The sequence below is a fragment of the Mustela nigripes genome, chromosome 4, assembly GCF_022355385.1.
Source record: "Mustela nigripes isolate SB6536 chromosome 4, MUSNIG.SB6536, whole genome shotgun sequence".
Taxonomy (NCBI): Eukaryota; Metazoa; Chordata; class Mammalia; order Carnivora; family Mustelidae; genus Mustela; species Mustela nigripes.
The window spans coordinates 134,572,914-134,791,974 of NC_081560.1; the positions used below are offsets into that span (position 1 = coordinate 134,572,914).

Sequence of the window (219,061 nt, forward strand, 5' to 3'; positions counted from 1 at the left end):
TTAAGATGTTATTTATTTATTTCACAGAGAAAGAGATCACAAGTAGGCAGAGAGGCAGGCAGAGAGAGGAGGAAGCAGGCTCCCCGCTGAGCAGAGAGCCGGATGCGGGGCTGGATCCCAGGACCCTGAGATCATGACCTGAGCCGAAGGCAGCGGCTTAACCCACTGAGCCACCCAGGCACCCCAATTGTCCCCTTTTCTATTACTTGCCTCGCCCAGTGCTAAGGGAGGGGAGGCCTGGAGGGAATAAAGATCATAATATACAGTCACCGACCAGGATTAATATTCTATAATGTTATATTATAGAATAATTATTATATTTAATATTATATAATAAATTATATTTACTATAACTATATAATTATGTATTATATGTGACATATATTTATATATTATACTTATTATAATTAAAAGAATTATAATATTAGATAATATTAATATTCTATAATATAATATAATATTCTATAATATTAATATTCTAGGGCCAAGGTCTTCAAACTGGAGGACTAGAAGATTTGTCAGGGGATATGTAGATCCATATGATCTAAGGAGATTGTATTCCATACCCTCAACTATAACCTTCGGTAGCCTAATTCAGGCTATCCTTACCTGTTTCCCTTTCATGACTGCATTTCTCCTACCTTACAAAGAAAAGTCACTGCCCACCTCTGTCCTGAGTACTACTGCCCTGTAACAATGTTCCCAGTGTATAGCTTCTAAAATGACACAGAAATGGACAATGAGAAATGACCCAATTTAATGTTTAACCAGGATGCCATAAGCCCTTCTTAGCCTCCTGCCTTTCCCAGACTTAAACATATTTCTGTTAAGAGTGGAACACTGATTTTTAAGTGGGGTGTCCTGGCCTTGGGATGTTCTGAAATCAGCGTGGACAATGGGAGCAGTGGCAATTCTTGTTTAACCTAATTTCTTTCATCCTTCAACTGTTGTCCAAGAATGTACTGTTCATGAAGGAAAGTCTGGGAAAAGCAAAGAGAACTTCAGTTCTAGAATACTCTGGAACTATTGAAAGGCTTAAAATAGCTTTTATTATGAATTTAAGTTTTGTTTTGTTTTGTTTTGGGGGGCTTTTCTTTAAAAGAGGGAGAGAGAGGTGGGGGAAGGGGCAGAGAGTGAGAATCTTAAGCAGAGCCTGAGAAGTGGGGCTTGATCTTACAAGCCTGAGATCAGGACCTAAGGGGAAATCTAGAATCAGATGCTTAACCATCTAGAATCAGATGCTTAATCAACTGAGCCATCCAAGTGCACCTGAATTTAAGTTTTAAAAATGATCTTCGCCTATTACAGCATTAATCCCCAGGAAGAGTCATTACCTGGAAAGAAAATACCACTGAGTAGTATAGATTATTAAGGCCGATTCTTTTCTTTTCTTTTTTTTAAGATTTTATTTACTCATTTGAGAGAGCATGAGCAGGGGAAGAGGTAGAGGGAGAAGCAGACTCCCCACTGAGCTAGGAGTCCACCTGTAGGGCTGGATCTCATGACCTGGGGATCTTGACCTGAACCAAGGCAGCCGTTTAACCTGCTGAGCCACCCAGGTGCCCCAGGCTGATTCTTTTAAATATAAAACTAGGAAGTTTCTTTGAAGTACTGATTTTCTTTTTTATGTAAATACTCCACCCAATAACCCAGAGATCAAGAGTCACATGTTTTATTGACTGAACCAGACAGGTGCCCCTGGAATGCCAAATTTTTCAGGTTTTTGACGCTAGGTAAAATCCATAGACGAACATTTTATGTAATTTATTTGCAATTCCATGTGGATTATTAAATGCCATAGTTACCACATGTTTTATTAAATCAAATTAAAAATATTTCTTCCCTTACTACAGATCATCTGTCTAAGTTTCCTGTGTTGCATAAAAAGTCACTGTGAACCATGAACTTCATAGCTCTAAACAGCACACATTCATTATTGCAGTTTCTATGGGTCAGGAGTCCTGGAAGGGGTTAACTGAGTCTGCTACTCAGGGTCTTACAGCTGGCAGTCAAGGTGTAATTAGGGGCGTTGATCTCATTTGAGGCTTGGGGTCCTATTCCAAGCTTGCTGATTGTTGGCAGAATTGAGTTTGGCCTTTGTAGGACAGAGGTCCTAGCTTTCTTGCCGATGTCAGCTGCTCCTAAAGACCCCTGCAGTTCCCCGTCAGGGGACAAGCTCACAAACTCCCTCACCTCAAGAGAATCTCTCCAGTGGGCTAAACCAGCTTATAGAAGGTGACTAATCAAATAAGCAATTATTGCATTGTGTTCACAGGCAGGTGGGGGGGTAGGGATGACAGATACAGCAGGGCAGGAATAGTAGGGGATATCTTAGAATGTTCTGCCCACCCCACCATCTTTATCTCATCACCATTTTCTAAATGTTTAAATTTTCTGCCTTCTATTACCAAAAAACAAAATTATGTTTTACTGGCTAGAGCAGCTGATTAATTTCTAATATTATATCACTTCCTCTTTTTGCTAAAATACACAGGGAAAACGTGATGATGTGTCCAGAAATTATGTATCCACCCATCTGTAATTAATGGAATTGTTTCACAATCCTTACTTAACTATTCCTTAAAAACAATATCAGAAATCAAGATGTACACATAGATTTGCTGAGGAATGCCACGTCTTGATAAATAATATGATTTTAGGGGATGCCTAGGTGGCTCAATTAGTTAAGCGTCTGCCTTTGGCTTAGGTCCATGATCCCTGGGTCCTAAGATCAAGTCCCACGCCGAGCTCCTTGCTTAGCTGGTTAGCCTGCTTCTCCCTCTGCCTGCTGCGCCCCCTGCTTCTGCTCTCTCTCTCTGACAAATAAATAAAAATAAAATCTTATATATAACATAATTTAGCTGTACATATTGCATTATTGTAAATTAAGTAATAAAATCCTTAAATTAAGATCATGTTTTACCATTATAATAAAAATAGATTAATTTGTATTACATCAAAGTTGATTTAGTCTTTTTTTTTAAGTTTATTCTTTTTTTTTTCTTTTTTAAGATTTTATTTATTTATTTGACAGAGATCACAAGCAGGCAGAGAAGCAGACAGAGAGAGAGAAGAAGGGAAGCAGGCTCCCTGCTGAGCAGAGAGACTGATGTGGGGCTCGATCCGAGGACCCTGAAATCATGACCTGAACCAAAGGCAGAGGCTTCAACCCACTGAGCCACCCAGGCGCCCCTGACTTAGTATTATTTGCTTGCTTTTAATAACCTATTTAAATGATACATCCTTAGAAAATATTTTTCTTGATCAAATTTATCATTTCTGACTCAACATCTGACTTAAACCCACAAAGTTCAAGGGAGAATATCCTCTTTCAGAGAGTGATGTGTGTCCTAGAACAGATTTTGGCCATCTAGGTATTTTGCCAGTTACCTGCAGATGAAATTTAATCTTCATGTTAATTCTCCTTTTGTTAGAATATGGTAGATCAACTGCAATTTTAATTATCTACCTTATTTCTTTCCTTTACCGTTATCATCGAAATTTAAGTGACTTGTTAATTTAATTATTTAGTGAACTTGCAGTCCAACTAGTTTATATATTTTAAGATTTATTTATTTATTTTAGGGGAGGGAGGGAAAGGAAGAGAATCCTCAACAAGACTCCTGGCTGACTAGGGAGCTCAGTGCCGGGTTTGATCCCAGGACCTTGAGAACTCAACTTGGGCCAAAACCAAGAGCCAGAAGCTTAACTCACTGAGCCTCCCAGGTGTCCCTGTATATACACACACACACATATATATTTTTTTTATATACACACATATTTTTAAGTAATTGCTACACCCAATGTGAAGCTTGAACTCAGACCAAGAGATCGAGTCTCAATGCTCTTGTGACTGAGCTAGTCAGGTGCCCCAAACTAGCTTATATTTTAATTATAATTCCAACAGATGCTGTTAAGAGTTAGTCAGATGATTAGGTAGTCAGAGCCAGGGTTCCCGACGAGAAAATATGGAGTCAGGACAGCGAAAATAAAACAGCACTAATATCCTGTTTTGCAGCTTAGACAGGACAGCTCTAGCATTCTGCTTTGTAGGATTTGCAGAAATGACTTCTGCAAAATGTCCTAAAATAAGGCAATTAATTACAAAGCATTTTCAATATCATGAGAAAGGGGCACCTGCCCCCTTGCTCCCTAAGACCCTAAATGTCAGCCAAAAAAAAAGACCGAGAACCTGTTGACATTAACCTAATAGGTAGGCAGATATGTGACCAAAGCCCTGATTGACAGGTCTCTGCACACCCCAATTGCTTAAGATAGTTCTGCAAAAGAGCTCATAAAAACCCCTAAACTTAGAAACTTCAGGGGCAACTGTCTCAGGCCCCCCTCCCTCTCTGGGAGCTTTATACTATTGCTCAATAAACTTTGCTTTGCTGCCCACCATCCTTCACCTGGTCTCTATCTCTTCAAACTCCGAAGCTGCCTGACAACCAGGAGCATTAAAGGCAGAGAAATCCTGCAACAATGCTAGATTTCAAAATCCCACCTACCACAAAAAGTTTTCTCATGCTTTCCACATATATTTATTGAATGTCTTCTATTTGATGGATAAGTGATATATTCCCCATGTTCTCTGTGATCAGGAATTAAGTATTTCTTGTCCATGTTCACATCCTATTATGTATCATTATGTACTTGGTTGCTTTTATTTTTATTTATTTATTTAAGGAAGGCTCCATGCCCAGAATGGAGCCCAATCCAGGGTTTGAACTCATGACCCTGAAATCAAGACCTGAGCTGAGATCAAGAGTTAAACACTTGGGTGCCTGGGTGGCTCAGTGGGTTAAGCCGATGCCTTCGGCTCAGGTCATGATCTCAGGGTCCTGGGATCGAGGCCCGAATTGGGCTCTCTGCTCAGCAGGGAACCTGCTTCCCTCTCTCTCTGCCTGCTTCTCTGCCTGCTTGTGATCTCTGTCTGTCAAATAAATAAATAAAATCTTTAAAAAAAAAAAAAAGAGTCAAACGCTTAACCAACTGAGTCATCCAGGCGCCCACCCCATCTTTTTTTTTTTTTTTTTAAGATTTTATTTATTTATTTGACAGACAGAGATCACAAGCAGGCAGAGAAGCAGGCAGAGAGAGGAGGGAGCAGGCTCTCCGCTGAGCAGAGAATCCGATGCGGGGCTCGATTCCAGGACCCTGGGATCATGACCTAAGCCCAAGGCAGAGGCTTTAGCCCACTGAGTCAGCCAGGCGCCCCTCACCCCATCTTTTTTAAAGTAAGTTCTATGCCCAATGTGAGGCCTGAACTCAGGACCCCAAGATCAAAAGTCACATGCTCTACCAACTGAGACAGCCAGGCATTCTGTGTCACATTATGTGTATAGTAGATACTTTGTAATCTTAATGAAATGATTAACTGAAGACCTAATACAAAAATAACCTTAACATCCTTAAAAAGCTTATCACCAAATAGGTGAGAAAATACAAATGCATGAGTAACTATTATAATGTTGGATGTGTAAAATATAAAATATTGCACCATTTCTATAGAAAGAGAAATATTCAAAAATGAAAATAAATGAAGATTTAAAAAAATATTTTATTTATTTATTTGTCAGAGAGAGAGAACATAAGCAGGGGGAGCAGCAGGCTCCCTACTGAGCAAGGACTCCGATGCAGGATTTGATACCAGGACATTGGGATCATGACCTGAGCTGAAGGCAGACACTTAATTGAAAATCCCTAAGTGAATATTTCAAGGTAGAATTAATATTAGTGCTTTCAGAGGGGATGGAGTAGCTGGGTGATGGGTAATAGGGAGAGCATGTTTTTGTGCTGAGCCTAGGTGTTATATGCAACTAATGAATCATTGAACACTACATCAAAAAATGATAGGGGAATGCTCCTACACTGTTGGTGGGAATGCAAGCTGGTGCAGCCACTCCAGAAAACAGTGTGGAGGTCCCTCAAAGAGTTGAATATAAACCAACCCTAGAACTTAGCAATTGTACTACTGGGTATTTACCCCAAAGATACAAATGTAGTAATACAAAGAGACACCTGCACCCCAATGTTTATAGCAGCAATGACCACAATACACAAACTATTGGAAAGAGCCCAGATGTCCACTGACAGATGAATGGATAAAGAAGGTGTAGTGTGTGTGTGTGTGTATATATATATATATATATATATATATATATATATATATGAATATTATGTAGCCATCAAAAATTGAAATCTTGCCATTTGCAATGATGTGGAAAGAACTAGAGGGTATTATGCTAAGCAAAATAAGTCAGTCAGAAAAAGACAATTATCATATGATCTCACTAATATGTGGAATTTGAGAAACAAGGCAGAGGATCATAGCGGAAGAGAGGAAAAAATGAAATAAGATGAATCCAGAGAGGGAGACAAACCATAAGAGACTCTTAATCCCAGGAAACAAACAAGGTTGCTGGAGTGGAGGAGAGTGAAGGATTGGTGTGACTGGGTGATGGATAATGGGGAGGGTATGTGTTGTGGTGAGCACTGTGAATTATATAAGACTGATGAATCACAGACCTGTACCCCTGAATCAAATAATACATTATATGTTAATAATAAATTAATAGTAAAAATAAATTTAAAAATTTAACAAACTGGGTGCCTGGGTGGCTCAGTGGGTTAAAGCCTCTGCCTTCGGCTCAGGTCATGATCTCAGGGTCCTGGGATCAAGTCCCGAATCGGGCTCTCTGCTCAGCAGGGAGCCTGCTTCCTCCTCTCTCAGCCTGTCTCTCTGCCTACTTGTGATCTGTCTCTGTCAAAGAAATAAATAAAATTAAAAAAAAATTTTTTTAATTTAACAAACTATAATAATAATAATAAAATGAACTAGTATTAGTGGCAAAGTAGATTTTAAAAATAGGGTCCAACAGGGACGCCTGGGTGGCTCAGTGGGTTAAGCCGCTGCCTTCTGCTCAGGTCATGATTCCAGGGTCCTGGGATCGAGTCCCACATCGGGTTCTCTGCTCAGCAGGGGGCCTGCTTCCCTTCCTCTCTCTCTGCCTGCCTCTCTGCCTACTTGTGATTTCTCTCTGTCAAATAAATAAATAAAATCTTTAAAAAAAAATAGGGCCCAACAAAGTTTCACATCAGACATATTTGATATCACATGAACTAATAAAATTAGGTAGAAATATCAGAGGGCTCCATACAAGAGGTGTAAGTGGTAAAGATATTTCCAAGAAAAGATCACCTGGATTTCTGTCCATTTCTCAGTTCTTCAGGAACTGGCCTAATAATTATGGCATCCCTTGATTTTACCTGGAGGACTTTTCTATGTCTTTGAGGTGAGCCTGTGCCCTCTTTGGAAACCTATAAGGCAAGTACAAAACTCCTTCACCAGTTCTTCCTCAAAGGGTCTATGCTATTAGCATAGAACCTCACTTACTAGTCTGAAGTTAGCTTGTTTTATTTACCACCTAACCCCTAAGAACTTTCTGCCACATGAAGCCCAGGACACATCATTAGACAAAAGCAGATCATTTTGATCTATACCATTATCTCTCAAGTATGGGCTAATAGGTGAGTGAATAAATACCAGTCAAGAGGCTTCCCATCATTAGGAATTGGGAATAACAGAAGAGAATATTACTCATCTTAGTCTCCCCTGTTGGGTTTCTGCCTCTTCCTTTGAGGCACTAGTACCATGACTTACTTGGCTATATGAAGTTATACAGTATTAATGATTATGAACTGTATGGTTCATTAAAAAAAAAAATAGCCCGGGGCACCTGGGTGGCTCAGTGGGTTAAAGCCTCCACCTTCGGCTCAGGTCGTGATCCCAGAATTCTAGGATCGAGCCCCGCATTGGGCTCTCTGCTCAGCGGGGAGCCTGCATCCCCCCTCTCTCTTTCTGCCTGCCTCTCTGCCTACTTGTGATCTCTGTCAGTCAAAGATATAAATAAAATCTTAAAAAAAAAAAAAAATAGCCCAAGGGCACCTGGATGGCTCAGTCGTTAAGGATCTGCCTCCAGATCAGGTCATGATCCCAGGGTCTTGGAATTGAGTCCCACATCTGTCTCCATGCTCTGCAGCCTGCTTCTCCCTCTCTCATTCCCCCTGCTTGTGTTCCTTCTCTTTCTGTCAAATAAATAAATTAAAAAATCTTAAAAGAAAATAGCCCAGGGGCACCTGGGTGGCTCAGTGGGTTAAGCCTCTGCCTTGGGCTTAGGTCTTGATCTCAGGGTCCTGGAATCGAGCCCCGAATCAGGCTCTCTGCTCAGCAGGGAGCCTGCTTCCTCCCCTCTCTCTGTCTGCCTCTCTGCCTACTTGTGATCTCTCTCTCTTTCTCTGTCAAATAAATAAATAAATAAATAAAACTAAAATTTAAAAAAAAAAAAAAGAAAGAAAGAAAATAGCCCAAGCAGTTTTCAATAAGAACAAAGCTGGAGGACTGCTACCACGATTTTAAAATTTACTATAAAATTACACAATAATATTCCATAGTATTGGTGAGAGACATATACATCCATGGAACAGAATAGAGTCCTGAAAGTAACCCACACAAAACCCACAATTGATTTTTGACAAAAGTGATGAATTAATTAACAGAGAAAGAGAATATTTTTAAAAGATTTTATTTATTTATTTGACAGAGAGAGAGGGAACACAAGCAGGGACAGTGAGAGAAGGAGAATCAGTCTTCCCACCAGCAGGGAGCCCAATGTGGGGCTCCATCCCAGGACCCTGGGATCATGACCTGAGCTGAAGGCAGACGCTTAAAGACGAGTCACCCAGGCGCCCCAAGATAGTATTTTCAAGAAGTGGTGATGGGGGCACCTGGGTGGTGCAGTTGGTAAAGTGTCTGCCTTCAACTCAGGTCATGACTTCGGGGTCCTGGGATTGAGCTGGCGATGAAGCCAGCGATGAAGCCCAAGATTAAGCTCCACATCAGGCTTCCTACTCAGCAGGGAGTCTGCTTCTCCCTCTGCCTGTGCCCCTACCCCATGCACATGTTCTCTTTCTCAAGTAAATAAATAAATAAAGTGGTGATGTAGGGGTTCCCGGGTGGCTCAGTGGGTTAAGCCTCTGCCTTTGGCTCGGGTCATAATCCTAGAGTCTTGGGATTGAGCCCCACATCGGGCTCTCTGCTCAGCGGGGAGCCTGCATCCTCCTCTCTCTCTGCCTGCCTCTCTGCCTACTTGTGATCTCTGTCTGTCAAGTAAATAAATAAAATCTTTTTAAAAAAATGTGGTGATGGAACAAATAGATACCCATAGGCCAAAAAATAGCAAAAGAAAAACAAAAAGCACCTTGACCCATACTTCATATACTTTTATACAAAAGCTAGTGCAAATGAAGTGGATTTAGTGTACACTTAAATTTAAAGTGTACAACTAAAAATCTTCAGGAAAAAAATGTAAGAAAATATTTGTGGCTTCAGGTTAAGCAAAGATTTCTTAGATATAATACCAACAACAAAATCCATAAAAGAAAAAAATGATAAATTGATCTTTAGTAACATTAAAAAGTTTTGCTCCATAAAGGGATCCAGTTAAGAGAATGAAAGACAAGCTGCAGAGTGGGAGAAATATTTGCAAATCACATATCCAACAAACGCCTTTAATCCAAAATATATAGGGAATTTACAAGATACAGCAAAACACTGTGACAAAAAAACAAAAAAAAAACCCAAAAAACAACAACAAAAAAACCAAGAATATATAGCACGGATGGTGTTGGGAATAATAAATGGTGTTGGGAAAACTGGACAGCCACATGCAAAAGAATAAAAGTGGACCACTATTTTTTACCATATACAATTATCAATTCAAAATAGATTAACGACTTAAAGTAAAACATAAAACCATAAACTCCCTAGAAGAAAATATAGGGAGTAAGCTCCTAGACATCAGTCTTAGAGACAATTTTTTAGATTTGACACCAAAAGCTAACACAACTAAAGCAAAAATAAGCAAGTAGGACTATATCAAGCTAAAAACCTTCTGTATAGCAAAGAAAACCATCAATGAGATGAAAAGGTAATCTGTGGAATAGGAAAAAGTATTTGCAAATCACATAATCTGATAAGAGTTTAGTATCTGAAATATGTATTTTAAAAAATAAAAAAATGATACAATTCAAAAGAAAACAACCCAATTAAAAACTGGGCAGACGGGCAACTGGGTGGCTCAGTGGGTTAAGCCTCTGCCTTCGGCTTAGGTCATGATCTCAGGGTCCTGGAATCGAGCCCTGAATCAGGCTCTCTGCTCGGCAGGGAGCCTGCTTCCCCCTCTCTCTCTCTGCCTGCCTCTATGACTACTTATAATCTCTGTAAAATAAATACATAAAATCTTAAAAAAAAAAAAAACTGGGAAGAGGATCTGAATAGACATTTTTCCAAAAAAGACATACAGGTGGCCAAGAGGTACATGAAAAGGTGTTCAACATCACTAATCAACAGGGAAATGCAAATCAAAACCGCAATGAAATATTGCCTCATACCTGTTAGAATGACAGTCAGCAAAAAGATAAGCCATAAAAATTGTCGACAAGAATGTGGAGAAAAGGAATGCCTGGTTGGCTCAGTCAGTTAACGGTCTGCCTTCTGCTCTGGTCATGATCTCAAGGTCCTGAGATCAGTTCTGCATTGGGCTCCTTGCTCAGACTGCTCCTCCTTTTGCCTGGTGCTCCCCCTGCTTGTACTCTCTCTCTGACAAATAAATAAATACAATCTTTAAAAAAAAAATGTGGAGAAAAGGAACCTTTGTGTACATTGTGGAAATGCAGCTATAATGGAACACATAATGGATGTTCCTCAAAAAAGTAAAAGTAGAACTAACAAATAATCCAGCAATTCTACTTCTGGATATTTATCCCAGAAAATGAAATCACTTTTTTGAAAGATATCTGCACACCTGTATTCATTACATCATTATTTACAGCAGCCAAGACATGGAAACAACCTAAGTGTCCATCAAGGGGTGAATGGATGAATAAAATGTGAATATATCATATATGTGGACTATTACTCAGCCATAAAAAGGAAAGAAATTCTGCCATTTGCAACAACATGGCTGGACTTTGAGGCCATTGTGCTAAATGAAATAAGTCACATAAAAAAGATTAATATTGTATGATTTCACTTATATGTAGAATCTAAAATCCAACGAAACCCATAAAAACAGGGAACTGATTCATGGTTGCCAGAAGCAGGGGGTAGGTAATCAAAAGGCATAAACTTTCAGCTATAAGTTATGAGTTCTGGGGATGTAATATACAGCATGGTGACTATAGTTTAAAAAAAACTGTATTATAAAAAAAAACTGTATTATATATTTGAAAATTGCTAGGAAAGTAAATCTAATAACTCATCACACATCATGAGAAATTTTATAACTATATGTGGTGAAATGTTAACTTATTCTGGTAATCATTTTGCAATATATGCATATATCAAATCCTTATGTTGAACACCTAAAACTGATACAATGTTATATGTCAATTATAGCTCAGTAGAAAAAAAGGGAAGAAAACAACCCAATACAAAGAACAAGACTGATAAATTAGTCTACATTAAAATTAAAGATTCATTAATGGTTTATCAAAAGACACTGTAAAAGAGGTGGACACATTCTGTGAAAGACTAGTTGGAAACTTTTTTTTTTTTAAGATTTTATTTGTTTATTTGACAGAAAGAGATCACAAGTAGGCAGAGAGGCAGGCAGAGAGAGAGAGAGAGAAAGGAGGAAGCAGGCTCCCTGCTGAGCAGAGAGCCGGATTCAGGACTCGATTCCAGGACCCTGAGATCATGACCTGAGCCGAAGGCAGAGGCTTAACCCACTGAGCCACCCATGTGCCCTCTTTTTATTTTATTTTTTTTAAGATTTATTTATTCATTTTGAAAGAGAGAGTTGGTGGTGGGTTCGGGGGGCTTGGGCAGAAGGAGAGAGAGAGGCAGAACCTTGAACAGACTTCCTGCTGAGGGTAGAGCCAGTGCAGGCCTTCATCTCCCAATCAAGATCATGACCTGAGTTGAAATCGAGTCAGACACTTAGGGGCACCTGGGTGGCTCAGTTAGTTGAGCGGCTGCCTTTAGCTCAGGTCATGATCCTGAGGTCCTAGGATTGAGCCCCATATGGGGCTCCCTCCTTGGCGGGGAGCCTGCTTCTCCCCTCTCCCTCTGCTACTCCTCCTGCTTGTGCTCTCCCTCTCTTAATCAAATAAATAAATAAAATCTTTAAAAAAAAAAAAAAAGAAGTTGGGCGCCTGGGTGGCTCAGTGGGTTAAGCTGCTGCCTTGGCTCAGGTCATGATCTCAGGGTCCTGGGATCGAGTCCCGAATCGGGCTCTCTGCTCAGCAGCGAGCCTGCTTCCTCCTCTCTTTCTCTGCCTGCCTCTCTGCCTACTTGTAATCTCTCTGTCAAATAAATAAATAAAATCTTAAAAAAAAAAAAGTTGTGCTCTGATAAGTTAATTTGTATGTAGTAGTATATACTCTGATACAAATACTGACCTGTGCTTTAAAATATAACGCTTTATTACAGACCTAAGCTGTCCGTTTCTCTGATGGGTTTGAATAAAGTATTTCATTTTTTAAATGAGGGGGGAAAAAGAGGTTATTATGACTGGATGCTGGTCATTGTCTTCTGTTTGTCCTCCACTCCATTCTGTCACCTTGAATAAAATTTCCCAGGTTTCCAGGTGTGTAGCCACTTGTCTGTGTCTAGACAGTTGAATGGGAGAAATAGTAGTGTCATTTCCAGGACTGGCCTCTAAAAACTTTCAATAAATGTTACCTAATTTCCTTTGGTGTCCAAAAGCAGAGCTACAAGGCAGAAGGAATGAGGGACAGAAGGAAAGCTGATCCCCAAATCCATCTGATGAAGAGCAGCCACATAGAATGAAAAGTAAGTTTTGTTGCATTTGGCTGTTGAGATCTACAGATTACTATTACAGTAGTTAGTCTACCCTAACACAACTCTGACAGTGACTTTTTTACTGTGTTCTTTTAGGACCTTAAATCTTCTTAGTGTTGTCTTGAGGGATGCTGTTGTGGAAACTTGGGGAGTCTACTTCAATGAGAACAGCCTTCCTTTTATATATTTAAGATATGTAATGTATGACATACTAACACACACATTATATGATATGTAACACACATGATGAAGATTTCAAAGGGCACGAGAGATTTTATAGTTAAAAAAAAAATCCTTTATGTCTTTCAGTCTCCCATTTGCCCTCCCTAGGAGCAATTTCTGTTATCTATTTCCTGAGTGTAAGTGATAATTTATATACATATAAACATATGTACTGGTAAAATGTTTAACCAATTCCTCATTAATGGAAAATTGGTGCATTTCCAACCTTTTATCAATTTATAATAAGCAAGTATATCTACAAAATGGATTTCTAGAACTGGAATTGCCAGATTAGAAGGCATACGTATTTTACATTTTGATAAATAGGGCCCAACCACCTTCCATGGAGTTGTACCAACTTACATTTTTACTATTACTATACAAATGGGCCTGGCTTTTCGGATCCTTTCCAATGTAACATATGGTCAAATTTTAGTTCCTTACTACCTTGATATGTGAAAAATAGCATTTCATTATAAATTCACGAATGAGGTTTTACATATTTCACGGGTTTTTTTCTTTCTTCCTTTCTCTTTCACATGTTTAAAAGCTATTTGCTTTCTTTTTTCAGTGAACTGAACTCTTCATTTTCAACTGGACTATCAGTCTTTTTGTTGTTGATTAGTGGGAATCCTTTAAATATTAAAAGAAATGTATCTATATTATATAATAGAGTTAAGATCATTCAATAGATAAATTCTGCTGCTAGAAACCAAAATTTGAAAATCACTATGCTACTTTTTTTTTGTTTAAAGATTTTATTTTTAAATCTCTACAGCCAACATGGAGCTTTGAACTCACAACCCCAAGACCGAGAGTTATATGTTGTATCAACTGTGCCAGCCAGGTGGCCTACTTTTTAACCTGGCTTTGCTAATATAAGCTTGCCCCCTCATCCTCTTGGGAATCTTTGTCACTTTGAGTCCCAACCAGTACTTGTGGTTGAAACTCTAGGACAGAGTTTCTCAACTGTGGCACTGCTGACAGTTTGGCTGGAAAATTCTTTGTTGTTGGGGGCTGCCCTCTATATTATAGAATGTTTAGCCGCATCACGGGCCTCTATCTGCTGAATGTCAGTAGTCCACCCTCCCGCCTCCACTGGGTTATGACAACCAAAAGATGTATTCAGATTGTCAAAAATCCTCTGGAGGATAGGCAGCAAAATTGCCCCAGTTGAGATCCTCTGGTCTAGGTCTTTATATTGCTGGTGGAAGGCAGTCTTACTGCCATTACTATTTGCTTTAGTCTGGACATCCGACACATCCACCCCCATGGTGTTTGATAATGTATAGAACACTATGTTTGTATGGAAATACAACACTTGTGTGATAAACTAACCAAAAAGACAAAAAAAATATGCATGAAACCATGAAAGAATAACATCTACTAAACTTATGATTATACCTAGGACATTTTTTTAAAAAGAAGCAATGTATGGCAGGAAAGATGGCCACCACTTAGGCCTCACAGGGTGGCAGGAGCTTGATGAGATCTCCAGAACCCAGAGTGTAGCACTCAGGTTGCAGTTTCAAAAAATGATTCCTCTTACCTTTTAAAATTATTATTATTATTATTAATTTTAAATCATCATTATTACATTTATTAGTATATATTCTATAATTATTATTATATATTACATATATTATTATATGTTATATGTTTATTACTATATATTACTGTTTTATATATTATACTTATTAAATTAAATTATTTCCTTTTAATAATTAATTAAATAATTAATACATATAAATGCTCATCTTTTTCTTTTTTCTTTTTTTAAGGATTTTATTTATTTATTTGACAGACAGAGATTACATGTAGGCAGAGAGTCAGGCAGAGAGAGAGGAAGGGAAGCAGGCTCCCTGCTGAGCAGAGAGCCCGATGAGATGAGATGCAGGGATGGATCCCAGGACCCTGGGATCATGACCTGAGCTGAAGGCAGAGGCTTTAATCCACTGAGCCATCCAGGTGCCCCAATGCTCATCTTTTTTTTTTTTTTTAAAGATTTTATTTATTTGCCAGAGAGAGATCACAAGTAGGCAGAGAGGCAAGCAGAGAGAGAGGAAGGAGGCAGCAGGCTCCCTGCCGAGTAGAGAGCCCAATGCGGGACTCGATCCCAGAACCCTGAGATCATGACCCGAGCTGAAGGCAGATGCTCAACCCACTGAGCCACCCAGGCGCCCCCCAATGCTCATCTTTTTTTAAAAAAAGATTTTATTTATTTATTTGAGAGCAAGAGCACAAGAAGGGGGAGGGTCAGAGACAGAAGCAGATTCCCTGCTGAGCAGGGAGCCCAACTCAGGCACCCCGAGATCATGACCTGATCCCAGAACCCTGAGATCATGACCCGAGCTGAAGGCAGATGTTTACCTGACTAAGCCACCCAGGAGCCAAAAATGCTCATTTTAATACATGAAATTTTAGCAAAAGATATTTATTGATGCGTCCTCAACCCTTCCATCTATGCCTACCCCCTCTATCAGGGATGTTAAATTGTTAACATTTTGACATGTAACTTTCTATACCTTTTCCAAGCCTCTATAGCCCTATTTATCTATAATTTGTATATAGAAATATAGGGGTTTTAAAACTAATAAATAAGGGATCTTTATTAAACAATAAAAAGATCATAATGTACACATTTCTGTGCAACTGGTTTTGTCACAGCATGTCATAAACATTTCTCAAGATCAGTTATAGATCTCTTCAATGATTGCATAATATGCCATACTAGGTATACAACATAATTTGATCAACAGTTTTCCTAATGAAGACATCTGGATTGTTTTTTACTTTTTTTCCTGCAACATCAGTAACATAATAAACATTCTAGCATTCATAGTCTTATACTTTTATTTCATTAAGATAAATGGGATTTTGGATTGAAATGTATATGTTGGAGCACCTGGATGGCTCAGCCAGTTGAGCATTTTACTCTTGGTTTCTGCTCAGGTCATGAGATCAAGCCCTGCATCTGGCTCTGTGCTCATCTACTTCAGATTCTTTCTCCCTCTCCCTCCAGCTCTCTCTCTCTCTGTCTCAAATAAATAAATAAAATCTTTTAAAAAATGTATGTGTGTATTTATAATTTTAATAAATAATCCAGATTACTTTTCAAAACTATGATAGCAATGCATGTGTATGAGAGTTTATCAGTTTTCCTATAGGGTGGTAAGCAATAGATGGTAACAATAAAATATATTCTGTGTTTACCTACTAAGAGGTGGAAAATGGTACCTCATTGTTTTACATGCATATCTCTGACAACTGATAAATTTGAATATATTTAAATTTTTAGGTAGTCAAATGTATATATATATATATATATATTTAAAGATTTTGTTTATTTGACAGACAGAGATCACAAGTAGGCAAAGAGGCAGGCAGAGAAAGAGGAGGGGAAGCAGGCTCCCTGCTGAGCAGAGAGCCCAATGTGGGGCTCGATCCCAGAACCCTGGGATCATGACCAAGTCAAAGCCAGAGGCTTTAACCCACTGAGCTACCCAAGCACCCCAATTTTTTTCTTTTTTAATTTAATTTTATTAAAAAAATTTTTTTTAAGGTTTTATTTATTTATTTGACAAAGAGAGGCAGTGAGAGAGGGAACACAAGCAGGGGGAAGCTGGAGAGGGAGAAGCAGGCTCACTGCTGAGCAGGGAGCCTGAAATGGGACTTAATCCTAGGATGTCAGATCATGACCTAAGCCCAAGGCAGATGCTTAACCGACTGAGCCACCCAGGTGCCCCAATTTTGTTTTTTTACTTAATTTTTTTGGTGGCTCATTCAGGGAAATATATACTTTATTTATTATTTTTTTTAAAGATCTATTTATTTATTTTAGAGAGAGGAAGTGTGAGTGGGAGGAGGGGCAGAGGAAGAGGGATAGAGAAACTTTAAGCAGAGTCCTCACTGAGTAAGGAGCCTGACTCAGGGCTCAATCTCAGGGCCCTAAGATCGTGATCTAAGCCAAAATCAAGAGTTAGATGCTTAACCAACTGAACCACCCAGGGGCCACTCTTATTGTATTTTTAATTTGGATCCTCAGTCCACCTATAATTTATTTTTTAATTCACTGTGAGGCAGGATTCTGTATTTTTCCACATTAATAAATAGTTTTGTCAATACTATTTTTGGGGGATGCCAGTTGCACAAGTGGGTTGAGCCTCTGCCCTCGGCTTGGGTCGTGATTTCAGGGTCCTGGGATCGAGCCCCACCTTGGGCTCCCTGTTCAGTAGGAAGCCTGCTTCCCCCGCCACCCGCTTTCTCTGCCTGCCTCTCTGCCTGCTTGTGATCTCTGTCTGTCAAATAAATAAATAAAATCTTTTTTCAAAAATATTTTAAAGGGGCGCCTGGGTGGCTCAGTGGGTTAAGCCTCTGCCTTCGGCTCAGGTCATGATCTCAGGGTCCTGGGATCGAGCCCCGCATCGGGTTCTCTGCTCAGTGGGAAGCCTGCTTCTACCTCTCTCTCTGCCTACTTGTGATCTCTATCTGTCAAATGAATAAATAAAATCTTTAAAAAAAAAAATTTTAAAAAGACTCCTTTAAAAAAAAAAGATTTTATTTATTTAATTGACAGAGAGGTGGGGGGAACACAAGCAGGGGGAGTGGGAGAAGGTGAAACAGGTTTCCCGCTGAGGAGGGAGCCCGATGGGGGATTGGATCCCAGGACCCTGGGATCATGACATGAGCCAAAGGTAGACACTTAATAACTGAGCCACTTATGCGCCCCTGTCAATACCATCTTTTTAGAAGACACAGAGTTGGTACGAACTCCCCTAACAAATTGTAGTCATATGAGATTGATATTAAGGCTATAAAGCCAATTTATTTATTTATATAAATAGAACTGAACTCTTCAAACATTTTTTTCCCTAGTAGGAAATCCTATATTGGAAATGAAGTTACTGTTGAAGGCCGCTTAGGGGGCTTAGCACTAGAAAGCAAGTAAAGAATCTTAGTGACTAGCACTAGAAGTCTATGACAGCCTTTGGTAAAATAAACAATGTTTTGTCTTTGTCCCCTATTCCTGACGCAGAACACCCTTGTAATTGCCTGAGTGATAGGAGCTTCTTTTATTATTCATAATAAGCCCCTTTCTGTAACTTCTGAGTTCATTCTAATGAGGTAGCTCTTGGTGGGGCAGGGCAGTTCTGGGGGGATGGGACAGATAGCCTCAAGATGGGGCTTGTCACCACAGATACGAGTGATTAGCCTGTGGGAAATTTCAGTGCCACTTTAGGCCTCCGAAGACTGGGTCTGGGTTTGCTGGGGATTGAGCTCTATAAAAACTCTTGAACAGGGCACCTGGGTGGCTCAGTGGGTTAAGCTGCTGCCTTTGACTCAGGTAATGATCTTGGGGTCCTGGGATGGAGTCCCGCATTGGGTTCTCTGCCCAACAGGGAGCCTGCTTCCCTCTCTCTCTCTGCCTGCCTCTCTGTCTACTTGTGATCTCTCTCTGTCAAATAAATAAATCTTTAAAACAAAAACAAAAAAAAAACCCTCTTGAACAATTAGGAGACTGCTGAATTGGTGACCAGATTCACATCCTGAGAGGGTGGTGTCCTTCAGTTCCATAGGGGCAGGACCTCTGGTGCTCAGGACCTTTCCTCACCCTACCTTAAGTATCTCTTCACCTGGCTGTTCACTGATATTCTTTGTAAGGATACAGAGAAAATGTGTACTTTGTAAATGTAAGTAATGTGTCTTCCCCAGTTCTGTGAGCCATTCTAGCAAATTCTTGAACTTTAGGAGGGTACCATATGAACTCCCCACTTACAGTCAGTCAGTCAGAAGTACAGGACTTCTAAGACTTGTGTTTGGCATCTGATTGGGGGGCAGTCCTGTGAGACTGACTCCCGAAGCTGTGAGGTCTTTACTAACTCTGGATAGTTAGTGTCAGGATTGAGTTGAATTACTGAACACCCATGTGGTGCCTGAGGAATCAGAGAACTGGTTGTTGGTGCTGGAAAACACCCCACAGGCCAGTGCATCTGTGTCCTTCCTGTCAGACCAGGAGCCATCAACCTCATGTCATGTTCCACAAACTTTCTCACCTGAACTATGCTGGGGACAAACTGAATTTTCTTGCCTTGTTTCTTTGCCGTTTTTTTTTTTCTTTTCGTTGCCTATATGGAAATAATATTTATTTACATTCTTAGTTTATTCTTTCATTGAATAAATATGTGTGCTAGTTACTCTCATAGAAAGTTGATGATACAGAGTGAACTGAATGAATAAAATTCCTGCTCTAGCTGGGGGAAACCATCTATAAAACATAGAGAAAAATAAGCTAACAAAGAAATAGAGGAATGTGCTTTATAATGCATTAAATAAGGAGTAGAGAGGACTTGTTTTAGGGAAGGAGGCACATGCAAAAATGTATGACATATGTGGCAGACATTTATGCACTTAAGTGCTTTCAGAGTTCTTTTCTTTCTTTCTTTCTTTTTTTTTTTAAGAGTTTATTTATTTATTTGACAGACCGAGATCACAAGTAGGCAGAGAGAGGGCGGGAAGCAGGCTCCCTGCTGAGCAGAGAGACCAACGTGGGGCTCAATCCCAGGACCCTGTGATCATGACCTGAGCCAAAGGCAATGGCTTAACTCACTGAGCCACCCAGGCGCCCAGCCTCTCTAATTTTTCAACACACCAGTGATCATATTGATCACATAGCATTTCATAAATACCAGCAAGTGTCCTTGATGAACAATATATGTAAATGAATCAATAAGTAACAGATAGCCCATAAGCTTACAAATGTCTTTCTCAAAAAAGGCTAGGAATTTTTTCTCTATTTTGTTTAAAGGTAAACTGTTCTCTTTATTTTGTAGGGTTTTGTTGTTGTTGTCATTGTTAAGTAATCTCTACACCCAAGATGGGGCTCGGTGGCTCCCTTCGTTAAGCTGCTGCCTTCAGCTCAGGTCATGATCCCAGAGTCCTGGGATCCAGTCCCCATATTGGACTCCTTGCTCAGTGGGGAGCCTGCTTCTCCCTCTGCCTGCTGCTTCCTCATGCCTGTGCTCTCTGTCTCTCTCTCTCTAACAAATAAATAATACAAATCTTAAAAAAAAAAAAAAAAGTCACATGCTTTGTTGACTGAACCACTCAGGTCCCGAAAATTTTTTCTCAATTTTGATGGGATAGTGACTCTCAACATTTCATATATTACTCCCACCAGTGTGGTTGAGAATCAATATATGAAATATTTTGTTGGTTAAGGAAGAGAAAGTGGGGGAGAGAATAGGGGCAAGATTGTCAGCCAGGAAAGGTGAGGTGCCTATATGATTAGGAATTGGGGAGAGTGTAGGAGGGAAGGAATGACCAGGATTCAGGTACCAAATGGTTAGAAGGCCTCAGTCTGAAGGAACATCTCAAATATGATTCCAAGGCTTCAAGAACAAAAGAGATAGTTTTCAGATATGAAAAGTGACTAGGAAGGAAAGTTTCTCAGTTTAATCTGAAATGCAACAACTTTTGGATCTAAAGATTTATTTTTATTTTTATTTATTTAATTTTTAAGATTCATTTAATTTGGGGGAGGAGAGTGGGGAGAGAGAGGGAGACAGAGAGGGAGGGGAATGGGAAGAGAGAGTGCACCAGGGGCCAGTGAGAACCAGTGCCAGTGAGCTACGGAGGGCCAGAGGAAGATAATCTCAGGCAGACTCCAGTTTAGTGGGGAACCCCAGGCAGGGCTCTGTCTCATGACCCTGAGATCATGACTGAGCAGAAACCAAGAGCCAGAGGCTTAACCAACTGAGCCACCCAGGCACCCCCAACTTTGGTTTTAGAGATACATTTTCAACCTTTTTTTTTTTTTTTAAAGAATGAAGAAACAGGGGTCCTGGGGGGCTCAGTTCTTAAGCATCTGCCCTCAGCTCACATCATGATCCCAGGGTCCTGGGATTGAGCCCCATGCTACCCCTTCTCCGTTCACAGCTCCCCCTGCTCATGCTCTCTCTCTCTCTCAAATAAATAAAATTAAAAAAAAAAAAAAACAACAAAAAAAAACCCAACAAGTTGCTTGCCAAAACTTTCACAGTTGGCTCAGTATAGGCAGGCCCCCATGGTTAAGGTATGGTTTACTATAAGCTTGGAGAAGTCCTTGAAGCCATTCTCATGCTGCACGCAGAGGCAGTTCTACCAAACATTGGCTCTAGATCAGTCAAGTGTTACAGGAGTCCTAAGTTACGGCTAGATACGGAGTGACAGTGTTCTGGAATTTCAGGTAAAGTGTAAAGCAGAGGCGTTTCTAGTATGCAAGGAATTACTCTATTTTTTTATTCATTTATTTATGGGACTGCTATTTTGAGCTACTAGGTACTCCTCACTCCTCACTTTACATGTATCTCATTCAATTCTTACAACGCTAAAAACATGACCATTTTAGAGATGAGAATATTGCATTTAGAAAGGCTAAACTGCTCAAGTTTGCAGGCAAGAATCTCAAATCCCAGGCCAAAGTCAGAAGAAGTATATATACGGGCGAAGTCAGGTTCATTCTGCTTCTTCGCATATCGCCCTCTTGACCCAATACACTCAGAGAAGGTAATTCACACACCTTTGGAGCCAAGGTGGGGCCAGAAAGCCTATAGGCTGATCTCCAACCCCGGTCAGAGGTTTTTCAGCGCGGATACAGGCCTTTAAGGCTTCGACCATTTACACCACCCTGCAAGTGATGGGGGTGGGGAGCAGTCAGCTAAAAACTGGAGCACGAGGAAAAAGGAGCAAAGAGGAGCTGTCAGAACCGCGTGAAGAGGGTGAGGAGTGAACTGTGTCTTTTGTTCTCTACTCATGCTGTTAACAAGACTATCCAGCGTTATTTCACGAAGCTAATCCTTGGCCAGCTTCAGTCCTCATCGCCTCTCAGGAACTGTTTTAACCTCTTAGTTTAAACCTGGAAAAGCCTAAGGCAAGCAAGGTGTGCACTTCCGACTTCAGTGGAGACTCACAGTGTGAACCAAAACTTAAGCCATCCGGGCGACAGCGATTTGACGCCAGTTTTGAAAAGAAGTTGGGGAAATGGGCGGGTTTGGCTGCCAGACGCGCCTGCCGCAGAGGGGTGGGGCCGCGTTTCCTCCCAGCCCACGCCGCCTCCGCCCGCCACGTGACCCGCCGTGTTGTGGTCCGGCCCGCGTGGGTGGCGGGAGCGGCGGGAGGGCGGGGGCGAAGAGGACCGGGTCACGTGACGGGGTTTAAATCTCCCGCAGCCGGAGCCGCGGGGGCGCCACTGCCGCGAGTCGAGCGGGAGCAGAGGAGGCGAGGGAGGAGGGCCAGAGAGGCAGTTGGAAGATGGCGGACGAGGCGGCGCTCGCCCTTCAGCCCGGCGGCTCCCCCTCGGCGGTGGCGGCCGAGAGGGAGGCCGCGTCGCCGCCCGTCGGGGAGCCACTTCGCAAGAGACCACGGAAAGACTGTCCCGGCCTGGGGCGGAGCCCGGGCGAGCCCGGTGGGGCGGCCCCTGAACGTGAGGTGCCGGCGGCGACCGGGGGCTGCCCCGCGGCGGCGGCGGCTCTGTGGCGGGAGGCGGCGGCGTCGGCGGCGGCGGCGGGCGGGGAGCGGGAGGCCCAGGCGGCGACGGCCGGAGAAGGAGACAATGGGCCGGGCCTACAGGGCCTATCCCGGGAGCCGCCGCCGGCCGACGACTTCTACGACGACGACGACGACGACGAGGGCGAAGAGGAGGAAGAGGCGGCGGCGGCAGCGATTGGGTACCGAGGTGCGCAGGGCGCGGGCGGCAGGGACTGCGCATCCCCTCCTCCCTCTCTTGGGGCCCCTTCTGGTATGGGGTTGGGGGCGTTCTCTGAGGCGGGCTGGGGGCTCAGGTCTGGTTCTGTGGCGTCCCTTTCCCCACCACTGGCCTCGACTGTGCACCTCTCCGGCTGATGGCCGGGCTGCTCGAGCGGCTCGAGTACTCCCTCCCTCTGCTCCTTCTTTCCCTCCCTCCGCGGCCCGCCTGGGCGGCCTCGCGCTTTGCGCAGCCGCCGGGCGGCTAAGCTCCCGCAGTTGGTTTTAAAGTAAGTTTCCCTCTCCTCCTACTCTCTTTAGCATATTGCCTTTGTTTAACATCTTTCGCTTTTCCACACCCCTACCTGCACTGTTAAATCTGCAACTTTTGCTGGTCTTTTGCAGCAGCCTTAGTTGTCTTTGCAAACTGACACACCTGTGCAGTTCGTTTTTTTGTTTTTGTTTTTTTTTCTTTTGTTTTTTTAGTATCTTTATTTTTAAACTTGGTTTAAATTTTAGGGAGCAGAGCTGTTTCTAAAGTCATAGTCTGCAAAATTTGAAAAGCATAGCTTTTTCTAAAAGACATTACCGTTCTTTGGTGCAGTTAATGCTGGGTTTGGAGCATGATGGTACTTTAAGACTATTTAATATAAATAGTACTTTTCCCCCTGATTATATACTTAGAATTTTTTAGATTAGGTGTAATTTTGTATGTTCATGTATATCCGTAACCCCGAAACATGAGTTGACATTTTTCTGGTATGCTAAAACACGTGTGTGTTGTGTATGTCATGTCCTGTCATCTTTGAGGGTTTTCATATTTTCAGTCTGAGGAGTTTCTGTCCTGGATGGGTGTTCGTCTTTATCAATAAATCCAGTCAGCAGGCCATTTGACTATACGTGTGCATTAAGGTCTAGGTTAGTAAATCGATCCTTGATTTCAGTAAACAGTTTAATATGGGAAACCACACAAAAATATCTTTGTACATCTAGTATTATATGAGAAGGGCATAGTCATAGGTTTGAATGACTTGTGAAGTTTTTGACAAGTTTCATGAATTCCTGTTTTGATCAGTAAATTCAGTGTAACTAGAACTTTTGTGTTTTTTGTTAAAAAAAATTATTTATTTGTTTTTTTAAATGATTTTATTTATTTATTTGACAGAGATCACAAGTGAGCAGAGAGCCCGATGTGGGGCTTGATCCCAGGACCCTGAGACCATGACCTGAGCCAAAAGTTAGAGGCTTTAACCCACTGAACCACCCAGGGACCCCAAGAACTTTTGTGGTTTTTTTTTTTTTTTTTAAAGATTTTATTTATTTATTTGACAGACAGAGATCACAAGTAGGCAGAGAGGCAGGCAGAGAGAGAGGAGGAAGCAGGCTCCCTGCTGAGCAGAGAGCCCGATGCGGGACTCAATCCCAGGACCCTGAGATCATGACCCAAGCGGAAGGCAGCGGCTCAACCCACTGAGCCACCCTGGCGCCCCAACTTTTGTGTTTTGATTAAGTATAATTATTTCTAGATTTTGATGAACTTAAAGTTTTATGATTGTGCACAGAATCTGTAAAGATGTGTATATACTGCTCCTTTGAATGGTGCAGGCTGACCCAGGAGGCATTTTTTAACCTAGGCACTATGAATGAATGTTCAGTGGTTTATTCAATCACTGCATCATAACTGTTACAGATCTTCATACATTTTAGATGCAGCTTGTTTCAGCAACCTCGAGTTACTTTGGGTTCTTTTGCAGATGACCTTCTTTTTGATGATGAAATAATCACCAATGGTTTTCATTCCTGTGAAAGTGATGAGGATGATAGAGCCTCACATGCAAGCTCTAGTGACTGGACTCCAAGGCCACGGATAGGTATGGTTTCAGAGCTTTAGAGAATGTACTCTGTGTATTTTTTAAAGTCAACTAAAAATAAAGTTTTCTGTACCCTTAAAACCTGGTGATGAGGTTTTTAGGTGTTTCCTGAGATTTAGTGTCCGCTTATGTTTCCGGGGAAAAGTCTAGTGCTTTGTTCCGTTTTTGTTTTTGAACAGCTAAATAAGCCCATGAAAGCTGGCATCTGGTATTTCTCAGGTTCTTCGCTCTCCTCCAGTTCTTCACTTGTACCTGCTCTGTGTGGGGTGTTTTTCTCCAGTTAGAGTATCTTGCTCTTTCTCAATTCAAATCTGTCCTTTTTTCTTTTTTTCATTAGTACTTACCACTTCTTTTTTTTTTTTTTTTAAAGATTCCATTTATTTATTTGACAGAAATCACAAGTAGACAGAGAGGCAGGCAGAGAGAGAGAGGGAAGCAGGCTCCCTGCTGAGCAGAGAGCCCGATGCGGGACTCGATCCCAGGACCCTGAGATCATGACCCGAGCCGAAGGCAGCGGCTTAACCCACTGAGCCACCCAGGCGCCCCAGTACTTACCACTTCTTAATAGGCTCTGTATCTAACTTTTTTGTTTTAGTTCCTGTATATAGAATATAAGCTCCGTGGGAGCAGAGATTTTTGACTGTATGGTATAGCATTTTGTTGCTGTCTAGAAAAGTACCTGGCACACAGTTTGTGCTCAGTAAATGTTAAGTATGGATAAAATAGGAAGGTATTTTGATGGAGAGAACACTATCAAGATTTTTTTTAACTTTTTTTTTTTTTAAAGATTTTATTTATTTATTTATTTGACGGAGATCACAAGTAGGCAGAGAGGCAGGTAGAGAGGGGGAAGCAGGCTCCTTGCTGAGCAGAGAGCCCAATGCAGGGCTCAATCCCAGGACCCGAGGAGCCGAAGGCAGAGGCCTAATCTACTGAGCCACCCAGGCGCCCCTACAGTATCAGATTTTTATACCAAAATATAACATGACCATCTTAATATGCTCTCAGTCTTTGAAAAAGTGTCTTGACTCTTTAAACGGTGGTACTTAGTTCCTCTTTAGTATCTGTAATACTCACTCTATTTTTGTTTTTTTCAAACTGGAAAACTGATCTAAGAAATTACAGGGTAAATTACTATCCAAAGCATCAGTATTGTGTCATTTTGGGAGATTGGTTAAGATCGAATTGAAGATTATTACTGGTGCCTTTCCTTTATTGAGTTGTAGAACTCTTTTGTACTTCTGTTATTAATTATTGTGTATTCTTCTAGATCTTAGCCATAGACATTTAATCCTGGTAGTTTTTTTTTTTTTTAATTCCATATTGTCCTAGAGGTTCTAGCCACTATAATAGATAAGAAAAATAAAGGACTCTGTATTAGAAAGACAGATAAAAGCTGTTACTGTTTGCAGTAGACAAGATCATCTAAGTAAAAATTGGATGGAAATGTCAAAAAAAAGCTACCAGAATTAAATGATTAGACCGAAGTTATAGGTTACGTGATCATTTAAAACTCAACTGTATTTCTTTATATTAGCAACAATCAGAATTTGAAATTTAAAAGTTGATATCATTGACCCTCTTATCATATAATGACCTTCTTTTTCTCTTAAAATCACTTTTTCTCTTAAAAGATCATTTAAAAAAAATCTGTACTGTGTATATAGGTTGACTTCAAAGGGGCAAAGGTTCATTGGAGATGATTATAGTATTTACGGTATAAGACATGATTTTAGGTTAAACCAGGATGATAGTAATAAAGAAATAGAGAAAAAGTTGTTTTAAAATTAAATTTTGAGATAGAATTGGCAAATTTATTGGAAATGCCAGTCATCTCTTTTTATATCTTATCGAACTGTGATTTTTAATGTCTTCTTAATTAATTTTATTTTTAAAAAAGATTTTATTTATTTATTTGACAGACAGAGATCACAAGTAGGCAGAGAGGTAGGAAGAGACAGAGTAGGAAGCGGGCTACCCGCTGAGCAGAGCTCTGATGCTGGGCTCCATCCCAGGACCCTGAGATCATGACCTGAGCCGAAGGCAGAGGCTTAACCCACTGAGCCACCCAGGCGTCCCTCTATTAAACATATTAAATGAAGACTTACGTGATTTAGTAACTGACAGTTCCTGACATTAAATAACTACTCAGTAAATGAAGGTAATTATTATCAGCATTTGAATAATTCTGAAAGTTTTTTGACCCAAATCAGGTTAACATACTAAATTTTTAAGTCTTACATGACAGATATTTATTTGAAAGAACATAATGATCTGAAGAGTGAATTTTGGTTTTATTTTTAAAAATAGGAGAAGAGAGTTTGGATTTAAGAGCTGTAAGAGCTGGCACATCTTTTAATTTGATCTCCTTAATTCTCATTGGGAGAGAGCACTAGCTCTAAAGAATGAATACCTATATGTTGCTTTCTTTTCTTATCTTGAAAAAAACTTTGAAGGTTGCTAATTCATTATTTTAGAAAATGAGATTTTTGAATTACTTGGCGGTGGATTATTTCTAATTCTTTTCCTTCTTGATGTAGGTCCATATACTTTCGTTCAGCAACATCTCATGATTGGCACAGATCCTCGTACAATTCTTAAAGATTTGCTACCAGAAACAATTCCTCCACCTGAATTGGATGATATGACACTGTGGCAGATTGTTATTAATATCCTTTCAGAACCACCAAAAAGAAAAAAAAGAAAAGATATTAATACAATTGAAGATGCTGTGAAATTACTGCAAGAATGCAAAAAAATAATAGTTCTGACAGGAGCTGGGGTATGTAAGATGTATAAAAAACACTAGTAAAAGAGGGATGTGTGATTTTTTTTTCTTAGGCTTTTTTCAATTATAAGAAACATTTTTTTGTGTAGAAGAAATATAAAAAAATGTTATAGCAGTTGTTAAACTGGTTCATTTCTTTAAAAACCTCCAGCAACCATAGAAAAGACTTCTGTTTGTTAATACAGTAAGTGGAGTTAAGGCAAGGTTTTTACTTATTATACTACAGCTCCTAAAGGAGAGGCAGGGAATACTTTTGCGTTGCAGTGTGTTAGCCTCTGTCTGATGGAAAAATTGGGGCTTTTGTTCCATTTTTATGGGGAAATTAGGAACCAAATTGGTATCCATAAATAAGTAACTTAGTGTTGGGAAGGCAACAGGTTTCTACCTCCCCTTCATTTTAATTTATTTTTTTAAAAGATTTTATTTATTTATTAGACACAGAGAGAGAGATCACAAGTAGACAGACAGGCAGAGAGAGAGGGGGAAGCAGGCTCCCTGCTGAGCAGAGAGCCCTATGTGGGACTCGATCCCAGGATCCTGAGATCATGACCTGAGCAGAAGGCAGAGTCTTAACCCACTGAGCCACCCAGGCGCCCCCCTTCATTTTAATTTAAGGAGATATGATTGTGGTGGCATTAGCCCCACTTTGGGTTCACACTTAACTAGCTACCTAAGGCTAGTGTGTGTTGAGAACGGAATATCTTACATGACCTAGGGCAAGCAACTAACTGTTGGAGTAAGATTTAGTCTTTTTGCCATTTTGAGTTAAGGAAGAGTGCTATTTAATGATAAATAATTATCAAGAATAGTTCTACTTTGTTCCCAGATGTGATTTAGACAAGCTTATTTTACTCTGAGGTTAGAGTGGGGTCAATTGATAAAATTGTGAAACAAAAAATTAACTTTTGAAATTCCAATTTGAAATGTCAGTTAAGATTTAAAATATTATATGACCGAATTTTTAAAGAAAATATAGGAATTTAATATTGAAATAGTAGAACCTTGACCAGATGACAATTTTTATTTTTTCAAATACCTGACTGTGATAGAAAATCATGCCTGCTTTGTAGTTAAAATAATTTGAAATGGTTTACTCTGTCCTCAAATTGCAGTTGCTTTATGTCTTTAAACATAAACCTTTAAGTTTAAAATTTAGCCTGAAAAAAAAAATTAGCCTGATTTAAAATTCCTTACCCCATTATGAATGGAAAATGTGATGGATTTCATTATACTGGTTTTTTTGGTGTTTGTTTTATTTGAATTTGAAATTGTTCCCCAAAATAAATTTTAAAGTAAAATATTTTTCAGCTCTTACCTAATTATATGATGAACTAGCAATTATAAACATAAAGATAGAAGATTGAATTGTGCAAATTATGCCATGCATATTCCAGGTTTCTGTTTCTTGTGGAATACCTGACTTCAGGTCAAGAGATGGTATTTATGCTCGCCTTGCAATAGACTTCCCAGACCTTCCAGATCCTCAAGCAATGTTTGATATTGAATATTTCAGAAAAGATCCAAGACCATTCTTCAAGTTTGCAAAGGTACTATGAAGTTTTCTAGTTCTTTGACCTTTTCTCATGAAAATGTATTTTATTCACATTTAGGCTTCTTAAGTTTACCATTCATTGTCTAGTAAATTGGGTCCTAGGACTGGTGTAGAGTAAGGTCACTGAAATAAAATCATTTCAATCAGAATTTTCTTCTTCCCAGAAGGAGGGACTATCATTTACTTTTCATTTTAGGATTGAGCTTATTTTTAAAGAGACTATTTCATATTTTTCAAGTTTGTGTTTTAGTAATGGCCTTTACATTGTTCAGGCTAATTTTAGAGGTCAGTAGAGTAGACCTATGAAAGTAAAATCACTGTTTTGATTTTTAATATTTTTTTATGGGTTATAAAGATTGTAATCTCTTGTATTTTTATGGTAGCCAGAGTTTAACACATGAGGATGTGCCTCAAAAGTCTCTTTTTAGGGATGAAGATTCTTAGGTTGCATTTTAGTCAAGTTTGTTTTATTTTGCTCTAGAGTCTCTAGAGCTGCACTAATTCAGAATCCTTCATCTGTATGGGGTTGTTGAGTATACAAGTGTACTGAGATGTGACGTAAGTGTGGAAGATGTACCAGATTTTGGAAATACGTGGAAAAAAATAGAAAATAATATATATTTATATACACTGATTATATGTAGAAATGATAATGCTTTTGATATTGGGTCAAGCATTATAATTTCATGTTTTTAATATGGTTACTAGGAAATTTTAAATTTTATACATGGCTCACGTATTTCTATTGGGGAGCTGTCCTGTAAAGTTTAAGTTTAAGTTATACCATGTCCAGGAGATTTTAGTCTGTAGAAAACTTTTATTTTTTATTCTATAGTGGTTTTATGGAAAGAAATTTTAGAATATTTAGAATTTAGAATAAATATTCTAAATTTAGAATTTAGAATATTTCTAAACTTCAGTATATTTGATAAGGGTCTTTTGTATTATTGACTAGTTTTTCATAAATCTAGAAATTAAATGAACCTGATTTTTAATTAAAGAGCACTTCTTTCAGACTTTCAAGGACTATTTATATAACTCAGAAAAGCTCTTATATTCCACTGCTAGTAGTAGGTACTACATGATTTTTGAAGAAGTGAAGTATCATTTAATTATAGGCTTCTTGAGTTGGACTTAGACACTCACATTATAATAGCTCTAGTTATTAAGAGATTAACACTTAGAGGGCCAGCAAGTAAATAGAAATTATCTTATATTTTATGATAAAAGTTGATTGACTGGTACATTTATATAATGCTCACTAGATTTTTGCTGTAAATTCTGTGTTCTGAGAAGAAACACGTTGCCCAAACTAACTTAAGTATATATTAAATGGCCTAGTAAAGTAGTAACCTGTCACTTGGAAAAATGTGGTAACTGAGAATTGAAATAGCAAGGGTAAGAAACTTTAGTTGTCTGATGTACAGACTGGATACTCAGTTTGAGCTTAAACTAGCTTTGATAGGTAAGAATCTGTAGAAGCAATTCAGAATTACTCTGCTAAGGACAAATTATAGGAATTTTTAAAAATGAGCTTAACAGAAATCTAGACCATGCATAAGAGAAAGTAAGTGAGTTGTGGTAAAAATGGCAGCTGTTAATGTGTTATAATGTTTTTAATCACTTGTGTACATCTTTCATACCCCTGGGAGAAGAAAAGTTGTTTTTTTTTTTTTTTTTAAAGATTTTATTTATTTATTTGACAGAGAGAGAGATCCCAAGTAGGCAGAGAGGCAGGCAGAGAGAGAGGGAGAAGCAGACTCCCTGCTGAGCTGAGAGCCTGATGTGGGGCTCGATCCCAGAACCCTGAGATCATGTCCTGAGCCGAAGGCAGAGGCTTAACCCACTGAGCCACCCAGGTGCCCCTGGGAGAAGAAAAATTTTGAGGGGCAGCATTTTTTTCTTCTATAAAAGTTTTAAGATTTTATATTTTTTTAGTTAATAAAGTGAAAAAAATTAAGTTTAGTCATTTATAAAGTGCATCCTTTCGCAGTTTTGTTTATATAAATTTAATTCTGCATGATTGCTTTGAGTTTTCATTTAAGTTACGGTAAGAGCCAAATACATTAATCTTTGTAACTGCTACTTGTATAGGATTATTATACTTTAATTCTCACACTGCCTAAATGAATGCTTTTAGTTGCTGAAGTAGCACTTAAAATTGATAGTAATGGTAATAGACTGAGTTAATTTTGGTCTAAAAAATGAATAGGAAAAAGCTTAAGCAGGAAATAAGGACAAAGAATGAAAGATCATATACAGAAATGGAGGGTGGGAAGGATATGTAAAACTTACACAGTATTTTACTAGATTCTCAAAATAGTACATAAATAAAATATTCATAACCTGAAGTTTTTTATCAGTTTCTCTAACTGGCCAGAAAGTTCATAAAGATGGCTGATGATTTTAGTTTGTTATGAGAAAGTAAATTTAATATGATACCATCAAAAAATATTACTGGTGAAATTTAGACATTTTGGAAGGAAGGAATTTCTACACATAAATTGAGGCAGTGATTATATATAATTATTGAGAAGGAAACATTTCATTTAGATGGGAAATTCCGACTGGCTCAGTAGAAAAGTTTCTCAATCTGTTGACATTTTGGGGTGGATAATTATTTGCTATCAGGAACTGTCCTATGCATTGTAGGCTGTCTAGCAGCATCCATGGCTTTCTCCCACTAAATGCTATTAATAACACTCTCCCTCCCAGTCATGGCAGTCAGAAAGCCTGCAAACATTACCAAGTGTCGCCTGTAAAATTGCTACCTGTTTGAGCACCATTGTATTACAGTGTGCCTACCTGTAGGTATCTCTTTGAATTCTTGTATATAAGAAAAATAGAGCCCAACATTAAAGCTGTGTAGCAGTGTTCTGAACCATTAGCCTCATGCATAGTAAAGGTTAGGATTGATAATGAGTTGTGGTCATGGTTTTCAGGGGTCTAAAATAATTGACTGATAATTGTTTAAAAACGAGGGGTTATATTAAGAGTCAGGGTGAAACTGAGGATCTATAAATAACTTTCTGTTGTCAGAAAAGACTGTTCAGAGGGTGTAGATGCTATCCCAGGTGTAGATGCTACCCCATATTGAATTCAGTGAATATCCTTTACCCTAAAGTGATTAAAAGTCAAATAGTAGAGGGGGAAATATGAACTGAATTTTTAGGAACTTAATTCCAAACATCTTTGTATATATTCAAAAAATGATCACTTTGTTAATGTGCAAACATACCAGATTCTGTAGTTAGAAACTTAATCTCTTAAAACCAGCCCATCACCTTGCATCAAAAAATGTAAGCCCAAAAAAAAAAAAAAAGCCAGAGTGCCATTTATCTGAAGATAATGTTAGTACTTAGGCTTTTGTAGGTCACTTATGTATAAACGCACCTATAGTTTTATACCCAAATGTATTTTTTAAAAATTTATTTATTGAATGCATATTTTTGTTATAAAACTGAGCTGTTTTGTCTGCTGCTCTGGATTTGTAGTCTTTTGCATTTAATTTTTTCTTTCAGATATTTGAATACTTTCTAATGGTCATAATGTTCATCCACTGGTGTACTATAATTCCACAAGTGTACATTTCGGGTGTTTCCTATTTTTCTTTTATTGTAAATAGTGTTGCTGTGATTGTCCTTCTTGGTATGTTCCCAGTGTTTCTAGGATAAATTCCTGAAACTGCAATTGCTGAAAGTCATGGTATGTTTTTTCTCACTGCTACCTGGAAAGGTGGAATAAAATATACTCCTATCAGAAGTGTATTAGAAGGCTGATTTAGCATGCCCCTGCCCCCTACATACCTAAGAAACCCTCCACAGTGCACTATTGGTATTAAAATACTTGAAAAAAATCACATGCACATGTGTGTTTGTGTGTGTGTGTTGTATATGTGGTTTAAAAAATTTTAACTGTATAAGACATGTTAGTTGGTTTCCCCAGTCAGTCTTCTCTACCTCCAGTCTCTTTAAAGTTACCATGGTAAGATATTTTCTTGGGTATCCTTCCAGGAAAAAAAGAGTAAACTTGGATGTGTATATAGAAGATATTATGATAAGTTTTCAATATTTTAAAAATAATTACTAACAGAATCACACATCCTCTTCTCTACCTTGCTTTTTTTCCTACTTAATATTCTTGGAAATAGTTTCATGATGGCACTTAACAGATATACATCATTTTTAAGAAAAGGCTGCATAGTATTATAATTGTACTACAATATACTTAATCAGTCTCCTATTAATGGATATCTAGAGTTGTTTTTAAGGCAATTAAAAATCTCAGTAGATAAAAATTAGCATCTTCTCATACTAGTGTTTTTGTGTATTAGTGTGGATGACTGCTTTTTACTCTTGGCCATGTGTATAACTTTGAATTGCCTATTTATTCTTAGCTGTTTTTTTTCCATTGGGATGCTTTTCTTTCTCATACTTGTGGAGACGTCATGCATTCTTGAAGCGTGTTTTTAAGTTAGATAGTGATTGGAATTCAAGCTTGCAGCAGTTCCTTGAAGAGATGCAAAATACAGTACCTAGTAGTGGTGCTTATTAGCCTAAAAGAGAAATAAGCTTGATGTTGAGGGATCAAAATTGAAAAGGCAGCATGCATAATGATTAAGAACCACACTTTGTTTTCAGAACTTATTTGAATGACAGCTCTGCTACTTGTTCTTGTGACTTTTGGCAAGTTACTTGTGTGCTTTAGTTTGTTCATCTGCAAAATGGGGAATATATATGTCTATAATAGAGTCAGCAAACCTTTTCAGTATAGGGCCAGATAGTAAATGTGCTTTTCTTTGTGGACCATATAGAAACGCTGCTGTATTTCGTTTGCCTTTCCAACTGTTAAATTTTTTTTTTTGAGGATTTTATTTATTTATTTATTGGCGAGAGAGAGAGAGAGAGAGAGAGAGAAAGAAAGAAAGAGGGGGCCACGCTCACAAGTAGGGGGAGTGGCAGGCGGAGGGAGTAGCAGGCTCCCTGGCAGACTCAGTTCCATGTCCTGGGATCATGACCTGAGCCAAAGGCAGATGCTTAACTGACTGAGCTACCTAGGCATCCCACCTTTTCAGTGGGTTTTTACCTCTTCTATAGCATTATAATAAATAAAGGACTTCTGTTATGCCTGGTACATGCTAAAAATTCATAAAGTGGTAACTAATAGCTTAACTGATTGAAATTCTCTTGTGCTTGTTACTGGGTACATCTGCATGGAAGCAATGCATCTTTTTAATAGCATTTCAGCATTTGGTCCCAGTTCTTTCATTCTAATCTATAAGTACCCCTGTGGCAGTAACAGAGTGGCCTAGTTCACATGATTATTTTCCTAATAATGCTTCAGGATGTTGAGATTTGGGATGGTCTGTCTGAGAACAGACAGTTCCAACAAAGTTCACAGTTCCAACAAAGAAGATCAATTCATACTTTTGTGACTTTTTTTTTTTTTTTTTTTTTTTTAAGATCTATATATTTGAGAGAGGGATAGCAGAGGGAGAGGGAAAAGCAGACTCTCCACTGACCAGGGAGCCCAGGACCCCAAGATAATGACCTGAGCTGAAGTCACATGCGTAACTGATTTAGCCACCAAGGCCTCCCAGTCCGTACTTTTATCTGAAAGTTTTAGCCTCAGCCATTTGGCTTTTAGCAGACTTGATGTTAAGAATCTGTCCTAGGAGTAGTGTCCATTAAAAGCCCTCCCATGGTAATTTTTTTTTTTTTTTCATTATTTCAGATTATATCCTTTAGTTCGAACACAGTATTTAATTTTTTTTTTTTTTAAGGATTTTATATATTTGACAGAGATCACAAGTAGTCAGAGGCAGGCAGAGAGAGAGAAAGGGAAGCAGGCTCCTTGCTGAGCAGAGCACCTGATGCAGGACTCCAGGACCCTGAGATCATGACCTGAGCCAAAGGCAGAGGCTTAACCCACTGAGCCACCCAGGCGCCCCTGAACACAGTATTTAAATCTTATGGTTCAGACATGGTCCACTATATATTCGGAAGAAAATAGAGTTAAGAGTCAAGTCATTTAGGTCCTCACATAATAAAATGTAGGCTTATAATATTCGTAAGTTATCCCCAAATACAGAAATTGATTTGTAACTTTAAGGGCTAAACTACCCTGAACTCTCGTGGATTGGACATGAAGGGAAACTGTGGAGTGTAGAACTGAATCTGATGTCCCGCACATCTTTGTGCTTCTTACCTTCCTCTTTAAAAAGGGAATAGGGAGGGCACCTGGCGGGCTTAGTCAGTAGAGCATGATGAGTTCAAGTCACATGTTGGGCATGGATCCTACTTTAAAAGAAAAAAGAAAACACACACAAACACATATACATACATATATATAAATAGAGGAATAGGGGATGATAAGACACAGAAAAGTTCATTCCAGGAGGGTAAAGTCTTGGTACTCTTGCTCCCCAAACCTGCTCTCTAGGTAGTCATTTGTTCATGTTATGAGTTTGGCATGTTCTCATGTTCCTTATTAGAATCCATTTTTCTGTAGCCTCACATATCGTAATATTTGTTGTAAAAAAAAAAAAAGTATATATTACATATATTAATATGTATATTTATATATATAAATTAGAATCCATTTTTCTGTAGCCTCACATATCGTAATATTTGTTGTAAAAAAGTATATATTACATATATTAATATGTATATTTATATATATAAGTATATATAAATAAGTTTTTAAGATTTTACTTATTTATCTGACACCAAGAGACAGTGAGACCAGGAACACGAGCAGGGGGAGTGGGAGAGGGAAAGTAGGTTTCCTGCCAAGCAAGGAGCCTGATGTGGGGCTTGAGCCCAGGACCCTGGCCTGGGATCATGACCCGAGCTGAAGGCAGATGCTTAATGACTATATATCTATATATTTTATATATCTATATCTATATATATCTATATATTTTAAGATTTTACTTATTTATTTGACAGACTGAGATCACAAGCAGGCAGAGTCAGGCAGAGAGAGGGGGGAAGCAGGCCTTCTGCTGAGCAGAGAGCTGGATTCGGAGCTCTATCCCAGGACCCTGGGATCATGACCTGAGCTGAAGGCAGAAGCTTTAACCCTCTGAGCCACCCAGGTGTCCCCCTAAAAATATTTTTAAAAAAAATACTTTTAATAGCCATTTCCAGAGAGCTTAGTAAATAATTATGATGATTAATCCTTTAAATGTACTAGAACAAAGCATTCTGGGGAGAAAACAGTAGTTAGTATAGCATGTTGTAGTGGTTCAAAACATAATGTTAGCTTTCAGTTTTCTATAAACATAGCTTTAATAAGCCCTTCACCTGTTACTTCTTTCTATATGCATTGTCTGTTTCTTAAATTGCAAAGTTGTCAGTGAAATTCATGATAAAAATTTGGATGTGAGGCTGAATTTTGGGGTTTTGGTATAATATTTTCAGTAACATAGGAATATGTATATGGCGGTGGTTAGGAGATTTGCTTATTATTTTTGCCTAAAAGGTATCCCTGTAGAGAGTTTCTTAAGATTTGAAATACTAAGTAGGTGAAAAGTAAAGTCCTCTATAATCTTATTAAAGTTTTTTGTATAACGTCAGAAGTTGAACATTTCCCCACCTCTGGTAATAGCTTCGTTGTATCCTTGACTTGGTGTTTGTGTGAATGTATCTATAGACATGTGCATATTAATTTCTATTTTTGCTTAATAACAAAACAACAAAACCAAAACTCTACACACTGGTGACTAACTTGCTTTTTTTCACATGTCATTGGACCATTTTCCAGGTCAGTACATCTAGACCTCTCACATTCATTTTAATGGCTGCATACTCCACTATTATGGATGTAATATATTTCTACAACCGGTCCCCTATTGACAGACCTACGGTTGTGTCTGATTTTTTGCTAGCATTGTAATAGGTTAGAGGCTGTAATGAATGGTAAGGAAGTAGGTAGCATTACTACTTTAAAGAAGAAAGTAGAGAAGAAACTTCCTTTGCCATAGTCACTTACTAAATGAAATTTAATAAAAACACTGTCAAAAGTTGAGAGGACCAAAATTGATACTTTTTCTCTGATCTTTTTGCCATGTGTATATCTGAATTCTTTGTTTTTAAAGAAGAAACAGCATTGAAGCATTATTTGGGGGGAAAAACACACACACAAAATCCAGCAACTCAGCATTCATGAGCAACTCTATACTATACCAGTATGTGCCTGTGCAGTGGAAGGAAAACAATTTTGGTAAGGAATTAAAACTTTAGCTTTAAACTTCCAACAGGTTGATATTTATAATGAATGATGAATAAACAACTTTTAATATTGTGTTGACAGTGCCTTTTAGTTTTTAAAAGAAGTCACCATATCTTTGATAGCTTTAATTTCAACTTAAACTTTTCTTTTTCCTTAAAAAAAAAAAAAAACAAAACCCTGAATTTGCAGCCAACAAAAAATTAGATAAATTCTCAGGTGTGTATTTCTTCTGACTTTTATTAAGATATCTGTTAACATTTATTAGAGATGCTTATGGGTTGACTTTTTTCTTCAAGGGGAAAGTTCACTAATAGCTGAGTTTTATACATATTACAGCAGCAATCCTTTTGTTGGTGTGTGTTGCAACCATCTAGATGCTTTGAGATGCTCATGTATTTTTAAATTTATTTATACATGGGGACTATCGTTGGTAGTTTTTTGGTTAAACCTAAACATGACAGGTGTTATACTTATTTCTTTACTGTAATCATTTTTTTGCCTTTTGCATTATATAGGAAATATATCCTGGACAGTTCCAACCATCTCTCTGTCACAAATTCATAGCCTTGTCAGATAAAGAAGGAAAACTACTTCGGAACTATACTCAGAACATAGATACACTGGAACAGGTTGCGGGAATCCAGAGGATAATTCAGTGTCATGGTTAGTAAACTTTAGAATGCTTTCTGTTATTTAATTAGTTTCATAGGAAAAAATAGGATTAGAAAGTAGGTTGCCATCCAGAAATAGATTAAGCTTTTTTATTTAGTCATGTTATCAGTTTAGATAAATTTTAAAAAGTAGAATACAAAAAAATTTAACCAGAACTATTGGCCTTGATACTTAATTGTACAAATTAATTGTACAGATTAATGTCCTAATGTGTTTCAAAAGGTATAGCAGTTATATTCCATTAAATTCTTCTAAATAACCTCCTTTGATTATAAAAGTAATATTGACATGTAAGAAAAACATGACCTCTTTAGTTTATGAAACTAAACAAATGGTTAGTTCAGATGTATAGAATTTAGAAATTAGAAGACTTTCATTTAATTGCGGGATAATTAAAGTAGGCGCAGTCCATTTTCTTATGTATCTAAACTGTTTTTGGGGTGCGTGGGTAGCTCAGTCGGTTAAGTGTCTGCTTTCAGCTCAGGTTGTGATAGCAGGGTGCTAGGATGGAGCCCTGCATGGGGCTCCCTGCTCAGCGGGGAGTCTATTTCTCTCCCTGCTTGTGCTCTCTCCCTCTTTCTGTCAAATGGATGAATAAAATCTTTAAAAAACAAAAACAAAAAACTTGTTTTTAATGTATAACTATTAATTAAGCTAACGTCAGACAATTATAGCCTTCCAACTCTAGAGTTTTAGCTCTGGAGGAATTGGTTTATTTTATTGAAAAGAATAGCTTTAGAAGGTATTACTATGTCAGCATCTCAATTGAGGACTGGATTGTCTGTATTTATTATGTGTAAGTATTTTAATTATTCATCCCTGAGAGTCCCCTGTGGAATCTTAATTCTCTTTTCTGGGGTCAGACTTTATAATCTTTGTGGTATGTTTAAATAAATAGAAATGTAATTTACTAATGCATGTGTGTATTGGTTTTTAGGATCCTTTGCAACAGCATCTTGTCTGATTTGTAAATACAAAGTAGACTGTGAAGCTGTACGAGGAGATATTTTTAATCAGGTAATTTATCACCCATATTTTAGGAATTGTGCATATCTTTGGTCTCTTTTTTTGCCTCCACATTATTATTTTTTTCTTTTTTTCTGAAAGTGTGTAGTACAGAAAGATGCCAGGAAGATAATATCACCATTGGAAATGCTGATGAAATAAATATATAAGACCCTTTTAATCCCTTAAGTTGAAAACACTGCTCTATAATGTCTCTAAAATGATGAAATTGGTTGATTATCCAAGTTAAAATTAAAAACCCAAATCATACATGAGGTGTTGCTATATTAGAGTTTCTCTTACTTTCCCTTTTAGTGCCTGTCGTATTTTGAATTTTAAATTAGTTCATTAGTTCTTGGTATTCCTTTAAAACATTTTAAAACATTTAAAAAGTTACTCTACAAGCTATTTCATGTATGATTGCTGTCCTCCAAAAAAGAAGTACGGGAAAATAATGGCAGAGAAAACCATCAGACAAATTTTATGTGCTTAGCCACATATATAGTTAATCAGACATAATTATGAGTGGAGAAGAGCACATTAAAATGGAATCTCTGTCTTAAATTTTTTGAGAGGATTAAGTCATGTGTACATATATACAAGTGTTGGTTTTTCTTAATCTGTGGTGGACTCTTAAATATCAAATGTAGGTCTTCAAGGATATTACAATAGCTACATACTTAGACAGTAAGACCATTGTATTTCATTGTATGTTGGTAAAGTCATTGATGGGTGACATTGCCATTGAGGGTTGTATTCAGTTTTCCCTACTATTTATCCATAGTTTTTCCTCTTTGATAATTCCCCCCCGCCCCGGACTTAAACACATGGCTTATTTCATATGCTTCTACACTTCAGTTCGAAAATAAAAATGGGAATTTTATTCTTTAAGTTTTAAATTTTAATTCTGGTATAATTAATAGTATTTATATTAGTTTCACTACAATATAGTGATTCAGCTTTGATAATTTGGAAATGCATTCTTGGGAAGTGTGTAAGTGTAGATTATTTCTAACTTGAGTGCTTTTCCTTTTCCTGTCTCAACCAAAATCTGGAACCTGTAGGTGGTTCCTCGTTGTCCTAGATGCCCAGCAGATGAGCCACTTGCTATCATGAAACCAGAGATTGTCTTTTTTGGTGAAAATTTACCAGAGCAGTTTCATAGAGCCATGAAGTACGACAAAGATGAAGTTGATCTCCTCATTGTTATTGGGTCTTCCCTGAAAGTAAGACCAGTAGCACTAATTCCAAGTAAGTTGGTGATGACTTTTACAGCATATTTCTGTACAGACTGCCATAGGTTGTGGGTCTCTACAGTGGACCCCAATGATCTTATTCTCTCTGTGGGTTAAAGAGTGGTGAAGAGCCAAACTTTATTTCTTGGTGTTGTTCATATTTGTGGAGATTGGTTAATTTTTTGCTGCAGGGTTTGGGAAAGGGAAAAACTAAAACAAGGGGAAATAGCTTTTTCAGTGGAGTGTGTTTCTATTATGATAGGAGTTAGCTTCAGCTAATTTACATACACTTAGGAAACAGTCCTTAATCTGTGTGTTTCTAGTCTTAATTTGATTATAGTTGTTGATCGTTCAAATGTAGTTGATTTTTAGTTCCAATAAGTTTGTATGTTTAGTTAGAATTAAATGTAATCTAGAAGTGTAATATACTCAAGAGTATTTGGGGGCTCGATATTATTGGTCTGTTTTTATGAGAGTAACAGTCATGCCTTGGGGTATAGGAGTGGCTCAGTCAGTTGGGTGTCTGAACTGGGGTCCTAATGTCAGGGTCATATGGTCCTATGCTGGGCATGGTGCCTGCTAGGGATTCCCTCTCTCTATCTCAAAAAAAAAAGCAACAGTCATGCCTTGTCATAATCATTGTATGTGGATCAACTTTACCCATAAGGGATTTTGTGTGTTTGAGAAAGCTCAAATATAATTTAAGTCCCTTTTACTCTCAGGAATATTTAACATTTGCTCTCCTATTATCTCTTTTCTCCCTCTAACGAGGAAGCAAGGGGAGAGGAAGATAGAGTGACTAAATTCAGTCGCATGAGGTGTGCCCTAAAAGGTGAGGGGAAAAGAATATCAAACTTTTTTTTAAGATTTTAAAAAATTACTTATTTATTTGAGAGAGAGCAAATGCATGGACGTCTCCTCAGGGGTACCTAACACAGGCCTCAATCCTAGGACCCTGGAATGATGACCTTAGCCGAAGGCAGATGTTTAACCAACTGAGCCCCCTAGAAGCCCCCAGACTTTTTTTTTAGAGGATTTTATTTATTTATTTTAGAGTATATGCATGCAGGAGGAGCAGCAGGGGGAAGGAAGATGGAGGAGGAAAAGACTCCCTACTGTACTCCCACACTGAATGGGGAGCCCAAACATGGGCTGATCTCAGGACCCTGAGATCATGACCTGAGCTGAAACCAAGAGGATGTTTAACAGACTGAGCAACCCGACCGTCCCGAGAATATCAGACTCTTTCAGAGAATTAAATTATAACTCTACATGAGCAATCATATAGGCAAGCCAGAGCAAACAGTTGGAAGACACTGAACCATGACACTGAACAGGAGTTCAGCTCTATAATTCTGCATTTTTTTCCTACCTGTATGTGATGGCTTTATCAGTTTCAGTCTTCCCAAAATAGCTGTGAAATTCTTTGACAGAATATAGGATAAAAAAAAATTTTTTTTTAAAGATTTTATTTATTTATTTGACAGAGACAGACCACAAGCAGGCAGAGAGACAGGCAGAGAGAGAGAGAGAGAGAGGGAAGCAGGCTCCCTGCTGAGCAGAGAGCCCGATGCGGGACTCTGTCCCAGGACCCTGAGATCATGACCTGAGCCGAAGGCAGCGGCTTAACCCACTGAGCCACCCAGATGCCCAGAATATAGGATAAAATTTAATGAATACCTTACTTTATTTTTTAGTTATTTTTTCTCTTTAAAGGTAAGCAGAGACATTCTTAAAAGCTTTCTGTGGGGCAGTATTAATAGTGTGTTGCTGATATCCAGAAGTTATTTTTAAACGATGTAAAACACAGGTATATAATGGTGGAAAATGGATTTGAATGAATTTCCACACGTTGTATCAGGAGCTGTTTTGATAGAGTAACCATCACTATGTGCCGAGAGCTCTTCTATGCACTTGACGAATTCTGACTACAACCTTGTGAGCAAGTACTGTTACCCATTATACAGTCAAGGAAATTGAGGTACACAGTAGAAAAGCCTGAGAAGATTGCTCAAAGTTAATCAGGTGATGGGAAACAGGACCTGAAATTTTACGAAGATGCTTAACTTCTCATCTCTTTATTTGATGGCTTGGTAGGAAATGTGATGGCTTGGCTAAATAGTAGTGGCTGGTTTCTTTTTTGGTAATGGGAGCATGTTAGATTTTGTATAGTGTTTTTATTGTGGCTTTATTAGCTCCCTTCCCTTTTTCTAATGCATTTTTCATCTCATTTTTAGGTTCCATACCCCATGAAGTGCCTCAGATATTAATAAATAGAGAACCTTTGCCTCATCTGCATTTTGATGTAGAGCTTCTTGGAGACTGTGATGTCATAATAAATGAATTATGTCATAGGTTAGGTGGTGAATATGCCAAACTTTGCTGCAACCCTGTAAAGCTTTCAGAAATTACTGAAAAACCTCCACGAACACAGAAAGAATTGGCTCATTTGTCAGAGTTGCCACCCACACCTCTTAATATTTCAGAAGACTCAAGTTCACCAGAAAGAACTTCACCACCACATTCTTCAGTGATTGTTAAACTTTTAGACCAAGCATCTAAGAGTAATGTTGATAATCCTGGTGTGTCCGAGTCAAATGATTGTATGGAAGAAAAATCACAGGAAGGACAGAATTCTACTAAGAACATTGAAAGCGTTACTGAACAGGTGGAAAGTCCAGATGTGAGGAATGTTGGCTCTAATACTGGGGAGAAAAATGAAAGAACTTTAGTTGCTGACTCGGTGAGGAAGTGCTGGCCAGCTAGACTTGCAAAGGAGCAGATTAGCAAACGGCTTGATGGTAAGGAAATGCTGTTGGAGGTATAATTATTTTATTTACCATTTTTTTTTTAAGATTTTATTTATTTATTTGACAGATATCACAAGGCAGAGAGTCAGGCAGAGAGAGGGGGAAGCAGGCTCCCTGCTGAGCATAGAGCCCGATGCGGGACCCCATCCCAGGACCCTGAGATCATGACCTGAGCCGAAGGCAGAGGCTTAACCCACTGAGCCACCTAGGCGCCCCTTATTTTTACCATTTTGAAGGTGTAATTATTTTAACAAAATATTTGCAAGAGATAAGCAATTTTGGCAGGTTAGTTGATAGAGGGTAGCTTTAGGCAGCTGGATATAACAGTTGTGTTTAGAGAAACTGTAAAGTTGAGAATTTAACCTAGAAAAAGGTTTAAACAGTGGTATCTTACAGTAGGGGAAGACAGTGTATTAATTAAAGTGTTCTCTGTATCTTGTGTTCCTCCAGGGAATGAGAAGGTAAGCATTGAATTGAGAAGAAAATTGGAAAATAAATTGTACTCTGCCATTGTCTGGTGAGCTTTAGCTGGTAGAACAGATGACTCAGATTTGGGTGGTTACCATAGGGCAGCTGCTTTATTTATATACATTATTTGATTTTAATATCATGAGGCAGGAACTATTACTATTTCTCTGCTTTTGGTGGGGAAACTGAGGACTATAGAGGTGTAAGGACCTTGTGCAATAACAGGACATGGAAGAGCCAGTTTGGATTCCAGGTCTGTCCTCAGAGCCTGTCCTCTGAATCACTATGCTGTATTGTCTCAGATCTGCAAAACATCTGATCCTTCTCCACAGAATATTAGGAATAGCATCTACCCAGTTTTTTGTTTTATATTGGTGACACAAAATAATTCGTTTCAGGTGTTTCACATGGTGATTATATACCTTGGGAAATGCTTACCATGATTAAGTGTAGAACTGCCACCATACAAAGTTAGTATGACACTCCACCCTCCCTTCTCTGGCAACCACAAGTTCTGTTTTTATGAGTCTTGCTTTTTAGATTCCACATGTAAGTGAAACTGTATGGTATTTGTCTTTTCTCTGACATACTTTACTTTGCACGATACCCTTTAGGTCTTCCAGGTCCATCTGTGTCGCAAATGGCAGGATTTTATTCTTCTTTATGGCTGAGTAATATTTCATTGTAACATCTACAACACATTTTCTTTCTTTTTTTTTTAAGATTTTATTTATTTATTTGACACAGAGATCACAAGTAGGCAGAGAGGCAGAGAGAGAGGAGGAAGCAGGCTCTCTGCTGAGCTCGATCCCAGGACCCTGGGATCATGACCTGAGCCAAAGGCAGAGGCTTTAACCCACTGAGCCACCCAGGCACCCCTACAACACATTTTCTTTATCTGTTTATCCACTTATCTGTTGATGGATATTTAGGTTGCTCCTGTATCTTGACTATTGTAAGTATTGCAGTGAATATAAGGGTACATATATCTTTTCAAATTAGTGTTTTTGCTTTTTTAAAGGAAAATACTCAGAAATTTTTATATCTAGTTTATTTTTTTTTTAAGGATCCTCTGTACTGTGTTCCGTAGTGGCTACACCAGTTACATTCCCACTAGCAGTTTGTGAGTTCCTTTTTCTTCATATTTGTGCCAGCAGTTTTCTTCTTTTTGATAATAGCCATTTTGACAGGTATTAGGTAATCTCATTGAGGGTTCAGTTTGTATTTTCCTGATGGTTAGTGATGTGTTTAGCACTTCATGTCTTTGGGAAAATGTCTGCTTGGGGCCTCTACCCATTTTTTTTTTTTTTTTTTTAAATTTTATTTTTAAGTAATCCCTTCACCCAGTGTGGGGCTCAGATTAACAACTCTGAGCTTAAGAGTCATGTTCTCCATGGACTGAGCTAGCCAGGCACCCCTATTTAGCACCTCTGCTGGTTTTTTTCATCCAGTGTTTCTGCTGCTGTTACAGGAGTTTTTTGTATAATCTGGATGTTAACCCTTTTGGGACACATCATTTGCTAAGTATCTTCTCTCAGTCCATAGGTTGTCCTTTTATTCCTTTGGTTTCCTTCACATGTAAAATTTTAGTTTGATATAGTCCCAATTACTTTTAGGTCTTTAATCCATTTTGTGTTTATTTTTGTATGTGGGGTGGGAAAGTGGTTGAGTTTATTTCTTTGTGTAGCTGTCTAGTTTTCCTAATAGCATTGATGGAATAGACTGTCTTTTTTCCCCATGGCATATTTTTGCCTTCTTTGTCACAGATTAATTGACCATATAAGTCTGGGCTTATTTCTGGACACTCTGTTCCATAGATTCGTGTCTTATTTTTGTGCTAAATTTGTACTGTTTTGATTACTGTATACCTTCATAGTACAGTTTGAAATCAGGGAGCATGATCCCCTCCAGTTTTTTCTTTGTCAAGGTTGCTTTGGCTATTCGGGGTCTTTGTAGTTCCATAAACACTTTAGGATTATTTGTTCCAGTTCTGAAAAATGCTGTTGGTGTTTTGATAGGAATTGGATTGAAATCAGAGATTTTTTTGGATAATGTGGACATTTTAATAATACTAATACCAATCCATGAACATAGTAGGTCTTTTACCTCCTTGGTTAAACTTATTTCTAGATCTTTTAAGTCTTTGATGCAGTTTTAAGTAGGATTGCTAAATTTCCCTTTCTGCTACTTTATTAGTGCATAGAAACATAACATATCTGTCCTGTTTTGACACATAAGACCTCTTTATCAAGTAGTATGTGAAAAATCCTAAAGTAAAAAAATATATATATTCTAACTTCAATGAAACAATCTTGTATAACTTTTTTTTTTTTTTTTAAGGTTTTATTTATTCATTTGACAGCAAGAGAGAGACAACCAGAGCAGGAACACACAAGCAGAGGTAGTGGGAGAGGAGGGAGCAGAGATTTATTTAGGGCTTGATCCAGGATGCTGGGATCATGACCTGAGCCAAAGGCAAAGGCCCAATCCACTGAGCCCCGCAGGCACCTCAAATAAAATCTTTAAAAAAAAATTTCAGGTTCACACCAAGGGGTGCTATTAACCTGGGACCCATAACGTAGGGGAGAGAGGAATTGTCTTCACCATCACAGGTCATATCTTAAAACTATGAATGCAAATTTGGGAGGAGGTTGGAAAAGAAAGATTAACGTCCAATGCTAGATCAGTGTTTCTCATACTTTGTCTAGGACTTAGGTAAAAATTGATTCAGTATGTGGGTGGTGGGGCTTGAGAATCTAAACTTTCTAATAAACTCTCAGGTGATGCCATTGCCTGCAAACTACACTTCTGAATAGGTGGTGAGGCCATTATGGAATTAAAGGTATTTGAAAATAATGAAGGTGCTTTGAAGGCATACCATGTGCTTTAGAGAAGTTCTTTTCAGTGAACACGAACTGAGGAATGTCGGCAGGCCTGGATATTTCATGTGATGAATTCTTGTTCAAAGGAGTTGGTTAAGTAACCTTTTTTGAATATGGTTCTGTGTAGTTATTCATACTTAGTTGATAGAGTTGTGAAAATTAATTTTCCAGATGAGGAAATGGAGGCAGAGAGATTGCCCAAATATGCAAAACAGAACTAAGATTTGCAGCCGGGAGTGAGTGCTTAGTTTTTGAAGAACACTATAGTAATAGCCTCTAGTATGGATATTCAGGTAAAAGGCAGAGCTGGAATCTATAATCGGACCAAATTAGTCTTAGAAAACTGGGAATAACTTCTCTTTTATTACTGTATTTCAGGTAACCAATATCTGTTCTTACCACCAAACCGTTATATTTTTCATGGCGCTGAGGTATATTCAGACTCTGAAGATGACATCTTATCCTCTAGTTCTTGTGGCAGTAACAGTGATAGTGGAACATGCCAGAGTCCAAGTTTAGAAGAACACTTGGAGGATGAAAGTGAGATTGAAGAATTTTACAATGGTTTGGAAGATGAAGCTGATGTTAATGACAGAGCTGGAGGAACTGGATTTGGAATTGGTGGCGGTGATCAAGAGGCAGTCAGTGAAGCTCTATCCATGAAACAGGAAGCAACAGACATTAACTATCCATCAAACAAATCATAATGTAATAATTGTCCAGGTACAGGAATTGTTCCACCAGCATTAGGAACTTTAGCATGTCAAAATGAATGTTTACTTGTGAATTCAACAGAGCAAGGAAACCAGAAAGGTGTAATATTTATAGACTGGTAAAATGGATTTTTTTTTTCCCATGGGTAATTTTTAACTTCTTATTTCTGTACTTGTACACTCAACACTAACTTTTTTTAAAAGAAGGGTACTAAGTATCTTTAATCACCTGTTGGTCAAAACTTTCTTTTAAAGGTTCATTTGTATGATACATCCATATGTATATATAATTTTGTTCTTGCCTAGTGAGTTTCAACATTTTAAAGTTTTCAAAAGCCATTGGAATGTTAAATTAAAGGGAACAGCTTATCTAGACCAAAGAACGGTATTTTCACACTTTTCTTTATAACATTGAATGGTTTGAACTCCTTAAATGTCTGTTCTGCTAAACTTTTGATTCTTTATTAGCATAATTACCTATTTTTAAACACTGGCATTTTCCAAAACTTGTGGCAGCTAACTTTTTAAAAATCTCATGACATGCAGTGTGTAGAAGGAAGTCAACAGTATGTGGGAGAGCACTCTGTTGTCTTTGCTTTTTAAAGTAAGACTTGGTGCTAGGAGTTTCAGGAATATTGTATTGTTGAAATGAAGATGGCTTTTGTACTTCCTGTGGACATGTGAAATGTCTATATTGGCTCCTAAAACTAACCTGAAAAAAATAAATGCTTTGGAAATGTTTTCAATTGCTTTAGAAACAGTAGTGCCTGCCTGGGTACCCTTCGATTCAAGAATATTTGCCCTTGTTTAAATACCTGTCACTGTGGTAAAATGTGCATCAGTTCTTTCCCACAAGTATTAAACTGCCAAGATGTGAATATGCAAAGCCTTTATGAATCTATAATAATGGTACTTCATCTGGGGAGAGTGTAATATTTTGGACCGCTGCTTTTCTTTTCCATTAATGAGGGGAGCAACAGGCCCCTGATTACGGTTCCAAAGTACTAAGATGTTAATTATAACTCAGCCAGTAAGTACAGGTCTTCTGTTGGGAGGATTTGGTGTAATAGACACCAAACTGCTAGCCTAGTATTACAGAGATCAACATGATGTAACTTGCAATAGAATAGTTAATGAATGAAATTAGTTTCTGTAACACCTTTATTTAAAAAGCTTAGTCTGCCTTAAAACTAGAGATCAAACTTTTCCAGCTGCAGAAGCTTCTTAGCCTTTCCAAAAAAAGTTCATACTTTATAAAATTGCACTGAGCAATTTATTTTCCAGACCTTTACCCCACATTACCCCCAAATTATAAAGTATTCCTATGTTGCTTTAGTATTTATTACAGTTTTTAAAAAGGGTTTGAAATATAGCTGTTCTTTAAATACCCAGCTAGGACCATTACTGCCAGAGAGAAAAATTTTGTTGAATGGCCACTTCCCTACCTAAAAGATGTTTAAATCTGAATTAAATTTGGCTACACTAAAGAATGCAGTTTATTTAGTTTTCCATTTGCATGATGTGTGTTTGTGCTATAGATGATATTTTAAATTGAAAAATTTGTTTTAAATTATTTTTACAGTGAAGACTGTTTTCAGCTCTTTTTATATTGTACATAGTCTTTTATGTAATCTACTGGCATATGTTTTGTAGACTGTTTAATGACTGGATATCTTCCTCCAATTTTTGAAATACAAAACCAGTGTTTTATACTTGTACACTGTTTTAAAGTCTATTAAAATTGTCATTTGACTTTTTTCCTGTTAAATTACATTGTTCAAGGTATAAAATTTTAATCTTAAAGATAACTTGGCACAGCTTTGAGGGCCCTAGTAAGATGCTTTCTTCTGACATTTCTTCATTCAACTGGAGTCTAAACAGAATAGTAAGCAAACACTGGTTTTAGCAGTTGGTGCTTCACTAAAAGTTTCAAAACTAATAGTTCAATTCTAGGCCCAGAAACCTTTGTAGGTGAAAAGTGGGGAGAGGCAAGGCAGGGCTCAAGAACTTGATATACAGAAGATCTGACACAAGTTCAGGACTTTGGTAGTAAGAATACAAAAGAGTAGTGGAAATATGGTGAACTCAGGAGTATTTGGAGCCTCACAGATACCACAAGTCTGAACACACAGGAAGGTCTGGACAAAAAATGACTGCAGACCACATCTGGTATGAACTTTTGAAGGCTGCCCTGCAAACCTTAAGTCCCTTCAAGTTCTTGAGTGACATACTACTGTTCAAGAAGCCAGGAACATGCCCCTTGCCTTCCTCACCAGCAAATTTTTGAAGTGAATTTTAAAACAGTGCTCTTATACATCTAGGTTATTTATAAAATGTAAAAACAAAACGGTCCTCTGCCCTGGTATGTCCTGTTTTCACTAGAGAAATTACCTGTAAAAATTTCATCTTCAGGTATTATAGAAAGAACAGAGACTGCATTCACTATATGCACCAAAATGGAAAGGTTCACACCTTAAAAGGTGGTGGTCAGTTTAAGTAGTTAAACGAAATACATGTTTTGACAACAGCTAATTTTTTGTTTTGTTTTTTTAAAGATTTTATTCATTTATTTGACAGAGATCACAAGTAGGCAGAGATGCAGGCAGAGAGAGAGGAGGAAGCAGGCTCCCTGCTGAGCAGAGAGCCCGATGCGGGGCTCGATCCCAGGACCCTGGGATCATGACCTGAGCTGAAGGCAGAGGCTTTAACCCACTGAGCCACTCAGCCGCCCCTGACAACAGCTAATTTTAAGCCTTGTATTCAGTCTCCTTGGTTAATGCAGTATATATTTCACTGGTTGTAATCCCCTAATTAACGATACATGATGGTTTAGTTAGCACTGCTCCTCGTGGTATTGGGAATAATAGTGTGCTTTCAATCAGTGGTGGGTTTACATCATCCACCAATGAAGCAACTATTTGGTAAGTTTCGTTTGAAAGAAGTCTCAACTCCTAGACTTGTAACCTAGAAAGGCAGTGTGTGTATGTACACAATAACAAAGTCTGAAGCCTTAAGCTAGGATGTGATCAGAAATACGAAGAAATGGTCTAATGACCTCTCCTCCCCACTTCTGAGTGCCTCTCAACTCTATTTAATTGTCTGGGAAATTTTTTTTAAAACAAAGTATAACTTGGGCATCACTCCTTAGAGATAACATTTAATTGGCATAAGGAGACCCATCCATAGTATTAAAGAAGGTACCTCCAGAGGTTTGAGAAAGGAAAAGAACAGGGGAGTTCCCTTCTGCATTTGACTCTCCATTCCAGAGGGGGTTGGTCTCACAGGGAAGGCAGACTTCCATGAAACAAGGGGACTAGTCTCAATTTATCTCTAGGAGTGGTTCAGCAATTAGCAAACACTGGCAAAAATAGGGGGTTATTGGGGCACCTGGGTGGCTCAGTCGGTTAAGAGACTGCCTTTGGCTCAGGTCATGATCTCACGGTCCTGGGATCAAGTCGAGCTCTCTGCTCAGTGGGGTTTCTCCATCTCTCTCTGCAACTCACCCTGCTTGTGTTGTCAAATAAAATCTTGAAAAAGAAAATAGGGAGCTATTATACCAGGAAGAATTCCTTGGTAAAGGAAACTACCACAAAGAGTATGGATGGCCAAAGTACAAAAAACGCTGGGGAGTAAAGAAGTGGCTAACAGGAATACATGCCCTTGCTCTCAGCTCACCATATGCTGCTCCTTCAGGGGAAGACTGCCGTGTTACACTTTGAGGACTTTTTGTTAAACAAAAAACTAAATGTAAAAACCAAATGTAAGAAAGGCTAGGGCTTTTTACTGTAATTCTCTAGTTTTAAAAAACTGCATTCTGGTTTTGTTGCATGCAATGTATGTCCTGGTTCTACCATTTCAGTCAGTTTGAACAATGGCTATTGATTAAAATCACTACTGAACCAGACAGGAGCTACAAACAGCTAACTGCTCTTACTAGATTTGTACAGAAGCCAAATATTTTCAAGTTTAGTCCACTCCATAATCACAGTCTATAATTTAGTGAACTCAGTATTTGCTTACTTTCTACACTAATATACAAAGCTCAAGATATTTTTCTTGCCTTTTTAAAAAAAAAATAGGCTACATACTCAGTGTACAGCCCAATTCACAGCTCAAACTCATGACCCTGAGAACAAGACCTGAGCTGAGATCAAGAGTCAGATGCTTAACCAGCGACTGAACCACCCAGGCGCTATTTTTTAAAAAAAGCAAACAGCAGTTTGAAAAATCTTCAATGGCATTTTAATTTTCTACTATTAATCTCTTTTCTGTGAATGCTACTTACTGTATGTCAGCAGCAACAGAGGGAGAAGAGTATAAGAATCACCCAAATTAAGCCTTGTACTGTTGTGCTCCTAGATAAGATGTGCCAGGTCCTTGTTAAAATATTTGTTCAGGGTGCCTGGGTGGCTCAGTTGGTTAAGCAGCTGCCTTCGGCTCAGGTCAAGATCCTGGAGTCCCTGGATCGAGTCCCACATCAGGCTCCCTGCTTGGCAGGGAGTCTGCTTCGGCCCTCCCCCGTCTCATGCTCTCTCTTCTCATTCTCTCTCTCTCAAATGAATAAATAAAATCTTTAAAAAAAAATGTTTGTTCAATGAAATCCATCTGTATTAATCCAAAGTGACTGCTATTTCACAGATCAGCTACATATAGCATAAAGGTTACTAAAGAAAAAAAATAATCTGGTACATACACATGAGTTTTTGATGTGAACAATCACTACCCTCAAGAAATGGATGCACAGGGAAACAATACAAAGTGAAGAATTTTCAGAGGGAGAGTGCTACTTTGAAAGCTGAATTACTATATGTGAGAATACTGCTTAAGTGCTTCCATCTATATAAAAAGACACAGATGGCTTACCAGTGGCAGTTTTTAAGTTAAACTGGAAAATAGAGGTCCACAATCCCTTCTCCAAAACCCTTGGGCTCATTTGCATTTTTGAATTCTGAATGTTAACAGATTTTTTAAAGCACCCCAAGGGGTCTGAGGCAGCACTTAAGATCAAACACACTAAAGTAAACCTATTAACACTGCCACAGTAAAATGTACAAATAGTCCCATTTAATACCATAAAAACCTCAACAATTCAAATCAAGTTCTGCTGCAAAATGAGTTAAGACAAAATTTTTTCAGAGTTGTTTCAGATTTGGGAACTATAATAGCTAAGAAAATTTGAGACCTCTGTAAAACAGTTTTGAATGGCAAAGGTAATAATCCAAAATCTCAAAGACCTTCCCTGAGACACTGAGGAATTTTGAATCTTATATGAGAATCACTGAAAGGGTAAATATTAAACCAATAAATCTTTATTACTTAAACAATTTTCACGGCATTTTAAAAAATAAATTTAAAAAATAAATATTTGCATTATAGCAGAAAGTCACATGTGTTGCATTAACTCACTGTTACAGTTAATCACAGGAGATAACTAAGCATCAGCACCATAAAAACTGTGTTAAGATTTGTTTCTAAAAATTCAAGGAAATAGTCTAAAGCACTGAAAATTCTGACTAAATACTAACCTGCAGCATCAGTAGTTTTTGGAAGCTATAAGCCAGTGGTTGGTGCTCATAGTAGCCAGTTTCTATTCCTGGCAGCTGTAGGACAAAGTTCTTCCAGTACTGAATATTAAGCTTTCTGATAGCATCTCCAGGTTCACAAAAGGAAAGAACCACAAGTTATTTAGGTAATTCCTATCTCTAATTTAGATTTGCACAAGGATATTTATTCTCGTAAAAAAGCAGACTGTGTTTCATCATGCTAATTTCTTGCTTTTATAGATTCTCAGAATAAGATTTAATCATAATTGTTAATTCTTTTAGCTCAGTTGAATTACAACCATAGAAACTGCACTGGTATCAGAACATAACTATTTTATTACAAAACTTAACATTATTTACAAAATGAAAAAATAATCGAATGACTATTGCAGGCCAAAGATAAAGGTTTTTCACTCAGTGATTGAAAATTAAGCAACATTTCCATGCACTCACACACCAGATCATTTGTGAAATATGCAAACTCTTAAAATTCATGTTAGTAAAACTTCAATGTATTCACAATGCTTGTATGTTTATTGGAAGATGGCAAAAAAAAAAAAATCCATGGTTCTGTACAATAAGCTTAATATTAACACAGTTTGTTCATTTTCCTTTAATATTTTTTGGCTTTCATGAATACTCAGAGCATTGAACATTTTGCAAGTAAGAATTATAACAGTACCTCTGTCACCTTGCTGAATTCATCACCACAAGAAAAACACAAATAATTAGTTTAATGCTTTTGCAATAAACTGATTAGTTAATATTTCCAAAGTTATATTAAACTGAAGCCTTCATTATGATCGATTGCTTGAATCAATTTAGAGCGTAGAGTTTCTTTATCTTTGTACTTTGGAAGATCCAGAAGATTAAAACAGGTATGAGAAACTGGGAGATATTCCTCACCACCTCCTGTTGACTGGATGACTAGTTTTAGACTCTTCATACCAAGAATAGGAATGCGATCACTACCTGTCAAAAATACTAACAGGAAAAAAAATCATTCAGCCAACCACTTTTATCAAAACATAGGAGTACCGGGGCGCCTGGGTGGCTCAGTGGGTTAAAGCCTCTGCCTTCGGCTCAGGTCATGGTCCCAGGGTTCTGGGATCGAGCCCCGCATCAGGCTCTCTGCTCAGCAGGGACCCTGCTTCCTCCTCTCTCTTTCTGCCTGCTTCTCGGCCTACTTGTAATCTCTATCAAATAAATAAATAAAATCTTAAAAACAAAAAAACAAAAACCATAGAGTACCAAGTTATTTAGTACAGTCACCATGGCAAACCTTTATATTAACGTTTACTCTAATGCGGAAGCATGATTTTGGAGACATACTAATTATAAATCCAGACAATATTTTTCCTTTAGAAGTATAATCTTAATGTTAGCACACAAAATATGCTTAATAAATATTTGATGAATAAGTGACTATCCCTGACAAAACATTTGAGAGCCATTCTTTTGGGAATAGCCATTTAGTCTATACATCAAATATAAAATGCAGTTTTTTCAAACTGCAGTTATGATTATGATTCCTTTTTCAATGTTTCTAACATTTTTTTAAAGATTCTATTTATTTATTTGACAGAGAAAGACACAGCGAGAGAGGGAGCACAAGCAGGGGGAGTGGGAGAGGGAGAAGGTGGCTTTCTGCCGAGCAGACAGCCCAATGTGGGGGCTCGATCCCAAAACCCTGGGATCAGGACCTGAGCTGAAGGTAGATGCTTAACGACTAAGCCACCCAGGTGCCCCAGTTTCCAACATTTCTGAATACAAATTTATAATGGACAGCTAAAACTCAAATCACTTAAAAAAGACTTGTCATCCTTAAAATATACAAATTCAGCCAAGCTTATTTCAGCTGTCAGAAAAAGATTAACAAAAATATTCTTGACAATAGGAGGAATATCAAAGGGAGTGTCATTTTCTGATCAATGGATATGTAAGATGTGAGACAGACACACACACAATGGAATATTATTCAGCCATCAAAAAGAATGAAATCTTGCCATTTGCAAAAAATGTGGATGGAGCTGGAGTATATGAGGCTAAGCGAAGTAAGTCAGTCAGAGAAAGACAAACACCATATGATCCCACACGTACGTGGAATTTAAGAAAGAAAACAGATAGACATATGGGAAGGGGGAAAAGAAAAAAAAAGGAGAGAGGGAAATAAGCCACAGTGAGTTTAAATGACAGAGAACAAACTAAAAGTGGAAGGGAGGTGGGTGAGGGATGCACTAGATGGGGGAAGGGTATGAAGGACCTCACTTACGAGCACTGGCTGCTGTATTTAACTAACAAAATCACTGAATTCTATGCCAGAAACCAATATTGTGCTCTATGTTAACAAAATTTAAATTAAAAAAAGTAACGAAATACAAACATAGGGAGTGGCATTTCAATGAGAATATACATTTAACAGATTAAAGACACACTAATTAGGTTATAAATGAGTACAAAGTCCTACAAAAGTTCTATCTTCCACAGAAATTCCCAAAGTTTTGATGAAAAGGAAAAAGAAAAAAAAAAGTCAAAAAAAAAAAAAAAAGAAAAAGCTATCCTCTAGAAATCTTTTTAGAAATTCTAAAAGAAACTACAACTCTAGTTGATTGTAGTCAATATTAGAGTTTGTTTTCATTTGAAAGAACCAATTCTATTTGAGGCAAACTGAATGCAGCTTTCAAAATAAGAATGCAGATAAAAAATTTACTCTAACTGAAAATTAGAAACAGTACCTTGGAATGATAACATCTTATCCAACAAAGTGGTCAATTAATCTATGAAAATAAGTTTAATAGTTAATTCCATTTCCCATAAAACATACAGGACTAGTTAGAAATACTTACACAGAAATTGTTTTTTCTTTTCCAGTGGTAATTCATGAAATACTTCCCAAAAAATTTTTATCGTTGGATGTTCTGCCCAATACTCCCCTTTGTATTCTGTATTCTAAAAACAACATAATCTTTTATTAATATTAAGTGATCCTAGTTTTGTCTTGAACCTGACAAGTTTTATGTGGTAGTCAATTTCCACAATGGCCCCTAATAATCTCTGCCTCCTATTATTGCTCATGCCCTTCCTTATGCAGCCCCTCCCACAGCATATAGGCCTGACTCTGTAATCATCAGGATAGAGCAGGTTTGAGAAATACATGACTTTTGAGGCTAACTCATAACAAACTCTGTGGCTTCAACCTCTTTGATCATTCACTCTGGGGAGAACCAGGTGCCATTTCAAGAGGACACTCAAAAGAACTGTATAGGGAGGTCATCTTGGTGAAACACTAGGCTTTTAGCCAACAGTCTTTTGAGTGAGCCATCTTGGAAGGTAATCTATCCTTAATGAAGTCTTCAGATGACTAAAGCACCAACCAGTATCCTGACTGCAATCTCATGAGAGACCCCTAAGCTAAAAACACCCAGCTAATGCTGTTCCTGAAATGCTTGCCCGCAGAAAAGTGGGAAAATAAATGTTCACTGTTTACTTTAAACACTAAATTTTGGGATAACCTGCAGCAGTGGAGCTAGCGTACTTCTCTTTTAAAAAAATGCCAGCACTAAGAAAAGGTGAGGAAAGAGGAGAGAGGGAGAGCAAATCTTACACTGTAAAGTATTCTTTAAAATCTAGGTACAGTTGGCCTTAAATTTTAGTTCTCAGAAGAACCCTCCAACATCAGGGCCTTTAGACACACTGTTCTCTCAGCCTAGACCTCTTAGCCACATCCTCCTCCTCCCTTTGTTCGTCAGGCCAATTTCTATTTATACTTTAAGACTCAGACTAAAGGTCACCAAATTCATTCACTGATTCATTCAACAGATACACAGAAAGTTTTAGTCAAAATGTGGAGCCCTGGGTAAACTGCAGTCAACCAAGTCCTTCCTTACCTTGTAGAGACTACCATCTACTGAGATGCTTTCCCAGATTTGTGTAGCCTAGGTTAAGATCCTCTTGACATACTATTCAGTAAACACTCTTTCTTTGTATTCATCAGAGTTAAATTATTTAATGTCTACCTTCCTTATTATAGGGCAAAGATCATGTTTCAGTCTTATTTACTGATGTCTCCCTAATCTCCTGCACAGTACTCACTATCCACAGGGGCTCAATAAGTATTTGCTAATGGGCTGCTTAAAATTTTGGGCTCTGTCTATAGCCATGATTATCTCAATGACTGATATCTTGAAATCTACAAAATACTTGCTATTTGTAAACCGTTTTGGAGAAAAAGGGCTGAAATCCTATCAATTAAGGAATTAATGAATATGTATTATAGTCTGTGAGCATGTTAGTGGGGAATGAAAGGAGGATGACTAAGGTTTTTTTTCTTTTTTTTCAAAACCTCTCAATAGTTCTGGGGAAATGTGTACACAGTCCTGATGAAAGAAAGAGCATTTAAAAGTCACAAATCATAATCACTGAAATTATAATGCATCACATACACAATGAAAGAAACCAAAGTATACTAAGTACACTAAAGTATGCTAAACTATCAATTTCTATCAATTATATCTTCAAGAGAGGTTTTAAGTACTTACTGAGTGCTCTTCTAGGCTCTGGGAATATAGCAGTGAAGAAAGAGACAAAATCCTGCCTTCATAATGCTTACATTGGCGGGGGGAGGCGGGTAGGAAGAAGCAACAGACAGTGAAGACAATTGAGTAAAATTTATGTTAAGTCAAATTCTAAGAGAAAATAAAGCAGGGAAAGCAGAGAGAGAGAGAGAGAGAGAGAGAGAGAGAGAGAGAGAGAGTGTGTGTGTGTGCGTGTGTGTACACGCTCAAGTTTAGATGTTAGCCAGTAAAGGTCTCTGAGAAGGTGTAAGGACATAAAAGGAAGTAAAAAGCAAGAGCCCTTTCAGACTTTTCAAGGTGAAAAGAGTTCCAGGCATAGGGAAATAGAAAGGTCCCAGACTGGCTCAGCAAAGATGCTGTTAAGGCTGAAGTAGCGGAAGTGAGAAAAAGAATAATAGGAGAGGAGGCAAAAAGGACAAATTGTGTAGGAGGTAAGGTGTGATGAGAGGCCACTGTATCATTTTTCATTTTAGGGTGACTGGAGGTGGAATCCATTTCCACTAGGGTCTCCTTAAGGTCAGTAAAGCTTTCTTCTCGTGAGCAGATCAATTTGACCAAAAAAAGAAATCTTCAATCTCCTTCCTGGAGGATGTAAGCTTGCCTATCAGCTTTCCTCAGTTCTTCCTGGTTTCCCAGATTCTGTGGCTCTCCCTACAGTTGTCTTTTGCTGTGTAAGAGAGGGAACCTGAGTAGTCTAACAATCCCTTAAATTAGCTCGGAAGTAATTCTACTTTTAGCCTAACCATTCATCCTGCCACCACAATAACATGATGTACCAATTTCTGAGCCTTTTAGAAATTTTAGGGTGTGAAATGGGTTGCCTCTTAAAAACCCTGCCCCTCAAGAGGCTTAGAATTCAATTTTCTTTGCTCTAGTCACTCATCAACTCATTATCCATGCATTTTCTGTCTTCAAAAACTTTTTTTTCTCTTGTTAATGGTATTTTTATATTTTCTCTGTGTATTTCTACTTTTATTCCTTTATTGTCATTCTAATGAGATTCTGGAAAGGAGCAGAGAAAAAACATGTTTATTCTAGTACGTTTAACTAACTAGAAGTCCTAATTATTTTTGAATTTTAAAAATGTATTCCCTGAATTATTAAAGGGTAAAACTGGCCTTTTCTGGTGTGTGTCTAGTTCTGTGAGTTTTAAGCACATGTAACTCGTGTACCTATCACCACAATCAGGACACGGAACACTCATCACCCCAAAGAACTCTTTAGTGCTACCCTCTCCTGTCACATACCCATTCCTGCCAGCCCACTTCACCATATTTTTGTCTCTTCACAAATGTCATGTACATGGAATCATACAGCATATAATCCTTCTTCACACTGCGTAAGGACTCTGAGTCATCCAAATGTCGCATGTATCAGGAATGTATCCCTATTTATTGCTTAGTATTCTACTGTATGGATATACCCTAGGCTGGTTTATCCATTCACTCACTGAAGGACATCTGGGGTTGTTTACAGTTTTTGACATGTTTGCAGATTTTTAAAAACACAATTAAAAAAAAATTGTGGTAAAATACCTGTAACGAAGTTCACCATCTTAACCCTTTTTAAGTGTACAGTTTGGTGGTAGTAAGTACATTCGCACTGTTATGCAACCATCACCACCATCCATCTCCAGAACTCTTCATCTGGCTAAACTGAAACTCAATACCCATTAAACAATAATGCTCCGTACCCTCTTGTTTATAGATTTTGTATGAACATAACATAATACCTTTGAGAACTGCTAGCTCATGTGGTAAGTGCATATTTAACTTTATAAAAAAATGCCAAACTGTTTCCAAAGTGGCCATACCATTTGTATTCCCACCAGCAATGTATGAAAGTTCCCAATGCTCTGTATCCTTGTTAGACTTACTGTATTTTGTGATGTTAGCTAATTTAATAGGTGTTGTTATGTATCAAACTTTTAAAAAATTATTTGAGAGAGTGAGTGAGTGAGAGAGAAAGAGACAGAACAGGAGCAGGGGCACAGGGTGAGAGAGTGGGAGAAGCAGTAGGGAGCCCAATGTGGGGATCAATCCCAGGACCCCAGGATTATGACCCTGAGCCAAAGGCGGGAAGCCTAACTGACTGAGCCACCCAGGTGCCCCATATCAAACTCTTACTGCAAGAACTGTATCAGGTGTTTTCTAGATTACAGATAAGAAAAAAATTATTTTTGTGTGTGTGTTGAATTTTTAAAAATTCACATATAATGTATTATTTGCTTCAGGGGTTCAGAACAAAGATGGAAAAACTTGTAAGTCAAATTGCATACATCTTTCTCAAAGCTGATCTAGCCTAGCACTTTTTATTCAATGTTTATCTGAAGAAGTATCTGAGAATTCTTCGTACAAAGAAGGAAAAGAAAAAATGTTGTTTAAAAATTCCTAATCTTCTTCCTAAAGATCCCTTTATTGGTTAAGACACTAGTGATGAAGATCATGAATATTATTTACTCTCTGCTAAAAAATTTAACATTGAGAATAATCAGGAAAAAAAGAACGATCTTAAGCAATGTGAGTGCTTTTCAAAATGGTTTTCCTGTGACTGGGCAGAATGAAAACTCAGTTTAGCTGGACTTCCATCTGACCTCTGTCATAAATGACATTTTTCCATACAAAAACTATCACTACCCCAAATACAAAAATGCTATCTAATTCAATTACAAGTAAAATTCATTAATTGTGGAGGAAGAAGGGTACAGTGTTTTCCTGTAAACAGGACAGTAATAGTGTAAAATGGAAAACAATGAGAGGGCGATTTTTCCACCAATAGATCATATTTTCCTTTTGCTTTTCTGTTAAAACAATTCATTGATTTGTTTTCCCCTACCTTTTCCAGTTCCTTCCAATCATAATTTGTATTTCCAATAACCATTGCTTGTAGTTCATTTGGCTGGAAGAGTTGAAGAACTTTTCCTCCACAGACCTTATGAAAGCCCGCATGAAAAGCATCAAACAAGGAAGCCACTGATTTATTGAATATGTAATCCACATAAGCATCAACAAACTCCTGCCTAGAAATGAAAAGGCACACATGGCAAAGAATATAAAAATCTTTTTTTATAGAGAATAGATACGTAGTCTCATTAAAAGTTTGCGTGCTCCTATACAGTTGTTACTTATATTTAAACTGAAAAAGTATGACTAGGATTCTAAGGGGACAAAGTCTTTGCAGAGGAGTTAATTATTCTTTCTATACAAAAATCCAGTAGTATCTAGGATGCATGTAGACTTAATCTATCATTCATAGCCTAATGTAAATGAGGCTATTCCGAGGTAAAATGTTATTTCCTAATGGGAAAAATGATGACACAAATGTCTATCAAAATATATATATATTTTTAAGATTTTATTTATTTATTTATTTGACAGAAAGAGACAAAGTGAGAGAGGGAACACAAGCAAGGGGAGTTTGAGAGGGGGAAGCAAGCTTCCCACTGAGCAAGGAACCTGATGTGGGGCTTGATTCCAGGACTCTGGGATCATGACCTGAGCCAAAGGCAGTCACTTAATGACTGACCCACCCAGGCGCCCCCAAAATAATTTTTCAGTACTCACAAACTGTTGAGATTTATATGCCACCACTCCACATGTATCTCTAAAAAGATTCATCTGTTAAAAATATCAGGTGAGGGACGCCTGGGTGGCTCAGTTGGTTAAGCAGCTGCCTTAGGCTCAGGTCATGATCCCAGCGTCCTGGGATCGAGTCCCGCATCGGGCTCCTTGCTCCGCAGCGAGCCTGCTTCTCCCTCTGACTCTTCCTTCCACTCTGTCTGCCTGTGCTCGCTCTCACTCACTCTCTCTCTGACAAATAAATAAATAAAATCTTAAAAAAAAAAAAATGTATCAGGTGATTTAAAAAAATGAGAGCTTTGGGATTCAGACTATTAGCAAACAACAGTCTGCTTTTCTTCAAGGTTCAAGGATCTGAAAACATTTTTTTTTTTTTTTTTTTTTTTAAAGTAGGCTCTATGTCTGATGTGGGGCTTAAATTCATGAGCCAGAGACTAAGAGTCACGTGCTCTCCTTACTAGGCAAGCCAGATGTCCCAATAAAATTTATTTTAAAAACTAAATACCAAAAGGGTTATTAAGCACTCTTTTAGGATTACAAGCACAGTTTTCTCTTCAAAACTATGTGCATATACATACATGTACCCATACACACATAAACACTTCTGATGCTTTTTCCTGCAAGGAAACTATTAAAAAAAAAAAGTCCTCTTTACCTAATAATTAGCACTGCAGTTTATTCAATTTGTTCTGTTAGCCACAAATATTTAAGCAACTATCTAATCAAACAAATAATGAGAAGGGGTACCAGATGATTTCAGTATTTTTTACTCCTGTCTTCCAAATTAAAAAGGATAATTCTACAAATGGGAATACTGGCAAATTCAGTTATCTTAGCAAGTTATAAAATTATTATAAAATAGTTCCAAAGTGAATTTATTTATTTATTTATTTATTTTTACTTATTTGAGAGAGAGAGAGCATGAGAAGGGGAGGGTTAAAGGGAGAAAGCAGGGAGCCCAATGCAGGACTCGATCCCAGGATTCCAGAATCATGACCTGAGCTGAAGGCAGTTGCTTAACCAACTGAGACACCCAGGTGCGCCAAAGTGAATTTAAAAAGAGGAAAAAAAGTTAAAGGAGGCCACTGTAATATAAAATTGGGCGGGCCTAAGGAAAAATCAATAGCATATGTTATCTGGCTCTGATGAAAAGCAGCAGATAATTTTGTAATGCATAATTTTATAATTCATCTAATTGGAAAGTGAAATTTATCTGTACCAGTTAAGGGCCTTAAACACAAAAGGCTAAATTATTTTATGTGCTAACATTTTTATCTTCAACACTTTTATTATCTAAGTAGGAATGGTAATACAAAGATAAAATTCTTTAAATTGTTTCTAAACTAGATTTAAAAAACTGAACAAGATCTTTAAAATCAGGAATAAATCTATCTAAATCACAAAGTTTTTCAAAACCATTTTTTAAAAAGAAAGGTTAGAAAAACCTAAAATTTTCACATTATTTTAAAAACAGCTTTATTTTTAATCAAAGTAAGACATATGCACAGTTTAAAATTTCAAATAGTAATACTCCTAACAGCCAACATTTACTGAGCACGTACATGTGCTAGGCACTACTCTAAACATCTTAGAATTACTGCCTCATTTAATCCTCAAAATAGCCTCATGAAATAGGTACAGTTTAACATCACATTCTACAGAAAAGGAGACTGAGGCATGGAGACATTCCTATAGTTAAGACAGCTTCGAAGTAGCAGAACCAGGATTATCACCCTTTGGATCAAGTCCCTTGCACAGCCAATAAGCTAGCTCTAAGGAATTGTAACACAGTAGAGAATGAACCAATTTTGTCCTGCACATTTAGAAATTTCAGATACTCGAAGGCAAGTTCTTAACTTTTTGCTATCCCTTCTGATATTTACCTTCAAACTTCAACAACCTAATTTTATTGTTATTCCTTAATTTTCAATTTAAAATATAACCTAATGAACTGATTATCTACTGTTGGAAGGTGAAGATTTACATTTACTTGGCCCATTCTCACTTTGTTTCCCCCAAAGCTCCCATTATAACAATTTTGGTTCATTATTCACTAAAGTTAACATTTTTATGATTATAAATATTGTTCAGAATTAAGCTAGAGTAAAGGCAGGGTTACCTGCCTTTTCTTAAAAAGAACTTCTGCTTCCCTAATTTGCTACTTCATCTCTAACTTCAACAGAAATGTTAACCTCCCTTAGACTCATTTAACTCTAGGAAGCATCACATAAGGAAGCATCAGTTTTATTTTTCTTCTGGAGCCTTCCATCCTCTTGATTTCACCAACTTTGGTTGCTCTTCCTAAACCTACACATTGCTGTTCCTGCAGAAGGAATCCTCTTTGCCTCTCTTCTATATTGGATCCTATGTGTGTATGGGGGATTGATCATTTGTCTTTCTCTTTCTTGGTTTAATTCCTTGTTTGGTAGAACATTCTCCTGTAACTTCTTGTGAAAACTGCACTGGAAGTAGGTATCTGAGACTCTGGATGCAGGAAGATGTTTTAATATACACTGACATACTTAACAGATACAGAATTCGAAGTTAAAAAGTAATTTTTTCCCAGAATTTTGATCTCGTAGCTTCAGTGTCATTCTTTAGACATTTGATGTTATTCTGATTCTTTTTTTTTTTTTTAAAGATTTTATTTATTTATTTGACAGAGATCACAAGTAGGAGGAGAGGCAGGAAGAGAGAGAGAGAGAGAGAGAGAGGGAAGCAGGCTCCCCGCTGAGCAGAGAGCCCGATGCAGGGCTCAATCCCAGGACCTTGAGATCATGACCCGAGCTGAAGGCAGAGGCTTTAGCCCACTGATCCACCCAGGTGCCCCTGTTATTCTGATTCTTAATTCTTTGTATATGGCATACTTTTTTTTTTCCTGGTAGGTTTTAGGATCCTTTTTCCCCCTGGGGATTTTGAAATTCTATTTTGCCTTGGTATGTCTCCCCCCCAACTCTTTTGATGCTTTCAATTTTTTTTTAAGATTTTATTTATATGGGGGCACCTGGGTGGCTCAGTGGGTTAAGCTGCTGCCTTCAGCTCAGGTCATGATCTCAGGGTCCTGGGATCGAGTCCCACATCAGGCTCTCTGCTCAGCAGGGAGCCTACTTCCTCCTCTCTCTCTCTGCCTGCCTCTCTGCCTACTCGTGATCTCTCTCTGTCAAATAAATAAATAAAATCTTTAAAAAAAAAAGATTTTATTTATTTGACACAGAGAAAAGAATCACAAGCAAGCAGACAGGCTGGCGGGGGTGGGTGGGTGGGGGAAGCAAGCTCCCTGCCAAGCAGAGAGCCCGATGCAGGGCTCAATCCCAGGATCCTGAAATCATGACCTGAGCCGAAGGCAGAGACTTATTAACCCACTGAGCTACCCAGGCACCCCTTGATGCTTTCAATTTTAAAGGCATGTCTTTTAAGGTATGTCATTCGATTCTGCAAGTTTTTTGATACCATTTCTTCAACAAATTTCTTTCAGTGATCTTTTTTTCCAATTTTTAATTGAATTTTTGATACTTAAAGGTGAATAATTTTTAATCCATATAGATAAGAATACTGATTTCAGTTTCTTTTGAAGTTTTGTTCTTCATCCTGCATTGTTTCTCTTTCCTTGGCATTCTTCTCAACTGTTTTGGTTTTTCCTTAAAGGGCTATCAATCTTTGGCTATTCATTCATATTTAAAAGTGAGGCAGTTTATTTAAAAAATCCTCCAATATACAGTGCCAAGGGGGGAGTGTAAATCAATCTACTTGTTTTCAGTTCTGTCTTTTAACAACCCTGTGCCTAACTGTACGCAAATCCAAAGTCGTCTCCCCGCCCACCCACCAGCATATCCAAAGTCCCTTTAATTCAATCTCCCCAGAAGATAAATTGTCAACCATCTGCCCAGACTGGAAAGGTGAAGTTGCCAGGCTACTGTACTAATTAAAATGGATTTTTGTTTTTTACAACATCAATCTTTCTGTCTCCAGCATTCCCCTAAACTCCATATACCTTCTAACATCTTTTATTCTCAATGCCCAAGACTTTGGCAACATAAACTGGCTGTCTTCTTGGCTCCTCCCAGTACATCTTATGTTGCAGCTTTCTCTGGTTGGCTGAAGTTAGTTACCCTGTTTTCTAGATTTCAAAAATGAGTTTGTGGTTGTCCCCTCTCCCTTCTCTTTGTTTTGCTTGTTTATGATCTTTTTATCCCAAACTTCAGTAATGTCTTAAAGGGATTTCAGAAGCAAAAGGCAATTACTTCCTTACTAACCATTCAAAAAGTAAGTTTTATCTGAGTAAAAACTTAAGGTTGTGACATGTTTCTATATACAGAAGAAAAATGCCTATGGAATCTTATTACTAGCACTGATGCTGCTATAAGTCACTTACCGATTTTGTTTGTTAACAGCTGTGTCTGCACCATTTAGAACCAGCTCTTTCACTTCTGTTGCACCAAAGTTTTCAACTGTGATCTATTAATTTAAATTTTTAAAAAAAGTCAATGTCAGACTCAAAACTTATTAGATTTTAATAACCTATTATTATATTCTACCTTTCTCTCATTAAATATAAGAATAAAGCTCAGGTAAAATTCTGCTGCTACCATAAGCTTATTTGTGAATTCTGCATGAAGTCGTAACTAGAAATTTTCATCCTCTGTAGTAGTGTGAAATCCTACTGTGACTAATTAATTACAAATTACCAAGTGTTTGGTAAGTTAACAACAGAAAACTGAGTATTTATTATATGCAAAACTTTTTTTTAGAACAATCACTGTATTAGAAAGGATGTTTTCTTTGTACACATGACAGAATATAAGTGTCAAAATGTATGTAGCCCAGACCAGCTTTGCATTCTTCTCACATGACAACCACTACTATGTACGTATTCCTAATATCTACCTTGTTTGCATTCTTCATCACAGGTGATTTTTCTAGTATGCTATTAATTGGATTTATAAAGACAGTCAATTATTTTGAAACTTTTTATTTCCCTTACTAGTCTGCTAATTTTCCTTTTAATATTACCATTCCCACCTTTGCATTTTTTCTTTCTAGTCCCTCTTTTTGAAATATTGCCCTCTTCTATTAGAACATTTTTTTTTAAGTACCTGCTATCTAGAAAACACTGTGGTGGTAGTGGGATGATAAAGAGATGAACAAATCCCTGCTGTGGAGTATATTATCCAGTTAAAGAGTAGAAATGTGTTATGTAAACAACTTTGTATAATAAAATAAATGCAATAATAGAGACATGAACAAATCGCTATCAGACCACAGAAGAAAGCACACTCACTTCTAAGTGGAGGAAGTATGAAAGACCTCAAGGAGGAAATGTCATCTGAAAAGAACCTAGAAAGATGAGTCAGCTCTCAAGAGATTGAGAGGGGAAAGGATTTCTGACTGAGCACAGAAACTGGATAAGATACAAGTAAATATCAAGTTCTGAAAATGTATGGCCCTAAAAAATAGGAGGATAAGGGATGTGAGAGAATATGTGTCATGTGAAAAAACTCAGCATGAACAGAGGGACAACATAGGTTAGAAAGAAAGTCGTATTTACAAATTTTTTTGAAGCCCATTACAGAGCTATTACTATACAAGCAATGAAGAGCCACTAAAAATTTCTGGGGAAGAAATGGCAGTGAGAAGAAATGTTTAAATTACCATAGTTCTTGAATATACTAACCATTCACAAACATGGTGACTGATAAATTATAAATTATATTGTTTGGAACCCAATCTATCAGCCCACTGAGATAATCAAAAAAGGTTTAAAGATAATTGATACTGCTATAAGTGAAACTGAGTTGAAGAAGTAAACTAATGGAAAACCAACCATTCAGTTGAAATGGGGAACTAAAAATTTCATAGTAAACAGAAAAAGTCCAAAGAGGACCTTTATCCTTGGGGAAAAAAAACTCTTAAAATAAATTCACCTATTTCATCTTAAATTTACCAAATTTTCTTCCAACCATACTATGTGTCAGTTCTTAAAATGATGAAAAAATGGGTAAACTTTTTGAGGGGGCACATATTATTTTTGGTAAAGTTGTGTGATAGCAGAATCCAGTATCTGGCAGACTGAACCTCAATATCATAAAGACGACTATTTGGGGGAGAAAACAAATATACTAAGCTTTTAAAATGAAAAGAAAAAGAAAGAAAACCAAAGGTTTTACCATTTTCCCAAGAGTTTAATTTTAATATTCAGATCATTTCATTCTGAAGTCCCTTCTCATAATCCTTGCTTATTTTTTCTTCTTTGTCAACTGTCTACATCTGCCAGATCCTTGTTTGTCAATGGCTTTGCATTTGGATGGGTAAGTTATTCACCATCCCTTTCACTGAATTAACAAAATTCTATATCTTTGATTTGCAATTTCATTTTTCAAATAACATTCCAACATATTTGCATTTTTACTGTGGTATGTTATTTCAAAAGTAAGACAAATGGTCAAGGACAAATACTAGTGTGAAGCAGAAAGGGATGTCTGAGCAGGAATTAATCTTTTAAGTGGTAAGTTTATTACTGAATATTCTATATATAATAACCTTTGCTTCTCTAAACACTCTTATAATTGTAGACTCAAAAATGAATACTTGAATAAAGAGGTCCTCTTTTATTTGTAAAGGATCTTTAGTGTAATGATAGAGCACTAGGCTCTGAAGTCACAGGCTTGGGTATAAATATTATTTCTGACATGTAATGATTGTTTTCAGTTTTCTTCATCTGTAAAATAAGGATAATACTACTAATCTCATAGGACTGTTATGAGGATTAAATGAAATAATGTACATACTGTGACTAGCATAGAGTTAATGCTCAATAAATGTTAGCTAAAATGCGTTAAGAATTCCACCCATCAAAGAAAAAAAAAAAAAAAAAGAAAGAAAAGACAACCCAAAACCTGTAAGGCACAGCTGTTAAATAAAAGGGATGATGAATAATCAGGCTATTCTGTCTTTCCATCTTACCGTAAAATTAAGACAAAATGTTTCCTCAACATCATCTTCTGGGTAATCCAGTAACTGCTGCATGCTTCTGCAAAATAATACACGTGTTTCTTTGACGTGAAACATTATTGGGTATTTTGACTACTTTGGTTATGAATAAATACATATTTCTCATTCATTCTTGATAAAATCCTTTTATTAATCTGTACTTTTATATTTGTTCAGATGGTAGATATACAATGGCTACCTAATGAACAATTCCGAAAGAAAAAAAAAAAATCACTCTAAGGTCTTTATCTCTTCTTCTGAATACAAAGGCCATCTATCCACCCATTTTCAACATTTGTTCTTACTTATATACAATTTTTTTCCATTTTATGCAATAAATATTTTTATTTACATATTCCAGCTAGGAATGAAGATAATCAAAAGTCCACATAAATCATTTAACTACTCTCAGCAAACATTACCTTCCTAAGTTTATTATCTGATATTTGCAAAACACTGTTCAATGACTAAAAATTTAGCAAATGGTTTTATACATACAAGTCTTTCAGTAGAAAATTTTGGATCTGGGTAACACAAAGAGTTCTCCAATATCAGAAGGGCTTTTGTTTGTTTTAGAAATTGAACAAGAACAAAATACAATTATTCCTAAAAGGAAAGCTTTCTGTACATTTCCCGTTCCCTATTAAAACCCTTGTCACATTTTGTAACTAACCTTCCAACATCAGGTACTAGTTCCTTCAAATCATCCAAGGATGGCTTCTTTTTTAGCAGTTTCTTATACAAAGCCAAAGGAAAATGGAGGTCCACAATAGTAAAATTATAAATTGCCAATCCACAGATAACACCAATCAAGTGGAACAAATCACTGTCTTCAAATGTCTAAAGATAACAGAAAAAAAAGGGGAAAGATGTGTTTTCTCCAAGTTTTAAAATACTAAATTCTTCTGATGACAAAAACACATATTTATAATAGAAAAATTTGAAGATATAGGAATAAGTACTGAATAATAACAAGGGAAAAGCTCATTTTCAATCACATCTCCATGGGATAGTATCACGATTAGCATTTCTGCACATTTCCATCCAATATATTTCCTTTTTAAAAAATATTTTATTTATTCACTTGAGAGGGAGGGAGAGAGAGAGAGAGAGAGCAGGAGCAAGGGGAGCAGCAGATGCAGAGGGAGAAGCAGATTCCCTGCTAAGCAAGGAGCCCAACCTGAGGCTTGATCTCAGGACCTTGAGATGGTGACCTGAGCCAAAGGCAGACACTTAACCATCTGAGCCATCTACGTGCCCCCCAACCCAATATATTTCCACAAAATAAAGATCTAGCTAAAACCAGACTACATGTATAACTTCACAAGTGGCCTTTTCCCCAGAAATACAAGCATTTCCACATCATTAAGCATTAAATTAATAAATGAAATGACTACTAGAACATTTAATCTGATTTAAATTACACACTTTTAAAATTTGGAAAACAAAAAGCATAAGAAATTGTAATCACTTAGAAACAAGAATTTAAACAATATTATGTATTTCCACTCACTGTAAGTTTAAAAACTAGATTAAAAATATAGTGAAATTTTCTCCTTTGTCTAATCACAAGTATTTTCTTGTATCATTAAATATTCTTCTAGAACATGATTTTTACTTTTGTACTTTTATTTTATTATTTTTTAAAGTAGGCGCCACAGCCATGGAGCCCAGAGTGGGGCTTGAACTCATGACCTAAGTGAGATCAAGAGCTGAACACCCAACTGAGTCACCCAGCAGCCCGCATAGTACATGATTTATTTTTTAGAACATTATTTTTTAATGACTGCATATTGCTCTTACAAAAGTACCAAGGTCTGCTAAATTAGCTATTTTACTGTAGTTGGATATTTGGATTTTTAAATCAATGAATCATTATTTACCCCAATCTTTATTCAGTGAGCATGACAGTTAAGAGAAAAACATTTTTTATGAGATTTGGAGCTCGACTTAGCTCATTCGTTATCTAGCCTCAGATAAAAAACAGTATTTATATTTATAAGGTTGTTGTGAGGATGAAATGGTATTAATGCATGCAAAATACTTTCAACTCAGTTCCTGCAGCACATGGTAAAGGCATAATAAATGTTAGTTATCCCATAATATTCAAAACAAGATGGTATCATTTCTGCACACACACACACACACACACATTTTTAAGACTTTATTATTTTAGAGAGAGTGACTGTGCACAAGGGGGTGGCATGTGTGAGCAGAGTGGGGGGGAGGGGCAGAGGAAGAGGCAGAGAATCTCAAGTGGATTCAGTGCGAAGCATGGAGCTCACAACCCTGAGATCATGATCTGAGCCATAACCAAGAGTCAGATGCTTAACCGACTAAGCCACCCAGGCGCCCCCTTTGTCCACAGTTTGGAATATTTGCTTAAGAAAAATTCTGCTTTGGGGGAGCCTGGGTGGCTCAGTGGGTTAAAGCCTCTGCCTTCGGCTCAGGTCATAATCCCAGGGTCCTGGGATCGAGCCCCGCATCGGGCTCTCTGCTCCGCGAGGAGCCTGCTTCCTCCTCTTTCTCTGCCTGCCCCTCTGCCTACTTGTGATCTCTGTCTGTCAAATAAATAAATAAAATCTTAAAAAAAAAATTCTGCTTTGTAAGAAGATTTTAGAAGTAAAATGACAGTTAAGCATACCTCAAAACTTTTTGTTCACACCTATTCCAATTTACTCTGACATTTGTAGTCTAGGAAAATGTCTATCTTTCCACATTTTCATCTGTATACAAACAAACACGCATTTCTACTTGAGTTAAAAAAATGAAAACTTGGGGCGCCTGGGTGTCTCAGTCACTTAAGCATCCAACTCCTGATTTCAGTTCAGATCAAGATCTTAGGGTTCTGATAGTGAGTCCCCCCTCCATCAGGCTCCACGCTGGATGGGAAGACTGCTTAAGATTCTTTCTCTCACTCTGTCCCTTCCCAAACACCCCCCAAAAAGAAAAAAAGAAAAAAACTTGTTTTAGTATATACTTTTGTCTACTAGTGGTACTGAAAATGAGGGATTTGTGTGTAATTGTGAAATGCCTCTTTGTATTCTTGGCCCATTTACCTTTCAGGAGCCAGTGTTATCTTTCTTTGGCGCAAAAAAGACGATTTTATTACAGCACGGATCCGTGGGCAGAAAGAGCTGCTGTCGCTAGTATTTTCTTATATATATTTATATTTGAATTCTTCATATACCAGGAGTTAATATTACCCTATGTCATATTTGTTAAATATATTCCAGACTGCTATATGCTTTTAATAATCTTGATTTTGTTATGCATAACTGTCACATTTTTCCCCAGTGATCAAATCTTTTTCCTCTGTGATGTCCTATAACTGTGTTTAAGTTTAGAAAGTCCTTTTTTTAAATAGGGCAGATTGAATAATGTGTTAGTTAATCTCTCTTCCTCCTGAAATCCCTGTAAATGAGAATAAAGGAATAAAAATGATATACACCCATAAGCAAAAAAGAATAGGGATGGTTTTAATATCATTAAAGAGATGTTAATATTTTAAAATATGAAAAGTAAGACAGATGGCTGGTACCTGATTCAGTAAAGCAGAAGAAACTTAAACAGTAGATTGCTAAGAGAAAAGCCAATGAGAAGCTAATTTGTACTTCACGCTGAAGAACTGGAAGTACCAAAGAAATAACTTTAAAGTCAAGTAGCTAAGCTAGCTCAGTTGGTAAAACACAAGACTCTGAAAGTCAGAGGTACTCAGGTAGGCTGAAAACTCGTACAAGTGGTACTTGCTTTTCTGGAAAGGATGAGCCAAAGTGGCTCTGGATTCTCAAACAAGTGATACCTTTAAAACAAAGGGATCAAAGGGTTCAAGGGGATAAAGAGGTACAAACCTCTAGTTATAAAATAAGTCACAGGGATATAAACTGCAGCACACAGAACATAGTCAATAATGTTTAAAATAACTTTGTATAGTGACAGATGATAACTACACTTACCACAATGAGCACTCCATACTGTACATACATGCCAAATCACTATGTTATATACCTGAAACTAAAGTCAACTATTCTTCAATTAAAAATGTAATTTAGGGGCGCCTGGGTGGCTGGCTCAGTGGTTTTTAAAGCCTCTGCCTTCAGCTCAGGTCCTGATCAGGATTTAGCCCTGCATCAGGCTCTCTGCTCAGCCTTCTCTCTCTTGCCTGCCTCTCAGCCTACTTGTAATCTCTGCCTGTCAAATAAATTAATAAAATCTTAAAAAAAAATAAAAATAAAAAATAAAAATGTAATTTAAAAGATTAAAATGTAAAATACACACACAAAAAACAAGATGATCAAATGAAGGTATGTATAGTTAACAATGAGAATCCTAGCCTCCCTTTCCAGTGTTCAGAACACTACCAGAACACTGGTAAAAAAAAGTCTAGTCAAAGAGTAAAAAACACAAAGAGTGAAAAATTATGTATGTTGACATTTGAGGGTTCCCTCTTCAAATGCCCATATCTAATCACTCTATGAATGGGGACTTTAAATCATAATGTGTATGCCCACAGGCACTGGGTGGCTCAGTTAATTAAACGTCTGTGACTCTTGATCTCAGGGTTTTGAGTTCAAACATGGTGTTGGGTTCCATGCTGGGCATTGAGGGGTTCCATGCTGGGCACTGAGCCTACTTGGGGAAAAAAGAAAAAAATATATATGCACATCTAAGTAGCTTTTCAGTGTCACATTCTTAAAAATGTGAATAAAAAGTCAAGGGTCAGGGGCGCCTGAGTGTCTCAGTGAGTTAAAGCCTCTGCCTTCGGCTTGGGTCATAATCTTGGGGTCCTGGGATCAAGCCCCACATCGGGCTCTCTGCTTGTCGGGAAGTCTGCTTCCCCCTCTCTCTGCCTGCTTGTGATCTCTGTCAAATAAATAAATAAAATCTTAAAAAAAAAAATCAAGGGTCAGAAGCAAAAGACAAAAGAAATAAAAGAAACCTGGAGGTTATAATTGTTTTGGTGGGGGGAAAAAACCAAAAAATTGTCAAACAACAATAAAAATATGCCCCAAATTCAACAAAACTTATGAGGCATGAAAAAAAAAGATACACGGCCCATTCATAGGAAAAAAAGAAATCCCATAAATGTTGAGACATTGAATTTACTAGATGAAGATTTTAAATAAACTGTTTCATTTTTTAAAAAAAGATTTTATTTATTTGAGAGAGAAGGAGAGAGCATAAGCAGGGGGAACCACAGAGAGAGGAAAAGCAGGCTCCCACTGATCAGGGAGTCCTGATGGTGGGCTTGATCCCAGGACCCTGAGATCATGACCTGAGCGGAAGGCAGACACTTAACTGACTGAGCCACCCAGGTGCCCCTAAATCAACTCTTTTAAATATGCTCAAATAGCTAAAGGAGACCACGGGGGCAGGGGGTGGAGGAAGAGAACAGAACAGTACTGTCTTATCAAATAGAGACTATAATAAAGAGATAAAAATTATGGAAAAGAAGCAAGCAAAAATTCTGGAGCTGAAAAGTACAATAACTGAAACAATTCACTGGAGGGGTTTAAGAGATTTGAGGAGGCAGAAAAAAGAATCCACAAACTTGAAAATATGTCAGTTGAGATTATCTACTTTGTAGAACAGCAGCAAGAAAAAGGAATGAAGAAATATGAAGAAAGTCTATGATACCTGTGAGATACCACCAAGTGTACCATTATACAAGCAGCAAAGGGCCACAAAGAGAGGGAAAAAAAGAGACAGAAAGAATCTTTGAAGAAATGGTTGAAAACTTCCTAATTCTGATAAAAGACACAAGTCTAACACCCAAGCAGCTCAACAAACTCCAACTATGACAAACTTTACATCCACATTAAGACACATTTAAATCTAAGAGTTGAAAGTTAATTATGACAAGTACTGAAAGCAGGCAAAGAGAAGCAACTCACTACACAGTAGGGCTCTTCAATGAGACTAAGAGCTGATTTCTTTTTTTTTTTTTTTTAAAGATTTTATTTATTTACTTGACAGAGACAGAGAGATCACAAGTAGTCAGAGAGGCAGGCAGAGAGAGAGGAAGAAGCAGGCTCCCTGCTGAACAGAGAGCCCGATGCGGGGCTCGAACCCAGGACCCTGAGATCATGACCTGAGCCGAAGGCAGAGGCTTTAACCCACTGAGCCACCCAGGTGCCCCAAGAGCTGATTTCTAATTAGAAACGATGCATGCCAAAAGGCAGTGGGGATGACATATTTAAAGGGCTGAAAGAGAAAACTTCCAATCAAGAATTTTATATCCAGGAACTCTCATATTAAAAAAACAAACTGAGTTTGTCGCTACTAGACCTTCCTTACAAGAAATGCTCAAGTCCATCAGCTGAAAGGAAAGGATGCTACACAGTAACTTAAAGTCATACAAAGAAATAAAGAACTCTGCTAAAGGTAGCTACACAGGTTACAAGTTACAAGTTAAAATTACAGTATTTTTGATTTATAACTTTTTTCCTGTATAAGGTTCAAAACTCAAATGTATAAAATAATTACAAATCTACATTAACGGGCACACAATGTATAAAGCTGTAAAGTGTGACAATAACAAAGAGAAAGGAACAGAGCTGTTCTAGGAACAGTTTCTGTACACTACTAAAGTTGATATTAATTCAAACTAGACTGTTGTAAATTTAAGGTGTTAACTGTAACCCTCAGGGCAAGAACTAAGGAAATAATAGATCTCTCTCTTGCTCTCTCTCAAATAAATAAAATTTTAAAAAATATATTTTATTTATTTGACAGACAAAGATCACAAGTAGGCAGAGAGGTGCTTAGCAGGGAGCCCAATGTAGGGCTTGATCCCAGGACCCTGAGACATGACCTGAGCCAAAGGCAGAGGCTTTAACCTACTGAGCCACCCAGGCACCCCTCAAATTAAGAAAATCTTTAAAAACAAACACACAAACAAGCAAACAGCTTGAAATGTAAATGAATTAAATTCCATAATCAAAAGGCAGAGACTGGCAGAAAGGATTTTTAAAAAACAAAGCCCTGTTCAATGATAGCTGGTCCCTAATTTACAATGTTTGACATGATTTTTTGGTTTTACAGTGGTGCAAAAGAGATCTGTACCAGGAGAAATCATACTTCAAGTTTTAAATTTTGCTCTTCTCCTGGGCTAGCAATATGCAGTATGATAATCTTGTGATGTTGAGCAGAGACAGTAAGCCACAGCTCCCAGTCAGCCATGCAATCATGAGGGTAAACAAATAATACACTTAAAATCCTTGTGCTTATACAACCATTTTATTTTTTCACTTTCAGTACAGTATTCAATAAATTAGGTGTGATATTCAACACTTGGTTATAAAATAGGCTTAGTGTTAGACGATTTTACCCAATTGTAGGCTAATATAAATGTTCTAAGCATTTTTTTAAAGATTATATTTATTTGAGAGACAGAGAGAGCATGACTAGGAGGAAAGGGGCAGAAGGAGAGGGAGAAGCAGACTCCCCACTGAGCAGGGAGCCCAACGCAGGGCTCAATCCCAAGACCCTGGGATCATGACCTGAGCCAAAGGCAGACACTTAAACCAACTGAGCCACCCAAGTGCCTCTGTACTGAGCATATTTAATGTAGGCTAGGCTAAGATACAATGTTCAACAGGTTAGGTGTATTCAATGCCATGCTGAACTATAAAATTTCCAACTTACAATGGGTTTACTAGAACACAACCCCATTGTAAGTCTAGGAAGATCTGCATATGCTGTCTATAAACCTCACTCCAAATCCAAAGACACTAGATTGAAAGTGAAAGTTTGAAGAAATGATATGCCTAGTAAATAATAACCAAAACAGAGCTGAGTGGCTATACTAATATGAGACAAAAATAGACTAAAATAAAAAAGCGTCAATTTTCAAGAAGATAATAACATTTAAAAACGTCTACATACCTAACAAAATAGCTTCAAAATATATGAAGTAAAAACTGACACAATTAAAGGGAAAAATACAGTTCTAAAGTAACAGGTGGAAGTTTCAATATCCCACTTTCAATAAAAGATATGACAATCAGACAGATGATCAATAAGGAAATAGAGAACTTGAAAAATACTATAAAACCACCATACCTAATTGTTGTAGAACATTCCATTCCACAACAGAATACACGCTTCTTAAGTGCATGTGGAACATTTTCCAGGAGAGAACATATGTTAGGTCAAAAACTAAGTCTCAATAAATTTAAAGAGACTAAAATCATAAAAGGTGTATTTTCAGACCCCAAGAATAAAACTAGAAATCAACAGTAAGTTGATTGGCTCAGTGGCTCAATGGTTTAGCTTTTGCCGTTGGCTCAGGTCATGATCCCAGGGTCCCGGGATGGAGCCCTGCATTGGGCTCTCTGCTCAGTAGGGAGCCTGCTTCCCCCGCAATCCCGCCTGTCTTGTGATCCATCCCCGACCCCTGTCATATAAATAAATAAAATCTTAAAAAAAAAAAAAGAATAGACAAGTCCATAAGACAGATAGTAGAGTAGTGGTTGTCAGGGGCTGGAGGGAGACAAAATGGAGAGTAATCACTTAATGTGTACAAGTTTCCTGTTGAGGTGATGAAATGTTCTGGAACTATCTGTGGTGATAGTTGCACAACAATGTGTGAATATACTAAATGCCACTGAATTGTACATTAAAAAAACTCCTAAAATGGTCAATTTTTGTTTTATGAGTTTTACCTCATTAAGAAATATTTATAAGAACATACGGCCCTCTGCATTCTCCCTCTCCTTGTCAGTCAGGACTGAGCTTTTAAAAGATTTATTTATCTGACAGACGGAGATCACAAGTAGGCAGAGAAGCAGGCAGAGAGAGAGGGGGAAGCAGGCTCTCTGCCGAACAGAGAGCCCGATGCAGGGCTCGATCCCAGGACCCTGAGATCATGACCTGAGCCGAAGGCAGAGGCTCAACCCCCTGAGCCACCAGGCGCCCAGGAGCTGAGCTTTTAGCCAGAATAGGAAGAAGACTGACTATTATGCAGGGTCAACTGAGTAAATATCTTGAAGATGCTAGCTATGAACTTTCTGTTTTAAGTCCCGTAAAATAGAAAAGGAGGCTAGAGTAAGTTCAATGATGTTTGCACAGTTAGAAGTATCAAGGGGTGCGCGTGGGTGGCTCAGTCAGTTAAGCGCATGCATTCAGCTCTGGTCATGATCTCAGGGTCCTGGGATAGAGCCCTGCATCAGGCTCCCTGCTTAGCAGGGGGTCGCTTCTCCTACTCTCTCTCCCTCTGCTCCTCCCCTCACTCATGCACACTTTCTCTCAAATAAATAAAATCATAAAAAAAAATAATTAGAGGTATCACTATGATCTTGTGTCTGAAAACCATATATATGTTGGACACCATGAGATATGTACATGTGTGTATACATATTTACAGCTCCTAGTTCTGTCTGCTGAGAATCTGAAAGCAATGACTCCCTGGTAGTAGTGAGTATACTTAGCATCCAGAGCGTGATTTCTAAATACCACTTCCACCTGAAGAAGTCAGGGCTTTTAAGGAGAAATGTATGCTAAGGCTGGAGTAAACACAAGAATTTGGAACATTTGTTGTACTAAATGTAAAGAATTAATTAAGGAAAAATAGGGACATGTCAAAAGTACACAAGAGAGGAACCAGTTCAACAGGACTTCCATTGGTCAAAACAAGATATAACTGAAAAGTCTCACAAAGATCCGTGATAAAGCTTGCTAAGACTGCTGCTCCTCTGGTTTCAAAACAATATCCCTCTGTAGAACTGAATAAAGGCCCACAGAACTCTTTGTGTTCCTACCAGGACAGGCCTCCAACTTATGTACCCTCTCAAGTTCTATCTGCCATATCATTAACAAACTACCCTAAGAGACCAAGCCAAGGAGATTGTAATTCAATCAGATTGTTCACCTACTGGGACAATTAGGTGGCTTACTCGGTTAAGTGTCTGCCTTTGGCTCAGGTCATGATCCCAGAGTCCTGGGATTGAGCCCCATGTCAGGTTCCCTGCTCGGCGGGATGTCTGCTTCTCCCTTTGTCTGCGCTGCTCCCCCTAATCCCTGCTTGTGCTCTCTCTCTCTCTCAAATAAATAAATAAAATTTATAAAAACAAAACAAACACTCCAACCTATAGAGCTCTCCCTAGACAAAGATGGGATAATATGAGCATCAATAAAGATAATAACTACAATAGACTAAAAACATCAAAAATATTAATTTATTCATGGGAATAAATAATATTTGAAAACAAAACTAAAAAACACATGGTCACCACTGAATTATGCCAATGAACAGATTTATTCTTCTGCAAAATTAGCAACTGAAGAAAGAGAATCCTTCCCCATATGAATTACACTACTAAAGAACCAAATAGTAGATGCAGGTATATTTCTCAATATAGAAGTATCCAAGCCAATAAAATAAAAAGAAATTAAAGAGTAGCACCATTTTTACAACCTAATAAATTAATGAATATAAGCATTGATCATCAATGACTGCTAACATCACAAAGGACAGTGAGCCTCCTGAAACAATAAATAACACAACAAGGTTTTTAGAACCAATAGTAAATATTCTATTAAAATTTCTTTCAACTCATTCTATAACTGAACCATCTCCCAAGGGTAGCAAATTTGCTCTATAAGGGAATAGAGGGTAAATATTCTAGGCTCTGTTGATCATAGGGTCTTTGTCTTAACTATTCAACTCTGCCTCTTCCAGTTGTAGCTAGAAAGCAGCCATGAACAACAGGCAAATGAGTGGAAATGACTTTCTCTACAAGAACATGTATGGAGAAGAACTTATCTTATGGACTATAATTTGCTGAGTAGTTACCTCTGCCCTAAATGATAAGGTAGAGAAATCAATGACTGCTAATAATAAATTAATTTTTCCCAGAAGAAAAGTTTATCTGGTAATTATTATTTAATCCTCAAATCTCAATCAGCAGAAGGAAAGGTCACTGTCACTCTCAGGCTGACTACTCCTTTAACTTATTTTGCTAATCTGAAATGTGTCAGAAGTATTAAGGTGTTCTGATGACTCTGAGTCCAAAAGTTTGTAATATTTCAAACTGTAATAAAGCAAATCTCTGAATGTTAGGAATCTAGTAATTTTTATTTACTGAGTCAACTTGACACATGTAGGTATACATACACAGGAATATACACAGAAATAATTTAGACAGTTAGACCTCACCTTATCAGAAAACCAAATGAGCCTGGAATCTTCGTAATATCTAAACATGCCATACTTAGGATCCAACAATTCCCTCATGATGAGCAAGAAAAATTCTTTGCGTACTCCTCCTGCATCAACAGCATCTTCTCCAACAAATATAACCTGAAACAGCATAATGTAAACACTGAATGTAAAGAAATGGAAGTATATTCTGAAGAGCTGAGAGACCGTAACATGTAATTTATTAACAATAAATGCTCAGCAATTAACAGTTTTAAAAAATTTAGAAGTTTTATTAAGTTTCAAAGATACTTATAAAACTTAATTTTTTAAAACTATTAACTGCTGAGCATATATTGTAATATATATGTAGTAGAAAACGTCAAATTACCTTGAGTGGCTTTTTGTAGTCTATATTCTTTGTTTTCCTAAGGACTTCCATTGCATCTCCTACAATATTTTCTCTACGCACGACCAGAATTAAGCAGGGATTCACAGATTCAATCACTGGGAGAAAAAGAGAGGAGACATTCTGTCTGTGGGCCTGGTCAATAGCCATCTAGAAAACAAAAGATTAAAATTTTAATAGCGATGCTACAAAGAAACTAATGTGACTGGGTAAGCTAACTTCTACCTATTGATTATAATCCTATATGTATAATTCCTACAATAGTAGCTACACTACTGAATACACAGACCACCTAACACAGTTACTTAGTAAAGCATAAGAGCTTAATAAAACTGTATTCTCAGCATAAAGTGTCCTTTTGAATGTGTTTATACTGAAGTATAACTAATGATACCATTAAGCAAACACGGAAATACAGTATGGTATATCTGAACACTGCTATTTCTCAAAAAATAACTGGGATGAAGAGTGAGAAGAAAAATAAAACAGCATTAAAACAACCTCCAATGATTTTAAGGAATAGCTTGGCTAAGTAGTATTACAGAGATTCATCTAGAAGAGTGACCGCCACATGTGCTCACAAACCAAGCATCTGGCCTTCACCATCTAAAACTAAAACCATCTAAAAAAACCTTGTTTTTTTCCCTATGTTTTTTCCTGTGTTCTTGTTCTAACATGGAATATACTATATATTAGAAGCACGAAGCAATTATTGTTTTAACAATAACCATCAAAAAACTGCTTTGCCAGCTGTTAGTATAAACCCTACAAAAATATTTATTTCTTGTGTTGATGAAAATGGACAAGCACATCTCTAAAATTCCCCCAGTATTTACGATTTAAATATCTGGAGGCATTTAAAGTACTAAATGCATTTATTTTAAGGAATGAAAATAATTATCAAAATTGGGCAGGGCAATAATTTTTCAAAGCATTTTTAGAATATTAAGTGCTCAAGGTTTCTTCCCAATCTTCTCTTAGTCCTTAGCTTCTACAGTCGGATACTCTATACCAGAAAACAGAACTCAAAAACTTTTTAATTTACAGGCTCAAAAGATAAAGCAAATCTACTGTAGCTCTCAAAGTCATATATACATCAGTTATAAAAATTCTCATTATAAATGAAAAAATGTTCAACATAAAACAGAGCACATGGGAGGAGAAAGGGGAAGGAGGAGCAGGAGATGACCAATCTTAGGCAAATGCCTTATTTATTACTAAAAACTTCTTCAAGGAAACTTTGTATTCTCCCCTAACAAGTGATCAAATGTCTCTTATTTTACATCATCTCACCTCTAGTTACTCCCATCTTTTTTACCAAGTATATAAATATGGAATATATAATGAAACAAGATTTGAAACAAGTCAATGTTTATCAAGTAAAATAGTAAAACTGTTTACAAAGGTTGCATATTTCTATAACAAAAAAGACTTATACTTGTTAGATATAAAATGATTAAAGGCTAAACTATTCTATTTTCATTTAAATATAAAGAAGTAGCTCTCATAAGAATATTCCTATCACATGCAACAGTCCTCTTTAGAAGGTACCAAAGGTACTTTGCAAAAAGCCAGACAGAATGTTCCCAAGGATTACTGACTGTAGGCAAACTTGAAATATTTACTTTTAAAAATCTTATAGAAACAATTCAAAAACCATTCTTAATCAAAATACAGTATTAAACTATATTTTACCTGCATCTGTAACACTGCATCTGTTTGTAACAGAGTAGTTTTTGCTTGGGCATCAAATACAAATGGATATGTGCAGATTGTAACAGGGATATCTGCCAACTGGAAATAAAAAATTAACATATTAGTACAAACTGATTTGTGATATATTTTTTTGTAGGTACTGTCATTTCTTTTAAAGCTGATCACATTCTTGGTTTATTCACTTAATTGCTGCTCAGGAATTATAAATAAAACATACTTCTTACTTCCAAATATGGAAAGTTTACTGATAATCAGATGAGGCACTGGAATAACCCCAATTCCCAACCAATAACCCTGATTTTAGGAGGGAACTGTATACTTAAAAGTCCATACAATTGTAAATTACAAGTATCTCCTGTTTAGCATATATTAACTCCGAGATTCAGTGAGTTAGGTTACAAACATATTCTAAAACTGGGGACTTCTAGGGCATCTAGGTGGGTTAGTTGGTTAGATGTCTGACTCTTGATTTCAGCTCAGGTCATGACCTTAGGATTTTGAGATGCAGCCCCCTATCAGGCTCCATGCTGGTATGGAGCCTGCTTAAAATTCGCTCTCTCCTCCTTTTCCTCTCGCTCTCTCCTCCACCCTCTTAAAAATAAAAATAAAATAAAATTAGGGGCTCCTATGTTAACCCAGTTCTTCTATTTTAGGTCTACTCTAGCAACTGAGGCCAGTAATAAGCAATCTGATTGTCCATTTAACAGATATTTACTGTATTTCATTAGTGTGCCAACAAGTTCAAGAATCTTTCATTCATTCAACCTACAAAGCACAAGTATTATTTTCTCTCAACCTTTAACGTTAAGAAAACTGACCTATTATTGCCATTATCACACATTAATCACTTTACAATTATTCATCCTAGCAAGTAATACAGTGATTGACTGACTGCTAAGTATTTTAACAATGCAGAAAAATACAAAGAGCTATGAATTTCCAGTCACAGATTCTTACAATTGGAGAAGGATGTATTCCTACCATGTACCCAACAAGACCATGATTTTGTGTCAGCCCTGAAACAAAGTCCCTTGCTGTAAGGTTTCTGTGAAGACAACATACCATGATACAACCCACTTCTTAAGTGTTTAGGAAGTTCTCTTTATTCTGAATTCACATTTCTATACATTACTATGCATTACTTCCTTTTGTATTTTAGTCTTCAAACCTATTCTGAAAATAATACGGTTTCCAGCCCTTCTCCTAAATGCCTTTTTAAAAATGTATTTTATCTAAGTCTCTCTTAACAAAAACAAACAAAATAATCCAATAGGCCCCAATCAGTATAGAATATGATGAGACTATCAGCTTTTTGTTGTCAACATATAAGACAGCAGGCTGAGTTATATTAACATTAAATCATCATTCTTCACTGGTTGTCACATGACATTTTCACCTTGATCCTGTATTGTGTCACTTCCTACTGATGGCAGAAAGTGATTTCACTACTCTGAAACTTAAAAACTACTGAGATGATTTCTAAGATCCCTTCTGGTTCCAAGTCTATGATTTCATAATCTTATGTGCTACTTCTGTGTGAAGATGAGGAAGCAAACAATATGAGGCCTATGATATAAAGTTAATTCTAAACGTTTCACTGGTTCAAGTGCTGGGAAAAAAACAAAACAACCCCCCCCCCCCCACAGACATATGAAAGTATAAAAGAAACATAAAAACAGAAGTATAAAAGTACAAAAGTATATAAAAGAAGTGTAAAAAAAGTATAGAAATATAAAAGTGTTAAAAAAAAAAAAAGGTGGTTAAGGTTTGTTGATAATGTAAACTAAAGTGCTAGAACTTTATATATTAAGATAGTATGTTATACAAAGTGAGGAAGAAGACCATAATGGGTTTATTTAACTTTATAATCATTTTGAGTATCAGTTATAGTTTAAAAACTGAAAATCATTTTAGTTCTGTAATATAAAATATTTTCTACCTTACTGGGTAAGCATTCGTCAGAATTTAAAAGTCTGCTTTTCTTATTACAAAGGACACATATTAATTTTATACTGGAAGACTTTAGGAGGGTAGAAACTATTTTTACACAAATACTGTTGAAATGCATCATATAGAGATGTAATGTTAACTAAAACAGAGGTTTTACTTTTCTTCAGGAAATTCCTCTGAAATGTTTAATAAGGACAATTCTTATATACTTACTAAAAAATAAAAGCCACACAAAACAGGAACCTTTCGTTCTCCTATTACTTAAGACAAAACATAGTATTTCCTACTCTGAACATGAGACTACATTATACCAAACTTACCTCAGTTAATCCATGGTTGACATCCTAAGACAGCAGTGCAGAATATAACAGTAATGAGGAAAGAGCAATGTTAGTGTCCAAATTTAACTATTTCTATTCAAAGTAGCATTTCATATATTTTTGCTACAGCAGAATACTAAATTAACGAAGTAGAATAAAATACACCTACAACAAAACTTACCCTTTGCACGTGCACCTTATGTATCTATTATCTATAAAAGTAAGAACTTTGTTTCATATATCTTGTGGTCATAAACCCATTTGTAGAATTTAGGTAGAACAGGGAAAATAAACCTAAACTTGGTCTTAAAGATGTAATTTTATGTCTCAGTTACTCCACCTGGAAAATGGAGACAAAGCCATAACTTATTTCAACTAATTCATTTTAGTTTGTGTGCTTCCCCTATAATAAACTGTAAACTTTGGTTTAAATTTGTCAGTGAGCTCTGTGAGAACTTGCAGCCAATTATGGGTTTTGGGACCTTCCCCCCATCAAACTGCAATTGGTGCCAGAAGTGAGGGCAGTGTGGACTATTCCTTCTAGCTTTGCAGTTTGCTAAATGCTCACATGCCTCGGGGGTACCTTTGGAGACTTTAAGATATGAGCAAAGACTTAGTATTCTCTCACTATATTGTGCTAAATAAAACAAAAGCAGTAGGTAATTACTGATTAATATTTTCTTCCAAAAAATTCAGAGTACCAAGGTATCACTAGATAAGTGCCCCTAGTGGCAGCATTAACAAGAACATACTTAGAAGCTGTACTGCAGAGAAAGCCTTTAGATTACACTCAGTTTAATTTGAGACCAACTTGAACATCTGACATTCTATTATAGTTTATTTGCAGGACATTATAACAGTGCTATTATTACTATGAAAGTGTACACAAGCAAAGAAAAACCTTTCAATATTTTCTGACTACCTATAGCCTGTTTGATAACTACACTAGATACCAAGACAGTTTATATCATGGGAGATTAATTTTTTTCTTAAGTAAATAATAAAACAATATATATGCACTTTTTTATTGCTACATGTAAACAGATAAAGGTGCTATGCCTATCATTATGCACTGGAGAAGTCAGTAAGATTATTAGAATTTATGGTGTTACTAAACCACACTAAAGCAGAACCCAAGTTTGACTGTAAGCTGAAAAGGATATAGGAAATAATGAGACATATGGAAAACTGGAGAAAAGAGAGGCTTTTAGATATCAAGTAGAATAACTGTCTAGGAAAGCAGCATCAAAGGGTAAGACAGATTAAGATCATTATTAGAAATTTTAATTTAAGGGTTAAGAATTTTATACAAAAGCTCAAACATTTTTAAAAAGGTAAATGCAAAAAGAAAAAAGGTAAATGCTTCAAAGAGCAATGTATGAACTCTTCTGGGAAATAGGAGTTGCAAGGTAGTTGTTACATTAGTTGCAAACTTGATTCAGTCAAAAGCAGTATTTCAAAGAGAATTTTAAAAGGAAAACAAAGTCAAGTGGGGGTTGGAGACAGGCTATCATAAAACATGTGAGGTCAATTAAAAGTCTATTGCTAAAAATACGACTTATCATTCAGTGTGTGACCTACTATTGGCTCCAAATCTACATCGTCAAGCACTAGCTGTTGGCTGTTTTTAGACGGGAGTCCTAAAAATGGGTCAAGGCTTGCCTAATTTTAGTTACTCAATGTCCTAGAAGCTGGAGAAAGGCTTGAAGCAATGTTCAAAAGTCAGGTTCTCATGGTCTGAAACAGACTTCACTAAGGATGGTTTTAATACCAATGTTTAATGATGGTTCCCGTTATAGACAAGAAGATGGAGCTCCTTGGCACATACTAGTTTTGAGAAATTACTAATGGCAAAACATTATACCATTGCTGGTGTCATCTTGATATAATGACAACACAGGATTACTCTAAGAGGGCATAAAGAGGGAATACTGAAGTTAATGAAATTAATTCCAGTAAAAATGAAAGGTCTTGGTAACTAGATAGAAATAGGGTAACTTCTAAAACACGAATGAAGTGGAAATATGTAAACATAATTTGGTAATCCTGTGCATAAGGAGTTAATTGAAGCATTTAGTCAGCAAAATATTAATGCCATTAAAAATAACAAGCAAGGATGACCTTTTGTAGGAAGTATTACAGTTGCAAGGGAGCACAAATGTACTTTTCTTTTTATTAAATGAGAAAAAAACTCAAATCCAGAAAGTACTGATGTATCTTTCCCAAGCTGGTTCTCCCCAATTGTCATATCAGTCTTTCTAGTTTGCTGGTGAACATGTCACCCTGCTAACTCAGCACTGAACATCGGTAAAGTACAACTTTAACACCATAGAACAAATACAGTGATGATTTATAGATACAGCACAGCTAATATCAAATAAATAAGACTTGTGACTTTATATGTAATGTAGCATCAAAGACTAAAAACTTCACCAAGTATTTCCATTAGTATCTACTTATATCTGACATGCCTTACATAGCTATATGGTTCTTGAAATAAATGAGTATGTATTTTTAAAAATGCGTAACATGAAACATATAGTAATTCAAACTAGCAGACCCAGCATATACCTTTCTATATACTTCATTCTAAACCAGTCAATTTCTTCTAATAAATATTGATGATATTTATGTACAGTAACTAGAAGTTTAAGAAAGAGAAGAAAAAAGAGCAGAGTTTAGGAGCAACTACTAAAGTATTTTCAACTTAAGCAAAGTTAAAAGAGGGTAAGGAAATACACAACTAAGAACAGTACCTAGAAAGTGGAGAAAAATCAAACAGCAGAAGAGAAAGAGAACCCATGTGCCATTTTTTAAAAAAAGATTTTATTTATTTATTTGACAGACAAAGATCACAAGTAGGCGGAGAGGCAGGCAGAGAGAGAGAGAGGAGGAAGCAGGCTCCCCAAGGAGCAGAGACCCCGACGCGGGGCTGGATCCCAGGACCCCGGAATCACAACCTGAGCCGAAGGGAGAGGCTTTAACCCACTGAGCCACACAGGCGCCCCCCATGTGCCATTTTACTTTGCCAAGAAATCAACTATAGAGGGGGTAAAAAAAAAAAAGAGAGAGAAAAGCAAAAGGAATTCAAAAGATTCATACACCAAAATCAGAATTGTGAAAAACAAAAAAGAGAGAAACTTACTCAGGATCAAGCAAAAACTTTATAAAAACAAGTAAAAAGAAAGGTAAAAAAGGATGGGAAAATGAAAGGGGATGAAGTAAAGTCAGAAGTATCAGCAGTATAAAAGGACTCTATAAGAAAAGCAAAGAACTTTACAGAATTAGTTTTTAATGCTTAGGGATCAAGGAAGTGTATATCTGCTAGATTCTTAAAATCCTTGACTGGGAAAGAAAAGAAATGGAGGAAAAAAATATCTCAAAAGATTATTGTATGAAGACAAATATAATACAGGTAAAATAATTTCCTTGCAGTATTTAAAACAGGGTAAATAAATAATACTTAAGGACATATATTCCTTGTAATTCATAGTAATTACATTTTATCAAAGAATATTTTAAGCTCCCACAGTGAAGCAATGGATTTCAAGACTATAACTCTTATTTAATAGTGGTATACATGTATGTACATATACATTTATGTGTGTATGTAGGTGTATATACACATGTATATGTATACTTATGTATATACACATACATATCATCACAAAATAGCATGTGACTATTTTTAGGATAGATTCTTTAAAATTTTTAACTTAGAGTGTTAATGTGATAGTTCAGCCTAGCATTAAGACTAGTAATATAAGCATGAATTTTATTAAAAAGACCCAGGAAAAAAAGTCCTTAGAGTTATGTGTAAATGTGAAATGTGAAAGTGCTATGAACTCTGAAAGAAGTTTGTGAAATCCAATGTATAATATAAATATAAACTTGTAAGTTTATATTTATATTATAATATAAACTTATGAACTATAAGTTCATAAACTTATGAACTATGTAAGAGTTGCACAAAGACCTTCTTCAAAGTAAATGACAACTTTCTATTTCCAGAGGTAGATTAGAAGAACCCAAATCACAGGTTCTACATTTTGATTTCTAAGATGTGATATTAAACCCACTATGCAAATTAAATAAAGAACAAGCTTTCACTCATTCTGTCTATAAATGAAGAGAAAAGAAAAGCATATTGTTGAAAGAGTAGACTACCAGAGGGCAATTATCAAGTATAGCAAACATATAATCTGGAGAGAATGAAAAGCAAAGAAGAAAAGCCCGGAAATTGGAAGGTACTCTTCTACTGCCTCCCCCTGAAATAGCTCCTAAGGAAATTCAGTTTGATATCACCACAGCTATATACCAAAAGAAGCTTGGATACAGGCCTGCCAAACTTAAAAGTAAACATTCAAACCACAGCTTTTCCACATAACACCAAGATTACGACAAACTAAAAAATGCTATTAGACTGGCATTTCTCCTACTTGCTCAGAATACAAGTAGTTTATGACCTACATATTAGATATAAATTCAGATGGCAAAACTATCTAATTCATAGTGATATAGGATCAATATGACTCTCTAAGACAATGTTTCTCAAACTAGGCTTGCAGATCCCTGAAGAATAAAATTTTAGGGGTCTATGAGTGCTCTGGGAGAATTTGTAATTTTGGTGTTTTTAATACCAGTATTTTTAAAAATTGATTTAAAAACTCTAAAATTAGGATAATCCATTTATAATCCCAGTATTACAATGAACTCCAAGAGTTGCAATGGTAATAAATGTAATCCCACTGATGCCAAACAGGAAGGATCTCTGTGTCTAGGACTTCATACAAAAATGATAGCTGGGGTGCCTGGGTGGCTCAGTGGGTTAAAGCCTCTGCCTTCGGCTCAGGTCATGATCCCAGGGTCCTGGGATCAAGCCCCGCATCGGGCTCTCTGCTCAGTGGAAAGCCTGCTTCCTCCCCTCTCTCTGCCTGCCTCTCTGCCTACTTGTGATCTCTGTCTGTCAAATAAATAAATAAAATCTTAAAAAAAAAAAAGAAAGAAATGATGTGCTTTGTAAGTGAGGGCCAAATGAATGACATCTCATTCTAAAAGCAAATGTTTCGCTGTAGTTCAAATAAAGAAAGACAGCAAGATAACATTAGACACCTCAAAATAGAAATGACTGCCAAACAAAGCCTGTGTATAGGCAGCCAGCAACAGCCATTATTTTACCAAGACTTAACTATGTGCCAATCATTGGTATGATCCATATAAAGTGCACTAAGCACTTTATATGCCCTAAGCACTTTATATGGATCATACCAATTAATCTTCTCAGTAACTATAAAAGGTAGGTACTGTTATCCCTAATTTACAGAAAAAGAATTAATCATTTCTCCAAGGACATACAGAGAGTAAATGCTAAGCTTTTATTCTCTGTAAGCTGGGATTTGAATCCAGGTGCTCTTATGTTATACACTACTTTCTCATCATATTTAGGCTGTGAGGTGAGACTCCAGATCATCAAAACAATTATCCTCCACATTAATATTAACTTGATTTTTTAAATCTGTAGTATTACTTATATAAATTTGTTATGGTTTCAGAGTTCTTTTAAAATCTAAGCAGCCAGAGTTTAGTACCAGTACAGTGTTTGTATATATTTAAATAAGAAGATCATAACAATGTAAGTGAATGCTGGACTTCTTAGAAATTGTTTTACTTTAAAAGGGGTCCATATATCACTCCAGTTTCAAAAACACTGCTCAAAGACCTAGGGTCTTTGATCCTACATTGCTTTGTCTGGGCTTATATGCAAAGTCAGGATACTGACACCACACCCCACCCCATGCCATGGCTTACCATAATACTTCAGATAAAATCCAAGTTCTTGATCCTAATTTACTAAACCCTCCATGATTTAGTGCCTGTCCATTTCTCTGATCCTTTCCCAGAACTCTTCCAACTTCCATATTTTAGACATACTGGCCTCTTCTTATCCTTCAAACATGTCAAGCTTGTTCTAAGATCTTTTACTGGATATTCATTTTTTCTTGAAATCCTCTTTGGTTTGATCTTATGTGGTTGCTCTTTGTCACTTAGATTATAGCTCATATTTCATCAGACAGGACTTCATCAGACAGACTGATTACTCAATTGCAAGAAATCAACCACAGTCTTTCTTTAATTCTTTTATTTTAGTTCTCGATAGACTACAAATTATTAGCTAATGTATTTACTTTACTGGACTACTGTCCATCTTTCCCACCAGATTATGAACTACATAAGAACATGGCCCTTATCCGTCTGGTTTCTCATGTATTTCCAATACCTAAATTGATGCCTGTCACTGGAGGTTCTCAATATTCTCAGTATTTGTTGAATGAGCAAATGAGTAGACCTAAATCTATCGAAAGGCTACAAATTTGACCTAAACTCAAAGATTCTTGGGGTGAGGGGGATCCACAAGTCTCTCCTCTAATCAAGATGCATATACCTAGGGAAGCAAAAGATGTTCTAGAAGTGACTTGATTTCTACAGATTAGAGTATTCCAAAATGAGCATGCACTAATCACACTGAGATTCTAAAACTACTATATGTGTTTGGTGCCTACTACACTTATTCCAGATACCATTAGAAGTACTGGTGAGTGAAATCATAGAGTGCCTATCCACAAGGAGCTTGCAGCTGGTGCCCAGCAAGCAATGAAAGGCTACTCAGCCTTCTAAAACTGCTACAGACACATTGCTTAAATTACCTACTTCATGGGGGAAAAAGTTGGCCTCAAGTATACTATAATGGTTAGCATCAAATCTGTTTTAGATCTAACTGCCTACCCATTTCTATATTAAAGATCTGTGTATCTAAATGAAGCTTTATAAGACTGCTATTATTTTAATGGGACATTAAGTATCTAGTTATTAGAGACTTAGCCACATGGGAAGGAGTATGTACACATGGGGATTTGGGTCAAAACTCCAAAAATTAAAAACTTAATGAAAGTGGGGAAACTGGAACCAATGGTCTTACAACTCTCTTCTGATAATTCTGAGGCACTAACTTCACAACAGTAATACATTCCTAGAGTTCCAGTATCAGGGACTCCAATATTCTCAACATGAGAGAATTTAGAGGCAACCTCAAGAAAAATAAGTGGAAGTTAAGAATCAGTGTCACATTTGTGTTTTTCTTCCATTTGGCTGGGCTTTGGTATAAGAGCAGAATGTCTACTTATAAATACTGCAGAGTAAGAAGCTATTCCTTCCCAATGTGTTTTTATTTCAAAAATAAGCTTTGAATAAAAGCTCTGAAAAAACTCTGATGTTTCAAAAACAAGCAATTGTTTCTTTTCTGAGAATGATACATAAAGAGGAAATCACAAGATGCAATAGGAAACATACCATTCCATAGGCCTGCTGTTGGACCCAGTTGATATAATCATTCCTTATGTCTATTAATTCTTGTACTTCATGTATGTAAAATTTATCATACTGTATAATCTGTCCCGATTTCTCATTTACCTACAAAAAAAAGTATAATTAAAATTAAGTTTAACCAGTACCTAATAAAGAGATTAAAGAATGTTTAAACAGAAAAAGTCTTGAGATTTCTTAGCTAATTTTGTCTTTCTATAAAAAATTTTTACTGAGTATCTACTATATGCAAAATGTTAAGTGCTATGTGAAACATAAAGATGTCTAAGATGGAATATATGCATTTAGTACCTCAAAATCTACTAAAAAAAGAAAGATACTTCTGTAACCACCACATGAGATATGTACCATTAAAGTATACATGGTATATAAAAACTAGAATCTCTAAGAACTTCTTCTTGGGGAATAGGAATTAATAATAAGAATAGCTAATGCTTATTAAGTGTTACTCTGTACTGACATCTTAATAAAACTAAGAGGTGATATTTGGGTAGGGTACAAAAAAAATGAAGAGAGGGCAAATTACCACCCTAGAAATTACTAATTACAAAGGGGAAAAAGAAAATCCTTGCAGTGAAGAGCACTATCTTAACCAAGTGATCAAATCAATCACCACTGATACCGAGACAAATATAATGTTCCTGGTGATAATGCAAAATAGAAATACAGGCATCATATATGAAGCAGAAAAACGTTTAACCTGAATCTAATCAAGTCTCAATCTAAATTCCAGTTCATAGGTAATACAAGAGATAGAAGAACAAATTAAACATCACAATAAAGAAATAATAAAATACTCTGATTGTAGGACTTTCATAAGAAGACTGGCCAGGAATCTCCAAACAGTTAAGGGAATGCGATAAAAAAGTGGGGGTTGTTGTAAATTAAGAGACATACAGGGGTTCTGGTGCTGGATACAGCAGAGCTCTTAATGTCAGACTAACCTCCTGACAACAATTATAAACTCTGGATAATATATATAACCCCCAAAATCTGAAAACACTGGAGATCAACCAAAAGTAAGCAGGAACAGGAAAGGACACAATCTTTGAAAGAAGCATGGGTGATATACATTTTGGCCCAAGGGAGTACTTCCAAATCAGAGTAAGGGGTAAGGGGGTAAGACCTCAAGCACAAAGCAGCAGTTTTACCAGACAGAAGAGGCAAATGTCACAAAGTGAGGCAGCCAATGAGGAAGAAGAATCCCAGAAAGGAATCCAGAGGGTGAAGCCATAAAACTAGCATGCAAAGTACCCCTCACATCTTTCGCTTTTTTTTAAAAAATGCATTTTTATTTATTTGAGAGAGAGAGAGACCCAGCAAGTGAGCAAGTAAGTGCCAGCAGGAGGAGGGGTAGAGGGAAAGGGAGCTCAACTCCACTTGGGACTTGATCCCAAGACCCTGAGATCATGACTTCAGCCAAAGGCAGTAGCTTAACTGACTGAGCCACCCAGGCGCTCCACTTTGGCTAACCTCTCAAACTCTGAGGGCACAAGGTTGAGACTTGGTGTGTGTGTGGGGGGGGGGGGGGGGCGGAGAATACAACACTGCAGAAAGCAGCAACTGGGAGGCTACTCTTAAAGCAGACTTCAAGACAAACATTTCTGGAGAAAAAAATGCACATTTGATAGGCATAATGATAAAAGGACTGATTTATCAAGAAGTCATATAACAATTCCAAATTATCAGTGCTTTGAAAATACATGAAGGGAGAACTGACAGAATTTGTTGCTAATTTTAACACCCCTCTCTTGGTAACTGATAGGAAAAAAAAAAAAAGGAAAAAGAAAAAACCACTAAGCACCAAAGATCTGAACAATTTCACCATAATAGAATTTTCCACCCAACAACTGTACATAGAATGTTCACTAAAATAGTAAAATAAGATATCCTGGGCCACAAAACAAGTCTTAATAAATACATTTAAAAGAATCCAAGGTATAACGAAGTATATTCTCTGACCACAATGGAATTAAATGAAAAGTCAGTAACTAAGATATTAATTATAAGCATCGACCTTTGTTTCTCTTGCCATCATTTTTTTGTATTGCTGCTTTTTAAAAAAGAAATTTGACTCAACTCTAGTTTTTTAAAAAGCAGCAATACAAAAAAATTTTTGGCACAACAGAATAAATCTGAATATGCCTGGATAGTCAGGTAGATGATATTATAGAATTACAGTTAATTTCCACAAGAAAAATAATAGTATTGCTGTTATATAGGAAAATGCCCAAGAAGAGGAATGCTGAGGTGGCATCAGATTTACTTTCAAACAACAAGAAAAAAGTATATACATACACATATGGAAAAGCAAATGTGACAGCATGTTAATAATTACTGAATCTAGAATGGAGGGTATGTACCTATTTCATTTGTCTTTCAATGTTTCTTTGTATATAAAGATATTCAAAGATATTCAGGATATTCTTCATTGAAGAATAAAGTGAATGAAAAGGATTTCAAAACAAAGGCTGAGGAAGAAAATTTTAGGCAAAGAAAAGAGCACAAGCTAAAAGGAAAAATTTCATAGGGAAATTAGGTTTTAGAGTCAATAAATGATAGACTCAGAATGGTATTTTATTAAAATTTTCTGTTAATGGTGTGAAATATAGTCACAAGTAAGTACAGAGGCTGGTGGAGGGAAATAAATCAAGATATTAAAAATTCAAGATTTCTAGATAGTAAGAAAGAATGCAGAGGCTGTGGTAGCTAACTGATATCGAAAAGAGTGAAAACCAACTTCAAAATTCAAGCATGAGGAACTGAAAACACAAACTGGCAACACAAACACATATAAGTCAGGAAAAGAAGACAGTTTTGGTAGGAGAGGATAGCTGGGAAGGACAAGAAATTTGGTATTAAGTCATTTTTCATTTTAAAATGATGGCAAGAGAAAAGTTTGCCTAAAACACTTAACTGAGAACATTTTCCTTAAAGGAGACAATACTGTGGCAAGAGATGAGAGAGAGGCATTAAGTAAAACAAAAAGGGCCAAATACAGATGACTAGGAAAGATGGCACATTTAGGAGAAGAAAATAAGACATCAAAAGAAATATGTACATTATCTCATTTAATCTTTTTTTTTTTTTTTTTAAAGATTCTATTTATTTGACAGAGAGAAATCACAAGTAGACGGAGAGGCAGGCAGAGAGAGAGAGGGAAGCAGGCTCCCCGCTGAGCAGAGAGCCCGATGCGGGACTCGATCCCAGGACCCTGAGATCATGACCTGAGCCGAAGGCAGCGGCCCAACCCACTGAGCCACCCAGGTGCCCCATCTCATTTAATCTTTAAAACAACCCTATGACACAGACACTATTATTATCACATAGATGAATATACTAAGGCTTAGAGTTCAAGAATCTTAACCAAGGTCACACAGCTAAGAGCCAGAAATCTAACAAAGACCTCTGTTACACACATGCACTTTTTTTTTTTTTTTAAGATTTTACTTTTTTATTTGTCAGAGAGAGAGAAAGAGAGAGAGTGCATGTGCACAAGCAGGGGAGTAGCAGGCAGTAGGAAAAACAGGCTTCCCACTGAACAAGAAGCCCAATGTGGGACTTGATCCCAGAACCCTGGAATCATGACCTCAGCTAAAGGAATACACTTAACCAACTTCCCTGCACTCTTTATTTTTTTAATACACATGCATTTTGAGGGCACCTAGGTGGCTCAGTCAGTTAAGCACTGACCATTGATTTCAACTCAGGTCATGATCTCAAGGTTGTGAGATGGGAGCCCATGTGATGCTCCATGGTTAGTGGGGAGTCTGCTTCAAATTCTCTTCCTTTGCCCCTCCCTGTGCACACATGCACACTCTCTCTCTTTAATAAAACCTTAAAAACAAACAAACAAAAAAACACCTTCTTAACTCACTATATGACAATTTTATTCCTCAATTTATGTTCATATATATATATGAATACATATGAATATATGACTACTTGCATAGATAAATGTGTGCATCATATATTTAGAATATATACAAAAACATACTTTGTATTAATGTTTCAAATTGTAATCAAGGGGTGCCTGACTGGTTCAGTCAGAAGAGCATATGACTCTTGATCTTGAGGTCATGAGTCTGAGCCCCACATCAGTTGTAGAGATTACTTAAAAATAAATAAATTTCGGGTGCCTGGGTGGCTCAGTGGTTTAAAGCCTCTGCCTTCAGCTCAGGTCATGATCCCAGGGTCCTGGGATCGAGCCCCACATCGGGCTCTCTGCCCCGCTTCCTCCTCTCTCTCTCTCTGCCTGCCTCTCTGCCTACTTGTGATCTCTATCCGTCAAATAAAAAAATAAAATTTTGAAAAATAAATAAATAAACTTTATTTTATTATTTTCTTCTTAAGATTTTATTTATTTATTTGACAAGGGGCAGGGGGGAGAGCACAAGCAGAGACAGTATCAGGCAGAGGGAGAAGCAGGCACCCGCTGAGTAGGAAGCCCAATATGGGGCTCAATCCCAGGACCCTGGGATCATGACCAGACAAAGGCAGCCACTTAACCAACTAAGCCACCCAGGCACCCCAATAAATAAACTAAAAAATTTTTTAAATAAATAAATAGTCACCAAATATAACCAATGCTTGATCCTGTGGCCTCCTCTTAAGGGAACAAATAACCCAGTTTAAGAAGCATATGCTAATAATACTGCATTCACATCTAACTCTTGACTTCAGCTTAGGTCATAATCTTAGGGTCATGGCATCAAGTCCTGCATTGGGCTCCATATTCAGTGGGGAGTCAGCCTGAGATTCTCTTTTTCTTGCTCCCCATGCCCCTGACATGTGCAAGCACGTGCATGTGCACTCTCTCAGATAAATAAACAAATCTTTAAAAGAAAATAATGCTGCTGTCATTTTCAAAGTTGATACTTTTAATCCCTCTATTTGGTGACAAAAGCACTCTGAGTCTTTTTTTCACTGTTTGATTAAATTTATATCTGTGGTTAGGATACACATTTGGGAAAAACTGACCAGAGTAAAACTGCTATTTCTGGCTTTTTCAAACAAAATAAAGATACTTAGTTTATATATGGTGATCAAAACCCTCATCCTAGAGCAGGGGTCAGCAAACTATGTATTGCCTGTGAGCCAAATCCTGCCCTCAGGCTGTTTTTGAAATAAAGTTTTACTGGAAAGGAGCCATGTCCCTCCATTTACATACTATCTGCAGCAGAGTTGAGAACTGGGTTTTTTTTTTTTTTTTTTGAGAGTTGAGTAATTTCAAGAGAAACCATATGGCTTGCAAGGCGTAAAACACTACTATCTCTACAGGTAAAATCTGCAGGCCCTCATCCTAGCATCTTTAGCGAAGCTCTTTCTACTAAAAAATAAAACATACACAATATTTACACAAAAAACTCTGCCTTTTCCCTCTCCAATATTTTTGTTTATAAAAATACACACCAACTTTTAATCACATTGGACCCTAAAATTTAGTGAGTCCTATACAAAATGACTCACATCTCACTGACCAATATATATTTTTATCTTAAATATTTTAGATTTTAAAAGGTAAACTGTAGTTTCCTTCACCAATAGCAACCAATGTTTGCAGTTTGCATATCCTGCAGATAGATGTTTTTGAAAAGAAATGCTATGATAGAATAAAAAACAATTCAGAAACCAGTTTTGGCTCAAAACAGACAAATATCAAATTTACACTGGGGGAAATTATGGCTGGTACTTAATTCAGTCACAATGATTTAACTAAAGAGAAAATCAGTTAATATTGCTCTTAAAAAAAACAGGGAAGTTAAACAAGAAGACTTATCTAAAAGACCTGCATATATTTACGTATAAAATCAACAGTATAAATTTAAAAAAATATATACACACACATACATACATACATACACATACACACACACATTTGTATGGCAGATAACATTGACATTATTTTCTCCAGGAAGCCTTCCTTTTTTCTTCAGAATTAGGAGCCCTCTTATGTGTTTTCATAGCACCCTTTATATTCCTCAATCTAGCACTTACCATGCTTTATAACAAATGTTTATTTATTTGTATGTCTATACTGTTCTATATTTATAATCTCAACAAGGGCAGAAATCACATCTTTTCTTTATAACTGCATTCCTAATGTCTAATACAATGATAACATAGTAGGTTCTCGATAAACATTTTTGAAATGAATAAAAAAGAAGAAATCCCAAGTTTAAAACAACCTATATAGTAGTATTATGGCCTAAAATATACCAAATAAAATCTATGTATGTTTCATAATAACACTTCTATTTCACTTTTCATTACTGTTTAGTATTCTGGTTCATTAACCTCAGTTCAGAGGTGGTATATGTTAAGTATATATGTGTGCCTTATCTGTTCGGTTTATTTAAGTGTTCCTTAACAAAAAAATAAAAATTTGAAAATCACTGATTTAGAAGATTACCATGATATGTAGCAATTAGGCTAGAAATGCCAAGTCAGTCTTCTCTTTAGGTATATCAGTATCTCTACAATGTACTGTGTCAAAACTCAAAAACCACTAAATAATGGAATGACTTGCCAATAAACTCATTTATCCGGTAATTATATCCATTCCTGACAGCAAGTACCAGAGCTATCTTTCTTATAATACCATTTGGAACACTGGGAATGATTTTTAACTTAAAAGCTTTTGAAAGGACATGACATAAGGGAGGAACCAGTCATCCACATATCCTGAAATGATTAGTAAACACAGTCCAATTCTCTAGTTCCCGATCTAATTCGTAATCCTTGACCAGTAGGTCAAGAAGGCAACTATTTGAGGAAACTTCTAATTTTCAACCATGGAGCAAAGAGAAGGAATATAAACACAGTTGTCAGACAGAAGGTGTTTTTGAAAATACAAGTTTCTGATAAGCAACTTGGGTTTCACCAAAAATGAAAATGAATCATCCTTGATGATAATATCCACAACTATGTATTTGTGGCAAATTAGGACCAAGGAAAGTTTTCTTCAAAGTGAGGAGGAGGAGAAAGATAAGTGATTGCCCTAAGGACTCCCAGTAAGAGCTGCTTCAAACATTAATGCTTCAGACATGATGTTTTAGACATTAATACCATTATCATTCTGCTTTTGAGTGTAACAACTTAACAACCACCCAGTTTCCTCATAACCCAATAAATCAAACTGAAAGTAGCTGTTTCCTAAATGGTGGTGGTGGTGGTGGTAGTAACAAAATCAGTGCCTTATGAAAGTAGAATAATTACATATATTATATAATTTGAATAATACATTAATCATGGGAAGCTTTCAAGGCTAGTATTTTAATCCTTATTTTATAGATAATTCTCCATTTACATATATGATAAAGGAAAAGGCTTGTTCAAAACCACACCAAAAGGAAGCAGCAAAAACAGTCTTTTAACAATAAAATGCTAACTGCGATTATGTAAGTATGAACCTCTAAATGTAGGGGCATAAAAATAAAAGCAAATCCCTTTCTAAACATGTTCTATTACCATACCTGCTAATAGAGAAGTATAGAAACAGCAGGGACTTTGGAAGCAGATTTGCATTTGTATTTCGACTCTCTTATTTATTGGTTTATGACCTTTGACATTTAGATTAAGGGGTTTTATAAACTACAGAGTTTAAAAAGTTAAATGAAGAATATATGTAAAGTGCTCACATGAATTAATGTAGAAGGGAGGTTCTAATCTTGGCCAGTGTTAAAATTATTTCCTCTTCCCTTTTAGCCAGCAAGAACATAGGATCCTAGTTTCTAGCATGGCTCCATCAAAAAAGTCTCTGGAGATGGAGTCCCATAGGGTTCTACCTCAGTACAAGCTGAGGCTTCTAAACTAGGCAAAGAACTTAAGTTACTTGCTCAAGTTAAGTCCTCAATTATTAAAAAAAAAGTTCAAGCTCTTCTCCTTCTCCCACCTTCCCTTTAACTTGTGGTAAGGAAACAGCTAAGGAAGCCATTTTTTTTTTAAAGGAGTAATTAATAAACAGATAAAGAAGAGAGTGAATAATTATTTGGCAATAGGGTCCAGCTGACAAAGGATGATTCACTGAAGTTAACAGTAAAACAGAGTCCAGAGGAAAGGAAAAAAAAAATCTAATTAATCTCTTGAATCCTAGACAAAAGGCACACAGTAAAGTAGAAACTCATTCAATGAAGACAGAATTCAATTAACCCTAAATTGCTGCAAGAAAGCCTTATTCTGGGAAACGCAAAAGAAAGAATGACTTGTTTTCCCATGGAAAGAAGTGGCAATCATCTCTTCAGTTATAGTAAGAGAATTACTAGGAATCCTGAACATATTCAATACCAAAGAAAAAAGTGAATTCAAGAAGTTTAACTGAGGAAATACCCAGGAACTTCACTAAAAGAGTAAGAAGGACTATCTCTTTTATCCCTTAATATTTACCTTCACACTAGGCAAGAAGGGTTTGAAAATGCTAAAGAAGCTATTAAGGAGAGGGAACTAAAGATTAAAGGTTCCAGTGGGTTTTTTAGTCATTCTAGAGGTAAGAAACATATGCTTCTCTCCCTTAGGTCATGTCTCCCAAAACAGCTTCTCAAGAATACCAAATGGCATAACAGAGATATACCTACCAGCTGTCAGGGATGTCTCAAATCCATCTTTAATCAAACAGCTGAGACTCTACTTCTTCATGTAACTTTGAACTGCTACAAGTGTAAAGAGTACTATTTCTTACACTGGGAAGAAGGGCAGGAAAGAACAATAGGCAAATTAATGAATTATATATGGTTCCAATTTCAAGTTAGTCATTTGTTTCAAATGGAATATTCTACTTTGATTGAAACCATTAGTACCCAATAACAAAAGAACTTGAGTTTAAATATTCATAATCACAACCAGGATGCGATCTCTCATATAATAACCACTTATAAATGACAAAAATCATATTTAAACTAATTATGTTCTTCACAAAGAAGTGTAAGGAGATTTCTAATTCATTAGTATGCTATTGTTCTGCCCAACTACAGAGAAGTTATCTACAAATGCCTAACAAAGTAAGACCAAAGCTCCAAAGTATGTATTATTTTTTTAAAGAAAAACTTAGTTAACTTTTCTAAATATCTGTAATCTATATCTCTTAAGCTAACCTAAATCTATAATATTAATGTTAAAATAAACATCATCAATCTATTAGGCAGCAGTGAGGAAAGAGGAAAATAAAAGAACTACTGGACATACCCTATGCAGTATTTCTAAAACCTTTAATGCAGTATGAAGAAAATTGTTGAAAATTCTTCTTTCAGAAGGGGGGATGCCGATCTTGTAGAGTTTCAAAAGATGTACCACGACTTCCTTAAAAAGTTCTACAATCTTGAGGAATAGCGGAGGTTCAAGTACTGACCACCAGTTTTCTGTTATTAAAGGATGAACATACAAAGAAAATGAATTTTTTAAAAAAGAATCACAATTTTCAAAATCATACAAGACTTTTCTTCTAAAAGCAGTACTCTTAACCCTCTCAAAATCCCAGAAAGACCCATATAATACAGTATTTTATGTAACATTTCTAGAGTTTACAGACATCATCCTACTCTCAAAGAATACTGTTCTGAAAGCTCTCAGAAGCAAAAAAAAGTATGAAATGTCTTCTGAATTCATTTCGTGGCTTCCTAAATTATATTAAAAACTCAATACTATACCTAATATTAAAATCAGTTATTAAAAAGTGCTTTCAGGGTGGGTACCTGGCTAGCTCAACAGGAGGAGCACGGGACTCTTGATCTCAGGGTCAGGAGTTTGAGACCCATTTTGGATGTACAGATCACTAAAAATAATAAACTTAAAAAAAAAACCCACACCACACCTTTAAAAAAAAGTGCTTTGAAAATCAGATGCTAAAGACCCAATATTTAGGGATCTTTTCAAGTTTTATCTTTCAACCTAACATAAAGTTGAAATATTGTGAAGCACCACACCTTTAAAATGCAAGGTAATCCTGAAAATTGGATACTGAGAACTATGTAAAGTATTAACATGTTTGTTCTTCCCCACATACTTGTTTATAGTTGTTAATTACAAACATCATAATCTTATGAGGCAGACAGAAATACAAAAACTTTTGACAACATGGAAGGAAATACTCTTGTGAGTCCTTGCTTCACTGAGGATTCTACACTTTGCTTAACTACTTCCTCTGCTCACTCTCAGCCTAAAACTTTCTGTACTGATTTTATGACTTCTATATATCTTAGCTTCATAAATCAATAAATTTTATCAGCAAAGGAAGTACTAGGTTAAATGTAGCAAGCAAACTATAATGGCTAGGAGACAGATGGAAATCTACACAAATTGAGAAATTAAGTTGAGAAAAGTTTAGGCCAAAACTTACAGTAGATAGAGACAGAACAACAAGATCAGATTAGTAGTAGACAGAGAAATAAAATCAACTATGGGGAAATTAGCAGGTAAGAGATATACAAGGCAAAGAGTTTGTAACAGAGTTCAAGAAGGATTTAATACCCATCTTTGTTCAGTTTTAATTGTTCCTCCACTTTTACTTCTTTAATAGCAAGACCAAGAGGGACAAGGGAGAGGAAATACAGAAAATAGTTGGTTCTCTTCCCTGATACTGTCTCTGCTGTTGTTTGATTAAAATTTTAATATTTAACACACTTTGCCTCTAATAACCAGCATGACTAGAAAAAAGCAATGAAAGGAAAAACAGGTTTATTTTTATGTAAGACAGTGTCAAATAAGCAGGGTAGCAAAATTTCAGACAGCAAAAAAAATTAAAAACTTATTAGCACCTTTAAAGAGAAAAAATTACAAAAGAAAAAAATTCTTACCAAGTACTTTCAGTGGTGCCTTTTCTAGGTTCACAAGAGCTGTACCAAAGGGAATTGCTATTGTTGTAAAATTGTTGGAATCACTCATCAGGGGGCATTCTGGTAGTGTAAGATAAAACCTCAATGCTTCAACATCAGGTAAGGAGCTAGTCAGTTTAGGAATAAGATTCTTTTCCAAACTAGCTGCCACCTGTATTTTGACAAAAAGTAAAACCTACTTTATTTAAAATGAATGTACTTTCCAAAAAGAAGGAGAAAAATCATAAACACAGCAAACATAAAATGGTAAAAAAAAAAAAAAAATGTATCTTACAATGAATCACTGAATGTACTTTGAAACACAGGGAAAATTAATGCCTAAGCATTACTAAGAGCATTTTAAAACTCTGGTGTGTAAATTTCAATTTAAACTCTCTATAGCTATAACTATATAGAAACTTAACATGGTAATGTTAAGTATTAAAGGTCTACTTAAACATCTGGAGAGATTTACAGATATTTGATAGCTAAGCTGTAAATGCTTTAAAATAAAACCTTATTTCTTATATTGGCTTATATAATACAATCATAAACAGCACATCACAATGAAGTCTCTAAAACTACAATGTTGGTTAGGCTATAAATTTACAAAATAATAAAAAAAGTTCAACAGGCTACATCACAAAATGTAAAATACTTCAAGAACAAACCTGCTGAGATATCTGAGGATGATCAGGTTGTATAAGTTTGTGGAATAAAAGCCTAGCAGCATTCATATCAACCCCTGAAAATTTGGTGCCTGTTCTATAGTGATCATCATTGCTACAAAAGAGAAACAAAAAAAAAAGAGAGGGAGAGAAAAAAATAATACACCCTTAAAGTTATTTCGTTTATTTAATATATTACTTAATACAATAAATTTTAAAAATTGTGCATACCAAAGAATTACCACTTACCTAACAGCTAGAAAACTTCCATTTAGACAACCAGAGGAAGAAAATGTTCCATCTATTTCACTAAAAGAAAGTTTAAAAATCCCCAAATCACAAAATGAGAAATCCAGTGTCCACATTTTTTAATCAAAATATTTAATATAATGTTTAATGCCACAGAGCACTCCTCTAACCAATATTCAAGTAGTATAAATCAGAATTTTACAAACTGCTAAATTACTAAAGGTTAACGTAATACCGCTTATCCTAGACTTTCTAAAATGCATCAAACTGATCTGATATTTCTTTCTTTCTTTCTTTCTTTTTAAAGCCTACAGCACCCACTACTCCCAAGGCAGTCTCCCATCCAAGTACTAACCAGGCCCAATCCTGCTTAGCTTCCAAAATCAAATGAGATTAGGTGCATTCAGGGTGGTATGATCACAGACACAATCGATGTTGTGAAGAAAAATATTTTTTTTACATAAACATATACATTTAATTTTCTTAATTATACTGGATGGTAACTCTAATATCCGATGTTACTATTTTTTCTGAAATCCACTTTTTGGGGCTTTTAAGAAAAATTTTAATTTAGGAAAACAATCTATAATTTAAAACAGCTTATCGGGGCTCCTGGGTGGCTCAGATGGTTAAGCATCTGCCTTCGGCTCAGGTCATGATCCTGGGGTCCTGGGAATGAGTCCCCCATCAGGCTCCCTGCTCACTGGGGAGCCTGCTTCTTCCTCTGCCCCTCTCTCTTTCCCTCTCTTATGAATAAATAAAATCTTTAAATAATAAATAAATAAATAAATAAAAACAGCTTATCAGATATAGTCTCTCATCCCCAAAACCAACACCACCGGCAACAACAGAAAACTCTAAACAAGTTCATCTATAAGAAGACTATTCAAGAAAGATTTAATACTTAAATCTTTTAAGAAGCATAAAAGTTAAGACAGTGAACAATAAGAAGCTAGAAGTAACATTATTTCAAATCCAATCGTAGTGGTTGTGTTTAATATTTCAAGTTATCATTTAATATTATATATATGAAAGAATTAAAACATATAAATATATTCAAATGAGAGCTCTTAAAATATATTATAGAAATTCCAGACATTTAAACTTATGTGAACTATTTGGTGAACGATTTTTTTTAGGGAGTGATATTAATAAAATACTTATCTAAACAAAAACTTCTAAGTACAAAACTTCTAACTTCTTCTACCATGGAGGTAAGAGGTGTTTGTGTTAGGTGGGCAAAATGTTTTTCTTACTTGGCTATCTCCACAGGCAACCTTCCAGAGGGGTAGCTCAGCCATTTTTGAATAAGAGCTTCATTCACAGTCCAGATTTGTTTTGAAGGATCAGGACATCTAAAGTCATCTGGTGGCCCACAGTTCTAAATTTAAAGTAAGTAGATTAGCCAGAGAGCAGATATATATATAACTTAAACCAAGACTAGTTTCCACTATGTATTTCATTTTTTTTAACCGAGTATATCTCTACTAAATACCAGAAACAGTACTTATCAACTGGATCAGAAAAATTCTACAGACTTGGGGGCAAAAAAGTTTAAGGCAACTACTTTGTAACATACAAAGAACATTAATATGGGCTTTAAAAATTATTCAAAATTATCTGAGTTCAATAATTGTATGACTACTATTACCTGGCGGTTAGAGTAATGTGAAAAGCTTTGATCGCCCCCTGAGAAAATTCTTTTTACACAGAAATACTCTTCAGAATCTGTAATAAAAATAAGATGTAAAGAAATTCAAGATTTATATGACATTTTCAGGCTATCAAATATGCTATCGGATTCTTCCCTTAATAATCTAACTCATTTAGACATCCTATTCAGCATTCAACAGTATAAAATGACTTGAAATATTTTTATTATTGTAGAAAAGCGACTGACCGAGTGACACACACTGAATGATTCTACAAGTATAACGAGCACTTGGTAAGTCTGCAAGTCTTTCTTCCAGCTTGTACAATAAAGCAGTGTTTCTAGTCAATGCCTTTTTTATCTCAATATATTTTAGTTTAAACTGAAGATGATGTAAAAATTGAACGAAGGGTGTAAAAGCTCAGAAGAAAATAAAAATATTAATTTTTAAAAAAGAATGACAACAAACAAGTAAATGTTAAAACTTCTTGAGTAAAATACTTGATAATGCAAAATTTTCTTTTACTATAGCTGTATAAAAGTAAGATGACACACACAGCTCTTCATTGGCAACCTTTTATCAATAAAACCCAATCAACCACCTGGGTGGCAGTCGATTAAGCTCTCTTTGTTTCCATTCAGGTTGAGATCTCAGGGCTTTGAGATCCAGCCCTACCAGGCTGCCGTGCTGCTCTCAGTGGGAGTCTCCTTAAGACTCCCCCTTCTGCACCTCCCTCACCTGCAGTGTCTCTCTCTCTCAAAAAAAAAAAAAAAAAAAAATATATATATATATATATATAAATCTTAAAACAAAAAACCCAACAAACCAAATCTAGTCCAAAATAATTAATAAGCAAATTTAGTAGCAGTAAAATTAAGACAATAAAGTTCTTTTTCAAAAAGATATTTAATGCCTCATCCTTTCTTCTCTTTTGCTTCTCAAAATGGAAAGAGCATCTATTATCAAAAGTACTGTGGGGGAAGAAAAAAAAAAGGACTGCTGGGCTAGCACTTAGCGGTATCACATACCAAAACATCAAGCCCGATACTAGGCTAATTAAGTCTCATTATTTCCAAATATAATACATTTCTGTCATCCTACTCCTGACCCCCACTAACCCTTTAGTTTGCTAGTTCTTTACCTTGTATTATTTGTAACCATGGCTGCTACAGAATTATAAATTCTTAAGGACCACATCTTAATTTCCTTGATTATTCCCTACTATCAAGCACAATGTTTGATTTGCAAAAGAACTCACTAAATATTTGTTAACATTAATATATAATACAAAGAAATATTTACCTAGCTCAGAACATACTGAGAACTTGAGTTCAAAACATCAACATGACTAAATTTTCCACAAGTACCAAGAATGCTCTATGGCAAAAATAACTTCTAAGAACAGATTAAAAGGGTAAATCTAAAATATTAAATAAACCAATGATTCAACTTAAAATCTTTTCTCTACATAATTTTCACAAATCTACTTGGAACTGTTAGCTTCCTTAAAATATTTAGCAGGATGTTATTCATTTATCCCTAAAATGTGATTCTGCTCTCTATAATCAAGTAGAAAGATGAGTACAGTACATGAATAAGTTTCTTGGGGATATGAGGGAGGTACCAAAAATTATTTTTCTTAATTTCCTTGTAATCACTCCTTCAAAAAGTTTATAAAATCTAGTCATCTGTCTTATACAGCTTCTTACAGACTGAATTTTGCTAACTGTATCCTCAAGGTTTCCCCTCACATTTCTCTTGGTCTTCTGTACCTCCTGTAAATTGGTGGTTGGATCTAAAAAGGCTTTAATTAAAGTCTGAATGTTTCAACAAAACTACTGTAAGGTGGTAGCAGGAGCTGTTCTTCCATCAGGAAGCACACGTGGCTGGGTTCCTTTCTGCAATGTTAGGAGCCAATGATGCTCCATGCTTAGACCATTAATTCACTGTGTTTTGAAAAATGATGGTATGCTAACATTACTTCCTCCTCTTGTAGCTGGCCCATTAGCTTCCTTACCTACATAGTTTGTTACCCTGTAATAGAAAAAAGTTAACTTGATCTTTTCCATTTATTTTTTCATCTCTTGCTTTTTAAACTTGTATTTCTTTACTAATAAGGAGGGTAACTTTTTTTTTTTTAAGGATTTTATTTATTTATTTGACAGAGAGAGCACAAGTAGGCAAAGTGGGAGGCAGAGGGAGAGGGAAAAGCAGGCTCTCCGCTGAGCAGGGAGCCCCATGCAGAGCTCAATCCCAGGACCCTGGATCGTAACCTGAGCCAAAGGCAGACACTTAACCCACTGAGCCACCCAGGCACCCTGATAATAATTTTTCTTGAAGATTTCTCTATTTTAGAGAAGAGTACATGAGCAGGGGGAGGGGGAGGGAATCTCAAGCAGACTGCCTGCTGAGCGTGGAGGGATCTCACAACCCTGAGACCATGACCTGAGCCAAAATCAAGACTAAACTGACTGAGCCACCCAGGCACTCCAAGAGGGTAATAATTTTTGCATGGGTTTTAGTAACAAGAATTTCCTCTTTGGGCATTTCCATTAATTTCCTTTATCTATTGAGTGTTAATGTTTGTCTTATTTATTTACTTATTAAGTGTCTCACTGTTTTCCTCACCAATATGTATGAGCACTTTGGATATTCTGGCTAATTAATCTTAGGCTGTATTTGCTACAACCATTTTTCTTTTTTCTTTAAGATTTTATTTATTTATTTGACAGAGATCACAAGTAGGCAGAGAGGCAGGCAGAGAGAGAGGAAGAGAAGCAGGTTCCCTGCCAAGCAGAGAGCCTGATGCAGCACTTGATCCCAGGACCCAGGGATCATGACCTGAGCCGAAGGCAGATGCTTTAACCCACTTAGCCACCCAGTCACCTCTACAACCATTTTTCTTAAATAATAACTTAATTTTGATTCACACAAGATTTGTTTCTCCATTTAATCAAACGTATTTCATTGCCATAATGCTGAGAAAGGCTTTCCCATTTCATGTGTTTTTGTTTTTAAGTAATCAATACACCCAACGTGGGGCTCCAATTCACAGCCCTGATATCAAGAGTCCCATACTCTTTTGACTGGGGCAGCGATGAACCCCAAGGCTTTTCCTATGTTTGAATCAGAGAATTATTTTAAGAACTTTCTAACATTTTTTTTTTTTAAGATTTTATTTATTTATTTATTTATTTGATAGAGGAGACACAGAAAGAGAGGGAACACAAGCAGGAGGAAAAAGAGAGGCAGGCTTCCTGCCAAGCAGGGAGCCTAATGTAGGGCTGGATCCCAGGACCCAGAGATCAAGAGGTGAGCCCAAGGCAGATGCTTAACGACTGAGCCACCCAGGTGCCCCAGAACTTTTTAACATTTAATTCTTTAATCCCTTTATAACTTAGTATACACTATTAGGTTACCATTTAAACTGACCTTTTCTCCCCAATTTTCATGTGTTGAGTAATTCTCCTCCCTTCTCAGATTAGTGATGCCTTGTTTTAAAAAGTTTTGAAAAGGCACTACCTCTTCCACCCATAACCACAATGCTAAAAATCCGACACTCTTCTCCAACAAAGTGTTCTCTCAAGGTCCTTCTCAATATATATCTCCAAGAACCATTACCAACCAACTAGAGTTTGTACTTGAAATAAAACTTACATACAATACCTACATGGAATTCCCCTCTCCCTGGACTTTCCATTAAATTCAATGTATATCTGAATATCTATGTATATACCAATTATCTGATTTGTTAGTTTTATGTAGTATATACTGTCCTATCTAGAAGGGCTATTTCACACTCTTCTTTGCTCTTTACAAAATACTTTTTACATTGTCAGAAAAAATTGTTAAGACTTTGAAACAGGTCTCCCTGCCCACCAATACTAAGCCCTGAGGACCCTTTAGGAATCTCTCCACCTGAAAGGTATTACTGAACTATTTACTATTCTGTAAATTGTACTTCTATTTAGGAGCAGTACTAACAGAAAGATACAACTATATACGTGCTTTTCTTTTTTTAAGATTTTATTTACTTACCTGAGAGAAAGCGTGAATACAAGCAGGGGGAATGGCAGAGGGAGGCAGGCTCCCCACTGAGCAGGAAGCCCAACATACATTCAATCCCAGGACCCTGAGATCATGATGGGCTCAGAAAGCAGACACTTAATCAACTAAGCCACCCAAGTGCCCATGAATGTGCTTTTGATTTACAAGGAAAAAGGAGTACTTTTTGATGGTCTCTGAATTCTTTTATACTTTTAGGACATTCAGGACCCCAAACAGCTTCTTAAACAGAGTTTAAGAGGTTAAAAAGCACCAATACTATATTAGAATTTAAAGTTAAGGAAAAAAAAAAAAGCTTTCTTTTATCTTTTTAAAGATTTTATCTGCCGAGAGAGACTATGGGCACGCAAGCAGGGGTAGCAGCAGTCAGAGGGAAAAGCAGGCTCTCTGCTGAGCAAGGAGCCTGATGTGAGACTTGATCCCAGAACCCTGGGATCATGACCTGAGCTGAAGGGAGACACTTAACCAACTGAGCCACCCAGGTGTTCCCACCCCCCACCCCCACCCCCCACCCCCACACTTTTAAAAAAGATTTATTTTAGAGAGAGAGGAAGCACACAGAGCTGGGGGAGATGCAGAGGAGTGAATCTTCAAGCAGATTCCCCTCTAAAGCATGGAACCCATTGCAGGGCTCAATTCCAGGACCCTGAGATCATGACTTGAGCCAAAATCAAGAGTTGGATACTTGATCAACTGAGCCACCCAGCACCTCTAAAACTACGAAAATTAAAAATTTTTTTTTTCAAAAATTTAAAATACTGATTCAATTTAAAAATGAGCAATAATGAACATAATACATGTTAACAAAGAGAACATAATAATACGAAAGTCATTTTGATTTCATGGACCCTCTGAGACAACACCACTATCCTGATGGAAGTCTGTTTGTTTTAGAACATGAAAGAATATAAATGAAGACAATGTAGCAAGTGAATTTTATTTGTCTTGGTTTATATTTTGTTCTGAAAGAAGCTATAAAATGTATTAACATCTTAGCAAAGTCATTCAATTTTGAAGAGTGTGCTTCCATGGTTTAATGATTAATGCCTTCACCTATGATAAAATATTATTCTTTACTTTTTTATGTAATCTGATAGAGAATATTCTGTGTCTTATTAGAATAATCTTTGATGTTTTATGTTGACTTTGTTTTCATTATTTAAGGAGGGAAAAAAAAACAAATGGTCCTCAGTTTTGGAAGAACTAAAAGTTCTTTTCAATCTTACTACCCTCCACATTTATTCTGCAATCTTTCACTGTCACTTTGGTAAAATAAGTAACCAAGTATTGTTTCTAACATCAATAGTTGTATCTTAATAAAGTGCTCAAATCTCCTCTCATGATTTCTTTGATTTTTGCCTTCCTATTATGGGTTTCAATTGTTTCCCCAAAATTCACATGTTGAAGTCTTAATCCCCAATAACTTAGAATATAACTGTATTTAGAGACAGGCTTTAAAGAGGAGATGAAGGTAGAATGAACTTGTTAGGGTACTTGGTGGTGTCCTTATTATAAGAGGAAGAGACATCAGCAATGCAAACACACAAAGAAAAAGCCATGTGAGAACACAGAAAAAGGCAACCATCGCAAGCCAAAGAGAGGCCTCAGAAGAAACCAAAACTCCTAACATGACACCTTTATCATGGACTTCTAGCCTCTAGAACGGTGAGAAAATAAATTTCTGTTGTATAAAGGCAGTCAGTCTGTGGTATTTTTTTATGGCAGCTCTAGCAAATGAACAACATGATTCGCAAAATCATATCCTAAATATAGGAAAACGAAAATTCTAAAATGCCTTTTACGCATCTGTGAAAATATCTTTGATATTTTCCAGAGAGGCTTGGATAATTATAAAAGTTATTCTTTTAATATGTAAGAAGAGATGCTAGAAATAATTAGCTTTGTTTGATGTGTTACTATTTCAAGAGTTGCATGGGAAGAATTGTCAAATCAGAAGAGACACTTAATCTTCCCTAAGTTAAATGTATATGGTGAAATGTAATTAATACAAACATTTCAAAAATTGTCTGTCTTATGATAAGTCCCTGGAGATTTGTCAATATCCTTGTTTTTCATATTTTTAAATGTGAAGTAAAGCACTACTCAATACTCTTATGAAATTGTTTTTATTTTCCTATACTTATCAAAGTCTAATTGGTTCTAATTTCAGTTATTAACTGTTATTTTAAACGTTTTATGGTATATTCTTACTGCTTTAATTCATATCTAGTATCTTCTTGGTTGCAAATGGGATGTATTTCAGATTTACTATGAAGTCATAAAAAATACTGATTTTTTTGTCAGGTGAAATCTCTTTACTTGATATTCTTAGTGTTATTCCTGGTACATTAGGTCTCAGGATTATCATGTTATATCTTAACAGTTTTTCATCTATAAAGAGTTACAAAAAAAAAAAGAGTTACAGTCCTCTGTATTTATGAGTCAGATGTTAAGAGTCACTGTCTTCTATGAAAACAAGCTTAATCATCATTTTTAGAAATGTGTTCTGAATGCCACAGACACATCCAAATATCCCTGTCAGCTGTATTATTCTTATAATGAACCCTCTTCAGATCTTTCCATTTGACAATTATCAGCAATAAACTAGTCACAGTCAGAGACTAGTCTCTGTCATCTATTGATTTTACTCTAATGCTTATTTGAAATCTCTCCTATAAACTCTGGAATAAGCCCGAGTTTGCATTTTCAAAAAAGAAGGACATCTCAGAGGCATGCAAAAAGAACTGTACTGTGTATATGAAACCACTTATGCTTCATAGAATAGACACTCAGGCACAGGCCTCTGAGGAAACAGAACTCAGATAAAGAACAACTCACACTGGAATGGATGAACTGATGAAGAAAAATTTATTGTGGTTATTTGTTTAGAATAATGTTTAACTTTGTTTTAATGTTCTGTTTTTTGGATATATAAGGTAACTATCTGTTCTTCTTCTAAAGATATCTAATTCACAACAGTTTGGTAATTCTGCTTTGTTAAGCTGAAATGAAACATTTTATATTGGAACTTCCCTCTGCCTCACTTCAGCTTGTCAGTATCTCCTGGAGAGGAGTTTGTATCCCGGTCTGGCATCCCAGTTTCTGTGGCTGCTGCCTAGGAACACCTCTAGGTCACCCTCTAAGGTCACCTGGCTCTGGGACCCAGTGGGGTTTATGCTCACAGGTCTCACAGAACTTTATTCAACAGAAAGAGTTCTTAAACAGCTACCACCCCTAGGGTATAGCAAGAGACAACCGATAAAGATGTCCAATCTTTCTGTAAAAGTCCCATTAGCTTAGTTCCGTAGCTCTGGTCTGCGAAGCAGGCTTCTAATTGAACACAGGGCTAAGAGCCTACTGTAATCCTCCCCAGAGACCTCAGAGGGAGGGCCTTATCTCTGTGCTTTCCCTCTGCCACAATCTAGAGCACAATTACCTCCCACAGAGGAACCGTATAAACTTCTGGTGTCCTGGTTTTTGTGGCTGCCAAGCAGTGGATACCCCTTGAGTGCCCGGTTCTGATGGACTGCAGGATTTGCATTCCTGGGACAGGGGTCTCATGGGTTGTAACAATTAAAGAGAGTTCTTGGCTGGCTACCACCCCCCAGTCACAGCACAAACAGGAGACTGAATTATACCCCCATTCTTTCTGTGAAAAAGGTCTACTTGCATGTCCTGGAGCTTCAACCTTAGGGGCAGGATTCTGGTTTAGCATACATCTATCGACTTACTAAGGTGATCTCTGGGGACTAAGGCAAACAGATGTCATATTTGCCCTGTCCCTCTGCATTACTACAAGTCACTGCTATCTCCTGGAATGGAGCTTGGACCATTATTTGATGTCCTGATTTTCATGACTACCACCCAGGGGACCCCTCTAGGCTCTCTGGTGGCTAGTGGGACTTTCACTTGTGGTCCTACAGTACTGTATATATTTGCATACCTTAAAAGCTGCTACCTGAGTGTCTGGCTTCCAATCAACCTGAATCTAAGTGCTGTCTGAGATCCTCCCATTTGGGACTCCCATAGGCCTTGGCACACCCTCAATTACTGGGAGCCACAAAAAATAAAAGACTTCTTGGACAATCACAAAGGTTTGAGAAACAACCAAAACCTAGGGCAGTTAAACTATATTACAAAGCTATAATAATGAAAACAGTATAGTATTGGCATAAAAACAGACACTTAGATCAATGAAACAGAATAGAGAAACCAGAAATAAACCCACAAATACATGGCCAATTTATAACAAAGGAGCCACAAATATATAATGGGAAAAGGACAATCTCTTAATAGATGGTGTTGGAAAACTGGAAGGCCACATGCGAAAGAATGAAACTGGACAACTATCTTACCCCATAAACACAAACGAACTCAAAACAGATTAAAGACTCGAACATTAAGACCTCAATCATAAAACTCCTGGAAGAAAACAAAAGCAGTAGTTGACATCAGTCTTAGAGATGATTTTTTGGGTTTGACACCAAAAGGAAAGACAAGAAAAACTAAAACTCTTCTGCATAGCAAAGGATACCATCAACAAAATGAAAAGGCAACCTGAGGGATGGAAGAAAGTATTTACAAATAATGTATGTGATAAGGGGTTAAATATCCAAAATAAATACAGAATGCATAAAAACAATCTGATTAAAAATGGACAGAAAATCTGAATAAACATTTCTCCAAGGAAGATATACAGATGACCAACAGGAATATGAAAAGGTGCTCAACGTCACTCATCATTAGAGAAAAGCAAATCAAAACCACACAGAGATATCACCTGTAAGACTGGCTACTCTTAAAAACACAAGAAATAACAAGCGCTGGTGAAAATGTGGAGTAAAGGGAACCTTTGTGCACTGTTGGTGAGAATGTAAATTAGTATAGCCAACTACAGAAAATGATATGATGGAGATTCCTTAAAAAGTTAAAAATAGAATTACCATGTGATCCAGCAATTCTACTTCTGTGTATTTATCCAAAGAAAATGAAAAACAAAACAAAAAAACTTGAGACTATATGCACCCCTACATTTCCTGCAGCATTATTTCCAATACCCAAGACATGGAAGCAACCTAAGTATCCACTGATAGATGAATGGTTAAAGAAAATGTGACACACACACGCACACACACACACACACACCACACACACACACACACACACACACAGGAATATTATTTAGTCATAAAAAAGAATGAAATCTTGCTACTTGTTACAATATGTATGAGCCTTGAGGGTATTAGCTTAAGTGAAATAACTCAGAGATAGGCAAATACTGTATGATCTCATTTACTTCTATGTGGAATCTTAAGGGTGAAAAAAGCTCATAGATATAGGGAACAAATCAGTGGTTGCCAGAGGTAAGGCTTGTGGTAGGGTAGACAAGATGGGTGTAGGGGGTCAAAAGGTATACATCTGGACACAGATCCACACAGAAAGAGAATGCCATGTGAAGATGAAGGCAGTGATCTACTTGCCAGGAAATGCCAAAGACTGCCAGCAAACCACCAGAGGCTAGGAGAGACACATGGAACAGAGGATCCCTTATACCCCTCACAACAAAGTAACCCTGGGATGCCTGGATGGCTCAGGTGCCTAAGTGTTTTTGGCTCAGATCATGATCTCATGTCAGGCTCTCTGCTTCTCTCTCTCCCTCTATGCAACCCCCCGCCAACTGTGCTCCTGCGTGCTTTATCTCAAATAAGTATATAAAATCATTAAAAAGAGAAAGAAGAAGCAGCCCTGCTTTTTCTTGGATTTCTAGCCTCCAGAACTGAGTCAATAAATTTGTGTTGTTCAAGTTACCCAGTCTGTGGTATTTTGTTACAGCTGTCCTAGAACACTAACACAGCTGTCCAAACATTATACCTTCTAAAGAAAGGTCTGCTCTGTGCCAAGCTCCAAGGGCATAATTCCAAAGTCTGGAATAAGAATGTTTTTGTTCACCTGTGATCTTGAGGCCACAACAGACAGATTATGCTAACAATGTGATTTATGGTGGGGGCCATGGACTTCACCTCTGAAGGAACCAAGGAAATTCATATTTAATGGGCTGCCTGGGTGGTTCAGTCAGCTGAACGTATGACTCTCTAGGTTTCGGCTCAGGTCATGATCTCATGAGTTACAAGATCAAGCCCCATGTCAGGCTCTGTCCTCAGTGGGGAGTCTGCTTGAAGACTCTTTCCCTTTGCCTCCTACCCCACTCACTCACTCTCTCTCTCTGAAATAAATCTTAAAAATATATATATTCACATTTAGCTAGTTTTTAATCTACACAGCCTTAGTATAGTGCAAAATAATTATCAACCCTTATATATATGATACACATATATGCAATTTGTGGTAAAATAAACACAAAATTTCCCATTTTAACCATTTAAATTGTATAATTCAGTGGCATTAAGTACATTCAAAATGTCCATCTATCAATTATTCATCTCCAGAAAGTTTTCACTGACACAATCAGAAACTCTAGGGAGGGGTTAAGATAGTGGAGGGGTAGGGTGATGGTAAGTTTGTCTCCTTCCTCAAATACAGCTAGATAAGTACAAATCATTCCGTACACCCAAGAAATCAATGAGAAGCCTTAGAGAACAAAGCTGCACATCTATAAACAGAAAAAATGACCAATGGAAGGTAGAACTGTGGAGAGCTGATTCATGGGAGAAAAAAGGCACCAGCACTGCACAGGGGAGGGAGCCCTAGTGGTGGAGTGGGTAGTAAGAGAAAAGGGGAGAGGGAAAGAGTTTGTTGGTGGGGGGGAGGGAGCAGTGAACACACACACATAGGACTGTACAAGAAAACTGTTCCCCAAAACCACTGACTGGAAAAAAGGAAAGAGTTTCAATACTGCCAGTTGTTTTTGTTTTTTTTTATTTTTTTTTTTTTAAAGATTTTATTTATTTATTTGTCAGAGAGAAAGCGAGCGAGATCGAGCACAGGCAGACAGAGTGGAAGGCAGAGTCAGAGGGAGAAGCAGGCTCCCTGCTGAGCAGAGAGCCCGATGCGGGACTCGATCCCAGGACGCTGGGATCATGACCTGAGCCGAAGGCAGCTGCTTAACCAACTGAGCCACCCAGGCGTCCCTGTTTTTGTTTTTTTTTAAAGATTTATTTATTTGGCAGAAATCACAAGTAGGCAGAGAAGCAGGCAGAGAGAGAGGAGGAAGCAGGCTCCACGCCGAGCTGAGAGCCCAGTGCGGGGCTCGATCCCAAGACCCCGGGATCATAACCTGAGCTGAAGGCACAGGCTTTAACCCACTGAGCCACCCAGGTGCCCCTTCCTTTATTTTTTAAATCAAAAAAATTTTATTTTATTTTGCTTTATTTATATTTATTTATTTATTATTATTATTTTTAAAGATTTTATTTATCTATTTGACAGAGAGAGAGAGATCACAAGTAGGCAGAGAGGCAGGCAGAGAGAAAGGGGGAAGCAGCTCCCTGCCTAGCAGAGCGCCTGATGCAGGGCCCGATCCAGGACCCTGAGATCATGACCTGAGCTGAAGGCAGGGGCCCAACCCACTGAGCCACCCAGGCGCCCCTATTTTTATTTATTTTATTTATTTATCCCAAAAGAACAAACAGGAAGAAGTGATGGCCAGGGATTTAAGCAATACAGAGAGAAGTAAGATGTCTGAACCAGAATTTAAAACAATTATAAGGATACTAGCTGGACTTGAAAAAAGCATAGAAGACACTAGAGAATCCCTTACTACAGAGATAAAAAAGCTAAAACCTAGTCAAGCTGAAATTAAAAATGCTATAGCTGACAGCAAACCCAAATGGATGCCATAACAATGAAGATATATAAAGCAAAGGAATGAATCAGTGATGCTGAAGATAAAATTACAGAAAACAATGAAGCTGAGGAGGAAAACAAAGATGATGGATCACAAAGGTAGACTTAGGGAACTCTGACTTATTAAAACATAGTTAACATTCATATCATAGGAGTCCCAGAATGATGAAAAGATAGAAGGGGCAGAAAGTTTATTTGAGCAAATTACAGCTGAACACTTCCCCTTAAGTAATCTGGTGAAGGACACAGACCTCAAAATCCAAGAAGCATGGAGAAATCCCATTAAATTCAACAAAAGCCAGCCATCGCCAGGGGTACCATAATCAAACTCACAAAATACACAAACAAGGAAAGAATTCTGAAAGCAGCTAGGGGGAAAAGAAAGTCCTTAAGCTACAAGGGAAGACAGATCAGGATCACAGATCTGTCACAGTAACTTGGCAGGCCGGAAGAGAATGCCAGGATTTATTCATTTATTTATTTATTTATTTTTAAATTTTTATTTATTTATTTGAGAGAGAGAGTGAGTGAGAGAGAACGTGAGAGGGGAGAGGGTGAGAGGGAGAAGCAGACTCCCTACTGAGCAGGGAGCCCCATGTGGGACTCCATACTGGGACCCTGGGATCATGACCTGAGCCGAAGGCAAAGGCTCAACAAATAAGCCACGCAGGCAGCCGACAGGATATATTTAAAGTGTTGAAAGGGAAAAAAAGTGCAGCCAAGAATATTTTATCCTGAAAGGTTATATCATTCAGAAAAGAAGGAAAGATGAAGAGTTTCCCAGACAAACAAAAACTAAAGGAATTCATGACCACTTAACTAACCATGCAAGAATATTAAGGTGGGGGCGGAGGCCTGGTTGGCTCAGTGGGTTAAAGCCTCTGCCTTCGGCTCAGGTCATGATCCCAGGGTCCTAGGATCAAGCCCCACGTCGGGCTCTCTGCTCAGTGGGGAGCCTGCTTCCTCCTCTCTCTCTCTGCCTGCCTCTCTGCCTACTTGTGATCTGTCTGTCAAATAAATAAATAAAAATCTTAAAAAAAAAGAAAGAAAGAAAGAAATATTAAGGGGGACTCTCCAGGGGGAAAAAACCACCAAAAGCAACAAAAAAGAAAGGAACACAGAACATCATCAGAAACACCAACATTACAGGTAACACAATGACACAAAATTTGTATTTTTTAATAATGACTCTGAATGTAAATAACTAAATGCTCTAATCAGAAGACACAGGGTATCAGAATGCATTAAAAAAACCAATACCCATCTATATGCTGCCTATAAGAGTCTCATTTTAGACCTAAAGATGCAATCAGAAATTCTGTTCCCATTAAACAATCCCTCTGTTCTCCCCTCCCCTGCCAAGGCCCTGGTAACCACTATTCTACTTTCTGTCTCTATACATTTGACTGTTCCAGGTACCTCACATAAGACCAGTCATATGATATATTGTCCTTTTGTGAGTAGCTCTTTTGACTTACCATATTATTTGCAAGGTTCATCCATGTGGTATCACATATTAAAATTTTACTCCTTTTTATGGCTAATTTTCAACTACATGCACATACCACATTTTTTTTCCATCTACTCATCTGCTGATGGACACTTGAGTTGTTCACACTTTTGGCTACTGTGAATCTACAAATTTCTGATGAAACTAAACTTCAGCAACACAACTAATTTTAAAATTCCATTTCCTAAATGAAACAAGAGGAAACAGAGAGGGAGACAAACTGTAAGAGAGGAATAATGTCAGGAAACAAACTGAGGGTTCCTGGAGTGGAGGAGGGTGGGATGGATGGGGCAGCTGGGTGATGAACACTGGGGAGGGTATATGTTGTGTACACTGTATACTGTGTAAGACTTTTGAATCACAGACCTATACTCCTGAAACAAATAACACACTATATGTTAATTTAAAAATTCCATTTCCTTTCTCATTTGAATGCAAATAATCTCAAGGTACAGTTTCAAGGGTAACAAAATGCACCCCTAACTGACTAAACTTCACAAACAAAAATACATGATTCCCTACAATATTCATGCTCCTTTAAGAAACTATATGAAAGAAACTAATATAATAAATCACCAACATGCCACTAAGGACACAAGAACAGTATTACTAAAATAAATGCATGTTCTAAAGTTAAGAGTGACTGGAAGAAAATGAAGGCATATACTAAATACAAAATGAAACAAAAGCAAGACAAAATAGTATCACAGGCTGACCTTTGCTATATAAAAGCAGAACTGAAATAGCCTTTTAGTTACCAAAAAAAAAAAATCTTCAAGGTCATTCATAAAAAGTTATGGATCTTTTCAAATATCAATCTTCACTGTATGCTCATCACTAAATAAAATCTTGACAGAATACACAATTCAAAGAAAAATCTCTAAGGAAATCAGACATAGTAAAATAAACAGGAAGAAAATTCTGAGAATTAGTTTAGGATGATAAAGGAAATATACATATTTGGAAATATATGTATTTTTTAAAAGCATATTTTATCTTTTTAAAAAATATTTTACTTATTTGAGAGACAGTGAAAGAGAGCACGAGCGGGGTGAGGGGCAGAAGGAGAAGCAGGCTCTCTGCTAAGCAGGGAGCTCATTGCAGGGCTCAATCCTGGGACTCCAGGATCCTGATCTGAGCCAAAGGCAGACATTTAACTGACCGAGCCACCCAGGCACCCTTACCCCCTTATATTGCAGCCTGTTAAAAAAGTAAATGAGAAAACCACATTCAAATGTTTCAAACTCTTTAGGAAATTAATACCAATTAAAAAATAACCAGATCTACTGAAAATAATAGAAAATAAAAATAAATAAATCACAGATGGGGCTAAAGCAGTAGGGATAGGAAAACAAATTTTAAAAATTTCATACCTTAAGTAGGGAATATATTCACATGATTCAAATTTCAAAAAAAAAAAAAAACTGTCATGTATCTTAAAGTCCTGTATATACTCAAATAAATTGAAAGCAGGGTCTTCAAGGGATATCTGTACGCCCATGTTTACATGATTCACAACAGTCACAAAAGGTGAAAACAATCCAATGTCCACAAGAAGTTAGGAGACAAACAAAATATGGTATATAAGTACAATAAAATGTTATGTAGCCTTTTTTAAAGAGAAAGGAAATCCTGACACATGCTACAGAATGGATAAACCGAAAGGACATTATGCTAAAATTATGAAGTCAGTCACAAAAAGACAAATACTGTATGATTCCACTTACATGAGGTACCTAGAGCCAAGTCAAATACATAGACACCAAATGTAGAATGGTATTTGCCTGCCAGTGGGAGGAGTGAATGCAGAGTTGCTGTTTAATGAATACAAAGTTCTAGTTTTGTAAGATGAAAAGAGTTCTGGAGACTAGGGTTGTTCAACAATGTGAATGTTCTGAACACTACTGAACTATACACCTTAAATGGTTAAGTTCATAAATTTTATGTTATGTGTATCCTACACAAGACAAAAATACTTCTGCCCAATGGCATCTAGCCACAGTCCAGTTCCCATGTGCCCAGCCCTCTGAAACCAATTTTACTACTTTATCATGAGTTTTCTTATGCATAAATAAGCAAGTATAGACAAATGAAGCAAATGCATACACTATTCTGTATCTTGGTATTTTCATTAAACAATGTAGTTTGGAACTGTTTCCTGTCAAACACAGAAAACTTCATCATTTAAGAGCAACATTTTACTAACTTTAACTTGTACAGCAAAGCTTTAATATAACAAAACTTACCAGTATCTGGTGGACACTGCCCATTATAAGGGAACCAATTTCCTTTCACAGTGAAAGGACTTTTCCTGTTGCTTGTTGAACCAGTTCCTAGCTGCCCGTTACCACCAAGTCCAAAAGAATAAATTCGTCCTGATGAAGGAACAAAAGCAGAAGTGTGCTGCCTAGAGTAAAATGATAGAAAATCTGACTTAATGTTACCTTCCAAACAATTTACATTTAGAAAAGCATACAATAATTAACTGATGTAATTTTTTCTCTTCAAAAATACATTAACAAAACCTTTACAGTTCTAAAATTTTCTGTATAAACTAGTTATTAAAAGTCTTACTCTACACTGAATAAATTTTCTACTACAAAGGCAGGCTGCATAAGCATGACCCCAAAATTTTCTACAACTGTTCAAATTTAAAAAGGCTCAGACCTATAGTGGAATTCCTAATAAGAGATAATTCAGTACAAGGGGTAGCATCTAACTATATTGTCCAAGTTCTCCCCTTTCCTTCCCTATAAAATTCTAGCTTAAAGCATCTATAAGGATCCACCTCTGGACACCAATCATAAGTTTTATAGTAAGAAGTGGGCAAGTAATCCAGTACCAATCAGAAGACTGAGGGGGGTGTGTGTGTGTATATAATAAAACAATGCATAAATATATAAAATAAAACAATGTTTCCTTTTTCTTTTCTTTTCTTTTTTTTTAAAGATTTTATTTATTTATTTGTCATAGAGAGAGAAGCGAGAGCAAGCACAGGCAGACAGAGTGGCAGGCAGAGGCAGAGGGAGAAGCAGGCTCCCTGCCAAGCAAGGAGCCCGATGTGGGACTCGATCCCAGGACGCCGGGATCATGACCTGAGCCTAAGGCAGCCGCTTAACCAACTGAGCCACCCAGGCATCCCCAGTGTTTCCTTTTTCTAAAGGAACTGTTTAAAGCCACTAAGTTTTAGGGTGGTTTGATAATGTATTACCTACACTGGCAAATTCTTTCAGGGCACCTTCAAAGTCAGTTCAAACAAATACAAATAGTTTTGAAAACAAATAGTTTTCAGATTTCTTTGCTTTTCCCTGTGGCATTCCCTTCAGTTCCTGGCAAACTAACCTGTTATTTAAAAGGGGTTTTGAGTCAAAGGGGTCTTTAAGTTATCTAGTCTGCCATGTTACTGAAAATCTAAGTAGAATCTAAGAACTGTCCTAAGTCCCCTCTAAAGAGATTTCCAGAGGTTAAAGGGCTGATGCTTTTTCCCCTTTTAATGTCTTTTTTCCCCTTCTGAGAGTCAGAAATTTAAGATCTAGAATATTCAAAAGTAATTCTATATACAAAGGAATTTAAAAAGTCACTGTGCATGCCCAAGAAGAGGTGCGGGCTCAGAAAAGATAGGTGCCTAGGTGGCTTAGTTGTTTAAGTGTCTTGCCTTTGGCTCTGGAATCAAGCTCCTCATTGGGCTCCCTGCTCAGCAGGGAGCCTGCTTCTCCCTTTCCTGCTCCCCTTGCTTGTGCATGCTCTCTTTCTCCTTATCAAATAAATAATCTTAAAAAAAAAAAAAAGAAAGAAAGAAAGAAAGAAAGAAAAGAAAAGACCCAAGAAGACCTTATGTTTACACCTCAAAGGCTTATGTGTCCCTGCCACAGAGATAACCTATGACAATCAGGAAAAGAAAATCAGCAACCCTGGAAAAAGTATCTGATGTCCAGAGCTATACATTATTAGAGTCAAATGTCCAGTTTAAAAGAAAAAAAAATCATAGGACTTACAAAGAAATTGGGATGTCTGGCTTATTTAAAGGAAAACAAAATTAACCAACACAGGTAAACAAATGATACAGCCACTTTAAAAGGCAATTTGATGGTTTCTTACAAAACTAAACATACTCCTACAATAAGATCTGCAAATCATGCTCCTTGTTATTTATCCAAAAAGTCAAAAAGTTGTGACCCACGAAAAACTGCACACAGACATTTTTAGTTGTTTTATTCATAATTGCCAAGCCTAGGAAACAAACAACATATTCTTCAGAAGGGAAATGCTTACATCCAGACAATAAAATACTATTCGGTGCTAAAAAGAAATCAGTGATTAAGCCATCAAAAATGAAGGGACCATAAGTGCAAATTACCAAGCAAAAGAAGCCAATCGGCAAAGGCTACATACTTTATGATATTCCAACTTTATAGTGTTCTGAAGAAGGCAAAACTAAGAGTATAAAGATCAGTGATAGCCACAGGTTAGGTAGGTGGAAAGGATGAACAGGAGGATCACAGAGGAATTTTATAGCAATGAAATTACTCTATGTAATACTATGATGGTAGATACATGTCATTATACATTTCTCTGAACCCACAGAATGTACAACACCAAGAGTGAACCCTAATGTAAACTATGTTTATCTGATAATGATTTGACAATGTAAATTCATTAACTGGAACAAATACACCACTTTGGTGGAGAATGTTGATAATAGAAGAGCCTATGCATATGTAGGTGCAAGTACAATGGAAATCTCTGTATCTTCTACTTAATTTTGCTGTGAACCTAAAACTTCCATAAAAAATAAAGTCTATTAAAAAAAAAAAAACCCCAAACTGGGCACCTGGGTGGCTCAACCGGTTAAGCATCCAACTCTTGGTTTTAGCTCAGGCTATGGTCTCAGGGTCGTGAGATCAATGCCATGTTGGGCTCTGTGCTCAGCTCAGAGTCTGCTTAACATTCTCTCTCTCCCTCTGCCCCTGCTCCCACTCTCTCTCTCAAATAAATAAAATCTTTGAAAAACGAAAACAAAAAACCAACAGAAACTATCCCCAAGAAAGACCAGAGGGAAAATCTTAACAGGTAAAAACTAAAATAATTATCTTAAAAATGTTCAAATAACTAAAGGAAGACAAGAAAGTCAAGAAAACAATATATAAACAAAACGGAAATATCAATAAAGGAACAGAAAGCCTAAAAACAAATCAAAGAGAAACTGTGGAGATGAAAAGTACAGTAATTAAAATGAAAAACTCACTAGAGAGATTCAAAAGCAGATCTGAGCAGGCAGAAAAAGAAATGAGGGAATTAGAAGTCTCAGAAAGAAAAAAGATTGAAGAAAAGTTGAAGAGAACCTAAGGGACCTACAGGATATCAAATGGACCAATACAGGTAGGTACCGTGGGAATGCCAAAATGTAAAAAAAAAATAAAGGGAAAGATCAAAGATATAATGGCCCCAAACTTCCCAAATTTGAAGAAAGACATAAGCATCCAAGAAACTCAATGAATTTCAACAGGATGAACTAAAGAGACCTGCACCTAGATATATTACACTCTGTCCAAAGATAAAGAAAGAAATCTGATAGCATCAAGGGAGAAGTGACTTGTCACACACCTAAAGGATCCTTAATAAGATTATGAGATTTCTCACCAGAAACTCTGGAGGTCAGAATGGACTAGACTAACACAATCAAAGTGCTTAAAGAAATAAACTATCAACCAAGAATCGAATGTCTGGCAAACTATCCTTTCAAAGTGAGGGAGGAATTAAGATTTTATTATAATTAAGACTTATAATTAAGATTTATATATAAACAAAAGCTAAGGGAGTTGGTTATCTATATACTAATAATGAATAATCCAAAAAGAAATTTAAAAGACATGATGAAAACTACAAGAAAATTACTGAAACAAATTAAAGACATAAATGAAAAGATAGCTCCTATTCTATGGCTTGGAAGACTTAATATTGTTAAGATGTCAATACTTCCCAAAGTGATCTACAGATTTAATTCAATCTGTCTCAAATCATGGAAACAAATTCAAATCATGATTAAGTAACACTATTTACCCAGGAGATCAGTACCCAAAAACCTGGCAGTAACAGGATGAGTTAAATAATTATATATGCACATAACTGAATAAAACACAGCAATGAGATCTAATGAAGGCAAACCACAGCTTCACAGATACAGATAATCAATCAAACAAGTTAACATGTTATAAGAAAGTCACCGAAGACTACCTACAGTATGATTTCAAGTATCTGAAGTTAACAGCTGGCAAAACTGAACCATATATATATATCTATATCTATATCTATATATATATACATACACACATACACATACACACACACACACACATACATACATACAATTTTGGGGGGGGCATATTATATAGGGATATCTACTACATAGAAAAAACTAAGCCCCCAGAAATGAAACCCGTGAGGTCACATTCCATGTCTGTTTCAAACTGAATATGTTCTTAAAAAAATAAAATATTTTTTTCCTATGGAAAAAAAAAAAAAACTAAGCTAAGTGGTCAAAACTTAGTCAAAGTACATTTTGTTTTTTGGAAGTCTATCTAATTTAGTCCACCAAAGGTGAAGCTCAATTTCAACACTGTGACTCCTATTTACTCTCAAGAACTGGGAACCAGTATTCCAATTCAATTTTTACCAATAACTAATTTTATGTGTTAAATAATTAACTGCTCAATTTTCTCATTCTTTACACTAAAAATAGGTGGATGGAACACCTGGGTGGCTCAGTGATTAAGCGTCTGCCTTCAGCTCAGGTCATGATCCTGAGGATCGAGCCCTACTGGGCTCCCTGCTCTGCGGGAAGCCTGCTTCTCCGTCTCCCACTCCCCCTGCTCGTGCTCCCTCTCTGGCTGTCTCTCTCACTCTGTCAAATAAATGAAAATCTTAAAAAAAAAAAAAAAAAGAAATGGAAAAGAAAAAAAAAAAAAAGATGATCTGTACTTGCTCTTCAAGTGTGATGCTATATACAATGTACTACTACATATTCATTATTAATATCTTGCCCCACCCAGTTAAATTTGTTTCAAATATAGAAAAGTAAAATAATCAGTAGAAAAGGTATTTCTCCTGTTAACTATTACTCCTCAGGAGCAAATTAGGCATTTAGAGAAGAAAGTTTGTATCTTAGATTCCTTAATTGCTAACAATTAAAAAAAAATCCCTACTTCCAGCTAGGAACTAGTTATCTTCCAGTAATCTGAAAAATGACTGACAGAAAGGGAAAAAGGAAAGACACCCCATTATGTTCTTCAGGCTTTCTGGAAACAAGGAATTATTCCTTTGGCCATATTTATGCAAATCCACAAGAAAGGTTAAACTGTAGACATCAAGGGGACAGGCCCTATTCAAATAGGAATGCCCCGCAAATGTTACCATGGCAAAATGAAGTCTACAATGTTACCAAGCATGCTGCTGGCATTGCTGTAAATAAACTAAGGCAAGATTCTTTTTGTTAGAAAATTTCTGTGCATGCTGAAAACATTAAACGCTCTGAGAGCCAAGACAGAGCTTCCTGAAACATGTAAAGGCAAACGATCAGACAAAAAGGAAGCCAAAGAAAAAAGTACCTGAATTCAACTGAAGTACCAGCCTGCTCCACCCAAAGAAGTACACTTTGTGAGAACCAAACTAGAACCTGCTCCCTATAAATTTATGACCAGGTAAGTGTAAAAAAAAAAAAATAAAAGACCTCTGGACTGTTAAAAAAAAAAAAATCCTAAATAATTGTGTTATGGAGACTAAGATACTCTCTTATATAACAGTTTACCTTCCACAAGCAATCTGAGTGACAATGCTTCCCATAAGTTCAAAAACTTTCCTTGGGTTTATTTCATGACTGGTAGAGTTATGACCCAATTGACCATACCCTCCAGCTCCAAAAGTAAACACTCCACCTTCCTAAAAAAAAAAAAAAAGAGAGAGAAAAGACAAAACCCTTTATCATTAGAAGGCCTTATCAAAGAAAATAATCTTTAAGAAAACAGGTTAATCTTAATATATGCAGTCAATTTTTCTCTTCTATTGTCTCTGCAATTTAACAGACAACAGCTGACTTTTCAGGGTAGAATCCCTTAAACCTAAGAGAAGTGCAGGCTATTTTCACATATTTTAAAAGCACTTATGTTCTTATCATTATATTTAGTTGAAGCCATCATTAAAGAGACACTAATCATTTTCTGCACTGCCTTTCATGGTCATTATATTCATGATCTTATTGAATCCCAAGTACATAACCTGTAATGTATCACAAAACCTAAAACTGGTTATCGTCTTCAGTTTTCAAACTAGTTATGCTTTTATACAAAGCTCTGCAGAAAGAGTGCAATTAAACCAGAATGCACAAATATAGCTCTTTTTAACACACAGTTGCTACAACGCAGGGGTTGGGGCGTCAAACCCTTGCGCAGTCAAAAATCCACATACAACTTTTGCCTCTGCCAAACTTTACTAATAGCCTACACTCCTGCCTAAAAACCTTACTGTTTACATAAACAATACCTAACTTAACTTTTTTGGTATTTCTAGGCTACACAGTTTACCTATAAGTTTTTTCAAATTGTTGCAATCTCTAAAATCTTTACCAATATATTTGTTTTAAAAGATCTGTGTATAAGTGGACCCATTCAGTTCAAACCTGTGTTATTCAAGGGTCAACTATATATAGTCTTTAAAAAATTTATGGTAAAATATAAAACTGGGTTAGGTTAAATATATAAAAAAGTAATTTGTCATAACAGCTTAACACAAGCACAATTGGTTTTTCAGTTTAACTACTTTTCTTCAGAATTATAGCTGTATATACAATTTTATATTCTGCTTTTAACATTTAGTAGTGTAAGTGTATATATGACTATGTAAAGAAATTGATTTTTCTTTTTAAAACATTTTATCATGAAAATTCCAAACTACACAAAAGTAAACACATGTATATATAAATAAAAATATATATACATACACACACTATCATATAACCATCACTTGGCTTTAACAAGGAGCAAAAGTTAAATAACCTTGTTTCGTCAATGCCCCTCCCATTTTTCTTCTTCAGGGTGCTTTTAAGCAAAAAAGAAAAAAGAAGTACTAGAGTACTTTAAAGCAAACGGTGGACATCAAATCCTTTCACCTATGAATGTGTATATATCTTTAATGACATAAACCTTGCACATATATAAATACAAAACACAGTAATATTATATTTACAAAATTAATATTAATTTCCTTTTTTTGACAGAAATGGCAAAGTGTTTATTTTTTTATTTATGGTTTTTGTAACTGGTATCTTTTTTTCCCAGTTTTATTTAGGTATGATGAATTGATGAATAAAACTGTATATATTTGAAGTATACAATGTGATTTCGCATACGAATACACTGTGAAATAACGACCACAAAGAAGTTGTTAAACACACCCATTGTCTCACTTTTTTTTTTTTTTTTTAAAGAATGCTTCAGATCTACTCTCCTGGCAAATTTCAGGCATAGAATACAGTATTGTTAACTAGTCACTATGCTGTACATCTTATAACAGAAAGTTTGTACCCCTGACCAATTTCCCCCCATTTCCACTACCCCAACTCGAGACCCCAGGAAAGAACATTCTATCCTCCATTTCTACAAATTTGACTTTTCTTAAGATTCCCCACATAAATAACATGATAATGGTATTTCTCTTTCTCTGGCTTATTTCACTTAGAATAATGTCCTCCTCCAGGTTCATCCATGTTGTTGCAAATGCAAGTATTTCCCTCTTTTTTGTGGTTTAATATTGTTCTTCCGTGTGTGTGTGTGTGTATGTGTGCATATACATATACATCACACATTTTCTCATCTGGTAATGGACACTTAGCAGGTTTTTTCTTGGCTATTGTTAAAAATGCTACAGGGTCACCTGGGTGGCTGTCGTTGGGCATCTGCCTTCAGCTCAGGTCATGATCCCAGGGTCCCCTGGGATCCAACCCCACATCGGGCTCCCTACTTGGTGGGAAGCCTGCTTCTCCCCCTCCCATTCCCCCTACTTGTGTTCCTCTCTCGCTGTCCCTGTCAAATAAATAAAATCTTAAAAAAAAAAAAAAAAAAAGCTACAATGAACATGGGAGTGCAGTTAACTCTTCAACAACCTGTTGTTTCCTTCAGGTATATACTCAGAAGTGGAATTTGCTGGGCCATATAGCTCCATTTGTAATTTTTTGAGGAACCTCCCTCCATATTGTTTTCTATTTGCACCAGTTTACATTTCCACCAGCAGTGGGAACAAGGATTCCCCTTTTCTTCACTTCCTCACCAGTATCTGTCCTTTTTTTTTTTGGTAATAATCATCCTAACAGATGGAGGGTGTTATCTCACTGTGTCTTTGATGTGTGTTTCCCTGATGACTGTGAGGTTAACATTAAGCACCTTTTCACGAACCTGTTGGCCATTTGTTATATTCTTTGGAAAAGCATCTATTCAAGGTCCTTTGCCCATTTTTAAACTAAATTCTTCATTTTTTTTAGCCACTGAGTTATAGGAGTTCCTTTTATATTTTGGATATTGAGCCCTTACCAGATAAACGGTCTGCTAATATTTTCTCATTCCATAGGGCTGCCTTTTCATTTCACTGACTGTGTCCTCTGCTGTGCAAAATCTTCATTTGTAGTTCTTAATTTATTTTTGCTCTTGTTACTTGTGCTTTTAGTGTCATATCCAAAAATGATGACCAAGACCAATGTTTTTCACCCCATGTTTTCATCTAGGAGTTTTAGTTTCAAGCCTTACATTAGGTCTTTAGTTCATTTTGAGTTACATTTTGTTAACGGCAAAAACAGGGGTTCAATTTCTTTCTTCTGCATATAGACATCCAGTTTTCCCCACACCGGTTATTGAAGAGACCAAACTTTCCCACTGTGTGTTGTTGGTGCCTTACCACTGATTAGTTAACTGTATAGATGTGGGTTTATTTCTGGGCTATCCATGGTTTGACTGGTTTATGTGTCTGTTTATGCTAGTACTATACTGTTCTGATTACTAGAGCTTTGTAATCTAGCTTGAAATCAGGAGCTTGATGCTCCAGCTTTGCTGTTCTTTCTCAAGATTGCTTGGTTATTCCTGGTCTTTTGTGGTTCCATATGAATTTCAGGATTTTCTATTTCAGTGAAAAATGCCACTGGAATTTTGATAGGGGCTACACTGAATCTGTGGATCACTTTCAGTAGTACAGACATATTAACAAAATTAATTCTTCTAATCCAAGAACATGTACTATCTTTAGATTTATTTGTATCTTCAATTTTTCTCACTGATGCCTTACATAGTTTTCAGCGCAGAGGTCTTTCACTCCTTAGTTAAAATTCATTCCTCAGTAGTTTATTGTTTTTGATGATACTGTAGATGGGACGGACTACTTTATTAATTTCTCTTTCAGAGTTTGCTTAGTGTATAGAGATACAACTGATTTTTGTATGTTGACTTTGTATCCTGCAACTTTACTGAAGTCAATTTTTGGTTCAAACAGAGTTTTGGGTGAGTCCTGTATATAGGGTTTTGTATATATAATATTATGTCATCTGCAAACAGACAACTTTAGTTTTTTCCTTTCTAATTTGGATGCCTTTTACTTCTTTTTCTCTACTAAAATAACTCTGGCTAAGACATTCAGTACTACACTGAACAGAGGTGATGAGGGTGGGCATCTTCATCTTATTTTTGATCTTACAGGAAGAACTTTCAGCTTCTCACCACTAAATATATTAGCTGTGGGCCTATCATTTATGGCCAATGTTACATATTCCTCCTATACTTTACTGAGAATTTTTATCATGAAAGGATGTTGAATTTCACCAAATGCTTTTCCTCCATCTACTAGGATGATCATATGATTTTTATGACAACTAATGTGTATTGACTGGTTTGCAGATGTTGAACCATTCTTACCTCCCAGGGATAAATCTCACTTGATTATGGTATGTGATTAAATTTGGTTTGCTGGTATTTTTTAAGGAGTTTTGCATCAATGCCCATCAAGGATATTGGCCTGTAATTTTATTTTTTCTGTACTATCTTTGTTTGGCTTTGGTATGAGCATAATGGTGGCCTCATTTGAAAGTGTTTCCTCCTATTTTTTTTGAAAAGTTTGAGATGGACTGGCATTATTATTAAATGGGAGAATTCACCAGTGAAGCCATCTGGTCCTGGGGTTTCTCTCCCCAGATTCAATTTCCTTACTAATTAAAGCTCTGTTTAGATTTGCTATTTCTTCATGATTCACTCTTTGTAGCTTGGATGTTTCTAGGAATTTATCCATTTCATCTACGTTATCCAATTTGTTGGCATGTAATTGTTCACAATAGGTTCTTAAAATCTTTTATTTGTACAGTATCAGTTGTAATATCCCTTCTCCATTTTTGACTTTGAGTCTTTTTTTTTTTTAGTTTCCCTAAAGATCTGTCGATTTTTCCCCCCTCTTTTCAGGAAAACAGTTCTTGGTTTTGTCATCTTTTGTAATGTACTTTTTGTCTATTTTTACTCTGACCTTTTTAATATTCTTCCTTCTGCTAACTCTGGGCTCAGTTTGGTTTTCTTTTTCCCTAGTTCCTGGAAGTATAAAGACTGTCTCTTTGAGAGCTTGCTTTTTCTTCTTTCTTAATGTAGCTATTTATTGCTACAGATACTTTACTGGATATGCAGTGACAGTATTATCACTATCTATCCCTCTTAGAGTTGTTTTTGTGGCATCCCGTAAGTTTCAGTATGTGTGTTTCCATTTTCACTTGTCTCAATATATTTAATTTCTCTTTTACTTATTTCTTGACCCACTGATTGTTCAGGAGGGTGCTTTTAAATATCCACATATCTGCAAATTTTCTGGCTCTCCTATTATTGATTTATACCACTGTCACTGGAAAAGATACCTGATACGATTTCAATCTTCTTAAATTTGTTAAGACTTGTTTTATGACCTAACATATAATCTCTCCTGCAGAATATTCTGTTTTGTCCTTGAGGAGAATGTGTATGTGCTGCTGTTGGATGGAGTGCTCTGTGTATCTGTTAAGTCCATTTGATATAAAGTAGTTCAAGTCCTTTATTTCCTTATAGACTTTCCACATGGATGACCTATCTGTTGTTTAAAGTGGGGGTATTGGGAGTCTTCTACTATTACTGCTGTGTCTACAGCTCTGTTAGTTTGTTTAATATAACTTAGATGCTCTCGTGTTGAGTGCATATATAAGTATAGTTGTTATATTCTCTTCATGAACTGACCCCTTTAATTTTAATATCTTAATATCAGATACTGAGGCCATGTTAAAAATTTTCCTGATTACTTTATTAAATCACACCAAAGTACATGTCTCCTTGGTAATGTTAAAAATAAGTAGGGACGCCTGGGTGGCTCAGTTGGTTGGACGACTGCCTTCGGCTTAGGTCATGATCCCTGAGTCCCGGGATCGAGTCCCACATCAGGCTCCCGGCTCCATGGGGAGTCTGCTTCTCCCTCTGACCTTCTCCTTGCTCATGCTCTCTCTCTGTCTCTCTCTCAAATAAATAAATAAAATCATCAAAAAAAATAAAAATAAATAATAAGTAGGTTGGGGCGCCTGGGCGGCTCAGTGGTTTAATGCCTCTGCCTTAGGCTCAGGTCATGATCCCAGGGTCCTGGGATCAAGCCCCACATTGGGCTCTCTGCTCAGCAGGAAGCCTGCTTCTTCCTCTCTCTCTGCCTACTTGTGATCTCTCTCTGTCAAATAAATAAATAAAATCTTTAAAAAAAAAATAAGTAGGTTAACAAGTTTCACAGCTTAATCTATCCACATTAAGCTTAATGTTTCAATCCTTGTCTTTATCCACTATTAGGGAGATTAGATTAGATTAGAGATTTTTCTAATCTTATTATTTCTTCTAGGTTTATTAGTTGGAATTCTACAAAAAACTTAACTCATCAACTACTAAAATTACTCCCAAATACAATCTGCAAATAGGAGGCAGGGGAAATGCATCTTTCTTATTTACTAATTTTTTAAAACATGAGCTGTCCTAGCAACCTCAAAATATAATACTGTTATAAGCAATTAAGTTTGCTTTGTATTGACTTGAGGATGAAAAGTATCATAATGAAATCATGGGTTTTTATATGCTTGGTGTATTTCCATTTATTGCCATTATTATTTCTTTTTGTGAAAACTCCTGGATGCTGTCCCTCTGACATGACCTTATAACACCTAATAGCCAAGGCTATTCTGAGACGTCCCACCTCCCCCACCTCCGGATATGAAATCAGGCTCTTCTCCAAAAAGCCCTGGTTATTGTTCATATAGAGTCTACAATAATCATGGGATGCCCACTGTTTCCAGATTGCACATGGCTAATTACTTCCAGGACCATTCAGTGATCACGGCAAAAAAATTTTTAGAAGGAAAACAATAAGAGTTCGTAATGATACTCTTAGAGGTGATTAAAAGATCACAGGATCTTAATTTAATTCCTATTGTTTTCTATCTCTTTTAAGCTGAAGGTCATAGTTTCTAATGATAGTAAAGTACTTATTTGCTTTATCCTATCCTGTACGTAATATATTGAGAGTAAGTATCAATTTTACTACTAACAATTAAGACTACAGAGGGCAGTTTAAAATTTTTGGGTAAATTCAGTTTATGTTTAGGCTACTTCCTACTAGTGATATACAACAAAATACTATATTTTAAAAGGACTTGATTAAAAGAATTCTCCTTCTGTAGTTGTGCCACTAGTATATTTTATTTTTAAGTACTTTTTAACAAGTACTTAAAAACATCTATGTTAGGGGCGCCTGGGTGGCTCAGTGGATTAAAGCCTCTGCCTTCAGCTCAGGTCATGTTCCCCAGGTCCTGGGATTGAGACCCACACTGCACTCTCTGCTCAGCAGGGAGCCTGCTTCCTCCTGTCTCTCTCTGCCTGCCTCTCTGCCTACTTGTGATCTCTATCTGTCAAATAAATAAAATCTTAAAAAAAAAAAAAGTATGTTTGCTTTTTAATTATGTGTAATAGTTTCTAGGTTCTAAAAACAAAACTGTAAACCAAAGTACATCTATTAAATTTTTTAAAATACAAATACCATGTAACATGTTCATCTTTTATCCCTGCTTATACAAAAGTCAACTATTCTGTACCTTTTTACTTAACAATATATATCCTAAAGATATTCCACAGCATAATATAGAGATCTACTTCATTCTATTTTACAAGACTTGTAAATACTGTTTTACAAGTTCTGGGTGGTTACTACAGTTTATTTAACTAGAGTCCTACAGAAAAGACATCTGCATTCTTTCATTCGTTTGCTATTAAAATAATGCTGCAATTAAACTGCTTTGTGCACATACAACTTCCTATCTTTGGGACAGATTCTTAAAAGTAGGGTTGCTAAGTTAAAATATATAAGTTAAAAAATATATATATGCTAAGTTAAAATATAAAAAATATATATAGCATATATATATGCTAAGTAAAAAAAACATAAAATATATATGCTAAGTTAAAATATATATAAAATAATATATAAAATATATATGTGCTAAGTAAATATATATAATATATATGATAAGTAAAAATAAATATATAAAATATATAAATATATATTATATATAAAATATATGCTAAGTTAAAATATATATTATAAAAATATAATTAAAATATATAAAATATATGTGATATGCATAATGAATTTGTAAATGAACTTGAAAAAAATCTGACATCTTTATGATAGTGTGTTCACACCCATTAACATGTATGTCTTTACATTTATTGTTTTTTTAAAGTCTGTTTTTAAATTGCTAAGATAGGTTTTGCATAAGGAAACTGCTTCATAAAGCAATCCTAATTTATTTGCAAAAAGTTCTTCCAGAAAAACAAAAGATATATGGATACAGAACTGTATTCTAACTTAAATCAAGGGAAAATAAAATATTTTTCTATTAGGATATTTAAAACTATCTTATTTTGTTAGAAATAATATATACCAGTGCTCGCTTCGGCAGCACATATACTAGAAATAATATATACCAAAAATGCCAGTGAACAAGTACCACCAGCTACTATCTTAAGAGTAATACAGAATATTAAAATTAAAAAAAAAAAAATCAACAGATGTAAGCAGTTACATATCCTGGGAAAATAAGATTGAGTGGTTATTTGAAGGGCTGAATTTGATAAGCATTAACACTGTAAGTCTTTCTACCACAAAGCTAAGGAATAATATATAATATTATATATTATAGCCCTAAGGGATAATATGTAAAATATTTTTTACTATTATTTCAATATAGCCTTATTTCTTCTAACCACCCATGACAGAAGAGAATGACGATTTTTAACTTGCCAACGTAAGTTATTAAAACTATAGTGACTAATTTGTAATTTGAATGATAAAAATCAATAAAATATAAGATAAGCAGATAAAACTTTCTTACTAAAAGGCAAGTAATATAAATTTTTAAAAAACAACTTTTATAATTAGTCATATTTTTAAAAGTACTCTGAGAACATTATACTTGATAAGGACTAAGAATAATTCTTATTAAAAAATTTCCAATGTGGGAGTGTGTACAATTTTATGTATGCAGAAGTCTGACTAGAAGTTAATTTTTTCTTGCTAATATTATCTACTATGCAGAATGAAGAAAGATAATGCAGCAAAAAATTTCATTTCTAATTCAGCTAATAAAAAATGTGTCAGTTCCTTTAACATGACTATAAATAATATTCCTGGCAAAGGTTAGTTTAACGTGATTATTTTCATTCTACTTCTAATCACTAGAGGACTACACAGTCCTGGTAATGAAATGGGACATACCCAAGAAAGTTACAGGACAGAGTTAAAACCATTAACAAGACTGTGATGAAAGCTCATTATAACTACTTGCGTAATACTTAGCCTGTGGTTAACAGGCAGATTCATTCTCCTCCATTACTTGTTGTACAGTATTTATAAGCCAAACAGGAGTTAAAATCAGGCAGTTACGCAATATAAATGGGATTGATACATAGAGGATGGCAAGTCTGACAAACTAAAAAGGAATTTTTTCATTCAAAATATTAAACAGTATTTCACATAAAGCTGAGAAATTCATTAATACATATTATCACATTTAATAGATCATAACTCACATTTCATAACAATAAAAATTGAAAATTAAGGTAAATTGTTTTTGACAATAATAATCTAGTTCTTGTCTTCAAGAAATTACTTTTTAGACATCAATAACACTCGAATTTTAATGTAAATATCATGAAAACATTCAATAATTATAAATTACTACCATGAGTAATAATAAAGAAGTTTTATAGGAATACAATACCTTGGTTAGTGCAGCAGTATGATCTTCTCCACAACAAACATAAACTATTTTCTGAGTTCTTAGTGACTTTAGTAAATTAGGAACATACCTATCTGAAAATTCCAACAAGAGACGTTAACGGTATTTTTTTAAGTTAAAACTCTTCTAAAATGTGTTTCCTCTACAGCTTCCCAAGCTCAGTAGACAGTGATAAATAATTTTAACTGTGATTCAATGATTTACTAGTACAAACCTACTTAGTTCCCAGATCTTTCTATTCATGCTGCTATAAGAAAGGAGGGTTTTAAATAGTAATTTAAGTGTTAAACTCCCTTAACGCCGATCTTTACAGAACTAGAAATCAAGGAATTTCAAAGCTATTTGCTTCTAATATCATTCTTTATATTCACCTCATGATAATTAAGCTCACAGGATTCTATTTAAATACTTGAAAATTATACTTTCTATTTTGTAGCAGAAAAGAAGTATGTCCTAATCTGACATTTTTCTCTATGCAAAACAAAATATTTTAAAGTTCTGAGTATTATTTCTTTATCATTACCAGTTGTTACTAGACCAACAACTCACTTTTGTCTACTTAAGTCATGACAATTATGTTGAATTTTATGAAATTAGTTCCTGTATTTCAGATACTGGCATCTGAATTAATGTGGTTATGAAAAATCAGCTCCAAGATCCTGACTTGTTTCAAGTAATTATAATGCTTAAAATTCAAATTGTTTATTTTCAATTCTAGAATCAATGTTAAAAGTGAAACTTCAAAATAAAGTTTTAATGACTCTGATTATTTTAATAGTTCCCTGAAAAACTCAAATACATTAACGTTTCATGTTACTTTCCACAATAATTTTACCACCTCTTTCCACCAATGGTAGCCAATAATGTGATTACCAATTGAAGTAATGTTTTTCACAACTTTCTTTTAATGAATATCTAACAATAAAGATTTTTCCAGATATACTTTCTAGAGTTTATTTTGTGATAAAATGGCATTCATTGGCACTCCCACCATCCCTTCAAAATATTATTAAATGGAATTTTTAAATAAACTTCTCATCCCCTTCTCCGTATCAGGGAAGACTTGGGTACATTTCTTTCTGACATTAAGAATCACTGATCCATCTCAAAAGATCATTTCTTTTAATGTACATTTATCTGTAAATAATGAGAACCTACCATTTTCATCATTAAGACCTAGTTGACCAAATTTGTTGCGTCCCCATCCAAAAATAGCTCCAGAAAGGGTGAGTACAAAACTATGGGCTCCTCCTGCTGCAACTTGCATGAAAGGGATTCCAAGCAAAGACTTAATCAGCTGTGGCGAAGCTTGCTTTTTACAGTCAATGCCTAAACCCAACTGGCCATATTTATTTTGTCCCCAACTGAAGACTTCACTTGCTGTAAAAGAAAAATTATAAAATTAACTATTTTCCTCACACACCCAAAAATTTCATTTGAAGATCATCAGTTACTTGGGGACATTCTTCATCTCATCAAATGGAAGTACATATTCACCTTTATTAAGTTTATTTCTTATCTGGAAACATAATAGAAGAACATTCAAAGAAACATCAAGAACAACATTTTGTATTAGTACAGAATAAGTTTTACTCACTTTACTAATTAGTACAGAATAAGTTTGACTCACTTTACTAATGAATGGGTAAGGCACATAACTCATTTCCTTATGTTTCTTAAGAAAGAACTATTCCTCAAGCCTCACTTTCATTCTGTGATTTATCTCAAAAGGCACTCAACCAGGCTCAAGACCTCAGTTATTATATATTGATCACATTCAAAATTTTATCACTAGACCAGACCTCTCTTATTAGCAATAATCCCATGTATCTAATTGTTTACCTGACCTCGACACGTGGATAATTACAAAGGTACCTCTCGAGCTCAGTGTGTTTCAAACAATTTATGACCCCCAACTTCACCTCCCATATCTGGACCTGTGCTCAGTGTTCTCCATCTCAATAAATGATTCTGTAACTGACTCAGTAGCACAAGCCATAAACATAAAGAGACATGCTTAAAGAAGACATACTCTTCTCTCTTCTTTCACCTTATACACAGACTGGTATCACTCTATTCTATATCAACACATAATATACAGTTTTGCTTCTAAAGAAAAATATGGCAAATAGATGCACTCTTCACCATTTCTGCTTGTCACTTTTGCTCCCTCAACTATCACCATGTCTTGCAACTTTAGACATCTTTTTATTTTATTAAATGGCACTAACAACTGACACACTAATAATTGTTTTTAAAATTCATAGTATAAAATAGTACACACTTAAAAGTAAGTTTCCCTCTAAAATTAGATGTTGGGTCCTCTCCCAAGAGACAACCACTCTTACCAATTACTGGTATGTACTCCCAAAAATATTTTATGCATATACTAGCAGACATCTGTACATATAGAGAGATATTATTAAAATGCAGATTGGATAATGTGACTCACCTGAAAAAAGATATCAGAGCCTTCTCACTGACATTGGGATAAGCACTTTTAACAAAGACTGTTAACGTTCTACATTATGGAAACATAATGTTTCCAAGCTCATTTTATACCCGTCTCTTCCCTTACTCTATTGATACTTGTCCTCCTTTACATTCTCCAATGTCCATTTCTCACACACTTGCAATTCCTTTTGTGCAGACTTTCCCCCCATCTTTGTCTAGTTCATTTCTACTCTTTCCCAGCAGCAAGCTTGCCCTGGTGGTCTCGTTTAAGTCCAGTCCCCCGTTATATATTCCAAATATCCTAATTTTTTCTTTACAGTCCTTTTTCATATTATGTAATTATATTGTTATTTGTGTGAATATGACTATAACATAAGGGCTAGCAGCATACAGCTTACCACTATATATTATGTGAATGATGCCAAACAAGGCAAAAAAATCCCTCTTAAGTCCAGACAGAAAATTGCCCTCCTCATCAGTAAAACATCTGGGTTTAATCTGATCTTAGATCTACCTACCAAATATCAAAAGAAGAGCTGACAAAGTAACAACAAAGAATACAGGGATGCCAGCCTCCCCAGTGCCTACAGAAATTCAAATGCCTTAATAAGGCATTTAAGGCCTTTGTAACATATTACCTCAACTGAAGTATCACTAGGTCTCCCACGCTCACAATACCTACATAAAACTACATGCTAACATTCAAATACACAAAATACTTTCCTAATTCTACGACTTTACTAGTACTATCACCTTAGCCAATCTTCAACACTTCTAGTTATTTCTCAACATTTCTCTAACTCTGAATATACCTTATTCATCTTTTAAAACTGCATTAAATACCAAGTCCCTCTTTATTATTAATAATTTTATTGATCTGAACTAATTACACTTTTTTCCTTCATTCATGTAGCACTTCACTTTGACCTTGACCAAAATAGTATTTTTGTCTCAAACCAGTTATTTGTGTATCTGTCCCCCCCCCAGATGCTATAGGCCCTAAAATTATTCTATCATCTTACCTGTATTTCCCTACAGCTAGACCCTAGTGCTGTATTCACAGGAGGCCTAGACATTTAATGAATTAAATAATAGTAATAATGAAGCCACTGGAGCTTATTATTTATTTATTTATTTTTAAAAAGATTTTATTTATTTGACACAGTGAGATCACAAGTAGGCAGAGCAGCAGGCAGAGGGAGAGGGAGAAGCAGGCTCCCTGCTGAGCAGAGAGCCCGATCCGGGACTTGATCCCAGGACCCCCCAACCATGACTAAGCCGAAGGCAGACACTTGACCGGCTGAGCCACCCAGGCGCCCCTGGAGCTTATTTTTTATTATTATTTTTTAAGATTTTATTTATTTATTTGATAGAGACAGCAAGAGAGGGAATACAAGCAGAGAGAGTGGGAGAGGGAGAAACAGGCTTCCCACTGAGCAGGGAAGCCCAAGCCGGGGCTCCATCCCAGGACTCTGGGATCATGACCTGAGCTGAAGGCAGACGATTAACAACTGACCCACCCAGGCGCTCCTGGAGCTTATTTTTTTTATATGGTAAAAACCAACATAGTAACTAACCCATGCTACAATCCTCAGCAGGCAGGTGAAGAAGCTGAGTAAGAAACAAAAGAGGGCGCCTGGATGGTTCAGTGGGTTAAAGCCTCTGCTTTTGGCTCTGGTCATGATCTCAGGATTCTGGGATTGAACCCCACATTGGGCTCTCTGCTCCACGGGGAGCCTGCTTCCTCCTCTCTCTCTCTCTGCCTGCCTCTCTGCCTACTTGTGATCTCTCTCACTCTGTGTCAAATAAATAAATAAAATCTTTAAAAAGAAAAAAAAGAAACAAAAGAAACAAAAGCAAACAGGGGCACCTGGGGGTGGCTCAGATGGTTAAGCGTCTGCCTTCGACTCAAGTCATGATCTCCAGGTTCTCGGATAGAGCCCCATATCGGGCTCTCAGCTCAGCAGGGAGTCTGCTTCTCCCTCTCCCCTGCTGTGCTCTCTGTCCCTCTGGCTCTCTCTAATGAATAATAAAAATCTTTAAAAAAAAAAACAAAAAATCCCCAACAAACAAAACTAATAGGATGCTTAGACTTTTTTTTATTCATAAAAAGTCTGAGATCAAATGAGATTAGACAAGTTGTAACTTTCCCCCTATAGAACAATGACACACAAAAATCAATTCCACCTCTATATACTAGCAATAACTTTGAAATGGTTCAATAATAAAAACATCATTTCATATCTAGGGGAAAATCTAATAAAAGATGTATAAGACCTCTCCACAGAAAACAACAAAATACTATTGAGAAAAATTAAATGGAGATTAAAATAGATATAACATGTTCAAGAATTGAAAGAATCAATACTGTAAAGATTTTCCTAAAATTGATTTATAGAAACAATGTAATCCCAATCAAAATCTCAGTAGTCTGTGGGTCTGTGAAGACTGACAAGCTAATTCTAAAATGTATGTGAATATGAAAAGGATCAAAAGGAACCAGGACAATCTTGAATTTCAAGAACAAAGTTAGAGGACTTTCTGTTCAAGTATCCAGCAATAAAACTGAAAAGGGTAAGAAAATAAAAATAATGCTTACCTTTAGAAAGTGCAAGTGAATGATAGTAACCGCAAGCAACCTGTACTACCTGGATATCTGATAAACTTTTAATATTTCTAGAAAATAAGAAAAGAAATCAAAATCAGTTAATTCCATTTAATAAACGGATCCTGAATATTTATTAATGCCATTTACTGACTACCTATTATGTGCAAATAGGTTCCTACTGACCTAGCAGTACATGCTTTTTTATATAAGCCCATTTTACCCAACTATTTATGCTAACATCAGTAAACAAAATTGAATGTGAAAAAAATTAAGAGGTGTAATGAGAAAGTACTCTGAATAAAGAATTTAAGCAAACTATGTTCACACCTCAAGTATTCCTCACAGTGCTTTTATAATTCAGATATTTTTTTCAAAAGAAATCTTTAGCTCAAAGTGTGAAACCTGGCAATATATTTGTAAAAAAAAATGTACATGATCTAATTTGTCTAAAATTGGCATTTGGCCTAGTTTAATACATGCTCTCTATCCGGTTCCTTAAGAACCAATAAGGATTCTTACCACATGGTGCTCCCAATTCACATTATGAAACCTATTCCTTCTGAGTTCTCCTTTTCCTTTAAATCTAAATCAGTGATATTAAACTTAATTCTTCGCTAGAGAAATTTAATCAATTCATATGTATTATGATCCCTGATATAGTCAGTCATATTTCTGCCCCTTTGCATTTTTTTCCTTGTATTTTTATAGTTTCTTCCCCCCTTTCTGATTTTTCCTTAACTGTAAAACAATTCTGAAAGCTAATTTTTAAAACATTACAAAAACCAAGTATCTTTCTACATCAATCATCCCAAGTGTTTCTTATGCAGTTCCCCTTCTCCTGGTCATTTTGTTTTTCCTGAATGAGTGTTTTCAAGGTAAGAAGGGGGGAGGAAACATATGTTTCTTATTTCCCTTTACCTGATACTGCCACCTGACCTGATTCTGCCATATGAGAGTCCGGAGCAAGTTCTGACCAGAGTGTCGATACCCATGATTTTCGGGAGGCAGCTTCAGCAAATCAAATTTTGAGTAGGAGAAAGGAGAGTTACTCTAATTCCATATTGTTGTATTAAAAATATTTTTATTTAGTGGATTTATGTTTATAACTACAAAACCTGAGAGTTGCACTGCTATAATTTCGTAGAATCCAACCAGTTAACAGGATCCAATGCACCTTCAGATTTTCAAATGTAGCAAAATGCCATTTTTTCTGTAATTAGCAAAATCAAACTCTAGCAATGCAAAAATGGGAATAAAAAAATACATGGATATATGCAACTGTGCTGAAGTTACTGAACATTCACTGTTACTGTTTATGCATATTAGGCACATGACACACTGACTACGGAATTATGTTAAATACTTTTTTAACTATATTAACTATTTTTTTTAAAGATTTTATTTATTTATTTGACAGACAGAGATCACAAGTAGGCAGGGAAGAGAGAGGAGGAAGCAGGCTTCCCACTGAGCAGAGAGCCTGATGCGGGGCTCGATCCCAGAACCCTGGGATCATGACCTGAGCCGAAGGCAGAGGCTTTAACCCACTGAGCCACCCAGGCGCCCCTATATTAACTATTTTTTAAAACTTGTTCCAGGTATCAAGTCCAAATAAGAGATTCCAAATACTAAACTCTCATAGCACCTTATATTTTTTCCTTCATAGATTTATCACTGTTAACTACTAGTGTACTCTGCTCAACAATAAGCTCTATAAATGCAGACTACATGTCTTATATTCACAGGCTCCCCAGCACTTACCACAGTGACTGGTAAAAAAATATGTAATAAATACACTGTTAAAGGATGAGTTTATAAAGTCTTTAAAGCTTTAATATTAAACTGTTCATAAAATCTGTCCCTAAAACTTCTAAATTTGCATAGCAATTTATATTTGGTGACTTCCACATTTCCAAAATTATCATAAGGCTTGGAATACAACATAAATACTACTTTCTTTAGCCATGTCTGCTACAGTGACACGGAAATGTATTCTTCTATGGCATTACTGTTTAAAAAAAAAAAATCTCCTTTCATCTCCATGTAAATTAATGTACAGAAGATTTGGGGAGATGAAGGAGGATATGTTTTTCTCCTTTTTTTTTTTTTTTTAGCTTTCAGGAATAAAATAAAGAAAAATACTGAACGGTAATAAGTTACCATATTAGTTCCCCATGTTCCATTTTTCTTAAAGGACAACAAATTAGAAAATTCTTAATGAAACAGAATTTTTTTAATTCATCAAAAATAATTCTTTTTAAGTAAAAAAGCTAATGTAAATATTTAATTATTCTCTAATTTTTTAAATGATTCAAATGCAGTCAAGAAGTAAAAATAAGCCAGAATAAATTTTGTAAATAAAAATACATACTTGTGCATATACACAACATGAGGATTCCTAATTAATGAAAACTATGAAGAGAAAATCAGAATTCAGACATCTAGGGTCAACATTTTCTAACTGCTTATAAATCTGAAACAACTTGCTAAAGTTTAAAGTATGTCAAACATTTTAAATGGCTATGACATCATTAAATGAATCACTGTAAAGAACTGAATCATTTCCTTACTTCATTTTGAAAGATGTTTGAAATCTGTAAGAAAACAGTATTAATAAACTTGGAAATAAGATTTGTACTCCCCTCCGCTGGGAAGTCTGCCAAAATATATTGTTGAATATGTGTGCTACTGTACTGTTATACTTTACAATTTAATGTACAGGGGCATTAAAGGCATAAACGAGGCACTTACAGTTGTTTGTGAAGGTAAAATTCCAACAACTGCTAACAAAGACTAGTAAAAAGTTTACCCTACATAATAAAAAATTTCAGAACTAAAACATTAAATATTTTGCGAAATTCAAACCCAACACGGCATTTACATTAAGTACAGCTTTCTGTGTGTCAATTATACCTCAATAAAGTGGTTTTAAAATATATTTTACCAATTAAACATAATTAACAATTTTCTATTTCCCAGTGAAGCCACAACTTCCTTAGTGATCTAAAAAGTCTTAGCACCAACTCTTCTTTCAATTTTGAAAGATTTACGCTAACAATCTAGTCACTACCATTAAGAAATACATTTTCTTTTTAATCTAAAATTTTAATACATGTTCAAAATTGAGGAAGTCAAGAAAATAAATTTTACTTTTGACCAAGCTGACAAGTCAAACATAATTAGTTTCTATAATCAAGAAATAGCTGTCCTCACAAGGATAATGTTATACCACCCTCTCATAGTTTTTATTGCACAGGTCCAAGAAACAGAATTTAAAAAAAAAAAAAAACTACAACTTTATTACCAATAACTGGTTATCTAAAGTTTGCATGGGAAAGTATGTATTTCCACTTAAAAGATTAACAAAGTGGTAACAGTTTCAAATATAACCTATTATTAAATTTACATTCTTCTCTCATTTTCAAGTGTTACTTAATTTCAATACCCTTATCTACTGGCATAAAAATGAATTTTGTTTTCCAGAAAAGTAAAGCCTAACGTGACTCTTCAGTTTTCTGATCATTCTTACAAAAACTATAAACACTAATTTTTTTTTTTAAGATTTATTTGAGAGAGAGAGAGAGCTTGAGAGGAGAGAAGGTCAGAGGGAGAAGCAGACTCCCTGTGGAGCTGGAAGCCGGATGCAGGACTCGATCCCAGGTCTCCAGGATCATGACCTGACCCAAAGGCAGTTGCTTAACCAACCAGGAGCCACCCAGGCGCCCATAAACACTAATTTTTTAAAAATCTATTTACATATAGTTGAGCTTCCTCCTGTCTTCTACATGGTTTATTCAAAATGAATGCAAAAATTTCAAAGCTGGCTCACATCTCTAAGCATATAGAAAAAGCCTTGCATCTAAAAATAGTTTGGGGGCGCCTTTGCCTTTGGGTCCTAGGATCGAGCCCTGCATTGGGCTCTCTGCTCAGCAGGGAGCCTGCTCCCCACACCCCGCCTGCTTCTCTGCCTACTTGTGATCTCTCCCTCTGTCAAATAAATAAAATCTTAAAAAATAAAATAAAATAAAAATAGTTTGGTACTACAATTTAAAAAGAAAAAAATCACTGGCAGTGTTTCATAAAAATGTATTTCTATGTCGTGTATCAATTTGATTTCAAACACACTTGTTTATGACAAAATGGAACTGTTCTTAAGAGTTAAACTGTTTGGATATAAGTTGTGTCGGGATGTCATAATGTCATGTGTTGGATGTACTCAGTGGCTCAGCTGTTGTGGGGCTCTACTGGGGTCTCACCAATAAAAACACATTTAGAAAAACTCTAGCTAGAGGACATTTAGATTATGAATACTGAGGGTTTGTGAGGACTATCCCAGACTCTTAGGTCTTAGCTAATCTAAATAGCTCTCCAAAGACAGGGTAATCAGTGCCCGCCACAGTAGAGGAGACTTTAACCTTCAGGGGTAAAAACTGAGCAGCAGTCCTACGGAAAAGATCCTCTTGCCCATCAATACTTGCTAGATCTATCTTTCCTTAGCAACATGCTCTAGAACAGGGGACTTTTACTTTTGTGCTGGCAGGAAAAAATCAGTTCTCAGTTGGCTAAGCCATTTCTCCCTAGTATCAAGTCATATAATGGTATACCTAAACTAAATTTGATTTTTATTACTATCACCTCTTGCTTGAAACAACAGTACGATTTATCTATCACTTGTTTGAAGTATGTTATTTATCCCATATGTTACTGCCTTGTGAAATCCCTTCAGTAAACCTGTGTTAAACAGAGGTCAAAGACAAACTCAGTCTCTGAGCATGATTTGCCCCAAACAAAATATACTGAAATACTAAATTGCCCTTTAACACATGAAAGTATCAGTAAAAACTATGTATATGTCATAACAAATCAGATCAGTCCACTGAAAACTGAGTAGGTTGAACAGGAGAAATGCCTTAACACAGAGCTTAAAAGTTAATACACATTTAGCAAATAAAAACCTTCCAAGTTTAAACCGAGTGACTCAAATAAGATCTCTTTTCAGGTCCCCATCCAGGTTTGTGAAACAGCAAAGTCACAAATGCATAATTTATTAAAGGGCATTGTTCAAATAAACTGTCATATAGTAAAATTCTCTTATAGCTACCTTTCTTTCCATTTACTAAATATCTATGGGTTAATGACTGAAATCCCTTATACTAGAAGTATAAGGAGCAACAAAATGTCAGAAGAGCAACAAAAATGTCAGTATGATTTTAGGAAATCAATGGAATAAATATAAAAGAAATTAGAAAGTTTTGACATAAATCATGGTTCTGAACTGGGGATTTAAAAATCTCATAGGAAGGTCCCTTCTCAATTGTAAAAACATAAAATTTTAAGAATTTTGTATTAAAAAATCCCATTCTACAATAGCTATTTGTGGGACAAAATAAAAGCAGCAGAAGATATGACAAATGTGAGGTCACTATGTTTCTATGAATGCTTTGTATTATTACCTACCAATAGCTATATGGTTGCAAATTACCATTTTCTGAAATAAATCAAAACTGAAATGACTAAAAAATTCAATTTACTTAGCTTAAGGAAAAAATATTTTCTCCCAAGAACACCATCATTAAGCGATACTAAAAGCATAATGGGAGTTGTGTTTGTTATTAAATTGTTATAAACAAAAGAAATTAAGGGGAAGAAATTTGGGGAGTTCTGTGGAATTTAATTATAAGATCAATCAAGGAAACATGTGAGTATGATATAGCCAGAAGTCCAACTAACAATTTTTACTAAAACAAATATAAAATGTTAAAGACCAAAAAACTTTTCATAAATTAAAACAAAGCAAATACTTAAACAAATACTTTTAAGTTCTCAATAAACATATACAAGGAAAGTCATAGGCTTACTAAAGGAACTAGCTAGCTACCCTTCCTAGTTTTAAAAAGACTCATTTCTAACAATAAGAGTTTCTGTTCTGAAATATTATTAGTTCCTGAGTTCCGCTTCCTTATCCTAGTAAGTTACATCCTATTTCTTAAACCAAAACAAACACTCATCAATGTTAAGTTAAAAACAAAATATCTAAATGTGTGTAAAAATAATGCTACCTAGAGATTTATATCTAAAATTAGTTTAATACCTTTGTTTCCCTGGAGAGTTTTCTTTTGTCCCTATAACTATTACTAGGAAGAAAGAACAAGAGTTTAAGGAAGCAAGAATTTGTATAATTTAAAAAACAAAGCGTGAGTTACTGTATTATTTATGTATTTAAAACAAATTGGATACTTTTCTTTAAATCTGTGTATTTTTACCTAAACATGTTCACGCTCTTAAAATTTTCAGCATTAAAACAATGGTTATGCCCTATGTATATCTCTAAGACTATGCAACATTGACTAGGCATTTATTTATTTAATTTTGAAATAATTCTATGATGAATTAGTAACAAATTAAATTGTGGCCATTGCTTTTTAAAAATGTGGAAAGTGACTGAATTCTTTTTACATTAAGCATGTGGGACTTCTATATTCAATAAAAACAATACAAAACAAGATAGAGAAATATGCAACCAACCAATATTTAATAAATATTTTAACAGCTGGGGTACTCAAGATAGAACCAGTAGTTTAAATTAGCCTAAACCGCTTAAAAATTTTAGTAATGAAATAGTTATAGTAAAGTATATATTCCCCATCCCATTTCTTTACAAACATAAACAATTTAGGGGAAAATACGTAATACATTAAAAAAGAGCACTCAGCCCAAATTAAAGGCCAGAACCTACCTAGTAATTCCTTAAGAACTCAAAAGGGAGAAGTAATTAGATGTCAACTCTTACTTGCCCACAGTAAGCAGAATAATTTAGATAACAAATTTATTATAAAAGACTGTTAAAGACCTCTTTTTGGTCACCTTTGTTACCTGGGTACTCTGATACATTCCTCTGATCCTAGCAGGCCAAGCTGTCCATCAGAATCGAGACCCCACGCATACACCTGGCCCTTGTCATTTAGTGCTAATGTATGAGCTTCTCCACATGAAACAGCTACGATATTTTGGGCATCCAGGGCAACAACCTGCTCTACAGAAATCAAGAAGAGAGACATTATATTCTAGTTTTGAACTACCAATGAGAATAAAAGTCTTCATCTTGTACAAAAAAAAAAAAGCTTAAGAAAATGATAAAATACAGACTAAGTATAACAGTAGTTACTGTGAAAAATTCAACAAGTATGTGCCATAAAATTCTCATTGTGGTAAATACGATATACATCCCAGGCCATAAGCAACTCGAAGTATTAAGAGACTTGAACATTTTGGGGAAGAAGTTAAAGGTTTATAAAGCTGCTCTCAGAAAGGCTCTTCATTCAAAGCCATAACCAGTAACAGAAGAATCCAGCTGAAAAGGGAATCATTTAAATATCCTGGGCCAAATTATTTAATAATGAAATAACTGACATATACTACTATGGAGTGATTCTGAAATTAATGAAATAATCTCAATTAGCAATTTCTGATAAAAAAGCAAATTCTTTATAGATCTCATAAATAAAGCATCTACTAGATATGCTGAGGGAACTGAAAGGCAATGTAACCATAACAAACAGGTTTTAGTTTATGAACTGCCATTTTAACATGAAAGAAATAAAAACCCCATATGTAGTTAAAATATATTCAAGTTTTAAATCAGAAAATAATTTAAAATACTGGTCCTTCATAAGACTATCAGTAGCTACTGACAAACCAAAAAAGAAAGTGAAATTGTTTCCTTAGTCTCCTTAAGATGTGTAATGTCTATCAGTTTTTTAGTACTACTACTACTACTTTAACATTTCATTTAAAATGGACCTTTTTTTTTCAGCCTAAGAAAACTGTAATTTCTGTCTTCAATAAAAGCCTCATGCTAAAGAGTTGTTAAACTGAAATCAATCAGGATTTCTTCTGAAGCACACTTAAGCTCAATGTAGAAAAATGCAGCTGTTCAGTAAAGAAACCAACTGCATCAGAAAAGTTTAAATCCCTATGGTTAGAGAAACTCCCATTCTATCTGGATTATTGCCCTGCCTTTTGGGGTGGGAGGTTAGCCCTAGATAGCCTCTAAGAATCTATACAACTTCAATGATATTATTTGAAGTATTCACCTTAAAGTACTATGAGTTACTAACTCATGAAGCTGGTGAACAGTATGTGGAAGTTCATTATACTAATCATTTACTATTTGTAGATATTTTGTACATATGTTTTTTAATGAAATTATATTGTAGGAACATACAAAACACGCAAAGAGAACAAGATATAACACATAGTCTCCCCCCACAAAAAAAAATCAGGAAAAAGGATTTGAAAGTATAACATCACTTATTAACATCAAAACAGTACCAAAAATCTTAATTTTGAAGAAAGAAGTAAAACACTCAAAAGATCTGTTCTCTTTCACAGAGGCCCCAGAACTAAATCAATAGTATCTCCAAGACTAACCTCAAAGGAAATACAGTAAAGAGCAGAAAATGACAAGATGACAAGAAAATGAATAAGACTGGTCAGTCAGTTCAACAGCAAATGAAGAGTACTTAAATTAGATAGCTATGGCTATACAATCAAAGGCACCAAAATCCAAGAAACAAAGAAACAATAATCATTCATACCAAACACTAGTATGTACTGTATACCCTTACGCTCCAAACACTGGAGACACAAAGAGAATAAACCATTTCTAGTCCTCAAAGAGTTTTCAGTCTACAGAAAAACAGGTGAGGTAAGAACTGTGATTAAATGCTAAGATAAAGATACACAAAAGGCCTCAAGGGAACATGAGATACTTACTAAAACCTTAAATACAAGAATTCTGGAAGACAGTAACACTTAACACTAAATCCTGAGCTAAGGAAAGAGGAAGAGATTCCATGTAGCCATTTGAGAAAATTCTTATAGCAAAACAAACTAAAAACAAAGTGAAAAGACTAACAGAAAAACAGGGGGAAAAAGAAATAATCTTCCCAATTTTTACATAGTTGGAAAAAAAAGACCATTAATTCAATGAAAAATGGACAAAAGATGTCAACTGATAGTTCAGAGAAGAAGAAACAGAAATGGCCCTTAATCATATGAAAAGATGCTCAACCTCATTGATGAGAAAACTGCAAATCCAAACTACATTTAGAAGCCAATATGTTGACTTAGAAAATTTATAAAACCACGGGCGCCTGGGTGGCTCAGTGGGTTAAGCCACTGCCTTTGGCTCAGGTCATGATCTTGGGGTCCTGGGACCGAGCCCCGCATCGGGCTCTCTGCTCAGCAGGGAGCCTGCTTCCTCCTCTCTCTCTCTCTGCCTGCCTCTCTGCCTACTTGTGATCTCTCTGTCAAATAAATAAATAAAATCTTTAAAAAAAAAAAGAAAATTTATAAAACTTAAAATTTACAAAATTTTACAATTTTACAAAACTTCACAATTTTATACTTTATAATGTTTATACTTTTCCACATGGGTTAACCTTTAAGCATCAACGTTTACATTTATCAGGAGAATGCGAAGAAAAGCCACCAAATTGGATAAAATATCTGTAAAAGATAGATCTAATAAAGGACTATTATTCAAAAATATACAAAAACTAAAAACTCAATAAAAAAATAAAAAGCCAAATGAAAAAATAGGCGAAAGAACTGAGCAGACACCTCACCAAGGAAGATACACAGATGACAAGTAAGCCTGTGAAAGGATGTCCTACATTATATATCAGGGAATTTCAAATTAAAATGAGATACCACTATACACCTTATTAAAATGGCTCAAATTGCTGGAAAGGATAGAGAGCAACAGAAACTCTTATTCGCTGCTGGTGAGCATGCAAAAGGGTACAGCCACTTTTGAAGACAGGGTGGTAGTTTCTTATAAAACTAAACATACTCTGACCTTATGATCAAGCAATCATTCCTTGATGGTCACCCAAAAAGAGCTGAAAACTTATGTCAACACAAAAATCTACACAAAGACATTTGCAGCAACTTTATTCATAATTGCTCAAACTTGGAAGCAACCAAGATATCCTTTAATAGTGAATAAACTGTGGTACATCAAGATGATAGAGCATTATTCAGCAATAAGAAGGAATAGGATATCAAGCCATGAAAAGAGACACAGAGAACACTTAAATGCACATTCCTAAGTAAAAGAAGCCAATCTGAAAAGGCTACATTCTGTATGATTCCAATACATGACATTCTGGAAAAAGCAAAACTTTGAAGACAATAAAAAGTTTAATGTTTGCTAGAAGTTAGGGGAAAGAGAGGGATGAACAAAACACAGAGTATTTTTTAGGGTAGTAAATAAAAACTATTCTGTATGATACCAATACTATTCTGTATAATACTACGTTATTATGCATTTGACAAAACCCATAGATTGTATAACACAAAGAAAAGAATGAACCCTAAGGAACCCATGGACTTTGGATGACGTCAATGTAGGTCTGTTAATGGTGGTAATGTACCACTGTGGATAGGCTGTGGACAGTGGGGGAGATTGTGTATATATGGGGATGGGGTATATGGGAACTCTATTTTCTGCTTAATTTTGCTGTGAACCTAAAACCACTCTAAAAAATAGTTTATTAATTTACAAAGTTTATGATTATAATAAAAATCACACCAAGATACTATTTTTCATAAAAATTCCAAAGCCTGTTAACAACCTGTTGGAGAAAAAAGCATGCTTATATACTGATAACAGAAGTATGAAACAGAACAATCTTTATGGAAAGGAATGTGGCAATACCTAACAAAACATATCCATTTACCTTCTGGACCTACAAATTCCATTTCCACGAAAATATCCTACAGATATACCTAAGTACTAAAGGGCAGCAGAATATGCCACGTTGGCATAGGATCATTCTGAGCTCAAAGACATTAAGTATAAACAGATATAAGAAAAGCTCTCTGCCTTCTCCTTACTGCCTAAAAGCATGACATAAATATGTGAAGGTATCTACCACTCTACTAGAAAGAACAGAAGTTAATCACCAGAGACAACTCCAAACTCTTATCAGCTCACAAATAGCACCAGGAAAACCTACATTGCAAACTTTCCTAACTAGCGCTTATCTTAGTTTCCCCACCTATTTACCTTCCCACAATTGCCACCGGAAACTCAATCCTTTTTGCTGTTACTTCTCTAAAAATTTCCTGTTCTTTTGTTCTGTGTAAGCCCATGCTCTATCACTTGAGTCACTCGTCACAAGTTTATTAACACATGTGTTGAGATCCCATGTGTAAGTTCAACGCATGTGTTAATAAACTTGTTTACTTTTCTCTTGTTAATCTGCCTTTTGTCTAGACAGGGCCCAGCTAGAGAACCCAGAAAGGTAGAGTACAAATACACATGAGTGCATGTGTTTCTGTTTGCATGTGTGAAAATGTGTATTATATTTGCAGCACTGTATATAATAAAAAAAGACTCGAAATATTCCAAATATCCATTAGTAAATGATTCCAATTACCCACCAGAATACTATGCTCCACAAACAAGATAATATAATAATAAGGATGCTCTACATATGGATACAGAAAGACCTCAAGAGTATATAAGCAAAGAGAAAAAAATATCAACATGTGGAATACTAAATGATTTGCTACTTTTTGTGTAAGAGGTAAGAATAAGTATATTTATACTTACTTATATCTACATAAAGAACTTTTGAAAAGATGTACAAAAAAACTAATAAACATATTTACAGGTAATGCAGGTAGAGGGGGAAATACAGTAGTAAATGTAAGAGCAAAACTTCCCAATGTTTATTTATATTACCCTGATTTTTAAACCATGTACATATGTGTCTATTCCAAACAAAAAATAAAACTTAATTAAATACAACATTAGAGAAAATAGTTAAAGCCATATACTAAAACCAATGTTTTCATTTTGAGACCAACATGAACTCTAATTATTTTCTATGTACTAAAAATTCAAGACACATAATCTTGGTTCTTTCAGAATTTTTGTCCCATCAAATTACTGAGATACCTATTCTGAGAATGGATAGCTACTTCAGAAACACACGATTAAAGAAACATAATAACAGTTGTATGTCCCAGAGATAGCATTTAATATAGGCTTCTCAGACAACAAACAAACAAAACTCAAAACATCCCTGTACAAATCTTTAAAACTCTTGTTTTTCCCAATGGCTTATCAAAACGAATATCCTCAATATCCCCATTCCTAGTATACTAGAAAGTCAGATCAGTGGTATACTAAGACACTTCAAACCTAATGAAACTACATAGCTGAATGCTTAAAACAAGATTGCCTGAAAAGAGAGTCAACAATAAGCAAGAATAAAGGAAGAATAAAAGAACCCAGTAAAACAAACAAAAAAATTCACTAAGCCCAACTCAGTGATGCCATCTGTGAGAAAGAAAACAGAATTCATACCAAACCCAATAAGCTAACATTTATTATTTGCTATGTACCAGGTACTATGCTACCAAATTTTAATCATTAAGCTACATTTGACTCTCAAAGCAAATAATAGAGAAAAAGTAGAAGTAAGTGGGAATAAAATTCACTTCAATTAGAATTAGTATGAATATGTAAGTTATAGGACAGAAAGCAAAAGAAAAACTTGCCAAGCAAGCCCATTAAACAGCTGATTCCCTTGATAAAGAGAGGCTACAAGAAAATGTTGGAATTATGAACGTATGATGCTAAAATTCATGCTAAAGTTTTAATAATGGCACATAATTATTGTAGTCAACTATAGTTCAGAAAAGAAGTTATCCCTCTAAAAAATATAAAACAGATAAAATATGTGGTAAGTGTTAACTTAGTCATTGTGTTATTCTTTCCACCCTTTTTATGCTTCAAATGCTCATATAAAGTTTGAGAAGAGTAACACTGTATTCATATGAGTATTTATGGCTCAAAGAACATTTAGTTTGGGGAGGCACTAAAGGGCAAAGAAAACAAGTGGTAGAGAGTACCTTGAAAAAGAAAAAATATGTTATTCAGAGACAGGAGCAAAAACAAAATATAAAGAACAAGAGAGATGTAACATATCTACCTTGTAAATACTGCTAGCACATATATTCTAAATACATCTCTAATAAGTCCTAGGTCATCATTACTTCTGGTTGTCCTTATACTTACACTTTAAAAATGCAGTATTTCTGGAAAACTAATGGTACATCATTTTAGTAAGGAGGAAAAAACCATCATCTTTACTACATAAATGTAAATACAGCCACTTTTAGACTTAAAAACCAATTAAAATGTTCAACCTAATGACCGTTTTTCAACATCATCTATTTCCTCCCAATTACCTCTGGAAATATATCTGACTTCAGCATTTGTTCATAAACAAATTGTGTCAAATAAATTTTGTGGCACAAATACTGTAAAAGAAGAATACCGCTGCACATCCTTTTAGCAATACAGGATAGATCTAGGTTCTTGTTGCAAAATGTTACATGATAAAAATCCTTCCTACTGAATAACTAACAGGATAAAAACATCCTATTTCCTTTAGGACCTAAGAAATATATTCATCAATTCTTGAATTTGTGAAAAGAGTTCATGTAGCATACTATCTCCAGACTCACTGTTTAAGAGTACACTTAAATGATCAATTTCATATTATCATACAGTGATGGTCTACATTCACCTTGTGATTTGTCCAGTAATTGTGAAACATTTTCCTCTGTCAATTTTGTCATTATGAACAGAAATAAAAAATCTTGCATTCTCAATTTTGCATTTGTACTCAATGAAAGCTATAAAAAAAGAGGAATAAAAGCTACAAAGACAGTGACTTGAGACTCCTTTCATTTTCTTAAAAGCTAGTAAAAACTCTGCGCAATGTATGAAGAAAAAACAGTGTTAAATGTTGATGATTTATTTCACGGCACCATCCTTCTAGGAAACCCCATCACTGTTCCACTTACAATTTTAGTCTGTTTATTTTAGTCTACCTGAGAATATAATCAATTCTCATTATAGGGCAAAAGTTATGTTTGTAAACTCACCACAAATACTTATTTTCCAAATACTGAAACACTACCCCCAGGGAAAATACAGGGTTAGGCTCCTGCAAGCCTCTGATCACATTTTCATGAACTGATCAACACACAACCTGTTTAATATGTGTTTCTGCTTAAAGACATCTTATAATTAATACATATTGATTCACTAACATTAAATTCACAGCCAATAGCACTATAACTTATGCTTCAATGTATTTATCTAGTAGGGCATATCACAGCCTTCTTGGGCTTAGAACGCCAGATAGAGCTTCAGTACTACACTCAAGAGGTCATTTTAAACAGTGAAATCACCAAAAAAGTATAAAAATGTAAAATATGTGGGACTAAATATACTGCAAAAAGGATACTTGTTTATGAGAGCTGAAACCAGAAAGCAGAGCACCGTTTTGCTGAACCTCAGCTGGGAGTGTGGACAGCAGGAGACTCAATTATTACGCAGTTCAGCATATATGTGTGTCCAGGAATGACCATAAAATCCCTGTGAATATTTACTGACTGACCAAGGCTGGTTTAGTAACAGTAAACATACACACTTCACCTTAGACAACCAATCACAAAATACACAAGATGGTCTATTAGCAGTCTTTTTGCTAACCAGTGTTTAAACCTGATACAAGGATATAACCAGCAAGGGGTTCCAGGGTGGCTCAGTCCATTAAGCATCTGACTCTTGGTTTCAGCTCAAGTCATGATCTCAAGGATCTTGAGATCAAGCCCTGAGGGATGAGGTCCATGCTCAGCAGGAAGTCAGGTTGAAGATTCTCTCCCTCTGCCCCCACCCCACTTGCATGTGCAAGCTTTCTCTCTCAAATAAATGAATGTTTAAAAAAAAAAAAAAGATATAACCAATAATATGCTCTGAGAATCTTATAAACAAAAAATACTAATAGTAAAGAATGCACTGTCTTCTCAAAAAACAAAAAGGAAATGTATTGCCTCCTGGATCCCAAGGTACTACATACTACAGAAACAACATTAGTAACATTCATAACTATCATCTCTTAAATGCTGCTTATTCAAAATCCTAAAACAGCTTTGAAGAAAATTTGAACACTATCATGTTACTCTGTATCCTCTTTCACCTACAGATCTCAAAATCTTGCTATAGGGTATGTGTTCTCTCAAAATGTGTATGTTTAAGTCCTAACCCTCAGTACATAAGAATGCAACCTTTCTCGGAAACAAGGTCACTGAGGATATAATTAGTTAAGATTAGGTCATATGGGAATAGGGTAGGCCTCTCTAATCCTCAAAAGAGGAATTCTGGTCATAGTCACACAGGAAGAATACCATATGAAGAAATCGTAAGACTGACAGCAAACCATCAAAAGCTAGGAGAGGGCCCTACATAATTCATTCATAAATCAGGGACTAGTTGGTATGAAAGTATAATTACCAACCAAGATCCCAGGCCACAGTTAACCTTAATTCTTAATGTTGTCAACAAGTTTAATGAAGTTCTACACATATTTTTAATTAAAAAAAAAAAACTGATTCCAACAAAGGCTGAATAACTATCAGTGTTTTATACAGAGAACAAAAATCTTTGCTGATGTTGTTCAGGTTTATCAGTGTCTAAAAACAATACTGTTAGGAGCGCCTGGGTGGCTCAGATGGTTAAGTGTCTGCCTTTGGCTCAGGCTGAGGGTCCTGGCATCAAACCCTGCTTCTGGCTCCCTGCTCAGCTCAGAGTCTGCTTTTCCCTCTCGCTCTGCCTCTCCCCCTGCTTGTGCTCTCTCTCTCTCTCAAATGAATAAATAAAATATTTTAAAAGAAATAAAATAAAAAACAATACTGTTATGGGTAGCAACAAGCATGGTAATTCGGTAACAACTAAAAACTGAGGTCTCAAGGAATAAACTTTATTAAATAGCTAATTTAAAAAAAAACACCATTTCAACTTCTTACTAAAAGTTTAATTCTGCCAGAGCTTAAGTTTCAAAATTTTGTCCTAATAATCCTCATTAGTTGCTATAAATACGGGTTTCCTTTCCCTTCTCTCCAAATTTCTCAAAACTCTTAACTAGAGCAATGGAAAGTACACTTAAAACCCACCTCTAAAAATTTAAAGTTTATGCAATACCATTAGTATGAAATTTGTATAACCTCATTCTTATTTTTAAAAATGTCACACACAGCCCCAATATATATGCAGAGAAAATACTGAAAAAATAAATACTAAATTGTCAATACTGGTTATCTACAAGTGGCTTTTTCTTCTTCCATTCTTTAATTGTTTAAAGAACCATATGTGTAGTTGATGCATTTTATGATTTGACTTTTTAAAGATGAAGACATTAATTACTTGGAATTAGGGAATGACACCGATAAATAATTTAGAGTGTTTTTTCCCCCTTTAAATAACCATAGTGCTAATTTTTATTACAGAGATAATAACCAAAAGGCTACTTCACTCAAGGCATATACTACTCTACTCCTACAGTGAAATAACCATTCATTGACACTTTTTAAAGGAACTATAATACAATGCATATAATGATAATAAGATAAATTAATAAAACTAAACATCTAAACTAAATAAAAACAAAAATAAAAATTACATGAAAATGTTTTTTCTCTAAAATCACCACCAATAGGAATCTGGAATGGTAGAACCCACAGTCACCAAAACATCTTAACGAGCTCCCTGATAAAAGCTAAAGTTAACATAAAGTAATTTACATGCCTTATTTGACAGCTCACAATAAAATAATGTTCTTATGGAGACAGAACTAATTAAACTATAAAATCCATTTTAACAGATATTCACAAATTTGTACCCCTTTTATACATTCTATTACATACAGGTGTACAGATAGCATACATAGTTTATTATGTGCCTGGCAATGTGTTAAGCACTTTATTTACTCTCATTTAATCCTCATAATACCGTAAGACAGGTGTATCATCATCCCTACTTCACAGATAAAAGCAGTAAGATATAAACATTTCCCTATTTACTGAACTGCTATCCCTTTGTTAATATTTAAATATTAAATAACAAGGTCGTGTTTCAAGAATTTATTTTCAAAATATACTTAAAATTTTGTATCTAGGGTTTTTTTTGAACATTTTTTTCTTTAGAAAAGTACTTTCTGGGGGCACCTGGGTGGATCAGCCAGCTGAATACCCAACTCTTGATTCTGGCTCAGATCATGGTTTCAGGGTCCCCCCGACAGGCTCAGTGCTCAGCTTAGAGAGTGCTTGAGATTCTCTCTCCCCCTTTCCCTCTGCCCTTCCCTCCCCACCCTGCACTAACTAACTAACTAACTAACTAAAAAAATAAATAAATAAAATCTTTAAAAAATTAAAAGTCCTGACACCTGGGTGGCTCAGGCAGTTAAGCATTTGCCTTCAGCTCAGGTCTGGATCTCAGGGTCCTGGGATGGAGTCTCACATCGAGCTCCCTGCTCAGTGGAGAGTTGGCTTCTCCCTCTATGCTCTCCACCCCTACCTCAAATAAATAAATGAACAGGATCTTTATGGGAGCACCTGGGTGGCTCAGTGGGTTAAAGGGTCCTGGGATCGAGCCTCGCCTTGGGCTCTCTGCTCAAGAAGCAGGGAGCCTGCTTCTCTGCCTGCCTCTCTGCCTACCTGTGATCTCTGTCTGTCAAATAAATAAATAAAATCTTTAAAAAAAAAAAATTAAAAGTCCTTTCTGGATGTCTGGCAACCACTGAAATTAACTGCTTTGAGGAGAAAAGAAGTTCATATATAAAGACCCCAATATAAATATAGTATCAATCAAATAGCTGCTTTGCTTTCAAGACCAGCAAGAATGAACCCTCAGAATATACTATCAGAGTTTTTTACTATTTTTTTAGATTCTTGTATATCTGACATCCATTCATCAAAGGGCCAATCACATTAACTATATTTTCTTGTTTTCTGTATTCCTGAGGCTGACATTTGGGGAGCAGGAGGCTTAGAGACCCCAAAAGAAATGGTCCTCCCCAAGGCTAGCTAATTCCTAAAGATAACTGGCCCACAAGCATGCCTTTTATATGCATACCAACCGGTCCCTATCTCCTTATCTAACTCTCACACACGAAGCCAATATTTCCTTTACCCTAAATCACCCCAGGGCCAGGTAGCGGGAAACTAAAAACCAACCCTACAGCCCAAACCTGGAGGAATTCACCAAACTGGGAGGAATCCCAATGAAGACCATGATCTAAGATCTCCCCTGAGCTCTTGTCTTCTGCCTCTTAACTACGCTAGTGTTTTCCCCTATGGCTGTGCAGCATGTGACTCCCCTTCTCTTGGATCTGAATATAATAAACTTCTTCCAACTTCATTCTTGTTTCCTCTTATGCCCACACTGACTTTAACCATATTATACCCAACATGTACATTCTTAAAATTTAAAATTTTACAATTTTGGTTATAACATCACTGATGGCCCTCAAGTTCATTAAGAGTCTATAATTTTCGGGGTGCTTGGGTGGCTCAGGTGGTTAAGCCTTCAGCTCAGATCATGATCCCAGGGTCCTGAGATCAAGCCCTGCATCAGGCTCCCTGCTCGGTGGAGAGCCTGCTTCTCTCTCTCCCTCTGCCGCTCCCCTGCTTGTGCTTTCTCTGTCAAATATATAAATAAAATCCTAAAAAAAAAAAAAAAAAAATCTATAGTTTTCTTCTCTTCCTATGGTACATCCAATAAAATACACTGATCATGTGTTTATTCAACAAACTCCTGGGTCCCTTCTTTTTTTTTTTTTTTAATTTAATTTAATTTTTTTTTTTTTAAAGATTTTATTTATTTACTTGAGAGAGAGACAGTGAGAGAGAGCATGAATGAGGAGAAGGTCAGAGAGAGAAGCAGACTCCCCATGGAGCTGGGAGTCCGATGTGGGACTCGATCCCGGGACTCCAGGATCATGATCTGAGCCGAAGGCAGTCGTCCAACCAACTGAGCCACCCAGGCGTCCCTCCTAGGTCCCTTCTGTATGTACCAGTGTTGTCAATATAGTAATGAAGATATATAAAGGCTTCTATCCTTCAGGAATTGACATCGTAGAGAAGATCTTTACCCAAATAATTCCATACAATAGGAAGACAGAAATGCAACTTATTAATTTACTGAATGCTAGGTAACTGTGCTTGATACCACACAAAATATTTGACTTGAGTCCTTATAAGAGTGATCATAAAGATGTAGGATAGTTCTTCAGCTGGGCAATATTCAAGAGACAGAAACAGAATATGCCATAGAAATAATCATCCAGAATTACAAAGATGAACTAGAGCAGGGACATCAGTAGGAAAGCTGTTGCCACAGTCTGCATAGACAGTAACAGTCTAACTAGAATGAAAACAAAAGAATTTTAGCTTGAGAAAAGAGGAATCTAAGGGCCTGAGAGTTTAAAATAACTAGCTCAACATCAAATATTTAGCCAGTTACCAAAAAAATGAAAAGACGGGAGAGTTATTTAAAAAACAATCAGTAAGATTTGACAACTCAGTCAATGTCAGTGTTATGGGTTAGGAAGCAGACCCTAAGGTGAATCTCAGGTTTGAACCTAAGTGAGTTCAAGAAACATTAATAAACAAGGAAGAGTTGTTTTGTAGTTTGTTTTGGAGAGACAGACATAGTTAACTTACAGTATAACCATTTCCATTTAAAATGTTCCTTTTTCTCCACATTTTTATGAGTTTTGTAATTTCATAAATATGTATATTTGTCTTTCCTGATTTTCTCCTTCCTATAGTCAGTCACCATATAAACTATGGATACCCTATTTAGGCACAATGGTGTTGTAACTATAAATGCAAAGTAAGAATAGAAAGGTGTAACCAAATGCATTTACTTTAAACAGCTTATCATTCTAGGAGGAGCAGAATTTAAAAGTGTGAATATGCAGAATTTATTCAAGTGTCTATGTTCCTCAAAATGTAAGTACACAAACTACACTTTCTGTTATACACTGAACGTTTGCAACTCCCCAAACTTCATATACTGAAAGCCTAACCCACAATGCCATGGTATTAGGAGGTAGGGATTTTGGTAGGTCATTAGGCATGAAGGTGGTACCCTCATGAATGAGATTAGCACCCTTTCCCAGAGAGCTCACTCATGCCATGTGAAGATACAGGGAGAGAGTGGCCCTTTATGAACCAAGAAGCAGGGCTTTACCAGACACCCGATCTGCTAGCACCCTGATCTTGGACTCCCCAGCCTGAAGAACCATGAGACATGTACATCTGCTATTTAAGCCACCCAGACCATACTAATTTACAGCAGTCTGAATGAACTAAGATAGCTTCTAATTATTCATCACTGAATAAACTTTTGAAAATAATGATAAATCTAACTTCTAACATTTATGTGCTTCTTACAGGAAATAAAAAAGGATCTTTACTTCTTTTATTTTTCTGTATCCATTATATCTCTAAAGTCTGATGGTAAAGGAATCCAATTCATTTTCTATCTTGTTCCCATACAGCATTTCTTCTAAACATCACAAACATAATTTTTTAAAAACCTCTGGCATACTTTTGAAAATTTATCATAGTATGAGCTCCAACAAGGTAACAGAAGACAGAAGTATTTTCATGCTTAATGCAATATTTGGGGCACAGAAGGAAGACATGTTTGTGGAATAAATGCCTTAAGTTCAGTTTTAAAATAAAAGATGTGCATTGTCTATCTAAAGGCAAAAACAGAAATAGCATATAGCCCACTTTTAGTGTAAGGCAGACTTAAAATTAAATTTCCACTCTAATATTAATGGCATTTTTTTTTTAAGATTTTATATATTTGAGAGAGAAAAAGCGAGAGAGATAGCATGAGAAGGTGGAGGGTCAGAGGGAGAAGCAGACTCCCCACTGAGTGGTGAGCCTGATATGGGACTGGATCCTGGGATTCCAGGATCATGACCAGAGCTAAAGACAGTCATTAACAAACTGAGCCACCCAGGCATAATGGCAGTTTTCTTTTAAGAAACACTGAGAACACTCACCACATGCCAGGCACTATTCTTTTCACTGTGTTATCTTACTTAATCGTTACAACCATTCTAAGAATGTGGCATGATTATCCTAACAGAAATAAATAGTTAGGCACAAACAGGCTAAACAATGTGCCCAAGAAAACGCAGCTAAGAAGTCAGTCTGTATCTAAGCACTCTAATTCCAGAGCCTATTTAAAAATAATGATAGCATATTTACATTATTAAAATTAAAAAAAGGTATGCAGTGAAAATCTAGGTCTACCAATCATCATCCTCTTTCAACTTAGTTCTCATCCCTTATCTTACCTCTATACCAAGGTAAGCACTATTATTAGATCTATGTATTCCTCCAAGGTGTTTTAAATGCATGTATAGGCAAATAAAAATATTTTTTTTCATATTTTAAGACATTGTTTTCTATAAAATGTTATATACCTCGCTCTTTTTAATGATATATCTTAGAGATCTTCACATATTAGTACACAAAAAACTCCTTTATTCTTTTCTCAGTCATAGCATTACATCACACTGACTGAAGAAATGACAATTTCACCAGTTCCCAACAGACAATCACAAGGTTGATTCTATTGTTTTGCAATTATAAACAATGTTGCAGTTTAATATGTCAATGAGCCATCCTGTACAAGTACAAATGGAGCCATCAGAGCAAGAGCTATATTCTTGTGCTTCTTGAAGAAAGGGCATGTGCATTTTAATCCTAACATATGTTTGCAAAATACCCTTCTAGTGTTTATCAATTTACACTAACAATCTATGAACACTTCTTCACTGACAGCCTCACCACAGAGGATATTGCAGTCCCCTCCCCTTATTCCCAGGGGACATATCCTGAGGCCCAGTGGGTTCCATTTTAAAACCATGGACAGTAATCAATACTGTATATACTGCTTTCTCTATACATACATAATATTTAATTTATAAATTAGGCACAGTAAGAGACTAACAATAATAAAATAGAACAATTATAACATAATGTCATAAAAGTTATGGGGTCTCATACTCTCTCAAAACATCTTATTGTAATGTACTCACCCTTCTGTGAGGATGTAGGATGATAAAATGCCTACCAATGAAATGAAGTGAGGTGAATGATGTAGGCACTGTAACGTAACATTAGATGACTGCTGACCTCCTGACAATATCAGGAGGGCCATCTGCTCCTGGACCTGCAGATGACCATTAGTAATAAAACCTCAAAAACTAAAACCTTGGTTTGGGGCTGAAGGAGCTATTCTATTATCAAAGTTAAAGATTTTTGCTAACCTGTTAGGTAAAAAAAAAAAAAAAGGTACCTCAGTGTAGTCTTCTCTTAATATGAATGAAGCTGAAGAGTGTTCATTTAAGAGTCATTTATATTTCCCTTTTTGTGAACTGCCTGTTCATATCCTGTGACCATGTTGCTATTGGACTATTTTCTTTACTTCTTTTCTTTAAAGATTTTATTTATTTGACAGAGAGAGAGAGAGAGATCACAAGTAGGCAGAGCAACTGGCAGAGAGAGAGGGGGAAGCAGACTCTGTGCTGAGCAGAGAGCCCAATATAGGGCTTGATTCCAGGACCCTGAGGCCATGACCTGAGTCAAAGACAGCGGCTTAACCCACTGAGCCACCCAGGCACCCCTAGACTATTTTCTTTTCATCTTGTCAATCTCTAAGAGTGCTTTCTATACAAGAAATCAGCATTTTGATTGAATCAAATATTTTCCCATTTGTCTTTTAACTTTACAGTGGTTTCTACCTAACCAACTTTTTTCATGTAATTTGCTTTGATATGCCTCTTCACAACTGTCAGAAAGGCTTTCCTGACTCCAAGTTAATGAACAAGTTTGTCCATGTTTTCTTTGAGCAGATTTATGATTAGTCTTTACATTTAAGTATTTGATTCATCTGGAATTTATCCAAATATATGCATGGCATGAGGGAATAATCCAAATTTTCTTTGTTCCCTAGATGATGCTCCTACTTTTATCCAAGATCATTTATTAACAGCCCCACTGAATTCTTCTCCACTAATTTGAGGTGATTTAGGTCTACATCCGGGCTTTACATTCTGTTTAATACATCTATTTGTGAGGCAGTTTTAACTATTAAGACTAAAATATTTTATATATTGGGGCACTTGGGTGCCTTAGTCAGTTAAGTGCCTATCTTTTTGGCTCAAGTCATGATCCTAGAGTCCCAGGATCAAGCCCTGCATTGGGCTCTCTGCTCAGTGGGGAGTCTGGTTCTCCCTCTGCCCTTTACCATACTCGTGCTCTCTCTTACTCGTCTCTCTCAAATAAATAAATGAAATAAAGTATGTTACATATTTCGAACTAGGGCCTTCAAAAACAAACAAACAAAAAAAAAAAAACCACGTTGGTATTTTTATTAGGATCACCTTAATATGACAAATAAATTTTAGAGAAAATGTCGACAGATTTACTTAGATTAGCATACCTACTTAACAATCATAGTTCCCATTTGTCTAACATTTCTGTGTCCCTCAGAAATGCTTTCAAGTCTTCTTCATACAGGTCTTGCACACTTCTTAGGTTACTCCAGGGTCATTTTATCTTTCTCTTGCTATGATAAATGGTGTCTTTTCTTTCGGTGGTAACATCTAGTTGGTTCTTATTTTCATTACATTTAAATTTTGATTTGGGGCAAATTTTTAGCCTCTTAAAGTTTTATTTCCCTCACTAGCAAGATTGAGCTAATATGTACTTTGCAGGGTGATTCTGTGATTCTGGGATAATGTACGAAGGATTTAGCTCAGTGCCTGGCACATAATGATGGTTGCCATTATTATTTTTAAATATCAGCATTCCTTTATCTAAATAATATATTCCAAAAATATTTGTTAAATTTCTCTCTAGTTAATGAGGTTTGTTATCTTTCCTCTCCCTTTACACTGTCATACTAACTTCTAATGTGTTCCCTCCTTTCCTCTATATTTCCAGTAGCAAAGGCTTACTCAACTCCCCAACTCAGTGTAGAAACAGACCTATGTTCACTAAACTATGTTGGTGTTGGTAACACCAACCTGTCCGGCTTTTAACTAACTGCTCTCCAGAAGATAAGTTTAGGTCTATTATGTCTGTTTCTGTTAGAATGCCTAGCTATAAAATCTATAGGTAGGCAATACCTGGATCAAAAATAAGAAAGTATACATGCGCTAATTAATTAATAAATACTTGGGACCGACTATGGGAAGCAATCTAAGCTCTACTTTCATCATGCCATACTTTAAAAAAATCACAAGCTTCTTCAAAACAGGTAAAGCAGCTAAACTTTCATGCAATTATTTTCAGATGTTCCTAATTCTGCTCCTCTTATAGCCTTATGCTGTTCCTTCCCCATTCTCTTATCCCTTTCACAGACGCAACAGCATATCTGAGGACACATTTCCTAGCAGCTCTTGCCTACATGCCAGTGCATATACAATATATATTAACAATTATTTCAGCTCTCCTTGGAATCAAAAATAACTTGTAGCGATCCTGTGATTTAAAAAAAAAAAAAAACTTGTTTCCAGTAAAACCTGGAAGGACACAAGTCACGCATAATTAATTAGCAAGTCTCTGTCAGTTAAGCAAAAATAAGCAAATGAACCTCTCAATAAAATTCAAATGAGTGAGCTATCAGATGGTACCTGGCAAATAAATATTTCAATCTTACAAAGGCGTTACATCAGGTGATTTAAATAGTCCCCACAAAACACAAAATTAAGTACTGTTGACATACTGTTAATTACTCAAGTAAATGGGCTGGAATCAGGGAGAAATTTAGAGTTGAGATGCTAGCCTACTTTGTACTGAAGAGAAGAAAAAAAAAACTGGAAATAAAACCTCTCATGCCTTCAGCGCTGATCTTTCTCCAACTTACAGTACTGAATTTGTTGATCACTGAATACTGTTACCAAGTTTAAAACAAAATTCACCTCATTGTATTTTTTCTCTAACATTCCTTCTCTTCCTGGAATCCACATTTATATTTATTACTAATTCAACCTTGGATCACACCTGGCTCCCCCTTTATCTTACTGTTACCAAAGTAAGTGGTTACCAAGCCTGTCAGTTCTTTCTGCCTCCCTAATCTCTCCTTGATATAACTGCTCCCTTGTATTAAAGGGCCATCATTAACAGCCTGATTTCTTTACCTCTAAATTCTCTCCCCCTCCTTTATAAAACCTGTTCATTCTCATTAGAAACTTTCAGTGGATATCCACCAAATTAAACTCAAGCTCTCTAATTTGATTAATTCTATAATCTGAGCTCAATTTTACCTTTCTAACCTTCTTGCTCACATTCTCAGACATTTTAGTTAACTGGACTACTCATCCCTTAATAGGTCTCCAATTTGCGAACTGTCATTTGAGCTGCTTTATCTATAAAGTACTGCTCTTCATTCTTTCCTCCTTGAAATACTATGTATCTTTCTAGTTCCTATACTATCTTCTCTATAGACAACCCACTCCATTCCAAATGGTTATAATATTCTTCTATACACAATAATCTGTTTACGTATCTTATAACACTTAGCACATTTTATATGCATTTCTATTTATTTCTGCACTTGTTTCATCTTCCTTTCTGGTTCTTTAAATGATATTCATCACATTATACTCAAAAGCCTGCCAAATGAATACATTTTTAAAATTTTCATTTACAAATATCTTCTTAGCTTTATCAACTTTGCAGGGTGAGGCACAACTATGCTTAATTTTGCTTAAATAAATTCAGTTAGTTTCTTCTAGATTTGTTAAAATTAAAGATACTCTTTTTCCTAAAGAAATTAATAGAGAAGCAAATAAAGACTGAACTGAAATAAACACATGGTAACATAATTTATAGCAAAAATCTGGAAATAAATTCCAAAAAACAGGAGAATGTAAATTCTAAAATGTTAAAATGAAGTGCTAAACTATCATTAACAATATCCCTAAACAATCAGGAAATATTTATTTAATTATTACTGAAACAAAAAATTGAGATATAAAAATATACTCTCAGTCTGTGATCACAAACATGTATGAGTACAGAAAAAGTGTTAAATAACAATAGCATTTTCTCCATATATGATGGTATTATGGTTGATTTTTTTCTTGTCTGTATTTTTCAAATTCTCTACCAAGAACATGATAATACTTTTACAATTAGAAAAAACTATGAACAACTAAAAATGTGTTATTTCAGAATAGCAGGACACCTAGCAAAAGAAAGAAAATGAAACTAAATTTGGATATTAATAAAAAAATAATTAGGATATTTTAAAATAATGTCAAAAACACATAAAAGGACTCTAGAACATTTTCTATAAGGCCAACGAAAGCTCAACTAAACTTCTGCCATCCCAGAACTGAAGAAAAAAGCATAATTCCATGCAAATATTATAGTTTGAAGACTGTGCCACCAATATTTAAGAAAATTCCCTTATTAATAGTAATTCCAAAAACACATTTATACACAGCACAGGTTTTTCCTGCATGTAAAGTAACTATCAGAATTCACTAAGATAATAATATATCTTTATAACTACTGTCTTCTTAATTCCATCAGCATGAAAAAGATCCATAGAAGCTGAATGGGGATAAATCATGGGCCCTTTAATATGGTGTCTTCATTAATGCTTCCCACTAACTTCATTAGTGCTTCTTCACCAACACAATCCTAGCACAAAAAGCCCTTGCAACAATACATGAATACATGTCCTCTATTAGGTTTTCTTTAATATGTATGTACCTGTACCTGATAAATACCCAAGTACCCGATATGCTTTCTAGAATCCTAGGAAAACTAAGTATCTATGAAGTTGAGACTTACTTCTTCAAAGCAATTTTAAAAGTACATGGGGTCTGTAAGAAATGAGCTTTAATAATACTACACATTTGTATAACATATTGGGAACACAGAACCCCAAGAACACTTACTAAGGAGATGATGGAAACCAGACCACCTAAGCTTTCACCTGCAACAAGGATTCCCTGTAACTCCCCAAACGGGGAAACTGAAATATACCATACTCCTATCCTTTCAAGGAAAGGGGTTCATTAGGAAGCAGATCAAAAAAAACAAAAAACAAAAAAAACCCCACCAATATACCAAACACAAACCAAAAAATCATTGGTTCTAAATCTCCTAAAGAAGCCTCTATTTGTCAAACTGCTCAGGTTAGACATCTACTTCTTTCATTGTCTTCTTTGTGGATCAAAGGTTTTATAAAGCATTAATCAAACCAATGCATCCTACAAAGAGCTACATGGCACTTAATACAACTAATCCAAGTTCCAATGCTGACACCAAATCAATCGCATCTGGTAGTTACTATGGATCTTGGATAGCAGCACAGCAAAGCATTAGACAACAAAGGGAAGTAGAATATGATATATAACAGAAGAAAGAGAAAAGACTGGGTGTTACCATAGTTGTTTAAGTATTCCTCATACCACACAAGGTTACAATGAAGTACACCAAAGTGGTAACACAAGCAAGCACCTTGGTAAAATAATGATTTATTTCAACAGGCCATCACATAAAATGGCAAAGAAACAAATTAGTATTTGATCTGCCTCAAACAGAAGATATTACTGTAAATAATTCTAAACATACGAACAATTTAGTGAATACGGTAGGAGACTGGTAGACTTATATTTTCAGATTCAATTTATAGATGTTCACCAGTCACCTGCTGTTTTGACAAGTTACTTACCAACTTGTGCTGCCATTTCTCCGTAAATTTATCCCCTAAGATGAGGATAATTCTTGCAAATTGTGTCACAAGCATTTTGAAAGGAACCATGAGTTATTGTGTAATGCTCTTGAAATTCCTCAGATGTAGGGTCCTACACAAAGTAAAGTATTATTATACATCTCTCTAACAGTAGTCATCTGTTTGCATTATGATTTTTTTTCCCTACCCTCGACACTGTGATTCTTGGGCACTAACCTTCCTCAAAGTAAAGTGTCCAAAGCAAGTCTCCACTCCTGACCCAAGTAATTACTTTTTTCAAGTCTTCGTATCATCCACATCTTTCTCATCCTTAGAAAGTATTATGAAAACTAGGGGGTTATAAAACATAATAAGCTTCTTTGGTATTATATGCTTTGGTTCAGTAAGAAAACATGTGGGATAATTTGGTAATTTTAATCTATATGAACAATTTTATTTCACGTATTTATACATTTATTTTCCTATATTATTTTTTAATTTCAACTATATTTTAAGTTCATTTATAGATTTGTGTTTTATGAACAGAGAGAGCAAGTCAGAAAATTATGTAGCAAAAAGGCAAGCAAGTAATTACTGCTATGTGACCAAAGTGCTTTCATTAGATTGACCCAACAGTAGAAATCACGACTTTGGGATACAGGAAAAAAAAAAAAAAAATCAATGCTCATGATTTTTACAACTTCTGTAGAAGAGTTGAGCATAAGCTATAACTAATTTTATCACACATTTAAAACGTTTTTTGCTGCTGACTTTGCTAATCAAGTTAGTCTTCAGTTCAGGAATGAAATACATATATTTGAATTTTTAGATTATGTTGGCATATTACATCTTGAAAATAGAACTCTCAACCTTCTTATACAGTTCCTAAAATGATTTCCTTCTGAATTTATACATCAAAAGAGATAAGAAAATACATCCTCCTGTATAACAGTTATAAAAGAGTAAAATTTTAAGAGTTTTTTTTAACCCTTGGAAGTACATTAAAATACTGATGGAAACTAATTTCCTTCTAGGTGAATAAATATTCTATTCTCTACTAAATATGGCATGGGAAAACCTTCATGGGATAAAGGTAAAGCCACAGGATATACAGTGCTCCCTTAACATTTGCTAGCCTACTAATTGTTAGTGTTTTAATCTTACTTTACTTCAGTTTTCCTCATTTATAAAATGGGGACTATAACACCTGCTCTAGCTACCGCACAGAACTTGTGAGGATTAAATGAGATAATCTAACTGAAAGAACTCTGTAAACCAAAAAGACCATCAAAACAATCATTTTTAAGAGGACTATATCACATTATTTTACAAATTTATGGTCATAAAATATATAGTAGTATTTCTAACATGAAATAAGTGGAAGTAGATGTGCAAAACATTAGGACCATGGTTATCAAGTAATATCTATGACTGAATATATAGTGAATAAATGATCTTGTTTAAAAAAAAAAAAGTACACCACCTACACCACCTATACATTATCTTAAAATTCAGAAGTGAATTTGGAAGAAAATACAAAAATAAAACTATTTAGATGGACTGGTCTAGCATATTAAAGATCAAATATATTTACCTTTAGCTACAAATTAAGAAAACTAAGAGTCACTAGCTAAAAAAGTTTTGAAAAACTCTTATGAAGGAAAAATACATACATGGAAGTGAAACAGATGTTCACTCCTCTAGAAATAATCAGAAAGAGCTAGAAGTGATATCAAGGGGCATACATATACACGAGAACGGAGATGAACATGGACACAATCTGTACTCTTGGCATATAATAAAGGGTATCAGTGAATCTTTCCCATGTGGTTCCTAAAATTTTCAGAATGGAAACCTCTCCCAATAGGCCATAGGCTGAATCTATTTACTACACGGTAAGCCTGAGTCCTCCAGTACATTATGATAACTCTGAAGAATAGCTTATCCTTAATGAATGAAGCCACCTGTTTCTCTTCTACTCCTCATTATAGAATATTTAGTATGCTTATAAAGCCATTATCTACAAGGAAATAATTCCTGGCTCCCTCCTTTCTGTATGCTGTCAGTTTAAAACCTGATAAAATGAATTATGTTTATTACAGTCTTAGAAATTCAATTCAATTCATTCATTCATTCAATGAACAGAAAACGTTAAAACCAATTAAATAAGAACTCCTTACCTTCTAATTCAGTCCTCAAACTCACAAATTAAAAAAACAGTTGAGGAAGGAATACATTTAAATCATTGAAGAATTCTTCCCAAGGGAAATAATTTTAGCTAAAAACATTAAAAGTATCCACTCAAAAACCTTAAATCAAAACTGAGTTTAAAAGAAAAGTCCCTATCAGAGCAACTACCTCCTTTCGAACTTTTACTTTCTCCTACCTCTCAGATAGACTTCAATGTGTCATTGAACCTGGACTTCCAGTAGAAAGCTTTTCTCAAGATCAGGCTCTTCTCCTTTAAAACTAAACTATTTCAGCTCCAGATTTATTTTCTGGCTATTTATGTGATGAAGGGTTGAGTTAAAATTAAGACTTTGTTTTCTCCCAGAAATCTTTAATTTACTCCACAATGACACCTCCCATCATTTAAATTTCCCAGTGTCAAGGGATGGATCATGTCATGTCAACCTTCAATCCTCTCTAGGTATTTTCATTTATGTATGCCTCAACTCCCAACCCAGGCTCCAAATTTTTCAAAGACAAAGTTCATGCCTTTTTCATTTTTCTAGTCTGTAAGTTTATCCTGAACAATAAGGCAATCCTGAAGAAGTATTGTAAATTAGGTAAACCCACCCTTCCAACTTTGTATTACTGAATAATGCTTCCAAGATGAATCAATACAGTGATATAAATGTCACAATGCAATCATCACAATGTCAACATGACCACAAAAAAACCTCTCATGGCTAGTTAAGTTTCTCAGAATCTTACCCGCTGAATTAAAAGCTGTTAAACACACATACTATTAATGCACAATTTCTTCCTTGTCCTGGACACAAAACAGATACTTGGTAAGATGTAAAAGATTTAAACTTTAGTAAATTTCAGAAACTATACTGGCAATTTATACACGCTGGCTTCGTACTTTTTATTTGTCCTGTAGCCTCTCAGAAACTGCTAAAGCAAAACACAGATCTGTTCAATTATTGCTGTGGTGCATGTTAAGTATTTAAAAAAAAAAAAAAAGCCGCAAAACCATGAAAATTTCAACATAAGGTAGCATTCAAAAAGCTAAGCGAAAAAGGTAAAGGATATATCTGCCTCTGAAGCAGTGGCAGTAAATACATATCAATAAATTACGATTCGTGTCTACACATGACAACCTCAATCACTGAGATTATGAAATTCCGGTTAAGATTCCATAAAATATTCTTAGTGAGGTAGAGTACAAGACAGCTGCCCCTTTACCTTGAGTTCTGCAATAATTAAACCTATTGTATTAAGGATTGCTACCATTCATCCAAAACACTTAAATTACAAATTAAAGCAGAAGGAAAAAGATTAAGACCCTAACAACAAAGAAAGGATGAAAACTACACAGTTTTTACAAGTTAGAAAGGTGAGGTTTGGCATGGTGGTGAGATGATATGAAAGATGAATAACATGCTTTAATATCTTACTATTTTATATCTCCATTATTCTCTCAAAAGTAGATTAACAACCTAAACCACTTAAATAATAAAGTGGTAAAGAAAAATAATCCCATAGAAAATATTTAAGTGCCATTATTGTTAGTTAAAAGAAGAAACTATAAATCAGTACAGCTATGGTCTTACCTGAATTTACCATCTTAAGAATTAACTTTTAATATTCATAATTGAGAGCAAAAGTCACATAACAATATTTCTAAGTGTCATAATATTTTAAAGTCTATATATAGGAAAAGAGAACATGACACGTGAAAAAATTCCTCAAAATTCTCATTACACTAAAATTTACATTTGGCTTATACCGCTACTACTAAATCAGTACATAATCACAGTCACAAAACTTTTAATAGCTAGTGCTGCTACCTGAAAGTTGGAAATTAGGGGAACAAAAGATACTTCAAACTAAACCAAATAAAATGTATTTCATACACCATAGGGAGAACAACAGAAAAATTAGAATAAATTTTAGGCAAGCTTCCATCTTATTTACTTTTCTTTCTGATGTATGGAAAACAATACAATAAGTTATGCATTTAAAATCTGCCAAAGTAGCTGACTAGTACTTATTACATAGGACCTACATTCTATATGCTCTATACCTATATACTCTGTCCAAGAGAAAAGGTATCCACATGGCATGCTGGTTTTCTCTATTGCTTTACATCACCCATAATTATATTCTGAAACCAAAGCTTCATACAATAAGGGTTTATAACAACAGTAGTTTAAAATAATAAAACCACAAGATAATGAAGTATTTAGAAACATGCAAATGTAAAGGATGTATTTAACTCCTAGTTGCTTTTAAAGCTTGATAAAAAAAAAAAAAATATGAGTTTAGGAATAGAGAAAATTACTTGACATTTCAAACTTACATGATATATTAGAAAGAGCAGACAAAAAAATTTTCAACTTACCTGGTTTCTTTCTGGATTTTTCATGACCTAGCTGTCCTAGATCATTACATCCACATGTGTACACTGTTCCATCATCCAGAACAAATACAGTATGTCTGAGTCCACATCCCACATCTCGGACCTTTTTATTTATAAAAAAGTCACTTTTTCGGGGCTCTAGCACAATTTCTTCATCAATTCCACCCAAACCTAGCTGTCCAAAAGATGCATTTCCCCAGCACAACATGTTTGTAATTCTTTTGGTCTTCCAGTTTCAATAAAAAAACTTCCTTCTGAAACACTGGAAAGTTGGAGGTATACCTATGTCTGAGGAGATACAAAAAGGTTAATATGACTTCAAAGGAAACATGATGTATAATTGTTCTTTCAAGTGCTATGCTACAATAATTACTACAGAGTAAACATGAAATCTATTTTATAATATGCTACATAACTATCACCCAGTTTCAAAAACCAAGCAGTGGAATTTTTAAAAATATACAGAAACATTTACAGAAAATGTCACTCTGTAATTCTCTGGAAAATTTACAACATATTGACCAGTTTTGACTTTTTGCTATCTTGTGACTAATGGAAATAGTAAGTACTTTGATGAAATTAATTTTTGCTTCACTTTAAATCATTTTATTGAGCAAGAAATAAAACATCCACTAACCCCAAAATCAAGTATACACATAATGAAAAATTTTGCCAACTACACAAACATAAAACCTTGCAATCTTCAAGTCACAACATAATTAAACCTTTTAATACCTACCTCTGTATCAGCAAACTGAAGTTCTTATTTGTAAGAGAAATAAAACTAATAATGGAAACTTTAAATTTCCCACAATTTAAATGATCTTCCAATTATTCACACTAATAGGCCGTAAAGAAAAGTATAGTTCTCGCCAAATCTTAAGACACTCGTCTAATGTATTTTTTAATAAAATACATTTTTATTTATAAAAAATTATTTATTTTTATATTTTTATTTATAAAAATGTATTTTATATATCAAAACAGTAACACTCCGACCTCACCACTTATTTAATTTTAAAACTAAGTCAATGTACATAATTATATACTCACAAAACAAAATATGGAGTTTCAGCATCAAGACGTTCCCCCAAATTCAACATTTTCTATTACGAATGGCTACCGTGACAGAAAAATAGTTCCCCTGGGCAATCTATATCTCTCTATACCTCTATAACAAGTATTTGAAAATGGGAAAAAACTGCAAACAACCCTAGCGCTGCCGATTTTTCAAGAACAGGAATGGGGGATGGGACATTGATAGTCTGGTGGCGAAATCTGTAGAACTTTCCAGTACATTATTTCTTCCCTTGTAAAGACACTTATCAAAGAGTCCTCTTTTTGTAAACCCACACAGACTTTTAAACACATCACGTTACTAAATAACAATTACAGGAAGTCAGCCTTATTCCCGTTGCAGTCACCCACATTCCTTACACAGAACCTGCGAAGTTTCAAAATCCAACTTTCCTACGTTCGGGCTAGCAATTACCAAAGCTGTCCATTCCATGACCTATCCATTCAGAGAAGTTTGATTTTATTCTTTGGGACAGTGGAACTCGATGGTTCCCAAGAGTTCTGCATTGTCTAGCCGTAATTTTTTTTTTTTTTAAAGAATAGAGGACTGAAAAATACCCCTGATTTCAGCGCATAAGGTTTAACCATCGTTTATCATCCTTTTCTTTAAAAAAGTCAGAGGTATGAGAAAGGCGTCCTCTCACCAGCAACAGGTAGGGGAATGAGAAGCACTTTATTCCCATCATCCCCAGAACGTGCACTCAGATCAGCCCAGGGGAACCAGGGGAGTGAAATCGTCTGCACACACCCAACCCCGCGGGCCGATCACTCAACTACGGCAGCCGCCCGCTCGCAGCAGCCGAAGAGACCAGGCGACAAGACTCCTCACTTCGGCGCGCCTCAGTCCCAGGGAGGCCCTTCCCCAAGGACGTGCGACATTTCAGCCCCCCGGCCAAAGAGCAGCGACAAAGTCCTCGTCCCCAGCCCCCCACCCCGAGGAAGCGCTGAGAAAGCACCCAGCGCCAGGCCGGCCTGAATCCGCCCAGCCCGGCCTGCCCCCTCCCTAACGCCGTCACACGCACCCGAACCCACCGGGGCAACGACTCACCCAGCCCCTCAAGGCAGGAGAAGCCCAGGGCGACGGGGGGCGGCGCCTCCCCAGAGAACGAGGCAGCGCGGCAGCTGAGGCAGGTCTCCAGCTCCTGGACCCTCCTTCTTCAGCCAGTGGCGGCGAACACCAGGGCTCCTCCGGCGTCGGTGCCGCTGCTCCGCTGCTCCGCAGCTCCCTTCCCCGGCTCCTGTGAAACTTTACCGGGTACCCAGAGAAAAACAGCAGCCACCGCTGTCCAGTCTAGAGACAGCCGTCAGCGACCCGGATGGAGCGGGCGGGGAAGGACAGGAGGCAAGCGGGGCGGAGAACGCGAGGGGTGGGGAGAGTTGGGGAAGAGACTGGGGAGGAGAAGGGAGAAGGGGGAAGGTAGCTACGCGGGGAGGGGGAGGGGCAGGCCGGAAGTGAACCACAGAGCACGCGCGCGAGCCCGCCCACTTCCCGGCCCGCGCGCCTGCGCCGGAATCCTCCCAGGGCACCTCGACTGGCGCGCGTGCGCAGTGTCGCCTTTGCGTTGCTTTGAGGGGAAAACGCCAAATGCAGAAGTTTGCGAAAGCCAAGTAGAGGTGTTCGGCGTGTCTTGCAACAAAGTTTCGGCGCGCTGATTGGCATTTTAGTGAAAAAGACTCCTTCGTTTTCTGGTTTGGTTGTCTTTCTGCTCATAGGTTTCAGTCTCTCTTATTTCCTTCTGCCTTTTTCCGAGGAGAATTTGAAGTGGCAGATAAACATTACAAATACGAATATAAAGACGGGTGAAGTCTTTTATTTTACCCTTAGCCTCAACTGGAGCTAAGCTGAGGGTGTACGTTCATTGCAATGACTGAACCTACTGGCATGAAATATATCAGCACCACCAGTTAAGGCTCCTGTCGTGATGGCGGCCGTCACATTGCGCTCTGCCTGAAAGATAAATTTTAGTGTAGGGCATCCTTCATTCAGGGAAATTAAGCAGTGCATATGACTGGAGTCCCCGCTTCACAAAAACGAAATCTGGCTTTCCTAGATTAATCTTGATAGCAGTCTCTTTAGGAGGAGGAAAACTTGAAACGTGGCACTCTTGAAATTTTGCTAGACTTTGCTAGAACCTGTGACTCCAGAGTGAATATTGAGAACTCAGGAAGAATTCCTACATAAGCCAAGTTTCTTTATCTCATTGAAAAATCTGTCTCAGATTAGGAAATACCTGTGCTAAAATATGTACGTGTATTATTTTCTTAGGGCTGCCATAACAAAATGTCATTAATTGGATAACTTAAAACAAATTTATTGTCTCACAGTTATGGAGGCCAGAAATTGGAAATCAGTGTGGCAGTAGGATTGGTTCTCTCTTGAGGTCTCAAAAGAGAATCTCCTCCATACGTTTAACGTCTGGGGTTTGCTGACAATCCTTGATATTTCTTGGTTTGTAGATGCATCACTGTAATCTCTGCCTCCATCTCTATATTGTGTTCTTCCTGTGTGTGTGTGTCCACATTTGCCTCTTATAAGGACACCATTCATTGGGTTAAGGCCCACCCTGATCCATTATGACCTGTTTTTAACTGAGTTATATCTGCAAAGACCCGCTTTCCAAATAAGGTCACATTCTCAGGTACTACAATTTAGAGTTAGGCATATTTCTTTGGGAGATCCAGTTCAACTCACAGCAGTGTGTTACAGAAACAAGCATAAAAATGATAAGATACTTAAGCAATGAAAGCACAGTTTCAATTTTGGGAGTGGTGGGGATACTAACAAACAGACCTTATTCGTATTTTGATCACTTCCTTGCGCTGGACTTTTGTTGTCTTTTAACCTTAAGGACTTGATGTTTCAATGCATCATTATGGGATCTGGGATCTTTAAGATACATACATGATACTGCAACAAATAAATACTAAAATTTGAGTTACTTAACATAATGACAGTATATTTTCTTTTATATTTTAACAGCACAATTGAGTGTCCCCACTAAGTGATGAAACTGATTTCCAGGAACCTTGTGTGATGGAGGCACAGGGAGCCTCTTAAAACCCTTGTTAGGGAGGTGCCACATAACACCTTGACACCAATAACAATCGCTAGAACTACCTACTTAGGTGCAGGGGGACTGGGAAACATACTACCTGTCTGAGTTTCCAGGTACTTCTCTATGGAAGAGAAAGCATGAATTAGTGGACAGCTATCTCTGCCACATGAATGCATTGCTATCTGGAATATTTTTAAGGCTTATTAAAAAGTGGAAAGAACATTTCTAGATGTTTGTTTTAACCTTATAAATCTATGAAACTGTGAGATCTTAGAAAATAACCTGTGATTATCTTTAAGACAAGTATAGATGCAGAAGGCTATTGGGATAATGTAAATTTGTTGTATAAAAGCAGCATTAGATGGATGTGTGTGGTCTCTAGTGCTCATTTCTCTGGATTCAGAGCCTGAGGCTATAGACCATTTCAGACTTCTGTCCTTCTATACTCCCAAAGACACCTACAGACATTTATTAATGGTCTGTTTTACAGAAAATTACTTCTCAATCATAATTTCTATAGATGGGGAATGTTAATAATCCCTATTTCACTGGGTTGTGAGGATTTAATAAGGTAACACGTAGAGTACCTTGTACCTGGCAAGTATTTAGAAAATACTAGCTTTTATTATTATTAATATTATCCTGAACTACAAAGTATAAAACATTTGGGAAAGCACTTCATCTCATCAATAATTATACAATTTTAAATTAGAAGATATATAAAATAACTTTTACCAATGGGGTTATTTTCATTAAAAGAAAAAAATAGTGCCCACACTGTTGAAAGACAACTAAAATAGGTATTCATCCTGTCCCACTCTACCCCTTGCTACTTTCCATCCAGCCATACTGCTTGTGGTGGATGTCACCTCACCTCCTTCCTTTGTGTCTCTATCTCTTACCCTTCCAGTCTTCCTTGACCACCCTGTCCATAATACTACCCTGCCTCTAGAATCTTACCATGCTTTATTTTCTTTCATATCCATTATCACTACCTGATATTTTATTGTATAATATTATATAATAATATTTTATTGTATAATGTAAATAATTGTATATTTTATTGTATAATAATAAAATATCCATTTTACAAATGGATACTATTATATTGCATGTCATATATTGATAACTCTTAAAATAACTTTTACAACAACTACAATCTATATGTACAGCTGACCTTGAACAGAGCAGGTCCATGGGTCCACTTATATGAATTCTTTATAGTAAAGTACTGTAAATATATTTTCCTTATGACTTTTTACATAGCATTTTCTTTTCACTAGCTTACTTTATTGTAAAAATACAGTATATAAAACATATAAGATACAAAATATGTGTTGGGGCGCCTGGGTGGCTCAGTGGGTTAAGCCGCTGCCTTCGGCTCAGGTCATGATCTCAGGGTCCTGGGATCGAGTCCCACATCGGGCTCTCTGCTCAGCAGGGAGCCTGCTTCCTTCTCTCTCTCTCTGCCTGCCTCTCAGTGTACTTGTAATTTCTCTCTGTCGGATAAATAAATAAAATCTTTAAAAAAAAAAAAAAATATGTGTTAACTGTTGATGTTATTGGTAAGGCTTCTGGTCAACAGTAGGCTATTAGTAATTAAGTTTTTGGGGAGTCAAAAGTTATACATGGATTTTCAACTCTGCAGGTGATCAGCCCCCAATCCCTGCATTGTTCAAGTGTCAGCTGTATTATATGGATAGATACATAACTTTTGTCTTCTCTACTACAACGAAAACTCCATAAAGGAAGAAGTTTTGTCTGTTCTACTCAGTGCTCTATCCCATATATCTTGAACAGTTCTTGGCCTATAGCATGTGCTCAAAAAAATTATTGAATTAATTTATTAATAGTGCTGGCAGCATTGTAAATTATCACAACCTTTTTATAAACAAACTTGGCTGTCATGTTTCAAGAGCCAATACATTTCAGTCAGCAATAGTTAATATTCCTTATGACACATTGTTTTTTATAATTTCTTTTTTTTAAGATTTATTTATCTATTTATTTGACAGAGAGAGATCACAAGTAGGCAGAGAGGCAGACAGAGAGAGAGAAGGAAGCAGCCTCCCCACGAGCAAAGAACCCGATGTGGGGTTCCATCCCAGGACCCTGAGATCGCAACCTGAGCCAAAGGCAGAGGCTTTTTTTTTTTTAAGATTTTATTTATTTATTTGACAGATAGAGATCACAAGTAGGCTGAGAGGCAGGCAGAGAGAGAGAGGAGGAAGCAGGCTCCCTGCTGAGCAGACAGCCCGATGTGGGGCTCAATTCCAGGACCTTGGGATCATGACCGGAGCCGAAGGCAGAGGCTTTAACCCACTGAGCCACCCCGGTGCCCCCCAAAGGCAGAGGCTTAACCCACTGAGCCACCCAGGTGCCCCTCCTTATGAGACATCATACTAACCTATTTACCTGTATTATATCACACCTGAACTCTGTCCTAAGAAAATACAAGATGCAGTCGACAAGTCTTTATTTTGAGCACCTACTTTGTGCCATGGTCCCAATTATAATAGGAGAAATAGATAAAAAATAAAGAGGCAGCAAATAAAATCATGAACAAAGGATTTTATTGTAATATGATTTCTAATAGCAAAAATTAAAAACAACCTAAATTCCAAAAATGGAGAAATGGAATACATGGAAAGATTAATCTTTTTATTGTTAACTTTGATAGAATTTGTCACCAACTGCCACCAAATCATAGGTTCTACCTCAAGGGGACAACTGGAAAAGCCTCCTGTAGTTCTTTTCCCCACTCCTGCTTTCCAAGCTTAGAGTCTTCAGTCAAGCAGGTACATGGCCCACATTTACTTCAGTCCCTCAGTGAGTCCCTCCATCTGGAGAGTTCTGCTCTTTTCATCCAGCCTTATAGGCCCAATGGTTATCTCGTCTCCTTGGTCTTTGACCTAGCATTACAGCTTTAGCTTGAAATGAACATAAGGCAGGCAGATCTTTTTTTTATGATTTTATTTATTTATGTATTGACAGAGAGAGTGAGAGAAAGAGAGAACAAGCAGGAGGAGCAGCAGAGGGAGAAGAAGGCTCCCCGCTGAACTGGGAACTCAATGTGGGGCTCAATCCCAGGACCCTGGGAGCATGACCTGAACCAAAGGCAGATCCTTAATAGACTGAGCCACCCAGGGTCCCAAGCAGATCTTCTATAAGATTCCTTAATAAATCTTTACTGAACACTCAACGCTGTCTTCCCACTTCTAATAATACCTATATGTATACATATATCTATATATCTATATAAAAATAACAAGTAGGCTTCAAATAAGAGTACTTCATACTGTAATAAATACTAAGGAAATAAAGAAGAGGTGGAAATGGAGAAAAGAGTCAGTCTTTGAAATAGACGGACAGTGAAGGCCTCAATGGAGGACTTGCTATTAAAACTGAAAACAAAGGGAAGGGTCAAGCTGTAGGAAGAGAGGTATGAGAAATCTTCCAAGTGGAGGAAGCAAAGTGAAGCCTTTGAGCCAAGAAAGAGCTTGGCATTTTCCAGGAATGGAAAGAAAATTAGTGTAGATGGAGTTTAGGGGCACTAGATATGTTTGGTGGTAGATGGCCAGAGGCTAGAGCAAATAGGTCATATTAAGGGATTTTATTGCAATTACTCCTCAAGGGGTTTAAGCAAGGAGAGGGGGCAACAGTTATAAGTATTAAAAAGATTACTTTTGCTGCTGAACTAAATAAGATGCTGAAGTAAAGGCGGGTGAAATGGAGAAAGTTATTGAAGAGGCTTTTGCAATAACCCAAGTGGATTAATAGTGGTGGGGACTAAGTTGATTATGATGGGATGTAAAGTGAAGTAGATAGATTCAAAATATACTTTGGGATAGGACTAACAGAGGTGTGATGGTTGGTGTGTTGGGGATAAGAGAATGGGAGGATGCTAGGTGATCACTGGTAGTTTTCTGACTTGAGGACATTTACAAGGTTGAAGATGGCTGATGAGGGAAGAGGGATGACACATTTTCACGAGGAGCAATTGTGTTTTGTTTTAACCTTAAGTTTGAAAAATCAAGTATGTGTTTCTGTATTCATTTTGTAGGGCAGCCATAACAAAATATCACAGACTAGTGGCATAAACCACAGAGAATTATTTTCTCTAAATTCTGGAGGCTAGAAGTCAGACATCAAGGTGTTGGCAAGTTTGGTTTCTTCTGAGGCCTCTCCATGGTTTGCAGATGGCCTCCTTCTCCCTGGGTGATTACATGGCCATTCCTCGGGCCATGTGTTCTCTGTGTCCTAATCGCCTTATAAAGACACTGGTCATATTGGGTTGGTGCTTACCCATTTACCCTCAGTTTACTTTAGTTACTTCTTTAAAGCCCTATCTCCAAATATGGTCATATTCTGAGGTACTAGGGGTTAGTACTTCAGCATATGAATGAGGACACCAGCCCATAACAGTTTTTTTTCTTTTGAATTGCATTATAAAAAGTCTTTCTTCTCTTATTCTAGGTGCGTGTGGACCTAGCCCAAAGTGGGTGAAATGGGAGAAAAACTCTCTGTTGCCACATAAATGAAAAATCACAGAAGAAAATGTTGTCCCTTATTTTTAATAGACGCAAGCAAAACAATTTTATTAATAATATTATGTTACGATATATGCCTTTTAATCTCAACATAAAGAGTAATAATTCTGAATCTTTATTATAGAATCTTTCTCAGCGCCATTCTTGCAATTATGCTAACCTCCTTTACTGCTCCAAGTGTACATTCTGGCTTCAATTTCTTCCTCAGTATGCTAGTGTGAAACAGTAGTCAATCTTCCTATTATGAATACCCGAAACATTTTTAAATGCTCTCTTTTTATAACTCTCCATAATTTCTTTGTATTTGCTTTTATCCCCTAATTACAGGAATTCAACAGGCATTCAAATAGGCATAAGCCTGAAAAATCACATGTAATGTGGTCCTTGACCAGTATGTGGGGATGTGTCCATGCCTTTGAAATTACAGTGCAATTACTCTAGTTACTATACTGTCTAAACAAAGTTCTCAAAACACTCGAGTTTTTTTTGAGTGTCTGTGGCAGCAAAGAATAAAAATTGTTAAACAAAGTCATAACTGTGTGATAAACTACTTTAAAATTAATTTTAAATTAATAATAAGATGAGGATTCTGTGAGTCTAGTTAATAATGAACATTATTCACACAAAGCAAAGTGTGAAGTAAAGGATCTGTACTTCTATGAATCTTTTAAGTGTGTGTTTTTATTTTTAAAAAAACTATTAAAATAGCAATAAAGAGGAAGAATCTCCTGTTAGAGCTTAACAATCAAACTTTTAGGTAGCAAATTGAAGTATTTTGTTGCTACTGATTTCATAGTCTTATAAAGATGTTTGAGGTTGGAAATTTCCAATTTAGCTCTTAGAAATATGTAATCTGGGAAATTTGGTTTATTTTGTCTTTTGTCCCAGCTCCCACACCAAGCTAAATCATTAATATAATCACTAAGTCAAATAATGAGATTGTATATATGTTTACAGAAACACACACATATGTATGCACATACATGCATATAGATTTTTTTCTTTTTTTAAAGATTTTATTTATTTATTCGACAGACAGAGATCACAAGTAGGCAGAGAGGCAGGCAGAGAGAGAGGAGGAAGCAGGCCCCCTGCTGAGCAGAGCACCTGACATGGGGCTCCATCCCAGGACTCTAGGATCATGACCTGAGCTGAAGGCAGAGGCTTTAAGCCACTGAGCCACCCAGGCACCCATACATACATATTTTTAATAAGTGTAAATTTTTAAGTGACATGTCTCACTGCTCTCAAACAGGATCAGGACTAAAACTATAACTACAGTTCTCTGTCAAATTAACAGTACTACTTCTTTGAACAGAAATTAGCTACAGCATGAATATCTTCCATCTATTGAATCTTGTATTAATAACTTCCAAAATAATGGTATAAAAGAAATAGCCTTGCTGTGTATCCTAATCAATTACACTTTTTACAAGGGGAACTGACAACATAGCTCAGATTCTTACGTAAGTATTAAAAAATCTTATGGGGGCGCCTGGGTGGCTCAGCAGGTTAAAACCTCTGCCTTTGGCTCAGGTCATGATCCCAGGATCCTGGGATCAAGCCCTGCATCGGGCTCTCTGCTCAGTGGGGAGCCTGCTCCCCACCCCCCCCACCACCTGCCTGACTTTCTGCCTACTTGTGATCCCTCTCCGTCAAATAAATAAAATTAAAAAAAAAAAATCACACACTTTGGTATACTTTTAAAAAAAAGAAATCTTATGAAGGCAGCACAGAAGACTGCACAATTAAAGAGATAGAAAAGCTTTTTAAACTCTCCCTCAAAAAAAAAACATAAATAAATAAATAAATAAATAAATAAACTCCCCCTCAACACATGCATAACAACTCATGTACTCTAGAACAAACTATTAGTTGCCTTCAGCATACAGATAAATTTTATGCTTATTGACTACAAATTTTTTAAAAATGTGTACTGCTACTCACGGATTTTTTTTTTGAAAATTAAAAAGATATAATAACTGGGATCCAAAAATAAATAAAACAGACATTTTTATGGACAGATTTTTTTCAAAAGAGTTTAAAAATGTATTCTTATAGTCTCAATGTAAAATCTTATAGCCTGAAGGAACAGTTGAGCCTAGTGACTAGGAAGGACAGAGTGTTCCTAGAAGACAAATTATAGTTGCCACCTCCACATTGCCTAAATACAGTTTAACCACATTAAAATGACAGAAATGTTTGTCCAAGAAGAATGTCATGCAGTTCAAGCCTCTGTTTTATTTTTTAAAAAGGGAGAGAGAAATTACTCTTTGTAAACATAGGGATTTGAAAAGTGGAAGTGTTGTGCTGTTCACTTTCAGCAAACAATAACCTCATCTGTTCAATCAGTTTCAATCAACTGTTCCCACTGGCAAGTTCTGATAGTGTTGACAATAAAATAGGAATCCTGTGGAATGGTGAATGTTAAACTTGTTCTTGTGTGGAAACCATCTTTTTAAAACTTAAGGTACTGCATGATCAGAGAATCTAATTACACACTAAATCTATGGTAAGGTAAAATAGCCTTTTCTAACTTGGTTACAAGTAGACTCGGTAAGATGGTTTATTTAATGTAAAAGCTCTTCTGTTTAAAATTTAAATTTGTTTAGTATGGTAAATTCTCATTTAAAAATTAAAATGGGTTTTATTTTAAAATATTAACGCTTATTGTTAATAATTCGAACAATTTAGTAAGAACGAAGAAAATAACCATCAGAAATACCACCTTAGGAGATACACATGGCTAACATTTTATTGAACCTCATTATGATATTTTTTCCCTACTCCAAAGTATGTTGTAGATCCATAGAGGTCAATGTAAGTTTCCCTAGCGGATCTTGGAGCTTTGTAGCCTACTTTTTATTCAATAGGGTGTTAAGGACCTTTTTCCAAGTGTTGAGGGACTTAAAGTTCATGTAGAAGACATGCTCAGACCATGAAACTACAGGGCCAGTTATCTACAGATATAAATAAATAATAGATATGTTCAGTATTCTTTTATTTAAGTTGAAAAAAATCTTTTCTTCCAGTGTTATTGAAATAGAATTGGCATATAACATTGTGTAAGTTTAAGGTGTACAATGTAGTGATTTGATATACATATGTATTATGAAATTCTTACCACAATAAAATTAATGCCTCCTTTACATCAAGAAAATCTTATTAACTTTAATATATCCAGATGTGTCTTGTGGCACTGATAGTCACCATCTGTGTTTTCATAACCTAGAATTGGCTTCTTCAGGTTCTTCAACCAGTCTGGCTCCATAGAATAGCAAAATGTTTATGGGAATATAAAGGAGAGCCTTGAGATGCTACTTAGCCTATATTCATCCTGTCAACTATACTTACATATTTCTATCCTTTAAGTTGATAAGCAATGTGTTTGATTATACCAATAACATATGAAGACGTAGTTGCTTTGCTCTGTGGCCATAATTATTCAAACTTTACCCCTCCTACCACAACCTTGGTTCCAATTATCCAGCCCGGACTTCTGCCATAGCTTGTGGAGTACCTATCATCTTGGTTCTTTGGTCCCCAACCACTGGGGTAATATTTCTAAAATGCAGATTTGATCATATCTCCTTAAAATTTTTTGTCATCTAGACATTTAGTATCCTCTATAATCAAGTCTTCACCCCTTCTACAACCTTATCCCTACCACATCCTCTAAATCATACCTTATCTTTATATTTTGAGCTATGAAAAATTCTCTCTCATACCTTCCCACATTTTCATGTTGTTTCTTTAACCTAGTAAAATTATCATTTTTCAAGATTCAGCTCAAGCGGTACTCTCCTTGTGAAGACTGTCCCTCTCTGTCATGATTGGGAAAACCCCACCCTCTGTCATAGAACTTGACACCTTATAACATAGTCAACTGTCTATCTTCTCCCTCACTAGACTGCTGGCTCAAGGTGAGGAACTTGGATCTTTTCACCCTTGTATTCCTAATAACAATGAATACAACAAATGTTCCATATTAAAAGCTTTAGGAGGCACAATTTTTATCTTTGAATAATAAAACATGAGAAATAAATGGTTAGAAAATGTTATTTATTATACAAAATCTTTCAAAACAGTGTCTCCAGGGGAAAACAATAATTAAGAAGGCATCAACGGAGAGAATAAAATATGTATATAATTAATATACAATAAATATTTGTTAATTGAACAGTTCTTTGTTTAGATTATAGTCTCTCTAAGGGAGAAATCTGTTGTATGCTCTTTTTTTATATTATTATTTCTTCCATTGTCTGGCAGAGTACTATGTTCATAGAATAATTTGAAATCTGTTTTTACTGGTTAACCAAATGAGTGAATCCATTCGTTACAACAAACTAAATCTCAACAGGAATTTGTAAGCCCTGCCCCTTTGAATCTCTGTGCCTATTGAAATACCTTGTAAGTTCTTTGAAGACAGGGGCTCTACTTTATTGATTTCTATGCTCCTAGGTCTTAAGCAAGAGCACAGAATGTAATAGAAGTTTGATAAACCTGTTATCAAGATTACATTAGTGAAATACACATCTGCTTAATTATTGTATCCCCGTGACCTAAGGCAACATCTCTTTCTAAATAATTTTATTTTTAAAATTTTAATTCCAGAATAACATGCAGCATATTATTACAATATAGTGTATAATAATTCTATATATTACTCTGTGCTCCTCAAGGTAAGTGTACTCTTAATCACCTTCATCTATTTCAACCCATCCCTAAAGCAACATCTTATCCACAGTAAAAACCCAGTAAATATTATTTAAATAAATATGTTTGGAATCTGGCTATTGGAAGGTACAATTAAAATCTAACATAAAAAAGTTTTCAGGGCTCCTGGGTGGCTCAGTCAGTTAAGCGTCTGCCTTTGGCTCAGGTCATTATCCTAGGATCCTGGGATCCTCAGCCATGGCTCAGTGGGGAATCTGCTTTTCCCTTGCCTCTCCCCCTGCTCCTGCTCTCTCTCTCTCTCTCAAATAAAATCTTTTAAAAAAAAGTTTTCCATGTTCCCTTGAGTCCAGGAATAAATTCAGATTAGAATAAGCATAATTCTGAAAGATATTTTACTTCTTACTATGAAATAGCTCAACCCTACAGAGGTGGGGAGGTGGAGAAGGGAGAGAAGTTGGAAACAAACAAGTGAGACTCAGAAGGAGAAAATAGCTCCCCCGAGGGGAGCCACATGCTCTGATACCCATGGCAGCCGCATGAGGAAGCAGCCTAAAATTAGCAGAATGGGCAAGCCCAGGAAGGGAAAGCTGAAGCAATTTTCCCTGCCCTTAATAAGTGAGGTGAAGGGCCCGGAGCCCTGGGGGAAGCCTCCTTAGCCTGTGGAGCTCCACTGCACTTCGTGCCAGGTAAGGCCCTCCCTTGGAACTCACCTTGGGAGATGAGGCAAGAGATTTCTTATGGGGATGTCCAGACAAATGAAAGATTTCCCATTGCTTAGTAATGAGGTGCCTCTAGGAATCTAATAATTAAGACAGCAATAAAAGTATTCGTTATACCCATCTTCACATAAGGTATACAAGTGAACTACCCCTTTTTACTTGTTGAATTGAGGTTCTCTGGCGTACGTAGATGCCAGGTTTTTGTTGTTGTTATTGTTGTTGTTGTTGTTTAAGTATTGGAGTAAAGGAAGGAGGTTGTCCTAAAAATTTTGTAAACCCACGTGGAAGAGGAAACCTCTAAAAAAAAAAAAAAAAAAAAGGGTGTGATACTGTAGAGCCAAAAAAGAAAGGTTAGAGATAACACAAATAGGATTCAGTGGGCAACAGTGTGCATTTTCACAGATGAAATACAGAGTAGTTGAGCTGGCTGAGGACAACAGAGTTCTGGAGGGGGCCAGGATTAACTCAGTGTTGTTATTTCATAACAAGAGGTCAGTGACTTATTTTATGATGCACATATGTTATTCCCGGTAAAGGTATTCATCTGTCACTCTTCACAGTTTTTGTAAGTTCCTGGTTTCTGTAGATTTCGTATTATCTGTAGATTTATTATCTATTGCTTTTTGAAGTTACAACTCATTAATGGTAAAAAAAACAAACAAAAAAAAAAAACACCTCCAGTGCTATTAAGAGGTGTCTCACAGGGGCGCCTGGGTGGCTCAGTGGCTTAAAGCCTCTGCCTTCAGCTCAGGTCATGATCCCAGGGTCCTGGGATTGAGCCCCGCATCGGGTGCTCTGCTCAGTGGGGAGCCTGCTTCCTCCTTTCTCTCTGCCTGCCTCTCTGCCTACTTGTGATCTCTGTCTGTCAAATAAATAAATAAAATCTTTTTTTTTTAAAGATTTCATTTATTTATCTGACAGAGAGAGATCACAAGTAGGCAGAGAGGCAGGCAGAGAGAGAAAGAGAGGAGGAAGCAGGCTCCCTGCAGAGCAGAGAGCCCGATGTGGGACTCGATCCCAGGACCCTGAGATCATGACCTGAGCCGAAGGCAGTGGCTTAACCCACTGAGCCACCCAGGTGCCCCAAATAAATAAAATCTTTAAAAAAAAAAAAAGAGGTATCGCACAGAATTGATCTGAAGGGATTGTGCAATCAGACAGCAGAAATTCAGAACTACTTAAAAAGTTACAGCTGTATTGAGATATAACTCATACACCACACAATAAACTTATTTGAAGTGTACAATTCAGTGGTTTTTAGTATACTTAAAGAGTTTTGCCACCATTGCCACAACCAATTTTAGAATATTTTGTCACCTCCCCACACCAAAAAAACCCCCAAAACCAAAACCCAAACGGAACCCAACCCATATCCAAAAGCAGTCCCTCCTCTTTTCATCCAACACTTCCCTCCCCAACAGCCCTAGGCAACCATGGATCTACTTTCTGTTTCTATAGACCTGCCTGTTCTGAATATTTCATTTATTGCATATGATTTCATTATGCAATCATACAATATGCAGTCTTCTGTAAGCTCTTTTTTTGGTGGGGGCAAGTAATGTTTAAATGTGTAGCTGCAAAGAAAAAACCCTCTCTCACTGGGAGCGTAAACTGTTGGTTCATCCTGAAAGAGAGTTGTCATTGCCACCAGTCACCATTTAGTTGAGCTTTTCTAACTCATCACTCTAAGATTATTCAGTTAGAGTGGCACTTCAGTGCTATATATAATTATGTGATTAATAAATGTTTGTAGGAATATATCATCTTATTTAGTAATAATCTTGGATATAACCTGATGGGATAAAGCACATCCATTCACAATATCATTAGATGGTATATCTTAAGGCTTAGTAAACAATAAATGAAGTGAGATACAGCATGTCTAGAACACTGCCTGGCAGGTATTAGATTCTTAGAAAATAGCCGTATTTTCCTCTCCCCCACTTGAGCATTTACTCATTAAACATAGCAGATTTGAAGAAACTCTTACCCTAGCAGAGTGCTTTAAGCATACTAGTTACTCAATAAATGCTTATTAAAATGGGGAAGGGAGCATTTTACAACTATAATATTATTTCATACAGGCTGTGAAAACAATTTCATGTGCCTGGCTAGGAGGCACCAATTGAATTCCAAGTTCAGGCTGACATCAACTGCAATCTTGGATAGCTGACTTGCTTTCTCTGATCCTCAAATTATCTGCAACTCCAGACTGAGAATGATATGCTGGATCACAGCTAAAATGCCATCCCCATTGTTCATTCTGTAGAAATATCTTATGGCAAGGTCTCCAAGACACTCCTGCCCCATATTTATTTCACGCTAAAGGTCACACACAGAATTATAGGGTTGCTTCTGAGGGAAGTCCAGATGTTTGCCCTAAGATCTTGCAGCTTGTAATTACCTTAATAAAATCGCCAGGTTATATCACCTGATCTTTAGCAGTCCAAGCTCTGAAATGTAATTCGTTTTTCAAAATTTCTTATAGTGATCCAGTCCTTTAGCACAGTACTTATATTAACCAAATGCCCACAAAAGTAATACAGATCCACAATTCCAGTTTGTTAATTTACAAGGAGAAAAATGGGTTTATAGCAAATCAAATGTCATTTTCTCCTATCGACTAATTTTTTCGTCTATAAGGAAATCTATTTTTAAAAAAACATAAACTAAAGCAGCACCTGGGTGGCTCAGTCATTAAGCATCTGTCTGCCTTCAGCTCAGGTTATGATTCCAGGATCCTGGGATCAAGCCCTACAAGGGGCTCCCTGCTCTGCCGGAACCTGCTTCTCCCTCTTCCACTCTGCCTGCTTGTGTTCCCTTTTCACTGTGTCTCTCTCTGTCAAATAAATAAATAAAATCATAAATTAAAAAAAATAAATAGAAATCAGAATGCTGCTGCATGAGCACAGATTGGAGCAAGGCAGGGAACTGGCCTTTTGGCAAAGTTGACCTGGGGGCTCCCAGCACCACTGTTAGGAGCAGATAGGGCTCTCTTGGATGAACACCGCTGATTCTTTCTTCTTTGATTTCCTTTTCCTACCTGTCACTCTGCTTAATTCCTCAGATAAAGATGTAGATGTAAATACAGATAAAATGTAAAGACATATTTATAAACACACGTATATTCGACAGATAACACCAATTAGGCAATAGCAAAATTTTGCTCTTTTTTTTCCCCCTTCTTGTCTCCTTGGAGCATTTTTTTCTTCTTGCCTTGAAGGGAGACTTTTAGATTGTTTTTATCTTTATAAATATATTTTATATTATATGTATTTTATTATATATACATGCTTTAAAAATATATATATATAAAATATGTGCTTAACAGACATATTTTATAAATACAGCTAAGAAAAAAATGTGAGAGAAAAATCCCCCATAATTCCACTACCTAGATATAACTATTTAACATCTAGGAATATTTTACTCCAGAACTTTAAAAAACAAAAGAGAGGCATATTATAAACACCGTTTTGGAGACTGCTTTTTTTTTTTTTTTTTTTAATTTTACATATCTTTCCATGTTAAAAAAATATACGCTGGGGCACCTGGGTGGTTCAGTGGGTTAAAGCCTCTGCTTTCAGCTCAGGTCATGATCCCAGGGTCCTGGGATGGAGCCCCACATCGGGCTCTCTGTTCAGCAGGGAGTCTGCTTCCACCTCTCTCTCTCTCTCTGCCTGACTCTCTGCCTGCTTGTGATCTCTGCCTGTCAAGTAAATAAATAAAAATCTTTAAAGAAAAAAAAAGTATGATTTTTAAATTTTTTGCTATTACAAACAGTTATCAACATCCTTATAAATATATTGGAACGACAGTTCTTTTCTTAAGGTGCCTAAATTTACATACATTAGTCATTGTATGTTGATTTTCTATTTTAATGTTCCAAGTGTTAGAGGTGTTTGGCTGATGCCTCCGTGTGTTTTTTTTATGATATAAAATTCTTTTTTAGCCCTTGTTTTTTTTAATATATTTTAAGTATTTATTTGAGAGTGAGAGAGGGAAGATGAGAGAGTGGGAGGGAAAAAGATAAGCAGACTCCATGCTGAGCGTGGAACCCCACACAGGTTCTATCTCACAATCCAGAAATCACGACCTGAGCCAAAACTGAGAGCCACTGCTTAACCAAATGAGCCACACCAGTGTCCCAGTATAAAATTCTACCATATTTATATATCACTTTTATTTTTAATTTATTTTTTAAAGATTATTTATTTATTTATTTATTTGAGAGAGAGATAGAGAGAGAGAGAGAGAGCACAAGAATGGGGTGAGGGGCAGAGGGAGAAGCAGACTCTGCTGAGAAGGGAGCCCAATGTGGGGCCTAGTCCTGAGACTCCAGGATCATGACCCCAGTGGAAGGCAGATGCTTAACCGACTGAGCCACCCATGTGTCCAATATATCACTTTCAAAGATTTTTTTATTATCACATTTATATATTTAAGATGCTTAACCGACTGAGCCACCCATGTGTCCAATATATCACTTTCAAAGATTTTTTTATTATCACATTTATATATTTAAGATTTAAGATTTTATTTACTTATTTGAGAGAAAGAGAGGGGGTGAGAGAGAATGAGAGAGAGAGAGCATGAAAGGAAAGAGGTCAGCCGGAGAAGCAGACTTCCCGCTGAGCAGAGAACCCGATAAGAGACTCTGATCCCAGGACTCCAAGATCATGACCCCAGCTGAAGGCAGTTGCTTAACTAACTGAGCCACCCAGGTGCCCTTCACATTTAGATTTTAAATACTTTATATATTATATTAATAATCTCTTAAAACATTTTCCTCATTTTTCAGTAACTGAAAAGATAAGTTAGCTGAATCTTATAGAATGATTTGCTCAAGGTCCTATAGCTAGGAGAGAGCTGGAGCTAGAACCTGATTTTTTCCTTAGGTCAGTGATTTCCAACTTGTGAGTAAGAACCCTGGACAGTCATGAAGTAATTGTAAAGGGTCCACAATCCATATGTACATCAAGCCTTGTCTGAAAACAGAATAAATATTTTATTTATAGGATAGTATTATAAGTAATAGAACATAAATTTGTAAAAAAATAAGTATTGAATTAATGGTTGCTTTTTGTCCTCAAAATTTTTGAATCAATGGATTAAAAATTATATTTATCATCACTTAAGAGATCTACAACATTTTTTTAAAGATTATTTATTTATTTATATGAGAGAGAGAGAGCATGAGCAGGGGAAGGAGGGGAAAGTGGAGGGAGGGGTAGGGGCAGAAGCCGACTCCAGGCTGAGCAGTGAGACCCATATAGGGCTCGATCCCAAGACCCTGAGATCATGACCCAAGTGGAAGGCAGGTGCTTAACCAAGGTGCCCCATGTTATCTTGGTAACAAGCCACCCAGGTGCCCCAAGAGATCCACAACATTTTTTAATGTGTCCTTGACCTTAAAAGAATTAGGAAACTGCTTTCAGCCTTGCTGTAGTTCACTGTGTTTTCTTTCAAGTATTATAAAATGGCTTAAACTCTTGGCAAAACCATGCTATAAAAATATAGCCAGCAGTATTTTATCACAAATAAAATTTCCCTTGTGATATGTAAATTGTGCTGTCCTAAGATAATCTTACTGGGGCTTGTTCTTTAGCACATTCAAAGAAAATAAAAATGGGGGCGCCTGGGTGGCTCAGTGGGTTAAAGCCTCTGCCTTCGGCTCAGGTCATGATCCCAGGGTCATGGGATCGAGCCCCGCATCGGGCTCTCTGCTCAGCGGGTAGCCTGCTTCCTCATCTCTCTCTGCCTGCTTCTCTGCCTACTTGTGATCTCTGTCTGTCAAATAAATAAATAAAATCTTTAAAAAAAAAAAAAAGAAAAGAAAAGAAAAGAAAAATGTAAGTGGCTAGTAACCGTATAAAGATGTAAGACATGAAAGGAGGTGAGACATGAAAGGCATGCCAGTAACTCTTTCTTACCATTGTTCGCAGAAGTGTCCTGGGCACTGGCAGGGCAGAAGTTCCAACCATAAACCACAACACAGATGGAGGTCCCGCCTCCATTCTGAAATATGAGCCGTTTCACAACTCTACAAACTCTTGAGTACCTAGAACGTCCTCGAAGGAGGACCCCCCAAAAGAGAACCCTTTCTTTTTTGTAGACCCTCAAAGGAGAACCCTTACATATCAGAATATGATCAGAAAGAGCAATTTAAGGAATTTCCCTCTAAGCTTTCTTTAAAAACACACAAAATTTTTTTTGAATGTTCATAATGGGTTACCTGGAACTCCAAGTGGTCAAATTTATAAGAAAAGAAAGTAAAATGGTTGCCAGGGGCTAGGTGTAGATGGGATTGGTACTTATTATTTAATGGGTCCAGAGTTTCAGTTTTGCAAGATGAAAAAGGTTTTGAAGATGGAAGGTGGTGATGATCGCACAATATAAATGTACTTAATGCCACAAAGCTATACACTTAAAAATGGTTAAAATGGTCAATTTTATCTGACGTCTATTTTACCACAATTAAAAATACAGTTTTAATTGAATTAATCTATATTTTTAAAATAAATACATTTTTAAAAGAAGAATATGTTACCTAGAGATGAGATTTCTAAATAGATTTTTGATGATGACCTTTTCTCAAAATATGAAAATAGAACAGAATTAGACATGTTATTTCTTTTTGTATGAATTTGATTCAGAGATGGGCAAAAGATGCTAACACTTTTTTTTTAACTTTATTTGAGAGAGAGAGAGAGAGCATGAGTGGGAGGGGCAGAGGGAGAGGGAGGAAATCTCAAGCAGACCCTGCGCCAAGTGCAGACCCTTACATGGGGCTCAATCTCATGACCCTGAGATGGGGACCTGAGCTGACACCAAGTCAGATGCCCAACTGACTGCATCACCAAGGCAGCCCAAGATGTTGACTTATAATAATTCCTAAATCCTACGTATGTGGACACAGTTCATGAAAACTTGAAGATAAATAAAATAATAGTGATCTATGCCAATAATAACTCAACACTCGGATTTTTTTTCTAGTATTGGGTGGTTGTGTAACTAAGGTAATTATTCTTTCTGTATATCAGTTTCCTCATATGGAAAACAAGAGTATAAAAAACATTTGCTGACAGGACTCTGATGAGAAATAACTAATAAAAAACAATAAAACACTTCAAATACAGTGTTAATACATAGAGCATTTAAATAATAAGATTTAAAACATCACTTTTCTTTATATTTGACATCTGACCCTGTTCATCATCATTTCCATTCCAGCATTTACTTAATAGTTCTAAATCTGTTTTATCTTATTCTGCATGGTCTTTCTATGCATTCAACATTTGTCTATTAGATAATTTAGAATCAGGGAAAGATTAAGATATTCCTCACTTCCCTAGCTTTCTCCTGTCTAAATCACTTAACCTTAACAATTCTTTTGTTACCTAAGTTGAATACCAGTCTCGTGCTGACATCCTCTTTTAGATCAGATGAGAAATAAGATACTTACCAGTACCCTCAATTACTATTTTCTTGTCATAAAGCACATACCATAGAGTGGATATATGGCTCTGATATTTGTCACCACTCTACTTATTTGGCTAAAGAAGTTTCGTTTGATACCTGGGTTGTCAGATCAAATTATAACTTAAATCCTTTAGCTATGTTTAGCCCCTTGGCAGTGGGTGAGTTGAGAATTTAGAATTCAGAAGCAGATGGCTCAGGAGCATGGTAACTAGATATGAAGCTTTTTACCTCTATTTCATTGGTTTGAATCTGAACTTGGTTGATCACTATTGGTGTTCCATATAAGAGATAAGTGATCTGATTTGAATCTCTAATGAACAACACCCCGTGCTACAAAAACTCATCACTCTTGGCACTAATTAGCATTCTTGTTGTCAGTGTCAGGAGACAAGCCAAGGACTGAATCAGTCTGGAAACCTGAACTGCACTGTGTCTGAGTCATCAGTCTAGGTGGCCCATTCAGCCCTTGGCCTTTCCTTAGGGTTTACAGCTTAGTGCAACTGTGTCTCCTTCACTCCCTAGGACTTCACAAAGCAGATTAACAGATAAATACTTAAAATAATCTTTTGATAATAAAGATGGTAATAATGATGGCTAACATTTATGAGCCAGTTGCTAGAAGCCAGGCATTATTCTAAGAGTATTAATTCCCTTCATTCTCGCAGCAGTCCTTTGATAGATACTATTATTTTCCGCATTTTTCAGAGATGACGAAACTCAGATTAAATAACTTGCCTGAGGCTTCTCACATAGGAAATGGTGGAGTTGGAAGCCAACTCTCCATACAATTATTCTCTGCTTAATTATAGTGCTTGATTTTTTTTTTACCGTATTACTATACCACTGATATATTTTTTTAAATGCTGTGTTTAAACTAACCAACATATATTAATGTTTCAACTTTAAAATTATTCATCTTTTCTGAACTAGATGTTATTATTACTGTTTATTTCTGAAAGAGGTGATGAATCTTTCTTAAACTCGATCCATGTGCATCATTATTCCGAGTTTAAGGGGGGAAAATCTTAATTTTACAATGGCTTTTCTGCCCATCTATTTTTTCACTGTTTGAGCTAAATATTACCTGAACTTGGAAACATTCTCTCACCTTATCTTTCTAAATTAATAGAGAAGAGATACTCAAATAAAATAAAACTCTGCCAACCACTCCATCTCAATTGCAAATGTAGTAAATGATCATCCAAATCTCCCACTTACTATTCACACAAAATAAAAAGGCAGATAAGAATTTTTTTGAAAAGCTGCATCTCAGGTGCCTGGATGGCTCAGCCGGTTAAGCATCTGTTTTCAGCTCAGGTCATGATCCCCATGTCCTGGGATTGAGTCCTACATCAGGCCTGGGGAGCCTGCTTCTCCCTCTACCCCTATACCCTACTTACTCTCTCTTTCAAATAAATAAGTAAATAAAATCTTTAAAAAATAAAAAAAAGAAATATGGGCCTCTATTTTATGAGATTTCCCAGTAGTTAGGGAGAAAGATTTTAGTACCTTGAAATGAATGACCATTAAAATAAAATTCATAAGCAATTAGATCACTTTAATGAACAAAATAAATTCATTGGTTCTCACAACTAGTTTTCTTAAGACTTAATGAAATATTTGCTGTAACTATCAGGTAGAAATAAAAAAGAATCTATAATCACTTTTTAAAAAAATATTTTATTGGGGCGCCTGGGTGGCTCAGTGGTTTAAGCCTCTGCCTTCGGCTCAGGTCATGATCTCAGGGTCCTGGGATCGAGCCCCACATCGGGCTCTCTGCTCAGTGGGGAGCCTGCTTCCCCCTCTCTCTCTGCCTGCCTCTCTGCCTACTTGTGATCTCTCTCTGTATATCAAATAAATAAATAAAAATCTTTAAAAAAAATTTTATTTATTTATTTGACAGACACCACAAGTAGGCAGAGAAACAGGCAGAGAGAGAGGGGGAAGCAGGCTCCCCGCTGAGCAGAGAGCGCGATGTGGGGCTCAATCCCAGGACCCTGGGATCATGACCTGAGCCAAAGGTAGAAGCCTTAACCCACTGAGCCACCCAGGCAAAAGTGGGGTGCCACTTTTATGTTTCTTTTAGTTGTCATCTACAGTCAGTTACTCAAAGCACGTTGTCTCATTTGGCACATACTTATTGTTACAAATTTTGATAACAGATAAAGCTTGGGGTATCCCCCAAAATAGCTGTTATTGAACTAAATTAATAATGAAAACTTGGCAATCAGGGTTTTACTGCTAATATATTTCTACATGTAGTATGGGTATTCTAGTGTGTAATGTTCCTCTGTAACAAAATAATAATAATAAAACTTCAAGCACAGTACTGTTGTTTTGTTGTTGTTGTTGTTTTTATTAAAGCCTAATAACCAGTATGCGATTGCAAATAACTTCAAAAAAGATGAAATGCTAAGTAAATGTCTACTTAAAATATAGTAAACATATGGTCTCTCAGGCCTGATTTCACCATGTCTAGTAATTGGCAGATTGAGATGCACAGAGAGGATCGTCCATTATTTATTGTTGCTTCAATTCCTTTAAGTTTTTCTGTGACTGGTTAGAGATAGTGAGTCATCCAAATGTCTAACAACTTGAAAGGACTTTGGAGCAAATCAGTAAATCAGCATAACCTCCAAATCACTGGAGGCCTCCTTCTTGTTACTCTGCATCTTCTGAGTTTTGTTTTGTTTTTTTCTTTTTCCCAAATTGATTCCTAAAGGCATTAGTAACAGCGTGGATTCCTCTGAAAGGTACTGTGATATAATCGAAAAGAGCTTGGGCTTTGGCGTCATGTAGACCTGGGTGTGAATCACAGCTCTGAGTGGTCTTATGCAAATTTTTTCTCTGATCTTTAGTTTCCTCCTCTATAAAATTAAGATAATAATATAGTATACCTTAGACAATCTCAAGGTATACTTCCTGAGACTTTTTCAGATCTCTGAATTTGCAGTACCATATAATTTTTTCAGTTTCATCCTCCATAAAATGGGGGTAATGACCCATACTTCCTGGGTTGTTCTATTAAATTAAATTATATATTGAATGTGAACAACAAAGCTTGGTTGATGTGGACACTGGGCTGGGTCAGCTAGGATCCCTCAGAGAGCTAAATAATTCATTCTGGCTTATCTGTCTTTCAGAAGTCCAATTTGGAGTCAGTCACAAATAGAGGAAATCTTAATCTAAATTAGAAAATATTATGTGTATTTTAAGGGTATGGTTTATTCCTGTGAAAATAGGGAGCTCAGTCTGTGGCTTGAGCTGGAATCCCAAAGACCAGGGCATGAGAGTGGACAGAACCGCTCCTCGGTGATGGGCAGTTGGGTCCTGAAAACCCGAACTCAAAGAAGCAGTCTATGCTAGCAAAAAGAGAGTTTGATTTTATGGGGTGAACAGAAAGCTAAGACCTGATAGAAAGCAAAGGTTATGTAAAGGTTAAAGGGGGGAAGGGGCAGCAAAAATAGTAGTAAGCCAGTTCAAAAAGATGCAAGCGTATGAAAGTGCCTCCAGGAAGCACCTACGGAAAAACTCTCAGGCAAGATTGGGCAAGCTCCAAGCCTTTTCCGAAAGCAAGGGTACCCCATATCAACTAACTCAGGAATTGAGAGCATCCACTGAGCCAAAGCACGTAGCTCCTTACTTGATGACTGGTGCACAATGAGCATACAATCATTTTTAGCTCCCTTCCTCAATTGAATTGATTCTTTTTTTTTTTAAACTTAAATTCAATTAGACAACATATAGAATTGATTCTACATAGTATTTCTATGTTAAACTAATATCATAACCACCAATGACAAGTCAGTTAATGCTGCTGAGAGTTTAGGTCATTTAATCGTTCCTGGAACATGATAAACGTTCAGTAAATATTTGTAGAATTGAGTGAGTAATTTAGGACAACTCAACAATTAATGCATCACCCTGCTATGGACAGATATTTGTGCCATGCCATGAGATTAAAATCGATTGGCCTATAGAGAAAAAATTTTATGGCTCCAATTCTCAAGGAGTTGCCTAGTTAAATAGAAGAAGCATAAATACATACAAGCAAAATTAGTTTAATTCAGCAATATGAGAAATTTGGACCACTAGTTAATTATATAATAAGGTGAAGAAACAGTGAACAAAGGCAGGGAGGAAAAGAAAAGGCAAGGAAATATTGGTGAAACTTTTTGGAGACAGGATTCTTGTCGAAAAGAAGCATGTAGTTTATAGGATTAAAATGATCGCATTTCTGCTTATACTTTACTTGGCTGAAATTTGTACAAAATTGTGAGGCAAGTAGACTATCTACAGATAGATTTATCCCCAGCTCAGTTTACACAGTGGTAAATTTTTCTTGCTTAATTTCTCCATGACATTATATGTGTACTTATCCTTTTTATTGACATTTTGAATTAAACTTATTGTCTAGGCCAGAAATAAAAAGGAAAGCATGTCTAAGACATGAACAGGTTTTAATAATTCATTCTCAGTTTGGAATGAAGAGCAATTGGGTGGTGAACAGAAATGAATAAAAAGGGGCGCCTCGGTGATTCAGTGGGTAAAAGCCTCTGCCTTCGGCTCAGGTCATGATCTCAGGGTCCTGGGATCGAGCCCCACATCGGGTTCTCTGCTCAGCGGGGAGCCTGCTTCCCTTCCTCTCTCTCTGCCTGCCTCTCTGCCTACTTGTGATCTCTGTCAAATAAATAGATAAAAATCTTTTAAAAAAATGAATAATGGGATGCCTGGGTGGCTCAGTTGGTTAAGCAGCTGCCTTCGGCTCAGGTCATGATCCCAGCGTCCTGGGATCGAGTCCCACATCGGGCTCCTTGCTCAGCAGGGAGCCTGCTTCTCCCTCTGCCTCTGCCTGCCATTCTGTCTGCCTGTGCTCGCTCTCTCCCCCTCTCTCTCTGATAAATAAATAAAATCTTAAAAAAAAAAATGAATAAAAAGGCAAAACAAAAAAAGATTTCCCAGATCTTCCTACATTAAAGTATGTTGCCTTTATTTGACAGAAAGTTTACCAAAGCAAGAAACACTAAATAGATCCATATGCAGATAAAAATGTAAACTTGGTTAAGGATGTAAAATACAAATTCCTTCTGAGTTTTTCATGGTTTGCATTTTCCAAGCTCTTATGCTGTACTGTTTTCTACTTGCCAACAAGCTGCTTCCATTCAACATTTGCTAATTTCACGACAGATTTCATGTAATAAGATAACTTCTCAGAAATATGTATCAGCCCTTGCTATTTCAGTCAACCAATTTTACTGAAATCTTTTTGAGAAAGTAGCCCTGGAGGTAGTCGCTTGTGAGTTTTCTGTTCTCCTCTTGCTTCTTTTAAAGAAACGTCATAGTCCCAAAATCAAAGTCATAGCTTTAATAACCCTTTGCCCATCGAACATATAAAAATAATGTGAATTTCTTCCTTTGGGTGATTTCTGATTTTTAAAATCATCTGCACAATTATTCTTCATGAGAAGGCAGTGGGGGCCAATAAAGAGAATTTTTTTTCCTTCAAATTTTTATTTACATTCTAATTAGTTAACATATAGTGTAATATTAGTTTCAGGAGCAGAATTTAGTGATTCAGCACTTAAGTATAACACCCAGTGCTCATCAGAACAAGTGCCCTCCTGACTACCCATCACCCATTTAACCCATCCCCCATCTACCTCCCTCCATCAATGCTTAGTCTGTTCTCTATAGGTAAGAGTTGGGGTGCTTGAGTAGCTCAGTAAGTTAAGCATCTGACTCTTGATTCCAGCTCAGGTCATGATCTCAGGGTTGTGATATTGAGCCCTGGGTCAGGTCCCCACTCAGTCGGGAGTCTGCTTGAGATTCTCTCTCACCCATCCCTACCCTGCCCCTACTCAGGTGCACTCTCTTTCTCTCTTTCTAAAATAAATAAATCTAAAAAAAAAAAAAGTTGCTTATGGTTTGCTTCTCTCTCTTTTCTTCCCCCTTCTCCATGTTCATCCATTTTGTTTCCTAAATTCCAACAAGAGCGAAATCATATGGCATTTGTCTTTAAAAGAAAATTTGTCTTAAACTAAAATGCCTAGATTTGAATTTGCCCAGCTGTGCAGCTCACTGGTTAGATAACTTTGGGAAAACTAAACTTTAAGACTTAGTTTCCTCCTTGTCACTTGCAAGTAGCAATACCTTGTAGAGTTGCTCTGAGTATTAAATAAGAAGTAACTTAGGCTACTCCTGGCTTAGAGCACACTTGGAAGAAAAGTTAATTCCCATTTCCTTTCCTTCACATCATTAGTGTTAATGCGATTATTTGGGTCATGGGTAAGAACACTGAACTTTGTTTTTGGCTTTCTGAGATGTCGGTGCTTCCCAAAAATAGAATCTGAGTGGAATCACCCAGAGCCTGGCATACGGGCATTTAAGATATTCAGTGCTAACGTTATCAAGAGAGTTATTTCAACTGTTGTTTTCCTATCCCTAACTTGCAAAATATTTATTGACCCATATTGATGAGCTGAAAAGTAACACCAGAGCATTTAAATTTACTTCCCAAGGAGCAAAGCTCTTAAATTGTCTCAGCAAAATGACTATCATAAATAGAAATTTTAAAAAAATAGGTCTCTCAAAACATTCAGACTGTCTTGCAGTCTTTCAGCATTACTACCCAATGCTTCTTTCTACATAACAATTCGTGTTCTCAGCTAAAATATTGCAGGTAGTGTATCTGAAAGCATTTGCTTTTTTTCTTCTGTGTTTTCTCTTCTTTATGTTAATTTGTTTAGTCATCCAAAAAAATCTCAGAGCCGGTTTCAGTCAGAAAAATTATAAACTTAAAATTCTATATAGCATTCCTCTAAAATACCCACTAAAAAATAATATGTTTTTTGTTCATTTTTATCCTTAAATTTTTTCACAAAGGGGCACCTGGGTGGCTCAGTCATTAAGCGTCTGTCTGCAGCTCAGGTCATGATCCCAGGGTTCTGGGATGGAGCCCCGCCTCAGGCTTCCTGCTCAGCGGGAAGCCTGTTTCTCCCTCTCCCACTCTCCCTTCTTGTGTTCCCTCTCTCACTCTCTCTGTCAAATAAATAAATAAAATCTTAAAAAAAATTTTTTCACAAATACTTTAGAAATGTGAACATGTAAATATTTGTAGTAGTTATGAGCACAGATTTAGAGTTAGCCTTATGTTTAATCCTGACTCAGTCACTCACTGGTGTGGCCTTGGGCAAATTTTTAACCTCTAAGTCTCAGGTTTTCATCATTAGAATTCTAATAGTACCTACTTCATAGACCACTGGAGGAGTACATGAAATAAAACACAATGTCCATAAAGAGGTTAGCACAGTGTGTAGCACACAACTAAAGAATGTTAACTTATTTCTACTGAGATGATATATTTATATGTGTGTTAATATAATCATCTAATGCAGTGAGAGGAGAGAATCAATTGTATACCTGAGGATTATGTACTTGAATTAATTGTTTTGAATATCTTCAGTAACTTAGTGCTAAATACAGACGCTCTTTTTAAAAATTCGGGGAAGCAGGTTTTCTTATTGGAAATAATACTTTCTAAAAAAGTGGAAACTCTGATATGTTCTCCATATCAAAAAGCACAAGTAAAGAAAGTCCTATTGTGTCAGGTGCCTGGGTGGCTCAGTAGGTTAAACATCTCCCTGAGGCTCAGGTCATGATCCCAGGGTCTTGGGATGGAGCCCCACATCAGGCTCCCTGCACTTTTCTAAGGAAGGGCAGCTTGTCACACGTGGCAATGCATTATGAGCCTTGGCCTTCTGTGGAGTGAAATAAGCCAGTAACAAAGGGACAAATACTGCAGAACTCCGCTTTAGAACTGTCCTAGTAGAAACAGAGCAGAACCGTGGTTAGAGGGGAGTGCACACAGGCCGTGAGTGGGGAAGAGAGAGCCCGCTTCTCCCTTTGCCTCTGAACCTACGCCTTGTGCATGCCGCTCTCTCTCTCTCTCTATCTCGCAAAAATAAATAAATAAACAAACGAAGAAAGACCTATTGTGTCTTCATAGAAATCATATAGTAAAGCTTTACTCTACCTTAAAATTGAAGGAGCACACATTATTATAATAATTGATTGTTTCCCCATATTTATTTTAGTAAGTGTATTAACCATATTCTTAGTTTCATATCAAATAAAAAGTATTTAACATGTCATGTGTATCCTGTGTATAGACATTTTGCCCATTCCTCTACTTTATTCTTAAAAATTCCATCCTTATTATCCTTTTTATCCAAGGAAAGATCAAGAAAAGTCTATTTCCTTAGTCATCTTAGTCATTATCCGCCTCCACCGTCCCTCCAGGCTAAGAACATCGTGCAGACTGAGTTATTAAAGTTGATCTGAAGGAGCAATCTGTTCTAAACGACTGTCCCTGGATCTGCCACAGAACCCTGTAAATACCCTTCATTACTCTGGTGGGGTAGTGTCACATTTCCTTCATGATACTTCTGTGGCTGACACCAGTGAGGCAGTGAGATTTGGGCTTTGGATGATCCTGACTGATTGATACAGGAATGGTGTTTCTCCTACAGGTAACCACAAATTTACTTCTCAGGATAATGTTTTAAAATAGGTGTTCTATGTATAGTTTTCAAAAAATGTTTTTAGTTTTTGAAACGAAGTGGGTTTTGGACGTAGAGCTTTTCTCATGTTTTTGGTTTTAGTTTTAGGTAACCATTTTCAATACCGTTTAGATGAAAAACAAGTTCAGTAAGGATTTAATTGTATTTCTCAATTACATTGTATCATGGGGTTTGGATAAGACCCTGTATAATCTACCATACATATATCATTTTGGATGGACAAGAACCTTTCTTTGGTGTGAGTACTCTTCTCGTTAACAAAGGTTAGGAAACCCATACATGTCTTTATTCTTTAAAATAACATGTAGAGGAGTTTTTGTTCGTCTCATCTGATACTGGGGAGGGGGGTCGTAAGTCAATATAAACCTGTGAACTTAAACAAAACTTACTGAAACTTTGGTTTATGTGAGCAATTTCTTTTCAAGAATTAAATCTACAGCAATATGGAAAAATAGGAAATCCAAAGTTTTACGAATCTACTAGCACAGAATTCTTGCATGTTTATCCTCCAAGTGAAGACTTCCTCTGTCATAGATCTTCCAAGGTTCCTTGATATGCCTGTGGATCACCCTGACGTGAGTAAATTGTTTCTGTAGCTGAGTGACTGAATTAAGAAAACAGCTGAAGGCAAGCACAGGATCATGTTTAAACCACAATAAACACATGTGTTGGATGGACCACTCAACTTTATGGGGAAGGCTTAAGGCATGTAATCTTGTGTTTACTTGTCATTTCTGAAATTTCTTTTTAAATATGTTGGAAATTTTTTTTAAGTTTAAAAAATTGTTCTTTGTATCAATAAACTCTGGTAAAATCTGAACTAATAGGTGTGTGGTACAATGTTTATATAAGTACTACAGTGATAACCAGAATAGAGGTTGTGGTTACTTGGGAGAAAAAACTGATTAAAAAAAAAACAAAAACAAACAGAGTTTAGAATACAAGTTTTCTGGTATTATAAGCAAGATGTCCACAATTGCTGAATATTATTTATTTTAAGTATTTACATCCAGCTTTCTTTTCCCCAGTGTTCAAACAATTTTGTATACTGTCTTATCACGACATAATTTGTATGGAAGTAGAAATGTGTTCACTTATAGCATGTGTATACATTTCCCTTTGGAAAATCAAATTGTAGCACATCTATTTTTACCCAAAATAGAAGTTTCACCTTCCCATATCCCTAATGAGGAACTAGTAGCAGTTATATTGATAGATCAAGATCTGAGTGGGATAGTGGGGGATGATGATCTTATATTTATTTAGAAAGGGGAGAATGGCTTTTTTCCTCCCTTTTAAGATTTATTTATTTATTTATTTTAGAGGGAGGATCAGGGCAAGGGGCAGAGGGAGAAGGAGAGAGAATCTTGTGTGAGTGTGTGTGTCTGTGTTTTCAAGTTTACTAGTTTTCTATCCCAACTATAGCATTACTACATAACACTATATCAATTTTCCAGATGTGCTCATTTTTATATATACATATATGTATATACATATATATATGCCCAGAGTGAAGCCCAATGTTGAACTTGAACAAGGAGAATCTTAAGCAAACCTCCTGCTAAGCACAAATCCCGATATGAGGCTAGATTCCACAACCCCAAGATCATGACCTAAGCTGAAATCAAGAGTTGGACGCTTAACTGACTGAGCCACCAGGGTGCTCCCAGATCTTATCTTTAAAGAAAAAGAAATTATTGGAGCAACCATATAAATAGAAAGTGTATAAACACAATTAAGTAGCCTTGAGGTTAGTATCAACACAGAATTAGATAAGAGAGCAAAGGAATCCGTCATTAAAAATCTGGGCTACTGTGGTAATAAAAACAGCCTATCCACATAATTCAGTTCTTTTTGTACCTTTTTTCCCTCCTCAGTAACAGTACTTTAAACCTGGCTTATTTAAAAGTTTTCCTTAATTTTTTTTCACCTTGCCTACTTAAATACAAAGCTCCATGAGAAGGGAATAGAGAAACCCCTAATGTGATCAAAATAAAGAAATTTTATATCTATTCAACTTATAATAGGAGTCTCAAGATGCCTAAAAAGGGTGAAAAGATCTCTTAGTAAGTTCCATAAGGTTAAGAATTTTGGTATATTTTGTGTACTGCTTTAAACCCAGTACCTGGCATATAGTAGGCATCTGGTAAATATTTATTGAATGAAAGAATGAATGAATGAGAAGAATTCCTACAAACTGTTGAATGATTTAATTAAGAATCTAGATACAAAGGGCGCCTGGGTGGCTCAGTGGGTTAAGCCGCTGCCTTCGGCTCAGGTCATGATCTCAGGGTCCTGGGATCGAGTCCCGCATCAGGCTCTCTGCTCAGCAGGGAGCCTGCTTCCTCCTCTCTCTGCCTGCCTCTCTGCCTACTTGTGATCTCTCTCTGTCAAATAAATAAATAAAATCTTAAAAAAAAAAAAAAAGAATCTAGATACAAGCCAATACATTATTTCATGCTATCTACATCTGAGAATGACCCTTTTAAAAAATAACCAATGACATTTACCTGAATTTTCAAAATGCGGGCTTCTGCCAAGATTAATGACATTACAGCACACTTAATCTGTACCAAGCAATGGGATTGACTTCTTTTTCCCCAAATTTCTATTCTGAAAAAGTATGAAATTAATATGAAAGAACCTATACTTTGACAAGGTTTTTGAGCAGATGTTAGTTTGGTTAAGCAGTCTTTTCTATTGATAATTGGTAATGCTTGTGAAAGAAGATATCTGGCATAGACTTTTTCAAATAATACACAAAAATGTTATTCCAGATATTAATACAAGAATAGGAGTTGTAATCTATTATGTTATTATGTTACAGAGTCACATTGACTTTTGAACAGTATCTGGTTGGTTTTTGTTGTTGTTTTTTTTCCTGATGAAGTTTGTTCAAACTCATTTGTTGTTGGGTTTACTCTCAGGCTGTTTTTTTCCTCTCCATTTTTGGGGGGGGTTTGTGATCTCTAATTAACAACTTTTAATGTTAGTTATCTTCTCTGCCTTTGCTTAGCCTTTGGTCCAAAACTCTCTCCACTTTTAAAATGTCAGACCTCAGCTTTGGATGGCTTTTCACAGCCAAATTTCCTAAAATGTATCAGTGCTTAAATGACAATAAATTTTTCCATTAAAATTAAAGTTCCTAAAAATTAAGAATTTTGATGTATTTCAAAAATAATACCATTCTCTTTGACAGGTGGAACATGGTGTCATGAATTTAGTAGTAATTCCAAACATAAATCAATAAACAGCTTGGGGCTCCAGCAAGGAGTGAAATTCTGTAGGTAGAAAAACTGATTGACCCCCACCGCCCATAGGTGCTGTTCCGCTGTGGAATCCCTTTGCTCAGTTTTCTCCTGTCCAATCAGGTGGAATGTTTCACAGGCACATGGTTTATACAGCTCAAAATAACTTGGGACCTGTGAGCTGACAAATGCTCTGGCTCCGGTGGTGACAGGTTGTCCAGCTTCTTACAGCCATCTTCACTGAAACTAAGGTTAACTCCTCACTCTCTATGGACAGCTACTCTCGATTTCCAAGGGCGTGAAGAATTTTCTTTTTCTCCTGTGCTTTCATCTAAAAGTTCTCCTTGGATAATTATCATCACAGTGGATTGCCTGGGTTGGACATCCTCAACTGGGTCAACTAAAAAAAGAAAGGTAATATCCAGATTTAAGTTCTCAAGTGTGTTCTGATAACAGGGCGTTGACAATGGGAAAAGGGATATTTCAGAGACCTAGTTACTGTGATTAAGAGGGAAACCTAGGATAACTCCTAATTGTGTTTGATGGGACACAAAATTTTACAAAAAATAAAGTTTTCTACATGTAAAGATTTTGGAAGGGATTGGTGTGAGTCACAAGAGATCACAGCCTCCTTGAGTCCTAAGGAAAAAATACCTCAACAGAGGAAGTTGTGACATGATACATACATCATAGGTATTTCCACATGTTCACTTATTAAAATAACAGTGTGTATAGAGAATTTGTGTGCGATGCCTATTTCCTTTTTAAAGGAAGTCAAATCTAAAATAATATGACTCTGTAGTTAAAAGACTTTCATTTAAAATTTTTTTATCATGTAAAAGGATATGCTTGCTATATTTAGTGTTGGGAGATCTGCTCCCTGGATTAATGTACACAACAGCTGCAAAAAGTCTTGCTCAAAGGACATTGCTCTTTCTTTCTCCTTTCTCTCTCTCTCTCTCCCCCTCTCTTCAACTGCATCAAAAAGACACTTGACAGTCAGTGGCAAGTGTTTGGCCTGGTATTTTGCACTATTAGCAGTAATTAGAGGCACATCTTGAATTATATTTTAAAAACCATGTAAGCAAAGAAAAAGAGAATTTGGATTCATCTGTATTTCCATTCCCCAAAAGTAAACATTACAGCAATGGTGCTAAGAAATTTTCTATTTCGTCAACCGATTTTTATTCATACTTGTTAAAGATACTAGAATCAATCAGTTTGAAAAAAAACAAAACACCTATCCATTTTTGTTCTCAAAAAATTGTGGTTCAGTTATTTTCACATTGATAATGAGAAAATGAATTCTACAAACTCCAATAAAGAATCTGTGACAACTTTTCAGTCTCTCCTAAAATCATAACTCTTAAGTACATGTAAAATCCACAATCCTTTTCTAGGAAATTGAGACTGTTTATACTTAAAGGTATAATAAACATATTTTTTAAACAAAGCTTAAGATATGTTGTCTGACACATGATTTGACAACAAAAAAAATATTTAAAATCAAGGCCATTCCATGAAATCTGAAATATATGCACATTATATTTATTTTGTTGGTAGACAAAATTATAGCCATTACAGAATCTTGTAATAATGGACTATGAAACAAACGGTTGGACACTATCCAAATTCTGGAAGTTTGTCTCTATTCCCACTTACAGAGTATAGCTAATGTTATTGGAACTCATACTAATGTGTTAAATCCCCAGTTCTATAGATCTGTGATTTAGAATACAAGCTCTCTATTACATGTTTCTATTACAGTGTGCTTAGTGCAATAAGTGGAATGGACTCAGAACCACAATTCATGGACATCAAAAATTGAATGAGTTTTTAATCCAGGCTGGGTTTTGTGATTCATAGAGATGGTTTATTCAAATTTACTTTTGACATAAGATAGCTGATAAATCACTTTTCATCATGAAAGGGCTTTAATGAACTAAGATGCCAGCTAAATTTTCAACAGTTAATGCCATATATGTAATAGGAGTAATGAACTGAGCTTGCTAACATGAAAATACAAAGACAAACAATACTGGTTATCCCAGAATAATTACGATAGTTTCCTTCATTGACATTGAGATTTGACAAAGGCATTGCTTGTCACCCAGTGTCATTACCTATAACAAGACCAAAAATTGAATTTTTTCCTCTCTTAGGAGATACAGAAGAATCAAGCACCACGGAGATCTTTTCTTAAATTTCTATGGTACTGCATACTTGACAGAGTTTTTTCAAACTGCTAGGGAATTGCACTTTTGCCTAAAGGGAATAATTCAAGTACAGACAGAATAGTCTGTTTAAAAATTTAGGAGCATTGGGATGGGTTAAGCCACTGCTTTTGGCTTGGGTCATGGTCTCAGGGTCCTGAGATTGAGCCCCACATCAGGCAGGGAGCCTGCTTCTGCCACTGTCTCTGCCTACTTGTGATCTCTGTCAAATAATAAATAAAATCTTAAAAAAAAAAAAATTAAGAGTCTGTATTCAGCAAATATATTTTTGGTGGGCACAAAGGTTTGTATGACTGTTTATTTGCACTCAACAAGAGTTTGTAGAGTTCATGTATAACCAGAGTCACCTTGACCAGTTCTGCACAGGCTGCCTGTTGCCTCCGCTTGGAGTCACAATGCCTTACACCCTCTGGGAGGGGCCCAGCCTTCCCACCAAGCCCTTAAACTAAAACTAGATCTTCAAATCTGGAGCCTCTTGGGGGCACATCTTCCTCTCCCAATCTAGGCAGCATGTTATGTCAGTGTAATTTGGGAAGTTACCTTTTTCAAATCCTTCATCACCTAAATAAATCTGACAGGCTGAAGAGAGATGAAACTGTTCTATTGTTTTCTTATTTTCTTATTTAAAATAATCTTTGAGTTAATGAGATTGACGTTTTCTCGTTTTTGATTTCCTGTTTGAGAGCTAAGTTCCCCACAAATGGTGAGATCTTGAGAGTGATATAAAACCTCATTTTTTTTGTGACTACCACCAAGCTCTTCTTATATCCTAGAGGCCTGAGGTCTTTCTGTTTGTTTTTCATTAGCCTTTCCACGCATTGTGGAGTTTACTTTTACACAATTTCTTTGCTGTCAAGGTTAAATACTAACCTTGGGCTCTGGCTTCAGTATCCTTTACTTTCCTACTGTTTATCCTGTTCTATATTCAAAAACATAGGAAAGTATGCCAATCTCTTTTCTTGCACTCAAACTAAATCCTTACTTTCTTTCCTACCTTCCCCACTTTAGCAATTCAGTTAAAACAATAGTAAGAGAAGGGAATAGCTTACACGCCCTTGGCCCATTATCTAAAAACCTTTTCCTTCCTTTAACCTCTGCCCTTTAAGGAATGTCCCTAATTTAACAGATTCCCACTGTTTCTCCTATATATTACCTCTGGTCCGTCTCTTTAGTTCAAAATTCCCTTGTGATGTATACATTTGTCTCTATTTGTTTTTATCTGCTGTTTTTCCTGTTTCAAACTGAAAGAGGAATTGAGAGACTAGACCTTACACTATTTCCATAGTGTTGGTTATGACATAGGCTACTGACATAGTTCTACATATTTCATGTCCTTATTCTGTTAATGCAACATATACTAACTTACTAAATGACTAATGTCATTCACACCAGAAATAGACTAGAGATAAAACTAAGATGGGGGTGATCCCTGTAATAGTAATGGAATGGGAAACTAACAGTGAAGAAAGATTTACCTCAAAATGCGTCCCATATACAGCCAACTCTTTTTTAAATTAACGCCTCTTTATTTTTCCTTTTAAGATATTTATTTATTTATTTATTTATTTGTCTGAGAGAGATTACAAGCAGGGGGAGTTGTAGGCAGAGGCAGAAGCTTAATGAACTGAGCCACCCAGGGGTCTTTGCAGCCAAATTTTTATTTATTTTTTTTTTTTTTAAAGATTTTATTTATTTATTTGACAGAGAGAGATCACAAGTAGACAGAGAGGCAGGCAGAGAGAGAGAGAGGAGGAAGCAGGCTCCCTGCTGAGCAAAGAGCCCGATGTGGGACTCGATCCCAGGACCCTGAGATCATGACCTGAGCCGAAGGCAGCTGCAGCCAAATTTTTAAAAGATGATCTGTACCCAACTCTCCAGGACTAGTTCCTATGTCATGGGATTTGGTTCATGGCTCAGCAAGTTTCTCCGAAAGTACTGAATTAGATACTTCTATTGTGTGGAACATCATAGGATAGAGAAGGCAAGACAAATAGATCAACACCAGCGAGAAGGAGGCAAATCCTAATTTTGTTGTTGGTTCTTCTCCTAAAGAACATTCTGGGTATAATAATTACACATCAGCAGAAAATTATCACCTTCAATTTGTGTTTTTAAAGCACAGTCTTAAAGTGCTTTCACAAATGAATCTATGAAGTAAGCAGAGTAGTTCTGCTTATCCTCAGTTTAGAGGTGAGTTACTTAAAGATGTTTTATCTTGTCCTATTCCAGCTCTCTACATGAATAATTATTAAACGTTAAGCTATTTTTTGTGTTTACCTAGAAATGAGATTTGTTTTCTCATTTAGATATCAAAATTTGTTTAGGTATCTATCTCATTTAGATATCTTCAGTGTTTATGTTTGAGTCCAAGTTATTTCATATTAGGTTTTGCTAATTCGCTGGTCAATGCCCCAGTTTAAATATTCGTATTATAACCCAAAGATGGGTGTATACCAAATGATATTTCCAACAAGGCCTTCTTAGAGCTTGCAAAAAAGGTAGTGCCTAGTTAACATGAGTTGAGAAATATACCCAAAGGTATCAACATCAAATTTTGTTATTATGAACCAGACCCTTAGTTTTCAGCAAGCTCTCAGGGCAGATCCTCTCATCAGGAGAAATCCCAGGGGAAAAAATGGAGCTATTTAGCAAAGAAAAATAAAGAGCATTCAATAAGCCATCTATGTCACCAAATTAGTTTATATGATTTACTAAAGTCTGTGTTGATTATTGATGTCGCCTTGTTTCATTTCCGATCTAGGAATCTCACCTTAACCATGATGGTTTTTTTTTGTTTTGTTTTTAAACTTTTTTAAAAAAAGATTTTATTGGGGTGCCTGGGTGGCTCAGTGGGTTGAAGCCTCTGCCTTCAGCTCAGGTCATGATCCCAGAGTCCTGGGATCGAGCCCCGCATTGGGCTCTCTGCTCAGCAGGGAACCTGCTTCCCTCTCTCTGTCTCTGCCTGCCTCTCTGCCTACTTGTGACCTCTGTCTGTCAAATAAATAAATCTTAAAAAAAAAAAAAAGAAGGAGGCTCCCCACGGAGCTGGGAGCCCGATACAGGACTTGATCCCAGGACCTCAGGATCATGACCAAAGCCAAAGGCAGTCATTTAACCAACTGAGCCACCCAGGCACCCCTCACTCATTCTGAAAGTGGCATTAAATCTGTTTCAATTTTGTAAGAAGCAGAAAGAAGGAAACAAAGTCCATCTGAACATCTCAGATGAAATGTCTTAGAGAATTCTTAATTTCCTTTCCTAAAACCTGCTCATCCAAGAAAATGATTCCACCACGCACCTAGTTGCTTAGGCCCTAAATATTGGAGTCACCTTTGACTCTGCTATTTCTCTCCTATCTTTCAGTCTACTAGCAAATTATACTGCCTCTTCCTTTAAAAAAGAAACTCGGGTGCCTGGGTGGCTCAGTGGGTTAAGCTGCTGCCTTCGGCTCGTGTCATGATCTCAGGGTCCTGGGATCGAGTCCCGCATCGGGCTCTGTGCTCAGCAGGGAGCCTGCTTCCTCCTCTCTCTCTCTCTCTGCCTGCCTCTCTGCCTACTTGTGATCTCTCTCTGTCAGATAAATAAATGAAATCTTTTTAAAAAAATAAAAATTAGGGCGCCTGGGTGGCTCAGTGGGTTAAGCCTCTGCCTTCGGCTCAGGTCATGATCTCAGGGTCCTGGGATCGAGTCCCGCGTCGGGCTCTCTGCTCAGCAGGGAGCCTGCTTCCTCCTCTCTCTCTGCCTGCCTCTCTGCCTACTTGTGATCTCTCTCGGTCAAATAAATAAATAAAATCTTTAAAAAAAAAAAATAAAATAAAATAAAAATTAAAATTAAAAAATAACTCAAATCTGATCATTTCTCACCATTTTCCTACTGGTACCATTCATTGATCCAAGCCACCATCATCTCTTGCGTAGCATACGGCAAGGCTCCTAACTGATCTGCTTGTTTCCACACTTGCTCCCTTCAACTTGATTTTTTTGCATAACAGCCATGCTTAATTTTTTTCAAATACTGTGTCATCCGCTTCTCAAAACCTTAAAATGTGTCCCCATTTACATGTATAATAAGATTCAAAGTCCTTCCCATGGCCTGCAAGACTTCACATGATCTAACTTTGTACTTTTCTGACTTGTTTTCTTCTACTCTTCTGTTTCATTCACCTCCTGCAATGGGCTTGACTCACACACAGCAAACATTCACCTCCCTTCACCTGAACACTTACTTCTTTCTCAGTTAGGAACATTCTCCACCCACCCCCACCTCAAGATGGTCACACGACTAACTTCTCCACTGCATTAGAAGCTATGCCTGATCTTCTTAGCTGAAATAGCATACCTTCCCCTTTCCCCCTTCATTCTCTATTCCTTTGTCTTATTTATTTTTCTTCTTAACACTTATGTCTTCTCCACCAGAATGTCAACTCCATAGGATAGGGACTTTGTCATTTGCTCACTGCTGAATCCATAGTGCCTAGAATGGTACCTGGCACAGAGTAGAGGCTCAATCGATATTTATTGGATGAATAAATGAAAGCTACATTAGCCATAATAGCATTTGGGCTTTTTAAAAGTACAAATTTTACAACAGATAGTTTTTACATTACTGCTTGAAAGAGAAAATGATACATTTTAAAATTTCCTATTATAGGTAATATTTATCAGCTTAACAATTTATATGTGCATTTTCATTTGACAACCTCTTAAAGGAGAATTGCTATTATCCCATTGGAAAGATGGTAATAATTGAGACTCAGATGCATTAACTGACTTGCTCAAGATAATACAGATATTTAGTGTTAGAGCTGGGATTCAAACTCAGGTTTCTGATTATAATTAGATGTACTTTGATACTTCTGCTATGAAAGAAAAGCATAATTCCAGTTATTTTATCCATCGTAAATTTTCATTTGAAAGTCACCTTGAAGTGATTAAAGCTTTTACCAGTTTATATTTTTCCTTTTTCTCTAAGTTTTTTTTTTGCAAATATGATTTCTATTTATCTGTCTTACTTTATTCTGTAATTAGAATAAAAGATAAATAATAGTTGATTTAGCAGGAAATTCTAATGAACCAAAGAATTCAACAGATATTGATTGATCCAATTCCATGTGCTGTGTGTGCACAGAGATGGTGGTGTACAAAAGCAAAGTGAGGTAGACAGAAAAGTAAATAGGCAAATTTAATGTGTTGTGGTAACTCCTGTATTTGGAGAGAAGGACAGAGAGGTTTGGGATCACATTGCAGAGGTACCCAACCCAGAACAAAGAAGAAATCCCACAGCGATGTCTCAGCTAAGAACTGCAGACCATGTAGATCTTGGGCCAGTAAGGCAGTGAGGGAGGTGGGGACAGGCAGGTGCCTAAACAAAGAAAATGTATACAAGATCCACAGGCAATACAGTTCTTTCATGAAACTACATTTTTTTTTTTTTTGAGACTACGCGTATTTCAACAGAGTATAGATGGTGCTGAATTAACTACAAATCAGAGCTCAGCTGCTCTTCAAACTTTGTCCTAGGGTCAACCACGTCACTAGCTCTACTTCCATTTCTTATCATGCTATGTCACTATAGTTCCTATTTAATAATAATAATAATAGCAACTACCATTTACTGAACATTTACTAAATGCCAAGCACATTTAATCATGACTTCAATCTATGAGATGGCTGTTTTGCAGATGTCTAAGCTGAGCCTTATAGAGGATAAGTGACCTTGTTGAGTTTATACAGCCAGAAAGTGTCAGAACTGGGATCTGAACCACATCTATCTAACTCCAAAGTTTTAGGTAATAAATACTACATTAAAGAACATTAAATAAATTAATTAAGCATTAATTAAATTAAACATTAAAACAATTATTTTAAAAACTGAAAGTTTTTTATCATAATAATTTCTTATAACCATAAGTAACAGAATAGGCACGCATTTGCACCTCAATTGGCTTCTTGACGTTAAAAAAGAAAAAAAATGTTTATCCAGAGCAGTGATTACTTTTTACAAGTATTTTCTTTCCTATTTCCACCATAAATATAAAGTTCTTAAAAGTTTTTCAACACTGGGGCGCCTGGGTGGCTCAGTGGGTTAAGCCTCTGCCTTCGGCTCAGGTCATGATCTCAGGGTCTTGGGATCGAGTCCTGGATCTCTGCTCAGTGGGGAGCCTGCTTTCCCCTCTCTCTCTACCTGCCTCTCTGCCTACTTGTGATGGCTCTCTGTCAAATAAATAAAATATATTTTTTTAAAAAGTTTTTCAACATTAACATCACCTTTACCTAAATATTGTGGGGTTGTTGTCTTTTTTTTTTTAAAGTTTTTCTTTCTTTATTTGAGAGAGAGAGAATGAGCAGGGGTTGGGGCAGAGAGAGAAAAAGAAAGAGAAGCAGACTCCCCACTGAGCAGGCACCCCAATGCAGGGCTCAATCCCAGGACTCCCAGGCCATGACCTGAACTGAAGGCAGATGCTTAACCAACTGAACCACCCAGAAGCCCCTAAATATTGTTTTTTGCTAACATCATTTGAGTGTCTATTACAGGCTTTGCATTCTGATGCATGTTTTAAGGGCTTTGCATTCATGATGTTATCAATATCCCAGAAATTAGGTATTATCCATGTTTTACAAGATGAGGAATCCAAAGCTCAGAGAAGTAAGCAATTTCCTCAAAGTCACGCAAATGCTAAGAGTTCATGAAACCAGAATTTGAAAACCGATCTGACTCTAAGACCAATAATTCTCATTTCATGTTGCCTCAAGATAAAAGCCATCTTAGAATACAGAGTTAGAGACAAAGTTACAATAAAACACGATATACAGTAATGTCCAACTAATAGAAGATCATTCTGATTTATATATTACTTAGTTTTCTCCTTACATTTTTAAATACAGTTGGCCCTTGAACAACATGGGTTTGAACTGTGTGTCCACTTATACATGGATTATTTTACATTAAAAAAATACAGTACAGTGCTGTAAATGCATTTTTTCTTCCTTATGATTTTCTTAAACCATTTTCTTTTCTCTAGCATAGTTTATTGTGAGAAACAGTATATGATACATATAAAAATGTGTTTTAGTTGACTGCTTATGCTATTGAAAAGGCTTCTAGTCAATTGTGTGTTATTAGTAGTTAAGTTTCCTAAGAATCAAAAGTTATACGTGGGTTTTTGACTGTGCAAGGGCTGGCGCTCCTAACTCCTGCATTGTTCAAGGGTCAATTGTATATGCAGAAATTCAAATGAGACTAATGAAATAGTTGATTTATAAATGAGAAGGATTTTTTCATCAGTATAGTAATTACATTTTTTAAAAGATTTTATTTATTTGACAGAGAGAAAGATCACAGGTAGACAGAGAGGCAGGCAGAGAAAGAGGGGGAAGCAGGCTCCCTGCTGAGCAGAGAGCCCGATGCGATGCGGGCCTTGATCCCAGGATCCTGAGATCATGCCCTGAGCCGAAAGCAGAGGCTTAACCCACTGAGCCACCCAGGTGCCCCGTAATTACATTTTAAAATAGCATTTGCACCTTATTGCACATATTTTTAACTCTTCTTCTGTATGTTAATGCAGACATGAGACAAATTTTCAATTGATATATCAATTATACTTTCATATACTATTTGGTATATCATTTATGGTCCTACCAGATTTAAAATAGCCAGATAGCTCTATTTAATGAATATATTATAATTTAATTAACTAATTTCTTATTGAACATGGTTCCAATTTTTAATATTATCATCTATACTGTGATGAATATCTTTGTAGATAAATCTTTGCACTCATCCAGCACCTTTGCATTTTCAATTCATTTTTAAGGCACAGTAGACTTCACCCAAACAAATGACTCCTGTAGTGACAATTTCAGGCTGTAACAAGCATGTGGAAAAATATTTGGCTGTAGGCAATTATTTCAGCCATCTCTAATTGCCCTCTCAAGGTGACCGCTTACTTTGCCAATTTAGAGGTTGGTTTTGGATAGCACTCTAAAAGCTCAAGAATTAGAGCGGTTCCCAGGAAGTCTTCTTTGTGATGTAAGTAAGGCTGTCTTATAGGGGATAGGAAAGGAGTGAACTAAAACAAGTTTGTCATAGAATCATAAAACCTAAAAAGATTTAGATAACTTTCCTCTCCATCTTCCCAGCACAAAGCCTAGCACATGGTGGCCAAGAATAGCAAGCAAATGGTCTTCATTTCTATGACCATCTTTGATTGATTGGTGGTGACTGAAGGAGTAGAGTGTTAAGAAAGTCAAGATCCATGGGAAGAGCACTGTACTCTGTTAGCTGATCTTTTAAGGAAAGAGAGAAGTAACAGCCTACAGGTCACCAGTTTGCCATCCCTCTAGTAAATGTGTGACTCAATAAATGATAAAATGTTAGTAATATAAAGTTGCTTTGTATTACCAAACTCTAGTTGGGTAAAGTTACTGTAATATTTTCTTAATATTTTAAAAATTATTTACTTTTTGAATCAGTAATAGCCTCATACAATTGACACTCAAAAGTCAAGAAAGGGTATACAGTGAAATACAATATAGGGGTGTCCTGTATTGAACCTCATTTCCTTGTCTCCCATATCCCCTCTTCACCAATATTAATAAAAGAGATTTTTAAAAATCTAGGCTCTAACTCATATCTTCGTACAAATTAAATTAATTATACCTTATTTGAAAAGCCTAAATCATTACACTTTTCAAGAGCAGATTGAACCTCTAAAGAACATTGAATTTAAACAACTTGTCCCTAGTCAAGAGCCAAAGCATTATTTATTTTCATGAACTGGATCAAATTGATTTTTTCAGTAATTAAATGGATTATGTTACCTCTATCTTTTTTTTTCCCATTTCAAAGAAGAATTTATTCATTAGTTTAACAATTATTTTTTGGGATCAAAGTCCTTGCATTGGTGGAAGTTGTATTTTAGTGGGAGGAAAATGACAAGCTGCTAAAAATGTGCATGCCAGGTATTTCTTATGAAGATAAGTGGTACTGGGAAAACCAAACTGTGTAAAAAGAATAAGCTGGAAAGGTATTTCTGGCTTATGTTGGGCCATAAAGAAGGAACCACTGAGGAGAGAATAGGTAGATAATTGAGGGAAGTGAGAAGTGAGTCACATAGCATTGTCAGAAAGAATGCTCCAGGTACAGGCAACAGCAAGCAAGTCAAATGTTCTGAGGCATTTCAGATGTAACTTTAGAATATATTTCAGAAATAATAAGAAACCAGTGTGGGTGAAGCTGAGTGAAAAAGTCTTGAAACCATAGGAGATAATGTCAGTTTATTTAGAGCTTTTAATGAATGAAACAAAAGAAGAAGAATGAAACAAAAAACTGTTGTTGTCCGTATTTTTTAATGCCCATTATTTTATTGCATTCAAGGTAATGGGGAGAGTATGGACAGCAAATCTCTGTGCAGGAAAGGTCTTTATAACTAAAAGTCCTTTATAGATATCATCAATTAGAAATTGTATTTACTATCACTATGGTTACATCATAGCTTTCACAATTGAACTTGTATTAAAGAACTTAATAGAGTGGTTATTACCCATGTTTTTATTTTATATTTCAGGGAAGTCTCATTCAGTTCATCTTCATTTTACAATTTGAGGTTCATCTTTAAGTCTTTAATGTAAATTTTGTAGAAGTATCAAAATTAGGCAACTTTTTATTTTAAGCTTTAAGATCTTAAGACTCCATCATGCTTGTAGACCTATTATTCTTTAGAAATGATCAAACTTTTTGTTATTATTATTATTATTATTTTGTGACAGCATGCAAGACGACAGCATAGAAGCTTCTACTTCCATATCTCAGCTTCTAAGAGAGAGCTATTTAGCAGAAACTAGACACCGGGGAAACAATGAGAGAAGTCGAGCAGAACCGTCCTCCAACCCTTTCCATTTTGGCAATCCTTCTGGAGCTGCTGAAGGAGGAGGAGGCCAAGATGACCTTCCAGATCTTTCAGCCTTCCTGAGCCAAGAAGAATTAGATGAAAGTGTCAATCTGGCAAGACTGGCCATCAATCATGACCCTTTGGAGAAAGCAGATGAAGCTCAAGCCAGAAAACGTCTTTCATCTGATCAAATGAAACATTCACCTAAATCAAGTTTTGACCCCAACTTCTGTCAGGATAACTCTCGAGGTCCTACCAGCTCTAAAGAGAGACCTCATGAGGCAAAAAGGCCACAGTATAGCTCTGAAACCCAGTCCAAAAAAGTATTCTTAAATAAAGCTGCCGATTTCATTGAAGAGCTGTCCTCCCTTTTCAAAGCCCATAGCTCCAAAAGGATTAGACCTCGTGCCTGCAAAAACCACAAGAGTAAACTGGAATCTCAAAACAAACTTACGCAGGAAAATAGCTCCAGTTTGTCAGATATCTCAGAAAGAAGAGAAAGATCTTCTGTTCCCATCCCTATCCCTGCAGATACTAGGGATAATGAAGTGAATCACGCCCTTGAAAGGCAGGAAGCTAAGAGGCGCGAAGCTGAGCAGGCTGCCAGTGAGGCCGCTGGTGGAGACACCACCCCAGGCTCTTCACCTTCATCTTTGTACTATGAAGAACCTCTGGGGCAACCTCCTCGGTTCACTCAAAAGTTACGGAGCAGAGAAGTTCCAGAAGGAACCAGAGTACAGTTGGATTGCATAGTGGTAGGAATTCCACCACCCCAAGTAAGGTAAAAAATATCCCATTAGTAATGCTTGGTAACTGCTTTCCATCTACCCTGATCCTCTCTTAAGTATGTGGTTTCAAAAACTATGTACTCTTTCTGAGAAAAAGTCAGAGTCTAATGTAGCACTCTCCAATAGAAATATAATATTAGCCAAATTATGTGATTGAAATTTTTCAAGTGGTCACATTTTCTTTTTTTTTTTTTTTTAAGATTTTATTTTATTTATTTGACAGAGAGAGAGATCACAAGCAGGCAGTGAGGCAGGCAGAGAGAGAGGGAGAAGCAGCCTCCCCACTGAGTAGAGAGCCCGAAGTGGGGCTCGATTCCAGGACCCCGAGATCATGACCTGAGCCAAAGGCAGAGGCTTAACCCAGGGAGCCACCCAGGCACCCCTTCAAGTAGTCACATTTTTGAAAAGTAAAAAGAACTGGGTGAGATAAGCTTTTAAAATATGTATTATTTTATCAATATATTAAAATATTATTATTTCAACAGGTAATCAATATAAACTATTAATAAGATATCCAGTGTGGGGGCGCCTGGGTGGCTCAGTGGGTTAAGCCGCTGCCTTCGGCTCAGGTCATGATCTCAGGGTCCTGGGATCGAGTCCCGCATCGGGCTCTCTGCTCAGCAGGGAGCCTGCTTCCTTCTCTCTCTCTCTGCCTGCCTCTCAGTGTACTTGTAATTTCTCTCTGTCAAATAAATAAATAAAATCTTTAA

At 36.4% G+C, this 219,061-nt stretch overlaps 3 protein-coding genes and 1 pseudogene across 7 annotated transcripts in view; 2 read left to right on the plus strand and 2 right to left on the minus strand.

The window, feature by feature from the left end:
* The first annotated feature begins 22,251 nt into the window (after positions 1 to 22,251).
* SIRT1 (sirtuin 1) lies at positions 22,252 to 48,806 on the plus strand. Of its 2 annotated transcripts, XM_059397535.1 has the most exons (9): positions 22,252 to 22,799; positions 24,562 to 24,678; positions 27,219 to 27,460; positions 28,861 to 29,013; positions 37,769 to 37,916; positions 38,863 to 38,942; positions 39,995 to 40,181; positions 42,403 to 42,966; positions 46,704 to 48,806. In XM_059397535.1, the coding sequence occupies exons 1-9, from the start codon at positions 22,376 to 22,378 to the stop codon at positions 47,030 to 47,032; spliced, it is 2,244 nt and encodes a 747-aa protein (XP_059253518.1). In that variant the 5' UTR covers positions 22,252 to 22,375; the 3' UTR covers positions 47,033 to 48,806. The 2 variants fall into 2 exon arrangements, with proteins under 2 accessions (XP_059253518.1, XP_059253520.1); XM_059397537.1 differs by lacking the exons at positions 22,252 to 22,799; positions 24,562 to 24,678; positions 27,219 to 27,460; positions 28,861 to 29,013 and adding an exon at positions 37,139 to 37,244.
* A 3,523-nt stretch (positions 48,807 to 52,329) lies between these two features.
* HERC4 (HECT and RLD domain containing E3 ubiquitin protein ligase 4) lies at positions 52,330 to 175,132 on the minus strand. 4 transcript variants are annotated; one of them, XM_059397531.1, is made up of 25 exons: positions 174,177 to 174,676; positions 172,034 to 172,339; positions 146,685 to 146,844; positions 139,803 to 139,879; positions 135,908 to 136,129; positions 134,732 to 134,823; positions 125,192 to 125,322; positions 119,634 to 119,794; positions 104,009 to 104,085; positions 103,614 to 103,738; positions 102,358 to 102,417; positions 102,112 to 102,223; positions 101,423 to 101,612; positions 99,816 to 99,988; positions 90,603 to 90,722; positions 83,256 to 83,279; positions 80,965 to 81,063; positions 79,252 to 79,419; positions 78,879 to 79,022; positions 68,394 to 68,560; positions 67,694 to 67,760; positions 65,106 to 65,188; positions 59,991 to 60,174; positions 55,428 to 55,530; positions 52,330 to 53,565 (listed from the first exon to the last, which is right to left on the minus strand). In XM_059397531.1, exons 2-25 carry the CDS (start codon positions 172,257 to 172,259, stop codon positions 53,357 to 53,359), a joined length of 3,174 nt encoding a protein of 1,057 aa, XP_059253514.1. In that variant the 5' UTR covers positions 172,260 to 172,339; positions 174,177 to 174,676; the 3' UTR covers positions 52,330 to 53,356. The 4 variants fall into 4 exon arrangements, with proteins under 4 accessions (XP_059253514.1, XP_059253515.1, XP_059253516.1 ...); XM_059397532.1 differs by lacking the exon at positions 83,256 to 83,279 and having other exon boundaries at positions 174,177 to 174,673; XM_059397533.1 differs by lacking the exons at positions 172,034 to 172,339; positions 174,177 to 174,676 and adding an exon at positions 167,461 to 167,575.
* Positions 102,663 to 102,782, minus strand: LOC132017099 (5S ribosomal RNA; annotated as a pseudogene).
* Positions 175,133 to 205,646: 30,514 nt separating the features above from the next.
* Positions 205,647 to 219,061, plus strand: part of MYPN (myopalladin) — a 96,677-nt gene continuing 83,262 nt past the window's right edge. Inside the window, exons 1-2 of the mRNA XM_059395826.1 lie at positions 205,647 to 205,847; positions 217,437 to 218,344. Coding sequence (XP_059251809.1) covers positions 217,443 to 218,344 — 902 coding nt within the window. The 5' untranslated portion in view covers positions 205,647 to 205,847; positions 217,437 to 217,442. The remainder of the gene's footprint in view (positions 205,848 to 217,436; positions 218,345 to 219,061) is intronic.

Excerpts from the sequence above, each read along its gene's own strand:
- SIRT1 (XM_059397535.1), top strand. The coding sequence starts at position 22,376 with ATGGCGGACGAGGCGGCGCTCGCCCTTCAGCCCGGCGGCTCCCCCTCG. Across the intron at positions 24,679-27,218 it reads GACTCCAAGGCCACGGATAG|GTCCATATACTTTCGTTCAG; the intron begins GTATGGTTTCAG and ends TTCTTGATGTAG. Across the intron at positions 40,182-42,402 it reads ACCAGTAGCACTAATTCCAA|GTTCCATACCCCATGAAGTG; the intron begins GTAAGTTGGTGA and ends TCTCATTTTTAG.
- HERC4 (XM_059397531.1), bottom strand. The coding sequence starts at position 172,259 with ATGTTGTGCTGGGGAAATGCATCTTTTGGACAGCTAGGTTTGGGTGGA. Across the intron at positions 146,845-172,033 it reads AAAATCCAGAAAGAAACCAG|AGCAGGTTGTTGCCCTGGAT; the intron begins GTAAGTTGAAAA and ends TGATTTCTGTAG. Across the intron at positions 81,064-83,255 it reads TCAACCATGGATTAACTGAG|TTGGCAGATATCCCTGTTAC; the intron begins GTAAGTTTGGTA and ends TTTTATTTCCAG.